This window comes from Telmatherina bonti (genome assembly GCF_933228915.1).
Source record: "Telmatherina bonti genome assembly, chromosome: 3".
Lineage (NCBI taxonomy): Eukaryota > Metazoa > Chordata > Actinopteri > Atheriniformes > Telmatherinidae > Telmatherina > Telmatherina bonti.
In genome coordinates, this window is record NC_136621.1 from 39,725,305 (window position 1) to 39,971,776 (window position 246,472).

General features: G+C 44.1%; 4 protein-coding genes across 4 annotated transcripts; 2 read left to right on the forward strand and 2 right to left on the reverse strand.

Moving 5' to 3' along the window:
- Positions 1 to 61,098: 61,098 nt before the first annotated feature.
- LOC306754237 (sphingosine kinase 1-like) lies at positions 61,099 to 113,247 on the forward strand (the record flags this gene model as incomplete). The annotated part of the gene is made up of 5 exons (XM_079238173.1): positions 61,099 to 61,522; positions 87,237 to 87,386; positions 101,329 to 101,423; positions 102,090 to 102,205; positions 112,371 to 113,247. The coding sequence occupies 5 exons, from the start codon at positions 61,099 to 61,101 to the stop codon at positions 113,245 to 113,247; spliced, it is 1,662 nt and encodes a 553-aa protein (XP_079094299.1).
- Positions 113,248 to 123,833: 10,586 nt separating this feature from the next.
- ube2o (ubiquitin-conjugating enzyme E2O) lies at positions 123,834 to 180,490 on the reverse strand (the record flags this gene model as incomplete). Its single annotated transcript, XM_079265168.1, has 22 exons — positions 123,834 to 124,735; positions 127,392 to 127,449; positions 127,527 to 127,730; positions 134,574 to 134,710; positions 136,246 to 136,426; positions 136,508 to 136,887; positions 136,957 to 137,281; positions 138,465 to 138,554; positions 138,635 to 138,763; positions 138,851 to 138,963; positions 139,062 to 139,216; positions 140,226 to 140,381; positions 147,117 to 147,279; positions 147,665 to 147,722; positions 147,834 to 147,984; positions 149,740 to 149,849; positions 149,944 to 150,087; positions 151,453 to 151,516; positions 151,628 to 151,725; positions 153,911 to 154,021; positions 154,142 to 154,201; positions 180,083 to 180,490. 22 exons carry the CDS (start codon positions 180,488 to 180,490, stop codon positions 123,972 to 123,974), a joined length of 4,059 nt encoding a protein of 1,352 aa, XP_079121294.1. The 3' UTR covers positions 123,834 to 123,971.
- Positions 180,491 to 182,297: 1,807 nt separating this feature from the next.
- Positions 182,298 to 184,728, forward strand: aanat1 (arylalkylamine N-acetyltransferase 1; the record flags this gene model as incomplete). Its single annotated transcript, XM_079264348.1, has 3 exons — positions 182,298 to 182,442; positions 182,573 to 182,727; positions 184,423 to 184,728. 3 exons carry the CDS (start codon positions 182,298 to 182,300, stop codon positions 184,726 to 184,728), a joined length of 606 nt encoding a protein of 201 aa, XP_079120474.1.
- Positions 184,729 to 187,027: 2,299 nt separating this feature from the next.
- LOC306774744 (inactive rhomboid protein 2-like) lies at positions 187,028 to 224,535 on the reverse strand. Its single transcript, XM_079264903.1, has 18 exons — positions 224,424 to 224,535; positions 206,678 to 206,827; positions 203,989 to 204,140; positions 202,548 to 202,731; positions 202,241 to 202,462; positions 201,947 to 202,075; positions 200,237 to 200,337; positions 199,777 to 200,007; positions 199,529 to 199,640; positions 199,200 to 199,274; positions 198,013 to 198,174; positions 197,851 to 197,936; positions 196,711 to 196,774; positions 196,506 to 196,600; positions 196,352 to 196,427; positions 196,172 to 196,272; positions 194,974 to 195,127; positions 187,028 to 188,580 (listed from the first exon to the last, which is right to left on the reverse strand). The coding sequence occupies exons 2-18, from the start codon at positions 206,813 to 206,815 to the stop codon at positions 188,149 to 188,151; spliced, it is 2,514 nt and encodes an 837-aa protein (XP_079121029.1). The 5' UTR covers positions 206,816 to 206,827; positions 224,424 to 224,535; the 3' UTR covers positions 187,028 to 188,148.
- Positions 224,536 to 246,472: the final 21,937 nt, after the last annotated feature.

Genomic DNA, 246,472 nt, shown 5'->3' on the forward strand with positions numbered 1-246,472 from the left:
TGAGCTCTTTCCTTTCTGCCAAGAATCAGACAAAAAAAACCTCCAGCCCGTTGAGTTTTCTGCTTCAGAAAAACTCATAAGCAGTTTAAAATGATGACAATGATCAAACACAAACATTCGCTGACCATATTTACAACAAAAAAGATTTCAAAGTGAACAAATAAAGTAAATATATCTGACACTTTTATCATATTTCACATGATTTATTATGAAAAAATGGGACTATTTTCTAGTCTAAATGGAACATTTACAAACCCCTCATCAGATATTGGCCTAATAAGCCACATTGGTCATACTCTGGGCCCAAAATAGAAATATAATCTGGGGTCTGTTGGGTCAACCATATGGACCACCCAGCTGGGCTGTCCCAGTGTGTCCCACCACTCGACATGGGTAACGCCAGTGGGATCAAATCCACTTGTATTTAACATTTTGCCAACATGTAACCCATAGATAGCTGAACATCGGAGCAGGGCTCTAGATTAAAACCCACCAACCCACTGAATGTGGGTGAAAAGTTACTTTGGTGGGTATAAATGGAAACTTACTGTCCAGTTATTTGTCCTGGCAAAGATTTCTCTACATTTCCATGACGGATCATCCGATGGCTTCAATATTTTCTCCCTAAAAGAATAATTTATGCTTTAAAAGTTTATTTAGAGCTTTGCGTTGACCTGATCAAAGTGTATTATTTAGCATCATTAGCAGTATTCCCCACCTGCGTAAAGGCCGTGTTTCTTGAAGCGTGTAGAAACGTTCAAGCCTGCTTGGTGTGCCGCTTCAGTTACAAACCCAACAATCTCTTTAAACGTCTGCGTTCAGTGGCTCCCAGCTGGTCAGAAACATCTCATGCAAATGTTGCAGATTATTACTATAAATAGTTCATTTCTGTGAAAACCTGAAGGTAGTATTTCCTTGTCTGCACATATGAAAACACCTCATTATATACTGAAAGATGGAGGGAAAGTTTGGACTTTTATGCTATGAAAGGGGTTGAAGCCTCGGCTACAGGACCATGGAGCTGCTGACTGTTAATAGATCCTCTCTGTGTCCAACTACAGTATATCCTCGTGTTCAGGGGAGCGGCGCCCCTTTCTCTATCTCTATTTAATGTCTTGTTTAACTAAACTGAGGTGTTGTCTGTATAAGTATACAGTGGGAAAAGAGCATACCCTTCTGCCTTTGTTTACAACTCATTGACATGCTGATGTATCGACGTGCTGAAGAGGGCTGTTTCTCCTTTTCTTGCTTTTTGCCTTGTTGAAATTCTTGGCTAGCATCAGTGCTTTCTTTCACGCTCATTCCATCACTCAATCACATGTTTACATTGTGAAAGTGAGATGGAGAATATCAGCAATCACACACAGAAACACGTATACTACAAGTCGTCTCCAGAGCTAATATTTACAGGACTGTCACACAGTTTACGTCTTTAAAAGTCTGAGATGCGCTGCTTTACAGGCTGCGTTAAGGGCTTCAGAAACCCACCCTGGCAGCCCATAAAGTCCGCAGTCCCTTTCTTCAGATTCCTGACCAGTCTAGCACATGAAAGCATTTTTTTCGCCTTACTTCACCTCGGTGTGCATGGACTACGTGCACTCTTGCAAGCAATCCCCATCTGTGAATCAGACTCTCGTCAATTCCCAAACAAACCCAGCAAATCTGTTTAGGATGGACATTTGATGCAATCTCTAGTTGCATTTGCTCCGATGATGTCCTGTATCTGCTGTCTGACCCCTGTTGGAAGCAGCATCTGGCATTAATATGGAAGCAATGAGTCTCCTCTCGTCTTTGTTGGGTCATTCATCTGCTCTAACTTCACATCGCCTCTGTTTGAGCTGCAGAAAAATGAAACTCTACAGATGCTTTTTAAAGCTATTCATATTCTATTCTATTCTACAGTCATTTAGCAGACGCTTTTATCCAAAGCGACTTACATATGAGTGAGAACAACACAAGCATGAAATCAAACTGTAGAGGACATGGTAGGAAGGGGCTGGTGGACTGTCCATAAACAAGATTATCAGCAAAAATAATCTGGGATCTCAGCGACAGAAAAAAAACTTTAAATCTGGTTGTTTTAACTTCATTTAGAGGACATGGTTTATCTTTTTATTTATCAATAATTGTGTTATTATTTGGGTTTAATACAAATGTTTAGTGGTGCATAAATAAAAATGGACGTTTTCATGCATCACTGCCCACTAGTGGACGAACTGACGTAACAGCAATGGCAACGTAAAAGACATATGGAAGTATGAGGACGGAAAAGGATGAGAGGTTTTTGTTAATCCGAATACCAGGTGTAGAAAAAAGGCTTTAGTCCAAATCCTGCACAGATTCGCAGCGAAGGAAGTGGCGTTCCGAAACCTAAAACCTGGTTTTTCATGTCCACATTTGCAAATCTTTACGTTGGTTGGAGGCTTTTGTAAGAATCATTTTTAATCCCACAAATCTGTGTTTACATGTGGATCAAATCATCAAAAAATATCTTATTTTTACCACGAGGACAAGTATGATCACTTTTCTCAACGTTGCTTTGTTACTGACAGAAATAAACAGTAAAAAAAAAAAAAAGAATATTACCATGAACCGGTTAACACAAAGTCTAATAGTGATATAATAATAAGGACTAAAAATAATGCTTAAAGAAATGGATGGAAAGTTACAGCAGCTGAGCATAAAACTGAATTACAACTGAAAACAAGGAGGTGGAGATGTTGGTTGTTCCCATGGTAATGCTGGAAAATGACAGAAGCTCCTTTAAATCATCCTTTTCTATAATTATAAAAGTACTCTTTGTCTACTTCTGTGACAGATGAGATGAAGAAAAAGACTCGAAGGCAGAAAAGTCTCCAGACACCAGCTGGATGAAAAGGTTTATTCCAAAAGGTCTGGCATCTAAAACATCTGCCCAACCTGCAAGACTCTTAAAGGTTATTGTGGAAAATCCCAGTGCCCATCTGTGTCCACAAAGACATCTGAACCATTAGGCATGTATGGTTTATGTACGAACCATGGAATATTATCAGAAAACAGACTAGAACACCTGAAGCTGGTTCAGATCCCGTCATCATGCCGAAGGAAACCACCAATTTGATTGATATGAGGTTCAAGGTTGTTGTTTTCTAACTGTTTGAGTCATGTGCCTATTTTTAGGTTTCAGCTCATAAATAATTAAATCAGTATCTCTGCAACCATTAGGTCTGTTTAAGGGGAAATTGTCAGAATGTGTAAATACTGAACCTCAAAATCCGAAACCTGACACGATGAAGATTGGACTTAAACGCAGACGAAGCATCTTTTTTTTATCAAGCTCAGACTTGAGGCTAGAAAGCTGAGGACAGACACTCAATCTGCGTTTACATCACATTTTTTCACAAAATAAAAGCAATATTTCTAAGTTTCCACAAACAAAGATTTCATTGAACAGCGCATAAGCTTCAGTTCTCAGAAAATCTCGTCCAGCTGATGATATTTTACGAGAACTGAAGCCTAGGCAAAGTAGCCCGATAGCGTTATTTTGGGTTTTTTTTACTTGCTGTGAAGAATTTGCTATGGCTTTTCAAAGCTTTTCTCCCTCCTTTTCTTCTCTAAAACTCTGAAATTTGCTGTGGTTTGTTCCACACTGCGCCATCTTTACCAGATATGAACTGGTCACATGACGCCCACGTCACATCTAGGAACACGTAAATATGAAAAAAGTGTTTCCATTAAAATTCTGCGATGTATTTGTATATTGAAATGTCTGAAAAACCACCTCATGAGAGATTTTAGTTATATTTGAGACTTTGTTTTTAAATGTATGTGTTTCCATTAGCGGTTTTATGTTGCGATATTTAGTTTTTGCACAATTCTAGGTGCAATGGAAACACAGCTAATCTGCAGAAACGTGAGGTGAGGTGAGGAGGAAGCTTTTATCCCTGGACCGTGAGGGAAGCTGGAGAGACACAGATGCAACACATGAGGATGTGGCTGCTAATTAGCACAGAGATTAGCGGAAGGGTGGAACCATGACAAGCTTTTCAGCCGGAAAAGGGAGACGTTTCCTCTCCGGTTTGGGAATGATGTCCTGTCCCTGGTGGGGGATTTCAGGTATCTCTGGGTCTTGTTCAGGGGTGAGGGAAGGATGGAGCGTGAAATCGACAGGTGAATCGGTGCAACGTCCGCAGTGATGCGGACTTTGCATCAGAAGGAAGAGCTACTTTCGTACCCTTACCGATAGTCACCATCTGTGGTTAGTGACCGAAAGAACGAGGTCGAGAATGCAAGAGACAGATTCCTCCGCAGGGTCGCTGAGCTCTCTCTTAGAGATAGGAGGAGAAGCTCGGTCATCTGGGAGATCAGAGAGTTGCTGCTCCTCCACATCTAGAGGAGCCAGATGAGGTGGATCGGATATCTGGATAGGATGCCTCCTGGATGCCTCGTTCCAGGACACGCCGGAGGGATTATATCTCTCCACTGGCCTGGGAACGCCTCGGGATCCCCACAGAATATTTAATTTCTTAGAAGAGTCTGAAGAAATGTGTTGCAGAGAACCAGGCAAAGAAAAGCTTGCAGAGGTTAATGACTGATGCAGAATAAAGACTCAAAAAGATTTTTAAAAAATCCAAGATGAGATCCAGATCCTTAATCCGTTAAACCAAAACAGGTCCAGATAAACAGATGATCCAGATCCAAATAAGAGGACTCAGAATAAGAACGAGTCCAGGGTAAGAGCCAGGTTACAAAGCATGAATGTTAATGAGTCGGAAAATCCACAAATCCTTGTTCAGGAGTCAAATATTGAAACACACCAGCTGGAGGTCAGAGACAGAGATCAGGGTCAGATCCAGTTCAGATCCACATCCAGGTCCAGAATACAGGCGGCTTGAGAGTCGCTAGCTAGCGGGTGAGGTTAACGGAGAGGACACGAGTGAAATGGGTTTGGTTAATTAGTGTCTGATTACTGAACAGGTTGCGTAGAAAGTGACAGGAAACATGACCAAATAAGGCATGGACCAAGGACCAGACTGGAAACCATGACAACTTTAGCCCAGTTTGGCACCGTCTGTTCTCAACGTCTCCTAAGTGGACGTCCTCTGGTTTAAAACGTTTAATATTTACACAAACCCAGACCCAACCACGCCAGTATCCTGCCGGTGTCACATGTTTCCCTGCCGCAAAACACCCGATACCAACGAATGAGTCGTCAACAGATTTGTGCAGAACTTAAGCGTTCAGTATGAAACGTTCCAAACCTGCAGGACACCGGCCCTCGAGGGACTGAGATCCCTGCACAACATTAACCATGAAAGTGACGTCTCTAATCCTATAATCTCATCTTGTCCGGTTAACTTCCTTCCCTCGCTGCAGTTGTCTTTTTATGAGCTAACTGTATTAAAGCAGGCTGCTGTCCTGATTGCTCCTGCAGAGCGCATCAGGACAAACCTGCAGCCTCTCCGACGAGAGTCTGAAACTGAGGCTTGCCTCCATCACACCCTCCACCAAGCACTGACTCGTATTAGCGAAAGTATTCATGATGAAAACTACTGCTAGTCAGACCTGAAGACGCCCGATGATGGGGAAAGTTGTGCGGATTATTCCACCATCACGCCTCCAACCTCCTATTTAGATATTTGCTATAAACAGAGCATGTGCTCTGCTAACACACAGCGGGTTAATGGTTAAATCCTGCCGTGACTTCAGGGTCAAATTGCTGCAGAAGTTAAAAGGCTTTTGTTAAGAAAAGCAGATAAAAATACGCCAGTCAGTCATATAAACCTCAGAGTAAATCGTTCCCACTTTAGCGTAAACGACTCTGGAGGCAGTAAAGCTGTTTGCAGTCTTCATAAATGATTTTGCCCTTTTCCTTGCCTGACTCCAGCATCATCTTCCAAACCAACACAGAGTATTTCTGTCAAACTTCCCCAGAAAACATTTTCACTAACACGAGCCATGCTGCTGCTTTGACACACACACACACACACACACACGCAGATATACTCCAGCTGAACTTCCAACATGTTTTTTCTGGAACTGAACATCCACAGCATCACTGTTTCAGCAGATCAGAGCAAACTGTGTTTTCCTTGTGAGATGTTTCTGTCTTTCAGTGGGAAAGTTTGTATTTTTTTAACTCTATCTCTGAGAAGGGTTCTGTGTGCATCTGTGGTCGTGTCCTGCGCTGTCGGTGGGAGCGAGCGCAGTGGCTTCGTGGTGTTTCCAGCATGTTTGCACAGACTTGGTGAAAATCATGAACATCAATAAAACTATGCTTGTAAATTTCTGTGTTTTTCCTCTTTTTAAAGCATGAATTGCTGGTTTAAAAAAAGAAATGTGACATCCAGCTGCTTGTTTTTGCAGAACCAAACGTGAAACGACGATTCTCCCTGCAGGTGCTCGTCTAATAGAAGACATTGCAGCCAGGTTGCATCACCTGGACAAACAGCGCGCCGCCGCACATCGGACTCGGGATTAAAGTAAAAATCTTTATTAAAATAAAATGTAAAATCAGTCAGGTTGAGCTGCTTCTCTTAAAATGATTTGAACCACCAGTTTGGTCTACAAATCGTCCACATGGGGTAATGAAAGCGAATCTTTGAACAAGACATGAGTTTCCCCTCCGGACTGAAGGGCAGCATTACTCACCATCGCTGCTGTTACATGATGATACAGATCAATAACCAAGTATAGATTACTGCACAATAGAGCTGGGCAAGACTGCAAAATTTGGTATTGATCCGATACCAAGTAAACACAGGGTAAGTATCATCAATACCAAAATCGATAGTCAAAATAATGCTTGTAAGTAATAAGAGCACTACTTATTTTTTTTATTTCTAATTTTGTTTAACCTTTATTTTACCAAGTATCAATCGAGAACAACTTCTCATGTACAATAAGATGAAAGCAGAGAGGGTGTTGTGACCTGTAACGGCAGCCCGTTGCTCTATGACTCCATTAAAAGGACAGGGACTACTTTGTGACTGTAAAAATAATCTGTGGAGTTCCACAGGGATCCATTTTTGTGCCACTGCTGTTCAACGTCTACATGCTCCCACCGGCTGATCTACTAATCACTAATCACATGTGGAACACTAATCCTCATAACCATCTCACCAGGAGAAGTGCCTCGGGACGCTGCTGGGCAGCAACAGCTCTAGAAATGCACATGATAGATGTCACTGTGTCATCAAACACGTCCGGGACGTGGAGTTTTAAGGTCAGAAAGTTACAATTGTGTTCATATGTATTCATCCCCTTTCATTAAAGAAAAGGCTGAATTTACAACAGTCACTCAAATAACTGGAGACTTAAAAAAGGAACAATAACTAAAAAAATTAGCAAAAATATAATTTATTCATAGAAGACACTTTTTTCATTTAATTGAGTTGAAGAAAGAAAAAAAACAAAAACAAATGTGTCCTGGACAAATTAGAGACCTTTCTGTTGAACAGTGGGACAAAATACCTGCCAACAGGTGCAGAAGTCTGACTGAGAGGAACAGAAAACACCTGACTGGAGCGGAAACATTAAAGGATTGTTCAACTAAATATTAGTTTATGACTGATGGAATATGTAATCAATTATCTTATTTGTTTGCTTTTTCAAAAAAGATATTTCTATTGAACCAGAATTATAAAATAATGTCATGATTTTCATAATTTTTTTTATTTATTATTACTTTAGTCAATTTCAGTCAATAAAAATGAGCACAGCTGTACATAATATGTCTTCAGGGACAGTTGTGAAACTGGGTTGGCTCTTCTCAACCTCCGACTACTCCGGCTTCTGGAGGATCTTTCACTCAACTCATCTTTATTTATAGAGCACTTTAACACAATCCAGATTCGCCAAAGTGCTGCAAACAAACACAAAACCACTAAATAATTAAAACACAAGACAATTTAAAATACGTAGAATACATGAATTAAAGAACTAAATTAAACAATAGGAGCAGAAATCTCTAAAAAAAGAAAAAAAAGGAAAGAAAAGCAGCCTCTCTGACTGATTTGAAAGCGAATTTGAAAGAGAAAAATGTGTTTTAGGAGATGATTTAAAAGCTGGAAACTCGGTGGTCTGTCTGATGTCCACAGCTTAGTAGCAACAACTGAAACAGCAGTGTTTTAACGCCACATGTAAAAATGTTCTACTTTCTCACCACCTCGATCAGCTGTTTTATCAAAACAATCCGTTTTACCTGCAGCAGTAAAAACGCGGAAGCAGCAACTCCACTTCCTGCTTTCTCCGTGTTAACCACGCCCACCTCACATGTCCGACCAATCACACGATACTTCTCGGAGCCCCTCAAGAAAAATGTTCTGCAGCCCGATGTGTCGAGAACTGTCTTCAAACACGTCCGCGAGAACAAAATCACGTCATTTTCTTCTCGGAGCCTCGAGAACAAGAAAAGTTCTGGGTTCTCCTGGACGATGGAACAAGCTTTAAGGTCGCTATGGATCCATGTTTGTTGCTGTTGGTGTCAGATATGGACTCAGATCAATACAGGCTTTAGACCTGATGCCTCCGTCTGTCATTGCTTTCAAAACTTTACTCAAAACCCACATTTTTCCCTTTGGCCTTTAAATCCTAGACCAGTTGGTCATTTACAGCATCTTGTTACGTTTAAGCAACATAACTACGGTACTCGTAGATACCTGAACCCCAGGTATCGGCATCAGTATCGGACAGGTCGACTTCCTGGTCTCAGAGTCCAAACTAGACAGTTTTTATGCTCCTGTCATGTGGAACAAACTCCCAGAAACCTGCAGGTCGGCTGAAACGCAGCTGCTTCACATCAAGCTGCTGCTTTTCATTAAAACTTCTGTTAATTCCGTTTATCTACTTCATTTTAAATCACTAAAATATGTAAAGTTTGGCTCCAGGCTGTCTTTGCATGACAACTTAGTTTTATCTGAAACGTCTCCAGGATTAATAAAAGTCATAAAATAATCATTTCATGTCTCTTTTCACGTTGAAGCGACTGAATAAACAGAGTTAGAGCACATTAACCCAACGAGACGTCTCTGATTCCCGACAAACATCAGGCTTGCTTCTTCTCCAGCTGCGTCAGAAAATGTAAAATATTGATTTAGAAGAAGTGTGAGGAGAAGAGCGCTTCACTGCGGGAGACTGAACGCTTCATAAAATCACAGCAGATCAAAAAAGTAATTTTGCTGCGAGCTTGTCTGCACTTCATAAAGCAGAAGTGTCTCAGAATCAATTCTCGACCAGATGCGAGGCTGCAGCTCCGATCTGCTCGGATCTGTGCAGCTTTACGTCACGTTTCTTTCTCTTTCAGGACGAAAATCAGATGAAATGAGACGCTTTCTGCAGCCTCTTCCCGGTACCTTTAACCCCATCGCAGCAGGTTTCCCGTCTCCAGTACGCAGTCCCACTGACTCTGGAACAAGAAATAATTAAATAGATAAAGATGTAAATGTTCCTAACCAATGATTAAGAAGCCTGATGCTCCAGGCGAGACTTTATCTGAAGCTCCAGCAGGAGGTTCGAGCCGAGAGGAAGCTGCTGACTCACACAGTGAAGGATTCAAAGCGTCCAGGAGAAGTAATCAGAGTAGTTTGTCTGCTTCGCGGCTGGTCGGAGGCTCAGCCAGGCCTGCCGTCTGTCAGGAGCAGGTGAAGCAGGTAAACATGGTCGCGAGTCAGAAAACAGCGAAAGCTTCCACCTGAGCAGAAGTGTGGTCTCCATGGTGACAGATATTCTCACTGCAACATGTTGCTGTTTCCAGAGAGGCGCTGGGAACACGGGTTCATCTCATGAGGCTGATACACACACACACGCGCACACACACACACACACACACACACACACACACCTGGACCAACTCCACAACCTTAAACACACACACACACACCTGGACCAACTCCACAACCTTAAACACACACACACACACACACACACACACACACCTGGACCAACTCCACAACCTTAAACACACACACACACACACCTGGACCAACTCCACAACCTTAAACACACACACACACACACACACACATACACACACACCTGGACCAACTCCACAACCTTAAACACACACACACACACACCTGGACCAACTCCACAACCTTAAACACACACACACACACACACACACACACACACCTGGACCAACTCCACCACCTTAAACACACACACACACACACACACACACACACACACACACACACACCTGGACCAACTCCACAACCTTAAACACACACACACACACACACACACACACACACACACACACACACACACACACACACACACACCTGGACCAACTCCACAACCTTAAACACACACACACACACACACACACACACACACACACACACACACACACACACTCACCTGGACCAACTCCACAACCTTAAACACACACACACACACACACACACACACACACACACACACAGACCTGGACCAACTCCACAACCTTAAACACACACACACACACACACACCCACCTGGACCAACTCCACTTTAAACACACACACACACCTGGACCAACTCCACAACCTTAAACACACACACACACACACACACACACACACCTGGACCAACTCCACAACCTTAAACACACACACACACACACACACACACACACACCTGGACCAACTCCACAACCTTAAACACACACACACACACACACACACACACACACACACACACACACACACACACACACACACAGACCTGGACCAACTCCACAACCTTAAACACACACACACACACACACACCCACCTGGACCAACTCCACTTTAAACACACACACACACACCTGGACCAACTCCACTTTAAACACACACACACACACACACACCTGGACCAACTCCACAACCTTAAACACACACACACACACACACACACACACCTGGACCAACTCCACAACCTTAAACACACACACACACACACACACACACACACACCTGGACCAACTCCACAACCTTAAACACACACACACACACACACACACACACACACACACACCTGGACCAACTCCACCAGCTTAAACACACGCACACACACACACACACACACACACACACACAGGCTAAAAATAAAACCACTGGAGCTGCACTGGAAAACACATTTCTTATCAGTCATGAGTGTGTACACAACATGTACATGATGGTATTTATATCCTTCAGACTAAATAAACGTATTTCTGAGTTGTGTGTGAAATCAAAAAGTGTTCCTGAAACTCTTCATATCAGAGATGTTTTATCCGTAGATGTTAAAAACAAACAACACGTTTACATCATTCACACTCCAAGTTCCCTGAGTTTAATGTTTTAACCAAAGCTAACCAGCCTGGGAAATGAAAGCCCCAAAACCTGCAGTCCCCCCTTCATCCACTAGGGGCTCCACAACAGCAAACCCATGTTAAAAAGACCAACTTCTGAGCAAAAATAAACACGTTTACAGCAGGAATAAACATGTTTACAGAAGGAATAAAAAATGTTTACAGCCTGGAATAAAAATCCATGTTAGGTTTAATAGGTCAGGTTTACCTTCATGACAACTGTGGGGGGAGGGAATTTTTTTTCTAACTCGCCCATTTAAAAGTAATTTAACCTCAAAATCCATCCATCCATCCATCCATCCATCTTCTGCCGCTTATCCGGGGTTGGGTCGTGGGGGCAGCAGCCTAAGCAGGGAAGCCCAGACTTCCCTCTCCCCAGCCCCATTTGCCAACTCTGCGGGGGGATCCCGTGGCGTTCCCAGGCCAGCCGAGAAATATAATCCCTCCAGCGTGTCCTGGGTCTTCCCCAGGGTCTCCTCCCAGAGGGACGTGCCAGGAACACCTCACCAGGGAGGCGTCCAGGAGGCATCCTGGCCAGATGCCCGAGCCACCTCAACTGGTTCATCTCGATGCGAAGGAGCAGCGGCTCTACTCTGAGCCCCTCCCGGATGACCGAGCTCCTCACCCTATCTCTAAGGGAGAGCCCGGCCACCCTGCGGAGGAAACCCATTTCAGCCGCCTGTATACGAGATCTCGTTCTTTCGGTCACGACCCACAGCTCATGACCATAGGTGAGGGTAGGAACGTAGATCGACTGGTAAATCGAGAGCTTGGCCTTCTGGCTCAGCTCCTTCTTCACCACGACAGACCGGCGCAGAGTCCGCATTACTGCAGACGCCGCACCGATCCGTCTGTCGATCTCGCGCTCCATCCTTCCCTCACTCGTGAACAAGACCCCGAGATATTTAAACTCCTCCACTTGAGGAGTCCTCACTCCCGACCCGGAGAGGGCAATCCACCCTATTCCGGCTGAGGACCATGGTCTCAGATTTGGAGGTGCTGATTCTCATCCCAGCCGCTTCACACTCGGCCGCGAATCGCTCAAGCGAGAGCTGGAGATCACGACCAGATGAAGCCAACAGGACCACGTCATCCGCAAAAAGCAGGGACCCAATCCTGAGGCCACCAAGTCGGATCCCCTCAACACCTCGGCTGCGCCTAGAAATTCTGTCCATATAAGTTATGAACAGAATTGGTGATAAAGGGCAGCCTTGGCAGATTCCAACCCTCACCGGAAACGAATCCGACTTACTACCGGCAATGCGGACCAAGCTCTGACACCTGTCGTACAGGGACCGGACAGCTCGTACAAGGGGGTCCGGTACCCCATACTCCCGGAGTACCCCCCACAGGAGCCCCCGGGGGACACGGTCGAATGCCTTCTTCAGGTCCACAAAGCACATGTAGACTGGTTGGGCAAACTCCCATGCCCCCTCCAGGACCCCAAAGAGGGTATAGAGCTGGTCCACTGTTCCGCGACCAGGACGAAAACCACACTGCTCCTCCTCAGTCCGGGATTTGACTATCCGGCGGACCCTTCTCTCCAGGACCCCTGAATAGACCTTACCAGGGAGGCTGAGGAGTGTGATTCCCCTGTACACCACCCCAGTCTGCCAATCCAGCGGTACTGCCCCCGATGCTGCAGAGGCGTGTCAGCCAGGACAGCCCCACAGCATCCAGAGCCTTAAGGAACTACGGGCGGATCTCATCCACCCCCGGGGCCTTGCCACCAAAGAGCTTTTTGACCACCTCAGCGACTTCAGCCCCAGAGATAGGAGAGTCCACCCCTGAGTCCACCAGCTCTGCTTCCTCATCGGAAGACGTGTTGGTAGGATTGAGGAGGTCTTCAAAGTATTCCTTCCACCGACCCACAACGTCCCGAGTTGAGGTCAGCAGCTCCCCACCTCCACTGTACACAGTATTGATGGAGCACTGCTTCCCCCTCCTGAGCTGCCGGATGGTGGACCAGAATCTCCTCGAAGCCGTCCGGAAGTCTTTCTCCATGGCCTCGCCGAACTCCTCCCATGCCCGAGTTTTTGCCTCGGCAACAGCCGAAGCCGCATGCCGCTTAGCCCGCCGGTACCCATCAGCTGCCTCCAGAGTCCCGATAGGACTCCTTCTTCAGCTTGACGGCATCCCTCACTGCTGGTGTCCACCAACGAGTCCTGGGATTACCGCCACGACAGGCACCAACGACCTTACAGCCACAGCTCCGGCTAGCCGCCTCAGCAATAGAGGCACGGAACACAGCCCATTCGGACTCAATGTCCCCCACCTCACTCGGGACATGGTTGAAGCTCTGCTGAAGGTGGGAGTTGAAGCTCACTCTGACGGGGGACTCAGCCAGACGTTCCCAGCAGACCCTCACAACACGTTTGGGCCTGCCAGATCTGCCTCCTCCCCCACCACCTGAGCCAACTCACCACCAGGTGGTGATCAGTTGACAGCTCCGCCCCCCTCTTCACCCGAGTGTCCAAGGCATGTGGCCGCAGGTCCGACGATACGACTACAAAATCGATCATCGAACTGCGGCCCAGGGAATCCTGATGCCAGGTGTACATATGGACACTCTTATGTTGGAACATGGTGTTCGTTATGGACAATCCATGACGAGCACAGAAGTCCAATAACAAAACACCATTTGGGTTCAGAGGGGGGGACCATGCCTCCCAATCACTCCCCTCCAGGTCTCACTGTCATTGCCCACGTGAGCATTGAAGTCCCCCAGCAGAACAATGGAGTCCCCAGAAGGAGCACCCTCCAGCACTCCCTCCAAGGACTCCAGAAAGGGTGGGTACTCTGAACTGCTGTTCGGTGCATAAGCACAGACAACAGTCAGGACCCGTCCCCCCACCCGGAGGCGGAGGGAAACTACCCTTTCATCCACCGGGGTAAACCCCAACGTGCAGGCACCAAGCTGGGGGCCGATGAGAATGCCCACACCTGCTCGGCGCCTCCCACCATGAGCAACTCCAGAGTGGAAGAAAGTCCAGCCCCTTTCGAGGGTACTGGTTCCAGAGCCCAAGCCATGCGTCGAGGTGAGTCCAACTATATCTAGCCGGAACCGCTCAACCTCGCGCACAAGCTCAGGCTTCTTCCCCACCAGAGAGGTGACGTTCCACGTCCCTAGAGCCAGCTTCTGCAGCCGGGGATCGGACCGCCAGGGTCCCCGCCCCTTGCTGCCGCCCAGCTCACACTGCACCCAACCCCTACAGCTCCTCCCCCAGATGGTGAGCCCACGGGAGGTGGGGCCCATGTAACCCTTTCGGGCTGAGCCCGACCGGGCCCCATGGGCGAAGGCCCGGCCACCAGACGCTCGCTCTCGTACCCCACCTCCAGGCCTGGCTCCAGAGGGGGGTCCCGGTAACCCGCGTCCGGGCAAGGGAACATTCATGCCCAGGTTGGTCGTCATCATAGGGGTCTATGAGCCGTGCTTGGTCTGGTCCCTCCCCTAGACACCTGTTTGCCATGGGTGACCCTACCAGGGGCATAAAGCCCCCGACAACATAGCTGCTAGGATCTTCGGGACGCACAAACCCCTCCACCACGATAAGGTGACGGCTCAGGGAGGGGCCTCAAATAACCTCAAAATTCGGCATATTTAGGGGCGTGTCCTTTTGATTGACAGGTACCCGATCTCCCGCTTCAATTCAGAAGAACGTAGAACAACCACGGTTTTTAGCCGGTTAACAACGTGACTTAGCTTTAGCCCGCTTACCTCCATTAGCTGGTTAGCTCCTGTTATCTCCAGGTTAGCTCGGTTAGCTCTTAGCTACGATCAGCTCAAGTTCGCTCGATGTCAATCATCCACCATGACGCTCACAGCCCCCCTCTCAGCTCCACCTCTGACCATATTTGTATTTTCCGGGTGAGACGACACACATGCCCCTGCCAAGATGGTGATGGTAGGAACCGCCCACCGAGCTTCAATTCAGCTCTTCAGAAACCTACGGGTGACGTCATGGAGGCGCCGCCCATCTTTTCATTCTGTGGTTTTTAACCCTTTAAGCCAAACCATGAAAACATGGTGATAAAATTGAGCTTATTTCAAATACAAGGTCTTTATTTGGCCCTTTAATTAAATAAAACTAACAGAATGTTTGAGGGGATATTTATCATTTATTACCGTGTGATATGTCACAATGATCAGAGGGTCAGTTTGCATGTTCCCCCCGTGTATGTGTGGGTTCTCTCCAGGTTCTCCAGCCTCCTCCCACGCACCACACACACCTGGTAGGTTACCTCTCACACTTACACTAAGTTGCTTTGGATTAAAGCTGCTGAAAGACTGCAGAATATAAAACGTAAAGCGCTGCTGCTGGTATCGACTGGGGCGAAGCAGACAAGGATCAGAATGTGTTCAACAGGATTCTGAGCCACGATTTTACCAGAAAATGATGCAAAACGTCTCAGAAACTTATCAGTCCGTCACGGTGAGCTTTACAGACATGAAGTCAGACATGTTGCTTTTGTTTGTTGTGATGCATATACGATGTTCGTCTATAAATGGCTAAAACTCCACTGCTTAGACTTCACATTCATTAGTAACGTCACTGAGCTTCATAGCTGTATAACTTGCAGTGCATCCAGACTGGGATTGTCATGAATCCAGCCTGCGGCGATGGTGTCAGAGGGAGAGTGGGCTGAATCTGCCTGTCAGGGAAAATGAATTTATGCTGATAGATTCCAGCAATCAGCTGCTGCAGGAGAGAACGTTTTAATAGCTCGCATGGGTGTAAAGACACAAAACACCAGACAGAGGCGAGGATTTTGTTGCAAGCTGGAGGTTTTATTCCTGTCTGGACTGTGACCATATGATGGAGCATCATGTATTTAAACTCTGTCCATTCAGCTACTTTAAGTCCTCCTAAGTATTTATCTATGATCACGTCAGATTTAACAACGAAACGTCACTAAAACTCTCATAAAAACATGTATCATCAATGAAAAACTCAAGTTGCAGCTCTGTGACACTTGAAGCCTGATTTTCAGTCCCTGCCGAGCCTCTGCAGCTCAACATAAAGCTGGAGAGGAGGCCTGAAGAATTCTCCAATTAGGAGGCATGAGCTTGTCTGAAAGCTGCAGATGAGATGCGCAGCCACATCGCAGCAACTTGACATTCCTGACAGCCTCTTGTGTGAACCTCTATCTGTGTGCTGTCCGTGCAGCAGAGCTTTTACAACCCAGTGGTGGCAGCAGGGGCACGAAGATGGCATCGCTGGCTGGAGAATAACCACGTCCTGCTGCCTAGAAAATATACACCCTCAGCTGGAGGAGCCTGATAATGTGGAGGCAAAGGATGTGATTCATAGCCGGACTGGGCCTCGCTCATTATGCTGCTGCTGTTCTGGTCCTCCTGCTTACGATCCAACCACGATGCGCCTTTTAATGTGGAACAGAAAAACACTTGTCTTGACTTTAATCCAGGTGTGCTGCAGAAGGGATGCATCTAAGAGTTGCAGGTAGATCTAGAGGACCTGAGGTCTCCTCTGACCCATTCTAGACGAGCTTTGGTCCAGAGAAGATGGCATGTTTCTGGATCCGGTTCACACATGATTCAATCTGTAGAGTCCATGCAGAGAAACATGTCTGTATTTAAAGGATTCCCAAAGGCCCCGAAATCACCAGAATCCCATTTTCATCTTCACTCTTTAACATAGACCGTGAATAAAAAGATGGGCGGAGCCTCCATGACGTCACCCGTAGGTTTCTGAAGAGCTGAATTGAAGCTCGGTGGGCGGTTCCTACTATCACCAAGTTGGCAGGAGCATGCGTGTCGTCTCGCCTGGAAAATACAAATATGGTCAAAGAGGTGGAGCTGAGAGGGGGGCTGTGAGCGTCATGGTGGATGATTGACATCGAGCGAACTCCGAGCTTCCTGTAGCTAATAGGCAACATCTTTTTGGTGCAGATGGCCTCCACCTGAACCGAGCTGGCACCTGCGTTTTGTCCGCCAACCTGGCCTGTGGATTACAGCATGCACGTTCCACTCATCTTCCCACACCTGCACCAACTAACCCGTCCCCCACCGATTGATGTCCCCCAGGTCCCTGTTCCTATGTTTTTAGTTCCACCTCTGGCACATATAATACTGGACTTGGATCTTCTGTTCTTATTCTTAATCATCCAATCCCTGTAATCATTACTCAAAGATATAAAACCAGATTCCATCATAGTTCCTCTGCTAACCTTAATAATCTCAGAACTCCTCCAAAGCATCAACAATTCAACCCTACAGTCCATAAGTCATCTGTCACTGTAAACATGGCACTTTTAAATGTACGTTACCTTTTTAACAAGTCTTTTATTATCAATGACCTGATTTTAGATAATAAGGTTGATTGCTTATTTTTAACTGAAACATGGCTGGGTACAGATGCACCAGTTATTCTCACTGAGGCCTCACCACCAAATTTTAATTTTTTATTCTCCTTTAGAAGCAACAAGAAAGGTGGTGGTACTGCATCAATAACAAATAGTCTCCTAAATAATAGACAAATACTTTTAGATCAGTACACCACCTTTGAGCATCATGCTTTTGTTTTTAACAGTCCCCCAATCCTCTGCATCACTGTTTACAGACCACCCAAACATGATGCTGCTTTTATCAGTGAATTTTCCAAACTTTTATCAGCAATACATGCCGCCCACAATCTTATCATCATATCTGGTGATTTTAACATACACATGGACAATCCCTCTGATTCAATGACAAAAGTGTTTTTAAGTCTATTAGATTGTTTTAACTTTACACAACATACTAAACAGCCGACTCACAACCGAGGACATACATTAGATTTAATTATTAGTTATGGCTTGTCAGTTAGTGTGTCCTCTATCGTGGATTTAGCCATATCAGACCACTACTGTGTTTTTTAACGTCACCAGTTTTAACCAGCAGGGGGCCCCAGTGAGAACCGTTAGGAAACGATGTATTACTTCTGAAGTGGCTGAGAATTTTATTGAAATTTTATACCAAACACCTTCTGAGATCTTACCTGCTTCCTGCGATTCAGTTGTTAATCAGTTTAATAATAGATTAAAATCAGCAATTGATACAGCAGCTCCACTTGTAATAAAAACCGTTAAAACCAAACTGAAGCCACCATGGAGAACTGAAGAAATAAAAAAGCTGAAACAAAACTGCAGGAGAGCAGAAAGAAGATGGAGAAAAACTAAACTTGTAGTGGATTATGAAATCCTGCGTGATCACCTAAGAATCTATAATAACACAATAAAACAGGCAAGAACTGATCACTTCTCAAAACTCATAACTGTCAAAAAAAGTAATCCAAAGTTCCTTTTTAACACCATTGATACTTTAATAAACACTGGTTTTAATAAGTCCTCCATGCAACCATCACAAACAGCATGTGAGGACTTTGCAGACCACTTCAGAAGTAAGATCAATGCTATCAGATCCGGTCTTTTATCTAAATGCAGTGTTGATTTTAACAGATCTGAAGCATTGTTTTTACCCGAGGAGAAGCTGGAGAGTTTTGTCCTGGTTGATATGAAGATGTTTGGTTGAGTTTTCTCCCAGCTGAACCCAACAACCTGCCTTTTAGACCCCATTCCCACATCACTGTTCAAGACATTTTATGGCTTCTTTGAGTCTGAGTTTTTACTTATAATAAATTACTCTTGTCAGACGGGTGTCTTCCCCACCGCCTTTAAAACAGCGGCGGCGAAGCCCCTTCTGAAGAAGAGTAATCTGGATCCCAACATTCTTGATAACTACAGACCTGTATCCAACTTGCCGTTTCTTAGTAAAATGATAGAAAAAGTTGTTTTTATTCAGCTAAATGAGTTTTTAAACAGGAATAATATCTTAGAAAAATGTCAGTCTGGTTTTAGGACAAACCACAGTACTGAGATGGCCCTTTTAAAGATTGTGAACGATCTAAGAGGCAATCTGGATGCACAAAAACTTTCTGTCCTGGTGCTGCTGGATCTCAGTGCCGCTTTCGATACAGTAGACCACCAGATTTTATTAAACAGACTCAGATGTCTGGCGGGCCTCTCAGGTACTGTTTTAAAATGGTTTTACTCCTATCTCACAGATCGACAGTTTTTTATAAGTATGGATACATGCTCCTCAAAGACCCATAAAATAAAATGTGGGGTTCCCCAAGGATCACTTTTAGGCCCATTACTTTTTAACCTGTATATGTTGCCACTTGGGGATGTCATCAGGAGACACGGCATTGATTTTCACAGCTATGCTGATGATACACAGCTTTACATCGCCGTGTCTCCTGATGACCTGGAGCCAGTCAACACCCTTTTAAACTGTATTTTAGATATAAAGTCATGGATGGCAGAGAACTTCTTACAGCTCAACCAGGACAAGACTGAAGTTTTAATCATCGGTCCTGAAGACAAGAGAGAGATCATTTCATGCAAACTGCAGAGTTTTAAATCCTCCCAGTGTGTACGAAATCTGGGTGTTATTTTTGACTCTGAGCTGAATTTTATTCCACATATACGAAATGTTACAAAGACAGGATTTTATCATCTTAAAAACATCGCCAGAGTCCGCCCATTTCTCTCTCTTTCCAGCACGGAGGTACGAATGCATGCTTTTATTTCTAGTAGACTAGACTACTGTAATGCCCTGCTCTCTGGTCTTCCCAAAAAGAGTATTTCTAGTTTACAACTACTGCAGAACTCGGCGGCACGAGTTCTGACAAGGACCAGGGAGCGGGACCATATTCCATCTGTTTTAAAGTTGCTGCATTGGCTCCCCGTGCATTTCAGGATTGATTTTAAGGTTCTTTTAGTGGTTTATAAATGTCTTAATGGTCTTGGGCCTTCTTATTTATCTGATCTGTTTTTAAGGTATGAACCCTCGCAGACCATGAGGTCCTCAGCTACCGGCCTTTTAGTTCTTCCTAAAGTTCGTACCAAAACATATGGCGAGGCCACATTTCAGTATTACGGGCCTCGCCTATGGAACAGCCTGCCTGAGGCCCTCAGGGCTGCAGAGACTGTTGATGTTTTTAAAAAAACGCTCAAGACCTACCTTTTTAGTTTAGCTTATAACTAAGTTTTAACATTCTTATATTAACATATTTATTCTTCTTTTTAGTTCATTTTATTTATTTATATATTTTATATATTGATTTACATCTTTTTAGTTAATTTGATTTATTTATATATTTATTTACATATTAGTATAGATTTTATTATTATTATTATTATTTTATTATTTTTTTTAATGGATTTTATTTTTGTTATCACTCCTCTTCGCCGAGGGCTGCCCCTGCTCTGACTGCATGGGTGTTGCTGTGGGGGCTGTCCCTGTCTGGTGGGTTGGGATCCAGCGCTGCAGCTTTACGGTTGTGGCGTGGGTCCTGTCTGCCCGGACCCGGGTGGCCCCCACGGTGATGGCCTGGGTGGTCTTGGTTGGGGGTAGCCCTTTGTGTAGAGGCTCCCTGAGAATATTGTTTCCTTATCTGGTGCACATCTGGTGCAAATGCACCTGGCCATTCATCTTCTTTTAACTGTTACAGGGCAAATAGGGCATGGGTGAGGGTGGTTGTGGGTGGGTGAAAGGGGATGTGTATGTGTGTTAGTGTTTTATCTATTTTGATGTAAATTGTTTTATAATGTAAAGCACTTTGTATTGTTTTTAAGCACGAAAAGTGCTATACAAATAAAGTTTGATTTGATTTGATTTGAATAGCTAACCAAGCTAACCCGGAGATAACAGGAGCTAACCAGTTAACGAAGGTAAGCGGGCTAAAGCTAAGTAAAAACCGCGGTTGTTCTACATTCTTCTGACTTGAATCAGGACATCGGGTACCTGTCAATCAAAAGGACGCGCCCCTAAATATGCCAAACTTCGAGATTAAATTACTTTTAAACGGGCGAGTTAGAAAAAAATTCACTCCCCCCACAGTTGTCATGAAGGTAAACCTGACCTGTTAAACCTAAAATGGATTTTTGAACCAGGCTGTAAACATGTTTATTTCTGCTGTAAACATGTTTATTTCTGCTGTAAACATGTTTATTTCTGCTGAAAACATGTTCATCTTTCATATACGATCTATGGGATGTACGCATTGTTCGCGGTTGTTCTACGTTCTTCTGACTAGAAGCGGGAGATCGGGTACCTGTCAATCAAAAGGACACGCCCCTAAATATGCCAAATTTCGAGATTAAATTACTTTTAAACGGGCCAGCTAGAAAAAAAATCACTCCCCCATAGTTGTCAATCAATCAATCAAATAAAGTTTTACTTTTGGCTTTTAAACGTTTAAATGTTCTGGCTCCTCTGTTCCTCTCTGAGCTTCTGCAGCATCGTCGTCCCCTTGGAGCTCTTAGATCAGAAGACCAGATGCTGGGACTTTCAGTGGTTTTAAATCTCTTTTGAAAACTCATCTTTTTATGTCGGCTTTTAACTCTGGAGAGCAGAACCACTAGATCTTTTGTGTCTTATTTTGTCTTTTAACTGTTATGTTGTCTTTATTTTAGTGCTTTTAATGTTGATTTATTTTACCTGTACAGCTCTTTGGTTACTTTGAGGGATGTGAAAGTGCTCTACAAATAAAGTTTGATTGATTGATTGATTGCACAGTTGTCATGAAGGTAAACCTGACCTATTAAACTGAAAATGGATTTTTGTACCAGGCTGTAAACGTGTTTATTTCTGCTGTAAACGTGTTTACTTCTGCTGTAAACGTGTTTACTTCTGCTGTGAATTTGGCCTTTTTAACATGGGAGTCTATGGGGATTCTCTGTTCTGTAGCCCCTAGTGGATGAAGGGGGAACTGCAGTTTTATGCACTTCCTCATAGGCTTCACTTTTAACCGCCGGAGGTTGCTGCTTGGTCTCATCCCATGCACACAGAGATTCCTTCTATTATTGTTAATCTGTTTATCTTTTTGCAGGAATCTGAAGATCTAGCTGACTTATGAGAGCATTTTTAAAAAAGGTAAATGTGATATCTTTACCAGAAAACTGGACGCTAAAGCAGACCCAGACATTTAGTCGAGTCTGGAAGTATTCTTTTATTCCTTTGTACCGTTTCTGGTTTTCCAGTCCAACCAGTAGAAAATAAGAGAAGAGGCCGATCACATCAGATGCCGACCATGACACTTCTTTCTCTCCTTGTTGGAGACTTCAACGTACCAGACAAACCTGACTCTATGGCTGAGAATCAGGCGACTTGGAGCAGCTGTGCAGCGTACAGAATATCCCGATGAACTTCAGTTTGCCCACTGTGCTCCCATTAAAACACCTGATGCCTGATGCTAGTAACTGTTTTGTAGTTGTGGGATATTTTTGGTCCATTAAAACATTCCCAAGTCACATGAAACTTCTCTTGTTTTCATGTTTAGCTGTGGAAAAACACCAACATGAACAGAAGCTTCATTTTCTGGCAGCTTCGCCTCGCCATCAAGGTGAAGCCTGAGAATCCTTGTCCTCCGTGTAACGTGCGTGTTGGAAGGGTAATTATGATGAAGTGTGGGCTGACAGTCCTGTATGAGGACCAGTATGAGAGCTGGCTGACTGGGGTAATGAGGTTCAGGTGTGTAGGCAGCTGCTGATCAGGTTACTGGGAGCTGTGAGTCACAGAGGCAAGATTACAGGTGGAGAGCAAATCAGCCCTGATCGGTGAATTAAATACATTAAGCATGATCAATACGAGCACACACACACGCACGCACGCACACAGGTCAAGGTTGTAGGTTTAGTAATGCAGCGCGTCATGTTCTATAATCTGGATTGACTAATCCCTCTGTGTTCCAGATCCAGGACACACCTGCTGCTGGGAGGTCGTGTCGGCTGCAGCTTCCAGCATGAAGGTTTGGTGTTGACCCGGCGGTCTGCTGGTGGACTCTGTGGACCATGTGCACCACCATCATGGTTCTGTCCTCTCTGGCTTTTGTCCTGCGCCAGCATTTCTTCAGCCAAGGCAAGACGTGAGTGACGTTTCTGCATCCTGTACAGCAGCTGTTTGTTAACTTGTTCATTCGATGGCGTGTTTGATGTCCAAGCCGGTCCTGGAGGATCTGCTATCCTGTTTACATGAGGGGTGTCCTGTTCCGGTCCTCCAGGACCATCCCTCCCTTCTCCAATCAAACGGCTGCACTTCCTCAGTGTCACTCAGCTCTGCAGGAGGCCGGAGAAGAGACATCGTTCTGATTCGGTCTCCTGGACCGGACTTTGGGACTCCGATGCAACCGAAGCGGATCTGAAGCTGCAGCACTTCCACTCAACACTCGATGACTTGATATCAAACATCTTTGTGATTTTTTTCTAACATCAATCACAAAATCAAATAATAAAAAAATTCTTTAAACTTTCCGCCTAGAAATCCAAAAATCAGATTTAATAACTTATTAAAATAATTTGTTTATTGCTTTCAACAGCAAAACACGTTAAATGATAAACATGTTTTTAGGAAAAACTGGACCACTAATGATGAATTTTGAAAAAATGATTGATTTAACAGAAATATGGAACAAACTGTTGCAAAGTTTTTGGTTAGAACCACTTCTGACGTTGATGATAAATCGTTCTCTTATGAAGTTATATCAGGCAACTTGCTAATGATTGGCTGAGCAAATAAAAGGCTTCACCAATGTAAATACCAACAATACTGAGTCAAAGTGATGAAGGTAACATGTGGGAACCACAAGGTTCTGTACTCGGCCCACTGCATGATTTGTTTATTTATTTATTTTGCTAATGACAACTTTATTGTCCTGCAACAATTTCAAACAGCTTCTTTAATTGAACAAACTTTATTTACAATAGAAAAACTAAATAAATGCAGAAAAAAAAAAAGTTAAATATTAAATTATTATAATACTGACAAATTATATGTGCGTTATGTAAGTGATAACGCTCGACGAGGTGTGTTCAGAATTTTATGGACGTGACCTGTCTGACGCAAAGTCCATTAATTTCTGATAATGGACACTTCGTTGGGCATTATCCCGCTTATACCATGGTTACTCACAAAGCAAATAATATAAGATTAATCACTGATGTTGCTTTTACAGTTAAACTGTTTTATTGTCAACAAGAAGTGGCTGAACTATTTAATGTCTCTTGTTGTGGCGTTGCCAATTAAAGTAACCGCCTTTGGCAGTACCTGCAGCCTCTAAGCTGTTAATTTCTTGCAATTTCACCTCCTCGTGTTGCATCTCCTCCTCATATTTTCTTCTCCTTCTCTTCCGCTTCATGCCAGTCTTCAAAATCATCAAATTCACCAAACACATTGAAAGAAACAATGAAATCCCTCATGTTTATGTGATGTCTGACGTTGTCTCTCTGCTCTGTTCTGCCTGTTTGTCGCTAACATTTATGTTGCCATGGTTACCAACTGGCGTTTGAGCCAGCACAATGATTTACAACTATTTGGCTATTTGACAGAACTTTTTTAACTGGTGTCCTATATCACCTTTTAACCCTGCAGCCAATCAGAATCGAGTATTCATCCAGACCATGATATAAAAATAGATCATATAAAATAAATACATAAAAAAGGGGAGATAAAAACACAGATTAATAAATTGGTTAGATTAAAAACTGTGACATCAGGTAGTTTTTCTTTTTTTAATGGTTTGATGTTTATTCCTTCACTTGGGAAAAATCTAAACACATTTTTGGAATTCACAGAAAATATTAAATGAATGACAAAATGATTTAATAACTGTCCGATATTAAAATGTGTAATAATGTGTGGAAATTCTGAGATTGTTTCATGCTAAAGCTGCCTTAGAAATGTCGTGTTGTTTGACTGGAACTGGTATTATTGGTGAATTATTTGCTTTGGCTCATTTTGGTGATCATTATTCGCACTTTTTTCAAAGTAAAATGAAAGTTTATTCAGATTTTTGCTGTAATTCGAATCTTACTTTTTTTTTTTCTTAGGTTTGTTTTAAAAACGTTTTTTTTCATTTTTTCTTTTATCTTTTAAACACGGTTTTGATTTCATTTTCAGTTTTTTTTGTATGTTTTAAGCACATTTTGTTTTTATTTAGACTTTGTTTTAAACACGCTTTTATCTGCTGTAAAGTGGGTTTATTTCTAATGTCGGGTTATCACACACGCAGCTTGTCCATGTGGAGTTGTTCACACAACTTTATGATCAGAGGAACAAAATGATCTTTCTAAAGACAAAACAGGTTTTTCAGCTTTGCTTTTTACCTTCTACTGCACATCATGGTTCCAGGTTTACTTTACTGGTTCCTGGGACCACTTTACTGGTTCCTGGGACCATATACAGCTTTTGTAGTTGTGAAAATATATTTTATTTATTCTGGCTTTCTTGTTTCAGACAGTAGGAGGCAGGAAACATAGTTCTGATTGAGAAGGACGTTAATTCTAAGGCTAAATCAGAGTAAATGGTTGCTGTCATTAACCTGACCTCCCCTACAAACTGTTCTTCACCACATACCTGTTAGTTTAGTGAAGATAAAACATACCTGCCTCTGATGGGCATGGAGTGTGTGCTTTCAGTAATACAGACTTCCTGTATCATGAAACATCATTACTTGTGATCCCTGAAGAAAGATCAGAAAGCTTCTATATTCTGTCTGATCCAGGTTTATCTCTCAGAAATACAAAGATCTTACATGGTTTGGCCTTCATCAAACGACATGCAGAGTTCTTCCTATCTTAGAATCCATTACTTTAGAAGTGGTCATCCTGAGGTTGTCAGATACGATCTCTCCATGCGGTGTGCACTGAGGTGTGGCGCCTCAGCTGGAGGTCCACATCTAAGTCAGAACACATCGTACAGATCGCTGCATGACTCATTTTCCAAGAGTCCATCTTGTCTTCACACAGTCGCCCCTCAGGCTGGGTCTGACCTTGGATGTTTAGCCCATTACTTCTTATAGCATCTTTATGGGCCAACAAGACCATAACCCACTGAATAGCACATCTGTTTGGGGCTTGAATTTGTTCCAGATGACCGTTTGCTGGGAAACGGGCCGATTACTGCAAAATGTTTATGATGTTTTGTTAGCTGGTTTCAATGTGCTTCGACACCAAGGGAGCGGCTGTACTAAGCTGGAGCAGTGGTTACTGAATGCCATGATCCTTATTTAGACCAATGACACAATGCAAACTCACCGTTTGCATAAAATTATATTTTTTAGATTATTTTTCTTTAAACGCCAAAGAAATAATGTGACAAGCCGCATTTCCATTACATTTTGTCTCAGAATAAAAGCAATATTTTTGCGATTTTCAGTTGTTTCCATTGAATAGTGTTTAACATACAAGCCACAGTTCTTGTAAAATCTCATCAGCTGGACGAGATTTTACGAGAATTTCGGCTCACGGTAGCCACGTAGCATGAATTTAAGGTTTTCTACTTGCTGCAGAGAATTTGCTGCAGCTTTTCAAAGCTTTTCTCTCTCTCTCATTTTCATTTCTAAAACTCTGAGATTTCTGTTTGCTCCACACTGCGGCATCTTTACCGGAACTGAACTGGTCACATGACTCCATGTCATGTCCAGGGACATGTAAATGCAAAAGAAGGGTCTCCATTACACTTTTGCGATACATTTCTATATCAAAACATCTGGAAAAACCCCCTCATGGGAGCGAAAAAACTTTTTAGTGATATTTCAGTCCCGTTTCGAAATGTAGGCGTTTCCATTAGTTTTTTCCCTTAGCACCTGATTTCACTGTTGCAGCTTTTTGTTTTTCTACATTTAACTCTGAATTTCTTTTGTGGAGCAACAAAGTGCTGTTCGGTTTAACGTATGCAAGACAGAATGGCAGCATTACTAAGTTTTCACTGTGGCAACATGGGGAACATGCTGCAAAATCTGATTTACACAACACGCTACATTAATGCAGTTTGGTTGAAAACTCTCTGCATGGAGCGAAAATACAGGAAACTTCAGAGCCCCGTGATGTTTACATTTAAAGGAAGACATAAGTTTAACATTAATCAGAACACTGTCGACCGCAAATTGAGCCCGGCTCAAAGGCTGCAACCAAGGAGGGAGGCACAAAGTGGGTTTTACAAAAATAAGCTTGATTAAAGAAACATAAGAATAAATAGCATCTTCACCCCAAGACAAGACCAAACCAAGCGAAACCAACTAAACCAAAGTGCCATGGCTGCACACAACCAGGGGGATCTCCCAGCCCAAGCCTAGGAGACACACGGAGCTCAGAGCTTTTAACTTGTGGCAGAGCAACCAGGCCAGGTGTAGCTCATGCCACTGATTATATTCTGCAAACTCAATACGCCTCTTATTGTCAATATTTACTGTCATTCTAAATATCACAAAATTTTAGCATATCAATGTTTTATTTCAACCCTAAAATGTATGCTGACAGTAACAAACATTTTCTGTAAAAAACACTTTTCTGACAAAAGCTGCACGAAGTGCTTAACATAAAACTATTGTCACAAGATGGTGGCGGCGAGGACCCAGATGCAGGCAGGAGGCAGGTAACGGCGATTTACATGAGACTGAGGACAACTAAAGAACCAAGAAAAGCTGGGAAAACCTAAACAACACTAACACACAATTGTCTGGCAACCACTGGTTCAGTTTAATTCAGCTTTATTTGCATATCGCCTCTTCACAACAACGTCGTCTTTACAGACACATCGATTCCAGCCGGTTCCTCATAAACAGCCTAGAAAAGGAAAACCAACTGGTTGCATCAAATCTGGACTTGGATTCTCCATCCTGAGCTGCACGAGGCAACAGTTCACAGGTTTAGAAGGAAGAGGTAGAGATGGTGGAGGCGAGGAGCCAAATGCAGGTAGCGGCGATTTAGTGGCAAAGAAGGAACAGGAGTCTGAGGACAACTAAAGAACCAGGAACAGCTGGGAAAACCAACACAAGGGAGACAAACGCAGGAAGGACACCTGCAACGAACCAGCAGAGTGGAACAGAAACAAGGTGGTTTATGTAGAGAGGAAACACAACAAGACACAGCTGGAATGGATAACCTGAATGAAACCAGGTGAACTGACGAACAGGAAACACAAAGAAAACTTCAAAATAAAACAGGAAACCACAGGAACTAAACAAATACTCCAAACCATGACAACAATATAACACAATGTTTGCATCATTTGTCTGTTTTCATTTAGTCTGTTTTAGTTTGGTGTAATTTGCCTTGCTGGAGCTTCTTCTGCTGCAATGCTTTTAATGTTGTAGGATTTGTTTTGTAGATAACCTGTCTGCACCGACATTCATATGATCAGAATCTGTTGTTGAGCGCGAACCAACTTGCATCTCCCGGGTGTCAGGGAGGTGCAGGTAATTTACACTGACCTTCATCGTCGCATTGCTCATCATCGCTCAGGTCGTTTCTGTCTCAACTCACCTCCATCTCTTCCTTTCCTCAGATTTCCTAAAGACTTGAAGAAGAAGGAGGTGCAGTCGGTGCAGAGCGGAGACCCCGACAACTGACACTGCCACCAGGTAACATGATGAACGTTGGTCCCACAAACCCTTTCTATGATCTGGTCCAGTCTCAGCTCTGTAGAGACCTGCTAACGAGACCTTCATCTGATTCAGGTGTGTTGGAGAAACAATGCGTCTGAAAGCTGCCGGTCTCCAGGACCAAACTTGGGCATTGCTGATGTAGGAACAGCTGTGTTTTAAAATAAGCAAATAAGTTAATAAATAAAGTATCTTCTGAAAATAAAAAGAATCCCAGTCTGTTAACAGCAAAACAACCTAAATGATCTGGTGTGACTTGTTTTGAGAACTAAATATAAAACAAGGGTCATGATGAAAAGTCTTTCGTCAGACATTCAAGTGTTTTAGTGGATTCAGACTGTATGGAGTCTTATCAGGTCAGAAAATATAAAAACGATTCAAGAACTTATTGAGAATCATACAAACAGCATGTTTATTTTGTCAGCATATTGACGACAAATGCAGAGTCAAAACCCGAGTTAGTTTGAATTTTCTCTCATTAGGGGTCAATTTATAGTTATTTTGCTCCATATTGACATAAAGAATCACTAAGCTGCTGCATATCCATGATGAGAATCTCCCGTTCCACCTCATCACCATGAGAATCTCCCGTTCCACCTCATCACCATGAGAATCTCCCGTTCCACCTCATCACCATGAGAATCTCCCGTTCCACCTCATCACCATGAGAATCTCCCGTTCCACCTCATCACCATGAGAATCTCCCGTTCCACCTCATCACCATGAGAATCTCCCGTTCCACCTCATCCCAAAGCTGCTGTGCTGGATGTAGATCTGGTGACTGTGGAGGCCGTTGGAGGACACTGAAGTCATCGTCATGGTGGAGATGATGCAACGTTTCTCCATCTTCTATTGTCCAGTTCTGGTGAGTCTGTGTGAATTGTAGCCTCAGTTTCCTGTTCTCACTGACAGGAGGGAACCCGCTGTGGTCTTCTGCTGCTGGAGACCATCTGCTTCCAAGCTGGACGGGTTGTGTGTTCAGAGACGATGGTTGGTTGGAACCAGTGCTGATTGGACTTCCTGTTGACTTTCCATCATCTCCAACCAGTCCGTCCATCCTCCTTTGACCTCTGACCACAACATCTGGATGTTTTCTCTTCTTTAGACCTTCTCTAGAAACCCTGGAGATGGTTGTGTGAAAATCCCAGTAAATCCTCAGATAAACAACCTGAAATCTCCTTTCTTCTTCATCCTGAAGCTCAGTTTGTCTTCTTCATGTCTACATGAGTAAAATGACTAAAACTGTAAAGATGTGAAAGTAATCTAGCTTAAAATAACAAGTCTCATGACACTGATAAACATGTTCATTTCAGAAGGTGAGACTTTTATTTACACCTGCAGCTGCGAAAACAATGAACTTCAGGAGAAAATACATGTTTGTGCAGCAGGACTTGTTCTTTGTTTCCGCTTGCACATGGAAAACACAGCCCTGGCATTGATTGAGCTTTTGGATAGTACCCAGAAAGCAGAACAGATTGTCTAAATTGGCTTAGCGTTGAAATCACTGGCAGAAAACAATGCACAGCAGCTCCGAGTCCATTCTCTTCCAACAAAAGCTGAAAATGTCTCGTTTGACTCTGGTTTCATCTCCTTTTCTTCCATCATCGCTGCAGTGCTCTGCCCAACATGCAGCCTCTTCCCTCCATACAGCATGCTGGGTTAATAACCTGCTTAAATGGCCCACACCACATTCCAAACACTGTAAACTGACTCCAGAACTCATCGAATGAAACTGTGGGCTGTGCACGGTGGAAATCACTGTGCCATGCAGATGTAGGATAACGACGTTGCTGAGTTCTGATAAAATCAGCATTTTAGACTGCAGATCAGCTTTCACGTATCTGCTCCTGATGAATGGAAAATGTTTCAGCAGGAACATCGTGATTAAACTGAGAGGATGTCAGGTTGCACTGCAGCGGTGCACAGAAATACGCTCACATTTCAATTTATACGTTTCTCCAACTCTGTCTGATTTGACCACGAAACTTTAGATTTGGTGTGAACGGGTCACGGACGGATGGGTTTGATGAGGTAAAACAGTGAAATGTTGTAGTGCGCTGTTGCACAATGCGAGTTAAAAACAGAACACATTGGTTTGCAAATCCTTCTTAACCTTTGTTCAGTTGAACAAAATAAAAAGACAAGACATTTAAAGTCCAAATTCATAAAATGTATGGTTTTTTTTTCAAATATTTACTTATTTTGAATTGAAGTTGAATCTCGGTTCTTGGTCTGTGAGGTATTTTATAATATTTTTTCATGGCTGTCTAAAAACACTGATCTAATGAAGAATATTTGCAGATTAAATGACGTTTAGATCAGAGAAAAACAAAACCTATGTGAAGCTTGTACTTCTGGTAGACGTCCAGTAAAAGGATTTGAACTGTATTTGGACCATTTTTATCTTTGCAGACACCTTTTTTTTTTATCTTTCCTTCCTGAAATGTGATATCTTTTGCCAGTAAAATTTCCTTCCCTCATGCCAGTAGCAGCACAATCCCAAACAGCTTTTTGTTAATAAACGTCTGGGCTACAACAAAGTAATCAGAGTACTGTTCATTTATATTGTCTGAATTTTTTATTATTATTATTATTATTATTATTATTATTATTATATAAGCTGCTGGATTTACACATCAACAGAGTCATCTATGTTCTGTTAGCATCATTTTCTGGCTGTTGCTGCAGTAACAGTGTTGCTTTTGCTCTGTGACGTGTTTAAATTCTTCTTATTTCTAAATGTCTACTCCTCCACTATGAGGTTGGTAGGCCCGGACAGCGGTTGGTAGGACCGGGACAGCGGTTGGTAGGACCGGGACAGCGGTTGGTAGGACCGGGACAGCGGTTGGTAGGACCGGGACAGCGGTTGGTAGGACCGGGACAGCGGTTGGTAGGACCGGGACAGCGGTTGGTAGGACCGGGACAGCGGTTGGTAGGACCGGGACAGCGGTTGGTAGGACCGGGACAGCGGTTGGTAGGACCGGGACAGCGGTTGGTAGGACCGGGACAGCGGTTGGTAGGACCGGGACAGCGGTTGGTAGACCGGGACAGCGGTTGGTAGACCGGGACAGCGGTTGGTAGACCGGGACAGCGGTTGGTAGACCGGGACAGCGGTTGGTAGGCCCAGACAGCGGTTGGTAGGCCCAGACAGCGGTTGGTAGGCCCAGACAGCGGTTGGTAGGCCCAGACAGCGGTTGGTAGGCCCAGACAGCGGTTGGTAGACCGAGACAGCGGTTGGTAGACCGAGACAGCGGTTGGTAGACCGAGACAGCGGTTGGTAGACTGAGACAGCGGTTGGTAGACTGAGACAGTGGTTGGTAGACCGAGACAGTGGTTGGTAGACCGAGACAGTGGTTGGTAGACTGAGACAGTGGTTGGTAGACTGAGACAGTGGTTGGTAGACTGAGACAGTGGTTGGTAGACCGAGACAGTGGTTGGTAGGCCCAGACAGCTATAGCAAGTGTGAATTTAAATATGCATTACTGTTATAATTTCTAATTTATATATAAGTTGCAATAGGCTAGTAAATATTAATCAGAAGACTAGATACAGCTACTAGAGGGCAAAGGTAAGTGACACAAGACAATTAGGTTGCTTTAGAAGTAATATATTTTGAAAGTAGTTGCAACAAAACAATAACTAAAACCATTAACCACAAAACCCAAAAAAAAAAATACAATATTTACAATAAGAAATATCAAATGCACTTCTTATTTGTTACATCCTCAACCATTTCACAGAAAAGGAATCAAAATAAATCAAACATAATTTCCAAAATCCATAGTCCTGAGTTCTTTTTCCTGTTCGGGGGATATTCAACAGTTCGTTTGCACCGGTGGAATGTCCATAGAGTTATTCAAATTTAGAATGATGGGAAACGCGTGATTAACTGTTGAAAGATTGAGAAGTGGACTGGTGAAACGGGTGGAGAATAGGTGGGAGAGAGACAGGCTACTTTAGCCTCCTACCCAACCAGTGAAAGGGACTCAGGGTCTTCAAGCTCCTGGATAATAGCTCGCCATCACATCACCCATTAAAGGGCACCTGGCCTGCATTGGAGAACAGGACCAATTAAATATCTGATAATTCATATTGTTAACAATAAATCCTGTGTACACATTCATATCAGAGTTTCAAATAAATGTTCAATATCTGTACATTTGAAAATGCTCAGGTTTTAAACTACAACCAAACCCATAAATAAAACAGTACAAGCAGCAAAAACAAAATGGCTAATGCTGTAGCTAATGCTAATGCTAAAGCCAGTATCTAACCCACCAGGCTAACATGAACAACAGGATGAAGGCCTGGTCCACAATCACATGTTAGCATTAGCATGCTAATTTTAGCTAATGGTGGCTAACACCACAAACAAATTACATAGGCTCAGACAAAGCTCAGACTCACCAATTCCAAAGATCATAGATGCCCAAATGACAGGCACAGCCCCCCAGTCCTTAGATCAAGTTGGCCTCTACAAAGTTACAATGATGCATAGTTGACTTTATACAAGATTTACTAAATAGATTGTATGTCTGTTTGAAACCAACCTTCAAAGCAGCTGTCCTCAACTCCTCTCCCACACTACTGAGCTGAGAGGAAGTGAGGTAGCATAAGTATGGAACCATGATTGGCTGGAGAGACCAGGTGAACTGTCATGTGACCAGTGCATTCAAGGACTGAGTGGAAGAGTGGGAATTTTGAATCTCTCATGGAGAAAACATGTTAGATGTTACATTTTTCCCTTTGGTTACACAGCGGTTGGTAGACTGAGACAGTGGTTGGTAGACTGTGACAGTGGTTGGTAGACTGTGACAGTGGTTGGTAGACTGAGACAGCGGTTGGTAGGCCCAGACAATGGTTGGTAGGCCCAGACAGCGGTTGGTAGGCCTAGATAGTGGTTGGTAGACTGTGACAGTGGTTGGTAGACTGAGACAGCGGTTGGTAGACTGAGACAGCGGTTGGTAGGCCCAGACAGTGGTTGGTAGGCCTAGATAGTGGTTGGTAGACTGTGACAGTGGTTGGTAGGCCCAGACAGTGGTTGGTAGGCCTAGATAGTGGTTGGTAGACTGTGACAGTGGTTGGTAGACTGAGACAGCGGTTGGTAGGCCCAGACAGTGGTTGGTAGACTGAGACAGTGGTTGGTAGGCCCAGACAGTGGTTGGTAGACTGTGACAGTGGTTGGTAGACTGAGACAGCGGTTGGTAGGCCCAGACAGTGGTTGGTAGGCCCAGACAGCGGTTGGTAGGCCCAGACAGTGGTTGGTAGACTGTGACAGTGGTTGGTAGACTGTAACAGTGGTTGGTAGACTGAGACAGTGGTTGGTAGACTGTGACAGTGGTTGGTAGACTGAGACAGCGGTTTGTAGGCCCAGACAGCGGTTGGTAGGCCCAGACAGCGGTTGGTAGGCCCAGACAGTGGTTGGTAGGCCCAGACAGCGGTTGGTAGGCCCAGACAGCGGTTGGTAGGCCCAGACAGTAGTTGGTAGACTGAGACAGCGGTTGGTAGGTAGGCCCAGACAGTGGTTGGTAGGCCCAGACAGTGGTTGGTAGACTGTGACAGTGGTTGGTAGGTCCAGACAGCGGTTGGTAGGCCCAGACAGTGGTTGGTAGACTGAGACAGTGGTTGGTAGACCGGGACAATGGTTGGTAGGCCTGGACAGTGGTTGGTAGACTGAGACAGCGGTTGGTAGGCCCAGACAGCGGTTGGTAGGCCCAGACAGCAGTTGGTAGGCCCAGACAGCGGTTGGTGAATCTGGACAATGGGTGGTATTCCCAGACAGTGGTTGGTAGACCGGAACAGTGGTTGGTAGACCGGAACAGTGGTTGGTAGACTGAGACAGTGGTTGGTAGACTGAGACAGCGGTTGGTAGACCGGAACAGTGGTTGGTAGACTGAGACAGTGGTTGGTAGACTGAGACAGCGGTTGGTAGACCGGAACAGTGGTTGGTAGACTGAGACAGTGGTTGGTAGACCAGGACAGTGGTTGGTAGACTGAGACAGTGGTTGGTAGACTGAGACAGTGGTTGGTAGACTGAGACAGCGGTTGGTAGACCGGAACAGTGGTTGGTAGACTGAGACAGTGGTTGGTAGACCAGGACAGTGGTTGGTAGACTGAGACAGTGGTTGGTAGACTGAGACAGTGGTTGGTAGACTGAGACAGTGGTAGGTAATCCCAGACAGTGGTTGGTAAATCTGGACAGTGGTAGGTATTCCCAGACAGTGGTTGTTAGGTCCGGACAGTAGTTGGTTGACCAGGACAGTGGTGAGTAAATCTGGACAGTAGTTGGTAGGACCGGACTATATGTGCTGTATTAGCAGTAAATTTAACCCTGAAAGGGTTGTGATCCAGCACATAGTTTGATATTCTGCATTGAATGAGAATCGATCCCACAGCAGCATGTGAGCGACATGCTGGAGTAGGATGTTATGGCTCTGTAAGGTTCTTCCACATGCTGCTGGGTCTCCTGCGTGTTAAAAACTAGAAGTTAAATTACTAATAAAACTTAATTCCTCAGCCTTTAATCATCAGTTGCAGAACAAACATCTTCCTTGAGAATGCGGCTCTGATAAATAAATAAAAGATTTATCCATTTTATTTAAGCTTCAGTGTCTTCATGTACAAGAAGTTTATTTTCTTATAATCTTACCTGCATTAATTAATGCATTAATGATCTCAGTTCATTAACTTGACTCTATAATATTACAGTGACTATGAAGCAGCATTTCAGCATGCTGTGCACACAGTGAATTAGAAAAAGGACGAATCCGCCCTGCAGCAAAGACCCACCTCCTGCTGTGGGAACTTTTATAGGAGCAAAAGCTGCAACAAGTCTCCCAACACGTGCTATTATAAACTACAATCACATCAAAAGGCTCAAACATTTCATTTATGTAAAGGGAATATTAATTAAAAGGCTCATTCGTCATGACCTCTTCCCAACAGAGCTGCACCATAAACCAGCATCATTAGAGCTTAAATAGCGGCTCATTCAGAATCATGTCTTCTTGGCTGAACATGTTGTTTGGAGGTCACATGAATCCCGGCAGATCATGCGTGTTGTTTCCTGCATGTTGCAGGTGCAGCAGGTATGTAATGCTTCCTGGAGTCTGTTTAATATTTTATCAACCAACATGGGAAATGTTTGCTCAGCCATTTCCACATCTTCTATAAATGACCTGTTTTCCTCTTCCATCTGGACCCCCACCCTCCCTGCAGAGGTGGAGGTCGTCATCAAGCTGGGTCACGTCTCGCCAGCATCTCCAAACCTCTCCACCCATCCTTCATAACTCTCTCTTCTTCCTCAAACAACTTGTGTGTGTGTTTTAGAACGAGCAGTTGTGTGACGCGTCTTGTCTTGTATGTCCTTAAAGCCGCTGTCCTGCCCTTTTAAACTCCCCCATAGAGACAAATGAAGTGATGTGAACAAACTCCTCCCTGTTGGACCTTTCTTCCCTCCATTTCCCCCAACAGCACCTCTCGCTCCTCGCTTGTAGTGTCAATAATCTAAGAAGAGATCAACTTAATATCATCATGTGTGTCATAACTTATTTGCAAACTGTCAAAACTCATTTCTGTGCAACTTTGGATTCTTCCAAATGTATGTTCAAATGCACACACAAATATCTGGGAATTACACACACACACACAACATACATCCACAAGTTATAAAAATGCACAAATATTATTTTACAATGTTTTTTAACCTTCAGACCTAATAGTTCTGAGTTTAAAAAGGTTCCATGTGTACAAATCATTAAATATATGTGCATGAATCGCCTGGTACACATCATAGACTGGATATAAAAGATGGGCGGAGCCAACGTGACGTCACCCGTAGGTTTCTGAAGAGCTGAATTGAACCTCGGTGGGCGGTTCCTACCATCACCATTTTGGCAGCATCATACGTGTCGTCTCACCCGGAAAATACAAATATGGGCAAAGAGGTGGAGCTGAGAGGGGGGCTGTGAGCATTGGGGGTGGATGATAACAAACTCCAACTAGGGTGGCCAGATGTCACGTTTTGTATATTTTGTCCAGCATTTCTATTACTTTCCACACGTCTCACAAAACACGGCGCTGTCCCGCATTGTTACGACCAGGCTTCACTTTTGTGAAGGAAAAGAAAACAAAAAACAAAACTGGCTTTTACTGTGCGTGGCAAAATATTTGACGGCTGTCGCATCACACCTCCTGTTGATTTGAGTTACACTCATGTCAATCAAACTAGGAGGTGGGACTTAATGCACCCACTAACAAAAATAAATAAATAAATACACAGATTGATCATGGAGGACAGGGAGACGACCGCAGCGAAGAAAAGAAAGTGTTGTTACAACGAAGACTGTAATTTTTCCGTGTTACACGGCGTGGAATATGATGTGAAACGGCACAAAAAACGAGCTACTCAGAAGGAGGCTTTATAGTAACAGATTTGTTATGTTTGGTTAGTAATTTTATTACCAAAGAGCAGAATAGAAAGTTTATTTTTTTTAAACTTTCATGGCAGAGTGGAATCTCGGAAGATCTGGTCACCCTAACTCCGACTTGCCTGTAGCTAAGAGCTTACTGAGCTAAGCCAGAGCTAACAGGAGCTAACTAGCTAACAGATGCAAGCAGGCTAAAGTTAAATTATGCCACTAGCAGGCTAAAAACTACGTTTGTTCTACATTCCTCCTTCTTGAAGTGAGATATAAGGAACCTGTCAATAGAAATGGACACGACCCTAAAGTTGTTTACCACCGTCCAAAATTACAAGAAGAAAAACATTTTTGTAGTTCTCAACTTTTCTGCATGTTCTTCGGGTACTTTTTATTTGACGGTTTCTACCTCATCTTCCTCCTGCTCCTCTTCTTCTTCTGATTTGTTCCTTCGCTGTTTGCATGTCAGCCATACAACTCAACACTGCCCCTCGTGGTTTCTGGTGGTATTGCTCTGTTTTCTGCGTCGAGTGACAGATAGCTAAGCTCTTTACAAAACGGTCCAAATCAGAAACAACACAGGAAACAGTCAAAACTCTCCATCTGCTGTGTCGAACGTAAACAGGCCTTTACACAGCTATGTGAGTACACGGTGCATTTAAGTGCTGGTGGAAAGCTGGGTCATCTGGATTTTCATCGTATTTTCTTTTACAGTGAGATAGATAGGATCACAGAAAATAGTTCACACTATTTACAAGTCAAGTTTTCACACACACAAAATGATGTTGAGGTGATTTCCCTCCATATTAATCCCGTTCTCCCTGCCGTTGTCTTTTTCAGGTCCCATCTTGGGGTCTGGAAGCCACAGTTGCAGGGAAACCGAGATGGCACCCCCACCCTGAGTCTCATCCACCCAGCTCATGGTGACCCCACCTGAACCGCCCTCTTTTCATAAACATGGATTAAATTATTTGAAGCATGGTTGTGTTGTGGTTCTTTTTTATCCATCTTTTGATTAAGAAATAAACATAGTTTACAATAATAACAAACAAATTATGAGAAAAACTCTCCTGAAGGGATTTAGTTCAACAACACGTATGAAGTTCTGCACAATGAGACACTGAACACCTGCAGGATTGTGGCGTCGAAGACCAGAGCTGGACACTGGCAGACAGATTCAGGAACCAGGACTAAATCGGACCCCAAAGAGCAGCAAAGGCTGGATGTTCCAGCAGCTGAATGTAAAACTAACAAGTCCAATCAGGAAACATGACGGAGAGACCGACAGACTGAAACAGACTCGATCTGGTGAGGGACGAATGAAACTGAAAAGCAAGTTTATCTAAACAACAAAATCAAAAGGCAGGAAAATTCAGCTTGTTTAATGAAATGTGTGACAAGCTGCACAAGGCAACTTAATTTGACTTTTTGTATGCAAGTATTCAGGTTTTCTATATTCAGTACTAAAAGCACAACATGCTGTTCGTTAACAAGGCGATTAATCACCAAAAAGTGTGTTTGGGTCCTGAGATGGACTGGAGAGCTGTCCAGGGTGTACCCTGCCTTTCGCCTGAAGACTGCTGGGATAGGCTCCAGCTTCCCCGCAACCCTTCATCGGACTAAGCGGTTAGGATGATGAATGAATGAATGAATGAAGGCGTGTCTGAACAGCGAATTAACCACTAAAACAGCTGGTATCTAAACAGTCCTCTTCATCATCCTGATCACATTTCAACAACATCAGACCACATCGAGCACAGAGACATTTTTACAATGCAGTTTACCCGCTGTTAGTTTTGGTTTCAATAAATTGTCTGAAGCTACCAACTGATATTTCTACCTAAATGCCCAACATCCATGATGTAACATCAGTGTAGCATCAGCCTTATGTATCAGCTGTATATATTGTGTAGTATCTGTGTGTGTGTGTGTGTGTGTGTGTGTGTGAGCCCCTCTCCCTCATTTCTTTCTTTAATTCCTGGTCAAGCTCTCCATTTTGGTGTTTTTTTCCTATCGAGGATGGAGGTTATATTCTCCTCGTTAATTATGAGTTAATGGTTCTCCTCCATCTATTCACACTGCGATATCTTCACTTGAAATGAACTGGTCAAGTGACGGCCATTGTCTGTATATAAAAGATGGGCGGAGCCTCCGTGACGTCACCCGTAGGTTTCTGAAGAGCTGAACTGAAGCTCGGTGGGCGGTTCCTACCATCACCATCTTGGCAGGGGCATGCCTGTCGTCTCGCCCAGAAAATACAAATATGGGCAAAGAGGTGGAGCTGAGAGGGGGGCTGTGAGCGTCATGGTGGATGATTGACATCGAGCGAACTCCGAGCTTTCTGTAGCTAAGAGCTAACTGAGCTAACCTGGAGATAACAGGAGCTAACCAGCTAACGGAGGTAAGCGGGCTAAAGCTAAGTCACGTTGTTAACCTGCTATAAACCGCGGTTGTTCTACTTCTTCTGACTTGAAGCGGGAGATCGGGTACCTGTCAATCAAAAGGACACGCCCCTAAATATGTCGAACTTTGAGATTAAATTACTTTTTAACAGCCGAGTTAGAAAAAAATTCACTCCCCCTACAGTTGTCATTAAGGTAAACCTGACCTATTAAACCTAAAATGGATTTTTGTACCAGGCTGTAAACATGTTTATTCCTGCTGTAAACATGTTTATTTCTGCTGTAAACATGTATATTTCTGCTGTAAACATGTTTATTTCTGATGTAAACATGTTTATTTCTGCTGTAAACATGTTTATTTCTGATGTAAACATGTTTATTTCTGCTGTAAACATGTTTATTTCTGCTGTAAACATGTTTATTCCTGCTGTGAACATGTTTATTTCTGCTGTAAACATGTTTATTTCAGCTGTAAACGTGTTTATTTCTGATGTAAACATGTTTATTTTTGCTGTAAACATGTTTATTTCTGCTGTAAACATGTTTATTTCTGCTGTAAACATGTTTATTTCTGATGTAAACATGTTTATTCCCGCTGTAAACATGTTTATTTCTGCTGTGAAGTTGGTCTTTTTTAACATGGGAGTCTATGGGGAGAGAGAGTCTATGGCTGGTTTGGCGCCCCTAGTGGATGAAGGACTTTCAACCGCTGGAGGTTGCTGCTTGTGTGACCTCCCCCCTTCGTCACATCCGGTGACGCATCAAAGCGAAAAAAGTTTTTCCGTTGCAGTTTAGTGAGATAGTGTCTTGGGTTAGTAGAAGAAGAAGAGGAGGAGAAGGAGGAAGGATTCACGCTGATGAAAGAAGGATCTCCGAAGGTTTAATTAACATGCGACTGGAACAACGAACTGGAAACAACAACAAACGGACTGGTGCCTGCTGTGGAAAAATGAGGTGGTTATAAAGGGAGGTTTAGCTGGGTTTAGTCAGGATCCCCATTAGCTGTAGCATGCTACAGTTATTCCTCCTGAGGTCCGGCACAATTATAATATCAAAAAACAAAAACTTGTAAAAAGTTACACAGCACATCAATATTTCACTTCAATCCTGGAATACAAGCTGTTTATATCTTCAAAATCATCTCTTTCCATCCATTTTTACATAAGTAAATGCATGTCATGTCCATTCATGTTACATCCTATCATGTAAAATATTCATTCACAACAATACACTTACTTATAACTAATATCAACCTAAATATTTGATCATCTTCTAGCTGTCCAGGGTGTACCCTGCCTGTCGCCCAAAGCCAGCTGGGATAGGCTCCAGCTTCCCCGCAACCCGGAATTGGATTAAGCGGTTCAGAAAATGAATGAATGAACAAATCTTCTAGTACACCTCTATCCACACTATCACTTTGTTTACTCAATATTCATTTGTATTTATTATACTTTTATCACCAAACCCTTATAATTATGATTTATATAGATACCTGTACTTTTGAAAAACAGTCTTTTAATAGTATTGTTAATTTAATATTTTATATATATTAATTTAATGTTCTTTGATAGAGAATTCCATATTTTCATGCCTCTATACATAATGATGGGGATTGTGGATGGGGGTGTCTACTCTTGTGATGAGGTGCAGTGACTGGAGAGGGAGGATAAACCAAGTGGAACCAGGAAGAACATGACAGATAGTTCTATACATCAACTTTTCAGAGGTTTTACCATCAGCAGGTTTTATTGTGATGTTTAGGTTTTGTGATGGAAACATCTCTAAATGTGGAAAGATCCCAGAGCGACCTCCATGTGCTTCCCGTCTCAGACCGGGAGAGAACTTCAGACGCCGAACGCCTCCTCTTCGCATCCATCTGTTGGCACAACCAACCCTGAGCTTGTCTTATCGATGCGTTTCAGTGTTTTCTTGTTCCAGTAACAACGCGGCGTCTGCCAACAGCAGAGCTCCATTTTCCTCTTCTCTAAATGCATCACTGCTCAACTGTCCCATAAGCAGAAAAACTAAAGGTTTTGCACCATCATCATGCTGGCAGAACAGGAAATAAACCAGCGTTTTTTTCTGAAGCATTTTCACGGCCTGCTGCGTCTCTTTTCGAAGAGAAATCTACACCAACGCTGCTTCCAGCACCAAAACAGGCTGCCTGGCTTGCTTTGCTCCTGTTCTGGACCTTTTCCTCCCAAACAGGAATAAATCGTACAGAGATCCTTGTCTTCATCGTCCTGCTGCATCATTTCTCGCCTCATTAAACAAACAACAAACTGATGATTTTAAGGTTTGGCTGTTTGTCCCGGTGATGCCGCTCTGCATCTCCCATCCACCGGGACACAGTTATGTCTGGAAAGGTGACATAGAACAGCCGAGTTTAATGCATCTTCTCTATACAAACTCTATTATCCTAAATGTTTCTGTTGTCGTGACGACTGTGCATGAAATCTCTCCGACTGTAGCTGCGTACCTGCAGAAGCTGCAGCTAATGATCCTGATGTGTTCCCAGGACCGCCGTCGATGCCAGGCCTGCACTCTATCTGGCTGTGTAATCAAGGCGGTGTAGGAGACAAATATCTGCAGCACTCTCACATCGCACTGTTGTCTCCTGCCCAGATGAGCCCGTCTGACTCAAATTACTAGGTGAAAGTGGGGTTTTTGTGCGCTTGGTAAAGCAGAGCAGCTCGGGTAATGACACTCTGGCAGACCATGGGAGTTAATCTAATGACGGGGAGGAGAGAGCCATGATTCCTAATGGCCTCCGAGGGAAACAGGGAGAAGGCCACTGATGGGGACTCTAATGCAGAGTCCTTTTTCTCTCTGTGTTACCAACTCCATCTTTCTCTAATAGACCTTGAGTTCAAATCCAGAAAACGAAGGTGGTGTAAAAGGAGAAGAAACACGAGCGTCCTGGCTCTTAAGAAGCTGCTAAAACTCCTGCAGCAGAGTGCCAAGGAAACATAAAGTGCACTTAGAAATCAGAAAACCTGTTTTTCAGAGTTATCGGTCATGTGTTGTGCAGTTGTGTCCTGCAGGCGTTGTTTACTGCATGTGGCCGTGTAAACATGAAACAGGAGAAACGGCGTCTTACGTTTGCTCCTCCCACAGGGAGGCTTTCATATTTCATGGCCACCGCTGGAACAAAAGCCTTTTCATTTGCTTTGTTTCCAGATTAAAGCTGATGTCCTGCACAAATAAATACCACGTCCTGAAACCGTACTAAAATGATTAAAAATGATTTTAACAGGATTAAAGTTCAACAAGCACACCTGCAGCTGAGCGCGGCTGCACGTGTGCAGCATGGTGACGCCGTATCGATACTCTGGAGTTGATACTTAATGAAAATATCAGATTTATTACTTCTTTAGGTATCGAGATCGCACTCTGCTGATACTAAACATGCTATTTGTTTTAAATTCTGAGAGTTAGCGGTGATAAAACTGCATGTGAAGCTCAGAAACAGTGTTTCTGATCATGGCAGCCTATCAGATGTCACAGTCAGAGGTGAAGCTGGTCTTTTTAACATGGGAGTCTATGGGGATTCGCTCTGTTTTGCAGCCCCTAGTGGATGAAGGGGAAACTGCAGTTTTACACACTTCTGCATAGGCTTCACTTTTAACCTCTGAAGGCTCCGTCCATCTTTAATATACAGTCTATGGGCTCTGCCTCTGACCGAACCCTGCCTAATCATTCGCTCATGGTCGTCATGGTTACAGGGTGTTCCCATCATGGTGGCACCCGGTCCGGTTTGATAAATACAAGGACAGAGTTATTTAGAGGCTGCAACAAGGCCACAATTATTATTCAAGTGCACGCAGAGTATTAAAGCGGACTAGGTGGTGGAGAGGCCTGCAGGAACCCCCAACCATGTCGCGTCCAGTTACTTTCTGATTTCTTTTCTTTGTAACGCCTGCAGGAGGAGAGACGCTGGAAGATAACGTCTACAGCTGTTGCATGTGAGATGTTACTGTCTGTGTCACATCTGTCTCTGGTTGTTAGATGTTCTCACAACAGCCTGCTGTCAGGTGCTGCACACAGCGGAAAGCAGCTCAGTCATTCAGTCATCACAGAATGAAGTCAAATAAAACATACAGCATTCATTCATTCATTCATTCATTCATTTAAATGACGTGAAACATGAGAAACACTGTGTAGTAAGTTAAAGAACCAGTTTCTGACATTCTTCTTGTCAAGTCCTCCTTATTTGTTGTGTTGTGGATCCTTCTGACCAACAAGCGGGAAGATGAAATACCTCGGTGCCCCCCCCCCATCGTGTGATTTATCAGATTGGTCGTCCTGCATCCACCTAGGCTGGAAAACTGTCAAAATATTTAGAATTAATTAATATAAAGTGTGTATTGGTGTATTCAGCTCTGTGTAAAGGGTCTAAATTTGGAAGAGATAAAGAAAAATTCGGATTTTTAATGTGACTTTAACTTTGCTGTAAATGTGTAAAACGTTATGATGCTAATTTCACACATTTATCTGCATTAAACTTGAAGTTTGACAGCCCTGTAGAAATTATTTGATAACTGCAGGTTATGTTTTTTTTATCCGGCGAACTACTGAAATGATCTTCCAAACCACAACTTTAATTGATTCACCAAAAGTTTGTAAATTTAGATTCAAACTTTCCCGATGGAGGAAATAACGCTGGGTTCCATAACGTCTGTGCTTCCTTTGTTTACGTCCACCATGTTGATTAAAACATTTCATTATTTCTTTTAAAACAAACTTTTTTCATTTTCTTTTTGAAAAGCACCATAAAACCGAGTTTTTCTTTGAGCAGCTGTGCAGCAAAAGAAGCGTGGTCTGTTCAGCACCATACAGAGAACATAGAGTCTGACAACACGCCACTGGGTGGATACTATAGACTGTATATAAAAGATGGGCGGAGCCTCCGTGACATCACCCGTAGGTTTCTGAAGAGCTGAATTGAAGCTCGGTGGGCGGTTCCGGTGGGCTAAAGCTAAGTCATGTTGTTAACCGGCTAAAAACCGAGGTTGTTCTACGTTCTTCTGACTTGAAGCGGGAGATCGGGTATCTGTCAATCAAAAGGACACGCCCCTAAATATGCTGAACTTTGAGATTAAATTTCTTTTAAACGGGCGAGTTAGAAAAAAAATCCACTCCCCCCACAGTTGTCATGAAGGTAAACCTGACTTATTAAACCTAAAATGGATTTTTGAACCAGGCTGTAAACATGTTTATTCCTGCTGTAAACATGTTTATTTCTGCTGTAAACATGTTTATTTCTGCTGTAAACATGTTTATTTCTGCTGTGAAGTTGGTCTTTTTAACATGGGAGTCTATCGGGATTTGCTCTGTGTTGCAGCCCCTAGTGGATGAAGGGGGAACTGCAGTTTTATCCACTTCTGCATAGGCTTCACTTTGAACCGTCAAAGGCTTCCATCCCTTCCTTTCAAACCGTCCATCTTTCATATACGGTCTATGGTGGAAACCATCCTGTTTACTCCTGTCCAGCCACCTACACACAACCTCCCTCCATCTCTCCCCTCCTGGCAGCTTCATCGAGGAGCTGAAGAGGGTCAGAAGTTCTGAGAATAGCAAGGAGTCCCCTCGAACAGCATGATATGTTTGCTCCTGTCTGTCACGCCGCTGCAGGAAATGAGCAGCAACACACTGGAGAGCTTTCTAAGGCCTGTCGAGGAATCATGAGAGTTGACCCTGTGGTTGACACCGTAATGGAGGAAATTAGGTGATGGAAAATCACCGCATCTGTCAGCCATCAGACCCGTAAATAACTCATGCAGACTTGAAACAGGGACCAGACTCGGCAGAACATCTTCTAGCGCTTCATTTTTCATGTGTGAAGCAGTGGGAACATTACAGCTAAGATGAAATATCGGACCCTAACCCAACAGACGTCTCCGCAGCAGCAGGCACGATTCTTCACACTGCTGCGCATCATCTTCTTTACCCTGCAGGCGAAGATGAATCAAACCGAGATGAGGCGAACCCAAGCCATGAAAAACGGGGCAAATGTTCACAATTGCTTATCTTCAGATTACCATCAGAAGAAACGTCTTTTACTTCAAACGCTGAGGCAGACGTTCCCTCATGTGAATCAGGATCATAAACCCTGATTCTGACTGGAATCCAGCTGACATGGCTCACGCTACAGGGACTGGAGAAAATAGAGGTTTAAACAGTTTTATTACCATTAAATAAGGAGATGGAGGTGTCCTGTTTGCAGAAACGGCTTCAGCTCATTCAGGAAAAACCGTAGGGGAGACCAGGGCTGGTTGCACCATTTTCAGTCCTCGTTCTACTGGCTGCATATATAACAGCGGGACTTTACTTCTATAGGTAACTAGAAATATAAGCAAACTGAAATAACCTGTGGAGTTCCACAAGGATCAACTTTGGGACCCCTGGTGTTTAACATCTGCGTGCTCCCACCCACTCAAATGATGAAAGACAAAAAAATAAAGCACTTTGGATTGTCTTTTACATAAAATTGTTTTATGCAAATAAACTTGTCGGGTCTTAACCCTTTCGGATCCGTAAAAAAATTGTTTCAAAAAGGTTCATTTTTTTATACTATGAGGATCCTACTTTACAAAATGTAAAGAAAATTAAAACATTTTTATACTGTTATAATAAAAATCATGCTTATAATCATTATTGTTATTATTATTATTATTATTATTATTATTATTAATAATAATAATAATAATAATAATGATAAATAATTATAATGATTCATTTTATTTTTTAAAGTGGGCCCAGGGCATGGGAAACGAAGACTGAAACAGAAGTACCTGGAAATCTTAGAAAGCAGCTGAGGACACTGTGACTTTGGATAATAAAAACAAATCAAGTTGTTTGTCAATTCAAAGCCAAAGGAAGTGTTTCTAAAATGTTCCCTGTTCTTCTGGATTGCAATTCATGTCATTTTGAATTGTATTCTTCATTGTTTTTGCTTTTTTTGTCTAAAGTTTCATTCACATGCGACGCAGAGGATGCATACGCCGACTGACTCTGCTGCATCGGTTACCTGCGTAATTTGGTCTGTTTTCAGGGGATTAAATATCAGTCACATGACACAAACTAGAGCAATACCAGCGGAAACGGCAGGGGGCGGTGCTGAGCTGTACCGTCAAGACACAGCCGACAAAAGGAACAAACCAGAGAAGAAGAGAAATGTGAAGAAGACATTGCAGAAACCTAAAGAAGGTTATGTATTTTTATAATTATCTGGCAACCCCCAGTTTGAGAACCACTGGTTCAGTTTAATTCAGCTTTTTTTGCATATCGCCTCTTCACAACTATGTCGTCTTTACAGACACATCGATTCCAGCCGGTTCCTCATAAACAGCCTAGAAAAGGAAAACCAACTGGTTGCATCAAATCTGGACTTGGATACAATCCTCCATCCTGAGCTGCACGAGGCAACAGTTCACAGGTTTAGAAGGAAGAGGTAGAGATGGTGGAGGCGAGGAGCCAAATGCAGGTAGCGGCAATTTAATGGGTAAGAAGGAACAGGAGTCTGAGGACAACTAAAGAACCAGGAACAGCTGGGAAAACCAACACAAGGGAGACAAACGCAGGAAGGACACCTGCAACGAACCAGCAGAGTGGAACAGAAACAAGGTGGTTTATGTAGAAAGGAAACACAACAAGACACAGCTGGAATGGATAAGCTGAATGAAACCAGGTGAACTGACGAACAGGAAACACAAAGAAAACTTCAAAATAAAACAGGAAACCACAGGAACTAAACAAATACTCCAAACCATGACAGTTTAAAGTCTCTGTTTGTTATACACATTAGCTATTTTTCATAATAAATACACTAGATTGTTAGTTAGTTTATTTTGTTTTGTTTTGTATCAGTAAAAATCAGTTTGTCCATTTCCAAAACAACAACAACAACAACAACAACAAAAAACAATCAAGCAACAAAAAACAAAATAGCCTGAAGCAAAGCTTGTATGCCTAATAATGTACACTTGCAAGTAGAGTTACCTTAAAATATACAAATACCAACTAGAAAAAATGCACTTCATACACAATGTGTGACTTTTATTAAGAAAAAAAATTTATAAAGTTGCATATCTCTTAAAAATTAACTGATAAATCATATTTTTAAATAGAAAAGATGATTGTATTATTATAGAATATATTTGAGGGTTTACAAAGACTAAAAAATGCCTGAATGTCACAGAAATTATTCAAAACTAAGTCAGTAACAACTCAGCTGAACTTTGCAGATGTCAAATCTATTGATTTGCTACAACGTATAGTGTCTTAGATAGACTCTTTCACAGCCACCTCTCCATGAAGACCATCTCAGAGGCTTTCATGAACAATGGAAAGATCAACTACAGTCCTGGATGGATCTCCTGGGTCTTTTCTGGATTCCTACACTGGTTTATAAGTTTGAGGACACTTTCCAACTTGATGTGATCAGAAAGTGTCCCGAAACATATGAGCAGAGCCGTATTTCTTTTGGACATCACTTTCAGATACGTACTTAGAATTGAGTTATTTTTAGATGACACACTTCTTTGTTGTGCTCCACTTGTCCAGTTTTATTACATTTACCAAGGACACACACAGCACGCCTTGCTGGGATTGGCCATTTTTTTGGGGCTTTGCCTGTCAAACTGTTTTACCTGAAACGTGTTTTCAGACATAACAAGAAGTAATGGGAACAGATTATGTGTTCGTCGGGTTGAGACAAGACACAGTCCTCTAAATGACTAGTCTGAGGACGGGCGACAAACTCCAGCGACAAGCGAAGTTCACCAAAGACACAGGACAAACAGCAGCGATGGCGGCAGTGTCTCAGATGGCTTGTCTCTGTGATTAGTTATGATGTTGGAGGAAATTTTGACATTTTCACTCCAGTGCATGACAGATGAGTTGGGAGATTTTCCTGGAATTGACAGAAACCTTGCTGTAAACGCTACTTCACAGAAGAAAAAACACCCTGGGTTCAACTTCCTGGTGAATCTCATCATGTGACTCAAAGCTGATCCATAAAAATTCAGGTTCAGCCTCAGGGGTACCGAAGTCCGGTCCTGGAGATCTACCATCCTGCTGTTTTTAGGTGCAACCCTTCTCCAACACACCTGAATCAACTAAGTGTCTGGTTAGCAGCCTCTGCAGAGCTGACTGACATGCAGAAGAGGAATTCAGCTATTTAACTCAGCTGTGCTGGACAGGGGTTGTATCTAAAGGTTGCAGGATGGTAGATCTCGAGGACTGGACTTGGGCATCCCTGTTCTACCTGATCAGTCACCAAAACGCTCGCTGATTGGTTGTAGAACCACATGACAGCACCAGAAGTTGAGCATTTTAAAACTTTCATGTGTCACGTCCAAGCGACGACCTCTGGTGGTTAAAGTGAAGACTATGTGGAAGTCCATTGAACTGCAGTTCCCCCTTCATCCACTAGGGGCTGCAAAACAGAGCATATTCCCTTGGACTCCGATGTTAAAAAGACCAACTTCACTGCAGAAATAAACATGTTTACAGCAGAAATAAACATGTTTACAGCAGAAATAAACATGTTTACAGCAGAAATAAATATGTTTACAGGAGAAATAAACATGTTTACAGCAGAAATAAACATGTTTACAGCCTGGTATAAAAATCCATTTTTGGTTTAATAAGTCAGGTTTACCTTCATGACAACTGTGGGGGGAGTGATTTTTTTTCTAACTCGCCCGTTTAAAAGTAATTTAATCTCGAAGTTCAGCATATTTAGGGGCGTGTCCTTTTGATTGACAGATACCCAATCTCCCGCTTCAAGTCAGAAGAACGTAGAACAACTGCGGTTTTTAGCCGGTTAACAACATGACTTAGCTTTAGCCCGCTTACCTCCATTAGCTGGTTAGCTCCTGTTATCTCCAGGTTAGCTCGGTTAGCTCTTAGCTACAGAAAGCTCAGAGTTTGCTCGATGTCAATCATCCACCATGACGCTCACAGCCCCCCTCTCAGCTCCACCTCTTTGATGAAACGGGATGAATACATTTGAGGACAACTGTAAATAAAATTTAGAGCCGACATAATGAACATAATCAGGTTATTTGAATGGGAAAAAAAATCAGAGGAGGAAAAAATAAAAAACACTGATTTAATTACTAAATAAAACTGAAAGTTAAATAACCTTTTTTAAACTAAATTAAATGAAAACAGTGAAAAATGTCCCATACAAATATAAATTTATTTATGGAAAAACTGTCAAATAAACTCAGAATAGTTTATTGAGCCATTTTTACATTTCTGCATTAATTTCTGCAGATTTTAACAGCATTCCTTAACACTGCATGCTGGGATTTAATATTTTTATCTTACCAGTTTTCTCCGAGCTCTGTTCGCCACCCAGAGGGCTGAGTCTGCCACTCAGCCAAAGTTTCGCCAAGACAGGGAATCACTCCTCATTACATATGTAGACGTGCTTTATTGGGTCACCTCCATTCTGATGACCTGGTCGCTGGAGCGTGGTGTTAGAGGCTTTGAACACACGCAGATAATCTTATCAGCACTGATATGTGTTAAGGAGTGGGGATGCAGTCTTGTTAGGAGACTGAAGCATCATCCCTGAGTTGATTTAAGCCCTGAATGCACTGATATGTTGGCCAGTAGCCCATAAGAAAAGCGGAGTTTAAATGAAGCGACGTGGGCAGCAGATGGTGACATCTGTTGTGGTGGGCAAGTGTCAAACCCTTCAGTTAAAGACTCGACACGTCTTTATGTCAGTCATATTTCATATTGTGGCTCAGACTCCTAATAAATCCTTAAATTAGAATCATTTATAAGTAATTTTAATGCTGATGTGAGATGTTAAACAACTCAATCCACAACACCTGGTTGAGGTTAAGATCCCATAAAGTGTAAATAACATCAAGGTATATTATACATGCTTATCTATTTATGAACTCCATAAAGACACTTATACTGGTACAGTTCTGTGCAAAAGGCTAATTACTGTCTTGACCCGGAAAATACAAATATGGGCAAAGAGGTGGAGCTGAGAGGGGGGCTGTGAGCGTCATGGTGGATGATTGACATCGAGCAAACTCCGAGCTTTCTGTAGCTAAGAGCTAACCGAGCTAACCCCGAGATAAAAGGAGCTAACCAGCTAACGGAGGTAAGCAGGCTAAAGCTAAGTCACGTTATTAAGCGGCTAAAAACTGCGGTTGTTCTACGTCCTTCTTAAGGTGGGATGTCAGGTACCTGTCAATCAAAAGGACATGCCCTTAAATATGCCAAATTTAGAAATTTCAAATTCATTTATACATTTATTTATATAGTAGCTACATTATGTCTTAGTTAAAAAGCATTTAAAAAATATTTTAGCATTAAAACACGTCGCTTTAATCTTTTACAGTGATCTGTATCATAACAATATCTCTGCCCTTTGTAACAAACCAAACTGTGAGAAAAATCTGGTAAAAATTTGTGAAGTTTGTTGTAATTGGACCTACACCTTACAAATAAATGCATTGGAGGCGCAAAGAGACCCAACCAAGATGGCGGCGCGATGAGACGTCAGCTTGTATAGGCACTGTGATACGATGCGCCGTCTATATATATATATATATATATATATATATATATATATATGTATATATGATGTCTATGGTACAGCAGATACCGGGAGGGTCTTGGCTGCAGCCTGGAGAATGAGGCGGGGCTGGATATCGGGCATTTTGATTGGATTAACCCTAAACCTAATTCTAACCCTAACCCCACGCCCATTTGACGTCCAACCCCGCCCATTTTTAGCCCCGCCCCATTCTCCAGCCTGCTGCCGGGGGTTATTACAGATATTACAGATACACCCCTTGTGTTGCTAACATAGCAATGTTTTTTTTGTTGTTTTTGGGTTATGTTTTTATTTTATTGTTGTTCTGACTCATATAATTTTATAACTTCTTACACACCAAGGTTTTTTTTTTTTATAAGCGTTTGTGCTTTAAAATGATTTAAAATGATTTCTCTGTGATGATAAACTTCATGTCAACCATCTGGGTACTAAAATGAAGCGAAAACGGGGATTTTATCAGAGGTGAATTTGTTATAATCGATGCCACTGTGTTTGCATTGCATGTGCTTTGAAAGTTTGCTTCAGCGTCATGTGGACGGCATCTACGCAAAGTTTCATGGAGCTGAAGTGAAACACAACAAAGTTAAAGGTTTTAGTCAAGAAATGGTGTTAATATATCTCTTCATGGTTCATCAACATCTTTATATTAGAACAGAAATTAATATCCCCCCTGCAGTAAACTCTTGACTTTTCATATCCAGCCAACAGTTTAATTCATCTCCTAATTCCCTAATGACCGGTTCATCAGCTTCAGAGTGTTTAAGACTAATTTGCAGCCTGTCAGTTTTATATAAATCATACCTGCATGCTGGCAGCAGCGAAACAATCTCCCAGCAGCTTCATGACACGGAACAATGAGAGTCTCTGCAAACTTTATTAGTTCTGAAAGATAAATCGGATAAAAGGAGTGGGTATCCATTTCTCATGCTTATCAACATGTAAAGTAGCTGCAAACGTTGCAGAGTTTGCCTCCAGGTTTATGTAAGTCTTACATAATTGTGGCAGCGCCTTGACACAGGAGGGGTGGATGGTGGTGTGGGGGGGGGCATCTGAGGAAACAGAGCAGAATGAAGGAGCCGAGCAGACAGGCGAAGCATTTCTGCAAGCCGTCACAGCTAAGCGACCCAGACGGGGGGGGGGAATCTGTCGAACTGGATGCCAATGCTAACTAAATGCTGCGGTGTGTGACATCCTTTCCTCCTACTCGGTGATCCGTCAGTGTGCGGGGTGGTGGCGGGGCACGAGTGGGTTATATAAGAAATAATGAAGTTAATGTATGGACTGCATTGAGTCTGGCTGGTTACATGAGGCGTGTGTGGACGGCAGCTGGAAGCAGATGGAAGCAGATGCAGAGGATTCCCAGAGCAAACCAGGACAAGTGGAAGTGAAATCCTGGTTGTCTTTTCCACATGAAAGCTCTCAGCACTGTCTCCTAAATCCCATGAAAAACAGCACATGCAGGGACCCCCCCCCCACCACCACCACCTCGCTTTCAGAGCTCACAGCTGGAGAATAAAGCAGCGAGAATCTACTGTCCTCATTCATGGCTCCTCAGCTGTCTCATTTTCAATCAATAGCTGATTGGGAAATCAGCATCCAGCCTGCTGTTGGAGTGAAAGGCCTTTTTGTTATGAGTGATCATCTGAAAGCTGGAGAAACGTGCACGTTTTTCTGAGGCAATCTCCCTCCTGGCGGCAGATTCATGAGCTAAAACACACAGTGAACCCTGCATGTGCGTTTACAGGCAAGAAGCCATCATTCAGGTGGTGCATACCTGAAGAAAAGCAATTTCAGCTGCACAAGGCTTGCATGTGAATAAGATCGCTGGCTCCAGGTGTTTACTGGGACCACTAATTCCCATCTGCATATACGCACACCTCCTCCTCCTCCTCCTCTGTGGATCACACACCAGAGCCCGGAGCCAAACAAGGTTGCAAGGATGAATTTGATTTTGACAAAGAGGAAGTCAAATGACTTGATAATTTCCTTCGATGCTCTGCAGCTCTACTTATGTCACCAATTTGTGCAGAACCCGTCTGCAGGCCGTGCACACTGACTGACTGCAGAATCACAACAAAATCTTGTATTTAAGGTTTCATGTTCACACTGGAACCCAATGCAGAGTTATTTTTAAGTTAAAACAGTCACTATAAGATCCTTTCTGATATAGGTGAAACTGCAACCGTCCCTCTGAAAAGCAGCATATGAGATACCAGATGACAATACGCTGAAGACAAGTAGCGACTGAATGTGTTGCAGGAGTTTTCTCAGTGCAACGTCGCCATCTGCTGGTTACCTGAAGATTATTTGCAAAATAAAACCTGATGTGAGTCTTTTGTTTTAAATGAAAGTCTTTTAAAGACCTTCAGAAAGGCTGTAGAGCTGTTTCTAATGGCAACAGAAGGGAAATATCACACAAGTCATACAAGGAAATTAAGTAAACTGAAGTAAACTCATCTTCAGCTGCATGTTAATACAAGCAAACATCATGTACAGCTGTGTTCATATTTATTCATACCCTTTCATTAAAGAAGGAAAAAAAACAGCTGCTTGTAAAATAAGCTGAATTGACTAAAGTAATGATAAATAAAAAATTTGATGAAAATCATGACATTATTTTCTAATTCTGGTTCAATAGAAATATTTTTTAAAAAGCAAACAAATAAAAATAATTTATTACATATTCCATCAGTCATAAAGTAATATTTAGTTGAACAATCCTTTAATGTTTCCGCTCCAGTCAGGTGTTTTCTGTTCCTCTCAGTCAGACTTCTGCACCTGTTGACAGGTATTTTGTCCCACTGTTCAACAGAAAAGTCTCTAATTTGTCCAGGACACATTTGTTTGTTTGTTTCTTCAACTCAATTAAATGGAAAAACAGTGTCTTATATTACTCAATTATATTTTAGCACATTTCTAGTTATTGTTCTTTTTTAAAATCTCCAGTTATTTGAGTGACTGTTGTAAATTCAGCTTTTCTTTAATGAAAGGGGATGCAGACATATGAGCACAGCTGTAGACTTGCTGAAGTTCAGACTGAGCATCAGAATGAGGAAGAAAGGAGATTGATGGTTGTTTATTTACTGGGAGTGTGGATGACATCCACAAAGCGCTGAAAGTGAATGTTAGTAGAAATATGGCCGAGGACGCCTGCTGTGTTTCTTGTTTGAAAATGCTCCCACACACTCACATCGTGCACGTTTTCACCAAAGCTTGATGAAGTGCTGGGCTTTTTTTTTTCACCATCTCTGCTGCAGCAGCTTGAAGTTGCTATGACAACCGTCTACAGAGGAGAAGGTCCTGTCCTGACTGACCCACCAAACCACCACTGGAGCGTTCTGGGTTTGTGATACTGGCCGTACATGTGCTGCATAATACCGGCAGTTAAAAGTGAAGCCTATGTGGAAGTGCATAAAACTGCAGTTTCCCCTTCATCCACTAGGGGCTGCAAAACAGAGCAAATCCCCATAGACTCCCATGTTAAAAAGACACAAAAAACAAAACAAATCAAATCAAAACGTCCGCCCATCATGTTGGCAGGTTGACGACACCGACGGACTATACAGAAACCACGGAGCCCGTCTGGTGACATCAATGAAAAAAAAAAAAACAACTCATGGCTACGCATTACTAATGCGTGGGACCTCCTGGATGTCCTAGATGCACATGATTGTCACCAACTTGTCACTGAAGACAACATTGTTGGACTTGTGTCACAGTTAGGTCACAAGACATTAATCCAGACACCAATGTTTGTCTTTGAAACCTGAAGGCCCATCCTAAAAACCCTGAAAGACACAATGTATCAAAAGTCCAATAACAAAACACCATTTGGGTTCAGAGGGGGGGGACCATGCCTCCCAATCACTCCCCTCCAGGTCTCACTGTCATTGCCCACGTGAGCATTGAAGTCCCCCAGCAGAACAATGGGGTCCCCAGAAGGAGCACCCTCCAGCACTCCCTCCAAGGACTCCAGAAAGGGTGGGTACTCTGAACTGCTGTTCGGTGCATAAGCACAGACAACAGTCAGGACCCGTCCCCCCACCCGGAGGCGGAGGGAAACTACCCTTTCATCCACCGGGGTAAACCCCAACGTGCAGGCACCAAGCTGGGGGCTGATGAGAATGCCCACACCTGCTCGGCGCCTCTCACCATGACCAACTCCAGAGTGGAAGAAGGTCCAGCCCCTCTCGAGGGTACTGGTTCCAGAGCCCAAGCCATGCGTCGAGGTGAGTCCAACTATATCTAGCCGAACCGCTCAACCTCGCGCACAAGCTCAGACTCCTTCCCCACCAGAGAGGTGACGTTCCACATCCCTAGAGCCAGCTTCTGCAGCCGGGGATCGGACCCCCAGGGTCCCCGCCCCTTGCTGCCGCCCAGCTCACATTGCACCCGACCCCTACGGCTCCTCCCGCAGATGGTGAGCCCACGGGAGGTGGGGCCCATGTAACCCTTTCGGGCCGAGCCCAACCGGGCCCCATGGGCGAAGGCCCGGGCAGCAGACGCTTGCTCTTGTGCCCCCGGCCTGGCTCCAGAGGGGGGTCCTGGTAACCCGCGTCCGGGCAAGGGAACATTTATGCCCATGTTCGTCCTCATCATAGAGGTCTATGAGCCGTACTTGGTCTGGTCCCTCCCCGAGACACCTGTTTGCCATGTGTGATCCTACCAGGGTCATAAAGCACCCGACAACATAGCTGCTAGGATCTTCGGGACACACAAACCCCTCCACCACGATAAAGTGACGGCTCAGGGAGGGGTATTATTATAGTTATTATTATTTTTATTATTATTATTATTATTATTATTATTATTATTATTATTATTATTATTATTATTATTATTATTATTATCCCATTCTAGATTGCGCCGTCTGTTGGCAGCAGATTGTAGTAGCTCCGACTTGCTATCTTGATTTTTTTTAAAGTACAAAGTCTTCTTGCATAGATATTACCTCAAATTAAGTATTTTTTCTTAGGATTTCATGCCGGTTCGGAGGGTGTGCTGCAAGGAAGATTTTTCTGCATATTTTTGCTCTTTCAAGGCTTGTTATGATGAGTCTCCATGGCAACGAAAGACTTGTTTACAATCGGGATCAACTGATTAACCTCTCCCAAATCAGGATTATCAGCGAAACAACACATCAAATCCTGATGGAGTTGAAAAGAAAGAGAAGAGGATGCAGATCGGGAGAGCGAAGAAAGCGATGGAGATTTAAACCATTTCTCCCGACCGTCGTCATGGGTAATGTGAGATCGCTAGCTAACAAAACGGACGAGCTCGAGATGCTAACAAGGTCTCAGAAAGAATACAGAGAGTGCAGTACTATGTGCTTCACCGAGACATGGCTGCATGAACACATCCCTGACTGTAATGTGTCTGTACCGGGCTTTAAAACGGTCCGTGCAGACCGCAGTAGACAACACAGCAGAAAGCTAAAGGGTGGTGGAATTGCAGTGCTGGTTAACCAGCGTTGGTGTCATCCTGGACATGTTACTGTCAAGGAGAAGATATGCACAAGGGACATGGAACTGTTAGCTGTGGGCTTCCGTCCATATTATTTACCCAGAGTGTTTACCTGTGTTATTCTGGTAGCGGTTTATATAATACCTGGTACCGCACCAGACGCAGCCTGTGACGTCATCAGCTCCGTCGTTGCTCGGCTACAAACACAGCATCCAAACTCATTCATGGCGATCTCCGGAGACTTCAACAACGTCTCCCTCTCTGCAACTCTACCAACATTCCAGCAGTTTGTCAGCTGCTCCACCAGAGAAAATAAGATGTTCGACTTATTTTATGCAAATATGAATAATGGATACAGTTGTTCTGCCCTGCCTCCTTTAGGAAGATCTGACCATAATCTGGTTCTTCTCACCTCCACCTACAAGCCCATCGTTCAGCAGCAACCAGTCATCACAAATACTATCAAAATCTGGTCTGCTGAAGCTGAAGATGCTCTTAGAGGAGGCTTTGAGGCTACAGACTGGAACGTCCTCTGTGAACCTCATGGAGACGACATCAACGCCATGACTGAGTGTGTGACAGATTACATAAACTTCTGTGTGGACAGCATCGTCCCAACAAGAACAGTGAGGTGCTTCCCCAATAACAAACCCTGGATCACCAGTGACCTGAAAAAGCTGCTGAACATCAAAAAGAAAGCCTTCAGGGATGGAGACAGGGAGTTATTGAGGGCAACACAAAAACAACTTAAAACACAAACTAAGAAGTGCAAGGAGGACTACAGGAAGAAGTTAGAAAGTCAGCTCCAGCAGAATAACCTGAGGGATGTGTGGTCTGGAATGAAGAAGATCACCGGCTTCAAGTTAAAGGGGGACCAGCCTGATGGAGGTCTGGACAAAGCTAATGAGCTGAACATATTCTTCAACAGGTTCAGTTCACCCCCTACCTCCAGCCCAACAGACCACACACCCTCCATAAGCCCACTGCTTTCCTGTCACGCCTCCAATCTGTCACCCTGCAGCTCAGTCATGGACCAGAACACAGCTTCACATCAGGACATCCTGAGACCTCCACCTTGTTTGTCTCCTGCAATCAGGTTAAGAAGCAACTTGAGAAACTGAACCAGAACAAGGCTGCAGGTCCAGATGGTGTCAGTCCCAGAGTTCTCAAGACCTGCTCAAAACAACTATGTCTGATTCTCCAGCACCTTTTCAACACCAGTCTGAGACAAAATAGAGTCCCAGTGCTGTGGAAAACCTCCTGCCTTGTTCCAGTGCCTAAAAAAACACAACCAGCTGAACCAAGTGACTACAGACCAGTTGCCCTGACATCTCACATCATGAAAGTCCTGGAGAGACTCTTACTGGCTCACCTCAACAAGCAAGTAAACACCTTTCAGGAGCCATTCCAGTTTGCATATCGTAATGGACTTGGGGTTGAAGATGCCATCATATACCTGCTCCAGAGAGCACACTCTCATCTGGACCATTCAGGCAGCACTCTGAGGGTCATGTTCTTTCATTTCTCAGTGCTTTTAATACCATTCAGCCTGCTTTGTTATGTGAGAAGCTCCATAAATTCCAGGTGGATACCTCCACCTCCACAACCACCTGAATCTATGACTACCTCACAAACAGACCCCAGTTTGTGAGACTGAAAGGTTGTGTGTCTGAGATGGAGGTCAGCAGCACTGGTGCACCACAAGGAACTGTACTCTGGCCATTCCTCTTCACTCTGTACACCTCAGACTTCCAGTACAACTCTGAGTCCTGTCATCTGCAGAAATACTCTGATGACTCTGCAGTTGTGGGGTGTATCAGGGATGGACAAGAAGCAGAGTACAGAGAACTGGTCAGTCAGTTTGTTAAATGGTGCGGTGACAATCATCTCATATTAAATAGCAGCAAAACAACAGAGATGATTGTTGACTTCAGGAGGAAGAAGAATAAACAAAGCACTGTTTCCATCCTGGGAGAGGAGGTGGAGGTGGTGGAGGAATACAAGTATCTTGGAGTTCAGCTGGACAACAAACTGGACTGGAAATGCAACACTGACTACATCTACAAGAAAGGTCAGAGCAGACTGCACTTCTTAAGGAAGCTGAGATGGTTTAACGTCTGCACCAAGATGTTGCGTATCTTCTATAAGTCTGTTGTGGAGAGTGCAGTCAGCTTTGCAGCATCTGCTGGGGTAGTAGCATCAGAACCAGAGACTTGAAGAGAATCAACAAACTGATCCAGAAAGCTGCTTCTGTGCTTGGAGTAACTCTGGAGCCACTGGAGCTGATTGTCCAAAGAAGAATGCTGCACAAGCTGATGAAGATGATGGAGGATTCTTCACACCCTCTCCACAACACAGTGATGAAACAACAAAGTGTGTTCAGTGAGAGGCTTCTTCAGGTCCGATGTAAGACTGAAAGATACAGAAGATCATTCCTGCCAGCAGCCATCAGCCTCCAGAACAAGATCTCCTCTAGTTAATTATTATTATTATATACTACAATATTGAATTTCCCTTTGGGATTAATAAAGCATTTTTCATTTCATTATTATTATAATTATTATTATTATTATTATTATTATTGTGTGTCATCAAATCATAATTGAAGAAGTGTGAAAAAGGAGTGGGGAAAAAAGCGCACTGTCTTTGGAATTGTCTCCCTTTTTCATAATACTACACAATTATACTGATATATATACATATAGAACCATCTTGATAAGGTACTTGTACATCTTTGGACTAAAAAAAAGAAAAGTATTTTCATCATCTATTAATAATTCTGTTGTTATTTTTCAACCCACTAGAGCTCAAACAACTGACTTAAATGAGTTGGGCCCTTTTCTAGGATGTCCCGGTATTTGTACCCTCCCCTACATCTTTTAGACACACCCTTCATGTTACTCATCACCTTTCCGGGACTTTCAGCCAAAACTGCAGAAAACCAGAGCAGGACCACTGCAGGCTCACTGGTATCAAACAATAACAATATTTTTATTCAGTCAAACATTAAAGGTAAACAGATTTTTCTACAGTAAATGATTTTCATTGTGTCCACTTCCACTGTGACTGTTTACCATAAGTCCCACTAGGGGGCGCCAGACTGCTTCGTATCTATTTTCTGTCAGCATCACCAAGATGTCAAGTCAGCGCGAGACACTAAAACCAGACAAATCAGATGGATGTATTCCTGACATGTGAACCACAAAAGTGCATTTATTCATTTTCAGTCATTTTAGTTTAAAGGCTGTGAAAATACCAACCAACAAGATAACAGCCAATAATGTTTTGATCATTTTAAACTGAATGAAGCCAAAGTCTGATCACACATGATGAAGTTTGGACACATTCATTTACATTCAGTTCAATTCAGCTTTATTTGTATTAAACTAGTTCAAAATAAAATCATCTCAAGGTCATTTACAGAGATCATCAAATCGCTGTGATCTGATTAAAACATTAGTTTATAATAACTGTGTTCATTTATAAAACATTAATTGCAAAGCTCAAGGCAACATTATCTGGACCAGTTTTTCATTTAAAGATAGGAAAGTGGAGGAATGGAGGTGAAAATGAGCCTCATGGACAAGGCCGGATTATCCAATTGGAATTATGGGCACAGGTCCAGGGCCCACGCCCACTAGGGGCCCACGTAGGGCAAACACTAGCAGTTTGGAGATGAACCAAAATGTACATAAAAGTCAGATAGTTACACAACTACCAGTAGTGTGTTGCTGTTGGTACCATTGTCTGAAAGACGTTAGAAATGTTGTTTCACAGTGTTTCATTCACAATTTTTTTTACAATGTTGCGGTGGGGAAGGGGGCCCCTGGAACACTCTGGGTCCAGGGGCCTGTGCACTTTTAATCTGGCCCTGCTGATGGGACAGCGGATGGGAATCAATAACCTGATAAATTACAGCTATTTCGTATGGTGATTATTATAAATGGTCCCGTTCATATAAATGATTAAACTGAAAACTGATCGAGTTCCTGGATCCGTTTTAGGAGCCATTCATTTCTTTAAATCAATGTTTCTCAATTCCGGTCGTCAGGCCCCCCTGCCCTGTATGTTTTATAGGCAACCAAGCTTTAACAAACCTGAATGAATTAAAAGCTCGTTACGAGGCTGCAAAGAACTTCATAAGAAGTTCAACAATCTGACTCAGGAGCTTTGGAGGAGGAACGTGTCTAAAAATGCAGGGCAGGAGGGGCCTGAGGACTGGATTTGGTAAACACTGGTTTAAATCACTGAGTAAATCTGCAACTTGGAGCACGTGCGGCTACTAACCCGGAATGAGGAGCGAGTTTTACTTTGAAAGGTACCCGGAAACGGAGAAGCGCTTTGACGGTGAACCTTGACAAAGGTCCGAGCAGGAGGAGGATGTCAGTTGCAGTCTGTCTCCTCCACTTTGCCCGCATCTCTCCGGGCAGCTAGCGATGTGACACTGCGGCCGCCGCATCCCCATCCCGGTCTCCCCAGGATGGACCAGAGGACCGCTGGAGCGGGACTCATCACCGACAGCAGCCTCGTCACGTTGTACGGGGAATTTACGCTTACTAATAACAGAAAAGTCCGGCACTCAGTCATCCTGACCGACAGGGACCTCATCGTCCAGCGGCTCGGGTCGGCACCTCTCGGCCGGAACAAGGTGGTCCTGAGTCTGAAGGACTGCGTGGGCTGCCGGGCTTACCGGGAGGATGACAAGGCGGACCCAGCCGCGCACTTTGCGGCGTACTTCTACCCGCTCAAACGTCGCTGGATGAGTTCCGGGGTTTCTCGACAGAGACTGGAGCAATGTTTTCGCCTCGCCGCGCTGCAGGACCCGCGCGCTAACCTGGAGGAGGCGGAGAAGTGGGCTCGCGCTGTCCGAGAGCGCTCTGCCCGGCAACAGCACCTTGGAGACGGTGAGTGCTCGTTGGCAACGGCAACGAAACCCTTCGCTACTGTGCTCGAAGTTAGAGACGGTGAGTGCTCGTTGGCAACGGCAACGAAACCCTTCGCTACTGTGCTCGAAGTTAGAGACGGTGAGTGCTCGTTGGCAACGGCAACGGCAACGAAACGCTCCTGTGCTAGAAGTTATAATGAATGAAAGCAACAGGAAACACTGAGAATTTTATTGAGATTTCAGCTTTACTAATTAACTTTACGAATATTTTAATGAAGAAGTCTGAAATAAACAAAAAGGGTTTATTTCCACCAATACATCACCCAGTTAATGATTTAATTATAACTTATTAGTCATGATATAAAAAAAAAAAAAAACAAAACAAACAAACACATAATATAAACACAATTCCCGCATTTTCATGTATTAAAAGTTGGATCTAGGCCTCAAGCTGGTGTCTGGCTGTAAATTAAAGGAGCGACAACTTGTTATTGATTTGGTGTGTAATCTCCTTACTTGTCCATTCTCGTGATTGTTTTCCGGATCAATGTGTTTAATCATTAAAATGTCACAAAACCGCACATGAACCTCCAGGTTTGTAGTTTAGAACAGGTGTCAGCAACCTGCGGATCTTCTTAAATATGTGATGGAAAGTTCAGCTCTGTACAAAGATTCAGTTCTTTTGACTTGGTTCCCTGAAAAGAGTCAAGTGTTTCAACTCCCCAATGACTCTTCATTTAATTTTACTCAGAGTTCCTGTTTCTGTTTTAATTTTTTCAACAATTGTTAGTAAACTTGTTTTTTAACATAATTCTTTTTAAAACATTTTATCAAATACAGTTATGTTAAATATTTTTTCCAAACCTTGAAATGAACAACTGAACACAGAATCATAGCTACCAAACTAAGCAAGTAGGGGCCCAAATCTTCTATTTTTCTCCTTTATTACATAGGTATGGTGCTAGTCTTTCTTTCTATTGAATTGACGCCATATTGTGCCCCTCTAAACAAAGTGCGGCCCCTTCTAAACTTTTGGCTTTTCGGTTTAGACAGGAATCAATGCAAAGAGTCATCTTGTACATGAGTGACACATCACGATCACAAGGTTCTTGATAGAATTGGCTGAGTAAAAAAATAAAGAACCAACTAATCATTTTTAAACACAGAAACAATAAACAGACTGTTTTATCTTTATTTCATGAAATAATTACATTAAATTTCTACAACATAATGACACTAGCTTTTTTTATATATCAAATTCTTTTAAAACTTAAAATAGAAATAGTTCCTACTGTAGACATTTAAAAAACAGAAGTTTTCTTATTTTAAAAGGTCACAAATAAGTTTTATTTGGCTGGACTGATGGTAAAAATGGCTGTTTGGGTTGAAAAGGTTGCAGGTTTAGATCAATATCACAAAATAAAGACAGATATGACTTTAATCATGGCCTGTAGCAGGACGGCATCTATCTTCCCTCATGATTAAATAACTATCTGCCTGCTATCTCATGTTTCTTTAATGTTAAGTACTTATCAGTGAGAACACAAAAGGATCGCAGTCAGTTCAGTGCTTCAGTGTTTAATGTGGTTGTCTCACTTTTATTATTCATTTTAAAGTGTGGCTGTTATTCATTGTTTATTCTCCTCCCAGTTCCTTTTGTCCTGCAGACGACAGCTAATTGCATCATTTTTTCTAACTCAACCCTGCGTCTTGTACCTTTTCTTTACACTTTAATGGATTAATCATCAATTAAACAAAAGCAGTAATGTGTGGAGAGGTACGTTTCACCAACCCCACTCTGCAAAGGAAACCTGTGTAGCATCAAAGAAACATGACACCTTGTTACTGACTTCATGTAATGAAATCAGCTGATTCAGTGGGATGAAATAGGAGTTTTCTGAAGATAACTTATCTCATTATCTTAAGCTTTCTTCTCCCACATGCAAACTGTGGTGTCAGTAGCAGGCTGTGACCCACTTTGCTTCTTCCCATTTTCACAAATTTATTTATATGGAGACAAAGAAGATGCTGCAACTCTGCCCTGCCTGCTGTAGTCTGCAAAGGAAAGAGGAGCCGTTTGCCGCCCTAGACGGCTTTGTTTGCTGCGATACATATTGTGATATGGAGTGTAAGCGGACACAGTTTCCGCTAGGCACACGAATGCCCCTGTAGTTGCTCTTTTATCTTCAGCAGGGTCGAAGCTGGTTGTTGCTTTTCTGAGTTTTTATATAATAATCTGAAAAAAGGGCTGAAATTATGTTAAAAGAACCTGTTTATATGAGCAATACATAAACATTCTGCTTAATTATTTAGTTATTGATCTAATTATTTCAGTGAGTTTATATCTGTGGGATGCTAAAGCATGTAAATCTCATGGATGAGAGGATGTTTTTCAGTAAATATGATTGAATGTGTGGGATTTAGCTTAATGATCGATCCATATCCGTAGAGCAATTAAGAATAAAAACAATCATAAACAACACTGATGTGTTATAGGGATAGACGATACCAAACTATTTCCTGCTGAAACAATTTATTTATGGCACTTTTTTTTAATCAATGCTGATACCAATTGGTACGGCTTCCTCTTAACAGAAAATCACATTTTTATAGTGTGCATTATCTTCATTAAATAATTTAATTTAATTTGATTTAATTTTTTTTATTTTATTTTATTTCATCATTCTGACGAGTAAATTTAACCAAAAGATAATTCTAAAATGGTTAAACTGCAAAATAAAGTGATTATTCACATTCAATAAATGAAAGAAAATATAATATTCAAATGTAATATGATGAATTATTATTATTATTATTATTATTAATATTATTATATTATTAGTGCTGTTATTAGTCGTAAAAATAAATGTGCTAATAAAATGGTTCTACATACTTACAGACGGTTCTTCTGTACATGATATGAACATTTTTAAAATGGACTAAGTCTTTATATTTCAGAATTTGTTCAATGTTTAATGTTTATTAAAAGATTAAATGAAGTTTATTGTTTGCTGCTGTTTTAACATGTTTTATTTACGCCTCCGTTACGTTTTCCTGACACCTTAACACACGAGCCGGTTTTACACGAACATTCGGTTTGAAATCATCCTGATTTAGGATTTTGGAGCAGCTGTTTCCATGGAAACTAATATATTTTGATCTGGCATGCATGTGTGCTAACGTTTAGGCAGAACGATCCTGTCTGACATGCGCAGGAAGATGTCATCACAGAAGGAGCGCTGTTGTGGCGTTTGCGTTGGGAAGGAGATGTGAACACGGATTGTTTTCATTCCCATCGAGCTTTCGGACCCGTCGCATCGGTTCATTTGGCTCCATGTAAACATAGCTGCTGAAGTTTAAAGTATTCGAGTACTTTCAGGGTCACCGGTGTTAATTTCAAACTTCATTCAAGCCATACGGAGGTATCTGAGGAATGTGGCGGTACAGTTGGTTAATCATTATGCTGGAGGCCGTGTGAACCAGACTTAATCATGTTGAGGAAGCTCTGCACCAAAACCATTAATCCCAGTGAGGTCAGCGAGACCCGCCTGACCTCCTCATCAATACCGGCATTGATGTGTTTTGTACTGGCAGAATTATTCAGACTGCATCCATTTTCCTGTGACAGGTGGAGGCAGGCTGAGGTTTAGAAACTGCCGGAGAGTATGACGAGTTTCTGAACAAAGCTTGTTATCCAGGACCAACCGGCTCTACCTGTTTCATCTCTACATCGGTGGAACAAAAACACACCAGCTGCTTTTCTGTCTTTTACTTCACACTGATTCTGTTTCGACATCTTTTCTATACCGACCATCTGGCTGCAGATGAGTTTTCCCACTTTGCCTCAGAACATTTTAAATGTCCAGAGAAGACGGCGTGTTTCTGGATCCTCTTCACATAAGACGGAGCTTTAACCTGCATGTGTGGATCTCAGACTGAACTGTGTTCACAGGCAGTGATTTCTGGTTGTCTTCCTGAGTCCATGCACTGGTTTCCAGTAGAGAATCATGCATATGGTCATCCGCATTCTTCTTTTCCCTAGAGTACAGAGATTCCTTCTAAAACATCAGAAGCTGTTTATGATATAACAAACGGTAGATGGTGGGATTTACAAAGTCTCAGGAATTATTTTTCACAAATTTTAAAGCCAGTTTGTTTCAGATTGGTGAAGTTCTGTCCATCTTTCCTTCTGAGAGGTTGTCTGAATGTTCCTTCACCTCTTTATTCTATTTTTTTCTATTCTAGTCATTTAGCAGATGCTTTTATCCAAAGCAACTTACAGTCTTTAGTCTGCACCATAGACTGTATATAAAAGATGTGCGGAGCCTCCGTGACGTCACCCGTAGGTTTCTGAAGAGCTGAATTGAAGCTCGGTGGGCGGTTCCTACCATCACCATCTTGGTAGGGACATGCGTGTCGTCTCGCCCGGAAAATACAAATATGGGCAAAGAGGTGGAGCTGAGAGGGGGGCTGTGAGCGTCATGGTGGATGATTCACATAGAGCGAACTTCGGGCTTTCTGCAGCTAAGAGCTAACCAAGCTAACCTGGAGATAACAGGAGCTAACCAGCTAACGGAGGTAATCGGGCTAAACCTAAGTCACGTTGTTAACCGGCTAAAAATCGCGGTTGTTCTACGTTCTTTTGACTTGAAGCGGGAGATTGGGTACCTGTCAATCTAAAGGACACACCCCTAAATATTAGGGGTGGGAAAATCGAATCGAAAAATCGAAAATCTGGATTTTTTTTTGCTTAACAATTTTAAAATCGATTTTTTTTTTATTTAAAAAATCAATCAATTAAAATTTTTTATTAATTTTTTTGGTCATTTTTATTGTTTTTATTTATCTTTTAACTTGTCATCTTGGGCATTATAGCAGCAGAATGATGGTCTGTGTTGTTTTTCCCAATTGAAATGAAGAAAAATGACGAGCAAAAAAATAAGTTTTATACATTTTTTTTTGCTTTTAACCTACAAAAATTAGCAATATTGAAGAATTGTAAGAATCGCAATTTAAATCGAATCGGCACCCAAAAAAATCAGAATCGAATCGGGACAAAAGCGTATCGTCACAGCCTACTAAATATGCTGAACTTCAAGATTAAATTGCTTTTTAAACAGGTGAGTTAGAAAAAAATTCACTCCCCCCACAGTTGTCATGAAGGTAAACCTGACCTATTAAACCTAAAATGGATTTTTGTACCAGGCTGTAAACATGTTTATTCCTGCTGTAAACATGTTTATTTCTGCTGTAAAGTTGGTCTTTTTAACATGGGAGTCTATGGGGATTTACTCTGTTTTGCAGCCCCTAGTGGATGAAGGGGGAACTGCAGTTTTATGCACTTCCACATAGGCTCCACTTTTAACCGCCGGAGGCTCCGTCCATCTTTCATATACGGTCTATGATCTGCAGGACACGCCTTCCAAACAATTCAACATCTTCATCCAGGTTTCCACTCAGAACATTTTAAATGAGCTTTGGTCCAGAGAAGACGACGGTGTTTCTGGATCATGTTCACGTATGACTTCTAGCCTTGTCCAAATCATACAGAGATTCCTTCAAAATTCTCTGAATTTGAATCATTGCTGAGGACTAGGTTTTTGTGGGTTTCTCGATCAGACAGGTAGGTATTTTTATTTCCTGAGCTGTCTTTTCTCCCTTCTCATCCAAAGACAGTTTAGCGAGCAGAGATGATGGACGTCTATTACAGCTGGATTTAGATAAAGCAGAAAGTTTCACTAAGTGGTCGACTCCTGCCTCCAGATCCAACATCTTCTTTTTCTCCTTACTCAGCAGATCTGCCAGGACTTTCCCCTCTAACGAGAAGCCCTTTTTTCTGTCTGTTCTGGAACCTTCCACGTTGCTTCTCTGCATGTAGAATCAGTTCGACTCAACGTCCTGCCGAACGACGATGTCGGGTGTCAGTGTGGCGATGCTCGTGTCAGACCTGGCCCGCTCAGAACTGATGGACTGAAGCTGCAGTTCTGCATCGCTCTGAGCAACAACATCCTCTCTCTGAGCTGTTTTAACTTCTGATGTTTCCAGACCAGTGCAGCCCGGCAACCTTACAGGAAGTGGTGGGACGTTGACACCTGTATGAGAATAAAGTTTTAAAGTTTATTAGGTTTCATTTTTAGAACTAATGTGTGCAGAGAGTTTTTTTTTTCCTTTGGGAATGAGTCAGTGGGGTGACAGTGTAAGATAGATAGATAGATAGATATATAGATAGATAGATAGACAGACAGACAGACAGACAGACAGATAGATAGATAGATAGATAGATAGATAGATAGATCAGTTTGTCTGATGAAGTTGGTTGCTTCTTGGTTTGGATGCATCTGTGACATGGTTCTACACACATTAAGGGTGTGTGTGCTCGTCTTTGTGTGTGAATATGTGATGCTGACGTGTGACTTAAGGGATTCTGGTCCGGGGGACATGATGGATCAGGATTTGGAAGGGATTTGTTTATTGTTTCTGTAAATCACAGAGTTGCATCGCAGCTCTATAGACGCTGGACAGCGACACACTCCTCTGGTCCTGGTGTGTTGGAGAAGAGTCGCAGCATAGAAGATAACCAGGACTGGAGTTTGCTGCTCTATGCAGAGAGAATTTAACCCCGTAGTGGAGGACATGGGTGCAGCGTGACCTCTGGGTCAGCTCGAGGGCAGAGAAGCATCAGTGTTTACAGAAGTTCTCCCTCCATGTTATCTGACTTTTCACCATCTGAGCTGAGCAGACTGTAAACACCTTTTATCATCCTTCTGTGTGAAGTACATGAAAAGAACACTTCTTTTAAGTCATGCTGCAGTCTTGACCTCTCTCACCGTCTTCCTCATGAACACTTCATTGCATCACCAGCGACGCTGCATGCCGAGATATTTAAATACAACCACAGTGCGTCGCATTGAGGTTCTCGTTGCAACGGTCACGATTAATGCCGAGGCGCTACATCCGAATACGATTGTTAGTTCAAGTGTGAAACCATGGAAACGGCGGTGATGGAAAGCCAGATAAGTCAGGGTGTGTTTGAGGCTCTCAGGAGAGCTGGCATTGCTTCTTTTAGCTGTGAAATCCAGGCCTCTTGCAGCCAGACAGAGCTATTATTAACAGCTCACCTCTTGGCGAGACGGGGAGGAGGCCAGGACAGTTTTATGTCTTTGTTTTACACCTTTCCAGAAGTGCCTGCGAAACAAAATCGATCTGTGTTGCTGCTCTTTATGTAAGCAAGGGATGATTTTCCAAATGAAGACGAGAGCTGGGTAATCAGAAAGGTAATCCTGCAATGAAATTTCATTGGTGACAGTCGATGTACCAGCAACACCTGCTAAATAATAATCAATATTGAAATGTAAGTACGCTAAAAGAGAGGTAGGGGAGTAACACGGTGATGAAAGGTACGAGGAATGGACCGAAAGAGCGTTCCAACGGCAGCTGTCTGACGGACAGTCGGGAGACCCGTAAGGACAGCGATACGGTGGTCCGGTCTTCTACAGATAAACGCAGAAATCCTGCTGAGTCATCAGTCCTTTAATCCTCCAGATGTTTACATCTGTCTTCTGGTGAAATTCATGTCCGAGTCCAAGACTTCCTCCAGATTTCTGGTTGATTACTTCTACTGACACGTCAGTCTTTCTGATCCGAATCCGAGTCCGTTTGCTCGGAAATTCGCTTCGTTTGGGGAAATGTGAATGCACCAGAAGAATTCTGATTCGGATTAAAGAGGCGGACTCAGACCACCTACAAACGCAGGTCTTGGTCCGTTGCAAGTGTACCAAATGCAGGAAGCCGACTAAAAACCAAGTCCCTTCCTGTATGTGGCGTCGCATTGCATTGTGGGTAAATCCATAGCGATGGCGTTAAGGGTCCTCTGCCTCGTCTGGTGTTCATACTGTGTCCATTGTTGCAGAGTATTTCTGCAGTATACTTGCACAAGACACAATAAAAACCCAAAACAGCCATAATTTGGTCTCCATGTTTAACTGGCAGGTGGAGGAAACAGAGTTTTCTTCTTCACGTCGGTCTGGTCCTCTCTTCTGATAAATACTAGTGCAGCGCCCCCTCTGGTGGGAATGGGGAGATATTATTCTAATGGTTTGGCTGGTTTGACCAAAGTGCAGCGTGAACACATTCTCAGTCCGCATGGATACACCCCCCTGCAGCTGGACCGAGTCCCCAACCGGACCGAGTCTGGCTGACTATCTTTATGTGAATGCACCCTTCCTGCTGCTTGCATTGTCTTGCACACATGCTGCTACGTTTCCATTTAATTCCTTTTGTTCAGTAGCTGAAGAAAGCACATATGCAGCAGCCCAGGTCTGCAGATCAGCAGTGTGCTTTTTCAAGCCGAGCATGTCATGTTTTTCAGTCTTGTGCTGATGGAATCGAAACTCAGGTTCAATAAAATCAAAATTAGAAAACCTTCAAGTTGTGTAATCAGCTCGCATTTTAGAGATGAGGTTGGCTGTTTTCTCTTCGAGCTCCACATCAGATCCGATCAGCTGACAAAGGTGGACATTGACTGCTGATTTGTGGATAAATAATGTACCATGTCACCAAGCGAAAACCATCTCAAACTGCTTTCTGGAACATGACAGTGTGTTCACTGTACTCCAACAACATTAGTTACCATGGCTACGCAGACGACACAAAGATTTATATTAGTGTCACCAGGAGACCATGGTCATGTACAGGCTCCTGGTAAACATGTTGAGGACATTAATAAATAAACTTTCTTTCAGTTAAACAAAAACAAGACTCAGGTGATCGTCTTTGGAGCCAAAGAGAAATTATTAAAGGTCACCACAGAGATTCATTCCTTACACCTAGAAACCCCCAACCAGGTCTGAAATCTGGGTGTTGCGATGGACTGGGACCTAAAAACCACGAACTAGGCCAGACATCTGGGTGTAGCGATGGACTGTGACATAAAAACCACCAACTAGGCCAGACACCTGGGTGTAGCGATGGACTGTGACATAAAAACCACCAACTAGGCCAGACATCTGGGTGTAGCGATGGACTGTGACATAAAAACCACCAACTAGGCCAGACATCTGGGTGTAGCGATGGACTGTGACATAAAAACCACGAACTAGGCCAGACATCTGGGTGTAGCGATGGACTGTGACATAAAAACCACCAACTAGGCCAGACATCTGGGTGTAGCGATGGACTGTGACATAAAAACCACCAACTAGGCAAGACATCTGGGTGTAGCGATGGACTGTGACCTAAAAACCACCAACCAGGCCCAGAAATCAGGGTGTAGCGATGGACTAGGACCTAAAAACAACCAACCCGGCCACAAAACTGGGTGTAGTGGTGGATTGGGACCTAAAAACCCCCAACCAGGCCAGAAATCTGGGTGTAGCGATGGACTTGGATCTCACTAGGGAATCACAAAGCTGGCCGACCGTCATCATGTGAAGGATAAAAGATCTGATGTCTCAGCAAGTCCAGACCATAGACTGTATATAAAAAGATGGACGGATCCTCTATGACGTCACCCATAGATTTCTGAAGAGCTGAATTGAAGCTCGGTGGGCGGTTCCTACCATCACCATCTTGGCAGGGACATGCATGTCGTCTCGCCCGCAAAATACAAATATGGGCAAAGAGGTGGAGCTGAGAGGGGGGCTGTGAGCATCATGGTGGATGATTGACATTGAACAAATTCCGAGCTGCTTATAGCTAAGAGCTAACTGAGCTAACACGGAGATAACAGGAGCTAACCAGCTAACGGAGTTAAGCGGGTTAAAGCTAAGTCACGTTGTTAAACGGCTAAAAACTGTGGTTGTTCTACGTTCTTCTGACTTGAAGTGGGAGATCGGGTACCTGTCAATCAAAAGGAAACGCCCCTAAATATGTTGAACTTCGAGATTAAATTACTTTTAAACGGGCGAGTTTGAAAAAATTCACTCCCCCCACAGTTGTCATGAAGGTAAACCTGACCTATTAAACCTAAAATGGATTTTTCAACCAGGCTGTAAACATGTTTATTTCTGCTGTGAAGTTGATCTTTTAACATGGGAGTCTATGGGGATTTGCTCTGTTTTGGAGCCCCTAGTGGATGAGGGGGGGGGGACCGCAGTTTTATGCACTTCCGCATAGGCTTTACATTCAAGCGCCGGAGGTTGCTGCTTGGTGCAGACTTTCATCTTTAGTTGGGTTGATTTACAGGTCTTTCTAAAACTTACGTAAGGCACCTACAGCTCTTTCAGAACTCTGCTGCTCCAGTCCTCACAAAGATCAAGAAACTAGACCACATCAGTCCAGTTCTGAGGTCTTTGCACTGCTGCCTGTTCATCAGAGTTCTATCGCTGGTCTATAATACTCTGAATGGTCCAGGAACTGCCAGAAAGCCTCAGATCAGCTGGAACATCCAGGATTAAGACCCTCAGCTGCATTTCATTGTGCTGTACAGATAAACTGGTCCTGCTTTACTCGTCATGGACAAATCTGCAGCAACCGTGTGATGCGTTCAGGTCAGGATGGAGAAACATCTCTGATGTATGTTTCCAGATGCCTGTTGAACCTTATCCATGAAGAGTTAAAGGCGTTGTCAAGTCAAAAGAAGGTCCAACCGAGTGATTCTGGTACCTACTACAGTGTTCTGCTGGATTATTCTCATGAAAAAAGCAGGAACTACTTACCTCAGATAAATATTTGCAGCTTAGTGATACATAGATTTGATTCAATGCCTCTGATATCCCAACAAGCCCAGTGCATAAGTCATATTTCCTGTAACATTTGTCTGCTGTCTATATCTGGACAAACACTGCAACGAGTTAATCATGCTGCTTTTAGTTGTCTACATTTTTAACAATCAGCTTTCACAGTTTTTTCTCATTTTTGATCCATTTTCTTTGGGTTTTTCAAATATTCCAACAATGAAAATCATTACAACTAGTAGGATCGGGCCTTCGATGGATCCTTTTTTTAGCCTAACGTTCAGTTAGCAGCTGACCATTTTTATTCCAGGAATTATGCCACAAATAACACATTTTCCATGGACATTTGTGCACATATGCTTTCTGTTGCACCTTTTTCCTTCAACACAGGTTGTATAATAGCTAAAGGCTTGCAGCTGGTCACTTATCTGACAAAGTCCACTTCAAAATATGTTGCTGGTCATGACAATTTTACAAGAAAGGAGGACCAGCACGCACACCCATCGGGGTAATCGCTATCTAACTGCCAGAGATAATGACTTCCTGGTTCTTACAAGTGAAATCACATACTTTCCTCATTGGCTTGTTATGCAATGGCCAGCAGCTTCATCAAGTTGGACCCTTTGACTTCAGAACTGCATTAACGGTTGATGTGATAATGGATTCAACAAGGTGTTGGAGTCGTTCCTCTGAGGTGTTGCTCCATGAAGCATCACACTGTAGCTGCACATCCACAATGAGACTCTCCTGTTCCAACCATAGACTGCATTTAAAAGATGGGCAGAGCCTCTGTGACATCATCGTAGCTTTCTGACGAATTTAAGCTCATTGGGCGGTTCCCGCCATCACCATCTTGGCAGCATCACTCACGTCATCACTCTAGGAAAGTACAAAAATCGGCAAAGAGGTGAAGCTGAGAGGGGGGCTGTGGCGTGGCAATGGATGACTGACACCTGTAACTCCAACCTGCTTGTAGCTAAAAGCTAACCCAGAGCAAATAGGAGCTAACTAGCTAACAGAAGTTAGCATGCTAAAGCTATGGCGTGCTGTCATCTGTCTTAAATCTGCTGTTGTGCTACATGCTTCCTTCTTTACACCAAATACTGGATACCTGCCAATCAAAAGGACACGCCCCTAATTATACTGAATTTCAAGATTAAATAAAATCCAAATTAATAAGTTATAAAAGAAAATTCACCCACTCTCAGTTCTCATGAAGGTAAATCTGACCTATTAAACCAAAAATGTTTGTTTTGTTCCAGGCTGTAAACATGTTTATTTATGTTTTGAAGTTGGTCTTTTTAACATGGTAGTCTGTGGGGATTTGCTCTGTTGTGGAACCCCTAGTGGATGAAGGGAGAACTGCAGTTTTCGGTTATGCTTTTAACCAATAACCCCCGGTTGCAGCCTGGAGAATAGGGCGGAGGTGGATATTGGACGTTGGACGTCTAATGTGTGTAGTTGGACGTCAAATGGGTGAGGTTTGATGTCAAATGGCCGTGGTTAGGGTTAATCCAATCAAAATGTTGAGGTGGCGGGGTTGAATGAGGGGCAATATCTAGCCCCTCATTCTCCAGGCTGCAGCCAAGACCTTCTCCTGCAGGTTGCGGCTTGGTTCCACCACATCCTAAAGCTGCTCTTGCGTTGGCGGCAAGCGGCAACCTCCAGCGGTTAAAAGTGAAACCTATGCAGAAGTGCATAAAACTGCAGTTCCCCCCTTCATCCACTAGGGGCTGGGATACAGGGCAAATCCCCATAGACTCCCATGTTAAAAAGACCAACTTCACAGCAGAAATAAACATGTTTACAGCAGGAATAAACATGTTTACAGCTGAAATAAGCATGTTTACAGCTGAAATAAGCATGTTTACAGCAGAAATAAACATGTTTACAGCAGAAATAAACATGTTTACAGCCTGGTACAAAAATCCATTTTAGGTTTAATAGGTCAGGATACCTTCATGACAACTGTAGGGGGAGTGAATTTTTTTCTAACTCGCCCGTTTAAAAGTAATATAATCTCGAATTTCAGTATATTTAGGGGCGTGTTCTTTTGATTGACAGGTATCAGTCTCCGGCTTCAAGTCAGAAGAACGTAGAACAACCGCAGTTTTTAGCTGGTTAACAACGTGACTTAGCTTTAGCCTGCTTACCTCCGTTAGCTGGTTAGCTCCCGTTATCTCGAAGTTAGCTCAGTTAGCTTTTAGCTACAGAAAGCTCGGAGTTCGCTCGATGTCAATCATCCGCCATGACCCTCACGGCTCCCCTCTCAGCTCCACCTCTTTGCCCTTATTTGTATTTTCCGGGCGAAACAACGCGCATGACGTGTATGACCAAAATGGCAGGAACCGCCCACCGAGCTTCAATTCAACTCTTCAGAAACCTGCAGGTGACGTCACAGAGGCTACGTCCATCTCTTTATATACAGTCTATGGTTGGCTCCCAACATGGGGTTCTTGACCCCCTAAAGGGGACCCCAAAGAGCACCGGGGTCCCTGAGCCTTTGGGCTGAACGGAGCCGGTGGGATTCTTAAGCTCATGTCCAGACAATGTGAAGTCTATCTGCGTGGAACCAGCGTTCTTTAAACATAAAAGACCACGTTTGAGGTCCCAAAGTAAATAAAATGTGTTCATGAAAACCTGCTAAGTAATAATATTTTAAATTCTACATCTGTAAAATAAAAAAAATTAAAATATCCACTTAATATTCCACACATTGAGTTTTCCTCCATGTACTGTGGTTAAGTGAGGTCAGTGATCAGGTGGAGCTACACTGGTGGAGTAGTTCATGTCTGTCCTGCTAACCTGGAATTTTCCTGAACCAATTTATTAATAAACATGTCAAGACAAGCAGATGATTCTTCCCAATTCAAAAAGAAAACACAAGATGAGGAGTCCAGACACATCAGCTTTTGTTTGATCAGAGGATATCAGAGCAGCGTTTCAGCAAAAAGCGGGGGTCCGTTCTTTCTTTAGTAGCTGCATGAAGCTACATGCATCTTGAAGGAAATTTGGCACCTGGTGTGGTCTTCTGCTGCTGTAGACCATCAAGGCTGGACGTGTTGTGTGTTCAGAGATGATGTTCTGCATATCTTGGTTGGAACAAGCTCTGATTGGACCTCCTGTTTCTTTCTATCATCTCCAACCAGTCTGTCCATTCTCCTATGACATCAACATCTGGATTTTTTCTCCTCTTCAGACCTCTGGAAACCCTGGAGATGGTTGTGTGAAAATAACAGTAAAACTCAGACGAAGAAGCATAAATCTCCTTTCTTACTCATCCTAATGCTCAGTTTGATTCTCATCATGTCTACATGACTAAACTGATTGGCTGGTTAGCTACTTGTCTTAACCAGAAGCTGATTCCTATTAGTGTCTCGTCTCAGTAAAGGAATAAATGAGCAGCTAACAATAAACATGTCAGCACAGTATAATATGAATTGGAGGCGTTTGCTCGTGCAGTCAGGCAGCAGCAGTTCCCTCCCTCAGGACTCCTCATCAGACGTTCATGGCGATGGTTCCTGATGTGCTGCCGGGAGCTCTGATTCGTCCTCTCTGGTGTCTCACAGTAGCTTTGTGTCTGAAAATACCAGTGCTTTGCCTGATTTACAAATATATATGATAATTTAGTACTGCAGGAAAGAACTCATAAGATGCCTTCAGCTATGAGACTGTAACCCATCACATACTGGTTTTATTTATTGATATAAAACGACTTTAGAACCTGATTGATGGACTGTGATCAGCACATTTTATTAAAGGGATATTGTGCAATAATTATTCACATCTAATGCTGAAATTGTGTATCGCTTTCTAGCGCCTCGCTTCCTTCCTAAGCTCCTTCCATGGGGAATGCTAGCTCCATGTTGATTGTCTCTTTTGGATTTCAAGTTTTCTTTTTCTCTTTCATGGAGAAAAACGGCTAGTATCTTCTAAATGACAACTGAACACATTTTACATCTTGCCAGGGTGGTAAGCCTCTCTCGCTGAGTTCTCCGCTGGGGTGAAGGGAGTTTACCCTGAAGCTAGCTGCAGTTAGCTGCTGCTGCTAGCTAGGTAACGCAAAGGAAGTTTATCCTGAAGCTAGCTGGAGCTAGCTGTTGCTGGGCGAAGTAAAGGGAGTTTACCCTAAAGCTAGCTGTAACTAGCTGTTGCTATCTGCTGCGTAATTGAAGTGAGTTTATCCAAAAACCTACTCTAGCTAGCTGCTTCATAAAGTGATGGGCGTTTACCCCAAAGCTGCTACTGCTGGGTAAAGTGAAGGGAGTTTACCATGAAGCTAGTTGTAGCTAGCTGCTACTGGTTGGTAAAGTGAAGTGAGTTTACACTGAAGCTAGCTGTAGCTAGCTGCTACTGGCTGGTAAAGTGAAGTAAGTTTACCCCGAAGCTAGCTGTAGCTAGCTGCTACTGCTGGGTAAAGTGAAAGGAGTTTACCCTGAAGCTAGCTGTTGCTAGCTGCTGCTGGTGGGTAAAGTGAAGGGAGTTTACCATGAAGCTAGTTGTAGCTAGCTGCTACTGCTGGGTAAAGTGAACGGAGTTTACCACAAAGCTAATTGTAGCTAGCTGCTGCTGGGTAAAGTGAAGTGAGTTTACCCTGAAGGTAGCTGCAGCTTCTTCTCTACTGCCTTCTGAGGGTTTAAAAGCCAAAAGTTTAACAGCTGTTTCTGTTGGAGCAGCTCGGTTACTAAACCGTCAAAGTAATGTTGCACCTCCGGACCAAAAATACCAGACAGAAAAACGAGGAAAATCACTGGTTTCTTTGGAACTGGATGCGCATGTAGAGTCTGGTTTCAGTAAATCTGGTGAAGAAGCTGCTGCTAATGGTTGGGATATGCTTGCGGTCTTCAGCTACGTTTGTATATGTACAACATAAGTTCAGTAATGGAGGTCACCACTGGGGGGCAGTAGGCATCACTAGGGGTCTAAACTAATGAAAAGGTGGCATGGGTGCCATGTTATATGTATGAACTAGTTGCCAGCAGTAATTATATCCTCAGTCTAACAGGTAGGTGTTAGATTCAATTCCCACATCTCCCTGACCCACTTTCTTATCTGCTGAATAATAAAGAACACTGCACCATGTTAAGATATAACAATATAAAAAACACGTGTGTGTGGATCACCCACTGTATACAAACATGTTCTGCAGTTTCCATTTTAATATGATAATATAAAATAATAATAGATTTTTTTGGATTTCATTGGATTTAAAATTTTAGATATTGCTAATTTTTGTAGATTAAAAACAAAAAAAGTATCAAATTTTATTTTGCTCTTCGTTTTTCTTGATTTTAATTAGGAAAAATACAACACCGGAGCCAGATCCTCATTCCGCTTCTATAATAACCAAGAAGACAAATAAAATAAATTAAAAACAAAATAACAAAAATTTTACAGTGGATTAATTTTATTTATTTTTGAAAAAAAGCATTTTTAACAAAAAAAAAAAAAAAAGATTTCAAAATTGTGAAGCAAAAAAACCCCCAAATTTTGATTTTTCGATTTGATTTTCCCACTCCTAATAAATACAATAAATAGAATAGAATTTAAACACAGGTTTTAGTCATGAGGAGGTCATTTTGGTCCCCATTCAGTTGGTCAGAAACATTTCAGCCTCAGTTGCCGACCCCTGCTTTAAAGGATCGGACCGGTCCGCACCATGTACTAATATTCTTATCTATTTGCCACAGTCCATGTGTGCCAATCCACATCACATTGTTTGATGTAGCGTAGATGCATCTGTATACGTCCTCGCTAACGCACATACATCCAATATAAAGTCATACATATTATACAACCAAATGTACATGTGAAGCCTCCTCTCTCCCATACTTTTATATAAAGATGTTGTTGTTTGACCAGCAGCTGGTGCTTAATCAACACTCTGCATAAGCAGAGAATATTCCAATCAGTTGGCTCGTCTACCTCTCGTCTCTGCATCTCGAACTTAAGGATGATTAAGGAGACATTAAATGCGCAGACATGGGCAGCCGTCTTTCACCCAGTTGGCTAATCTCTGACACAGTGCGACCATTCAGCCCACAGAAATGTTGGTTTATGCTCCAGAACGTTGGGATCGTTTTCTGAAATATGACACAATGTGCAGCCTTTATGTTTACAGCTGGTTTCTCTTTTAATTGCTGCATGAAGCCGCCTGCGCCAGTTAATTAAGCATTAACTAAACATTTAATTAGCATTGTTGTCTTCTGCCATTTGCTTTTTTTGTTTCTCTTTCTGTTTTCCTTCCCCAGTCCAACCACGAGGCCTAAAAAACGCACATGATGAACAAAATTCCACACAATCCTCTCTTTCCTTCCCAGCCCTGCTCCATATCTGTTTCATAACAAAGCTGGAGTTACTGTAAGGACAACTGCTGGCCGCTGCTGATGGATGATTTCACCTCAGTCTTTTCTGTAGCAAAGTCTCTGCCTTCCTTATTATAGGCCTCCAGAAGGCTAACCACCGCCACCTCCTCCTCCTCTTCCTCCAGCTGCCACACCCTTTGTGGTTCTGGTTCAGCAGAAGTCTGTTTCAACGTCAGGAGTTTTCCCCCAGTCCAGATGTGGAAGCTGCCTGCGCCATCAGCACGAATGTAACCCCATACCTGATAACAAGCTGGATGCTCCCTCTCCTCTTTAGTCTGCAGGACACGCCGCCCATGCTGTCCACAAACTATTCCACATCTTCATCCAGGTTTCCACTTTGCCTCAGAATATTCCTGATACCATGCACTGGTTTCCAGTAGAGAATCATGTCTGCTTTTAATGCAGAAGATCACCAGCATCCAGACCTGTTCTGTGCATACAGAGATTCTCTCTAAATTCTTTGAATCTGTTGATGATATTGTGCATTATAGAAGGTGTGATCTTCAAAATGTGATGAAAACTTCTCTTAAATTGTTGCTGTTTAATATTCATTAGAGAATTATGTCTAGTTTAAAACAGAAGATCATAATTCAACCCTGTCCTGGCATACAGAGATTCCTCCTAAATCTTTTAAAGATGAAGAGTTTTTTTTTTTTTTCCAAATAGTTCCACAACTTTTAGACCCGGTTTGTCCCAGATTGATGACGCTCCATCTTCCCACCTGAGAGACTCTGCCTCCATGAAATGTTCCTTTTATACCCAGTCATGATACTGACCTGTAGCCAGTTAAACCAGTTATATTACTGACTTCTACTAGTTAAACCAGTGTAGTTACCGACCCATAGCCAGTTAAACCCGTCATGTTACCGACCCGAACCCAGTTAAACCAGTCATGTTACTGACCAGTAGCCAGTTAAACCAGTGGTTTTGCTGGCCAGTTAAGCCAGTTAAACTAGTAATGTTACTGACCCTTAGCCAGTTAAACCAGTGGTGTTGCTGACCTGAAACCAGTTAAACCAGTGGTGTTGCTGACCAGTAGCCAGTTAAACCAGTGGTGTTGCTGACCAGTAGCCAGTTAAACCAGTGGTGTTGCTGACCTGTAACCAGTTAAACCAGTGGTGTTGCTGACCAGTAGCCAGTTAAACCAGTGGTGTTGCTGACCTGTAACCAGTTAAACCAGTGGTGTTGCTGACCAGTAGCCAGTTAAACCAGTGGTGTTGCTGACCTGTAACCAGTTAAACCAGTGGTGTTGCTGACCAGTAGCCAGTTAAACCAGTGGTGTTGCTGACCTGTAACCAGTTAAACCAGTGGTGTTGCTGACCTGTAACCAGTTAAACCAGTGGTGTTGCTGACCAGTAGCCAGTTAAACCAGTGGTGTTGCTGACCAGTAGCCAGTTAAACCAGTGGTGTTGCTGACCTGTAACCAGTTAAACCAGTGGTGTTGCTGACCTGTAACCAGTTAAACCAGTGGTGTTGCTGACCAGTAGCCAGTTAAACCAGTGGTGTTGCTGACCTGTAACCAGTTAAACCAGTGGTGTTGCTGACCAGTAGCCAGTTAAACCAGTGGTGTTGCTGACCTGTAACCAGTTAAACCAGTGGTGTTGCTGACCAGTAGCCAGTTAAACCAGTGGTGTTGCTGACCAGTAGCCAGTTAAACCAGTGGTGTTGCTGACCCCCCCAGACACCGTGTGGTATCATTTTCTTACGTTGGGTTAACTAAACGATGCTTCATGTTCAGATGAAAAGATGGCAGTTTGTATCATCACACAGAAAGAAACCGGTTTCAGGAATAAAGCACATTTAGACAATGAGACATAACCAAGAGAAAAAGGAGGTTTTTCTGAAACTTGACACCTTTTTTTAAAAAAAAAAAAAATCACTCAGATGTTACTGAGATTCATGCATTTTTATCCCATGTGAAACCAGAAAGATGCTGATCATATTTACACCCTGCGATTGGATATATCTGTCGTATTACAGGAGGCGGCAGAGTATTAAGTAAAACACATGATAATCCTGTAATCGCCTAAATATAGAGACTGGATCCTATACTAATGGGGGTGTTTGGGCGTCAAGCCCACAACAAGTCGGGATCAGGAACAAACTTGTTTATGGGCTTAAAAAATGTTTTAATTAAATATGGACAGAGGGAAACCTTTTACATCTATTATTATGACATTTCAACTGAAATGAGCTACAGTTATGTAGCAAAGATAGGAAATAGCATCTTTAAGCATTACATCGTGTGCAGAATCAAGCTGCGTTTTCATCACATTTTTTCACAAAATAAAAGCGATATTTGTAAGTTATGACAACAATTATGATGTGCAGGTTTTTCCTTTGAACTGTGTTTAGCATACAAGCCACAAATTCAAGAATTGAGGCTTATAGGCACGTAACATTTTGGGGTTTTCCCCCACGTCACATCTGTACTCGTCAGTGACAAAACAGACGTCTCTGTAACCAGCAGAGTCTCTGCTTTCATATGACGCCTTGTTAGTGTGGAGAAATGATCAGAAACTCTTAGTGAACAGTGTTGTTCTCATGTTTTCTGTTTTGGGTTTGGTTGCTGATGCTACCGGAGTCTTTTAGCCAAGTTTCTATCCATTATGCTGCTATGCTACATGTTAGCATCGCTACTACATTATGTTAGCATCGCTGCTATGTTACATGTTAGCATTGCTGCTATGTTACATGTTAGCATCGCTGTTACATTACATGTTAGCATCGCTGCTACATTACATGTTAGCATTGCTGCTACATTACATGTTAGCATTGCTGCTATGCAGCATGTTAGCATTGCTGCTATGTTACATGTTAGCCTCGCTGCTACATTACATGTTAGCATTGCTGCTATGCAGCATGTTAGTTTAAGAGTTCATATTAAATGTTTTTAGGTGTTTAAACGGGACTGACCACTTTGCTTTCTCTCCGTTCTTTTAACCCGCATGCAGACCAGTAACAATCTGCCTACAATGGAAGTGTTCAGTAGAGTGAACGCAACAGAAGAAACTCAACATGGTGTGCAGCACAGAAGACATAAATGACCTGTGTAGTTTTTGCTGTAAAAACCTGAGGCTACATGGCGTTGTTGGCAACTCGGTGTTTTTTTAACCTAATCGTAGAAAATACGTTTTGTTTTTTTTTTAAAAAAACAAAAAAACAAACAATTGTAGGAGAAAAGAACTCCTGCAAGTTCCGTGCGCCATCTCGGGTGTTTTGAAGAAACCGTTGTGACGCAAGGCAAGAGTCTCCTCAGATCAACCACTCAGAGTGGCCGGTTGGTTTCAGGCCAATGAAGGGGCGGGACTCCCGACTGAGTCGCTCTGTATTAAATATATATAGCACTCCAGTCTGGCGTTCCAGGCTACATTTCTTCTGGCCTCCAGGCTGAAATGATGAGGTTTTTTTCTCTTTGTATTAAGACCTGTCAACATTTTGACTTTCCTGCTTTTGCTGAGCTTTTTCCTTTAGCTTATTATTATTTAGTTTGTCTTTATAGTCTTTTATATCTGTTTATTTATTCCCCATTTTTATTTATATTTTGTCAGCCTTAGTTTGCAGCACTTTGGTCAACATGTTTTTAAACACGTTTATATATAAAGTTGACTTTACATGCTGCATGTTAGCGTTCCTGCTTCTTTGTTTTTGGTCTAATGAGGAACATTTGCCACAAACTTAACTTATGATTTTAAACATCAGCAGTTAATGCAAATGGCGATTATGATGCAAGAAAGGGGGAAAGAAGGATGAAAATAAAAACCTTTGTCCATTTTCAGACTCTCTGCAAACCCAGCTGACTATTACAGAGAACTTATTCTGAAAATGTGTTTTTCCTGGCCACCGGGTTTTCCCTTTCATTTAGCCTGTTATTTCCTGTTGCGATTATCTCGGTGGTGATTATTCCATTTAGATCTGGGACGGTTCCCATTCTGCTGGTCTGCAGCGAGCAGATGACAAGTCTGTAATCACAGATGAAGTAAACGTAGTCGAAATGCAGAACGCGTTGTTGTGGCGACCTTGCACTTTGTTTCCTCTTCTTTCGGAGAACAATATTCCAGTTGCTATATAAGAATAATAACAAATTCCATCTAAACAGAGTCAACAAATTCTCTTTTCATTAAATTGAAAGTATTGAAATTTGAGGTTGTATTAAAATTTAAGATACTTCAAAATGTACAGAGTCAAAAATGATCAATTACCCAGCAGCATCCAAAAGCTTTTCCAGTTAAGAGAGAGTATATTTGGCCTGAGAGGAAGATCCATTTTTAAAAAAAACCAGCTGTGAGGACAAATGCTAAACTCCGTTGTGTTTCTACAAGAGGAGTTCAGCTCTGGAACAGCTGCAGGAAAGAAATAAAATCATGTCAGTCAATAGGAAAATTTAAACAAATGATAAAAGATTAGATAATTAAAGGTTATGAGGCAAATAGAGTTATTTTTTTCAAGCAATGTTTGTTGAATTCTATGATTTATTGTGTGTATTATGACTATGTATACTGTTTAATGTGGAATTTTACATTTTCCATGCTGGGAAAATTTTACAGTGTTATCGATGAGGGGGTTTTGGACTGGATAAGTGCCCAACTTCTTCCAAAACCCTTTTTTGAACTTAAGAAGCTTATTTTATTTGTTGTTTGTTGTAACCAATATTTATTCTTTTAAAAGTCCTTTTTAGTTATTCAAGCCAATAACTGACACACAATACATTTGCTCCTCAAAATGATCTCCTGGTTCACAAACAGACTTTCAGTGCTTTGCATCTTTAATTAGAAATACTGCACATGATGGAGGAGGAAACCCAGTGGGCAGACCCAGACCAGGACACTGATAGTACCTCTGGAATGTTTACACAGGGGGAGGGGCTGCAAACAGGAAGTGGCGTGAGGGTCTTGTGCATACGCGTGCACGAGGAAGTCAGGATGTTTTCTGCCAGCTGATTCATCAGGGCACCTCTTCGGCTTTTCTTCTGCGGCTCAGTTGTTATTTGATCTAAATAACTCATTTAAATGTCGAGTTGTTCCCACACTTGTGAAGAATCTGAGCTCTGGTGACTAGAATGGCTCGTCTGGATCTAAAAATTACAACTTAATACCGTGCTAAGGATGGTGATCGACATTTGAGGCTATTTTTAAGATTAATGAAGGGAAAAACCCACAAAAACAGTAATACAATAAAAAGAATAAGCTAAGGCTTTTTAATTACACTGCAACAGACCTAAATGTCAAATAAATTTTTTTATCTGTGCAACATGTTTTTGTTTAATTGTGATTAAAACCATTTGAAATGTTAAAATTTGTATTTGTAAAATTTCTTTAAAAATCTGAACTTTGTTGGTCAAAAATGACTCAAAACGCCCCCTACAGGCAAAAACCAGGTTTTGTTTTGATGTTGAGGTAAACTCGGTGCACCTGGAGCATAGCTGTAATGTGTCCCGTTCTGGCCAGGAAACTACTGTATTTTCGAGGGTTGTAAACAACGTTGAAGCGGTAAAATACCACTACCAAACACTGTGCGAATGTGGAAGTGAACTCTGAACTCAGCACTGCCCCCTAGTGGATGAACTGATTACTAACTATGGCAAAGACACGTGACAGTATAAGGACATCGACATATGACATTTGAAACGGATGTCCACATTTATGAAATTTTACGGAGCAGAAAGATGTGTCCTACTTGCCTTTTTTAAATGACTTCATGGTGTGTTTCTTGTGTTTGACACATTTTCAAACCAGTTATTCTTCTAACCTCAGACGTCAACGTGCCTTAGCACTAGTCAACTGTCTCCTTCAGCTGTGTTATTCACGCACCACCGCACACTTCACTTCTGCTTTCTTTTTCCTCCTTTTCTATCAAAGCAGCCATCAGCTCACCTCCAAGAAACACTTAGAATCTTTCGCGTTAAACTTTAACTTTTAGTTCAGCATCAAACAGAAACCCTGGAGGTTCACTCACTGTGAGATCAAAGAGGTCAAGAAGCCGTGAATCTTTTTTATTTCATTCCTGAAGTCTTTCTGTGCAGCTGCATTAATACGAACTAAAGCTCCAGTTCCCGCTCTTCATTCAGTCATCAGCTGTCAGGCTTGTTTGGGTGAAAACGGCAGAAGAAAGTCGGATCTCTCCAAGAGGAAAGCCACTGCAGACTCGTCGTCTTACAGACTGACACGCTTTGTTCCTGTGTTTCAGAAAAATAATCAAACAAGCGTTTTACTGTGAATACATCCCACAGTTTCAGTGCAGCAAACCTGTCACAACACTCCCCGTTTGTTTGCCCTATTTTCCTCTCGAGTGGAGAGAAATACATAATCATAAACCAGATATGAGAGGCTGAATGAGAATTTAGTATTTTACATACTTATACGTGCATTTAAACATTAATCCTTGTCAAATAACTGAGCATAGAGCAAATATGAGTTTCTTTCTTTATTATCCTCAGGAGGCGCAGTACCTTTTGTATGTAAAGCCCAACGTGACTTTTATATTTAGGCTATATCACGTCTTGATAAAAAATCTTATTTTGGGAGAAAAAAGATTTATACAAAAACATTTTTTTTAAAATGCACTTTTAAAAAAATAAAATCTAATTCCTGCCAAAAAAAAAAAAAAAAAAATCAGATTTGAGCATCAAGACCTGCAGTGTGAAAAATCACAACTTGGTCGCTTTATTGAGCGCGTAACTTTCTGACCTTAAAACTCCGCGTCCCAGACGTGTTTGATGACACAGTGACATCTATCATGTGCATTTCTAGAGCCGCTGCTAATCAGCAGCGTCCCTAGGCTGAGGAACCGACACTATACAAGGTTTACATCCAGGACGCAATGTGACGTTTCGCTTCACGGTAAAATAAGGAACTGGCTGTTCTAAACACGCAACCTCGCTGATAGAAACGCAAAAAGATTAAAAGAGAGAAAGCGACTAAACTAGAATCATGGTAAGATGGTCTTCTGCTGGCTAGAGAGAGCTAACAGGTCAGGTAGGATGCAGGATGGAGGCTGGATTAGCCATCGATGGGGGGGCGCCGACGGGAAAATGGCAAAAGTTCTGCCGTGTGTTTTTAACCCCCTCTGGTATTTTCAGGAACGCGTAGCAACAAATCCAGTGACTTTTTTCGGATGTAACTGAAGATGGATGTGTCGACCCCTCCCCATGCCAAAGCAGCCCGGTGTCTTGTCAAAATGATCCAGTTCCATTTGTCTCCGAGTGACCTCATCTTCCCAACGCAGAACTCGTAACAGGCAGATTCCAAGTTAAAGATGACTGCTCCCAGTTACACCTCTATTAAACACCTCTATTAAACTGGTGTCTTTAAATTTGTTTTTACATAAGTTTTGTGGATATTTAGGTCAGTAAATATGCAGTTTATTAACCATTAGCACCAAAACACCCTCGCCACACCCAGACTGAGCATGAAGCTGATCCATAGACTGGATATAAAAGATGGGCGGAGCCTTCGTAACGTCACCCGTAGGTTTCTGAAGAGCTGAATTGAAGCTCGGTGGGCGGTTCCTACCATCACCATCTTGGCAGGGGCATGCGCGTCGTCTCACCCGGAAAATACAAATATGGACAAAGAGGTGGAGCTGAGAGGGGGGCTGTGAGCGTCATGGTGGATGATTGACATTGAACAACATTGAGCGAACTCCGAGCTTTCTGTAGCTAAGAGCTAACCGAGCTAACCCGGAGATAACAGGAGCTAACCAGCTAACGGAGGTAAGCGGGCTAAAGCTAAGTCACGTTGTTAACCTGCTATAAACCGCGGTTGTTTTACTTCTTCTGACTTGAAGCGGGAGATCGGGTACCTGTCAATCAAAAGGACACGCCCCTATATGCCGAACTTCGAGATTAAATTACTTTTAAACGGGCGAGTTAGAAAAAAATTCACTCCCCCCACAGTTGTCATGAAGGTAAACCTGACCTATTAAACCTAAAATGGATTTTTGTACCAGGCTGTAAACATGTTTATTTCTGCTGTAAACATGTTTATTCCTGCTGTAAACATGTTCATTCCTGCTGTGAAGTTGGTCTTTTTAACATGGGAGTCTATGGGGATTTGCTCTGTTTTGCAGCCCCTAGTGGATGAAGGGGGAACTGCAGTTTTATGCACTTCTGCATAGGCTTAACTTTTAACCGCCGGAGGCTGCGCCTTGAACTGATCCCGTCTTTTCGTTATGCTCCGGACAAATGTCCGACGTGGTGCAACAAGCAGTCAGGCTGAATAATCATCGTAACAATGCTAATATTATTATTGATGACCTGGATAGCCTGCAGCAGGACAGGGACATTTTTTTCTGCTACGGTTATTATATCTCCTGTGTTTTATGAACAAGCAGCTGTTTCAGATCAAGCTGCATCTTTTTCTTTGTTGTTTGCCGCAGAAGCAGCAGCAAGTGCAGAAACAACATCAAAACATTCCAGAAATGTTGTGGTTGTTGGCAGCCGGTGTACGCGGTGTTCATGGTGCAGGATAAGAGCTTTAAGGCATGTAACAGTCTGCTAAAACTTCATATTCTTCATGCTGAACATCCAGTCTGAGCTGAGCCACATCAGCACTCCAGACCTTCTTAACATGTCAAATGTTTCAGCACCAACCATCTTTTCCCACCTTTTCCTCTCATTTACTGCCTCTGGCCAGTCAGGTTAGTCCAGTTTAGATGGAATCATGCTAACTAGCTTCTCCGCTGCCTCCGTTTGCAGGCGTGTTGCAGAGCAAGCTGTCCCGTCCATGCCGGATGATGCTGCTGGTGAACCCGCAGAGCGGGAAAGGACAGGCGCTCACCCTCTACAACGGCCACATCCAGCGAATGCTCCATGAGGCTGGAATCATACACACTCTGATTATCACCGGTGAGTTGTTGAATGTGAGAAATGTGCAGTTTGGACTTAGTGTTTTTATTGTGGTTAATGTACGCCGGCCGGTAGCGGGGAAATCCAGGACTTTTTGGCTGGAAATATTTCTGAGAACCTGCGTCAGTGTGTGTGAAAGCAGGGTTTAATAAAGAATTGCATAAAAGATGTACATGTAGTTCCACCTGCATGCTGTAGTTTGCAAGTTTCCAACCTGAAAACACTTTGAAGCAGAACCAGTGTCGTCATTAGGGCTGTGACAATAAGCTTTTGTCCCTATTCAATTCAATTCCAATTTTTGGGTGCCAATTCGATTTAAATTGTGATTCTGACAATTCTTTGATATTTAGGAAAAATCAACACAGTAGCCAGATCATCATTCTGCTGCTATGATGCCCAAAAAGACAAGTAAAAAGATCAATAAAAACAATAAAAATGACAAGTTTTATACTGGATTATTTTTTATTTATTTGACAAAATTCCATTTTAAAATTGTGAAGCAAAAAAAGTCCTGATTTTCAATTTGATTTTCCCACTTCTAGTCGTCATCATCTATAAATAATTTATAATTATAGTGGAATTTCATGCAGACTTTGAGGCCTCTGGGATCGCTGTCTTTTCATGCAGTGGTTATAAAGCTGGGTTGTCGGGGCCCCTTGGGGGTCGTGAGGTCATGTCAGGAGGTTGCCAGATAATTGTAAGAAATACAAAAATCTACATTTATTTAAAACTGGGCAATTAATCAGATTTTAATCTCAGTACGATCTGGGTTTCCAACGATGATAAAAATAAAAGGGTGTGATTATTTTCCTCTCTGCAGTTTCCTCTCCTGCTGTCTTCAGCTGCCAATCGAGCGTCTCTGGCGTTGCAGCGCTGTGCTGTAAACTCCTCCCACAGCCGCTTTGCTTTCATTCAGACACTGTTGCCAACTTGGAGACTTTCTCGCTAAATCTGGAGACTTTTTTTGTTAAAAGCAACAAATCTAGCAGCTTTTACTGGAGTTATTAGAGACTTTTCTGGTGTTGTGGCGACTGACTTGAAGGCACATATTGTTCTGCAGTTACTGTAAGGAAGGAGCAGCGGGAGCCTCTCCCGTCCTAAAGCACTCCCAGGCGGCCAGTCTCAGTCGGCTCCGGCTGCAGGTCAATGTAGAATAACTGCAGTAGGTTGTGGAAGTTCACCTAAACATAGTTTATGCGTATCTAGTCAGTTTACATCAGTATTTGCACTTTGACAAGACAAAGCTTCATGTTATTTGTTTGTTTTCTAAAATGTGTGGAATCCTAAAGACATTGTTTAAAAGTTACTGGTTTAATGGCAAATAAATTAATGTTGCTGAAGATAATGGATAATTGTGTTAAATAATCGAGATCTCAATTTCATGCAAAATAATTGTGGGATCTGGGGGTCCTTGGTTGGGAATTTTGGACTTCTGGTTTGGAGCCTGGTTTTAAAATCATGTTAAAGAAGCTGTGATTCCCTTTGCGTCCAGGCCCAGTGTCAGCTGGGATAGCTGACAACTCTGCACAGAATAAAGCACGAGATGGATGAATTTTTTTTAAGGAAAAAAATATTTAAATATTCTCCACTTCCATTCTGCAACAGCTGCCTTTGTAAAGTGGGCGAAATGACAGAATGAGGTCACTTACCCAACTTGTCACTTTTCTCTGCTCCTTTTCAAAAAAATCTGCCACAAAGGTCTGAATTCAGGCACATTATAAATTTATGGACGGATTCTTTGACCACAGGGATGCAAACAGCGGCTGATTTTCAGCTCCATGCAGCAGGATGCCTGCCAGACTGAGCTGGAAACCAACCAGACTACATCCAAGAGCTCAGATACACGAACTGCCACCTCCAGATCGAATGACTGATCGCATATCCATTATCCACTCTTCTATCATCTGGGTTTACCCTCTCTTCTCCTGTGTTACTGCACAGAAACACTAACATCAGCCAACTGAGGGATCTTTTCTATCATAATACAAGAATAACGTCTATTATTCTACTGATGAGACTTTATACACTGCATAGCACAACTCTGGTAAAAAAAACAAAACAAACAAAAACATGGAGGTTGAGAGGGTGTTCTTGCAGACAGAGGGGTTCTACGAGATGCTGCATCCTTTTTCCTTGCAGGGTTTGAAGGATAAATGGAAAATAATAACTAGCTATTGCTGGTGACAAAGTCTGAGAAAATGTTTGTAAACAAACTAAATTATTTTCCGTTTCTAGCAATAAAATATACATAGGATAATGCCACATATATACAAGGATGGACATTATCGTCAGCGGACAATATGGCTAGCAGATGTGACTACTAGTAGATGTTACAACTAGAAGACGTTATACATAGCAGATGCTATGGCTAGCAGACATTATGGCTAGCTGATGCGATTACTAGCAGATGTAATGGCTAGCAGATATTATGGCTTGCTATTGTGATTAGTAGTAGATGTTATGGCTATCTGATGTGATTAGTAGTAGATGTTATGGCTATCTGATGTGATTAGTAGTAGACATTATGGCTAGCTGATGTGATTACTAATAGATGGTATGACTAGCAGACATTATACATAGCAGATGCTATGGCTAGTAGATGTTATGGCTTACTAATATAATTAGTAGTAGATGTTATGGCTAGCTAATGTGATTACTAGTATATCTTATGGCTAGCTGATGTGATTACTAGTAGATGTTATGGCTTGCTGATGTGATTACTAGTAGATGTTATGGCTTGCTGATGTGATTACTAGTCGATGGTATGACTAGAAGATGTTATGGCTAGCTGATGTGATTACTAGTAGATTTTATGGCTAGCTGATGTGATTACTAGTAGATCTTATGGCTAGCTGATGTGATTACTAGTAGATGTTATGGCTTGCTAATGTGATTAGTAGTAGATGTTATGGCTTGCTGATGTGATTACTAGTCGATGGTATGACTAGAAGATGTTATGGCTAGCTAATGTGATTAGTAGTAGACGTTATGGCTAGCTGATGTGATTACTAGTAGATCTTATGGCTAGCTGATTTGATTACTAGTCGATGGTATGACTAGAAGATGTTACACATAGCAGATGCTTTGGCTAGCAGAAATTATGGCTAGTTGATGTTACGGCTAACAAAAGTTATGGCTAGTGGACAGTATGATTAGCAGATGTTATCACTAGCGGACATTTATCTTTCCGGACATTCATGCTAGCGGACATTAATGCTAGTTCTCTGCAGGTCTTGAATCAAGTTGGACTTCCGTTCCCTCTACAGCCTCGCCAAGTTAACATGTGAAATGAATCATGTGCTTGTTGAAAACTGGTTCTGGATTAACTGTGCTCAAACCACGAAATTAGTACGGAAAGCATGAAGACTTTATCACTATGGTGTTTAAATGGTTAAGTTTTAATGAGCTGTAATGAAAGGACTTTGTTATATTTATATTTCTGACCATTTTTTTCCTTTGGTGATAAATTCTCTAAGTGATTAAAAATAGGAAAATGATTGAAGAGTTTCTACTTGTATGTACATAAAAACTTAACCTGTATAATGATACTCTACACAAACGCTCTCCTGTAATGAAATTCCTCCTCTTGTTTCCGTGCTGTCACTATCATGATGCTGATCAGCATCCTCCGACCCACATGCAAGCAGACCTGTTACGTAATCATTTGTGCACATGCAGAGTGAGATACGTTTATGGATAAAGACACGTCCGTCAGAGACACACATTCACACAAAATCCCCTTTCCACCGTAACATGTTTTGACATAATCTTGCCTGTCCTAATGCTGATGATTTCATAGTAATTTATGTAATTTATAATGATCATGTAATGCAGTTTGAGAAATGTTAATTTATCCAGAAGCTGGATGATTGGTTGATTTTCAGCGATCCTGTGATGGTGGGAGGTAAACTGGGAAATAAGAAATAAGAATCTTAAATTACTAGTTCATCTGATGGATTTCTCTTTTTTTTTTTTTTTTTACACACACACACACACACAAGTAAAACACCAGCAAACAGTCTTCATACATTTTTTTTAACCTAATCTCTTCAAAATGGGTCTGAATAATACATCAGTGAAATCGTATTGACGTCCTGCTCTAATGTTGACCAAAACTCTCCCAAAAGACATCTCTTAAAACCTAAATACATCTTTAAATCTTTTCCTTTAAAAGCCATTAGAGGAGCACAGATATGGTGTTTTTGTTTTTTTTTTTAGGTTGATTTATTCTCAAAGCAAAGAGAAAATCTGCTCAAGAGAAAGAGACTGCAGAAGCAGCTGAGTATAAATATAACAAAGAGAAAGTAGAGAAGACTTGGCATTGTTTGGGCTTTCTGTTGGGTTATGGTCACATTTACATCAGTCTTTTTAATCCGAATCTGAGTTTGTTTGCTCAGAAAGTCAACTTTGTTTGGGGAAATGTGAACGTGCCAAACAAATTCTGATTCAGATCAAAGAAGTGGACTTCCTCCGCCTACAAACGCAGGTCTTGGTCTTTTTCAAGCAGACAGAATACAGGAGGTGGACTACAAAGAAATTACTTGCTGCATTTGGTGAAGCAGTGCATTGTGGGTAAACATGGGGCATTATTAGAGATAAACGCTACCACAACAAGCGCTAGAAATCTTCACGCGGGTCTTGTTCTCTCTTTTACTAGTGCAGCACCACCTCTGGTGGGAATGGGGATATGTTATTCTAATGGTTTGACTGGTTTGATCAAAGAGCAGCGTGAACATGATCTCGGTCTGCATGGATACACCCCCCTACAACTGAGCCGAGTCCCCGACCGGACAGAGCCTAGCGGACTATCCTGATGTGAATGCATCCTAAAAAAATGCAGTTTTTACTCACTGCGATGCATATATGAAGTTATGTAATTTATTTAAAGACTAATTAGATAAAACTAAATTCCAGGTTTCATGTGCTTCATCTCTTTCTGGGGGGAGGGAGTAAAACTGTCATTTATTATAGAGACAACCTTAATTTTTCTCTGCAGCTGCATTTTCTTTACAGTTTTACACAAAATAAGTGATATTTCTGAAATTTTGAAACTACAGTTGCGATTTAAAGGTGTTTCAGTTGCATAAGCTACAATCCTCTTCAAACCTCAGTCCACCTATGAGATTTTACAAGAATTCTGGCTCATGTCAGGTCGCCAGGTAACATTGTTTCAGGGTTTTCCACTTGCTGTTGACCATTTTTGAAGCTGTTCTCCCTCATTTCTTTCTAAATCCTTCTCAAACTCTGTATGTGGCTGTCCTTTGCTATTAAGGATGGAGGTTATATTTTTCTCTGTAATTATTTATATAAAAATTTTCGGCTTCCCCTTCATACATACATACATACAACGGTATCTTTACCATGACCCATACATTGCATTTAAAGACGTCTAATTTTTTTTTTTTTTAAAGCGTTTCCATTTTACTTTTATGATATATTTCTGTAGTGTTGCATCTGCCTGATGAGACTAAAAACTTTTTGCAGTATTTAAGAGGTTTTTTTTCCACATCTAGGCATTTCCATTTTTATTGTAATATTTAGGTTTTATGCAATTCTAGGAGGATTTGAAGTGGTCTAAGAGTCACTTAATCTCGTCTCTCCCTCTTTCGGTCCTTTATCAGATCTCCTCATTTGACCTTTTAGGTTTTGTCTCCTTGCGTCCCAACCAATGGTGGTCAAGTGATCAGATTGTGAAAGAATGGTTCAGGGAACTGGAAACTTCATTTGGACACATGGATTGGCCACCACAGAGTCCAGTCCTGAACCCCGTTAGGAACCTTTAGGATGTGTTGGGGAAGGCTCATCCAACCCGTCAGTAATACAAGATCTTACTGGAAAATGAACAAAACATTGTAACATCGCAGAAGTTTATTTAAAATATCACAACAGAAACTGCTGTAATCAAATCCTAAAAGTGGTTTAATGAAACTGTTTTTTTCCTATTTTCAGTGTATTTGGGCATCAATAATTTGCTCTAAATTGTGACTGAAGATCAATGAGAAAAAGTTTCAGTCATATTTAACAGTTTTCAGACCACCACAGAATTTAAGCTCAGAAGACTGTAGATATAGGGATGGTTATGGGAGGCAGAGGTGGCAGCAGACAAACAGCTAGTGGTGGTGCTTTCAGACAGGGGATGGGATTCTTGACTAGGTTAGACAACAATCTAGCAACAAGGAGGCTGCAGACCAGCTCTTAAGTAGACTGGCTGAACCAAACAGCAGCAGGTAAGTTAAGACCGCCAGGTGAGTCTTATCTCCTATTACCACCAGGTGAATGGAATCTCCAATCGGCACCACCATGCCCAGTAGGATCTCTGAGAGCTTTTCCAAACGTAGCAGGGTATCTCACAAAATGGAGATATTTTTCTCCATTTTGGCCTGTCTTCTGAACAAAAAAGCAGATTTTTGCAATCAAAACCTATTCCTTACAAAAAACTCAGACCAAAGTGAAGCTTTGCAATCACTCCATTTACACATCTGCATGTGGACATATATAACCAGGGTTTCAGGTTTTGAAACATGACTAGCTGTGTTTCTATGTCACCTAGAATTACGCATAAACTAAATATCGCAACATAAAAATGCTACATTCTCGGAAAAAGTCTCAAACATCGCTAAAAAGGTTTTACACTGTCATGAGGTGGCTTTCAGATGTTTCGATATAGAAGTATATCGCAAAAGTGTAATGGAAACACTTTTTTCGCATTTACGTGTCCTCGAAACTGTTGGCTTTATCCATTGTCCAGGCGCTTTTTGTGTTTGTTTTTACACTGCCGTCAGTACTGCTACACAAAGACGACCAAAAGCGAAGGATGAGATTGAGGACAGTTATTTTCCGCCACCTAACCATATCACGTTAGAGGCATGTTTTGTAGAAGTGACATCGTGAGACGGAATATTCTGATTGGATAGGATTAGGGATGCTACAATGTGGTTATGTGGAGAGGTGTGGATGGATTTCTTTTTAAAAAACAAGGTGGTGTGGACTTTTTTTTTTTTTTTTTTTTTTTTTTTTACTGACCGGAGAGGAGAAGATATTCAGTTTTACAAAAACCCAGCTACGTGAGTGTATGGTCTAAATCACAAGCAGAAAAAGAACAGAGCATGAGAAAATACCAGTAACAACCACAATCCTAACACAGCTTCTGATCTCTGAATTTCCAGTTATATTTTCAACTGCTCACATCTACCACAGTTTACTTAGCGGGTGAAAGTGCGATATCTGCCATTCAGGTGAGACTGGGCAGTACATCAAATAGCCCTGATACAAAAAAGTCTTTACTTTACTGCAGACAGAAACCAGTTCTGAAAGCATCACACCATGTTCACACCATCACCATCATTCATATTAGCATGCCATGGTTCTGTCCTTTAATAAAATATACTCAGTGAGTAAAAGCTTTGAAGATATATTCTGGTTTTTACCTTTTTAAAGGGGCAATATAAAAACAGCTGAGACTAAAGGTGAAACCTGAGGTGCAGTTGTTCACACAGCTCATGAATCTCTATAATTCTCTACATTTCTGATAGAAACAGGCCTTTTTGGGCCAACATTGCCCAGATCTTCACATAGAAAAGGTTTATTTGCTTGTGTTATACATTTTAGTATATCATATACTGGAACGTAAAGGTTACTGAACACCAGTTGCGATTAATTGTTCCTGCTGACTTAAAGGTTTTATAATACTTATGTCATAAGTTTATTTAGAGTCAAAAATACACAATTTTTCTGCTGTGAACTTCCCGCATTACTAATAACTCTAAGGGGAACAACACACTGGCCTTTGACGTTATCAGATGAAAAGAAAGAGTCATAACGTCCACTAGATAGACTGTCTGCTAGCTATAACAAATGCTGGCAATGTCGGCTGCTAGCCACAATAGCAGCAAGATACACTGTCTGCTAGCCATAATGTATGATGGCCATAACATTCACAAGCCATAACAGTCGTTAACCATGACGTTATCGAAAACGTCCACTAGTCATAATATCTGCTAGATAGACCGTCTACTAGCTATAACAAATGCTGGTAATATTGGCTGCAAGGCACAACAGCAGCTAGATAAACTGTATGCTAGCCATAATGTCTGTTGGCCATAAGGTCCACTAGCCATAAAAGCGGTTTGCCATAACAGTCGCTAGAACCTAAAATCTGTTAGCCATAACGTCCTCTAGCTATGACATCAGCTAGATCAGGGGTGCCAAAGTCCAGTCCCTGAGATCTACCATCCTGCTGTTTTTAGGTGCAACCCTTCTGCAACACACCTGAATCAGATAAGTGGTTCGTTAGCAGGCCTCTGCAGAGCTGAATGACATGCAGAAGAGGAATTCAGCTATTTTACTCAGCTGTGCTTGACAGAGGTTGCATCTAAAGGTTGCAGGATGGAAGAGCTCGAGGACTGGACTTGGGGACCCCTGAGCTAGATAAACCATCTGCTAGATATCCACTATTCATAACATCTGGTTGCCAAAAAATTTGCAAGCCATAACTTCCACTAGCCATAACGTCTGCGTGCCATAAAATCGACTAATCCTAATATTTATAGGAGTCTAGTCATAATGTCTCTTAGCCATGATGTTTGTAAGCCATAACATCCACTAACAGCTGTTGCCACAGTGTCCACTAGTCATGAGGTCCACTGGCCATTACATCTGCTATCCATAACATTCGCTAGTCGTAACATCTGTTATCCCTAATGTCCTCTAGATATAACATCAGCTAAATACACCATCTGTTAGGCATAACATCCCCTAACATCTGGCAGCCCTAAAATTAGCTAGCCATAACTTCTGCTAGCTATACTATTCACTAGCCATAACATCTGCATGCCATAAAATCCATTAACCCTAATGTTTGATAGCCATAACGTCCACTAACAGCAGTGCCCACTTGCCATAGTGTCCACTAGTCATAACATCCGCTTGCCATAATGTTTTCTTGCCATAACGTCCACTAGCAACAGTGCCCACTAGCCATAGCGTCCACGAGTCATAATGTGTGCTAGCCATAATGTTTGCTAGCCATAACATCCCTGTAACATAAAATCAGCCAGTCATAACATCTGCTAGCCATAATGTCTGCTAGCCAGAGGCCGTAGTGCAAGGCAGTTACTCTTCCATGTGGAAACGTCTCTGTTCTGTATTAAAAATACAAACACATGTAACACTACAGCCCTACTCGATATCGTTACTTTCTATAGTGTCCTAGCCGTATCAGCTAATTAAGAGATAAAGTCAGCGTGTGGTTGGAAATTAATGAATGCATAGTAATCCCTTTGTCATGATTATTTTTTGGCAATCTATAATGATGCATTGGCAACCTTTAAGGATCATGATCAAACTTGTGATTTACACCCCTGGTAACGGGTAAATGAATAATGCTTCATAACGCATGTAGCGCTGTCACGTTTTGTTTTTTTTTTTGTTTGTTTTTTTCTTTTTTTCACTTTAAATAGCTTTTGTTGTGCGTTACTGGAGACATTTTACAGCTGGAAGTCTCCTGCATGTGACTGCTAAGAAAAGTGGCCAGACTCATTATTAGGTCTTTTTCATTTATTTATTTCCTTTATTTCACCAGGAAAGTCTCATTGAAATTAAAAGTTTTTTTTTCAAGGGAGTCCAAGCCAAGAGGCAGCAAAAAGTCTTAATTACAATAACATCACAATTACAATTATTTACTAATTCAAAAAAACTGTTACAGATTAAGGAGACTGTCTCAGATGCTCTCAATCTGGATTTAAAGTTATTAAATGAAATAAGTTAGTTTCCAATAATTTTGCATCATGTCCCATGTAGAAGGGGCAGAGAAGGCAAAAACCCTTTTTCCCAATTCAGTCTTCAGCTGTGCAGCAGCTGTGGACACTGCCAGAGGTTGGATGAATGACTGGCGGGGGTTGGTGCAAACAGAGTGTGCTGATCCTGGTGTGTTTATTGTGTTTGTCAGCAAAGTCTCCACACATGGAAAGATGGCATCCTTATCCCTCCCGGGCAGCGTGCCCTGCTGCTCCGGCTCCCTGAGACGTCTGTCGGACAGGATTAATTAAAAGATGCTGTGCTCTCCTTCTCAAACTCGTGTGTTTGATATGGATTAAAATATTTATCAGAAGAGCGTATTCCCTGACATGACTGCTCCTTTGTCTGTTCACAACAACACATTCTGAAAATAGTGTCTCAGCTTATTTAAAAGGATGCATGTGTGCTGTATCTTCTAACAAAACCAGGAGAGTTTGTGAGAAGAAAGGCATCCTGGAAGCATCCTAGAGCCCATAAAATTATGCATTTAAAAATGCATGAAAGTGTGCAGTTAAAGAAGAATCAGGGAAATCTCAGTGCAGCTGTGAGAAAACGTTGCTCAGAACAGCAGAGATATGTTCATATGAAATGCCAGAGAATAAAAATGGCTACTTGTGCAGCACTGTTAAATTTTATATGTCAACTTGTATTATACAGCATTATCGTCACCATTCATGTGCCAGAAAAGATGCTGCCATCATGGAAAAGAGCAAACTGGGACTTCTTTTGTCTTTTTGTTTCAGGCGTAGATGTAGGACTGAGATCTGTACTCTTGGGACCGTTTTATTAATCCTGCTTCCATTTCTGATTGTTCCCAGCTGCTCCCTTCATGTGTTGTTCATGCATCGTGCACACCTGCACAATACCGCTATTGATTTGTTTCTTCCTATCCTTGTGTTCTCTTTCAGTAAGAATCAGTTTTACAAAAACAAATATTTCTTTATATGAGATGGACATGCAAAGCCTTCATTAAGTAAAGCGGTTAAAAGTAAAGGCCAAAACCTGCAGTTCCCCCCTCATCCACTAGGGGCTCCACAACAAAGCGAATCCCCATTTTAAAAAGACAAACTTCACAGTGGAAATAAACATGTTCACAGCAAAAATAAACATGTTTACAGTTGAAATAAACATGTTTACAAAAGAAATAAACATGTTTACAGCCTGGTACAAAAAACATGTTCAATGCTCCAATGGTTTAATTGGTCAGGTTTATCTTCGTGACAACTTTGGGGGCGTAATTTATTTTTTATAAGTTATATTTTTAATCTTGTAATTCAGTATAGTTAGGGGCGTGTCCTTTTGATTGACAGGTACCTGATATCCTGCTGCAAGAAGGCAGAATGTAGAACAACCACGGTTTTTAGCCGGCTAACAGCGCGGCTTAGCTTTAGCCCGCCTACGTCCCTCCATTTGCTCTGGGTTAGCTCTATTATTTTCCAGAGTGATGACACCCGTGATGCTGCGAAGATGGCAACCAAGCGTCAATTTAGCTCTTTAGAAACCTACAGGTGAAGTCATGGAGGCTCCGCCCATTTTTCTTTTACACAGTCAATGGGTGAAATGCATCTTACACATTTTTTCAGGGTGGAAATCACAAGTTTGATCATGGTTTGACGTATCAATTGAGTGTAAAATTGGGAGTTATCGCTTACTGATATGTTAAAGAGAATAACTTTTATTTAATTAAATAAACAAGTAATCAACATAATAAATATAAGTAGATATTAAAAGCTGGTTAAAATGGTCATTAGTTGTGTTTTATGGTGGCTGAGCGGCGCAAAACGTTTCATAACAAATTTGAAAACAACTTTAAATTTTAGGACAAAAAATTAAATACTTGTGCAAGTTTTCAAAGATTTTTTTAAAATTGATTTTTCCTTTAAATATTCAGAAAGTTGTTTTGGTCGGCTTCCATAAACGTGACGAATGTTCTTCCAGCTACCGAAAAAACCCAGAAAGATGTGAAAACTGGCTAGCAGCTAGAAAGTACGCCGTCTTGTAGTTCTCAAAAATATTTAACAGTTTATTCAGATTATTATTATAAAAACTTTTAAGATTTTTACTGTTTAAAACTTCTAATTATTTATGTAAAGATGCTAAAAGACCATGAAATGTCTTCTTTGTTGGTGGTTTTTGAGAAGTTCAGGATGTTTCTTGTTAGCAGCTCTGTGACATTACAGTGGACGGACATGAGGACACCCACTCAGTCCTCCCAGTGGCTTCTTCTCATATCCATTTCCAGCTTCACACAGCGGAAACTGGGCGATGTTTTTCTTTTAAAACTGATGTAGAAAACTGAAAAAAAGAACAAATCTTGAGTCTTTGGGTTCTGGGGTTGTCCAATGTTGTCACTGACTGACATTTAACTTTTACATCCTCTTCCTCTTGTGTTGCTTCAAAAAACACAAGTATGAAGGATTTTGGAAGTATGTTGTGGGTGCAGAGTCGTGTGTGTGCGAGGGAGGACGTCATTCTGCCATAATTGCAGCTTGTTGTAAATACACCTCTGCGTTGAGCCATAACTCATCTGTCACACAGTTGAGGACGGTTCCCAGCAGTGGACCACAAACGGCGCCTCGTGTTTAAAGTGTTGTTAGCAGACGCCCGGTTCAGGGCGGCGTTGGGGCAGGAAGTGTCCGTCAGCACTGTGAAGCCGTCCGTCCTGTCCCAGTTAATGAGGAGGCTGTTCTGCAGGACGTAAACATGACTTTGGACACAGCTGTTAACGTAGAAATCTTTATGTTTTTCACTCCAAACAGAGTTAAAATCGATAAATTAGCGTGTTTCATGACATTAAAAGCAGCAGTGAAAGGAAGAAATGCATCCAACACACTTCATGCAAAGCAGCGGCCATCTTATTCTAATAAACCTTTCCTTATCTTTTTCCAATTTATCCATTTTTTTCTTGGGTTGGTAATCTTACCAGGAAAAACTATAATTATGGTGTTTGGTAAAGTTGCAGTTCTTAGAAAACAGAAAAGTGCAGATAAATTAAACAACCCGTCTTCGTCTCGTCTCCCAGGCTTCCCCTCGTACGTCTGCATGAGACCGGCAGACACTGTTACACACTGAGCGTATGCATGATGTTTGTGTTTGTGTGTCTGCAGCTTCAGACGCCTCCCAGCAGCAGCTGAGTAAGCTCTCGCTGTTTATAGAGCTTCCTGTCACATCAACACACAGTCGAACAGAGAAGAAGGTGGTGCTGTTTGACTGTCATCACTGCCTGTCAGCGGGATGGAGGAACGCTGCAGCAACTTCACTGATCCTGCAGACAGGATGAGACAGCCGAGCAGCAACCTCCAGCGGTTAAAAGTCAAGCCAAAACTTGCAGTTCACCCGTCAGAGACAAACAGCAAATCCCCATAGACTCCCATGTTTAAAAGACCAACTTCACAGCAGAAATAAACATGTTTACAGCAGGAATAAACATGTTTTACAGCAAAAATAAACATGTTTTTAGCCTGGTTCAAAAATCCATGTTAGGTTTAATAGGTCAGGTTTACCTTCATGACAACTGTGGAGGGGAGTGAATTTTTTTCTAACTCACCTGTTTAAAAGTAATTTAATCTCGAAGTTTGGCATATTTAGGGGCGTGTCCTTTTGATTGACAGGTACCCGATCTCCCGCTTCAAGTAAGAAGAACGTAGAACAACCGCGATTTTTGGCCGGATAACAACGCGACTTAGCTTTAACCCGCTTACCTCCGTTAGCTGGTTAGCTCCTGGTAGCTCTGGGTTAGCTCGGTTAGCTCTTAGCTACAGAAAGCTCAGAGTTCGCTCGATGTCAATCATCCACCATGACGCTCACAGCCCCCCTCTCAGCTCCACCTCTATATATATATATATATATATATATATATATATATATATATGTGTGTGGCCCCATAATGGAGCCTTGGTGAACTCCGCTCTTTATTTTATAACTACCTTTAAACGCAAAGTAGTTCCTGTGTTTTAAAAGAGCCTCAAACAAAGCAACTGCAGTGCTAAACAGTCCTACACAGTTTTTCAGCCTGTTTTGGTCGACTGTGAAGAACAGGAGTTCAGCTGCCTCGTCCAGTTAGCCGCTAGCGCCACCTGGAGTCCAAGTATCTACACAGACAGTCGAACAGTAGTTGATTTTACAGATTGGTGTTTGTGTTTCGCAGAGCGGCAGAATCACGCCCGGGAGCTGGTGAGAGAGACCGACCTGTCGCAGTGGGACGCTGTCGTCATCATGTCCGGAGACGGACTTCTCTACGAGGTGAGGACAGAAAGTCCACTTGTATGGTGGCTGTGTGGGACCATAAACCAGTTTATTAAAGTCTGCAAACATCCTCATAACTGCAAATTAATTAGTTTATATAGTTTTCAAAAGGGTTTTGTTTTAAAAAATACTAATTACTCCATTCTATTCTACAGTCATTTAGCAGACGCTTTTATCCAAAGTGACTTACATATGAGTGAGAACAACACAAGCACAAAATCAAACAGTAGAGGACATCGTAGGAAGATGCTAGTGGACTGTTCACTTGAATGCAGATCCTTGCGTGAAGTGATACAGGCTTTTTTTTTTGTTTTGTTTTGTTTACTCCCTTCCCACCATATAATATCACCTATGTTACAATACAAAGAATTAATATCATGAAGTTTGTTGCAAAGAACTGGACTAAGTTCTTCAACTTTCCAATAAATACAGCTAAACTAAGTGTTGAATTATACTGACTTTATTGTTGTTTCCTGTATTTTATTGACAAAAAGATTTTTTTAAAAATTTTTTCATCAGTTTTTTTAGTAATTAGGATCAAAGGAATGTACATCCTCCGGAGAAAATCATTCCTCATTTTCACCAGAAGTTTAAATATGAGAGAATCTGCAGAGCCTTTACTTCTAAACATGAATAAACTGGTTTCTGCTGGTTTTTCTGCAGGTGATAAATGGTCTGCTGGAGAGATCGGACTGGGAGGAGGCCATCCGAACACCGCTGGGCATCCTTCCTGGTGGTTCGGGCAATGCCTTGGCGGCATCCGTACATTACTACTCTGGGTGAGCCAAGTGAAAAAAAACATGGATAAAACAGATTCACATGTTTGGTATTTACTTTTAAATCTGTTAATCTGTTCCCAGTTTGAGCCGCATCCAGATTCCAAACGCTGGAGATGATCTGTGCTAAACATGTGAAAACATTTCAGATTTAATTTACTGCTCGAACAAATCTGACACTATGAACCAGAAGCATGTTTATTGTTATTAATATTAATATTATTTTAACCTGATTCCGTCCACGCTGATGATCCTGAGACTGATCCAGACACACATGGGGATGTGATGCTGCGCAGAAACGTCTCATTGACATCAGATTAAAGATTATTTCAGTCTTGTCTCATGACTGTCCCAGTAGGAGGTGATTCTCGGTGTTTCTGCCATCATCTGGAGTTTCTTCTGGTGTTCCTCCACGGTATCATAAAGCCTCGTTGGTACAGCTGAGCCTCTGTCTGGTCGCGTGTTGCCGTAGAGAGTAAAATGCATTCCTGTCGTTGGGATTAATAATTCAGGATCTGCTCTTGGGAGGGATGGATTGGAGTTTGTTCAGCTGGAACAAAGAGCAGGAAGATGGAAAGGAGAGAAGAGCGACTGTAAAGTAGCAGCTGATACGTGCAGATTCATGTTTCTGCACAGATGAACTGAAGTCGTATGTGAGCTGAATGTCAGTGATTTTAATTGGTCCACCTGTTTCTGTTGTTTCATAGCATTTGTTAATATCAAATCAACCAATGACACGGCAGCATCTAGTCATGTAGACATGATGAAGACGATTTACTTAAATTCAATCTGAGCATCAGGATTAGGAAAGGAGGTTTAAGGTTGCTGGTCTGAGCATTTACTGGGATTTTCACACAACCATCTCCAGGGTTTCTAGAGAAGGTCTAAAGAAGAGAAAACATCCAGATTTTGTTGTCAGAGGTCAAAGGAGGATGGACGGACTGGTTGGAGATGATGGAAAGTCAACAGAAAGTCCAATCAGCACTGGTTCCAACCAACCATCATCTCTGAACACACAACCCGTCCAGCTTGGAAGCAGATGGTCTCCAGCAGCAGAAGACCACAGCGGGTTCCCTCCTGTCAGTAAGAACAGGAAACTGAGGCTACAATTCACACAGACTCACCAGAACTGGACAATAGAAGATGGAGAAACGTTGCTGGTCTCATGAGTCTCCAGTTCAGCCCATGGTCCCCTTAGTACCAGTATGACACGGTTTAACCTCCACAGCCTACCTGAGTCCTGCTGCTGACCATGAGCACAGTGTAGCGTCTTCTGATGGAAACTTCCACCACTTGCACCATGTCACAAAGCTCACATCATCTCCAACATGACGATCAGTTCACTGTCCTCCAACGGCCTCCACAGTCACCAGATCTCAGTCCAACGGACGAGCTTTGGGACGTGGCGGAACGGGAGATTCTCATCATGATGAGGTGGAACGGGAGATTCTCATGGTGATGAGGTGGAACGGGAGATTCTCATCATGATGAGGTGGAACGGGAGATTCTCATCATGATGAGATGGAATGGGAGATTCTCATGGTGATGAGGTGGAACGGAAGATTCTCATGGTGATGAGGTGGAACGGGAGATTCTCATCATGATGAGGTGGAACGGGAGATTCTCATGATGATGAGGTGGAACGGGAGATTCTCATGGTGAGGTGGTGGAACGGGAGATTCTCATCATGATGAGGTGGAACGGGAGATTCTCATCATGATGAGGTGGAACGGGAGATTCTCATGATGAGGTGGAACGGGAGATTCTCATGGTGATGAGGTGGAACGGGAGATTCTCATGGTGATGAGGTGGAACGGAAGATTCTCATGGTGATGAGGTGGAACGGGAGATTCTCATCATGATGAGGTGGAATGGGAGATTCTCATGGTGATGAGGTGGAACGGAAGATTCTCATGGTGATGAGGTGGAACGGGAGATTCTCATCATGATGAGGTGGAATGGGAGATTCTCATGGTGATGTGGTGGAACGGGAGATTCTCATCATGATGAGGTGGAACGGGAGATTCTCATCATGATGAGGTGGAATGGGAGATTCTCATGGTGATGAGGTGGAACGGGAGATTCTCATGGTGATGAGGTGGAACGGGAGATTCTCATGGTGATGAGGTGGAACGGGAGATTCTCATGGTGATGAGGTGGAACGGGAGATTCTCATCATGAGGTGGAACAGGAGATTCTCATCATGATGAGGTGGAACGGGAGATTCTCATGGTGATGTGGTGGAACGGGAGATTCTCATGGTGATGAGGTGGAACGGGAGATTCTCATCATGATGAGGTGGAACGGGAGATTCTCATCATGATGAGGTGGAATGGGAGATTCTCATGGTGATGAGGTGGAACGGAAGATTCTCATGGTGATGAGGTGGAACGGGAGATTCTCATGGTGATGAGGTGGAACGGGAGATTCTCATGGTGATGAGGTGGAACGGGAGATTCTCATGGTGATGAGGTGGAACGGGAGATTCTCATCATGAGGTGGAACAGGAGATTCTCATCGTGATGAGGTGGAACGGGAGATTCTCATGGTGATGTGGTGGAACGGGAGATTCTCATGGTGATGAGGTGGAACGGGAGATTCTCATGGTGATGAGGTGGAGCGGGAGATTCGAATCATGATGAGGTGGAACGGGAGATTCTCATCATGATGAGGTGGAATGGGAGATTCTCATGGTGATGTGGTGGAACGGGAGATTCTCATCATGATGAGGTGGAACGGGAGATTCTCATCATGAGTTGGAACGGGAGATTCTCATCATGATGAGGTGGAACGGAAGAATCTTATGGTGAGGTGGAACGGAAGAATCTTATGGTGAGGTGGAACGGGAGATTCTCATGGTGATGAGGTGGAACGGGAGATTCTCATCATGATGAGGTGGAACGGGAGATTCTCATGGTGATGAGGTGGAACGGGAGATTCTCATCATGAGGTGGAGCGAGAGATTATCATCATGAGGTGGAACGGGAGATTCTCATCATGATGAGAGGAACGGGAGATTCTCATCATGAGGTGGAACGGGAGATTCTCATCATGAGGTGGAACGGGAGATTCTCATCATGATGAGGTGGAACGGGAGATTCTCATCGTGATGGGGTGGAACGGGCAATTCTCATCATGATGTGGTGAAATGGGAGATTGTCATCATGATGAGGTGGAACGGGAGAATCTCATGGTGATGAGGTGGAACGGGAGATTCTCATGGTGATGAGGTGGAACGGGAGATTCTCATGGTGATGAGGTGGAACGGGAGATTCTCATCATGATGAGGTGGAACGGGGGGATTCTCATGGTGACGAGGTGGAACGGAAGATTCTCATGGTGACGAGGTGGAACGGAAGATTCTCATGGTGATGAGGTGGAACGGGAGATTCTCATCATGATGAGGTGGAACGGGAGATTCTCATCATGATGAGGTGGAATGGGAGATTCTCATGGTGATGAGGTGGAACGGGAGATTCTCATCGTGATGAGGTGGAACGGGAGATTCTCATGGTGATGAGGTGGAACGGGAGATTCTCATCATGATGAGGTGGAACGGGAGATTCTCATGGTGATGAGGTGGAACGGGAGATTCTCATGGTGATGAGGTGGAACGGGAGATTCTCATGGTGATGAGGTGGAACGGGAGATTCTCATCATGATGAGGTGGAATGGGAGATTCTCATGGTGATGAGGTGGAACGGGAGATTCTCATCATGATGAGGTGGAATGGGAGATTCTCATGGTGATGAGGTGGAACGGAAGATTCTCATGGTGATGAGGTGGAACGGAAGATTCTCATGGTGATGAGGTGGAACGGAAGATTCTCATGGTGATGAGGTGGAACGGGAGATTCTCATCATGATGAGGTGGAACGGGAGATTCTCATCATGAGGTGGAACAGGAGATTCTCATCATGATGAGGTGGAACGGGAGATTCTCATGGTGATGTGGTGGAACGGGAGATTCTCATGGTGATGAGGTGGAACGGGAGATTCTCATCATGATGAGGTGGAACGGGAGATTCTCATCATGATGAGGTGGAACGGGAGATTCTCATCATGAGGTGGAACAGGAGATTCTCATCATGATGAGGTGGAACGGGAGATTCTCATGGTGATGTGGTGGAACGGGAGATTCTCATGGTGATGTGGTGGAACGGGAGATTCTCATGGTGATGAGGTGGAACGGGAGATTCTCATCATGAGGTGGAGCGGGAGATTATCATCATGAGGTGGAACGGGAGATTCTCATCATGAGGTGGAATGGGAGATTCTCATCATGATGGGGTGGAACGGGCAATTCTCATGATGTGGTGGAATGGGAGATTATCATCATGATGAGGTGAAATGGGAGATTGTCATCATGATGGGGTGGAACGGGCAATTCTCATCATGATGAGGTGAAATGGGAGATTCTCATGGTGATGAGGTGGAACGGGAGATTCTCATCATGATGAGGTGGAACGGGAGATTCTCATCATGATGAGGTGGAACGGGAGATTCTCATGGTGATGAGGTGGAACGGGAGATTCTCATCATGATGAGGTGGAACGGGAGATTCTCATCATGATGAGGTGGAACGGGAGATTCTCATGGTGATGAGGTGGAACGGGAGATTCTCATGGTGATGAGGTGGAATGGGAGATTCTCATGGTGATGAGGTGGAACGGGAGATTCTCATCATGATGAGGTGGAACGGGAGATTCTCATCATGATGAGGTGGAACGGGAGATTCTCATCGTGATGAGGTGGAACGGGAGATTCTCATCGTGATGAGGTGGAACGGGAGATTCTCATCATGATGAGGTGGAACGGAAGATTCTCATCATGAGGTGGAACAGGAGATTCTCATCATGAGGTGGAACGGGAGATTCTCATGGTGATGAGGTGGAACGGAGATGAGGTGGAACGGGAGATTCTCATGTGATGAGGTGGAACGGGAGATTCTCATCATGATGAGGTGGAAAGGGAGATTCTCATGCTGATGAGAACGGGAGATTCTCATCACACCATGAATTAATGCAGTTATGTAGGGAATTGTGTTTGACTTTGTATAAAAGGTGATAAAGTGGCCGGTGAGCGTATATCTGTCAGTTTTAACTGCTAATTAAGCTGTGATTTAGAAAATTTGGGCATAAGTGATGCTCATACAGGATTTAACCTGCTGCTGTTTGTTCATCAGCTCCACAGAAGCTGTTTTTAATGCAGACTTTGAGGCGCTCTGCACAATTTGACCTGTTTTTGTCACCGAGATCGGATCAGGTTTCCTGTTTAAATCTGTGCCAACCTTCCTAAAAAATACTGTCTGTTTTATTTTTGTGTTTTTACCTTCTGGAGAAATAATGACAGTGAAACAGAAAATATCTCATCAAGTGGCTCCAGATGTTTTTAGGTCATATAAGCTTAATTTTTACATAATTTCCTTTCATCTCGGCACGGCTTTCCTTGTTAGTTTCGTTGTCTTTATGTGCTGGTTTTTTTCTTCCTTTTTGCACAGCAGGGTTCCACGCTACATAAAATCAGAGCAAAATGACATGAAAACAAAGTGAGGTGAAAGAAAACACCTTACAGGTCACGTCTTACCCAAAACGTTGCATTTATTCATCTCGCTGACGCCACCTGCCAGTCAGCTTCTTGTCTAACAATAGTCCTGCTTCCAGAGCAGCAGCGAATATGGCAGGAAGGGACCAGACTCTGCATTGTTTCCCCTCCTCTCTCACTCCTGATGCATCCAGAACATCTCTCTTTTTTTCTATTATTCCCAGCTGAACGTCAGGTTCACAGAGGCTACGAGTATCAAACGGTCCTGGAAAAGGGTTCAGCAGGTCCCCGTTAATGGTCTGATATCCAGTGAATCTGTGTCAAACAGTGGATCACAAACAGCTGCAGATCTTCCCAGGAGGACAGAAATGTGGTTAAAGGTCCCATATGGTGCAGAATCCCTTCAAAGGTTTTCTAACAGTCATGTGTTTCTCCTTGTCCTGTGTTTGAGGCCCAAACAGGAGAAAATTCTGTCTCCTCGCTTCGATTCATGCTCCACTTTTTAGCAAATGTCTGCTCAGGTGGGTGAGTCTGAGAGCTTGTCCTTTTGTGAAAAGGACTCAAGAAAGAGAATACTCACTCCGCCCTGATCCGGCCCCCGGCTAGCTGAACCTGTCCTCTTAAATCCCCAGGTGGGCATCCATCAAGATGAAAGGGGACAGGACCCAACTTTGAAAGGACACAGAAACCGTTCTCTACAGAGACTTTTGGAACGACTGAAATTAAAAAGAAAAGCTGAATTTGGGATAAAAAACCTTTAGAAAATAATGTTTTCTCTGCCATCCGGATGAAACGGTTGAAAACACGTATAATACGGGATCTTTCAACGTCCTGAGAACGCTAGCTGCGTTTCCTTTACCCCTAAATGTCGGAGTGAAGATCCACATGTTCAACCGCATGTTAACACAAACATCTGAAACATATATATGCAATGAAAATTATGGTGTTCACACCAGACGTGTTTTGAGTGGCAAGAGCATCAGGTTCACATGTTAAGTCTACGTGGAGGTGCATCAAAGAGGCGTCAAGCTTTCTCGCGGTGCGTTTTCAGTGTTTGTTGCTACGGTGTGACGCACGAGATGCGCCGAAAATTTCAAAAGTCTTGTAAGGTTGAAACGCGGAACGCGCCGCAAACACCAGAGATGGAAAATTCGAACTTTTGCCGCTTGACGTGGGACGTCAACCAATCAGAGCGATATACATCATGACTCATTTCTCAGCGGGAGGAAGTCAAAAACAGAGGACAAGCTAATCGTTTCGGAATGTGCAAAGCCAGTCATGACTGTTCACATTTTTATCGTCGCGATAGGAACAGAAAGGACTTTGCCTAGCCTGATGACGACGTAATCTAGCTTTATTTATTAAATAAAGCCTCTCTACTGCATCCGCCATCCTTCAAACTGACCGGAGGAAAAGTTCCGGCTTCCCCTCTCTCCTTTCCGTCGCGTTTGCTGCTCGCTGCCGACAAGCAGCAAACACGACAGGAGTGTTGGACATAAAAGTGACAGTTCAGTGATCAGCAGCGAGTGGCGAACGTTCAGTGTTTTTGACACTTAAAACGCATCTGGTCTGAACACACCATTAGCCTTGGCTACAATGTGTGTGTGACATCATACACGAAGCATGTATGACATCTTACTTGTCCCTATCAAAAACCAGCCAATCACTCGGCAGCAGGTTGTCATGGAGACGGGGCGAAGACAACTTGCTGAAGTTCAAACTGAGCATCAAAATGAGGAGGAAAGGAGGTTTAAGGTCTTGACTGGGATTTTCACCCACAACCATTTCTGGGGTTGACAGAATGTTCTGAAAGTCACATTTATGGTCTCTTTGTCCTGCGGTATGAACGTAGCTTCGTTTTATTTTCCAAATAAGATCAGCTGCTTCAAGCCTGTTCCATCCTCCACGAGAAGCAACGACTTTGTTCCTCTTCTTACAGCCACCAGAACAAGAAAAAAGTTTGTTTTGGTGCATTTAATTCATCCTCCATGAGACGCTTCCGTTAAACCTGCATCAGCAAAAGTCCACGTCAAGCTTTTCCACATTAACCCCTCCCACCTCAAAAGTCAGACCAATCTCACAATACCTCTCGGAGCCCCACTGGAAGAAGGTTCTGCTTGGGTGATGTGTTGAGAACATGCTGCAAGATGTCCCCAACCAAGAACAAAATGTCTTTGTTTTATCGCAGCTGCAAGAACAAGACAAACTTGTAGCTTCTGGCGGAGGATAGAACAGGATTAATAAACAGAGGCTTTTCTGTGAAATCGACACCTGCAACCCACCAGAATGCCAGACTAATGTTCTGTTCTGCTGTAGGTTTTTCCCTCCTGATAATACGAAGTTTTTTCCTTTCCACTGTCGCCTCATGAAGATCAGGATGGGATCAGATCAAAGTCAAGATGCGATGCAATCCGTTGGAAAAGCTCAGGAACAAGTCACAGGATGAGTCGGGTTGCCGATTTTATTCTGTTCTGCTCTGTGTTTCGGTGACTTTAACAGTCAGCTGCTTTATCCCATCACCAGCCTCCAGCTCAGAGCAGCTCAGAACAAAGTGAGGATGATGAAAGAGGCCTTCCTGCTTCTGGTTGTGCCCTGGTGTCTGCACAGATCCTCACCAGACTGAAAACTTAGCGGGCATTCAATCGGGGAAGTCGGTTAGCATGTAGTTGGAAACAAGCATCCAGGGAAAAAAACAAGGAGCTCATTTGGTCAGCTGGACTGGTGAATAAATCCCGGGATGAATATGGAGAAGTCTGCAATCCGCTGAGACGTCCAGTCATCACTCTGATTGGCTTTGGGTGGTAACAGCAGGCAAATCTGCATGCGTTGTCCTGACCCTTCACCTCTGCCTCCGTTACTCCAGATGGGGCCGTCTTTGTTTGACTGGCTCATCATGTCTGAAGGCCCATAAGGTGACCCCCCCACCTCAACCCGTGAGGCTCCGCCCTCCCTACCCATCCACCTCCTCTCTCCCCTCTGTCAGATTACACAACAAGGTCACAGTTTCCTCTCACAGAAAAACCTGAAAATATAAGTCCACTTTGTGTTTAATTGTGTCAGACTGCCGAGGACCAGCAGGGGTTCTGCAGATTTTCATTTCACTTCAACTAAACTTAAAACTGACTCATATACCAAACTGGTTCCTAAACCTAAGTGATTTTTAAGTCTAACCGATCACAAAAATGAACAATTTCTTAAAGGTTTACAGGCTGATAATTGTGTGCAGAGTAACAGTAGTTCTAGTGCTGCTTCAGCTTTGCATTGATTTTTATTCTTAAACCTAACTGATTCATAAACCTAACCAATCCATAAATCGAACTAATTCCTAAACTTACCTTATTCATAAACCTAACTGAAGTTTAATTTAAAGTTATTTGAAGGGTCTAACCGTTATCTAAATTTAATGAAGTCTTTTGGGTCTTACAGGCTGTAAATTGTCTTAAAACGGAGCAACATTCTGGAGTTAATGCGGCTTTTCATTTTTCTTTATTCTAAATCCAGTTGATCCATAAACCTAACCAATTCCTAAACCTAACTAGTTAACATAATTGATCTATAAATCTAACTGATCCATAAACCTAACTATTTTAGAAACATAACTGATCCATAAATCTGATTCATAAACCTAACCGATTCCTAAACTTAACTAGTTAAGAAACCTAACTGATCCATAAATCTAACTGATTCATAAACCTAACTGATTCCTAAACATAACTGATCCATTAATCTAACTGATTCATAAACCTAACTGATTCCTAAACCTAACCAATTACTTAACCTAACAAGTTAACAAACCTAACGGATCCTTAAACCTAACTGATTGATAAACCTAACCAATCCATAAATCTAACCAATTCCTAAACTTACCTGATTCATAAACCTAACTGAAGCTTAATTTAAAGTTATGCTAAAGTTGATATTTAAACCTAACCAAGTCCAAAAGGTCTACAGGCTGTAAATGAAGTCTTAAAACACAGCAACATTCTGGAGTTAGTGCGGCTTTTCATTTTTCTTTATTCCTAAACCTACCAGACCCATAAATCTGATTCATAAACCTAACTGATCCATTAATCTGATTCTTAAGGCAATGAAAATATAGTAAGAAAAGTACTTTTTTGGGGGGGGGGGGGGGGGGGGGGGGGGGCATATTTACCATTTATTGTGATGTGTGAAAAAGATTGTCGAACTTTCTGCGTCCTGGTATCTATAAGGGGACAGTAGATGTATACAAGATAGTGTTCGGCAGGATTTTTAGCAAAGTTTTCACTATGACGTGATTCAAAACCAGATGTCTCAAATGAGTTTGGCTTTAAAGTGTTAACCCTTTTTTGGGCACTCAATGAAATGCCTTGAAATTAGAAATTTTAACAGACTTTTAGGCGTTTTCTCTGAAAGTTTGGCCAGGACTGAAAGGGTTAAGAAATTCCTCCTTGTAATGTAAATAACACAAACACTATCTGATCATGGTGGATTGTTTTAATTCACTGGTTGCTTCATTAAACGCATCATTTGTTCTGTAAAATGTCAGAAGACTTGTCACATGTTTCTGACGGAAAATATAAAGCTAACTGGGTCTTTGTTTTGGCTGTACTGGTGATGATGGTTGACAACTTCTCATCCTGCAGAGCATCTCCGGTGATGGGCGAGGAGCTCCTGGTCAGCTGTGGTTTCCTGCTATGTAAAGGCCTGGTGTCCCGCATGGACCTGGTCTCCATCCACCTCTCCTCCAGCCCCCGGCTCTTCTCCTTCCTCTCTCTGGCGTGGGGCTTCGTGGCAGATGTTGACGTAGAGAGCGAGAAGTACCGTCACGCCGGCGCTGCTCGTTTCACCGTTGGCACGCTGGTGAGGCTGGCGTCTCTCCGCATCTACAGGGGTAAGCTGGCTTACCTGCCCGTTTCCAAGGACCACAGCAATAAGGACGGTTTGCCAAATGGTTTGACAGTGTGCTGCAACAACCAGGAGTCCTCCCCGACTCCCACCTTCGCCCCGTCCAATGACTCTTCCTGCAACACCTTCCACAACTCCTGCCACTCCAACAACTCCCTCAAAGTGAGGCAGACGGAGAGCACGCCTTCCCGAAGGGCCATCAAATCGCTTCCCGGTCCGCCCGACTCCCTGCTGGTACCTCTGAGTGAACGGGTGCCAGCTAACTGGGTGGTTGTGCCGGAGGAGGACTTTGTCCTCATGCTGGCCATGTATCAGTCCCACCTGGCCGAGGACCTCCTGGCGGCGCCGGACGCCAGCTCGGACGACGGCATCATTCACCTTTTCTACGTTAAAGCTGGAATATCTCGTGCCGCACTGCTCAGGCTCTTCCTAGCTATGGAGAAGGGTGCACATCTGGCTACTAACTGCCAACATCTGGTGCACACGAAGGTGCGTGCGCTCAGGCTGGAGCCGCTTTCACCCAAAGGGATGATAACGGTAGATGGCGAGGTGGTGGAATACGGGCCGTTGCAGGTGGAGGTGCACAGAGGCCTGTCCAGGTTGATCAGCGGATGAAACCCACAGAAACAGCTGTTAGCTTGAAGCCGCCTGAAGCTGAAAGGGTCACATGATCACGTTGGAGCTTTTCAGCGCAGAAGCAGAGTAGCAGATAGTTTCACTCTCGTTTAATCGTTTAACACATTTTCCCCTCAGGATGCTGTGATGATGGACGACTGAAGGAGCCACAGAGTTCAACATTAAACAAAAGCTCTTTTCACAACCTAAAGCTGGGATGCTGCGGAAATATTAAATAAAAACAGAATCTAATTATTTATTAATCTAATCAAGTCGTTTCATATCAGATGTTTAAACTGAGACGTTTTATAATTTCATGGAAAACCTGAGCTGATTGTGTGTCTGATTGCTGTAAAAAGTCGTTTCTGATGTTTAGTATCTTCTCTTCTTTTAACAACATCTGGAAGGTAGGGAGAGCAGCTGTTTTAGGAGAGGAACGTCGTCCCGTTCTGGTCCTGATGCAGGATTCCAGTTGGTCTACTGGTCCTGATGCAGGATTCCAGTTGGTCTACTGGTCCTGATGCAGGATTCCAGTTGGTCTACTGGTCCTGATGCAGGATTCCAGCTGCTTCCATGATGCTCCTGATGTTTGTACTGGTGAAAGGTCTGGACAGCAGCAGACCAGTTCTCCTGTTCCACCATCAGGATGTGGTTCAGCGTGGTCCTGCTGGACCAGTTCTCCTGTTCCACCATCAGGATGTGGTTCAGCGTGGTCCTGTTGGACCAGTTCTCCTGTTCCACCATCAGGATGTGGTCCTGCTGGACCAGTTCTCCTGTTCCACCATCAGGATGTGGTTCAGCGTGGTCCTGTTGGACCAGTTCTCCTGTTCCACCATCAGGATGTGGTCCAGCATGGTGGAAGGTCTTCCCTGAAAGAGACGTTGTCTGGATGGGAGCAGATGTTCCAGCATTGATGGAGCTTCCCAGATGTGGAAGCTGCCCACGCCATCGGCACTAATGCAACCCCATCCCATCAGAGATGCAGGCTGATAACAAGCTGGATGCTCCCTCTCCTCTTTAGTCTGCAGGACACGCCGTCCATGCTGTCCACAAACTATTCCACATCTTCATCCAGGTTTCCACTCAGAACATTTTAAATGAGCTTTGGTCCAGAGAAGACGGCGTGTTTCTGGATCCTCTTCACATATGATGGAGCTTTAACCTGCATGTGTGGATTTCAGCCTGAACTGGGTTCACACTGGTTTCTGGAAGCTTCCTGAGTCCATGCACTGGTTTCCAGTACAGAATCATGTCTGCTGTTAATGCAGAAGATCACCAGCATCCAGCTTTATCCATGCATACAGAGATTCCTTCTGATACTTTAAATATGTTATTATGGTGGAATCCTCAAAGTCTGAGGAACATTTTTCTGAAATTGTCCCAAAACTTGATTTTTATTAGAATCAAGTCCGATTTTAAAGCAAAAGATCACCAGCATTCGGGCTTGTCCCATGGATACAGAGATTCCTTCCGATTCCAAAATCCTTTGATGATATTCTAATTAGTCATTATTTTAATTATTAAATATTTTGTTATTAATTTTTTCTCCAGTTTTCTATTTGTTCCCGTTACTTTTCCAGCCTTTTGTCGCACCTGTTAACTTTTTACAGATGTGTTGCTGCATCAGATTCACAATCAGCTCCTAAAATGTCTTATTTTCAGCATCTGATATGTTCTTTATCTTCTATTATATCGATAGTTTTTATTTACATTTCACACAGAGCACCAACTTCTGAGGTTTTAACTTGCTGCTAATTAACTTTAGAGCCTCTTTCAGTCTGCTGAGTTGATTAAAAATGTGATAAAAGTGCAGAAGTCGAACTTGCTGCAACCTCCTGAATCAGAACTGAATCTATTGATTCTGACACGATATTGGTTACATATTGAACACTTTTCACACAGATGCATGTTCAGATCGTGTAAATCAGCCTCCTGTTTGCCGCGGCTTGCCAGCCACCATCACAGCATCTTATGTAACAGCAAAGGATTTTTTCCCTGCCTTCGTGGCTGCTCTGCAGGACGGCGGAGGCAGCGACGTCCGTTGCAGCTGTTTGTAACACACACAGCCTAAAACGCTCAGTCGAGGCCAAATCTGGCTCTGCTTTAACACATCCCTGAGAGATGCAACAGCAGGCAGAGTCGCTTTATTACTGCTAACGGCCAGCTGAACACTGAAATATGGATTATGAAGTATAGATTGATTTTGTGTCTATTAATCCACATTTACCTCCACTATCTTATTTATGTGGAACTAGAAATAAATCCAACATATTTTCCATGAATCTGCAGGAAGAACGTGTTCAGAACCAGTTAAGAACCAGAATTTCCTCTAACTGGGCTGAACGGAGCTGCTGTCACATGTTTGTAGTTTTACTATCAGGTGTTATTTTGGCGTTAAACAGCTTCCATATGCAGGAAGACTTGTCTGTTCTCACGTCTATAAAAACCAGAATGTTTCCAAACGCTGCCTTCAGAGCCGACGTGGAAATCTCACACTCGGTAACGGTAGCTGTGAGACTAGCTGCTAGCTTTCTGCTAGCTCTGTTGGATGTTTCCCCCTTGGACACCTTAAACCAGCATTCCTTGTCGCATGCGGCTCTCTGACTCCGCTGGCTTTCTGAAAATGCATCTAAACAAGTCATAATGATCCTCAACGCTGCAGTTCTCTCCACTAACAAGAGCTGCAGGCTGCTTGCAGAAACTCTGCTGTCCTAACGGCCCTAACTGACCCTGTCAGAGTTGCCAGTTCTGGCTGATTTCAGCTGCACCGAACTCCACCAAAGAGCTGCTCCGTTGGTAGCTCCGTATATATAATGAAAAAGAAATGCCCACATTCTGGAGGCATTATTGTATTTTCACCATATACTGTTGCATAAGAACACCGTTACTCCGTGTAATATTTAAGATAACCATTCCTTGCTAAAAAGCTGAATGTTACTGATTTGGCAGCATAGCAGGATACGTAGCGTGGGAACGGTTTTATGGGGGACGGCGGCTCTCCTCTTGTCTTAGTATACTGAGTGCAGCTCTTGTTGAATTAATAGTGAGGAGGATCACTACCTTAAAGGGAGGGACTGGTCCGTCTCCCTAAAGCGCAACTTTTAGCTTCTTGTCACACTTTATAGATCTGTCTTTTAATGATTTTGGGAAATAATATTTAATAAATGTAATTGAATCGACACATTGCATCGAAATACCTCCATAAAATGGTGAAGCGGTCCTGATTATATAAACAAATTAGATTATATATTTTAAATTATATTAAATATGAAAATTAATTTCTAAGATGAATAAAAAATGTAAACTGAAAGATTGCTTAGAACCATTTATATTGTTTATATATTTCCTTATTTATCTTTTTATACTCTTCCATATTTATTCATCATTGTGGCATTTCTGTGGTTCCAGACATCAGACATGCAGGTTTTCTTTTCTTTCCTCCTTTGCTTCACCTGTTTCCTTCCTCCCACCTTCCCAGCATATCTCTCTTCCTCTGCTCCTGCTGCTGTCATCCATCCATCCATCCAGCTAGTTGGATGGATAGATTATCCATCCATCCATCCAGCTAGTTATCCATCCATCCAGCTAGTTATCCATCCATCCATCCAGCTAGTTGGATGGATAGATTATCCATCCATCCATCCAGCTAGTTATCCATCCATCCAGCTAGTTATCCATCCATCCATCCAGCTAGTTATCCATCCATACATCCAGCTAGTTGGATGGATAGATTATCCATCCATCCATCCAGCTAGTTATCTATCCATCCATCCAGCTAGTTATCTATCCATCCATCCAGCTAGTTATCCATCCATCAATCCAGCTAGTTATCCATCCATCCAGCCAGCTAGTCATCCATCCATACATCCAGCTAGTTGGATGGATAGATTATCCATCCATCCATCCATCCAGCTAGTTATCTATCCATCCAGCCAGCTAGTTATCCATCCATACATCCAGCTAGTTGGATGGATAGATTATCCATCCATCCATCCAGCTAGTTATCCATCCATCCAGCTAGTTATCCATCCAGCTGGATAGATTATCCATCCATCCAGCTAGTTATCCATCCATCCATCCAGCTAGTTATCCATCCATCCATCCAGCTAGTTATCCATCCATACATCCAGCTAGTTGGATGGATAGATTATCCATCCATCCATCCAGCTAGTTATCCATCCATCCATCCAGCTAGTTATCCATCCATCCATCCAGCTAGTTATCCATCCATACATCCAGCTAGTTATCCATCCATACATCCAGCTAGTTGGATGGATAGATTATCCATCCATCCATCCAGCTAGTTATCCATCCATCCATCCAGCTAGTTATCCATCCATCCATCGCAGAGCAGCTTTCCTCTTCAGATGCTCACAGTCTTTTCCTGCAGACTGTCGCTGAGCAGGAAGCTGCAGCCGTCATTTGAGCCTCTAAATGCTGAAAAAAAGGAGTTTATGACAGAAAAGCCCGGAACCATCCGGCTCGGCTCGTGTTCCGCCAGCGACACTTACTGCCGTATTGTGACTCCTGAAGATAAACGTGAGGAAAAAAGAAAAACATCCTTTTTTTTTTCTTGCATCTTTTTCTCAACAAGGTCAAAGAACTGTTGACGGACTGAACAGCTGTCAATCATCACCGAGGTGTCCTTAACGCTGGGCTTCTGCACACGAGATGAAGATTTGCCCTGTTTGGACATCAATGAGACGGGGTGGGGGGGGTAAACCAGACAGTGGGTGTAGGGACTGAGGAGGAGGACCAGCTAAATGCTGCAGGAGGAAGGCAGTGTTTGTTCCTCCTCAGCACCTGGAGAACATGTGCTGCTGCTGGGAGGTGAGGAAGACGAGGCATGTCCTCTCTTATTTACAGCTCCACGGCGGTTTAACTGTTTGCAAACTTAATTTCCTGTCAGAAAACATTTTTGCACAACATGCAGCTTGTTGCGGATCCCGTTCCGATGCCTTTCTGAGACATCCGGCTCGACTTTCTAAGTTCTTCTGCAGCTGAAAAGCAACAAGCTCATGAAATGGAAATTTACTTGAAAAGCTGCTTCTTGTTGTTTTGTTTTGTTAAAAGGTCTGTAGCAGCAGAAAAAAGGTGGATTCACCCTTTAAAATGTTAAATCAGCCAAAGAGACTCGTCGTCCTGCGGATTTCCCTCGTTTCTGCTGCTACAGACCGCCGGTCCGTTCAGTGCGGGGTGTTTTGTGTGTGATAGTCCTTTAAGGTGTTTGGCGTGCCTCGATGCTGCCTCCTGGTGGTCAGAAGGAGGCGGTGCGTGCACGCCTCCACCCTGCTGCTGCTTCCCTCCATCTGAAACTATAATGTTTGTAGAATAAGTTACATAAACATGTTTGTGAAACTGGAGAAGAAAAGAGTAAATCAACGACTGATTGATGAGCAAAGCGACTTCTTCTACATGTTTCCACGGTGACGATGAAAAGTTTTTACGTGTTTCTGCAACACTGACGACTGATTGTTTATTCTAAGAGAAATCTATTTTTTCCATTTAGACAAAAGTCTGTATGTTTTCTAGAATCAAACATTCTTCTAAAGTTTTGGACTGAATTCTGAATTAAAGATGAAAAACAAACTTCTGCGTCTGTCTTTGCTTCTTTCGGTTATGTGGAGCAAACTGGGGGATAAATGGTCCATTTTAAATGGTTTTGTTTTGAGGTGAATGTGTAAACCAGTGTAAACCAGTTCAGGTGATCAGGATGGCACATCTGAACTAACTTGTACGTCTGGAAAAGTTTCTGTAAGCAGAAGGTGAGAAACTGGATCAGCTCCGGCAGATTAAAGGTTTTCTCTCTGATCAGCTGAAATCTGTAAGTTACACATTTACACACATGTAGCAACATATATGTAAAAAATAATTTTAATATAAATCTGTACAAACAAAAATATATTTTTATATGCAGAATAAAATCATTTAAAAGAATAAAAGATGTAAAAAAGAAAACATGTTGATTTCTTTATTTTTAAACATTGATTTGAGTTTGTTTCTTTTATTCGTAGCTTTTTTTTCTTTACTAAAGAATAAAATATTTAGAAACTATTTCTACGGAAAATGAAAACCCAACATTAAAATGTGAAACACCATCAATAAAAAAAACCTGAACTGCTGCATCTGCAGCATGACGTACCGCTCAGTGTTGGAGCTTTGCCTTCAGGTCATCTGCAGGCGGGGGGGGGTAACCCTGGTCCTGGAAAAGTTCAGAGTTTCCCTGCTGCAATGCGTCTAACTCACATCAGACTTGATGCGCAGACTGGTGTACCAGTTCTGCACCAGTCTGCTCAGTAACTGGTTTAATCAGATGCGTTGCAAGACTTCCGAGGACCAGTGTTGCCTAGGGGGCGTGGTTCAGGTCAGGTGAGCTTGCTGGCCAATCAAACGTGGTCATTTAACCAGCTTTTGGCAGAGTAGGCAGGTGGAAAGTCCTGCTGGCGCTGCATTGGCACGGCGTTGGCGCTGCATTGAAGTGGCGGAGCAACACCGGCAGGAGACCTGGCAGCTCAAAGCATCACCAGCAGCGGAAACTTCAGATGGACTTCAGGCTTCCAGACGCTTCCACGGGGATGAAATGTAAAGTTCAGACCAGGTGTTTTCCTCCGGTTCAGGTAACGTTACTGGTTTGACAGGAAGATCGCGACATTCGTAGTCCATGTCTGGGATTCCTGTGCGTCTCTGGATGCGCTGACCAAACCCCCAGTCGACTCCTTGTGCCTGGAAATCCTCTGAAGGTTGCGGTTATCCCCTCTCCCACCTCTTTTCCTTCTACTTTCTACAGATAATCCAGCCGGCTGGGGACAACCTGCTTCTTTACATATCAACGTTTAAAAATTCCACGTGGAACTTTCCGATCAATCCTAAATCTAGTCCAGAACTCTGCAACACAACTTCTGACTGGGACCAGAAAACACGAGCACCTCTTTAGCTTTAGCTTCTTTGCACCTTCTGCTCGTTTTAAAGCTTTAAATGGATCCTCAATACATCGCCGAATGTCTCCCAATTTACACTCCAGTGCAAACTTTCAACCTGAGGGCCTAACCCGGCTTGTGGTGCCTAAGTTAGAGGGCTCTGCACCTCCACGTCCGAATTATCCCCACATCGGACTACCTTGAATCTGGTCTTTTACTCTTTGGCTTTTAACGCTACATGACTGGTGTTGTCCTCCGTGTCTTTCTTTTATCAGGGTCCAAGGGATACAAGTTATTGTTTTCCAAATGTTTTATTATCTTAGAGCACAACTCGCTCAAATCTGACGCCCTTAGGCCCCATGAAAAGTTCTGAAATTTAACAATAATCTGTGGTTCACATAAACTCCAATGCCGAAGTGGCTCCACAGCGCCCCCTAAACACAAAAAAATCCTCTGGTGAGTTGGGTCAGGAATGTCTACTTTGACGTGGGACAACGGAATGTTGTACACGTCCAACACCCTATGACAAGTTGATTTAAAGGAAAAAAATTAAATTTAAAAAAAAAAAAAAAAAAAAAAAAAAAAAGGAGTTAAACACTGGTTGCCACGGCAACGGGGTGTCTGCCATCTTGACGTTTACGCCCATTTTTTGCCCCATTTTATTAACTGTAAGCGCAACGCGTTTGAATAAACTAGTCTGATGGGATTCATGCGATTGACTCCAAATTTGACAAGCTTCGTGGAGGAACCAAACACTGTTCAAATCTTTCTAATAGAAGAAACCGTGTTACCATGGCAACCCATGGAAAATGGCCTGATCGCCATTAGACACGGTTTCCTCATAGCGCCGCAGACCTTTATGTTATGGTGGGGGCAAGGAGGGTCCTAAACATCTACTTTGATGTAGGACAACGAAATTTGGCATGCAAGTGTAAGATCCCAAGACAAGCAAAAAAAGACAACCAAACACCTGTTGCCATGGCAATGGGGTGTCCACCATCTTGGATGAGACTTTTTTAAATTTTTTTATTTATTTATTTTTTTACACTTTAAGTGCATTGTATGTGAACAAATAGAATTTCAGCAGGAAGCTTTGTGATAAGTTGGGGGATTTGACTGTGGGGGCTTGGACCTAATGCCACATCAATTTTATTTATTTTTATTTATTTTGTTAAGTATTTATTCATTTTAAATTGTTTTACTTATTTTACTAACGATTTATTTCATTTTTATTTTGTGATTTTAGACACTGCAGAACGTTGGAGAGATTCTGTTCCTAAAATGTCGGCTTTTAACCCCAGAGAGCATGATGACCAGGTCTTCTGTCTTATATTGTATTTTAACTGTTGAATTGTCTTTTTAGCGAGTTTTTTTATGCTATTAATGTTGATTTATTTTAATTTACCTGTACAGGACTTTGGTTACCTTGTGTTATGTGAAAGTGTTCTATAAATGAAGTTTTGATTTGATTAAAATTTGCTTTATAAATTAAATGGACTGGATTGGAAACTTTTGTGTCACAGCGTCCGTATCAGAAAATCTTTCTGCGCTTGTAAATCTGCATGTTCTACTTAATACCACCACTTCTACGTACCTGTTTTACGGCACGAGCTGCTGACGTCTTGGCCAGGTCGCCGTCTGGACTTTTCCCTCCTGCTGGTCGACGTTGGTCTTCTGGATGTCTGTCTGGTGACTGGAGAGCAGACGTGGACCGCGGTTCTGGAAGGGTTTGGTTTCCCTGCTGCAACAGACAACAAACTGGTGCGGAGCTTCACCTGAAACTGCACCAGTCTGCTGATAAGCCGCTGGTGTGATTCAGGCGTGTTGCAGCAGGGAAACTCTAGTAGACCATTTAAAGGGTCAGGTAACCTCTGCAGGTGTTTACTGGTTTTACTGGTTACGGTCCGACTTTCCAAAACTGAACTTCATACGAAACTTGTGATGTTTTTTCTCGTTATTTTAGAAGCATTATTGAATGATTTATCTGGTTTCACGCGTTCAGGTCGAACCTCCAGCAGATCCTGCGCGTATTTCCACTCCAGGCGACGAGATTCTGTCTGAACACGTCGCTTCTGCTTCATAAAACACCTGAAACACTGACAGATGGAAACAAACGGCCGCCATGTTTCTCTGGTGATGCTTGCAAAGTTTAATACGTCACTATACATTTGTTTTAAAGCAACAAAAGTAAACAATCTAAAAAAAAAAAAAGAAATAGTCTGAATACAATACACACTCAGCATTTTTACATTTCTGCCCCAAGCATCCATGTTTGTGTTAAATATATACCGTATGTACTCATCTTCATATATTGGTGACGTCTGTACAGAGAACCAGGCTACAAATTATAACTTTATTAGTTCTTTTTAAATAATATCTCTGTAACAGGCCACTGTGGAAATGTAGACATCATACAGTCGAGTCTCGTGTAGCCACTCCGGAGGCTTAAAGCAACATGTTACATGCTTTGGCTGGAAAACAAACGCAGTGAGAATAATTTACACGCAAAAACTGTACAGAGCATCGTGTAACTTCACATTTTCTGCTTTGTGTCCGTTTGAAGGATGAAGAGGAGGAGAAAGCTGCCGATAGCCTCCTCGTCTTCACGGCGCCGAGGAGACGACCAGCGGGGCGGAGAAAAGCCAACGACCCGTCCTCTTCAGCTATGAAGGCAGCAAAATACTGACCAACTGAAATCCGGAGGGGAGGACGGGACGGACAGACCGCCGTCCCGTCTGGAAACGACGACTTCTTAAAGGGCTGAAGACGGAACGAATGGAAGACGATGCAAAAGGAAAAAAAACACAAAACACCCCAAATTCAACTTTTTTCCCTGTAAGTCTAAAAACAGCAGCAGCTCCCGACTCGTTGGTCCACAACGGCACCGAGTGGCGCTCCAACGTTCAAGTACAGCTGCAGGCGTTTGGATGTAAACTGTGGATTCTCCTCCAGGAAGCGAAGCTGGACCAGAAGACCCGACTGGGTCCAGAAGACCCGACTGGGTCCAGAAGACCCGACAGAAAGCAGAGAACTTCGTTGCGTCCAGACGGAACAAACGCAGGAGAAACGAAGAGAACGTGGTGAGAAGCAGCAGGAGGGAAACACCGAGCGAAGCGGGATTCTGCGCCGTGGCGGTCGGAGATCACGACGATTCCAGTAAGGCAACATGTTAACGTGGAATGGATGCCGTATGAGCGGCGTCGTGTGTGGCGGTCTGCGTGGCGGCTGCCGGCGTGTAAACCGAGAGGAGGAAGAGGCGGCGAAGCGGTCGGTGGCAGTTTCATCCGGCTGTGAATGTAACAATTTGGCAGCAAAGCGGAAAACCAGGACGTCTCGGCCCGGTTGTTCCAGTTCCGGGTCGAAGTGCTACAGACGGCTTGCGGGTCAGCTGACCATCCCGACCCAGTCGGTCCCGCTGCCGATGATGATGAGGAAGGCGGAGGAAGGTTCATGGCACTGATTGTTCATCCAAGCCTCCAACAAGGTCGACGTAGTCCAGCGAAAAGCTGCTTTCATGGAAAGTTTTTGTTTTATTGACGGTTCGTGGCTCCCGCAGCTTTGCCCCCCCCCATCACCGCCGCCCCCCCCTTCCGAGTGTCACTGGAGGACAGGGCAGCGGCTGCTTGGCGGCGCTGCTCAGAGGAATTATGGGAAAATGGCAGAACGTTGGAGGAGAGGGGGTGGAGATGCGAGCGGTGCTGTGGGGGCATGGGGGGCGTGCTCGCTGCAGCCCCCCCATCAGCTGGGAACGGTTCCTCCACCGCAGCTTCAGGCAGGTGAACAGAGCAGGTGTGTGTCGGGAGGCACTTACTTGTCCTCGCCGTGCTCGGGGATGGCGGCGGTGGCCAGCGCGGCGCGGTACTGCAGCAGGACGCCTCGGACGCTCTTCACGAAGCCCTTTGACAGCGGGAAGAGCGGGAAGCCGATGTCCGGGTAGCCGCCGCCCTCCGGGAGGAAGCTCCGGTAGCTCTTCCGCCTTTTCTTTGGTCGGACCACTGGCTGGCTTCCTGAGCAGACCAGCCCGCCTCCACTGGTGGCGCCCGGACCCGGTTCTGAGGTCCCGCTGCGGACCACCGGACCCTGGATCAAGTCGCAGTCCAAGTTCTGGTTCGTCTCCTGCTGAGACGCGGTGGGAGGACTCGGCCCTGAGTCCTCCAACTCCTCCTCGATGATGCTGTCGACTCCTCCTGCAGTGGTCTCCTCGCCGGGCTTAGCGGGCCCCGCCCCCACCGCCGCCGGATGCTCGTCCAGCAGCTCCGCTCCCGGCGCTCTGTCCCTTAAGTGGTGGCTCCTGCAGGACGAGTGGGAGGCGTGGCCTCTCTCGGCGGCCTCGTTCAGGTCCAGCCACGCCTCCAGACGCTGGACAAGCCGCCAGCCGCTGGACACAAAGTGCTCCCGGATCTCCTGCTTGAAGACCTCCACCGGGTTCTGGAGCAGCTGCGTCATGGACTGCACCATCTTGATGAGAGCCATCTCGTTGTAGCAGCGGCTGTTCTCGTACCCCTCCTGCAGACCTCGGTCGCTGTCGAAGCCGGCCTCGTTGTAGTACGGCTCGTTGACCAGGATCAGGCCTAAAGACGGATCCAGTTAGAACCAGAATCACTAAAACAGAAGCTAGTCGGCATGCAGACCTGATGTCAGAATATGATTATAAGAAGAAACAACAAAAATCAGCAGAGATCAAAACGTTTCTCCTCATTCTGTCACGTTCTACCTGCTGTCCTCACTGCAGCACCTCCACCTCAGCTGCATCCCAAACCTCTTCCTGGCTTTATTCCAGCCATAGAGGATCATTATTTTCCTGCTTTTCTCATCACTTGTTGATCTTTGGCTGCTCCTGATTGGACGTTACCGTCAGTTTAAGCTCTCTGATTGGTGGAAAGTCTGACAGGAAGTGTCTTCATCATCATGTCCAGGTGAAAATAAAGGTCTCTTAGCAACATGGTAGTGATGGTGATGAAGATGTGATAAATAATGGTGGATTTACCATGTAGAGTCTCTGAGTAAACACTACATGTTGTGTCTGGAAGCCTGGAAGGGATGGAAATGCTGCAGTCTGCCACGTAGTGCGGCAGGTTTCTACTTTTATTGTTAACACATACTGTATATAAAAGATGGGCGGAGCCTCCATGACGTCACCTGTAGGGCGGTTCCTACCATCACCATCTTGGCAGGGGCATGCCTGTCGTCTCGCCCGGAAAATACAAATATGGGCAAAGAGGTGGAGCTGAGAGGGGGGCTGTGAGCGTCATGGTGGATGATTGACATCGAGCGAACTCTGAGCTTTCTGTAGCTAAGAGCTAACCGAGCTAACCTGAAGATAACAGGAGCTAACCAGCTAACGGAGGTAAGCGGGCTAAAGCTAAGTCATGTTGTTAACCAGCTAAAAACCGCGGTTGTTCTACGTTATTCTGACTTGAAGCGGGAGATCAGGTACCTGTCAGTCAAAAGGACACGCCCCTAAATTTGCAGAACTTTGAGATTAAATTACTTTTAAACGGGCGAGTTAGAAAAAAATTCACCCCCCCCCCCACAGTTGTCATGAAGGTAAACCTGACCTAATAAACCTAAAATGGATTTTTGTACCAGGCTGTAAACATGTTTATTTCTGCTGTAAACATGTTTATTTCTGCTGTAAACATGTTTATTCCTGCTGTAAACATGTTTATTCCTGCTGTGAAGTTGGTCTTTTTAACATGGGAGTCTATGGAGATTTGCTCTGTTTTGCAGCCCCAAGTGGATGAAGGGGGAACTGCAGTTTTATCTTTCAAGCAGGAGGTTGCTGCTTGATTGTTATACATTTAATAATTCATGAGAAAATCCTCATTTCCTTCCTTCTAAACTTCATCCAGGCCATATCTGTGGCCTCCAGAGCCGAAGCCATCTCTGGAACCACCAGGGTATCACCGCTCTGGGTTTGGAGGTTTCCTGCTGCAGCAGCTGAATCAGATTATCAGGTGTGTTTCAGCATCTAAAACCTGCAGGACGAGACCTGGACTTCCTGACCTAAAGGGGGCGCTATCATCACAGTTTACCCATCAGAGTTACACACTGGAGACGCCGGCCAGATTTAAGTTGAAATCTATTCCTGAACGTAAAACGTTTCTTGGCTTAAACACATAAGAAGGATCGAGATCAGGGTGCCCAATCCGGTCCTGGGGGTCAATCCGGTCCTTCTGCAACACCGCTGATCGGATGGCTGTCTGGTCAGCAGGCGGCTGCAGAGCTGGAGGACGTGCAGGAGGGAATTCCCACGTTTCATCAGGTGTGTTGGAGAAGAAACGCAGCTTCCAGCTGCAGATGTCCAGAACCGGGCTTGCCCTCCTGGTCCAGGGCCGGGCTTGCCCTCCTGGTCCAGGGCCGGACTTGCCCTCCTGGTCCAAGGCCGGACTTGCCCTCCTGGTCCAAGGCCGGACTTGCCCTCCTGGTCCAGGACCGGGGTAGGCCTCCTGGTCCAGGACCGGACTTGCCCTCCTGGTCCAAGACCGGACTTGCCCTCCTGGTCCAAGACCGGACTTGCCCTCCTGGTCCAAGACCGGACTTGCCCTCCTGGTCCAGGACCGGACTTGCCCTCCTGGTCCAGGACCGGGCTTGCCCTCCTGGTCCAAGACCGGGCTTGCCCTCCTGGTCCAGGACCGGGGTAGGCCTCCTGGTCCAAGACCGGGCTTGCCCTCCTGGTCCAGGACCGGGGTAGGCCTCCTGGTCCAGGACCGGGGTAGGCCTCCTGGTCCAGGACCGGACTTGCCCTCCTGGTCCAAGACCGGACTTGCCCTCCTGGTCCAGGACCGGGGTAGGCCTCCTGGTCCAGGACCGGGCTTGCCCTCCTGGTCCAAGACCGGACTTGCCCTCCTGGTCCAGGACCGGGGTAGGCCTCCTGGTCCAGGACCGGGCTTGCCCTCCTGGTCCAAGACCGGACTTGCCCTCCTGGTCCAGGACCGGGCTTGCCCTCCTGGTCCAAGACCGGACTTGCCCTCCTGGTCCAAGACCGGACTTGCCCTCCTGGTCCAAGACCGGACTTGCCCTCCTGGTCCAGGACCGGGGTAGGCCTCCTGATTACTGATGTGCTACGACAGGCTGACCGACGACGGTTGGGACCTCTACAGATATATTTAGCTGTGACGCTGCACTTCTGAGCAAATGAACACATGAATAAAACATCTCCAGCTGCAGACAGGAAGAGGAGGAGGAGGAGGAGGAGGACGAGGAAGAGGAGGAGGCAGAACTCGCCTTGGATGGAGATCAGCACCTGCAGCAGGCTGGACTTGCTGGTCCATCGCTCGGTTCCCTGTGGATTACAACATCCAGTCAGGAACCAGGATCAGCTGAACTGAAGGATCAGTCTTCGTCGACGCCACCACCCACCTTTCCGATCCAGGTGCCCAGCAGGCTGACGCAGACCTTCCCGTTGTCGTACAGGTTGGGGTTGAGGCGGCCGCTGCACTGGGACAGGTAGCGGAACAGAGGTGGCACGGCAGGGTAGATGTTGGGCAGCTGGATGTCGAACAGGAACAGACCGTCCTCGTACGGCGTCCGAGTCGGCCCTTTGATTAGAGCCGAGAAAAGGTCCTGCACCACAGAGACAAAACCAATCTATCAGAACTAAACTCCATGTTTCCCAGTTAAACCAGCCTCAAACTGGTTTTCTTACAGATGCCATCGATGATCTCCGGCGTCCAGACATTTACATGAGTTTTTATTGGTCAGGATCATGATGAGAGAACGGGCTCAACATCGCGTCGTTGCGTCGCGTGGAAGAAGTTTAAAGTCACTGGTTTACATTTCCTGTAAACTGCAAATAAAATGGTTTTTATGATGCTCCCATGTGGAAAATAAAATCCCAACATATTTTTTAGTGTTCTATAGATCGACGATTTTTAAACTGGGAGGTCGGGGGCACGATGAGGGTCACCGCATTATTTGAAAATATATATCGCCGACATTAACCAAACGAGCCAGCCAGCGTCTCCACGTGGGCTCCTAAGGGTTGCATTTGGGCTGCAGATAAGGGTCCCAGGTGGGTTTTCTCACCTGTTTCTGTCCGTGTGGTTCTGGCAGGGTTTCAGCTGGGGTCCACTTAGCCCACCTTCACCCCCTTATTAGGGCTGCTTGATTACGACAAAAATTATAATCACAATTATTTTGACTGAAACTGAGATCTCGATTATTTAACAATTATCCAGTATTTATAAACAACGCTGCACGTCGTGGTGTTCTAGACTCCGTGTCGTACATTATAACCGTCTAATGCACTGTTCCAAGTTGTTTAATCCACTTTTACCGCTTCTATAGGAACTATTTTACGTTTTATGCCAAACAACCGCTGTCAGGCTGCAGCGCATTTCTCTGATTCACCTGTTATAAGACGGCTGATCTGAACCAGCTGGTTAACGCGTTGCTATGGTAACGCCCCGTAACGGAGGGATGTTACAGTGTTTAACTGGCCGAACTATGTATAGGAAAATAATGCAGCCAGTTGTCGCTGACAATGGTATAAACTATGTTTAGGTGAACTTCCACAACCTACTGCAGTTATTCTACATTGACCTGCAGCCGGAGCCGACTGAGACTGGCCGCCTGGGAGTGCTTTAGGACGGGAGAGGCTCCCGCTGCTCCTTCCTTACAGTAACTGCAGAACAATATGTGTCTTCAAGTCAGTCGCCAAAACACCAGAAAAGTCCAGTAAAAGCTGCTAGATTTGTCGCTTTTAACAAAAAAAGTCTCCAGATTTAGCGAGAAAGTCTCCAAGTTGGCAACAGTGTCTGAATGAAAGCAAAGCGGCTGTGGGAGGAGTTTACAGCACAGCACTGCAACGCCAGAGACGCTCGATTAGCAGCTGAAGACAGCAGGAGAGGAAACTGCAGAGAGAAAAATAATCACACCCTTTTATTTTTTGATTGTTGAAAACCCAGATCATACTGAGATTAAAATCTGATTAATCGCCCGGCTCTACCCCTGATGGGGCTCAGACAGCCATCATATGCAACTGAAACCACATGAGACCTGATGCAGAAAGCAGAGCAATACCACCAGAATTCACCGGGGGCAGTGTCGGGTTTAGAGCCGACACGTTACCAGAGAAAGGAAAAAACCAGAGAAGAGGAGGAACAAGAAGCTGAGAACAGGAAAAGCACCTTTTTCTTCTTCTGGTGTTTTTTGAATGTTGTAAACAACTTTATATCAGTGTGTTACCGCTACAATGGTGTCAGATCGCAGCAGTGAACTCAGCACTGCCCCCAAGTGGATGGACTGACTTTACAACCACAGCAACGTAAAAGCACCAAGGAAATATGACGTAGGACCACAGCGACGTAGGACGACATTTTAAACTCAATTTCAAATGACGACAATTTAAAAGAAAAAAAAAAAAAAAAAGACCACAAATGTACCGCATTTCGAACTGGGACATCACCTGCATAAAAACAAGCACTCCCTTTTTCAACAAATGACAATGGTGGATCCTTACACCATGTGACGCAGATGCTAGCTGGTAGGAAAAAACTAGGCGACTTCCTCGCTAAATCTGGCGACTTTCCAAACCCCCTAGGCAACGTTTTTGGTTAAAAGCGACTAGCGACAAATCTTTTTTTTTTTTGTTTGTTTGTTTTGTTTTTTTTGTCTTGTCCAGCATTTAAGCAAGCAGACTGATGTTCTGGATGCTGTGTTCTGCTGAGCAAATTTATTTTACCAAGGGGAACTTTTATAGATGTAATGATCCCCTTTGTATTTCTTGATTCTTATTTTATTTTTCTATTTGCTTTGGATAAAGCTTGTATTACAGAGTTTATGCTGCTGGACCTGACCGGAAAGGACAGGAAAGGGGCAGAAAGAGAACAGAAAAGAGAACATAAAAAACAAAAAGAGATCAATGCATACACGTATATGCACATACATACCCACCTACATATATATGTATATACACTCGCACATACAGTATATAAATATACACATATAGATAGATATATATACACACATACATACATACATATATATATATATATATATATATATATATATATATATATATATATACACACACATACATACATATATATACATACATACATATGTACACACACACACCCACCCACACAAGCCAACTCTAGATTCATGGTCCCTGTGGAGAACAAAACCATTGACAATCAGGAAGACCAGAAAGTAGCAAGTTAAATCAAAAAGACAGAAAAAGAGCTACCTGCTGTTAATGAATAAACTTGCTGGATGACTCAGTGACTGTGACACATGCAGAACATTCATGCAGAACATTTAGAGTGGAACGTGTTCAGAGAAGAGTGATCATGCCAATGTGACCCCGCCCACCCACGGCTAGAGGCAGGCCAGGAGAACCCAGAGACCTGGGTAACCGACAGTCACCCCCAGGCACAGACCCCAACCCCCCCACTCCGGAGCCAGCCATGCATCCGCCCAGGAGGTGGCGAAGGAGGTCCCCAACCAGAGTCCCCCGCAGTCAGGGGGAACAGGCCCTAGCAGGCCCAGGCCGGCAAGGGCCGATCCCACCGGGCACCGGGCACCCAGGGCAGACAGAGCGCAGGCCCCAGGGCCCCAAGAGCCTGAGAGCAGCCCCCCGCCCCCGCAGAGGGTACAGCCCACACCGACGGAGGACCAGGATCCCCAGACCGCCACCTAACGGCAGCCAGGTCGCACCCCAGTGCGCCAGCTGCGCTCCCCGGGTACAGGACACCACTCCCCCACCACCAAACCACACACACATAAACATGCATACCCTCCCTCCCCCAACACGCACTCCCCTCTCAGCCCTCATCCACACACCCCTCCGCAATCCACACACATCTCGCATCACATACACAACCCCACCCCACCTCTACTCACTCACCCATACCAAGTCACACAAACCCCAACCGATCCCGCCCCCACACACGCTCACACCCCGCCACCCCATCCCTCTACCCAACCACACATGCCCCACCAAACACCCCTCCACCACCCACAGCCCCCCCACACACACCCTCACCCCTCCAGCACAGGCACACCCCATTACATACAACCCACCCACCAACATACCCCTCCACACACACACACACACACACACACCTACCCATCCGCACACATCCCCATCCCGTCAGCTCCCTACCCACCTATATCCCCAACCCTAATCCCCCCCCAGCCATCCCACCATCCAACCCCCATGTGACCCCATACACCTACTCCCACACATCCTCACCTCACCCCTCCATCATGTCCCATGTGAGATGCCCCAGAGGGGGCAAAGGATAGGATGGCCCCGATCAGGGCCCCCATAACTACCGCCCACCACTCCCAGCGTCCCCCCCACCACTCCACAGATGCAGCTGACCCAGCACCCCCCCAGGGCCGGCGACAACCCTCCTACAGCCAGGCCAGCCCAGACTCAGGTCTAATGGATGGCACTCTTCCCCCACCTGTATCCTCCCCCAGCAAAGCCCCGAGAATAGGGGCATGAGAGGACCCTATCGCCCCTGCCTCCCCCCCGCTTATGACTGATTGTGAAGTGTGTATTAGTTGCAATTAAAACTGAGGGAAGTGCCACGCGGTGTTGGGAGAGGGACCACCTAAGCAGCCCCCCCCCCCCCCCCCCCAATCATGTGAGTTGTCAGTGTTTTGGTGTTTTGATGTCTAAGTGTAATTAAAACTGGGAGGTGAGCCGAGGCTGGGTGCAGCGATCAAGACCACCTTGATGGCCTTTCTCACCACCCAGCGCCACGTGCACACCTCCCAATACCCTGCCTGTGTGTGATGGGGGGCGGGGAGGAAGAGGGGTTGAGGGATTTAAGTCTGGAGGAAAGTGAGCTTTCCTCCAGAAGGTGAGCCCCCCGCAGCACTAGGCATGCCCCCCATTCCCAGGGCCTCCCAAGGACCAGGACAAGCCAGGGGCAGCCATCCCCGTAACCAGAGCCTTCGGCGACTCTAACCAGAGAGTCATCACCGACCCAAGAGGGGACCAACTCACCACACGCAGAAGGGGGGCATGAGGACAAAGAAGAGGAGGGGCGGCAGAAGGGGAATCCCAGACCGATTGTCCACCGCCCCCTCACTCACAGAGGACACCCCCACCTGGGGACATGAAGTCCCCCCTTGTCCACACGTCGGCACTTTCACGCACATCCGCCACTGTCTCAGCACACACACCTACAGCCACACACACACACTTCCCGACACATACAGGTCCACCCAGCCACACATTCAGCCCACCCTCAAAACCATCCTCCTGACCCCCACGTCGCATCCAAATCTCCCCCACCCCCATCCATCACATCTACACTTATCCACCAACCCACCACACACATGCACCACCCACTCCCCCATACATACACCCCTGCCCATCGCCCCCCCCCACACACACACGCATTCATGCTTCGCCACGGCACTACCCCCCCCCACAGATACCACAACACCCCCCCACAAACACACACCCACGCACACCCGTATACATGCACCACCGCCACTCCCCCCTCACGCATCATCACACTTCCCTACCCACACACATCCACACACCTATGTACCGCCACCAGTCCTCAACACACACCCCCTCCACACACACACATCCCATCCACACTATCAAACACCCCCCACTCCCCAAGTCCCAGGGTCACATCCAGGCACCAGAGCATGTACCTGCCCGCCGCCGCAGCAGCAGGTCCAGGTCAGCCCAGCCCCCCCCCCCGGCACAAGCCGACCCCCCACCCCCAAGAGACAAGGGACAACCCCGGGCACCGGAGCCCGGGACCCCGCCCAGCCCACCCCACGGCGGCACAGGCGCCCGTTATGGAGTCAAGCCCGCCAACCCATCCCCCGCCAGCGACCTCGCCCCGCCGCCATGTGGCAACTCCAGTCGCCGGCCCATCCAGGTCCACCGTAGGGCTAGAAACCTAGCAACCCCAGCAGTGGAGCAGTCAAATTCCACCCCCAGGAGCCCACCACAGACCCACAGCCTCCAGAGACCTCCAACCGGCCACCAACCCCGAGCGCAATAAGGTCACATTCTCCCCCCATACTAAGTGATGGAGCTGATCACAGGGGACCAGAGGGAATGAAGTTCAGCTGACTGATCCCTTGAGAAGGCAGACATCATCTCCATACTGATGTGATCTAATAAGAGATTTCTGAACAGCTGGATACACAGACTTTGTTTGCTTTTCCAGTTTAGAAGTATAGTTTTCTTTGAGATACATAAACTGGTGAGGATTAAGTTTGCAGAATTAAATTCTATGTTAATTTCACCAAAGTGACCCAGTAGGCCCAGTTTGGGGTTTGTAGGGATGTTACATTTGAAGCAATTTGACAGATCTTTACATACCTGAAACCAGAATTCCTGGACAGGTGGGCAAGACCACAAAGCATGGTAGTAGCTGTCAGTCGTGTTGCCATTGCAGTGTGCGACAAAACTAGCGACAAATCTAGCGACTTTTACTGGAGTTACTGGAGACGTTTCTGGTGTTTTGGCGACTGACTTGAAGCACATATTGTTTAGCAGTGACTGTCCGGAACGAGCGGTGGGAGTCTCTCCCCATCATAAAACACTCCCAGCCAGTCAGAGGAGCAGAGAGGACACCTGCACAAGTCCACGTGCACAGTCACAATGAATAGTGCACGTGCAAATCCACCGCTGATCCCAACCTGGCTTACAGAGTGGGATGTAAACTAAGATCATTTCTATTGTCTCTGTTTGGTCCATTTAGATTGTTAATGTCCAGTTTAAACTGGCCATATGCTGGAATGTAATGGACGTTGTAGGAGAGAGGAATAATGTGGGAGAAACAAAAGATGAGTCAAAACCACCCTAAACACGTTTAGTACGACGAATAAACTCTTTTCTGTTGGGTTTTTTGTTTTTTTTATTTTGTCATTTAAATAGGCTATCACTTTAAAAAGTAGATTCTGAATCCCTTTAGACCCACATTGCATAAATCACTTTTGTCCTCCATTGTTAAATGTGAGAATATCAAATTTAACCAAAGGACTACTGTGAGAAATTTCTGGCTTCATGTCCAACCCTCCTGTTGATATTTTAACATACCGACCTCTCATCACCGTATGCACAGAACAATATTGTTAAAACATGTTACTATTAAAATTATTTAAAGGTTGTGTGTGTAAAAGAAGACTAGACAGACATTTATTGTTTTTATGTTCAATGTCAGCTGTTGCAAAGTTGATGTGTCGGTAATACATGCAATAAATATTTATATTGGAAAAAAATTGTAATCTCAATTCTAAGCAAAAAAATCGTTAATCTCATTTCATCCAGAATTGCAAAGCTCTAGTTACTGATGATTACACATCTTATAAACCTCACGTGTTCCCGTGGATCACATGACAAAATGGACTGGAACGAAAAAAGAAACGTCTCTCTGCCTCGTAGGAGGACAAACGTATTAATGGTATGAAACCCACCATGCGGTCCTCGAAGGTTTTCACCATGATGCCGTCAGGCAGCGACGTCGCCAGCAGAGCCATTTCCTTCCTCACCGTGCTGAAAAACTTCTTCGCCTCCGCTGGCTGAAACTCCATTTTCTTAAAAGAGTGAGTGTCTGTTAGAGAGAGAGGGGGGGGGATAAAGAAACCTGAGTTTTCATTAAGCTGCAGGATGACAGCTGAAGGATGGTTTCACAATGGATGAGGCTGCTGCTGCTGCTGCTGCTGCTGCCATGGTAACAGAGACAAGACCTGTTTGGGAAAACTGCTTAATGGAAAAAAAGGAAATTCAAAACTTTATTCGATCCACTTGTAAACCTGACCTCTTAAACCTAGAATGTTTTTTGAACCAGGCTGTAAACGTGTTTATTCCTGTTGTAAATGTGTTTATTCTTGCTGTAAACGTGTTTATTCCTGTTGTAAACGTGTTTATTCTTGCTGTAAACGTGTTTATTCCTGCTGTAAACGTGTTTATTCTTGCTGTAAACGTGTTTATTCCTGCTGTAAACGTGTTTATTCTTGCTGTAAACGTGTTTATTCTTGCTGTAAACGTGTTTATTCTTGCTGTAAACGTGTTTATTCTTGCTGTAAACGTGTTTATTCCTGCTGTAAACGTGTTTATTCTTGCTGTAAACGTGTTTATTCTTGCTGTAAATGTGTTTATTCTTGCTGTAAACGTGTTTATTCCTGCTGTAAACGTGTTTATTCTTGCTGTAAACGTGTTTATTCTTGCTGTAAACGTGTTTATTCTTGCTGTAAACGTGTTTATTCTTGCTGTAAACGTGTTTATTCCTGCTGTAAACGTGTTTATTCTTGCTGTAAACGTGTTTATTCCTGCTGTAAACGTGTTTATTCTTGCTGTAAACGTGTTTATTCTTGCTGTAAACGTGTTTATTCTTGCTGTAAACGTGTTTATTCTTGCTGTAAATGTGTTTATTCCTGCTGTAAACGTGTTTATTCTTGCTGTAAACGTGTTTATTCTTGCTGTAAATGTGTTTATTCCTGCTGTAAATGTGTTTATTCCTGCTGTAAATGTGTTTATTCCTGTTGTAAACGTGTTTATTCTTGCTGTAAATGTGTTTATTCCTGCTGTAAATGTGTTTATTCCTGTTGTAAACGTGTTTATTCTTGCTGTAAACGTGTTTATTCTTGCTGTAAACGTGTTTATTCTTGCTGTAAACGTGTTTATTCTTGCTGTCAACATGTTTATTCTTGCTGTCAACATGTTTATTCCTGCTGTAAACGTGTTTTTTCTTGCTGTAAACGTGTTTATTCTTGCTGTAAACGTGTTTATTTCTGCTGTAAACGTGTTTATTCTTGCTGTCAACATGTTTATTCTTGCTGTAAACGTGTTTATTTCTGCTGTAGACATGTTTATTTCTGCTGTAAACATGTTTATTTCTGCTGTAAACATGTTTATTTCTGCTGTGACGTTGGTCTTTTTAACATGGGAGTTTATGGGGATTTGCTCTGTTTTGCAGCCCCTAGTGGATGAAGGGGGAACTGCAGTTTCATACACTTCTGCATAGGCTTCACTTTTTAACCACCGGAGGTTGCCACTCGATTTAATAATTCATGAGAAACTCCTCCCCAGATCTGGGGCCTCCTGAGTCGAAGCCTCCTCTGGAACCACTAGGCTACAAACGCTCACCTGGAGCCCATTCCAGCACTGAGAACACCTCCCCCTTGGCACTGGTGAAGGTCACGCCAGGTTTCCCTCCGCTCTGTTGGCACAGTACTGGCGTGTCACTCAGGAACTCACTGGGCCACTCCTGCCCAGCCACTGGTGTCTGTGGCTCCTGCTGGGACTTCTCCTCTCGACATCTGTCTGCCTGCAAAGTGAGCACAAGTTTAAGGCTGGATGACCGAGCAGGACGCGTTGTACCGGTCGGTCCAGCTGCCATGCCGCTAACCTCTGTCCCCGCCCCTCCACTCCCTACAGCCTCCACCACAGCCTCCATCTTCTCTTCCTCCACGATAGCCACGTTGTCCAGCGTCTTCCTCAGGTTCTCCTGCAGCTTTTTGATGTCATCCAGGAAGCGTTTCTCCTTGGTGGGTTTCTCAGGGGCCGCCGGCGCCATCGGTGTCGCCACGTTGGCCGTGGAGGCGGGTTCTGCGGACGTCGGGGAGGTTGGAAAGCTGCCTGTCCACAGCTGCTCCACGGTCATGTTCTTCAGGCTCTCCAGGATCTTCAGAGCCTCTCGCAGCTCCCTGAAGGTGCACCTCTCACCCCGGGAGGCGCCATCCTTGCCGGGCTTCTCTGCGCCGTTGACTCCGCCTCCTGGAGTGGTTCCTAAACGCACAAGAGTTGGTTACGGCAAGGAGACGTTCAGACGTGCAGGACTTCATAAAACACCCCCACCTCCCCCAGAAGCAGGACTGGCCACGGCGACGGATGCTTCTCCGTCCTCTCCTGGGACGCCTGTGGGGGGGCTGGTTACGCCAGCCTTGCTGCCCTCCTGTGGGGGGATGATGAACGCGGTGGAGCCTGTGGGGGTGGGGGTGGGCGTCGCCGTGTCAGTGGCGTCTGCAGTGTTGACGTGGCTGTCGTCCTCCGTGGTCAGGCCGTTGTCCGTCTCCCAGCTGTCGCTCTCGTCCTCCCACTCCTCGGTGGACAGGACGCTGCTGGTCTCCTCCACGGACTCGTAGTCCGTCTCCTCGATCTCAGACTCCACGTTGTAGAGATGCTGCGAGGCCAAGAGACAGTTAGTCAACAGGAGACGTCAAACCACCTCGCAGCGCTCAAACCATGCCAGTCCCACTGGAACACCTAACTGGTTTCTAACTGGTTTCCCAGGTACGTTTCCCAGAGTTTCCTCAGTAAAGACGTCTACGCTTCGTATCAAGTCATTTCATCAGAGAATTCCACATTCAAGCAGGTCGTCCAGCAACTGGAAGCTTCACTGGTCTTTAATCTGACCTCAGCAGGTCACATGATCACCACTCAGCCATACCATTACTCTACTCCTCCCTAGGATTACTTTACTCCTCCCTAGGATTACTTTACTCCTCCCTAGGATTACTTTACTCCCCCCTAGGATTACTTTACTCCTCCCTAGGACTGCTTTACTCCTCCCTAGGACTACTTTACTCTTCGAGGATCACTTTACTCCTCCCTAGGATTACTTTACTCCTCCCTTCGATTACTTTACTCCTCCCTAGGACTACCTTACTCTTCGAGGATTACTTTACTCCTCCCTTCCGATTACTTTACTCCTCCCTTCGATTACTTTACTCCTCCCTTCGATTACTTTACTCCTCCCTTCCGATTACTTTACTCCTCCCTTCGATTACTTTACTCCTCCCTTCGATTACTTTACTCCTCCCTTCGATTACTTTACTCCTCCCTAGGACTGCTTTACTGTTGTAGGATTACTTTTCTTCTCTCGAGAATTACTTTACTCCACTCTATGATTACTTTACTCCACACTAGGATTACTTTACTCCTCCCTTGGATTGCTTTACTCCTCCCTAGGACTGCTTTACTCCTCCCTAGGACTGCTTTACTCCTCCCTAGGACTGCTTTACTCCTCCCTAGGACTGCTTTACTCCTCCCTAGGACTACTTTACTCTTCGAGGATCACTTTACTCCTCTCGAGGATTACTTTTCTCCTCTTGAGGATTACTTTACTCCTTTAGGATTACTTTATTCCTAACCTAGGATTACTCTACTCCTCCCTAGGACTACTCCACTCTAGGACTACTTTACTCCACTCTAGGATTACTTCACTCCTCCCTAGGATTACTTCACTCCTCCCTAGGATTACTTCACTCCTCCCTAGGATTACTTCACTCCTCTCTATGATTGCTTTACTTTGTTGTGGGATATGTGAACTTGAACGCCTCAGACGGAGGATAAATGAAACCTACTTGCGGCAGGACGATGGTCTTGGAGTTGTCCGCCCACACCACTTCCACTTTGCTGCTGACGTCCACCCGGGAGACCTGGCCGACCGACGTCTGGAAATCACATGAAAACACGTTTTACCATGAATCGTCATATTTTCAGTAGAAACTGGAGTAATTTAAACGTTCATCACCTCGTTCTCACAGTCACCGTGTCCATGCTCTGAGTTCCATATTCTGATGACGATGTCTGTCGTACGAAAGTGAAAATCTGGATGATCGGCGATGTCATACACGCTGACGTCCTCCTCCACTCCGATGACCTGGATTGAAACCAAATAAACAGGAATTTCTGTGGGTACGCCTTCAGTTTTCATCTCTCTAGAGCAGATGTTGTCCTCATGACCGACCTCCACATCATCGCTGTTGGAGCTGAGTTTGATCCACCTGACGACGCACGTTCTCCCCTTGTGATCACCCAACTGGATGACTCCGTACACTCCGGGGTCCTGCAAGGCTTGAGCTGAAGGGGGGAACAAAACACATACGTACAGAGATTAGAGAATCACAACATCCCAGCAGTCCAAACGGGACAGAACAGGTCTAAAAACGTGTCCTCACGTCGTTTGTCAACCACGAAGTCCCCGGGACAAAACTCGTGGCTGTCGAGGTGCTGAATAGGGATGAGGTCGTTTGATCGAATCCCCTTTTCCACCCATCCGTCCTTCCACATCACATCAGCGGTGGTCTTTGTGGAAACGACCTCCACTGCCACCCTGAAGGAAAAACAAACACCGATCAGATTCATATAAACCGGCTACAGGAGGAGGTTTCACCCCAAAGCCACCAACGTCTGGGGCCGCAGGACTAACGTCCGATCCCACAGCTCGCTGTCAGTCCACTCGCATCCAGACAAATGGGGTGTCAGAGTCTCTCCTCAGGAAACTTTTCTCATTTCTGACTGTCAAGTCAAAGATGAGAAGGGTTTCTGTGTCTGATGAGTCAGCTTGACGTCCAAAGGCCAAAGATGCAGCCTGACCCAGAGCTGGCTACAAGGACCGGTGCAGAACATTCACACCGGGACAAGCCGAGGGTCTCAGTCTGAAATATGTCAGCCCTTCCTTTGGTTTGTGTTCAAACTGCACTAAAGCAAAGCAAAACAAACCTCCTGGACGACGTCAGGTAGCTAAAACAGCTGCTCGCTACGCGCAACACTCAAACACAAACAGTTTATTAGGTAAATGACGGATTAAACATGCAGGTGGATATTTACTCAGGCAGATCGTGTCTTTTTTCCTTTCATGACGAGTGTTTTACTGATCAGACGCCTTTATTGTGAAGCCCTGCAGGAGGGTTTCCAAACACATGCGTGTGACGTTAACTGATCACTTCTCAGATCTAAGTTGCTTTGCATAAAAGCATCTGCCAAATGAATCTATGATGGGCGGTTCTACAGAAACGAACCGGTTTGGTCATCCTAACTGGTTCTGCTTGGTAAAACTGGACCTGTGCAGGACCTGGTTTTCTGAACACATGCTGTTGGTTTAGTTTTTCCTCCTAAACAATCATCTTCATCACTTCCTCCTTCTTCTTCAGGCTTTGTTACAGTTGGCAGACGTCGCTTTCTGATTGGATGCCGATCAATCTGCAAGCCGACCCAGACTCAAGCAGACCAGAGTCCACTTCTTTAGTCTGCATAATTAATCGTGCTGCTCTTGGAAGCGGACGACAGTCGGGAAAAGTGGACCAACGTGCAGATGAAGATGTTAAACGGACTGAACTCACCGGTCTCCAGGCTTAAACTCGCGGGAGAACTTTGTCCTCTTCTTCTTGTGCTTCCTCTTTAGGTTGCGGATGGAGAGCGGGATGCTCTTCTTGCGGTTGGTTCCCAAGCCGCCGCTCTGGGAGGAGGCGGTGGAGCTTGCAGACGACGTCAGAGAGCTGCAGCAACAAACGAACACAAAATGAACAACGCTGGAAAATGTCTTTTTGTTTAACAGCAGCCCAAACGTGAAGTTTATCCAAAGATCTCAACAGGTCCTAAGTCTGTATCAGGATGGTGAAGATGCATGTTTAACACCACATCAGCACATCGTTCTCTCATGTCTTGGTTTTCAGAAGAAAAATACAGGCGCAGAAACAAACAACACAAACACATTGGACGTTACTGTCAGTTTAAGCTCTCTGATTGGTGGAAAGCTGAATCAACAATCCTCCCCACAGAGGTACAAACTTCTGTTGCTGAGAAACTGATAACAGAAATCGATTGGGATGTCGTTATTTAAAGCAGCGGTTAGCAAACGTTTTTAGTCAAAACCCCAAAAATAACATGACTGAGTGGGTCATGGAGTGGCGGAGATGTGGACCATAATGCCGGACGAAGATGCATGAGGCAGGTGGAATGCAGTAAATTTTTTATTAAATGGAAGAACAACAGGACTTATGAGAAGAAAACACGACTAGAAGGACAAAAAGGGAGATGATGACAAACTGAAACCAAGTGGTCTATACACAGAAAGCACAACAAGACAAGCTGGACTGAACAAACTAAGTGAAACCAGGTGAAGGGAAGATAAACCAGATGCACAGGGAAGGAAAACTCCAAAATAAAACAGGAAACCAGAACTAAACACGAACCAAAAACTCCAAACACTGAATCTCCTCCACTATACGACAACCACCAGACAGCCCTAAAACAAGAGTCCAAAGACTGTTGGGAGGAGGAGGTCCAGAGGCAACGTCTTTCCTTTGGACGTCCAACGACTCCGGCACACGGAGACCAGCAACCTCCACGGAAAAGAGACGGAGCCGGAGGAGGAGCGTCCCTTTCCACAACCGCTTCGGGAACAGGAGCCGGAGGAGGAGCGTCCCTTTCCACAACCGCTTCGGGAACAGGAGCCGGAAGAGGAGCGTCCCTTTCCACAACCGCTTCGGGAACAGGAGCCGGAAGAGGAGCGTCCCTTTCCACAACAACTTCGGGAACAGGAGCCGGAAGAGGAGCGTCCCTTTCCACAACAACTTCGGGAACAGGAGCCGGAAGAGGAGCGTCCCTTTCCACAACCACATTGGGAACAGGAGCCGGAAGAGGAGCGTCCCTTTCCACAACCACATTGGGAACAGGAGCCAGAAGAGGAGCGTCCCTTTCCACAACCGCTTCGGGAACAGGAGCCGGAAGAGGAGCGTCCCTTTCCACAACAACTTCAGGAACAGGAGCCGGAAGAGGAGCGTCCCTTTCCACAACAACTTCGGGAACAGGAGCCGGAAGAGGAGCGTCCCTTTCCACAACCACATTGGGAACAGGAGCCGGAAGAGGAGCGTCCCTTTCCACAACCACATTGGGAACAGGAGCCAGAAGAGGAGCGTCCCTTTCCACAACTGCTTCGGGAACAGGAGTCGGAATAGGAGCGTCCCTTTCCACAACTGCTTCGGGAACAGGAGTCGGAATAGGAGCGTCCCTTTCCACAACTGCTTCGGGAACAGGAGTCGGAAGAGGAGCGTCCCTTTCCACAACAACTTCAGGAACAGGAGCCGGAAGAGGAGCGTCCCTTTCCACAACCGCCTCGGGAACAGGAGCCGGAAGAGGAGCGTCCCTTTCCACAACCGCTTCGGGAACAGGAGCCGGAGGAGGAGCGTCCCTTTCCACAACCGCCTCGGGAACAGGAGCAAGAAAAGGAGCGTCCCTTTCCACAACCACATTGGGAACAGGAGCCGGAAGAGGAGCGTCCCTTTCCACAACCGCTTCGGGAACAGGAGCCGGAAGAGGAGCGTCCCTTTCCACAACTGCTTCGGGAACAGGAGCCGGAGGAGGAGCGTCCCTTTCCACAACAACTTCAGGAACAGGAGCCGGAAGAGGAGCGTCCCTTTCCACAACCGCCTCGGGAACAGGAGCCGGAAGAGGAGCGTCCCTTTCCACAACCGCTTCGGGAACAGGAGCCGGAGGAGGAGCGTCCCTTTCCACAACCGCTTCGGGAACAGGAGCCGGAAGAGGAGCGTCCCTTTCCACAACCGCTTCGGGAACAGGAGCCGGAAGAGGAGCGTCCCTTTCCACAACAACTTCGGGAACAGGAGCCGGAAGAGGAGCGTCCCTTTCCACAACCACATTGGGAACAGGAGCCGGAAGAGGAGCGTCCCTTTCCACAACCACATTGGGAACAGGAGCCGGAAGAGGAGCGTCCCTTTCCACAACCACATTGGGAACAGGAGCCAGAAGAGGAGCGTCCCTTTCCACAACCGCTTCGGGAACAGGAGCCGGAAGAGGAGCGTCCCTTTCCACAACAACTTCAGGAACAGGAGCCGGAAGAGGAGCGTCCCTTTCCACAACAACTTCGGGAACAGGAGCCGGAAGAGGAGCGTCCCTTTCCACAACCACATTGGGAACAGGAGCCGGAAGAGGAGCGTCCCTTTCCACAACCACATTGGGAACAGGAGCCAGAAGAGGAGCGTCCCTTTCCACAACTGCTTCGGGAACAGGAGTCGGAATAGGAGCGTCCCTTTCCACAACTGCTTCGGGAACAGGAGTCGGAAGAGGAGCGTCCCTTTCCACAACAACTTCAGGAACAGGAGCCGGAAGAGGAGCGTCCCTTTCCACAACCGCCTCGGGAACAGGAGCCGGAAGAGGAGCGTCCCTTTCCACAACCGCTTCGGGAACAGGAGCCGGAGGAGGAGCGTCCCTTTCCACAACCGCCTCGGGAACAGGAGCAAGAAAAGGAGCGTCCCTTTCCACAACCACATTGGGAACAGGAGCCGGAAGAGGAGCGTCCCTTTCCACAACCGCTTCGGGAACAGGAGCCGGAAGAGGAGCGTCCCTTTCCACAACTGCTTCGGGAACAGGAGCCGGAGGAGGAGCGTCCCTTTCCACAACAACTTCAGGAACAGGAGCCGGAAGAGGAGCGTCCCTTTCCACAACCGCCTCGGGAACAGGAGCCGGAAGAGGAGCGTCCCTTTCCACAACCGCTTCGGGAACAGGAGCCGGAGGAGGAGCGTCCCTTTCCACAACCGCCTCGGGAACAGGAGCAAGAAGAGGAGCGTCCCTTTCCACAACCACATTGGGAACAGGAGCCGGAAGAGGAGCGTCCCTTTCCACAACCGCTTCGGGAACAGGAGCCGGAAGAGGAGCGTCCCTTTCCACAACTGCTTCGGGAACAGGAGCCGGAAGAGGAGCGTCCCTTTCCACAACAACTTCAGGAACAGGAGCCGGAAGAGGAGCATCCCTTTTCACAACCGCCTCGGGAACAGGAGCCGGAAGAGGAGCGTCCCTTTCCACAACCGCTTCGGGAACAGGAGCCGGAAGAGGAGGAGCGTCCCTTTCCACAACCGCCTCGGGAACAGGAGCAAGAGGAGGAGCGTCCCTTTCCACAACAACTTCAGGAACAGGAGCCGGAAGAGGAGCGTCCCTTTCCACAACCGCCTCGGGAACAGGAGCCGGAAGAGGAGCGTCCCTTTCCACAACCGCTTCGGGAACAGGAGCCGGAGGAGGAGCGTCCCTTTCCACAACCGCCTCGGGAACAGGAGCAAGAAGAGGAGCGTCCCTTTCCACAACCACATTGGGAACAGGAGCCGGAAGAGGAGCGTCCCTTTCCACAACCGCTTCGGGAACAGGAGCCGGAAGAGGAGCGTCCCTTTCCACAACTGCTTCGGGAACAGGAGCCGGAAGAGGAGCGTCCCTTTCCACAACAACTTCAGGAACAGGAGCCGGAAGAGGAGCATCCCTTTTCACAACCGCCTCGGGAACAGGAGCCGGAAGAGGAGCGTCCCTTTCCACAACCGCTTCGGGAACAGGAGCCGGAAGAGGAGGAGCGTCCCTTTCCACAACCGCCTCGGGAACAGGAGCAAGAGGAGGAGCGTCCCTTTCCACAACCGCTACGGGAACAGGAGCCGGGAGAGGAGCGTCCCTTTTCACAACCTCCTCAGGAACAGAGTAGAGCCGCTGCTCCCTCTGGAAGCGTTCCTGGTGAGATGTTCCTGCCACGTCCTTCCGGGGGAAGACTCCGGGGAGGGGGGGACCCAGGACCCCTGCAGAGTTGGCATAAGTGGCTGGGAGAGGGAAGTCTGGACTTCCCTGCTTAGGCTGCTGCCCCCGCGATCCGACCCCGGATAAGCGGCAGAAGATGGAAAGAATGGATTGATTGCGTGGAGGTTACTGTAGGTTTATACTGGGAAGATAGAGGCTTTCTTCCATAGAGCAGTAACCAGGTGAACTACATAATCACCTGTTGGTCCTGACTGAAGTCACGTCCAGAACCGCGTGTTTGTCCTTTAGATATGTGGATACGTTGAAAGTGTCGCTGCAATGCGGTGCCTCGGGGTGAAGCTGCTCGTCTTTATTCTTCGGTTTCAAATCTTTCCAAACCGTACTTCAGGCACATATTGTGACCACATGTAAGAACTTTTCTGTAGCCGCCGTCTCTTACTATCATACCTTTCAGGCAATTGAGGCACCTGTGTATATTAAGCCTCACCGACTACGTCACTCTCGCTGGTCTCACTAGGCCTAAAGACACACGCTCCAATTTACCAATTCTTTACCGTTAAAAGACAAAAAAAAAGTACAGTTTGTTTTTAAATGCTGGTATATACAGTTTTCAAAGCTCTAGTATTACAGTACTGTACTGGCATCGTCATACGGTGCAACCCTACCCGGGACAGGAACCAGAAACAGAGGAGGAACATCCCGCCCTAAAAATCCTCGCAGACAGTAGGCAGCATGGACCAGGGAGAGGACACAGGCGGTGTGGGAGCTCACAGCACAGGTGATGACTGATGAGACGAAGGCTGGAACACTGGTGGCTTCGGCTGGATTCCCCGGTTGACCCCCATCGGACACTGCGGTGCGGAACTGTACATGGACCCTGGAGCTGGTGGCGATGCCGGAGACGGGGAGCTGGGGGCGTTGCCGCAGACGCGGAGCTGGGGGCGTTGCCGGAGACGCGGAGCTGGGGGCGTTGCCGGAGACGCGGAGCTGGGGGCGTTGCCGGAGACGCGGAGCTGGGGGCGTTGCCGGAGACGGGGCTTTCGACAGAGAACCAGAGAATTGAATTGATGATGGGCTTGGGGCCGGAGGATAGATGGATCACGGAAAGGGTATTTACATCCTCCTTTGCCTCTGGCAACAGTTCTGCTACACCGGGTGGGCTGGACAGTCATGAACCTCCTGGCTGCTGCCAGCAGCACAACAACTGGATAAGGATTCGCCATGCTGTCGATGTAGACTTTGGTCGCCAAATGCACCTCCGTAAAAGCCTCCTTGAAGTCGTCTATCCCCGCTGGGTAATTGTTGAGGCAGTTCATACGGTCAGACGGTGACGGAGATGTGGAGGCAAATGCAGGACGAAGATGCCCGAGGTCGGTGGATTGCAGTAAATGTTTTAAATTAAGGAAGAACGACGGGACTGATTTTGACAAAACGCAACTTGAAGGACAATGAGGGAGACGACGACTACAAACTGGCAAATAAGACCGTAAACCAAGTGGAAAACACAACAAGACACAGCCAAACTGAACAATCTAAATCAAACCAGGTGAAGGGAAGAAAAACCAGACACCGGGGGAGGAAAACTCCAACATAAAACAGGAAACCGAGACTTAAGACTGAACAAAAACTCCAAACCAGGACAGTAATACACCAGATGGTCGTCGATCAACTGTGTGTCAGTTTTTAATATCTTTTGAGCAGCAGTATATCTGAATCAGCTGTTTGAACTTCTACTCTTGTTCCCGGAGCTTGAGCTGCATATAAAAGTGTTGGTTTGAGTTTCTGTTGTCTTGCTGCTGCGCTACGTTTGGCTGTTAGCTCTGCATTTACCTCAGGATGGCGTCTTGCTCGGTGGGCGGTAACGTTAGTCGTGTTACCGCAGTACGCCACATGTGCTTTACAGAGTTTACAAACAGCTTTCCACATGTCCAGCTCTGCTTTTCCCTTTAAAAGGAAAAATCCAAAATGTGTCCACAGTTTGACTTAAAATGCGACGGTGGAGGATTTATTTCTGCACATTTCTGCAGGTTGTCGCCGTTCTCCATCTTCTGTTTACGTGTTTCCTAACGGAGATAACGTCACGTTACCAGACAGTCGAAGAGAAAAGTGTCGCCCTCTGCTGGAGAGAAGCGGTAACTTCTCCATCTGGCATCTAAACATAGAAACATTTAAAGTTGGGAGAAAAATAATATTTTTGACAAAAAAAATAAATTAATTAAATTTTAAAACAAAAAAATCCAGATTTTTATGAGAATTAATTTTTTCTCCCACCCCATTGCAGATTTATCCGCACTAATGGTTCCAAATTGGATAAATGTAGACTACATATTTATTACCATGATCTGGCGACCCCCTGTGGGGGCCCCAAACCCCAGTTTGAGAACCACTGGTCAGGAATTTTAACAGTAAGTAATGTACATTAAAAGCTGGGATAGGCTCCAGCTTCCCAGCGACCCTTAATCAGACTAAACGGTTAGGATAATGACTGATTAATGTACATTACAATATGTATTTGTGACGAATACATTTCAGATAACACCAAGTCATAAGTCCTGTTTGACTCTAAGATGATGATGACGACCGCTGCGGACATACATAACCCCCGTACTGCTGACAAATGAAGGGAAAATGTCCGAAGCTGCCTCTAACATTCATACACTGACGTGTGAAACATGGAGGAACCAAATGAGACGATCTGAACGGACCTGGTGTCGTCCGTGTCCTCTGCGGCCTCATCGTCGGCGTCCTGCTCGGTGTGTTCGCCCGCCGTGTCGTTGGTGTTGTCGGTCTCGGGCGGGTTCTGCGCAGCCGCCACGGGGCCGTTGTTGTTGGGATGAGACGAATCCGTTGGCTCCGATTTGTGCTCCGCTGGAGGGAAACATCAAACATCATGTTCAACGCGCCATTCAGCCACGTTAATGCAACAATACGTGAAGATTTTCGTAAACAAGCTGGTCGTGTTCTGCTTCGAGACGCCGCCATCCTCCATCTTCCTGCATGCTGCAGAGAAAAACAACTGAAGTGTTCCTCAATCAGCAAATTCTCCAGTTGTTTCCTCTGCATCCGCTCTGGTAGCAGGAAGACGTCTCCACAATTCCACCCGCTTTGCATGCAGAAGGACGGAGAACAACCGCACTTCCATTCTCCTAACAGGTTACATCATGCACGGCAACGTGTATGTGTGTGTGTGTGTGTGTGTGTGTGTGTGTGTGTGTGTGTGTGTGAGATCGCTGTGCAGAAATCTGTTGAGCACCTTGTGAGTCGACATTTTCCGTCTTCTTCCCAGAATCCTTCTTGAACATCCTTTTCAGCTGCAGGACAAACACACACATGTTGAAGCTTATCGCAGAAACTCCGTGTCAGACTGAAGCCTCGGAGGTCTCCGTTGCTCAGCAACAGGTCGACCGCCGACTTGTCCACACCTTTCTGGCGACGGGGTCCTCTGGCAGAACGGGGGCACCCTCGGGTCCTTCGCAGGTGATGCGTGTGGCGTCACCTTTGGCGGGGAAAACATAAAGCGCCCTCTCCCCCAGCTGCCTCTGGGTGTGGTCGTAGTAGCCTAGACGCCTCACCCTGAAACCAACCAGAGGTCAGACTCCATTAAGTCTCTGCAATGAAAACCTGAAAGCAGGAATCCTCAGTTCTGGTCCTCGAGAGCTGGAGTCCCGCAGGTTCTAGAGGTTTCCCTGCTGCAACACGTGATTCAGAACTCTGCAGAGCTTCATGTCAATAGCTTGACTTGTGAAAAGACTAACGGTGTGTTCAGACCAAACGCGTTTTCAAGAGCGGCAGGTTCACATGTAAAGTCTGTGTGGAGGCGCGGCAAGGGGGCGTCGAGCTTTCTCGTGTCGCGTGTTGAGGGTTTTGAGCATCGGCATGAGGCGCATCACACGCCGAAAATTTAAAAAGTTTCTTAAGGTGGACGCGCATCAAAAGACAGAGATGGAAAACCTGAACTTTGGCCGCTTGACGCGGGGCGTCAACCAATCAGAGCGATCAGCTCGCCTGGGTTCCTGTGGTGAACCCTGACACGGGGCTGAGACGCCCTACGACAGCGTTCCTCATGCGGCTCTCTTGACTCCGCTGGCTTTCTGAAAATGCATCTAAACAAGTCATAATGATCCTCAACGCTGCAGTTCTCTCCACTAACAAGAGCTGCAGGCTGCTTGCAGAAACTCTGCTGTCCTAACGGCCCTAACTGACCCTGTCAGAGTTGCCAGTTCTGGCTGATTTCAGCTGCACTGAACTCCACCAAAGAGCTGCTCCGTCGGTAGCTCCGTATATATAATGAAAAAGAAACGCGCCACCTTCCCTCCTCCTTTTCCGCCGCGTTAACCGTTCACTCCAGACAAGCGTTAGGAGCATTTTGGACGTCCGACACAAAAGTGGCAGTCTAGTGATCAGCGTCGAGCGTTCAACGCTCAAAATATGTTTGGTCTGAACACACCGTAACAGATGATTTTAGGCTGCATTCACATCAGGAGAGTCCGCTAGACTCGGTCCAGCTGCAGGGGGGTGTATCCATGCGGAACGAGATCATGTTCACGCTACTCTTTGGTCAAACCAGTCAAACCATTAGAATAATATCTCCCCATTCCCACCAGAGGTGGCGCTGCTCTAGTATTTATCAGAAGAGAGGACCAGACCGGCGTGAAGAAGAAACTCTGTTTCCTCCACCTGCCAGTTAAACATGGAGACCAAACTATGGCTGTTTTGGGTTTTTATTGTGTCTTATGCAAGTATCCTGCAGAAATCCACTGCAACAATGGACGCAGTATGAACACCAGACGAGGCAGAGGACCCTTAACGCCATCGCTATGGATTTACCCACAATGCAATGCTACACCACATGCAGGAAGGGACTTGGTTTGTAGTCCGCTTCCTGTATTTGGTCCACTTGAAACGGGCCGAGACCTGCGTTTGTAGGAGCCAGTCCTCCAGGACCAGGATGGGGAAACATTAGATCAGAGGAAAGATCCATAAAAACTGCACACGAGCGCTGAAACACAGCAGAAAACTTCAGCTAAAGCTTGTTCCATCCTCCACGAGAAGTAAGAACTGAGTTCTTGTTCTCGTGGAGGATGAAACAGGCTTAAGTCCAAAGTCTGTCCTTAAAGACGGCTGTCCTGCAGGTTTTAGAAGTTTCCTGTTGCAGCACCTGCATCAGACTGATGGGTCTGCATGTTTGGCCAGCAGTTGACAAGTTGCCGAGCAGAGCAGTTTCATATGAATCAGGTGCATTGGAGCTGGGAAACATCTAAAACCTGCAGGACCGGAGGTTCCCAGACGTTGCTATGATCAACGCTGCCGGAAGCTTTCAGAACCAACCTGCAGAGGTTTTCCTGTGTGATGGTGGACGGAGGCGGATACACGCTGTCGGAGCCTTTGGGGGAGTAGCTCTTTGTGATCCACGTCACTTTCAGCTCCACCACCTTCACCTGAAGGAAGCACCAACCTCAGCGTTAACATTCCCTCAGCAGACTGAAACGCATCACATTAACTCTAAAGGGAGGAGCGCCATCACCGCCTCACCTCTTCCACCACCACCCTGAACTTGCACTTCCTGCTGAGGACAGGTTTGACCCCCGACAGCCACTGTACATTGGAGAAGACCTTGGCGGGGCCGATCAGGACCTGGCCTGGGTAAAAACCATACGCTTCGTCGAAGAACAAACCCTGAAAAATAAACAGAATTATCCTAAAAAAACCATGAACGGCACGCTGTGACAGATGAATTAATCATTAAAGCGTTTGCATCAACATTTCCAGCTTCACTCTGAAGCTCAGTGAGGTCCGTCCGTCACGGGCATGAAACGTGAAGTGTGCCTCAGTCGTTCAGAGAAGCTGCCATGTCCACCAAGCCCAGCAAACTTTATTTACAAAACATTTTAACAATTTAATGTTCACAACAAGACCATAGACTGTATATAAAAGATGGGCGGAGCCTCTGTGACGTCACCCGTAGGTTTCTGAAGAGCTGAATTGAAGCTCGGTGGGCGGTTCCTACCATCACCATCTTGGCAGGGGCATGCGTGTCGTCTCGCCCGGAAAATACAAATATGGGCAAAGAGGTGGAGCTGAGAGGGGGGCTGTGAGCGTCATGGTGGATGATTGACATCGAGCGAACTCCGAGCTTTCTGTAGCTAAGAGCTAACCGAGCTAACCCGGAGACAACAGGAGCTAACCAGCTAACGGAGGTAAGCGGGCTAAAGCTAAGTCGCTCTGTTTTGCAGCCCCTTGTGGATGAAGGGGGAACTGCAGGTTTATGCACTTCTGCATTGACTTCACTTTTAACCGCCAAAGGTTTCATATGGTGATCGAGACAAAAGCTGGAAAACGTTCCTTTGCAGTGGGGGGAGGAGGGAGGGAGAGGTTGCAGCTGCCCTGGTTCCTGGGGGTGGCCATCCATGTGGGTGTTCTTCACCCCGCTGGGGGGGGGGGGGGGGGGGGGGGGGTCTCTGGCTGGGACCAGACCACCATTTTATGGCGTGGTGGTTTGGATCCGGGCTCTGGGTTGGCTGATGGTCACATCTGCACGATGACTTCACAGCGTGTAACCGTCGCCGAGTCGTCCTGTAGGTTTTCATACCAACAGCTTCTTGCAGTTTGTTCTTGCAGTTCTTTGGGTTTTTTTTAGCTTGTTCGTGTCTTTTCGGGGCTCCTGATGACCGCCAGCGTTGTTTTCCTTTATGATTCCATCTTCTCCTCACTGCTGGAAGGTTAACTCCTGAGATGACAGGAGTTAAACCTGCCGAAGCCATGTTTAAATAGAAAAGTGTAATAAATAATGGCGTTCTCATGGATTATTGTGGATTTCTTTTACAGTCTCTGAATCAACGCTACATGTTGTGGCTGGATTGTAAACCTCCTGGACGGGATGCCTGGAAACATCTGGAGATCACCTAAAGAGTCAGATTTCCATCACAACTGATGTGCGTTTCAGCTTCTCTGGTGGCTTTCTGTCCCACTGCAGCTGCTCCGACGGAAAACATGAACAACAAACACACCAGCAGTGACACGTGAGAGCTCACGGCTACGTACCGAATCACTGACATGTGGACAGACGTCGTAAAGCTTGGCACCGTCTTCCACGCTCATGGAGCATCTGGTGGGAGACAGACAGAGGAAGGACTGGCTGTCATTCACCTGATCTGGCAACATGAATTCCACCCAGCAGGCTCCGACGTTCTGATGGATAATAAACATGTAACCTCACCTGGCGCCGTTGGAAAGCTGGAGGATGATGTGATTGGTCAGGTCGTACACTTTCCCCAGCCAGAAGTCGTAGGCGATGTAGTCGCCGTACATGAAGGACTGAAAGGTGAACGTCATTATTTTTACTTCTTATGGAAGTAAGAGTTAAACACTTAAAGCTCGAGAAGCAGATTTTCTGCCAGTTTATCCATTTTACATGAACCCAGAAAGATCCAAACATACGGTAACCAAGCTGATAACAGATTCATACGCCATATTTTTCATGTCACAAACAATAGAAAAATTATTTTTCAATTAAACATTTATCCAGCAAAACACACCAGAACAGTACATTTAGTTTTAGTCATGATTTCATTGTTATTTTTGCCATTTGTTGCTGCCTTTTACGAGTTTTTAATGCTTTCTGTACACCCTCTGCAGTTCTTTAAAAATTTTATTGAATAAAAGATTATTACTGGAAAATAGGAAATTTTTACGATTTACTATTCGGAATTTTTACTGAAAAAAATCTAAACCCAAAAAAATTTTTTTATTAAAAAATAAACAATTTATTGTAAAATTATTTTTGGGAATATATTAGGAAAAAAAATTTGAGAAAGTATAAATAAAACAAATCTATACGAGATACTTTACAAGCCTGTAAGATATAGCGGTAAGTCGAAACTAGCGGTAAGTCGAAACTAGCAGTGAGTCGTTACCAACGATGATTTGTTATTAATGGTGAGTCATTAGTAGCGATGAGATGTAACTAGCAGTGACTCGTAACTGGCGGTGAGTTGTAACTAGCGGTGAGTCGTAACTAGCGGTGAGTGGTATCCAGCGGTGAGTGGTATCCAGCGGTGAGTGGTATCCAGCGGTGAGTGGTATCCAGCAGTGAGTCGTAACTAGCAGTGAGTCGTAACTAGCAGTGAGTCGTAACTAGCAGTGAGTCGTAACTAGCGGTGAGTCGTAACTAGCGGTGAGTCGTAACTAGCAGTGAGTCGTAACTAGCAGTGAGTCGTAACTAGCGGTGACTCGTAACTAGCGGTGAGTGGTATCCAGCGGTGAGTGGTATCCAGCGGTGAGTGGTATCCAGCGGTGAGTGGTATCCAGCGGTGAGTCGTAACTAGCAGTGAGTCGTAACTAGCAGTGAGTCGTAACTAGCAGTGAGTCGTAACTAGCAGTGAGTCGTAACTCGCAGTGAGTCGTTACTAGCGGTGAGTGGTATCCAGCAGTGAGTGGTATCCAGCAGTGAGTGGTATCCAGCAGTGAGTGGTATCCAGCAGTGAGTCGTAACTAGCAGTGAGTCGTAACTAGCAGTGAGTCGTAACTAGCGGTGACTCGTAACTAGCGGTGAGTCGTAACTAGCGGTGAGTCGTAACTAGCGGTGAGTCGTAACTAGCAGTGAGTCGTAACTAGCGGTGACTCGTAACTAGCGGTGAGTGGTATCCAGCGGTGAGTGGTATCCAGCGGTGAGTGGTATCCAGCGGTGAGTGGTATCCAGCGGTGAGTCGTAACTAGCAGTGAGTCGTAACTAGCAGTGAGTCGTAACTCGCGGTGACTCGTTACTAGCGGTGAGTGGTATCCAGCGGTGAGTCATAACTAGCAGTGAGTCGTAACTCGCGGTGACTCGTTACTAGCGGTGACTCGTAACTAGCGGTGACTCGTAACTAGCGGTGACTCGTAACTAGCGGTGACTCGTAACTAGCGGTGACTCGTAACTAGCGGTGAGTGGTATCCAGCAGTGAGTCGCTACTAGCGGTGAGTCGTAACTAGCGGTGAGTGTATCCAGCGGTGAGTGGTATCCAGCGGTGAGTGGTATCCAGCGGTGAGTGGTATCCAGCGGTGAGTCGTTACTAGCGGTGAGTGGTATCCAGCGGTGAGTCGTTACTAGCGGTGAGTCGTTACTAGCGGTGAGTCGTAACTAGCGGTGAGTCGTAACTAGCGGTGAGTCGTAACTAGCGGTGAGTCGTAACTAGCGGTGACTCATAACTAGTGGTGAGTGGTATCCAGCGGTGAGTCGCAACAAAAGGTAAGTCGTTTTTAACGGTGAGTCATTACTAGCGGTGTGTTGTTACCAACTGCATGTTGTTATTACCGGAGTGTTATTACAAAAGGCATATTGTTGGTAGCGGTGTATCATCACTAGCGGCGTGTTGTTATTCGCAGTGTGTATCATTAGCAGTACGTTGTTACTGGTAGTGTGTTGTTTCTAGCTGCACGTCGCTACTAGTGACGTGACGTTCGTGGTGTGACGTTATTAGCCGTGAGTTGTTTTAAGCTTCACGTTCAGTGTGTGTCTTACCCAGATGTGCTGCAGGTCTCTGCTGTTGACTGGATACAACACACAGTTGGTTCCCACCAGCTTCACCGCACACTCGATGTCAATGTTCGTCACAATGCCACACTGGTTGTCCTGCAACACACACACACACACACATTTACATTAACACAAACAAGGCAGGCTCCCCCCCTCCCACAACTACATCTCTGTTTTAACTAGTCAGAAAGGTGAAAGACTCAAAACTCATCTTACGTTGGAATTATTCCGCCGCACGATGTCTCTGATGACGATGGACCGATCTTCAAGTTTCAGCTGTAAAACAGGAGAAGTCCAGCTGTTAGATGACAGACACACATTTAGATAACAGAGCTGATGGGATTCATGCTGCTACAAGAGGGGTCTGATGTCCGTCTCTATGACATAAAGCCAGTTTCCACCCCTCATCACTAAAGTAAAGGTGGGCATGGTGGCCAAATTTCTCACGAGAAATCCCATAAACTCACTTTAGATGAAGCCAATACAAACGGCTGACAAGAACTTTTCCGTGTTTATCTACTTTAATCCTGACACAGAAGCATTAAGTTTATACAGCATTTCACCATAAAGTTGCTCCTAAAACTGCTTATTTTGGGAATCAAGTCATTAAAATATGTATTAAAAAAGGATAATAACCTACAAGAGAATAAGACAGTTACATCGGGGAAGTAAACGGTGGCAAACCAGACCCGGTTGGCTTGTTAAACTCCTTCCACCTGAAAATGTCCCAACTTTAAGCAGATATGTTTTACATCAGCAGTCATCGGCCCAATCAGCTGGTTGGTGTTTTCCCAGTTCCACCTGCTCTGGATTGAAGCATCTGCAGACTATAAAACCACACCAATCAGCCCTGCTTCTCTCTGCTTTGCTGCTAAGCCACACCCCTCGTCAGTTAACTGCCCTCACCTGCCACCTGTTCTTCATCAGTTCAGCCTGTATATGTGCAGTCTCAACCACTCACTCATTCCCAGATTGCCATTGCCTTCATGCCTGACCTTCCAGCGATCTTTCCAGAACTGCCTGCTACCAACCGGATCTGCCCCCGACGACCGCCTTTTGCTTTGCCCTTGGATCCTGCACCCCACTGTCTTCTGGATTTCTGTCCTGGACAACCACCACCTTAAACGTTTACCTGACTAAATCTCTAGTGCTGCTTTTGGGTCCATTCCCTGCCCATTTCAACTTTGTTCTTATAGTTCCTTATGAAATATTCTAAACTATTTTTCTAAAGGGATTCACCTCTTCCACCTCACTTTAAAGAGTTACTTTATTTTCGTACATTGAGCAACGTTTTGGGTCACTAAGTTTTGTGAATTTATTTTCAGATTTGTGTATTTTTTTCATATTTACAGCATAGTTTCATTGCTGTTAGAAGTTCTTATTGCACATTAACGTTCATAATCATTTAGCATAGGTTGTGCAGATCACAGAAATATGATGCATCTGAGAAAACTCCAAAAAAAAACGACACCAAGAATAACATGCAGGGCAGGTTGCAGTTTTTAAAGGGTTAATCACAGAGACGGTGAAAAGTCAGAGTCTCGGGGGACCCCTGTACTCTCAGAGCACAGCAGAGGTGTAGATTTACAGGATGTAAATGAGGATATATGAGAATACAGACATAAAAATGCATAAACATGCGGTCAGATTATGTCTGTGATGTACTGAGCACAAACGCAGGACTTTGTTGTCCAAACAGAGACGTGGATCCCTGAACACACAAGCTGTTATTCCATACTGGTCGAGTCAGTTTTAATCATCAGCTCACTGAAAGATAAATCTGACCGTGGTTTCCAGATACAGAGAAGACGGTTTGATGGACTGAACTCACTGCCACTTTGTAAAGAAACTTTGTTCAGTGTTGCTTTGAGCATATATGCAGTGATCTGGACAGATCACGTCAGATTAATCCCAACATGCAGGACTGAGGTCTGCAGAGAGAGTATTTACATATAGGAGCGTGTAGAGGTGTATAGGGGCGTGTCTACACGCCTCTACACAATGACATGCTCAAGTTAAAGTATGACTGTCGGTGCAGCGCAACTTCCACCATACCTCCCCAACACGCTGCCCCAGCTCCACGCCCAAGTTGGGCAAATGCTCTCTATGTCTGGCAGCACATATCTGTGTGAGCAACTGTTTTCTTTAATAACGATAAACAGAACAGCACACAGGAGTCGTCTCACTGACGAACACCTTCATTCAGTCCTGATGATTTCCTCAGCTCAGAGCCTGACTCCAGAAAATGATGCACTTGCATGTAAAAAGCGACGCCAAGCCTCTGGATTGGACCCATGTGCATCCTCAGAATAAATGGAAGCAAACTAAACTGGATAAATATGATTTTATTTACTGAAGGCATGGTCTGCTCAAAGTTGAAAGAGATAATTGGGTTGGGGTTTTTTTTAGGTGTTGGCCTTGATGGCCTGTGATGAAAAGATTTAGGTTACAATTAAAATGAAGATAAAAGTTCCAGATATAGAGGCCTGCTATTTATTCCAGTTTTTTTTAAAGTCTGTTCTGAGTTCAGCGTTTAAGCAAACATATGCCGAACTATTATTTAATAAATGAAAATGTTTAATACAGTACTGTATCTCAAAGATGATTAAAAACACATGAATAATAGCCGTGACTTTCTGATAAAAAAAATAAATTAAAAAAATTAAAAAAATTAGTTTGGCCCTCTTTGTTGTTCTTTAATTTTGGCCCTCAGTGAATTTGAGTTTGACACCCCTGGTGTAGAGGTGTGTAGAGGTATGGAGGCGCATGTAGATGTGTTTAGGGGTGTGTAGAGGTGTGTGGGGGCGTGTAGAGGTGTGTGGGGGCGTGTAGAGGGGTGTAGAGGGGTGTTGGGGCGTGTAGAGGCGTGTAGAGGGGTGTTGGGGCGTGTAGAGGCGTGTAGAGGGGTGTTGGGGCGTGTAGAGGCGTGTAGAGGGGTGTTGGGGCGTGTAGAGGGGTGTTGGGGCGTGTAGAGGGGTGTTGGGGCGTGTAGAGGCGTGTAGAGGGGTGTTGGGGCGTGTAGAGGCGTGTAGAGGGGTGTTGGGGCGTGTAGAGGCGTGTAGAGGGGTGTTGGGGCGTGTAGAGGCGTGTAGAGGGGTGTGGGGGCGTGTAGAGGGGTGTGGGGGCGTGTAGAGGGGTGTTGGGGCGTGTAGAGGGGTGTTGGGGCATGTAGAGGCGTGTAGAGGGGTGTTGGGGCGTGTAGAGGGGTGTTGGGGCGTGTAGAGGGGTGCTGGGGCGTGTAGAGGGGTGCTGGGGCGCGTAGAGGTGTGCAGGGGCGCGTAGAGGGGTGCTGGGGCGCGTAGAGGTGTGCAGGGGCGTGTAGAGGCGTGTAGAGGTGTGTTGGGGCACGTAGAGGTGTGCAGGGGCGCGTAGAGGTGTGTTGGGGCGCGTAGAGGTGTGCAGGGGCGCGTAGAAGTGTGCTGGGGCGCGTAGAAGTGTGCTGGGGCGCGTAGAGGTGTGCTGGGGCGCGTAGAGGTGTGCTGGGGCGCGTAGAGGGTGCTGGGGCGCGTAGAGGCGTGTAGAGGGGGGTTGGGGCGCGTAGAGGTGTGTTGGGGCGCGTAGAGGGGTGTTGGGGCGCGTAGAGGGGTGTTGGGGCGCGTAGAGGGGTGTTGGGGCGCGTAGAGGGGTGTTGGGGCGCGTAGAGGGGTGTTGGGGCGCGTAGAGGGGTGTTGGGGCGCGTAGAGGGGTGTTGGGGCGCGTAGAGGTGTGTTGGGGTGCGTAGAGGTGTGTTGGGGCACATAGAGGTGTGTTGGGGCGCGTAGAGGTGTGTTTGGGCGCGTAGAGGTGTGTTGGGGTGTGTAGAGGTGTGTTGGGGCGCGTAGAGGGGTGTTGGGGCGCGTAGAGGTGTGTTGGGGCGCGTAGAGGTGTGTTGGGGTGTGTAGAGGTGTGTTGGGGTGTGTAGAGGTGTGTTGGGGCACATAGAGGTGTGTTGGGGCACGTAGAGGTGTGTTGGGGCGCGTAGAGGTGTGCAGGGGCGCGTAGAGGTGTGCAGGGGCGCGTAGAGGTGTGCAGGGGCGCGTAGAGGTGTGTAGAGGGGTGTTGGGGCGTGTAGAGGGGTGTTGGGGCGTGTAGAGGGGTGTTGGGGCACGTAGAGGGGTGTTGGGGCGTGTAGAGGTGTGTGCAGGGGCACGTAGAGGTGTGCAGGGGCGCGTAGAGGTGTGCAGGGGCGCGTAGAGGTGTGTAGAGGGGTGTTGGGGCGTGTAGAGGGGTGTTGGGGCGTGTAGAGGGGTGTTGGGGCGTGTAGAGGGGTGTTGGGGCGTGTAGAGGTGTGTGCAGGGGCACGTAGAGGTGTGTGCAGGGGCACGTAGAGGTGTGTAGAGGGGTGTTGGGGCGTGTAGAGGTGTGCAGGGGCACGTAGAGGTGTGCAGGGGCACGTAGAGGTGTGTAGAGGGGTGTTGGGGCGTGTAGAGGTGTGTTGGGGCGCGTAGAGGTGTGTTGGGGCACATAGAGGTCTGTAGAGGGGTGTTGGGGCGTGTAGAGGGGTGTTGGGGCGTGTAGAGGTGTGTTGGGGCACAGAGAGGTGTGCAGGGGCACGTAGAGGTGTGTAGAGGGGTGTTGGGGCGTGTAGAGGGGTGTTGGGGCGTGTAGAGGGGTGTGCAGGGGCACGTAGAGGTGTGTAGAGGGGTGTTGGGGCGTGTAGAGGGGTGTTGGGGCGTGTAGAGGGGTGCAGGGGCACGTAGAGGTGTGCAGGGGCACAGAGAGGTGTGTAGAGGGGTGTTGGGGCGTGTAGAGGGGTGTTGGGGCGTGTAGAGGTGTGCAGGGGCACGTAGAGGTGTGTAGAGGGGTGTTGGGGCGTGTAGAGGGGTGTGCAGGGGCACGTAGAGGGGTGTGCAGGGGCACGTAGAGGTGTGCAGGGGCACGTAGAGGTGTGTAGAGGGGTGTGCAGGGGCACGTAGAGGTGTGTAGAGGGGTGTTGGGGCGTGTAGAGGGGTGTGCAGGGGCACGTAGAAGTGTGCTGGGGCGCGTAGAGGGTGCTGGGGCACGTAGAGGCGTGTTGGGGCGCGTAGAGGCGTGTTGGGGCGCGTAGAGGCGTGTTGGGGCGCGTAGAGGCGTGTTGGGGCGCGTAGAGGGGTGTTGGGGCGCGTAGAGGGGTGTTGGGGCGCGTAGAGGGGTGTTGGGGCGCGTAGAGGGGTGTTGGGGCGCGTAGAGGGGTGTTGGGGCGCGTAGAGGGGTGTTGGGGCGCGTAGAGGGGTGTTGGGGCGCGTAGAGGGGTGTTGGGGCACATAGAGGTGTGTTGGGGCACCTAGAGGTGTGTTGGGGCGCGTAGAGGTGTGTTGGGGCGCGTAGAGGTGTGCAGGGGCGCGTAGAGGTGTGTAGAGGGGTGTTGGGGCGTGTAGAGGTGTGTGCAGGGGCGTGTAGAGGTGTGCAGGGGCGCGTAGAGGTGTGTAGAGGGGTGTTGGGGCGTGTAGAGGTGTGTGCAGGGGCACGTAGAGGTGTGCAGGGGCACGTAGAGGTGTGCAGGGGCACGTAGAGGTGTGTAGAGGGGTGTTGGGGCGTGTAGAGGTGTGTGCAGGGGCACGTAGAGGTGTGCAGGGGCACGTAGAGGTGTGTAGAGGTGTGTTGGGGCGTGTAGAGGTGTGTTGGGGCGTGTAGAGGTGTGTGCAGGGGCACGTAGAGGTGTGCAGGGGCACGTAGAGGTGTGTAGAGGTGTGTTGGGGCGTGTAGAGGTGTGTGCAGGGGCACGTAGAGGTGTGTGCAGGGGCACGTAGAGGTGTGTGCAGGGGCACGTAGAGGTGTGCAGGGGCACGTAGAGGTGTGTAGAGGTGTGCAGGGGCGTGTAGAGGTGTGCAGGGGCACGTAGAGGTGTGTAGAGGGGTGTTGGGGCGTGTAGAGGTGTGTTGGGGCGCGTAGAGGTGTGTTGGGGCACAGAGAGGTGTGCAGGGGCACGTAGAGGTGTGTTGGGGCATGTAGAGGTGTGCAGGGGCACGTAGAGGTGTGTAGAGGGGTGTTGGGGCGTGTAGAGGGGTGTTGGGGCGTGTAGAGGGGTGTGCAGGGGCACGTAGAGGTGTGCAGGGGCACGTAGAGGTGTGCAGGGGCACGTAGAGGTGTGTAGAGGGGTGTTGGGGCGTGTAGAGGGGTGTGCAGGGGCACGTAGAGGTGTGCAGGGGCACGCAGAGGTGTGTAGAGGGGTGTTGGGGCGTGTAGAGGTGTGCAGGGGCACGTAGAGGTGTGTAGAGGGGTGTTGGGGCGTGTAGAGGGGTGTTGGGGCATGTAGAGGGGTGTAGAGGGGTGTTGGGGCGTGTAGAGGGGTGTAGAGGGGTGTTGGGGCGTGTAGAGGGGTGTTGGGGCGTGTAGAGGGGTGTTGGGGCGTGTAGAGGGGTGTAGAGGGGTGTTGGGGCGTGTAGAGGGGTGTTGGGGCACGTAGAGGTGTGCAGGGGCGTGTAGAGGGGTGTAGAGGGGGGTTGGGGCGTGTAGAGGGGTGTTGGGGCGTGTAGAGGTGTGTTGGGGCATGTAGAGGTGTGCAGGGGCACGTAGAGGTGTGTAGAGGTGTGTTGGGGCGTGTAGAGGGGTGTTGGGGCGTGTAGAGGGGTGTTGGGGCACGTAGAGGTGTGCAGGGGCGTGTAGAGGGGTGTAGAGGGGGGTTGGGGCGTGTAGAGGGGTGTTGGGGCGTGTAGAGGTGTGTTGGGGCATGTAGAGGTGTGCAGGGGCACGTAGAGGTGTGTAGAGGGGTGTTGGGGCGTGTAGAGGGGTGTTGGGGCGTGTAGAGGGGTGTTGGGGCGTGTAGAGGGGTGTTGGGGCACGTAGAGGGGTGTTGGGGCACGTAGAGGGGTGTTGGGGCACGTAGAGGTGTGCAGGGGCACGTAGAGGTGTGCAGGGGCGTGTAGAGGGGTGTAGAGGGGTGTTGGGGCGTGTAGAGGGGTGTTGGGGCGTGTAGAGGTGTGTTGGGGCACGTAGAGGTGTGCAGGGGCGTGTAGAGGGGTGTTGGGGCACGTAGAGGTGTGCAGGGGCGTGTAGAGGGGTGTAGAGGGGTGTTGGGGCGTGTAGAGGTGTGCAGGGGCGTGTAGAGGGGGGTTGGGGCGTGTAGAGGGGTGTTGGGGCGTGTAGAGGTGTGTTGGGGCATGTAGAGGTGTGCAGGGGCCTCCTGGTTTGGAACTGTATCCAAGGAAACAGGGCTGTGCACAATAGTTCTTGCAAAAATAGGACAGGCGTCCATGTTTTCCTTCCACATCCTACAGTTATTGCTTTGGACAGCCATGAGAATCAAGAGGGATGAATGAAGCAGAGGAAGCAACTACTGCCAAAAAACCTGCAATGATACTTACGAGCTACGTCACAAAGCCAAATGTCGCTTTTACCAACACTGGCAGCTTGGGATGCACAAATACTGATATCAGTATCAGTATTGGCTTAATACCATGTGTGTGTACTCGTTCTTGGTGTTATTAAAAGTGTACCGATATCACAACCGATACCCGATACCACACTAGTCAAGCCAGCGCAAAGGTGTTTGAGGACATGCTTCGAACATGTTTTAAAAGAAATAAATGCATTGAATGTGACATTCCTTGTGACACAAAGTGAGATCTATGTTTTAAAACCACACATTTATAGTTGTATTTAGGTCAAATGTGCCAAATCTAAATAAAACTTGTTGAAATTGTTAGATCTGTAATGTTATTATATATGTATTGGTGAGGTAACTTAAGAAAGGACGGGTCATTTATTACAACCTAATGAAATCTTACACAAAACAGCAATAATAACCATAGTCACAATAATGTTCACTAAACAGATTTGGTATTGGCAAATATCAATATCTGCAGATATTAAAGTTTCAGATTTCGGTATCCAAAAAGTGCATCGGTGCATCCCTACTGGCAGCACTGTTGGCAATGTGTTTAAAATACCTAATTTAGCAGCAACTTCTCAGAAGAAAGTCTGAGCAGATGGCGGTCCTCCTCTGCTCAGAGAAAAGTCAGGCAAAGTGCTTTTACAAAAGTTAAATTATTTGTATCATGCAGAATATTTGCGTTGGGTTCAGGCGAACATATGGTTCAAGCGAACTCCAAGCAGCAGCTGCAGCGTCGCATAGATACTTTTATCTTGTTGCACTGTGTTACCTGCTGCTCACACAAGGACAAAGTACTGACAGGCAGAACGTTTTGATCAAACCACAAATGTATTAATAAATACTGACGAGTAAATATAGGAGTAACTAAACTGACAACATGAGTAACATGAATATTTTTCTTTTCATTCATTTTCTTAACCGCTCAGTTTAATTACAGGTGGTGGGGAAGGCGGAGCCTCCCACCATTCACCAGGCGGGAGGCGGGTCCACCTGGACAGGTTCCCAGTCCGTCGCAGGGCCAACCACCATTCCCACTCATACTCATCTAGACTGATCATCAGTTTGCAGTAAACACATCACGTCTTATTAAGACAGCAAATGATAAGCAAAAATCAATCCAATCATGTTAATAATCTGCAACTGGTAAATGAATCCTTTAACACATTTATACATTTCTATGTTCTGATGACTGCGTCTCGTGCTTTCAGTCAATAACCAAACAAGACAATCAATAAAATAGGAAAAGAGCAGAGTGATGAAATATGATCGCTATGGCAACGGTTGCTTTACTTCTGCATCAGTTTACATTAAGACAAAAAAGAAGCAGGAAGGAAAAGTTACAATAAAAACTACACACACACTTCTGAGGGATAGCTTATAGTTCAATAACACACACACCCACACACACGCAAAGGGATTCCTGGCAGAGTCTCGGCCTTATCTCACACACTGTAACTTTATTCCACTGATCCTGGGAGAGGAAGACATCGGTGTGTGTACAGAGGGGACAAATCAATAGGTCGCCATGTTTACTTGTAATCTATTAAACACTTCAGGACACACACACACACACGCACACGCACACACACGCACACACACACACACAGACTTGCCTGTCTTTTTATCTAAAACCTTTAACCAGCCATGTTTTGGACACACACACATCTCTTCATTAATATTCTCTGGGTGCATCATGCTGCAGTGCGCTGCTGCTGGAGAAACACGTTTCCTCATCTTCCCAGAAAGACTGAAAATCTGCTTCATTTTATCCCCACAAACGTCCACGGCGATGACAACCACACGGTCTCAACGTCCCATCATCCTCGTTGTTCTACGGGGATGTGAAACCGTGGACCAGACAGCTGTAAATGTCTCGCTGCCAGAAGTAAAATCTGTTTGTTGTCACTGATCAGCTAAATCATTTATAAAATGCTGCTAATTCCTGTTGCTGACCTCGGCTTCAGAGCAGCATGCACCCTGCAGAGGAGGAGATGACTTCTCTAGAGGGAAAACAAGGAGGAAAGAGTGCGATGGTCCTCACAGATCATCAACGAGGCCGGATCGTTCACCTCAAACCATTACTGCAAAATAATCCCTTCACCCACAGCCTCACCGAGACGTTCAGGAATATTCATCTGGATACTGATGGATTTAACAAGGTGGAAAGACAACTGAGATTTTGTTCTAGAGTGACACGAACCATCCACACACACTTCTGAAAGGATAGGTGAAGCCTATGCAGAAGTGCATAAAACTGCAGTTCCTCCTTCATCCACTAGGGGCTCCAAAACAGAGCAAATTCCCATAGACTCCCATGTTAAAAAGACCAACTTCACCGCAGAAATAAACATGTTTACAGCAGGAATAAACATGTTTACAGTAGGAATAAACATGTTTACAGCCTGGTTCAAAAATCCATTTTAGGTTTAATAGGTCAGGTTTACCTTCATGACAACTGTGGGGGGAGTGAATTTCTTTTTAACTCGACCGTTTAAAAGTAATTTAATCTGGAAATTCTGCATATTTAGGGGCGTGTCCCTACGAGTGATAGATACCCGACGTCCCGCTTCAAGTAAGAAGAACGTAGAATAACCGCGGTTTTTAGCCAGTTAACAACGTGACTTAGTATTTGCCCGCTTACCTCTTTCTCTGCCAAGATGGTGATGGTAGGAACCGCCCACCGAGCTTCAATTCAGCTCTTCAGAAACCTACAGGAGACGTCACGTAGGCTCCGCCCATCTCTTCATATACAGTTTACGGTTCCGCCACATTCTCTTGAAAACTTTTTACACACATTCATGCTTCATGCACCATGTAAACACACTTCAAATTTACTACAGCACACAGAGTAAAATAAGAAAAACACCTCCAAGCTGGCCGTTTCTGTACTTCCTACAAGCAAAGGCAACAGACAGTTTGTGGCTTTGAGACAAAGACAACCTTCACTGTGAAAGCAGAGGGGCCTGTATCGATTACAGAAATCAATAGAGAACGGGACTTGCTTTGCCTTCCTGGCCTAATTAACATGGGATGTTATTCAGGTGCAGCACAAAGAGAAACAAACAGGTGCACGTAGTGTGTCTCACTCAGCACAGAGGCAGCTTAAAACCAGGCTGATGAGAGTCTGTACGGTGCTGCACTAAGGCCCAGAACTCACACCTGGGATAACTGTTTGCTGGGAGATCCAAATTAATTTCTCATCATGGCTACCTTCACACTACATACTGAAGTGACTTCAATCCGGTGTTTGAGCCCCGATGCGACATGTAACTGATCTTTCTTAACAGTCTGAACAACACAGATCTGATATTTTCTAATGCGACCCAGGCTGCTTGGATATGTGGTCCTAAACCCAATATGTATCTGGTCTTTTGCCATGCGACTTCAGTCTGAACGGTCAGGTCGCATTAATCCGACACGCGACAAACGTCATTATTCTGCGTTTGTTGTTTAGGAACTCTTTATCAGTAAATGCGCTCACATCACTCTCCCACCAATCCTGACTGCGACTCCGTACCCAAACGTTTCTCTCTACAGTTGTTGCTGCCACAGCTCCACAAAGACCAAAACTTTTACTTTCCTCTTCCGTAAACGTCTCTTTAAAACGAACCCGTTCACGATGTTGTGGCTACGGTTGGACTAAACGTTTAAAATAGCAAATGCTCTGCTGCCGTCCATATTTACCTCTGCAAACACAAAGACGTCACGTAGCCAAATAATCTACAAAAGCCCTACAGTCTGAACGTAGCCCATGACGACAAACCACATCTGCAATTTATTATCAAGATTTGGTGGATGCAAAATGCTGATCATTCAGAGTGCAGCTTCAGTCATTCAGTTTTTTAAACAAATCTGCAGATTTAATCTGCATACAAAAAAATAAGTGGTTTGACCTCCGACAAAATACTGGTTCAGAACGTGGTTCAATACCGTGATCAGCTAGCCATGATGCTTTTGTCCACGGGCCACGACGTCCACGGGCCACGACGTCCACCAGACATAACGTCCACTAGACATGACGTCCACCAGACATGACGTCCACCAGACATGACGTCCACCAGACATGACGTCCACCAGACATGACGTCCACTAGACATGACGTCCACCAGACATGACGTCCACTAGACATGACGTCCACCAGACATGACGTCCACCAGACATGACGTCCACCAGACATGACGTCCACCAGACATGACGTCCACCAGACATGACGTCCACCAGACATGACGTCCACTAGACATGACGTCCACCAGACATGACGTCCACTAGACATGACGTCCACCAGACATGACGTCCACCAGACATGACGTCCACCAGACATGACGTCCACCAGACATGACGTCCACCAGACATGACGTCCACCAGACATGACGTCCACTAGACATGACGTCCACCAGACATGACGTCCACCAGACATGACGTCCACTAGACATGACGTCCACTAGACATGACGTCCGTTTTTAAGTATAATATATATAATTTGGAAACTCAGTGCATCACAGTGTTTTCCATTTAGGTCGAAGAGACATTAAATTGCACCACGTTACCATAGAAACGGCTTTAATAAATTCTCAATCTACGCTTCAGAGATGAAAAACACAGTTAGTAGACGCTGAAGTTGATAAGAGTTAAAGACCTTCCTTCACCTTCTCTATAGGTAGCAACATTATGCAGGATTAATGACGCCTAGCCAGCACTCTTACAGCATTTTCTATGACAGATAGACACTGATGGCCCAGTACGATGAACTGGAGCAACTTTTCTGTAGGCTGATCCCTTCCCTTTTCCCTTGTCTCCTGGAGGTTTACCTGCAATCCTTCTGCAAGTGTCTGCAGCACCATTACAGCTTCCCTTCTGAACGCCCATTTATGCAGAAGACAGGCGGACAGTTCTCCTGCTACGAGCCTGATTTAGTAAGGCTGTGAGGATATGGTTTTGTCTCGATTCGATTCAGAATTTTTGGCTGCCTATTCGATTTAAATTGTGATTATCACAATTCTTCAATATTGCTAACTTTTGTAAATTAAAAACAAAACAAAATGAATAAAACATTTTTTTGCTCGTCATTTTTCTTGATTTCAATTAGAAAACAACCCAGTAGCCAGATCATCATTCTGCTGCTGTATTACCAAGAAGACAAGTAAAAAGATCAATAAAAACAATAAAAATTTCATAATGGATTATTTTTATTTATTTGCAAAAAAAAAAAAAAGATTTGTTTAAAAATCGATGTTAAAATTGTCAAGCAAAAAATACAGATTTTCATATAAATGTTCCCACCTCTATTATTTAGTCCATTATCAATGATCTTAGCTGTCCGTCACATGACAGTCCGGTAGTTTTTCTTAAAGTTGCAAACAAAGATAAACCTCCTTGGTGGAGAGAAGGAAGACAGGTTTGGATGGATACAGTTTTTGAATCAAACTGTGCATTAACATTCTGAATATTTTGCACCGATATTTTTTAATCAAATGAATGTCAAGTCGACGGTAATGTTCCTGATGAGATTCTGTCCAGCAAGTTTTATCTTTTCAAATGGAGGTCATTTTTTCTTGATAATCACATCCAACAGAAACACAATCATCCAATCAGAGGCGGCGTGTTGACAGCGTCACGCATGTTGGTTGCGAGCTATACATGTGTCTTTTTGTCGCTGCTGCTTCATTCAGACTTCGTATCACCATGGCGACCATGGAGGGGCATCTTATTGTCTTTCTTCGCCTCATCCTCTTCAGGCTAGCAGCTAACTGCTGAAGCAGATCCTCAGATTGTCCCTCAGACATCCTGAAGTCCTGAAGCGGCTGTGGTCCAGCTTCAGATCCAGGACTAAACAAGTTCTCCTCTCTTCTCTAGAACCGGGTGAACACAGAGACTCCTTCTCACTTTTCTTTTGCAGCATCAGCATGATGTCCTCGTTTTTACAACCTTCATCACTTATTCGCATGACACTTGGTGTGCGCAGACAAAAACGTTGACATTTTACCTCCAACATGTTGGCAACAGCCCCGGCCTTAATACTTATAACAGGGGTGTCCAGCTCCAGTCCTCAAGGGGCCACAATCCTGCAGGTTTTCAATGTATCCCTGCTCCAGCACACCTGACTCAGATTAACGAGTTTGTGCCAAGAACAAACAAAAATAATCCACCAAACACTGATTTACTTACTTTTATGCCAAGTTTTTTTTATACATTTCCTTAAATACAACAAAGCAAAAAGGCAAATAAACGAGAAGTCCTTGTGTTTGAGGTTTATGAGGCCATAAACAGTCAAACCTTCCCGACTCCTGCAGTCTGACTGAAACGTATTGATTGGAACACACAGGAAGGAGGCGATGCTCTATTAAATAGAGAGCAGCTCAAGTCCACAAGGGGATGATGGGAGGACTAATAGCACAGAGTATAGCAATCTCCTCGCTGTGTAATGTGAGAGGAAACTAAATAGGACTGATAGAAAAATATAAAAGCCGGTTCCTGAAGAGTGAAGAGGCTGCTGAGAGCGCTGCACACGAGGGACACAAAGAGGGAGTAAAAATATTCCAAACATTTAAATGGAGGCAGAGAAGATGGCAGCTGGGACTGTCGGGGTAGACCATGATGAAGATGAAGAAATACATGCTAAAAGTCAGGGGAGATGATTGCTGAGAGGAGGATGGTGCAGGGAGAGGTTAGACGAGGTGCGACGGGTGAAAAATAAAGTAGAGAAGAGAGAAGAGACAAGAGACAGTTCAGGAGCTGGAAGATCAAGACGGATCCCAGGAGGGAGAGGGAGGAAACAAGAAAGGCAAGAGCCAGAAATAGACAAGAGTGCAGCAAACACAGCAGATAGAGGGATAGAAAAGAGGTAGAGAGGGGTAGATGGGGTAGAAGGAGAGCAAAGTCTCCCCACTGGGCAGGACCGGCTCTGCAGAGGAAAACAAAAAGACAGGATGAGAGGAGGAAAGACAGCGAAGACGATACAAGCTGCTGCTTCTGAAGTCGCTTCAGAAAGTTTGTGTGTAAAATCTGTTTTCTCAGGACGAGCGTCCGGTCTGATCCACATTACGTCATCATACGCCAGTCTGCTGGGGGCGGAGCAACGAGGAGGCGGGGAGCACCTGGGCCGACATGGAGGATGTCGAGGATACAAGGGGGAGGAGCTGTGATGGAGGCAGCTCCTCCCCCTCGTATCCTCGCCACACTTTACAGCTGAGTCTGTCTTCTTATTACAAAAATAGTTGTTTTGGAACATTGATGAACAGGAACTGAATCAGGATGTATTTTATCACCATGAATCGACTGAATGGCGAACGTCCCACGTCGTGTGCAACCATTGTAGACAGTGTGGAACCCCGCTTGCTGATTCAACCAACTCTCCCAGTTCTAGCAAACTTTGTTTAACTGAGATTAGAGCCGGGCGATATGATATGATATTTATCCTCTGGAGGATAGAAAATGTCGTTTCATATGAGCCTCTATCGTTTACGCCACAATAAGCTGCTTTACGGCACGCTGCAATACATAAACATGGAGGAAGACGGCAGCAGACGTATTTCAGAGGATAATTCACTAAAAGATGAGCAGCCGACCCAAACCGATGATCTTGTTCCTAAAAGAGGGAAATTTCTGTCTGGATGCAGTTTGGATGTAAAAAGACCGACGTGGAACCGACAACAGACTAGCACACAGTCCCAACAACGGACTCCGACACAACTAACTCATTTTATCACCTGCAGGAATCAGGATACAGAATACAGAATAAAGAATAGAGTCAACCAGCAGAAGCAGCAAAAGCAGCGCCAAGTGGAGGCGAAAGCTCAGAATAATCTCCAGACCAAAACGCTGCAGCAGGTATTTACCTGTGGAACGTCATACGGCCATAGTTCCCCCAGATGCTGCTGTTGCCTAGCAACATCTGATACATAACTGATGACTGACACAACATTACACAGTTTTATATGGTTATGATGATATGAAATGAACTATATCAGGATACGAGGTATAGATCGTATCGTCCAGCCCTGACTGAGATGTTAAATTCTTTAAACGGTTTTCTTGTAAAGTTGCAGTGGTCCATTCAGAGGCTAGTGACGCTCCTGCAGCCGGTGTGTGGCTGCAGGATGAAATGTTTTGAGAGGAATGGATTAGGGCTGAACGATTATGACCAAAATAATAATCACGATTATTTTGGTCAATATTGTAATCACGATTATTAATCACGATTATGCACTGTGTCTGGAAAAACATGTATTTTTATTGCACCACTTTTAAACAAATCTGCCTCCAGATGCAGCTGTATTTTCCATTCATCAGTCTAAAGCTTGTTACATCCTCCACGAGAAGCTTCGTCTGAAGCCGGGAGGGATCAATGCGGGCGGTGAGGTCTGCTTTTTGTGCAATGAAGCTTCTTATTTCATATTTAACAAGCAACGTTGTCCACGGTAGGGCAGGTTGTGCACGCAGCGGGGTTTGTGTATCTTAATGCCACATGTTATTGAAATGTTTGTCTTTTTAACCACCTCGATCAGCTGTTTATTCAAAACAATCCGTTTTACCGGCAACAGGGAAAAATGTTGAAGCGGCATCTTAACCACGCCCACCTGTCCAACCAACCCAACGATACTTAACTGGCTGTTGGTAAAACATGCCCGCTTGGTATTTAGGCAGTTTAATGAAGCCTTAACCACGCATTCGCCCCCTGCTGGTCGGCAGACTACTAGTAGAGAACCTGAGTAATCAGAGACGCTGCAGCAGAGCTGCCTTCTGAATGTAAATATCGTTGACAATCAGGTTTGTTTAATTGTGGCCACCAAAATCACGATCACGATTAAAATCAGATTAATTGTGCAGCGCTAGAATGGATGAGAATACCGCTAACACAACAACGCAGCTAGAAGAGCAGTAAAGACATGCTAGAGCACAGGTGTCAAACTCCAGTCTTGGAGGGCCGCTATCCTGCAGGTTTTTGTTGTCTCCCTGCACCGACCCACCTGACTGAAACTCAAAAATTGGTAGACAAGAAGCTGCTGGATCCTTTTAATTTGAATAAGCTGTGTTGGTAGATGGAAACAACAAAAACCTGCCGGATATCAGCCCTCCAGGACTGGAGTTTCACACCCCTGTGCTGAAGGAATGAGAATTTACGCTGGCTCGGAGGACAGAAGGTGGGATGATACCACTGGTAGAAGCAAAAAGCCCTGCATTTTACCATCACAGCCACCTGGAACCAAGCAAACTGTCTGCATCAGACCTCGTTTTCTGTCAGGATACTTTTATTATAATTTACTTTCTCGTTATGGTTTTAGGCTACATCAGTATTCGGCTTCCTCTCCTCTCTTTTTCATTCATTATCAGCCCTTTCCCTGCTCTTCCTCACGGTTTTCCTCTGTGTTTGCAGTAAAGTCAGCATCAGCAGTCAGTCTAACAACGTCAATGGCTTCCTCATTTCCCCATCAGCCGTCTCCACCCTCAATCAGGATGCTGCTTCCAGGAAAGACACTCTGGTTGGGTCCCAGTTGGGTCTGATGTCATTGCAATGCAGGAAGCAGCTCCTCAAACCAGCAAAAGGAATTATTCAGATCAGGATGTCAGAAAAATTCATAAAATCGTCCAAAAATAATGTGGAAAATGTACCAAATGCAGAAAATATTGATCTACTGAAGCAGCGCTAGCTCTGCTACAACGACAAGGTGACGTGAGACTCCATGTTGATCCAGGAAACGTGCAGAACCAAAGGAAACCAGATCAGTTTGGTATCTCTTCAGGACAACCTCGGCTACCTAATCATAACATATAAACCTACCGTGATTGGTGACGGAGAAAGTCCATCATCAGGATTAGATTAGTGTTCGACTTCAGGAGCAAATATCAGACCTCATCGCCATAGTAACAGCTTCAGCTTCAGGCAAAACAATAAGATTTTCACATAAAGATTGAATAACTGTCAGCAAATTTATAAAAATGTTTAAATGCCCATCTCTGTTCTCTACATGAGCTTAGAAAGAAAGAAAACTGACGTTGAAATCAGCAAGACATCCAGGATGTAGATATGAACGAAAACAGCATCTATGGAAGCTGAGAGCGGTCACGTTTACGAGTTTTTTACACCACTATGTTGAAATTATGAACATTTTCTCATAATAGCGGGCTGATGAGATATGAGAGATGAGATGTGAGATGAGATAAGATATGACATGAGATATGAGATGAGATTAATTTTATTACGGCCATCAGGATATTGGACTTGGACTTCAGCCAGCTAATGTGACAACACGCATGGAAGCTGCCAGAAAGTTCCGAGGAAGGAGCTGATGAGAAAAGTGAAGAGGAAGATGAGCATTACTACATCATAGGCATCAAGGCGTTTGGAAAACAGATGGCGTTCATCAGGACTAGAGGAGTCTCGCTTAACCTGGAAAGAAAGTTTAATTGTATACAAAAAAGCCTTACGTACGGCAAGAACAGCTTATTATTCATCATTGATAGAGGAAAACAAAAACAACCCTCGGTTTCTTTTCAGCACTGTAGCTAGGCTTACTAGGAGCCGGAGCGCTGTGGAGCCATGTATTCCTTTCTCACTTAGCTGTGATGATTTCATGTATTTTTTCAGGAATAAAATTGACACTATTAGAGATCAAATCCACAATACTCTTCCTTCTACCTATAATGTTGAGCCTGTTGTGGTCTCTGAAGCATCCTTAGAACCAGGATCTGACTTGTGTCTAAATAGTTTCTGTCCTGTCCAACCCTCTGAATTAACTAAAATAATAGCTTCATCTAAACCATCCACCTGTATCTTAGACCCTCTCCCAACGAGCCTCTTTAAGGACATTTTCCCTTTAATTAATACATCACTACTAAATCTTATCAATATGTCTTTAGTGACAGGATATGTACCACAATCATTTAAAACTGCTGGAATCAAGCCTTTACTTAAAAAGCAATCTCTGGATCCAGAGGTGATAGCAAATTATAGACCTATATCTAACCTCCCGTTTATGTCCAAAATTCTGGAGAAAATAGTTTCCGCTCAGCTACATGCCCACCTGAGCAGAAATAATTTATGCGAAGAGTTTCAGTCAGGATTTAGAGCTCATCATAGCACTGAGACGGCATTGGTGAAAGTTACTAATGACCTTCTTATGGCCTCAGAGAAAGGACTTGTGTCCGTACTTATCTTGCTTGATCTTAGTGCTGCATTTGATACAGTTGATCATAACATTCTGTTACAGAGACTAGAACAAGTGATTGGAATTACAGGTACAGCGTTAAGCTGGTTTAAATCATATTTATCTGATAGACTTCAGTTCGTTCATGTAAATGACAAGTCCTCCTCCCAAACTACAGTAAGTCATGGAGTTCCTCAAGGTTCTGTACTTGGACCAATACTCTTCACGCTATATATGCTCCCTTTAGGCAAAATTATTAGACAGCATGGAATAAACTTTCATTGTTATGCAGATGATACTCAACTATACTTATCTTTTAAACCAGATGAAACAAATCAGCCCAATAGGCTACAAAATTGTCTCATAGACATAAAGACTTGGATGTCTAGAAATTTTCTCCTCTTAAACTCAGATAAGACTGAAGTAATTCTCGTTGGATCTGAAAAACTCTGAGCTAAATTTTCCGGTTTTGTAATGAACCTGGATGGCATTACTTTAGCTTCCAGTGCTACAGTGAGAAACCTTGGAGTAATATTTGACCCTGACCTGTCCTTTGGCCCACATATTAAGCAGGTTACTAAAACAGCCTTCTTTCATTTACGTAATATAGCCAAAATTAGGGACATTCTGTCTCGGAGTGATGCAGAAAAACTGGTTCACGCTTTTGTTACTTCGAGACTAGATTACTGTAACTCTCTATTACTGGGCTGTCCTAAATATGCCCTGAAAACCCTTCAGCTGATCCAGAATTCTGTAGCCAGAGTCCTGACCAGAACCAGCAGGAGAGATCATATTTCTCCAGTTTTAGCCTCTCTTCATTGGCTGCCTGTTGAATCTAGAATAGAATTTAAAATCCTTCTCCTTACATATAAAGCCCTCCACAACCAGGCACCACTATATATCAAAGACCTCATTGTTCCTTATATACCAAGCAGAGTACTTCGTTCGCAGACTGCAGGCTTACTTGTGGTTCCTAGAGTCTCAAAGAGCCGAGCAGGAGGCAGAGCCTTTGGTTATCAGGCCCCTCTCTTATGGAATAAGCTCCCAGTTAGTGTTAGGGAAGCAGACACCCTCCCCACCTTTAAGACTAGGCTGAAGACTTATCTTTTTGATAAGTCCTATAGCTAGGGATGGTTAGCATCCCTTAGTTATGCTGCTATAGGTTTAGACTGCTGAGGGACATTTCCTGATACACTGAGCTTCTTTCTTTTTCTCTTTATCTCTTTCTTTTACCCCCCCATAACAGTGTTGCATCATTAACATGTATGTCTCCTGTCTCAGCAGGTCTCCCTGGCCGGGAGTAGCAGTTCCTGTTGTCTGTTGTCTTTCTGTCCTCTTCCCCCCACACAGTAGAGGCAGATGGCTGCCTGTCCTGAGCCGGGTTCTGCCGGAGGTTTCCTTCCTGTTAAAAGGGAGTTTTTTCCTTCCCACTGTCGCCAGTGTGCTTGCTCAGGATGGGAGATTGAGTTGGACTCAACTCAATCTGTTGGTTTCCTTATATAGGCTGTTATGAATTGGCCTTCATTATGTTTTCCCCTCTGTCTGTAAAGCGTCTTGAGATGGCATTGCCGTGATTTGACGCTATATAAATAAAGTTGAATTGAATTGAATACTACTCAGACAAGACAAGTTGCGTTTTGTGTTAATAATTAAATAAAATTTCATAATACGACACACAGAAGTGTTTTCCAGAGCTTCTCATTACACACAGACTTAATGCTCATTTATGCTGAATGCAGACGACGATATAAAGACAGATGGACAGTTTCGGCCCTCCTCGTCCGTTGGTTACGCACGTAATTTAGTCTATTGTCAAGGAGATTATCTATCCCCGTCCAAACTGGTCGATCACTTCTCAGTCGCTTTGGATGAAAGCTTCAGCCAGACCACTGCAGAAATGACGGGGAGTCCATGTCAAGTTCGATATCTGACATGCAACCAGGGAAAATAACAATCCAGAGAAAAAGAAGAAGAGAAAGAAAAATGACGCAGACACCACCAAATAAAAAGCAACAGAAGAAGAAGTTGAGGAAAACAACATCAGTAACTGGCAGGAGAATCTGGAATAAGACAGTTTGTCCTCAACTTCCGCTACCAACCGGTGTCTCTGAACTCAGCTCTGCCCTCTAGTGGATGAACTGACTTAACGTAAAGGTCACATGGAAGGACGAGGACGAAGACGTATGACGACGTTTGAAACGGACGTCCACGGTTACATACGCAAGGGACCATAAATGGACCGTCACACACGTTGGGGAGTGGCAGACTAGTGATTACATCAGTGGACTTGGTCTGGAGGACCCGGTTTCAACTCCCTGGTGTACACAGAGGTAAACCAGCCAATGAGAAGGCCCCTCGCCTCTTTCAGTTCCCTTAGAATGAGAATAATAATTATCTGTAAAATAAAGGCTCCCTCTAACGCTGCAGTTAGTCAAAACCATCGCAGATTTTTTCCTCTAACTTGTAAGAATAGCTGTGTTTCCGTTATCCCTGGAATTGCGCAAAAATAAATATCACGATAAATAAAAAATGCAACGGAATCTAACGGAAAAATCTTCAAGAAACCTCTTAATTATCACGAAAAAGGTTTTACGTTCTCATGAGGTGTTTTATATACAAGTATTAGGACTGTGACAATATGTTTTTGTTCCGATTCAATTCCAATTTTTTTGGGTGCCGATTCGATTTAAATTGTGATTTTCAAAATTCTTCAATATTGATGATTTTTGTAATTAAAAACAAAAAAATTTTTTATACAACTTCTTTTTGCACGTAATTTTTCTAGAGGAAAAAACAACACAGTAGCCAGATCATCTTTCTGCTGCTATAACACCCAAGAAGTAAAAAGATCAATAAAACCAATGAAAATAACAAAAAATTTAAAGTGGATTAATTTTATTTATTTGAAGAAAAAAAAAATCGATACTTTAACAAAAAAATCTATTTTAAAATTGTTAAGAAAAAAAATCCCAATTTCCGATTTTTCGATTAGATTTTCCCATCCCTAACAAGTACATCGCAAGAGTGTCATGGGAACACTTTTTTCCCATTTACGCGTCCCAGATGTGGCGTAGAAGGTCGTGACCAGTTTATTTCATGTAGAGACGGCACAGTATAGAGCAAAAACAGCTAAATGCAGAGTTTTTTGATGAATTAGAAAAAGAAATGAGGGAAAAAGTCTCAGAAAAGCCGTAGAAAATCCTCCACAGCAAAAAGAAAACCCCAAAATAACGCTATGTGGCTACCTAGCATAGGTAGCAATTCTCAAGATATTTCATCTGGCTGACAAGATTTTATCAGAACTGCGGCTCGACCAATGGAGACACTCTAAATCACAAATGTAGTTTGTCAAAATTTTACAAAAATTGCTTTTATTTTGCAAACATCTGTGATGGAAACGCAGCTGATGATATTCCGTATTCAAAAACATAACAGAAGCATCATTAAAAGGATCGTGGAGGGTTCCCAAACCAAATATTTCACATTATAAACCAGGGGTCACGAACTCCGGTCCTCCAGAGCCGCAGTCCCGCACGTACTGGGAGTTTCCCTGCTGCAACACATTTGACGCACATCACACTTAATTAGCAGACCAGTGCAGAGTTAGATGTCAAGCTCTGCCCTGGTCTGCTAGTTACCCACTGATCTGAGTCAGGTGTGTTGCAGCAGGGAAACTACTAACACGTGCAGGACTGTGGCTCTGGAGGACCGGAGTTGTTAAAAAACAGTTATAAATGTTTAGATTTTCTATTCGCCTGAGTGACAAGAAGGATCACTTTTAAGCCCCCGTCCATGTAAAGGTCAGACCACCATCCTTCATGAACCTTTCTATCATTTTCCTCATTTTACCAGCAGGAAAACCACTGTCCAATCACAGCAGTTGCAACAAAGATCAGCCGTCTTTTAACAGTCTCAGTCGGCTCCGGCTGCAGGTCAATGTAGAATAACTGCAGTAGGTTGTGGAAGTTCACCTAAACATAGTTTATACCATTGTCACTGACAACTGGCTGCATTATTTTCCTATACATAGTTCGGCCAGTTAAACACTGTAATATCCCTCCGTTACGGGGCGTTACCATAGCAACACGTTAACCAGCTGGTTCAGATCAGCCGTCTTTTAACAGGTGGATGAGAGAAACGCGCTGCAGCCTATCAGCGGTTGTTTGGTATAAAACGTACATCCAGGCCAACGTAAAATAGTTCCTATATAAGCGGTAAAAGTGGATTAAACAACTCGGAACCGTACATTAGACGGTTATAATGCACAACACGGAGTCTAGAACACCACGACGAGCAGCGTTGTTTATAAATACTGGATAATTGTGTTCAATAATTGAGATCTCAATTACAGTCAAAATAATCGTGGTTATAATTTCTGTCATAATCGAGCAGCCCTAAAATAAATCCCCTAAAATCTACATGATTCTGCACATCTGCTCCAAAGCAGGAGGCAGACCCTCTAGTCATTCTGATTTCAGTCCTGAGCGACTCGCTGCCGGATAAACAGCCAACCTGGAAGCTGACATCAGTTCTGGCGTCCCCGTTCGTACCTGCAGCGGATCGTCGCCTCCTCCTGGGAGACTTATTAACATTTCACATGCTGAATAAAGAAGTGTGACGCAGTGAGCTGCAGCCGTGCTCCCATTTCAAAGGCCCTGCTGCAGCTCCAGACCACCCTTACAGGCGGCTTCTGCTGATAAAACAAGCAGGTATCAGAGCGAGGGAGAGCCACCGATCAGGATCCATATTGATCAAACGGCATGAGACACGTCTGGTACAGAAGTCTGCAGACGGCAGGAAGCACCAATGCTAACATGTAGCTTAGCAACGTGACGGGACAAACTCCGAACCGAGCGCGGTTCAGGGAACTGAACCGGACGCTGGGAGAAAATTACGAGCCATGCCGCTCAGGTGAAGAACAAAACCTGCAATAAAAACATCAGATTTATTTGGGTTTTTTTTTTGCTTCTTTCTTTTTAATCAATTTCACTTGCAGTAAAACAGCCAAATATATAATTCTTCAAACTATTTTATTTTAATGCCAGTTTTCCCCCCCACACAGCAGAGGCAGATGGCTGCCTGTCCTTGAGCCGGGTTCTGCCGGAGGTTTCCTTCCTGTTAAAAGGGAGTTTTTTCCTTCCCACTGTCGCCAGTGTGCTTGCTCAGGATGGGAGATTGAGTTGGACTCAACTCAATCTGTTGGTTTCCTTATATAGGCTGTTATGAATTAGCTTTCATTATGTTTTCCCCTCTGTCTGTAAAGTGTCTCAAGATGGCATCGCTGTGATTTGACGCTATATAAATAAAGTTGAATTGGAGTTTGTTCATATGATTTCCCAGTTTATAGAGAAAAAATAAATAAAACAGAAAAATGATTTATTCTCAGTTCCAGGTGTTAAAGGAACAGGGATTTTATCCAATATGAACATTTATTTCAATGTATTTTTATTCTGATGGGACGTTGCAACATTTAATCAGATATTCATGTAAACAAGCTGAAGTTTATCAATCATTGTCTCCAGAAGATGTTAAAGGAAATTATGCAGCAGCAGGGTAAATTAATTCCAATGGTTTTTTTTTTTTACATTTCTAACAGATTACAAGAAATCTGAGGTCGCAAAAATAGTATTTTATGGAAAACAACATTTTTAGGGTAATTTTTGGGAAAACAGTGACATTGTATAATTAAACAGGCATTTAAATGGTTATGCAGATTTGTTTAGTTAATTTAAAAGAATGGTGCAAAAGAGTAGAAAAATATGAATCTGTTATGTTTTTATACCATTTTTTTGTCTTCTAATGACCTCAAAGGTCAACTGAAGCAGCTCAGAAAGCTAAAAAGCAAAACAACATGACGATTTTATTTATTTTCATATGATTCCAACAAACACGGCGCTCAACAAACTCTTTTTGGTACAGAACTGTTGAGATTTATGAAGATTAAAAAGCTTCATGAAAAAGCTGCAGCTTCGCTCTAAAAACAAATCATCACTCCGGAGAACAAACACACGGAAGTCGTGTTTACGTGCAGCTCTACTAGAGTCCAAACGCATCGATGACCACCGAAACACACCTCTGCTCAACAACCTCACTATGAAAACAAGCACGTGCAACGTGTCCACCTGGTGCAGCATTGTTGGACTTCCACCTTTGTTCAGGTTGAATGTCACCGCGACCAGAACTTTACTCATTTATCTGCATCCAAACAGACAAAGCAGCAGCAGCGAGTCCTGAAACCTTCTGGTTCCATCAGAGCCTCTGAAACAGGTTTGCTTCCAGACCAGTCCGCCGCTAAACCCTGACACCCTTCTCCACAAAGCCCAGGAGACCTCCAGAGAAGCCCTGCAGCCGCTGCTCCAGTTCTTCACCAGTACAGCCTGACCGACCCACATGACGCTGCACTTTACATGCTTTCCACAGTTTACTCCACCAATTACATCGAAGATAAACCAGATTTAATTCCTCATTTAGGATAAAGGCTAACTCAGCAACTACAACTACTTTTATTATTCCATAATAAAAATAAAAAGAAACACAACCCAGACTTCCTGGAAGTTCTCAGTAACATCTGGACTTTAAGGCCATTTTAGGTGTTTTCCAGGGTGAAAATGGTTCATTGATCCGGTTTATTAATAATCAGCTGGGAGTTTAAAGTAGAGACAGAAACAGCTGGAAAACCAGAAGAAGGACCAGCTGATACCAGATCACTTCAAGCCCTGACTGGAGAATTACTGATGCTGAGGCTCATTTCAACATCTTATTTCACAGAGAACGAATGGCTTAAGTCAGAAAGGAGGAAATATCGGCGCTGACGCGTGAATGAAGGTGTGTGAGGATCCCGGACGGGTCTCCTCCTCTGCTGCACGCAGGGTCGCACCCAGCTGGGAAACCGAAACACCATGAGCTAATCAGCAACAAGAGTCACGTCTCCAGCCGGGAACCGTGCCAGTCCCAAACCTGGACCCCTGCTCAGAGGAGAGCGCTTCCGGGCCAGCTAGAGGAGCAGCTGAACCGGTCCTGGTCCTGGTCCCTGGTCCAGGCTGGCAAGACCGGTCCTGGTCCAGGCTGGCAGAACCGGTCCTGGTCCAGCCTGGCAGAACTAGTCCTGGTCCCCGGTCCAGCCTGGCAGAACCAGTCCTGGTCCCCGGTCCAGCCTGGCAGAACTAGTCCTGGTCCCCGGTCCAGCCTGGCAGAACTAGTCCTGGTCCCCGGTCCAGCCTGGCAGAACCAGTCCTGGTCCAGCCTAGCAGAACCAGTCCTGGTCCCCGGTCCAGCCTGGCAGAACCAGTCCTGGTCCCCGGTCCAGCCTGGCAGAACCAGTCCCCGGTCCAGGCTGGCAGAACCAGTCCTGGTCCCCGGTCCAGCCTGGCAGAACCAGTCCTGGTCCAGCCTGGCAGAACCAGTCTTGGTCCAGCCTGGCAGAACCAGTCCTGGTCCCCGGTCCAGCCTGGCAGAACCAGTCCTGGTCCAGCCTGGCAGAACCAGCCCATGAGACTTGGAGCTAACTAGCAGCTAGCCTTGGAGCTGGCCAATCAGCGGGCTAGGTTCTACTTTTCAGGGCGGATGGATAAAGGGGACCTGATCCCGGACTGGCTAACGGGTCGACCGGTCCAGAAACACAACAGACAGGCTCGTGCGAGCCGCGTGCTCGTCATGTCGGGCTCCAACCATCAGCCGGAGTCGGTGTGAGCATGAAAACAAAAGCTGGGGGGGTTGGGGTACCTTTGTCTCCCTGATGTCCTGCTTTCCCCCGTCAGGGTACCACTGGACGCGGACAAACCCCCTGCCAAGAGGCCGGCTGGGGGTGTCTGCGGCGCTCTCAGTGTCCGAACCACCGGGGAGTCGTCCTCCTCCTCCTCCGCCTCTCCCTCCGCCATCATCGAGGTCCGAATCCGAGTTGAAATCCTCCTCTCCGTGGATCATCCGCACCAGGCCGAACCGGACCGAGCCGCGGTACCGTCCGGAGACCAGGTCGTGGGAGAAAAGCAGCCGCTGGGAGCCGTCCGCCACCGGAGACAGAGCCGCGGATGGAGGCTCGGAGCCAGGGCTCGCTGCGGGGGAGAGGCCCGGTGCGGCTGGTGGTGCCGTCGCTGCAGCGGCCGCTGCATCCGATGCTGCGGGCTCCGCCATCTCTGCTGCTGTCAGGGAGTGATGCGAAACGCAAAGGATGGCGGTGGTGAGTGCAGAAAGCTGGAAGCAGCGAGGAGCACGTGTTTACGTAGCGACGGAACGGTGCGTCGCCAGCGCTGCGTGACCGCGTCATCACGTAGTACGCTGCGTCACCGCTAAGAGGCGCCGTGAGCGGGAATCAGGCTGATTGTGTCCGAATAAAACGGCGAAGAAGAAGATCGACAACGCAATAATTACAGTAACACATGTTTTCTGTGTTTCACATAAGCACAAACCGGACTGAAGAAAACCAATTTACTTTGTTTCTATTTAATTTTATTTTATTCTGTTTTATTTAATTTTATTCTATTCTAAAACGTAAACATGCTGTGCTGTAAACGTTTGTACTGACATGAAACTGATTAAACTTTTTGTTGTTGTTCATGAGAAATCTCAACGTTTTTTAACATAATTTTACAAATCAAACGTTTTCATTTATTTCTTTTTTATTTACAGCCTCAAACTTAACTTCAGATTCAGTAAAGTCTCTTCGTTTTCTACATTTTTCTTTTCTTAAAAATGTAAGTAACTGAATGTCCATATTTATTATACAAAGACTTCAGAAAAGTTGTTTCTGTGATTTCAGTGAGTGACACAAATATTTTAAGTCAGAATTTAGATTAAGAACACAATATTATTATTATTATCATCATCATTATTATTACTTTTAAGCTTCTCTTTAATTTGGACTTGTTCATAAATATGAACTTTTGATTTGCATGAACACTTAAACCAACACAAGAATAAGATATCAGACAAAGAACTAAAAGCTTTTACAATCATGGAAACACTTCTACACTTAAGTTTTAAAGAAGTAAACAAAATTAGTTTTTATTTATATAATTATATCAAATACAGTGACATTTAATTTGATTTTTAAAAATAATATTAGGCTACAGCAAAAAATCTGTGACAATTTTATTTAATTGATAAGAGTGAAATTTAATTTTATTTAATAATATTAATCTGCATTAAAACAGTTAAATTATGTTTATTATATAAAACTATTTAAATTAAAATCTAATAAAATAAAGTGAAATAAAATTAAATCTAAAATCCTGATCGGTTTCATAAGAAGGGAAATAATTTCTATCTTTAATCCTATTTTCACCTCCTGTTTATTTGGTTTAAGTGCTTTTCTTGTCATGAGTGTCTTGTGAGAAATAAAGCTGGTGGGGGTAAAACCCTCCACACAGAGGTGCAAACACCCCTAACCCTAACACCCCCCCCCCCCCACACACACACACACGCGCGCGCGCGCGCGCCCTGTAATCCGCTTTCATCAGAAAAATAAAGCGCAGAAAAACGTGAAGTCTAATTAAAGACATGAATCACATCATGTGTGTTTCAGTGTCTGACCATCAGAGAAGATCCACTCTCACAGCTCATCTGGACTTTATCAGCAGAACTCCACACTTACAGGTGGGGGGGTTTCTGGGACACATTTAGTGCTCCATGCTGGCACGGTCCTGTGTGTCCAGCCAGACCCATGACGAGGATCATGCTAAACACACGGATGTCCCCGCTGACCCCGGACTTAATATGTTTATTGTTCAACCTACTCAAGGAGAAAACAGGGTTTGGTCATCCAGCTCACTGCAGGGATTACAGCAACCACCCCGCCGGGCTGCAGGTATAAATACTCCAGACGCGCCGCTCAGCTCAGACTTTACGCACGCGGCCACCGTCCTGACACGCATCCGCAGGAGCTCGTGAGGGTAGGATCGTTTGGTTTAAGGCTGAAACCTTGTGTCAGGAAAGTGCGACCATGTCAGTGCTCAGCCCTGTGCCGTTCCTGAGGCCGCACGTGCGCTCGCCGGTGGCGCGCGGCCGCCGCCACACGCTGCCGGCCAGCGAGTTCCGCTGCCTCAGCCCGGAGGACGCCGTCAGCGTGTTCGAGATCGAGAGAGAGGGTCAGAAAACCTTCTTTACTCTTTGTGTTGGTCGGTGCAATTCTGCGCCACAAATCTGTCTTAATGTCCAACTTTTAACCTCCTCCTCCTCCTCCTCTTCCTCCTCCTCCTCCTCTTCCTCCTCCTCCAGCCTTCATCTCCGTGTCCGGCGAGTGTCCTCTCCACCTGGATGAGGTGCGTCACTTCCTCACGCTGTGTCCCGAGCTGTCTCTGGGCTGGTTCGAGGAGGGCCGGCTGGTGGCTTTCATCATTGGCTCCCAGTGGGACCAGGAGAGGCTTACCTTGGTAAGAAGGAGCGCGAGACACCTGGACAAGTTGATTTAATCATCTCTAAACGTCATTTTTCAGGATTTAACGGAGGCAATGAGAGTTGTTTTTTATCATTTATTTCTCACATGGTCATACAAAAGGTAAAACAAGACTTTACAGCACAAAAACGCAAACAGAGCACCATGCTCGAAAAGGAGCAGAAAAAAGAAAATTTCTTTTAATATCTGCATGTACATGTATAATATGCACACATCTGTCTGTACATACACAGACAGAGATGCACATACATACATTATACATAAGTCAAAGTAATTCTGTCCTGTATGTTTGTAATATATGTTTTTTTAGGATATTTTTAAATTTGATAAGAGACATGACTTCATATTATCACTGAAGTCGTTCCACAGTTTAACTCCAGTGGTTGTGATCCAATGGTATTTAGTTTGTTTACTTTATCTGTTTTTAGGATGCATGTACCTCGTAGTGCATATGAACTCTCCTCATCTGAAACAAACCCTGGATACTTTGTGGTACTTTTTTATGAATTATTGAATACATGAATTGTATGATTTAAAATTGACTAGATCTCTGAATTTGAGAGCTTTCAAGTGAAGAGTTGATGTGTGTGTTGTCTGAAATGAGTGTTACATACCATTCTTATTGCTCTTTTCTGGATTACATATATTGGCTCTATATTTGTTTTGTATGTGCTCTTCCAGACTTCCACACAGTTTAAAGCGAGGATGAGGTTGTTTCAGACATCCGCTCAGATCCATTAGCACGAGGCAGTTTCTCCATGTTTAAGTCATGTCTGTGAGCAGAACTGATGAAGGTTTACCTGAATCTTTTAAGTAAAGTTAAGAATTTGAGCCGTCTCTGCATGAAAATGTTGTTTCCATAAAGTTTGAATACAGCAGGGGCGTTTCCAGGAAAATTTGATGGGGTGGCCAAGATGCAACAAGTTACTGTGTGGACTCGGGGGGGGGGGGGGGGGGGGGGGGGGGGGGGGTAAAAACCTGCTGAAGTTACAGTGAAATACCAGCAGCAGGGTTGCCAGTTGAATTCTGTCATTTTCACATAAACATACTTACAGGTTTTTACTGTGATACAGTAGTTTACTGTGTTATTATTATTACTGCGCAGATGCTGTAAATTTTACAGTAAATAGTCTGAATTTTTTTTTAATGTACTTTATTTGAAAGATACAGGCGGCTCTCAGAGCTCGTTAAATAGATGTAAATTTAAAGAAGAATAGAGCAAGTTTCAAAGTTATAAGGTAAGCTCTTACGACACGGGATGCGGAGGCTGAGTGCGTGTATTTATTTCATTTTAACTGAAATGTCGATTTTAATTTCTTGCACTGTATTTACATTAATATGATATAGAATACATGTATTTAATGTTATTTAGAGATTAAGTGGGTATTTAAGGGTAAAAATCCGACTTACGGGTTACACCGCAGCGAAGGAATGGAATTTGTTCGTAAGGACCGTCTGTATGGATTAAACATATCAACATTTGGCTGACTTCTGGCAAAGTTAATAAAACTGTTAAAAAAAAGATGGCAGAATGTATTGTTAAAATATTGCTATTATTTCGTATAAAACTGCAGCTAATAAGTGCTTTTTTCACGTTGTTTATAAATAAGGAGAGGTCTGAACCGTCTTGTTTTAGTGGCTTGTAAAGCTTCGTTTTATCTTGTTTTTCCAGGATGCCTTGACTCTCCACAAACCTCACGGGACGACCGTCCACATCCACGTCCTGGCCGTCCACCGGACCTTCCGCCAGCAGGGAAAAGGCTCCATCCTGATGTGGCGCTACCTGCAGTACCTCCGCTGCCTGCCCTACGTCCGCCGCGCTGTGCTCATGTGTGAGGACTTCCTGGTTCCCTTCTACCAGAAATCCGGTTTCAAGGTGCAGGGTCCGAGTCAGGTCACGGTGGGACCCCTTAATTTCACAGAAATGTTCTACCCCATCAGGGGGCATGCCTTCATGCGCCGCAACAGTGGATGCTGAAGACGAGGAGGAGTTTATATGCGCTCTAGGACCCTCACGTCCATTTGGAAAGAGGAAACGGGAACAAATGAACAAAGACACAGCATTTGTGTCATCGCTCCGGGTGAAACATGAAGGATTTACCAACGAGGATTTCAGACTGAAAAAACATCATGATTCAAGTTGTAGAAAATCGCTTGGAATTAAAACGATTAGAGCAAATTAATTATTCATAAGATTTGATAGAACGAAGCCGCTTTGTGCCTTTTATTTTTCACACTAACAAGTCTAACGTTGTTTCTGGCTAATTTAGAACAACCTAATTAAACCAACAGCCAGATATTAACCACAAATTATTTGCCAAAGTTAAAAGAAAATTGCTAAAGAGGGAAATCAGAGATCAGCTGTTGGATGTAAATCACATTCGACTGGTGATCCTGTTCGATGTGTTGAGCAGGATGCAGAAGCAACATGTTCATGTTTTTAGTAGAAACACCTGTAGTCTGAGATAATCTGGTGAAATCAGCGTCATCTGTCTGTCTCTTCTCGTCCAGGATATCTTTTCTTCCACCGTTACTTCCTAAAGCCTTGAATCAAGAACTGCAAGTTGTCTTTTTCCTCCTTTTTAAAAAAAATTTTTTTTAATGAAAGTTTTGTTCCTTCAAAGAAAATAAAGTTTTTATTTTTTACTTCTTTTACTGTTTTTTTTTTTCTGTTAGAAAAGCCACTTTTTCCTGAACCACATCTCTACAGTAGATATTAGCAGATAACAGGAAGCAGCGATGCTAGCATGTAGCATAGCAGAGATGCTAACATGTAGCATAGCAGTGATGCTAGCATGTAGCATAGCAGAGATGTTAACATGTAGCATAGCAACATGACAGGAGAAACTGCTAAAAGACTCCTCCAGCGTCATTACCGAAAACAAACAGTTGAAACACCAAACAGAAAATACAAGAAAATTACTGTTAACTTAGAGCTGGATTCTCCTGACTGACCGTTGACTGAGGCATCATCATCATCATCAGCCAGTGGTTTTCTGAAATATTAAACTGGTAACATCTCTATTAAACACCTGGATACCTGCTCAGCTTCACTCTTACTGTACAAGGGTTCCTCTTCACATATTGCTTTAGTTAGGATTACTTGCTCATCTGTAGGACTACTTTACCGTTCCTCTGACTATTTTCCTCATTTCTCTATTTACCTCATTACTCAGACTATTTACTTCATTACTCAGACTATTTACTTTATTCCTTGGACTGTTTTCCTCATTCCTCTGACTATTTACCTCATCACTAGGACTGTTTTCCTCATTCCTGGGATTATTTCCTGATTCCTGGGACTATTTATCCCATTCCTCAGACTATTTACCTCATCACTAGGACTGTTTTCCACATTCCTCTGACTATTTACCTCATCACTAGGACTGTTTTCCTCATTCCTCTGACTATTTACCTCATCACTAGGACTGTTTTCCTCATTCCTGGGATTATTTCCTGATTCCTGGGACTATTTATCCCATTCCTCAGACTATTTACCTCATCACTAGGACTGTTTTCCACATTCCTCAGACTATTTACCTCATCACTAGGACTGTTTTCCTCATTCCTGGGATTATTTCCTGATTCCTGGGACTATTTATCCCATTCCTCAGACTATTTACCTCATCACTAGGACTGTTTTCCACATTCCTCTGACTATTTACCTCATCACTAGGACTGTTTTCCACATTCCTCAGACTATTTGCCTCATTCCTCAAACTGTTTACCGCATTCCTGGGACTGTTTTCCTCGGTCTATTTACCTCATTACAAGGACTGCTTTCCTCATTCCTGGGATTATTTCCTGATTCCTGGGACTATTTATCCCATTCCTCAGAATATTTACCTCATTACTAGGACTATTTTCCCCATTACTTAGACCAGTGGTTTCCAAACCTTTTCTGCAGGGCCACTTTTCATTGATGACAATAATGTTAACCCCCTCCCCTCCCGTCACGAGCCGAAGAAACATACTAAGAAATGCCTTTTTAGTTTTCATCACTGTATTATATATTGGGACGACGACGATTTATCTTGTTACTCAATTTTCCTCATTCCTCTGATTATTCACCTCATTCCCCGTTCTATGTTCTTCATTCCTCGTACTATTTTCCTCATTTCTGGGACCTAGGAAACTGCTCATTCCAAGGACTACAGCCTAGGAAACAGAAAAAGACTTCATGATGAAGATGAACCAGTTTGAAGCTCTTGTTTTGTCAAGTTTAAGATTTCTGGATAAAAATCAAAAATTCTTGACCAAAACAACAACATGAGGCATCACAGACACATAAACTTTATTGACAGTATCATTTATTTTTGACATGACTGCTTTATTATGGACACATTCTCACATATAAAACCAAAGAAAAACAAAACTGTTGAATAAAAACTCTTAATAAATACAAAAAAGTGAATTATTTGGTCCCAATGCAAACACACCGATGGAGGCTGCAAGGCTTCTGGGATTCAGCACAAACTTCCAGTGGTCAAAAGGCACAATAAAGATGTTTCTGAATAAAAACAAATGGCCGGACACACGTTTCATGAATCCTGGATGATCACTGCGTTAGTCCCACTGACTCACTGACTAACATAATCTCTCTCAGTAACTAATTCCACATAATTCCACTAACTACTGCGGCTTTCCCAGCAGCCGGGGTCCTTAACAACACTAAAGCCGAGGAGCCAGAACTGAATCATGAATCCTGTTACACTGATCACATTGTGAGGGAGCCGAAGTGCTCAGCTGCTGGGTTACAGAGCAAAAACAAAGAAACCTGCTTTGATCGAACGCTTCAGAGTTACTTCTGGAATAAATACGCTCATTTTGCTGAGTAAGCGTAGAAAAAGCTTCAGGCACGTCTGTGTTACGGAAGGAAAACGCGTTTGTGGCAGTTAGTGCGGAAACGACATGCAGAAGTTGCTTTGGTTGGGTCCTAAAAACATTTGGATGCACTCGTCCACGCTCAGGCATCTGATTAAGGCAGACGGTGGTTTCAGACATTAGCTGACTGGGAACACCATCTTACCGGCGGCACTGCGAGTGGAAAAGGTTCAAACCATTTTAAACATTGTTCAGAGGTGAAAATGGATTTTTTTTTAAGTGTTAAATTCAGATGATTATTGACGTAGTTTCACGTTTTCCTCTTTCATCTCTTAACAAGGGAATCCGGCAGATCCGAGCAGTTTTCTTCAGTTTAATGCCGAGTCTTTTCCAGTTTCACGAGGTTTGGAAAGGTTTATAGAGGTGAGAAGGTCCGCAGTCATTAACGTGGACTTTGAGCGATACAAAGCGTAATTGTCATTTTCCTGAAAGACCAGCGGTCAGACCTGGAAAACTGGTTCCTGGAAGTGGCTTGAAGTTGGAAGAGCAGGACACCGTGGACATCAGGAGGAGACTAGTGGACCAGGTCGTTGATGTCATGATCGATCTTATATTTTTCACAAAACTTGCTGGTCAGGGGGAGGCAGGTGAGATGCTCCAGCCAGTGCCAGTTAATTGGGTGAATATAAAACCAAACGATGAGAGAGGAGAAGAGTCCGACGTAAGCCAACAGCGACACCGCGATCTGGATGCGCTTCCGGTACTTGTCAAAGGTCCCGAAGGTGACGTAAGGCAGGAAGGCGAAGGACAGCAGCATGCCGCTGAGGAAACCGAAGATGTGCGCGATGTTGTCCATCCACGGCAGCAGTCCGCATATGAAGAGGAAGAGGACGATGCCGAGGAGTTTGAAGAAGGCTTTCCACGGCTTTTCCAGAATCTGCCAACCTTGGAAGAGTTCAACGAAAAGGCAGGCGAGGAGTCCAAACTGGGAGCCTGCGGGACCAACCTGGAGAAGGAGAAGACAAGTTTTATTCCTCTCAGAGAGCTCCAGTCTGAAACGCACTTCAATCAGACCGTTTTTCTGGAGCAGGTTTCAGACAAACCTGGAAGCAGCACAAAGTGTTTCAGCAACGATAACAATAAATCCCACCGCGTCCCACCCCAACAACACAGCACGAGAATGACCCAACTGTTCAGGGTGTCACGACGGTTTAAAGGTGAAAAACTGGGAAAATGCAGGATATTAGGGGGAAAAAAAACACTTAAATGTTAAAACTCCGAGAAATCTGTGTGGAAACATTAAAGCCTGCGGTGGACCGGTGACCTGTCCAGGTGGACCTGCCTCTCATCCGCTAATGGCTGAGACAGACTGCAGCTTCCACAGTGCCTGAAGCGGAAAATTCACGGATGGATGGAAACACGGGAGGCACGTGAACAGTTACAGGATCATTCACTCATGAAGATGATACAGTAAAATAAAATATAAAATGATATAAATTATGTAAAATGAAATAGAAATATCATATAAAAATGTTTAAATAAAATATAAAAATGTTAAAATAAAATGTAAAAATGTTAAAATAAAATGTAAAAATGTTAAAATAAATTATGTAAAATAAAATCAAAATATAAAAATAATAAAATAAAACATAAATGACAAATTACATCAAATTTAATAAAAAATATAAAAATGTTAAAATTTAAAAACATGATACAAATTACATAAAATCAAAATATAAAAATGTTGAAATAAAATAAAATATAAAATTACAGAAATTCCACAAAATTTGATAAAAATATAAAAACTTTAAAATATAAATATATTATATAAATTATGTAAAATAAAATGAAAACATAACATTAAATTAAATAAAATAAAGATTAAAATGGCATGTCTTTGGTACTGAATTGCTGCTCTCAGGTCTTTATAAAGTTTTTCCACAGACGTGAACAATAAAAATAAAGGCTTCCTTACACATGGAGCCATTCTGAATTTAGTCATGCCACCCAAGTGTACTTGAAAAAACATGCGCTCATCCTGCTGACTGAGAAACTAGTTCAGAGAGCATCACACCATGATCCCATCTCACTGAGCTCAGATGTTGGACGACAGATGTAGATTTGTCAGCAGTTTGATCAGGAAAATACAAAGCTTTTATCCAAAATGTGGACATTTGTCAGCCGTTTAATGGACATCATTCCAGAAGAACGACCAGTGTCACATCGCAGCGGTTCCGGTTCTGGGCTAAAAGGGTGGACTCGTACGTAACTGACCCTCAGAGACCTACATCCACACAGGATGAAATGGATCAGAGAAGCAGATTTAATCTGATTAGTAATTCTTGGCTACAAGTTCCCAGGAGAGTCTTTTAAGTAAACAGACTCATCTGAATTACCCTGATCCGGGTAAACTGTGATTACACGGCATTCATGGGGTCGAACTTATAAATAGCTACAGGTAATAAATGCAGGATGCATCGGGCAGTAAAGGTGAGCAGATTAAAGTGACGTCAAAGGTGAGTTTGCAGGCTCTGAGGCAGATGGCTAATCTGTGAACACATTAACATGGACGAGCAGAAAAAGAGCATGGCGTCCCGGCCGCAATGGCACAGACACGCTCCTCACACGGACAAAGGTCACTCTGTATTGGCAGTCATGGAAAACGGCGTTAACTGACGTTAAAGGATGAGGAAGTGACCAGAAGCACGTTGCTAGCATTGTCAGTGGGAGTGTTCGTTCATGGAAGTCTCTTTCCTCCATTTTCCCCTATGGTTGTGTCGAAGATGACAAAACGTGACTAAAGGGAGGAATTCATTTAGATGCTTTAAGCTTTTTCTCCAATAATCAAGAAGGTAACTATCGGAGGAGGTCAGGAAGCCTGGATGTCTATGTAAACCTCCAGAGACGCGTCTTCAGCAGAAAAACAAGAACAACGCAGAGCTGCTGTTTGAGTCAAAAGAGAGAAGTTACGTTTTTATGGTTTTACCAGGTTTTTCCCGTGAAGAAACACCGGCGATGTGCTGAGTTTTATCAACCAGTCAGACCAAACAAACCCGTCCGAACGGGAGATTCTCATGGTGATGAGGTGGAACGGGAGATTCTCATGGTGATGAGGTGGAACGGGAGATTCTCATGGTGATGAGGTGGAACGGGAGATTCTCATGGTGATGAGGTGGAACGGGAGATTCTCATGGTGATGAGGTGGAACGGGAGATTCTCATGGTGATGAGGTGGAACGGGAGATTCTCATCATGATGAGGTGGAACGGGAGATTCTCATGGTGATGAGGTGGAACGGGAGATTCTCATGGTGATGAGGTGGAACGGGAGATTCTCATGGTGATGAGGTGGAACGGGAGATTCTCATGGTGATGAGGTGGAACGGGAGATTCTCATGGTGATGAGGTGGAACGGGAGATTCTCATGGTGATGAGGTGGAACGGGAGATTCTCATGGTGATGAGGTGGAACGGGAGATTCTCATGGTGATGAGGTGGAACGGGATATTCTCATGGTGATGAGGTGGAACGGGAGATTCTCATCATGATGAGGTGGAACGGGAGATTCTCATCATGATGAGGTGGAACGGGAGATTCTCATGGTGATGAGGTGGAACGGGAGATTCTCATGGTGATGAGGTGGAACGGGAGATTCTCATGGTGATGAGGTGGAACGGGAGATTCTCATGGTGATGAGGTGGAACGGGAGATTCTCATCATGATGAGGTGGAACGGGAGATTCTCATCATGATGAGGTGGAACGGGAGATTCTCATCATGATGAGGTGGAACGGGAGATTCTCATCATGATGAGGTGGAACGGGAGATTCTCATGGTGATGAGGTGGAACGGGAGATTCTCATGGTGATGAGGTGGAACGGGAGATTCTCATGGTGATGAGGTGGAACGGGAGATTCTCATGGTGATGAGGTGGAACGGGAGATTCTCATGGTGATGAGGTGGAACGGGAGATTCTCATCATGATGAGGTGGAACGGGAGATTCTCATCATGATGAGGTGGAACAGGAGATTCTCATCATGATGAGGTGGAACGGGAGATTCTCATCATGATGAGGTGGAAAAGGAGATTCTCATCATGATGAGGTGGAACGGGAGATTCTCATGGTGATGAGGTGGAACGGGAGATTCTCATGGTGATGAGGTGGAACGGGAGATTCTCATCATGATGAGGTGGAACGGGAGATTCTCATCATGATGAGGTGGAACGGGAGATTCTCATCATGATGAGGTGGAACGGGAGATTCTCATGGTGATGAGGTGGAACCGGAGATTCTCATCATGATGAGGTGGAACGGGAGATTCTCATCATGATGAGGTGGAACGGGAGATTCTCATCATGATGAGGTGGAACGGGAGATTCTCATGGTGATGAGGTGGAACGGGAGATTCTCATCATGATGAGGTGGAACGGGAGATTCTCATCATGATGAGGTGGAACCGGAGATTCTCATGGTGATGAGGTGGAACGGGAGATTCTCATGGTGATGAGGTGGAACGGGAGATTCTCATCATGATGAGGTGGAACGGGAGATTCTCATGGTGATGAGGTGGAATGCTTCTGTCAATCTGGTATATTGTGTTGCTAATTATGCTATTAAGCTAACAATAATCCAAACAAGTGGGAAACAACGTTATTAAAAATCTATAAGTATGTAATAACATTGTGATAATATTTCTTATTTACTTGCAGACATTGAAGTCTTTTTTCTTCAAGCCATCAGAGCTGCATGACTTAACAACTTCGGGATAATCCACTTAAAGCACCTCTTTAAGTGGATTGCCTGTCGTGTGTTGTGCATTGCATGTGTTTCCTCTGCTTCCTCCTGGAGTATAAAGGACCTGACAGGCGATGAACGATGAAGGAAAACTCGACATTAAGACATAAAAACAAATCTTTTCCATGTGAACATATGATCTGTTCTGGCTGTGGTGTAGTAATAATATGAGGGAGGAAATATGTTGCATGTGGACCAGGATGAATCTATTCAACCTGCAGAAACCACTGGCATGACTAGAGAAGTCTGCTCCATGTCACAATTATCTCAGTTTAAAAAAGGAAAAAACTTTAATCCCATTCATTAATGTGGCTGTGGCCTTTGTTAACCTGCACAATGGCATTAGGCTAATCTTTTAAAGTGGAAAGTGGGCCTTGCAGAGACGTGCAGAAAGGGAACAAACCTGCTGGTTAAAAATAATTCACACTTATTGTTTCACGTTTTCTTCACCTGCAGAAACAAATGTGTCATTTACAGGAAGAGCAGACGGACCACCGTCTTCAGGCTGTGGTGCTTCTCCACATGGAGAATAAAGTTGTTTATTATTGATTTATTCCTGATTTCACTTTTCCACAAAGAGCAGCAGAACGGAGAGGATTTTAAAAGCTGCATCTGACTCACCAGCCACTTTCTCACACTGTAATCTTGTGTGCCAGGAGGATTGCTAGAACTTTCCGTCAGCACATGACTGGACACTTCGGAGGGGATTAACTGGGTAATAATACCCAAATCACACACAGGAGACTTCCTCCTGTACAGCTGCTGCAGTTACATGTCAGTCATGATGGCATCTTTGGTGTTTTGAGTAACACAACAAATCTTTTTTTCAATCCAAGTGTCCAATCTTCGGCTTAGAGAGATTCTTTCTTAACCCCTGCAGCCAAACCCAACACACACGTTGTGAAGTGATCAAGTTCACCAGACAGTTAACACCATGAGTGTTTCCCTCCAGACCGGCAGTCAGGTCGGCTCTCGTAAGCCCTGAAGTGAGCGAGCTGAACTAAGCTGAGCTAAGCCCCAGCGTGCGAAAAGCAGGTAAGTAAACCGAGGACTGAAAATAAAACATTGACACCTGACTGGACATTTCCGAAGGTAGAAAGCGAGATTTTCATCCTGATGAGGTGGGACGGTGTTGGTCCACAAACAGCATTTAGACCAGATCTCATATTTAACTGGTGGAAATTTTTTTTTTTCTTCTTTGGAGGAGCTACAAGGAAAAGGGTATGATGAGTATGGTGGCCCTGAAGGTCAAACCGCATCAAACTGCAGTAGCTTGATGTAGTCGTGTTTTTTGGTTGTTTTTTTTTTAAACTGTAAAGTATACAGCTCCAACAGCACCTAGTGCACAGCCCCGACCTGCCACAGATTTATCGTTGAATATGAAATAACCTGGTCCGCTGTTCACATAGAAACAGACATTACCTCAGCAGTAATCTCCACTCGGTTGCAGACGAAGCCTCACATGGAGGATGAATCAAGCAGACCCCAACAAACTGTTCGTTTTCGCGCAAAGTTCGCGCAAAGTTCTGGTGTCTTGTGGAGGATGGAGCAAGCTTTGGGCAGCTGCAACCAGACGCCGGACCAGCAGCACAACATGGATGGATAAAAGGAGTTTTCTTTAAAGTATTTAACACTTAAAAATAAACTAGGGCTGCTTGATTATGACAAAAATTATAATCACGATTATTTTCACTAAACTGACATCTCAATTATTTAACACAATTATCCAGTATTTATAAACAACGCTGCACGTCGTGGTGTTCTAGACTCCGTGTCGTACATTATAACCGTCTAATGTACGGTTCCGAGTTGTTTATTCCGCTTTTTGCCGCTTATATAGGAACTATTTTACGTTGGCCTGGATGTACGTTTTATACCAAACAACCGCTGTCAGGCTGCAGCGCGTTTCTCTCATTCACCTGTTAAAAGACGGCTGATCTGAACCAGCTGGTTAACGCGTTGCTATGGTAACGCCCCGTAACGGAGGGATATTACAGTGTTTAACTGGCCGAACTATGTATAGGAAAATAATGCAGCCAGTTGTCACTGACAATGGTATAAAGTATGTTTAGGTGAACTTCCACAACCTACTGCAGTTATTCTACATTGACCTGCAGCCGGAGCCGACTGAGACTGGCCGCCTGGGAGTGCTTTAGGACGGGAGAGGCTCCCGCTGCTCCTTCCTTACAGTAACTGCAGAACAATATGTGCCTTCAAGTCAGTCGCCACAACACCAGAAAAGTCTCTAATAACTCCAGTAAAAGTTGCTAGATTTGTCGCTTTTAACAAAAAAAGTCTCCAGATTTAGCGAGAAAGTCTCCAAGTTGGCAACAGTGTCTGAATGAAAGCAAAGCGGCTGTGGGAGGAGTTTACAGCACAGCGCTGCAACGCCAGAGACGCTCGATTAGCAGCTGAAGACAGCAGGAGAGGAAACTGCAGAGAGAAAAATAATCACACCCTTTTATTTTTATCATCGATGGAAACCCAGATTGTACTGAGATTAAAATCTGATTAATCGCCCAGACCTGACGAAAACCAAGAAAAACTGAAAACTTTCTGTATGTTAAACATGTTGGTTTTTAAACAGCCGGGTTTGCTTGTGCTCACCTCGGCTCTGTAGGGCAGGAACAGTGCGGACGCCAGGTTTCCAGTGATGCCGCTGAGGATGTAAATGATGGAGATGCGGACCCAACCTGCCAGCTTCTCCAGGTCTCTGAGGATAGTCATCTGGAAAATCACTGACACTGCACAGTGCAGGAGCCTGAACACACACACACACGCACACGCACACACAAAACCAGGAAATAATCCATCAGTTAAAGGGCTAAATATGTTTCCTGGCATTTGAACTGGTGAAATATATTGAAGCACATTTTTCCCCCCAGTAAGCCATTTCCTTGCCTGATTAAACCTGAGGGATTTCCCTTCTGCCCTGTATTAGCTTAAGCGCTACGGTGAATAATGTAAGCCAACTGTTTACAATAAAATAAGCCTCATTTAAAATGTTTCATTTGGTTAAAATACAGGGGATGTCTGCAGTTATTCAACCATAACTTCTATATTACAAGATCCAATATGACATACACAGTCTGCAGAAGATGTCAGCTGACAACAGGAAGTAGATATGCAAACAAGTTAGCATAGCGTGATGACGGGAGAAACTCGGCTACGAGATTCCACCAACATCGGCACCCAAACTACACGTGAAACCCCTGAGATAACTTTACTCGTTCCTAGGACTACTTTACTTGTTTCTGGGATTACTTTCCTCGTTCCTGGGACTACTTTCCTCGTTCCTGGGACTACTTTCCTCGTTCCTAGGACTACTTTCCTCGTTCCTAGGACTACTTTACTCGTTCCTAGGACTACTTTACTCGTTCCTGGGACTACTTTACTCGTTCCTGGGACTACTTTGCTTGGTCCTGAGATTACTTTACTTGTTCCTGGGACTACTCGACTCGTTCCTGGGACTACTTTACTCGTTCCTGAGATTACTTTACTCGTTCCTAGGACTACTTTCCTCGTTCCTAGGACTACTTTCCTCGTTCCTAGGACTACTTTACTCGTTCCTAGGACTACTTTACTCGTTTCTGGGACTACTTTCTTCGTTCCTGGTAATTTTTTTTTTTTTTTGTTCCTGAAATTACTTTACCCGTTCCTGAGATTACATTACTCAGTCCTGGGATAACTTTCCTCCTTCCTAGGAATACTTTACTCCTTCCTGGGACTACTTTACTGGTTCCTGGGATTACATTACTCATCGGAAAGCAGAGAAAAACTTAAACATGGACGGTGGAGTTTATACCCAGCATGGAGGAAAAGAGACAACCACAGCCGGTAAAACTGATCTGGATAGTCGGGATTGAGGAACGGCAGCAAACCGCAGACTTCATCCAGACAGTGGACCTGTGTAAGAAGAGAGCTGTGAGGAAAATATTAAAACAGCAACACACACTTTCAAACAGTATGCACACAGACACACTACCTGTGAGCAGAGTGTGGCCTCTTCGTGGAAGTAACCGTGCATGAAAGAGCAGTACTCTCTGGTTGCGATCTCACATCTGCAGCAGGAACAAATTCAAGTCTTATTCCAGAAACACATGACTAGAAACAAAATGATGCCTGCAAATGTTCTCTACCTGCCCTCCGTCCCGATGCAGCAAGGACGCCCTTTAATATTGCAGTCCATGTGGCTGTAGCCCGTCTGGTTCCACTTCTTGGGATACGTGCAAATCTGGAAGAGGACGAGTGGTCGGGTGTCAGCCATGTTTCTTTCCAGAGCAGCAAGAGTGGAACGATGGCTGATTAATTAGATATTTAAGCTAGCATGGTTATCCACCTCACCGGCCACTCGGTGATGTTGTCCGACCACATATGAGGCGGTGCAGAGGCGGGTACCTCACACACTCTGGTCACAGCATAAACACAGCAGGAAAAAGAGACGTGACCAGGTCAGTTATAGCAGACTGTCATTTCACAACACAAAATTGTGACAAACTTCTGGTTTTTAATCCACAATAATCACATGATTGCACTTGTTATTAAACTACTAATGTAGAAACTAAAGCTGAGTGACTTTTGGTTTGCAAAAACTTGAAATAAGCTGCTTTTTCAGAGCTGTATTTCCTTTAATACAGAGGTGTCCAACATATGGCCCGAGGGCCAAAACAGGCCCGCCAGAGGGGCCAGAAATGTCGCATTTATATAATTTATTAAAATCTAACATCAAAATAAATAAACTGTGCAAATGTGTGACGAGGTAAAATGTTTTTCAAGTTTAAATCTCAAAACATTTCAGGTTGTTCATAATATTTTTATCAAGATACTTCACTGACCCCTTTAAACAGTTTCGGGTCTTCATCTTTTTATTTTCATGTATTCAATCTGTTTTTTAATCATTTGATTTTATCCACTTATTTAATATGTTTTTAGTTTTAATATAATAATTATAATATAAATAATAAGTTTTTATATTATTTATGATCTATCCGTATCTTTTAATTGGGGCACATTTTTTATATTCCACTACATTTCATCTTATTTCTTTTTGTTATTTTCGCTGCATTTCTTTGGTTTTTAACTGACTTAAAGTCAGCTGTTAAGGAGTAAAATGGCAGCTAGCCTGTTGTTCTTTCTGCACATGCTGGACATTTGGCAGCGCTGGAGGTGGAAACCACCACACACACGTATAACACACCCCTAACACTGAAGCAGGACGACGCCCCCACCGTGGTTTGTTGTTTATTGAGACTGAAGGTCCATAAAATATCGTTTAAAAGGCAGAGAGACGGTGCTGTGGCTGTAGTCCGTGCAAGCAGCATGTCCAGCGCCGCCACAACAGAGACGTACCTTCATGCTGCGCAGTCTGACTGTTTATGCAGAATCAGCAACAGAGTATGAAAAAAACTGTGATAATGTGCCGAAATCATTGTCGGTGCTGATGAACGAACGTGTCAAAGTCTCCGATCCCACCCGACTCCTCACCTGGGATCCTGATGGCAGACAGAACCGGAGAACCGGTGCATTTCCTCTGCTTCATTGTCCCACTTCACAAAGGTGGCCAACGTCTCCTGCACAAAGTCAAACAAGTTTTCAGCTTTCATGTGCAAATACCCAGACGACCATGCCGGTTTCAGACTAACGTACGGAGCAGTCACCGCTGAGCGTCTGCACGCATCCAGAGTTGTCATTCTGAATGCAGCAGCCCGATTTTTTCTCCAGCTCTTTGGCCTTCTTTATCAGATTAACTATCTGCTCATCTCTACGGATGCAGGGCGAGAATTTGGCTCCCAAGTGGATCAGATCCTCCTGGAAGGGAAACAAAAGGATTGTTTAGCGACTTAAAGTGATCTACTGGATAAAATTTCCCGTTATTCAATTAATAAGTTGTAATTATCTCTTCATAAACCCACAAATCTTCAGCAAATGTGAGAATAAAGACTCCAAAGTGGAAAACCTCAGATGAATGTGAGAGTGTGAGGAGCAGAACGGTCTTGCTGGGTGACTGTGTTGTGGAAACTTCCATTTTTCTAGCTCTAGGTTTTCATATATTTCACTGCATTTCTTATTTTCTGATGATTATTGTTGGTCTGAAGAGGTCATGCTGAACCTAAGAACTTAAGCTGAGCTCCACAGTTGTTTATTATTCACCCTTACAGACAGAGATAGATGTAGAGGCCCTGAGATGTCTGGGAATTCAGACACCAGAGAGCCAGCCGGGAGATGATAACTCAGGGGTCAGTTTGACCCAATTGCTAGAATAATAACATACCATTCTTGTTTAGAATAACAGATTTATTGACGTCTGCTAGGAGGAAGGGTCCAAAGGAGAACTGACTCTGCAAATTTTAATTTGTTTTACTCTGTTCTTTCTTTTTTCTGTTCAATAAACTTTGTGATCTTTTTCCCTTCAGAACCAGACTCCTCACCATTGACAGACTTTTTTCTACAACAACATTAAAGGCCAAGGCTGGATTATCCAATGGGCATTATGGGCATAGGTTTAGGGGCCAACACCCACTTGGGGCCCATTTGGAGACTACAGGCCAAACACCAGCAGTTTGGACGTGAAACTAAATGTACATAAAAGCCAGATAGTTACAGTGTATTCCTATTGGTACCGCTGGCTGAGATGTTAGAAATGTCATTTTGCACTGCATCATTCACAATTTTCACAATGATGTGCTGGGGAAGGGGGAACACTCTGGGCCCAGGGGCCTGTGCACTTTTAATCCGGCCCTGGGAAAGGCCATAACAAAGCTAAAAGGTGAAGAACTGGAAGGGGCACAAGAGGGAGTCGCATGTAAGGCAAAGTGAGACCAGAGGAGACTCACGGAGCTGGGACCGATCCAGAAGTTCTCCTGTTGGATGAACTTCACGCTTTCATAAACGCCTTTGTTCTTCAGCACCTGCAGAGGGCAGCAGAGCCACAAGATTCATCTGTGATGCTTTAAAGGTGACAAAACTCTCCCCAAACGGCATCTTTTTCCACATGAACACTGTCGTCATAGCAACAAGAAGAAAATCTACAACCACTAGAATGTTTATTTTTATATTTAGTGTTCTAAGCAGAATAAAAACAGTTTTATTCCCATTTTGATCCCATAGAAACCATCATGATGAAATTCCTGCACTGGAGCAGGTCTCTCCGAGCTTCACTCACCAGTTCGGAGGTGGAGTGCTGTGAAAACCCCACCGGGGCGAACCCGTACGTGCAGCAGGCCAGCAACGTGATGACTATGTGTACGAATGTAATCCAGTAGGTGAAGTAGGGCCTGGAGGCACAAGGGGAGGAAGAAATGGTGAAATCCCCGTAAAGTGTTGTGTTAGAGGGTAGAAATGTGCCTTCAAGTGAATTATATGAAATCAGGAAATAACCCAGAGTATGATAAGATGGCTCTGGTTTCTAACCTGTGGCTGTGGAAGTCGTCCAGCTGCTTCTGGACGTTGCTGCTCAGGCTGTGTCGGTAATTTCGGTTCAACCATTTGCCCACGACCCCCATGCCGTAGTGACGCTTCTGCTTGTCAAATGCAAAGTGCTTAACCTGGGAAGCGATGCGACCACCACGGCGATGGTGACCCTTTTCCAGTACAGCGACTGGCGTCCTGGCCATCCAAGATGCGTTCTTACCCTCCTCCTTACTGCGTGGACGAAACGTCAGGCATGACTAACAGGAACGAGTGTCAATAGTCCTGCTGATAACGTATTTATCCAACTGTTTTTTAGTGAACTTAGACGACTGGAACATTTCAGAGTTTCAATGTCCCAACAGGGAAACCATTTCAGCTGTTAGACCTAACAGAACAACTAAGAATGAAGGAGTAAATATGTCAACTAAAGGACTGAGATGTCAGGAGTTTTTCTACTCACAGGCCGGAGAACTTCTGCTCAAAGGGAGCTGAAGCAGCAGATAAGGGAGGCGATTCAAATACGTCATCGGCCATAGAGTACAGCTCCTCATGGGCATCGGTCTGGCAAGCAAATAGTGAGGATCAGAGCGGATGCAGCGGTGAAAAGAGAGAGAGCAATTATCAATATGCAGCATTTTATTATATGTATTCAGAGATCAGATTTATGTTTCTGCAGCAGATGTTTAAAACAAGGCAGGAGCAAAGAAAACGGGCCAAAATGACGAAGCAGCTGAAAACTGCAAAGCAGGAATCTGGTCACGTCTTGATCGGCTCTAAAAGGAGCCAAACTGAGGGCTCCGCATTGACTTTGTGCTTTGGTGGCAACGGTGGACCTACCTGTGCCAAACCTACCGGTGCAAAACCAACTGATGGCCAGACCTACTGATGCCAAACCTACAGATGGGTTGACCTACCGAAGCCTGACCTACCAGAGCCAAACCTAACGGTGGAAGACCAACTGCTGGCCAAACCTAATAGTTCCAGACCTACCGATGGCTGGACCTACCAGTACCTCACCTACCAAAGCCAAACCTACCAGTGCCGGACCTACTGGTGCCAAAATTACCAGTGCAAGAACAACCGATGGCCTGACCTACCAGTGCAAAACCTACCAGTGCCGGACTTACCAATGCCAAACCTACCAGTGCCAGATCTATTGGTGCTGGGCCTATTGATGGTCAGACCTACCGGTGGCAAACCAAATAGTCTAGACATACGGATGGCCTGACATACAGATGGCTGGACCTACCAGTGCCGGACCTACCGGTGCTATACCTACCGAAGCCAAACCTACCAGTGCAAGACCAACCAATGGCCAAACCTTCTGGTTTCAGACCACAGGTGCAAGACCAACCAATGGCCTGACCTACCAGTGCCGGATCCACTGGTGTAAGACCTACTGATGGCTAGACCTACCGATGACAGACCACAATGTCTGTCTGCGTATTTCCAGCTCCTAACATGATGACAACAGGGCACAAAGATCTTCTCTGATGGCTCTGCAGTGGTTCACCGTGTTGTGTGATGCGACCCTTCAGAAGATCGTGATAAGACAGCCTGCATGATCGACTGGAAACAGCTTTGCTTGGATCCGACGGCCACAAACTGTGTATTTACCAAGAATCCTGCAAAAACACCCTCCACTACCACGCAACAGACATTTTTTTATTTCAGCACAAACTACAGCAGGGCTGCAGCTCCGACCTGGAAGGTTGATAGAAACACAGATGACAGACCAGCAGATGCAGCGAATTTCACTACGGACTCATTACTACAGCTTTGTGTTTATAGATCATATACGTAAAATACAGTGTGCATAATCTAAATGAGTTTTTATTTATAAAAATGTTGGGTTCAGCGAATCTCCCTGATTATACTGAGCTGTGAACTCAGACAGGAGTGAACTCATTTTCTGCGGTAGAAAAGAAATTCAAGGCTACGCAGCTTTTTTAAACTTCTTGCTCACAATTAAAGTAAATGACCATCAATAATGTATGTAATAATAAAAAATCAATGCTTGCACTGTGTTAGAATGTGCTGAAGGAAAAATCTGGTCGCAGCTCATGTTTTGCGGTTAAAGTAAAGCTAAAAACCAGAAACAATCCTGCCGCCCGGACACAAGCAAGCAGGGAAACGGCGGGCGATGGCGTTCTCTATCGCAGCTGCTGACCTTGCTGAAGAACAGCGACACAGACGCATCGGCAGAATCCACCGTGTCGTCCTCCATCCAGCTGGGTCGTGCGAAGCTCCTCCTGGGGAAACTGCGCCCGGTCTGCGATCCCGCCAAGCCGCTACGACCCTGGACGACAGACGCCACAGAAACAGACCTCTAACATATACAGGCAGCTTTTCTCTCCGTTCTTTTTCCTCAACTCACATAAAGTTTTTCAATCTTAACACAACCAAACACAGACGTAATCTTCCTGTGGTCAACGTGGGCGTGGCTCTATGGAACCCGGCTCACCCGCAGCAGGTTGGACGCGGCTCTGATGCTCATGCGGGCCACGGACTCCCTCTTCCGTCTTGGGAAGCGGCTGTACCCAGAGCGCTGGCTGGCGAAGGAGCTGAGGGAAGTCATCCCTGGGGTGACAGGGACGCCCTGAGCGGTGTGCGGCGTCCTGGGGGAGCGGCTGTCCATCTCGTCTGGGCACCGGAAGGCTCGTCCTCGCGCCAGAGGGTCCACGATCTACCAGAAATACAGAAAAAAGAAAAACTGAAAGGAGAGCCGACAGTCCTGAATACTGATGTTAGAGAAAAGGGCAGAGGCGTACTCTGGGCAGCTTGTGGGGTCCTGGTGAGTCCAGACTTTGGTCCATGCTGGTGGCCGTCTCAGGTTCTCTATACTGGGCTTTTAGCTTGCCGTAGCGGTGGCTGCAGTGACGCAGGCTCTTCCGGTGCCATACCTGCTGCTTTGTCTCGCAGTCTTCCCCCACGCCAAACCACTGGGCCGTGTTCCTGGAGGGGTCACATGATGCACAACGTGATTAACAAGGAGGCTGTGCAGTTTTGTCACACCTTTTTCCCAGTTTACCAAAGTTTACAACGACTAAAGGCCAGAAGAGTTTGTCTGCCTCGTATTTCCACATTGAACGCTGATTATTTGTTCATTTCCAGTAAATTATCTCATATTGAAATGGATTTTAAGAAGAAGTTGAAGAACAGAGTTACTGAGATTATCACAGGTTGATCTATCGCAGTTCAGTCGTTTGAACCCAGTGTTGCCCCCACACTGCTCGGCCATGGAGGCTGTGTTCGCGCCACAACCTTCACTGCTGCCTCCAGAAGTGCAGCAGCGGGAGGATGCTTCGTTGTCGGACGACTGCTCTGCATGTGAACGCAGCGGCAAGGAGAGAGGTGTGGCCAAATTAAACGCCATTAGTTAAACCCACAGGAACTTTGAGAGCATCCGAGGAGCTTATTAAACGTAGGGGAAAGATGGCTGCTGGCGAGATGCTTCAGATTTCACGCCCAACCATTAGCATCACTAGGAAATGTTGCAGTTCTTACACAAAAACCAGTAGCAAACACCAGGGCTGTGACGATGTGCTTTTGTCCCGATTCGATTTAAACTGCGAATCTCACAATTCTTCGATATTGATTATTTTTGTAGATTAAAAACAAAATAAAAATGAATGAAAAATTTTTTTCTCGTCATTTTTTTTTAAAGTAAAGAAAAGAGATCAATAAAAATAATAAAATTGACAAATTTTATAATGGATTATTTTTATTTATTTGAAAAAAAAAAAAAAAAAGGAAATTGTGAAGCAAACAAATCCAGATTTTCTCCGTTTACATGACTTCTCTCCTCTTTGACTGGAAGAGTCAAACACGCAGCAGCTCTCTGCATCGTTGTGATTTTCCTGCTGCAGGCAAGTCTGTGGAGATTCACGTGGACATCCTGGCTTTCAGACCTTCTACGTGGTCACGGACGCATGCGAGGGATGTATGCATAGATCAGGAAAACAGTTTATTCCTCTTTTAAGTTCCTTTATGTGACACAAAAACCACAAAAGCTGCTGCGCTTTTCAAACGATAGATGTCGGATTAGTTTAGAAGAAGCTCTGCAGATTAAATATTCTTCCAGGTTTTAACGAAGCAGCATTTGCATATTCTGTGAAAACGGTAAAAACACTTTTCTGCTCAACGTCCTGCAGCTTCCTGCGGGACAACATTACACAACATGAAGAAGAAGTAAAAACAACAGCTGCTTACTTCCGGATGCTCTGAGAGAGCGATGTCTGCCTGCCGAACTTTTCTCTTCTGTCTCTGGTTAAATTCCCTCCTTCTCTGGCGCCGTTCACGCTTTCCGACGTGGAACCGGTGGCTCGAACGCTGGCGCTGGTTTTCAGGGACGGTCGCAGCGGCTGGGTGCAAAACAAGAAACAACGTGAAGCCGTTTCACAGTTTTATTCCAGTAAACATGGAAAATGGCAGCATCGAATGAGGAAATTCTGTCTGTTTAACAGCAAATATGAAGAAGACAAAGTTAACCGGATAAACTAAGCTAAGATTCCACCTGGATGATTATTAAACACTGCAGCATTCAACCATCAGGCTGCATATCCATCATATCTAATAATAGACTCCAGATTGTACAGAAATCAGCTGCAAGAGCCAATAACGGAGAAGACATGACTCCTGTTTTATCCTCTTCGCCTCTCAGTATGTTGTAAAATTGATGTCTAAATCTTTCTATTGACTTTTGAAGTCTTTCATCGTCTTACTTATCTGACCTTTTTAGAACCAAACAAGCCTGTACGAAGTCTGAGATCTTTTTAACTTGTTCCAGAAACCCAGATTTAGACCAAAGGTGAGAGAATCTGCGCTAAAAGCCTCTCAACTCTGGACGGACTGCCTGGAACGCTCCAGTCAACAGAGTCGATGTGCTTTTAAACAAAAAAAGGTGTGAGTTCAGCTGAGTTTTCTGATTTTATTTGTTCATTTGGATGTTTGTTTTTTTTTGTGACATGAAGGAAATATTTGTAAGAAAAGTCTCCATTTCCTGAGGTAACGACTGTTGTTGCTGTTATTTATAGTGGTGTTTACTGCACTTCTTCTTTGTGGGTGGTAGAAGCTGATGGAGGCACTTTGCTGTGTCATAAATAATGAGATCTTGCAGCCAGTCTGCATTTTTAGTGAGACTTCCGTCTTTTCTGAAGAAGAGCTGGAGGCCGTTTAGGTTTCTGCCACTGCAGGCACGTCACCCGTAGACTGTTGTATTTGCATGTTTACGGCGCTATTTGCCTTCTCGGAAGCAGTTTAACTGTGGCACATTAGGTTAAACTCTGAGGAGAAATGCCGCTGCTTGTGTCCTGCATACGGGGGCCACGGGGCTAAAAGCAGGATCTTGTAATCATTAAGAGAAAGACAACGTTTAAAGTTCCTTTTTTTGCTTCAGTATGTGGCAAATTCAGAGGCAGAAGGAAACCATGTTTTCCTATTATCTGCTTTAAATGATCTAAAGTGTGTATTTTTCCCTCTTTATTGAGTCTATAGCTAAAGAGAGCAAATCCATTCAGACCGATGTGGGGTGGTAAAACAGTCAAACACACCTTATACCACTTATTTACTTTTTTATTTTAAATATCAATGTGAGCGACAGCTGCTGTAAAAAAGAAGACTTTTACATAATCTGCATTATCAGGGACTTGTGCGAGCCTTCACTGTCCGAGTGTTTCGTGTGTCTCCAGCAAAAACAAAACTGTGGAAGATGAAGTCCGTCAGAAAGCAGACACACAAGAACCCGACGTTTTCATTTGCAACCTCATATGACTGAAGAACATTCAGTGAACAAGTCGATACCATAGACTGTATATAAAAGATGGGCAGAGCCTCCGTGACGTCACCCGTAGGTTTCTGAAGAGCTGAATTGAAGCTCGGTGGGCGGTTCCTACCATCACCATCTTGGCAGGGGCATGCGTGTCGTCTCTCCCGGAAAATTCAAATATGGTCAAAGAGGTGGAGCTGAGAGGGGGGCTGTGAGCGTCATGGTGGATGATTGACATCGAGCAAACTCCAAGCTTTCTGTAGCTAAGAGCTAACAGAGCTAACCCGGAGCTAACAGGAGCTAACCAGCTAACGGAGGTAAGCGGGCTAAAGCTAAGTCACGTTGTTAACCTGCTAAAAACCGTGGTTGTTCTACGTTCTTCTGACTTGAAGCAGGAGATCGGGTACCTGTCAATCAAAAGGACACGCCCCTAAATATGCCGAACTTCGAGATTAAATTACTTTTAAACGGGCGAGTTAGAAATAGATTCACTTCCCCCACAGTTGTCATGAAGGTAAACCTGACCTATTAAACCTAAAATGTTTTTTTGTACCAGGCTGTAAACATGTTTATTTCTGCTGTAAACATGTTTATTTCTGTTGTAAACATGTTTATTCCTGCTGTAAACATGTTTATTTCTGCTGTAAACATGTTTATTTCTGCTGTGAAGTTGGTCTTTTTAACATGGGAGTCTATGGGGATTTGCTCTGTTTTGCAGCCCCTAGTGGATGAAGGGGGAACTGCAGTTGTATGCACTTCCACATTGGCTTCACTTTTAACCGCCGGAGGCTCCGTCCATCTTTCATATACAGTCTACGTTTCATTAGCTCACAGCCCTGGTGCTGTGTACTGCCCCATAGCGGTGAACTCCATTATTATACGTTATGGCTGCAACGTCCTTGAGTTGTTTGCAGCAGGTATATCCACAGACGTAACTAAATGTTGCCGTTTAAAAGAACAAATTCATGTCCCTGGTTTAGGTTAGAAGGAACTTGGCTGAGAATTATTCTACAGGGCTACAGTGTTAAAAAATTGTTGAGAACCACTGGTATAACTTATATAACAGTACATTGACTAAACACGTTGTTCCACGAGGCTCAGCGGTGAAAGGAATGATGAAAACAATCAGCTTACCTGTTTGCTGGGATCACTGGGCATCATCTCCTCAGGCGGTGGGATGGCGATCACGAGGCTCGGTGGCTTCTTGCTCTTTAGACGACCATCTTTCTGGCCTCCGTTTGGAGGCGGCTCCTCCCCTACCTGAGAGTCCATCCTGTTAGAGAGCTGCAGATGAGAAAAACATACAAGATGTTCATTTAAATCTTTGTCTGAAGACATTTACATGATCTCTGTTGATTAAAAACAACAAAAAACATCCTGCCAGTCTGATCCCCATATGTAAAGTCTATAGGAATCGTGTGTGTTCTTGTTCTGTAATGTTTGTGAGGTATAGAAAAAAAAAAAACCAAGAGCCAACTATAGTTGTGGGATCAAGCAGCCTCGTAAGGAGACTGTGGAGCTCAGCGGGATTTTTAAGGTAAAAATATTTCATGTTAGGTTAAAGTAACATTACATACTAATATATTTTAATACCTCTGCCTTTCTAAAGGGTTAACTTTCTCTCCTTTGCAAATTTGTCATTGCAAAAGTTTTAAAATTCTGATTTTGATTTAAAAAACTGACATTTTTTTGTTATTAAAATGAGTGGAAGTGGACTGGGGTTCGTTTTAAGGCACACTGCAGACGTGCCTCCTATCAACAGCTAAAGGCTGATTTATGCTGGACGCAGAAGATGGATATGCAGACCGACAGGCAGTTTTCGGCCATCTCCTGTGTCAGTTATGTATGTAATATGTTCTGTTTTTAAGAAGCTTGGCTATCCATCACTTGCAGATTCAGAAAATGGAGCAATACCACTGGAAACTGTGGAGGTTCTTGAGTCGTACAGCTGACAAACTACTAAAAAAAAAAAAAAAAAAAAACCAGAGAAGAAGAGGAACAGGAAGAAGACAACCCAAAAACTGCCAAACAAAAGCTCTTGAAGAAAACACAGAAGTTGACAACTACAAAAAAAAAAAAACTTAGTGGTTTTCTTCTTTTTCTTCTTCTGATGATTTTGACCGATGTAAACAACTTTATAGCGGTGCTTTACTGCAACCAACAGCTGTCAAAACGCAAAGCGAACTCCAAACTCTGCACTGGATGAACTGACTTAACAACTATGGCAACGTAAAAGATGCATGGAAGTATCAAAGTGGGGATGTATGAAACTGTTTCAAGTGGACATCTCCATCTATGTTTGTAAGGAAGCAGAAATGGACCATTAATCCAGCATCAATGGTGCATCCTACATGTACTCTGAGATCTCTCCAGCCAGTAAAAGTCAGTCTTTTCTTCATTCTTTTAACTCTAATTCTGTCTCTGTCATTTCATCTCTTTCTTCATCGTCTTCTTGCATTTCTTTGCTGAATCAGCCACAGTGCATGTTCAAAACATGTAGTTTTAAGATCAGAAGGGGATGGATTAAGTCTTTACCTTCAAACGGGCACTGTTTGGTCAGCTCTAAAGAGTCAGTCTTTTCCCCACCTTTATTTACAATCATAACAAAACCTCAAATAAGACAACAGTCGATCCAGAGGAGTCTCTTAACAGGAGCTGGCTCCTTTCCAGATAAATCTGCCAAAGTGATTCCTAAAAGCCTCAGTATACACTTACAGCAGATGAGAAATCACTTTATAAATTAAGGGCAGCTAGTTCAAGGCATGAGTAAAGAGAAGTGGAATGTTTCCTCTGGGTGTTTCAATGCAACTATGCCTCTAAAAACAATCAAATACAGATTAATCAATAACTTCAGGAAAATATGCAAACGAGATTAAGACATTTATATGCATTGGTCGGGCTTATAAATGTTTCATTTGGTGACAAATAACACAGATTGAAGTTGCAAAGGACGCAGAAAATCTCTGATAAATTTCTGCAAACTTCCCAGGACTGTTTCTTTGGAAAGCTAATCTGAGGAATTATAGACATATTCCAGGGTTTAATGGGAATTAACTAAAAAATTAAGGGCTAATTTAAACAAACTATCATAACAAAGCATTAAAAAGAACATTCTTCTTTGGTACAGACCCAATAATACAACAAAAAATGTGAACCAATTTATCTGTCAGTAGAATTTTATCAAGTTAAATATTTCACTGAACAATTAATTCAGCCACTGAACAACAAAAAGAGGAAAGTTGAGGAAAATATGACTTTTTCACCACCTATTCAGAAATGAAAAGAAAGGACACCTTCCATCTACATGCCCCCACTGCCACAGGACTTAAACAGCAACTTTAGCTACCACAGCTACGCAGACGACACACAGATTTATATTAAAATATCACAGAGGCCCTGTACAGGATCTTGGTAGGTCCATTAAGGACATTAATGGCAGCATGAGCTGTACCTTTCTTTACTTAAAAACAAAACTGAGATTATTTTCTTCGGAGCAAAGGAAAAATGATCAAGGATCACCAAAAAGCTTCATTTTATGCACCTAAAAACCCCAACCAAGGCCAGAAATCTGGGTGTAGTGATGGACTCGGACCTAAAAACCACCAACCAGGCCAGAAATCTGGGAGTAGTGATGGACTCGGACCTAAAAACCACCAACCAGGCCAGAAATCTGGGCGTAGTTATGGACTCTGAGCTAAAATCCACCAAGCAGGCCAGAAATCTGGATGTAAAATTGGACTCGGACCTAAAAACCACCAACCAGGCCAGAAATTCCTGAACCTTCCAGTCTTAATGCAGATACACATAATAATAAAGATCAAATAATAGCTATTTTTACAAACTACATTCCCATCGTAGCCTCCAATCAGACTCTAAAGTAGCTCAAAGAACCAGACAAAACAATAAGAAAATTGAAAATATTGCATCTGGATGTTGAATGAATAAAGAGCCCAGATGTTACACTGTTGGGACTGACACCTGATGAGCAGAAACAACAGTAATCAATAGCACTGTCCATTGGTCATGTCTCCTCTCAGTGGCGAGTAATCCATATCCTTTTACTTCTCTTGTATTGTAAATAGTCTCGTTACTACTTGTAACGGTGAACCTAAAGCAGAAGCCTCGTTGGAAACGCTCAGCATACAGCTGAGGTAACCTGCTTATTTATACTTTTCACATAATTAATTTGAAAACTATTAATCTAATTTTATGTATGTCCAAGTCCTATTCAGATAATCACAACACACGCACATCTATTGTAGAAAATAACAGCAATGCCCTCCATAGCTTAGTGAAGTAAGCTACTGATTAGTCTGTCCACTCTGTGAGCGAATATGAATGTCAAACTTACTGAAGTTCATCTTGCAGACTTTACCAATGACAGCAAACGGTGTTGCAAGCAGCTGGTCTATTCCTGGAGCTCAGTGTTATGCCGAGTATTCCCAGAGAAATCAAAGTCAATGCAGACACGACCCTATAAAATCAAAAGCCTGGCCCAAAACATCTATTATGCTCTGGAAAGCCTTCAGCGTTTCCTTGGAGTTGTGGTTTAAAAAAAAAAAAGAAAAAATCAATGTGAAGATCAGAGTGTCTGCGACAGGAATGGCAGCCGTGCAGAAATCCGACACCAGTTCAGCTAATCGCAGAGTTTCCACTACAGAGCTGAGGAATGGTTAGACGGGACTCCTCGTAACGCCAACTACATCCCACGCTTTAACAGCCAACGTCTACAACACCTTCATCTGATTATGACAACTGTTTCCATTCATATGTGTTAAAGTACTTAAGGTTGGTCAGAATACTTAGAATCCACAGAGAGGAGGCACCTGGAAAACCTGGAACTCAGAGGGCATGGGGGAAGAGGCACCTGGAAAACCTGGAATTCAGGGGGCATGGGGGAAATGGCACCTGGAAAACCTGGAACTCAGAGGGCATGGGGGAAGAGGCACCTGGAAAACCTGGAACTCAGAGGGCATGGGGGAAGAGGCACCTGGAAAACCTGGAACTCAGAGGGCATGGGGGAAGAGGCACCTGGAAAACCTGGAATTCAGGGGGCATGGGGGAAATGGCACCTGGAAAACCTGGAATTCAGAGGGCATGGGGGAAATGGCACCTGGAAAACCTGGAATTCAGAGGGCATGGGGGAAATGGCACCTAGAAAACCTGGAATTTAGAGGCACCTGGAAAACCTGGAATTTAGAGGCACAGCAGTAAGAGGCACCCGGAAATCCTGGAAATTAGAGGCGCAGTAGTAAGAGGCACCTGGAAATCCTGGAATACAGAGGCACCTGGAAAACCTGGAATTCAGGGGGCATGGGGGAAATGGCACCTGGAAAACCTGGAATTCAGAGGGCATGGGGGAAATGGCACCTGGAAAACCTGGAATTCAGAGGGCATGGGGGAAATGGCACCTGGAAAACCTGGAATTCAGAGGGCATGGGGGAAATGGCACCTGGAAAACCTGGAATTCAGAGGGCATGGGGGAAATGGCACCTAGAAAACCTGGAATTTAGAGGCACCTGGAAAACCTGGAATTTAGAGGCACCTGGAAAACCTGGAATTCAGGGGGCATGGGGGAAATGGCACCTGGAAAACCTGGAATTCAGAGGGCATGGGGGAAATGGCACCTAGAAAACCTGGAATTTAGAGGCACCTGGAAAACCTGGAATTTAGAGGCACAGCAGTAAGAGGCACCCGGAAATCCTGGAAATTAGAGGCGCAGTAGTAAGAGGCACCTGGAAATCCTGGAATACAGAGGCGGGGAGAGGCTGGAACCCACTTGCTTCAATAATGAAAGAGCAGATAATTCTGCTGATGGACAGGGAGACTGTTGTCCACCACAGATGATTAATGAAGCAGCTACAGAGGCCGATGGATCCCACGATAGATCCCATTGATGTTTTTGTCGAATTAGAATTATCTAATTCAGAATTAGATAATTCCGAATTACCAGTATTTTGCTGCGTGTTGACATCGAAGGAATAATTCTGAATGGAGGTTTACATAAAATACGTCCTTACTTAATTCTGCTTTAGATCAGCGGGTTGGGAAGTGTTCTGATTGGACAGAGGGCAGACGTGACGTCTATCGGAAGTAAGCAAGTTCACCTTCAGCTTGTCGTCTTTTTGGTCGTAACATGGAAAAACTACATCACAAGAACCAGTTTCGCAGTTATTTGGATTATAATTTTGATTTTGATTTATAATTTCTCGAGCAGCAGCTCGAGACGAGCGTACTGCCTCACTGCTTCCAGCAGCTGAGGAAGACAGACTACCGAAGACGGGAGGCAAAACAACGCGCGGAATATGCGCGTCATCGGGACGGGACGAAGCAAGGCGCGTGCGCAGAATGATCGGAAGTTAACGTTTACATGACCTAATCAGTTCGGATTTAAAATGCGATAAACCAGCCACTTGTTTCGGTATTAGGTTTAACTCCAGATGGACTTTTTTTTATTTGGAATTATGTGTTTACATGCTAATTTTTCACCATTTTAAAGCAGAATTAACTTTTATTTGGAATTAAACAGATATTAAAACTTCCATGTAAACGTGGCCAATGTGGAATATGAAGACGTTCTGTATATGACGCAGCAGCGTAAGAGCTTCTGTTTGCTTGGTTTCAGTATCTTCAGTCGCAGTAAACAGCAGCCTTTTTTCGCTGTAAAAGCAGCTTAAATGGAAGCTGAATGTGAAGCACATGACTTGGTTAAGAAGAAAAACGGCACTTGATCAAAGTTTCGCTCTTTCTCACCTCGTCACCACAACCACCGTCACACCTCTCATCCTTTTCTGCTCTCTAACCTCTAGTGTCAAACATCTGGTTGTACACAGCTGTGAGGAAATGGTATCTCGGGTATCTTTTCACACCGGGATCCAGCTTACTCATGACCACAGAGGCCCCAGAAACCCCCAGATCAGGGCAGACCAGGTCCCCACTGCAAGACCACCTGCAGACCGAACTCCCATGAGGAAACAGGATAATAGACAAGAGCAAATAAAAGCAGTAGGTATAAAATATAAGGTCAGGTCCATAAAAACAATTTACCTGCAAAAAAAAAAAAAAAAAAAAAACACAACCCAATGTGGGACTGAAATACAAAAATATAATTTAAATATGTGAAATCTATAAAAAGAGAAAACATATAGGATAAATTAAATAAACTAAAATTTATTAGAATAAAAGCAGTGTGTGCCCTACATTAGCTGAGGTGAGGGAAACAGGCGTATTACATGTAGAGGAAAGGCAGCTGGCTGAAAGTTGCTTTAGATTTTACAAGTTTTACAGACATTTCAATAAAAATATTGATGACGAACAGCAAACGCGATGCTCAACAATGAATACGGCTAACACTACTGTAAGATAATGAATTTGACACTAGTTAGCTTAACACAGCATTAGCTATTGTGGTTTATGTGACCACACCGCCCGCCGCCCCCCATGGTTGTCAGTCGCCATTACAAACTGCAAGTGTTCAAAGTTTCCCTGCTGCAACACAGCTGACTCAAATCAATGACTAATTAGCAAGCTAGAGCAGAGTTTAATGTCAAGCTCTGCACCAGTCTTCTATTTAAGCCTGGTGCGTGTCAGGTGTGTTGCAGCAGGGAAACTCTGAATACTTGCCCCCCTACTCTAAAAGCAGCTTCGATGACGTCCAACACATTTACAAACAACTAAAAGCACCTTAAAATCAATCAATAAAATAATAAGTCAGTTAGTTCATCTGAACTCATGACTGGTTTGTCAGGATGACAGTGAACGCAGCAGCTGCTATATAAACATGGATCATTTCTTTCTAATCATTAACCACCATGAACATTGTTAACTAGCTTAACCGTGCCAAATGATCTGAAGCTTGAGGTGTGTTTACCTTTTCATGCTCCAGGTGTGTTTCTGTAACCAACGTCAAATCAAATTCAAGTCAACACAGGTGAAGGAAGCGAGGAAGAGCAACACAAGCATGCAAACACAACCAGGTGACACTTTTCAGATACAAACATTGTATGAACCGGGGCATCTGGTCAGGATGCCTCCTGGACCTCCCTGGTGAGGTGTTCCAGGCACGTCCCTCTGGGAGGAGAACCCCGGGAAAGACCCAGGACACGCTGGAGGGATTATATCTCTCGGCTGGTCTGGGAACGCCTCGGGATCCCCCCCGCAGAGTTGGCAAATGTGGCTGGGGAGAGGGAAGTCTGGGCTTCCCTGCTTAGGCTGCTGCCCCGCGACCCGACCCCGGATAAGCGGCAGAAGATGGATGGAACGAGGGCAAAATGTTGCAGTGGAGTGTCTGTAGAGCAATATTCATCATATATTGGTATCAGAAATTAAGAGTTGAACTAAATCAGTGCATTGGATGTTGGAAATAAGCATCAAATGACGTCTCATTTAACTGCATGTGTCGGTGCTTTCAGACTGACACTGTTCTGGTTCTGGAGCCTCAGAACCACGGCGTTTCTTCTGGTGAAACCAGTCTGCGTTTGCACAAATTTAACCCCAAAAAAGTTTAAAGATTCCGCGGCATTAAACCTGTTGGGAGATGGGGGTATGAAACGTCATGTTTCTCAGCTTCATCGTTTTATTCAGACGACAGAATTTCATGTGACGGCTGACTGCAGTCGTGTCTTAACTCGGCAGCATGTTTAATAACCCTAAACAGCCTTTCCATTACACGTTTTCGGAATCAAAACGTCTGAAACCACCTCATGAGAGTGTGAAAACTTTGATATTTGAGAGTTTTTTAGAAATGTAGACTAACTTTTTTAGCGATATTCAGGTTTTGTGCAGTTCTAGGAGGAACACCCCGTTTACGATTAACTTTTTGGTGCATATTTAAAAAATCCACATTTTCATCAAAATAAAGGGTCATAAATGGCAAATTCAAATTATTTATCAAAATTGATTCATCGCCCAGCCCTAGAGGAAAGGGCCCATAAGATGCCCCCATGTGGATGTTAAAACAAACCTAATGTCTGCTCAGAGTACGTCTTTACTGTTCCTAAAGTTCACACATGTTTGTCATTCCATCTTTCCTCTAGTCCTGTCACAACAAGATGTTTGGAGCTGCTGGAAACCACACCTCTTCCAGGAACTGGCAGCGAGAATGCATGCAGCACAGCAAAAGTGATAAGAATCAGACCTGCTGCTGTTTTTAACTTTCTGAGGAAACATAAACAGCATATGGTATAGTCTAAGAACCATCCTGAACAGAGACCCTTAAAGAGCTAAATGCACTCCCATCTCATAGTTTTGTTCCCTTCACAACAGAAGCAAAGAGGGAAGTGATAAAAAGAAGAGATGGAAAGTGTTGAGATGAAACTGAATCTACTTGCTAACGGTTCCTTCGCCTCTCAGGGGAAAAAAGTTCTGGTTTGTTTGCAACATATTTAGAAGTCGCTAAAAAAAAATGTGCATTTGACCGCCATAAGGTTCTACAAAGAAAGACAACTGGCTGGAGAGATTCTCCATGTCAAGATAACGGAGGGGAGGGATGCTACAAGCATTGTCTGTTGTCTAATGCTGCTTCATCTAAACACCTCTCTACTCCATTATTAATCAGCAGCACTGTTAGCGTGTGCACTAGCCATATCATCCCCTCTCTGTGTGATGATAGGACATGCTCCTCTGACAGTGTGTAACCACAGCTCAGTCCATTTATGCAACACTTGAGAGGCTGCATGCAACAACCTGCTCAAGCCCAGCGAAGACCCCACCCTCCTCCCCTGAAACCACGTGCAAAGGCTGCATTCAGGGGCGTGAAGAGGGGATCCTGTTTCATCTTCTGCTGCATTCACTCTTCACAGCAGCTGACAAACCACACATGCCAACTGCTGGCAGTGAGGCCTGCCTACCAACCAAGAGGACCTTAAGGGAGGTGGTTTTGCTCCCACTAGAGACACCACGATGGGTATGATGTAGGACGGCAACCCAACGCCTGGATTCTCTGTGAAAATATGTTTTTAAAAGCTGCAGACATCGATACCTCCCAGGGCCGGATTAAAAGTGCACAGGCCCCTGGGCTCAGGGTGTTCCAGGGGGCCCCTTCCTCACTATAACATTGGGAAAATTGTGAATGATACGCTGTGAAACGACATTTCTAACATCTCTCAGCCAGTGGTACCGATAGCAATACACTATCTGGCTTTTATGTACATTTTGTTTCATGTCCAAACTGCTGGTTTTTTGCCCCACGTGGGCCCCAATGGGTGTGGGCCCCTGGGCTTGTGCCCATAATGCCCATTGGATAATCCGGCCGTGATACCGCCTCACTGAGTCTATTTTTGGTATTTTTCAAACACCTTAAATCGGACAAATGGCTGAAAATCAACCATATGTGCCTCCACAGAAGAAAATACCACAGCTCAAATACCACACCTCGTACTGCTGGTGTGTGGAGTCTTGTTGAACTGCGGCTAAGTTTAGCTTCTTTTTTCCACATTTGCATGTACTTCATGGGTGAAAGTTACCAGAATTTACACCCACAGGGGATTACAACAACTGGCCAAAAGAGCTGTATTTATCCAAGGAGTTCTGCAAACAAGGCACGAGGAGAAAGTTTGGAACTTGGCTTGAGTGTATAATCATTTCAGCAGGCCGGCTGTGATGAATATTCATCAATTAAAAAGATTAAAAAATACTGCAAGCTTTTCTTTCCTGACCATTTAACTAAATTGGTTTCCACTCGGCGTGTCAGTAAATCTTCTGCAGGAATGATTCATCTCCACCACAGAGGTCTGAGCAGGTCCGTCTGCAGATAAACTCTTCCGTTTAAAGTACATTTCTCTTTATCTCAACACCTCTTTTTTTGGAGTTGTAGGCCATCCAACCATCATCCAATGTGACATGTGGGGCTTTCTAACTGTGCTCGTGTGGTAATCAATGATTTTCACATAAAGTTGAGCAACAATTTTGACCCAAGACATGAAAGTTTCCAAATAAAAACCTTCTTTAACCTGCAGGAATCGCTGAATGCAGAGACTGTAACTGTATGCTCTAAAGTGACTTTTAATCTTGATTTCCAGCAAGTGGTTCTTTGTAATGAGCCGTATAGCCAGCTGTTGTTGCCGTTTTCTAAAGCAGAAGATAAATGAGGAAGACGACTCCATCATCACTTCCTCTCAACTGTTTACGACTTTAACAGTCTTATTACACTATTATATGTAAATCCTGTTTAAAGAGCCGTTTTTATAAACCCTGTGTTCTAAGGCTGCAATTAATTATTTTATTAGTCAACTAATCTGTAAATAATTCTGTTGATTAGTCCCGATTATTTCTGTCCCGCCCACCATCCTATCTGTGCTTCCAGTTGACGCAGCTTTTTTTTTTACTGGTTCCAGTATGTTTTAGCCCACTCTCTCCATCTGCATCATATGAATGTCCCCCTGATTCCCAGTCAGTCCCAACATCATGTCCTTTAGGAAGTTAACAGAACGACTCCTGAACCAGCTGAATATTAAGCTGAACAGCTTACTACTAATTTATTCTGAAACATTCAGACTTAGCTATAGTGTCATATCCAGGCTGGACAGAATTTGCCTCAAAAGGAAAACAAAACAAATAAAATATTTTAACATCTTAATTTCCGTAGAATTGCATTGAAATGATTATTTACATCTTGAAAAAGCCTGTTTTGTAGGTAAACAAGGACCAGAATCCTTTAAATCATTCCTGAATCCAAACGGTGATCCGGATCACCACCAGAATTAAATCACTTCTTCCTTTTCATATTTCCAACAACTCCTGAACATCTCATGAAAATCTCTCCATAACTTTCTGAGTTATCTTGAACACAAACAGATAAACGGCGGTAAAAACAGAAGCTCTTTGGCAGAGGTAACAACAGCACATCGCTACTCGCTAATGCTAACTTTGCCATCCATAACGCTGGAAACCATGACTCCGGCTGCTTTCCTTCCAGATGATCATGCATGACTGTCGTGCTGCCGTGGTACGCCGACTCTGCGTGGCAGACGACACATTTCACCTGTTTGACTCTTTGTTTAGCGCAAAATATCCCCAAACTTTGGACATAGGTTGCGCCGCCGTCAGTTTCTTCCTCGTTGGTTAAACAAAATGACAACACTGCCCCCAGAACTTCCTGTGGTGCTTTCTGTCGTTTGCTTGGTGTTTAGAATTCTTCTACTGTCTGAAAAGCCGTGGTTGGTAAATGGCGTTAAGTTGCCTGGATCAGCGTTTTATTAGCAAAGCTGTTACGGCGTTTATAATGCGACGCATCGACAATAAAAATTCATCGACGCAAAATTTAATTGTCGACTTTACGAGTCGTTGCAGCCTTACTGTGTTTCCTCTTACCTTAACAGGCGGCATTACAGCGTTTAAACGACGGTAATATTTACTAGTAAATGTTGTACTGACGCAAATATATCAGAAAAAGTTAAAACGACTTCACAGTAATCAGAGTTGGATCAACCAGAAAAGCCCTCAAGAGCGTCCAGACCTCCACCTAGCAGCTCTTTCCCACCCTGACACGGATTTCCATTCCTTTTATACCCAATCATGACACCCATTTGTTTCCAATGAACCCGTTCACCTGTGGAAGGATCTAAACAGGCTTCCGGACTTTTCTTGCTCCGGTCCAGCATTTTATGGAACATGTTGAGTGAATTATATTCAAAATAAGTAAAAAACCAAAAAAAAGTTCAGCAGTTTGAACATTTTATATCTTGTTTTTGCAGAGTATTTAAATGAATATAGGTTCAAAAGGAATTGCAAATATTGTATTTGGTTTTAACTGAATGCTATCACACAAGGTGGCCAATCAGCTAAGGTTAAAATCTACTTGAGGCTTTACATGAGTAAACAACTGTGTCAACCCCTGATATCTTTTAGAAGTGTTTAGAAGACTCTCCGGTGGCACATTGGTACATATTCATTAAAAAAAGGCATTTTTTCCCGCCTTTGTTCCGCTCCGTGTGAACAAACGGGGCTTTGAGTCGGGCCGCATGCTGCTAATGGTCGACCAGGACGGACACGGAGCCTCGCACCACACGGGCTGCCGGCCAGTTCTGCCTCAGAGTGAAAACGCTCTCATTTAACAAGACCTCCAGAACAAAGACATTTTTGGCAGCTCTGAATGAGCTTCAGAATTAAGGTCTGAAATCAGCAGACAAGTGTCTATGGGTGTGTTTGCACGATCACTAGGTGTGTGTGTATAAACGTAATGATGACCGAGCAGCAGCTGAGAGCTGAGGAAGCTGTGGGAGGGTGTAATCTACAGAAACTGCCACCTCACTCTGCAACAACCACAACATGTCATGACAAATGACGAAACCTTGCTTCTTCACCTGGCGGAGCTTATATCCTCCGCTGGGGAAAACAGCAGTTCAAGTGTTCACATTAACTTATTGTTTCCTTTCAAAGCCATGAGAAGAAAAGAGATTCCAGTTCACTGACAAGATAACGTGTTTGCAGAGACACCAATCCAACTGTCTAAAACAAAAGAAAAAAGTAACACAGCCCATTTTTCCTGCAAGCCGAAGCTTGCATAACCACAAGCTGCTAGCCTCCGCTTCATTAGCGACCAAACATGTTACACTTCATGCAAACGTTATCTGGCAAAATGAAGCCCAGCTTGTGATTTCCAAACTCAGACTGTCCTCTCACTCAGTCAGAAATGAACAGCAGTGCAAGCAGAATGCGAGTAAAGACGTTCTGTCCTCCAAGAGCTGGCAGGAGCACAGAGATGGACATTTTCTTTCCCAAAGATGAAAAAAAAAAAAAAAAACAAGGAAAAGTTCTACAGCGGAGTCTGAATATCCACAAAATCCTTTTAGTGTCTGCAGGAGAAAATCTCAGAATTCCCAGATTTTCAGGTTCTTTCTCAACACCGTTGTGGGGTGGGGACAGAGGCGTGGAAAAATAAAAAATCCCAGAGACAGGCTGGAAGCTGGAGATGTGGGTGAGTCTGGGCAGGTTTCCACATGAAAGTGATGCGACAGAGTTTCCCTGTTAGTGTCCTGAGATGGAATAAAACCGAGCCACGTTGTTGCAGGGATCGGAAACAAGCCTGAAAACCTGTCAAAGGAGATGTTTAAAGCGTTTAGCTGTGTTTCCATCAGTTCATCCCAAAATAAAAGCCACATTTTAAAGTTCTGACAAAGTGCCGTTATGATTTGCAGGCGTTTCCGCTGAGTGGCGCGTAGAGCTGAAATTCTCCACAGGAATTCGGGTTTTTTCCGGGTAGCGCTGCTGCAGCGTTTTCCACCTGCTGCGCAGGATTCTCCACGGCTTTTCTGCCTCATGCTGTTCTTTGCCGTCAAGGATGGAAGTTATATTTCATCTTTCTTTATTTGTTAAAAAGCTCTGTCTCCTCTTCCGGTCATACTGGCGATGGGAAATTTGGCTTTTTCCAAAGATTCGGCTCTTCCGAGTCGACTCGTTCGGCCCGCTGACTGACTCTTCGCTTGGCATAATTTACAGCTAATCTTCTAGTCTCATTCAGAAAAACTGTGATTGTTTTGTTTGCTGGTTCGAGTCTCGGCTAGGGGGAGATTTGAACGGCGAACTTTCCATGATTACGGTTACGGGAATTTTTTAAATTCTGAATGAAATAATTGGGAATTAACAGTATTCTCCTGCATGTTTACATGGAAATAATAATTCCGTAAAGATGTTTACATGAAACACGTTGTCCTTACATGATTCTGCTTTAGATCGGCAGGTTGGGAAGGGTTCTGATTGGACGGGGGGGCGGACATGACGTATTGACGTCTACCGGAAATAAACACTTTGCTTTCTGCATCTCTTCTCTTCGCTTGTAAAATGTAAAACTACATAATAAGAACCAGTTTCACTGCTATTTTGATGATAATTTTGAAGCAGCAGCTCAACACGAGCGTACTACTTCCCTGAGAAGGAAGACAGACTACCGGAGCCTGGAGGCGGAACAAGGCGCGGAATGTGACTTTTGCATTTGGAATAATGTGCTTACATGGGTTTACATGGTTTTCACCAGTTCAAAGCAGATTTAACATTTATTCTGAACAAAAACTCCCATGTGGAGTTTGCGTGTTCCTCGTGTTTTGGTCCTCTCCAGGTACACAACACGGTTTCTGCACTGCGTTACATCAACTCGACGACCAGCAGGCGGGACTTCAACGCAAAAAGATTTTTCACCTCAACTGGATTGAGGTGGAAAAAAAAAAAGGAGGTACAGAGACATAAATGATGGATTTCATAAACATCTTTTAGAAAGAGAGTCTAAAATGAAAGGTAAATACTGTAATGGGTTTGCAGAAGCGGTTTGGCAACACGTTAAACTTTCCCACCAGGTTATTTTCAAGCCAACAGGTGATTTACACTGAAGTATGTGGGAAGCCGTGGAGAACAGAAAGCCCCAGACGGGGGAATCTCCATCACCCACATCCTCCGATCAGCTAATTCCCATGAGAAACAAAGATCTTGTGGGGAAGATTAAATAAATGATTGTCTGTCTGAATTGTTTGGCTTTTGAAGCAGACACAAGCTGAAGGATTACAATAAACTCTCACGTGAGTATGGAGGTTAATTTACCATTTCCCAGACTGATGTGTTTGAATTGCTTGCTTTTATGCAGATAGAGTTCAACCAATATAGAGGCTTCAGAAGCAGGAATCCAGACAATCCAACACCGCTTCATCCGGGGAGGAAACGCCAGACATCGGTCAAAACCTAAACGACTGAAAGTTTGCTTCATCTTTTAGAAAAAGAAATGCTGATTCTGCAAACCTGTCAGAACTCATGCTTCCTCATTTCTTACCAGAATTATGAGCTTTCAGATTCCTTCCTCATGAAGCTTTTTATTCAGCGTAAACCAGGTGGTTTGTGCCTCAGCACAAGCTCTGCGTTGGCATTAAAAAGTTTCTATTTCTACTCAGCAAGCACCTGAAAGGGGAGATTTTTGCACATGTAGGAATAGTTTCTGCTCCAGAAAAACATTTACAGAGAAAGCGTTTAAATAAATCATAAAAACAAAGACAGTTACGGTTTAGTAGCGACTGATTTATTTTTATATTTAAGGCTCAATAGGAGGAGATGAGAAGGGGGCAGGATGCTGCAGACAGATTGTTGTTGGCGGTATCGGGTCAGACATCTTGCTGAATAAAACTTCTGCTGCTCCACCTGAACGTCTTCCTGGAGCCGATTAGCGACAACTTTAAAACCTCATTTCCTCCCCTTGCGTACGTAAATGTGGACATCTATTTTAAACGTTGCCATACGTCTCCGTCATTCCACAGTTTCACAGTTAACTTCTGCATTTTGACACCTGTTTGCAGGAATCTCATCACTAAAAAGATGTTTACAACCATCTGAAACCATCAGGGGCGTCCAGCTCCGGGCCTCGTAGGTCACAACCCTGCAGGTTTTCCATGTATCCCTGCTCCAACAGATCTGATTCAAACTAAGCAGTGCAAACTTCATTGGCTGTTGGATCCATTGAATGGGAGCCATGTGTGTTGGAGCAGGGATACAGTCCGTACGTTTACATGGGAGTTTTAATTCCCATTTAATTCCAAATAAAAGTTCATTCCACTTTAAACTGAAGAAAAAAACAACCATTTAAACACTTAATTCCTGATGCTAATTTCTATTGGGAATTAAACTTAATTCCGATGTAAGTGTCTGGTTTATTCGCATTCTAATCCCGAACTATTTAATTCCTCTGTCATGTAAACCTTCGTTCCGCTCCAAGTTAATTCCGGTCGTTCTGAGCATGCTCGTTACCTTGTCCTGTCCTGATGACGCGCGTTTTGCCTCCCGTGTTCGGTGGTCTATCTTTCCTCTCCTTCTCAGTTGCTGCAGAAAGTGAAGTAGTATGCTGATGTTGAGCTGCTACTTCACATTTATAATAAAAATAGTGGTGGAACTGGTTCTTATGTAGTTTTTACAAGTTACGACTGAAAAGACAAGAAGCAGGGAGCCAACTTTGTTTATTTCCAGTATACGTCATACGCCACGTGCACCCTCTGTCCAATCAGAACCCTTCCCAACCCGCCGCTCTAAAGAGGAGTTAAGTGAGGACGTGTTTCATGTAAACCTTCATTCAGAAATATTGTCTTCATATAAACTCGTAGGAGAATACATTAATTCCGAATTATTTAGAATTAAAAAACTTCCTGCAATCGTAGCCATTGAAAACTTTGCACCGAAGGAAGAAGAAGAAATCCATTTCTTTTGCTGTTCTCTATTTCTACGTCTTCTTTGGGTGTTTTGAATCTGGTGGGTTCTGCGTCGTCTTTTTCTTGTTCTTCCTCTTCTTCTCTGGTTCGTTCATTGCGCTGGTTGTGTGTCAGCTTTAAAACTCAACACTGCCTCCTATGGTTTCTGGTGGTATTGCTCTGTTTATCATGGACCAGATTGTAGGCATAACCGACACAGATGGCCGAACAGTCCATCCGTCTGCGTATCGGACTTTTTCGCCAGACATAAATGACTCTTCGCTTTAAGATCCTACAAACGGGACGGTGCCAGTGCTTTTTGCAAATACTAATCTAAAACTTTTCATGTGCGCATGAAAGCATGTCTATAATTTCTCTGTAAAAGTCTCAAACTGTGGAACCTACATCCAACATGTTGACGAATGTATCGATGCGTGAGGTTTCTGCAAGGCGAAGACCCTCTTATTCTTGCATCTGGAGGGGGGCTGTGAGAAATTTCTACATTTTCTTATGACATAGACGAGCACCAAGTTTACTTCTAGATCACGAAAACCAAAAGCTGGTTTTACCCTGTGGTGAGGGGGTTAAATCCATTAATTCCAGATTTTTAAAGAAATTTAAGAAGATAATATAAATTTTACCAACATAGGTGGTTTACCTATGTTCAACTATGTTGTTAAAAGCTTTTTAAAACACAAATTAAGTTGCACTAGCCTTTTATTTACCACAAAACAGCACAAAAGTAATAATCTCTTCCAGTTCTGCATATTTTTATCCAATTTATATTCATGCAATCACCTGTTTTCACACAATATTCACAAAGTCCATTTATATATGCTGTGTAAAAGATATCTGTGGCTTTTAAAGAAGCAAACTGTAAAAGAGGACTAGAAAACTCTGAAGCAGTTATGCAAATCATGTTAACAAACACTGTGAACTGCACTGTAAGTGTTCATTCTTCTCAGTGTCACATACGGCTCAGAAATTCACTCCAACAACCAGAATGGGTCTGAAAAAGACTCTGAGTACTTGTCAATATCACAAGATAACACAAAAGTAAGGCCATGATTATTCTTTATATTCCCACCCACCTGACTCCCACGTATGTGTGAACCTCGTGATAGTGGTGAAAATATAAAAAATGTACTAACTTTATATTAATATCTAGACATTAACTCGCAGGTTAAATGCTTTAAACATCCACTTTGACATGTTTCTGTCTCAAACCAAGAGGAATAAACGTGGTTTTACTTTAAATATGCAGTTTAATCATGACTGCCTTGTGGTTATTATCTAGATCAGATTTTAAAGTACATTTCTGGATAAGTGTGTGTAAACACACTTCCTAAATGGCGAGAAAAGCAGACGGGAAGGTGGCAGCAGGTTACCACATGGCGCCTACATGTATGTGGAGGAGCACATACATGCAGAAGTGCTTACATGTCTCGTGTCGGCGGGCTGAGCAACAAAGGGCTTGCTGAGGCATGCTGCCGGCTGCTACTTCACACCAAACTACAGACAAAACGCCTGCTGGCCTCTCGACAGCTGGATTATTTCTACTTGTTTACAGTAAACAAAGACAGAAACCTGAGTGAGCAGCTGTTCATACCTGCTTTCATTTCGTTACTGACCGCTGACGTCAAGACGTCAAGTTTTCTTTCAGCGTTAAAAAGGTTAAAAAAGGTTCAGCGTTTCAAAGGTTAAAAAGCAAGTTTCATGGCACTCACCTCCAGGGAAAAGTAGTTGGTTTGTGGCTCATAAGGCAGAAGGCATATGTCCGACAAGCTACGGGGCTGTTGCTCACTAACTGTCTCTACTTCCCTCTTTCTGCCGCTTCCAACATCCTTCTACTGTGGATCCAAGGAGGAGCAGGAGGAGGAGCCTCCTCTTATCTCACTCCTCCGGACCTCCCCTCCTTCCTTCATACCAGCTCCCAAACTGGACCTGCAGTCCTGGATCCCTTTCGGCAACATAACAGCAACGTCTACTGGATGGATGCAAAACTGCAACTGCATATCTGCACAGGTGTTTTCATAGACTTTCCTTCAACTGCACAACCTAAAACCACTTTTTTCCTCAGAATTTAGACTTTAAGATTTATCAGAAGCAAAAATAATGTTTTATTTCACTTTTAATACAGTAAAAGTTTAAATATATTGTGTAGTTCTCTGACATTGTTGCTCAGATACATGCTAAAATATTTAGGGAACTTTTTTATAATATCAACATCTTGATTCTATGAAATTCAGACAGGACTTCAGTCATGTCCCTGATGGATTCTCTGAAGGGGGGTGGTGAAGAGATCTTCACTGAAGATATTCTGCAATCTGAGACTTCACGGCACCTTGATGGACCGAAACATGGTGGAGGTGGACAACTCCTCTGTTAGACGCAGGATGGAGAGGTTAAGAAGATCCTTCATGCCTGCGTCTATCAGGCTGTTTAATTCTTCTGAAAATGGTCATGAGCAGCCAGACAGATTAATTTCCTTTTTGGAAGTAATAAAGTCGAAATGTAAAATTCAGGTAGATGATCAGTGTGTTCTGGGTTCAAACCTTTTAATACGCTTGCTTAAATAGTTTTGTGCTCTGGTTGCTTGTTTATGCCTGGTTGTTATTCTGCATTATTGTTGTTTGCTGCTGGGTTTTGGTGGTTTGACCCAACAAAAAATCGTAGTATTTGTAAGACCTAATTCTAGCTCCCCCAAAACTGATCAAACCCGGCAAATAGGTCTGGTGTGGAGTGTCCAGTTTTGCTGAGAATTTGAGCCAAAGACCTAAACTATTTTAAATGTTTTATTACTTGCTGTAATCTCACATCATCTGCAAAGACGAGACAAAACATCACAAAGCTGAAAGCAGAAACATGAAAATGATGACCTGGAGACTAAGGATCGTGTCATAATGTATTTCTACTAATGCAAAGTGAAGTAGTTATTGTTACTCCTACACAGGTAACGAGCAACTTATACAGATTTTGCAGGTTTAAAAGTTAGATACACTAAACGCACGTTATTAAATTATTGGTGTGATGCAAACTTCTCTATTAGCGTCGATTTCACTGTAACTGCTTATGTTCCTATTATATTAGTCTTTCGTTCTTTCATGGAAATTAGACTAAAAACTACAGTATATGTGGAATCCCCTCATTTATTTATTTGTTAATTTATGAGTAATTAGTTCTGTTTCAACAAACTAATGTGCGAATCAAACCATCACCTTACTTCCGACCGTCTAAGCTAGGCTATTAGCTGCTGCTTAGCTTAGCTTGCAGTTGCACGTACTTTCCAGACTTCAGTTGCAAAAATCGTCAAATCATGATGAAGTCATTATGGGAAAACATTTATTTCATTTTAATAATAGGTTGCCGTGTTAAATTAGTGGTGTTATTTGTGTTTTTAGTCATTTTCCGATCGTTATTTGTTGGGTTGTGAGAATATAGAGGGCGCTGGAGCGACAAAAGTTTAGAACTGCGGTCTCTGGGTTAGTGGACGCGTATTTGTCTATTTATGAGACAGATATTCACCAAAACGTTTATAAAAGCAAGCCAAAATAAAATTTATTATCTGTTGTGGTGCTTCTGTGTCATTAAACTAATGTGCGAGTCAAACCATTAGCTTACTTCCGACAGTCTAAGCTAGGCTATTAGCTGCTGCTTAGCTTAGCTTGCAGTTGCGCGTACTTTCCTGACTGTTGAAGTAAAAACTGTCCAGTCGTTTTAGAGTCATTATAGGAAAATATTTCATTTTGTTTTCAGAATAATTTTTTTTTTTTTTTTAATGAATGCATCTTTTGGGCTTCACACAACTGATCGCTTCCATGTAACTAAAGCCAAGTCAAGCATGACTGGTTTAACCTACTCAGACTGCAGGTGAACAACAACAAAGCAGAGGCTTATCCAAAACTGGAGTTATGCCTTTTCATTAGAGGGATAAATGTTAAAGTGACAATATTCTCCGGATTTGTTTGATTTAATTGGCCGCAAAACGAAAAGTAAATGTTCAAGCACACGCGAGAGAGAGAGAGAGAGAGAGAGAGAGAGAGAAAGAGAAAAAGAGACAACACTGTGGGGATATTGGATTAATAAACAGAACATATTAAGACTGTAATAAGATTGTGATATTGCACTTAATTCATTTCTATCTACAGATTTGCCAAATCAAAAGTATCAGAAAACTGTGAACTTAAAACTTTCATTATTGCCACAGTAAGACTGTTTTTATGCAACTGCACTTTGTGACATTTTTATGAAAGAAGTTCTCCATAAACACCTTTTATGGAGATCAACAACTGACTGACCTCACACAGGATTTTTTTTTTATCTTTCATTTAATTAGTATGATTCATTTTAAAATAAATGTCTAATTAAATTAGGTCTGTTATTGCCTTTTATCTTCTTTAATATGATACATGTTTTCATGACTAATGCAGTCGTCATTAAAGTTTTTTTTTTTTTTTTGCAAACTTCAAAGAATAACACTCTTTTCTTCATGCTGTTTGTACAGCTTCCATTTCTAACTGAGCTTATCCTGCAGTTGTGCTAAGATGATTTAACCGACAGCATGTTGGGCAGCATTCATTCAGTGATATTGCATTGCTGGAAATCTTTATGTCTGGACGTCCTACAACTAGTATTCAACTAATCTGGCTTAAATGGGACACTGAGTGATTTAAAGGATGGAACATTTTGGACTGCATACCTCCCCTAAACTGGATCAATATTAGGATCCAGCAACAAATCTGGATCAGAATCCACAGGTAGTCATTACTAGACTGGTAAAACTAATGAAAATCCTTACACAATACTTTCATGTTGCACACCAACAAAAAACACCTTTTTTTTTAAACCCTAAACATTCTTACAACCAGATGTTAAAAACTAACAACATATTCTCCAAAGACTTTAATGTTCTGTAGAACTAAAGCAAAATATTAGAGGCAAAATAAAAGTTTTTGTTTGTTTATTAGTGATGACAATAATGCTTAAGCTCTTTTTTTTTTTTTTTAATTATTAGTGGTGTTTTTTGTTTTTTCACTAGTTTCCCTATTGTTGTCAGTTGGTCAGTCAGACGGTAGAGGGCGCTCTTGCCGGTCTCCGGCTTTATGGTGGCAGATTATGAACTAAACAAGCTGAAGTGAAGTAAAAAACGAAAAATGAGGAACGCTTCACGAATTTGCGTGTCATCCTTGCGCAGGGGCCATGCTAATCTTCTCTGTATCGTTCCAATTTTAGTATATGTGCTACCGAAGTAACACGACTCTACTATGGCACAGAGCAGTATTTATATGCCTTCTGAGTACATGCTGAGTACTTCATGGTACAGCCTCAGAGCTAGAAAATATTGAGGAAAAACGGCATTAAACTGGACGGAAAATAGCAATACAAACATATCTGGCTGCTGGCTGCTTATTGATGTTGTTCAGAGGATGTTTTGTAATGTGGGTGAGGGAAAATTTGGTTGTTACTCTGCTTTTTCAGTCAAAATCTGATCCTGACCGAGACAGATGCATCATGGGAAGTTTGTGTAGCCCGTCTTGAATTTGCCCTCAGGATTGGATGGAGGAGGAGCACATATGTTGCGTTTCTTTGGGCTGCAGACTTTTAGTTTCACTTTATAAACACACTGTTTTGGAGTGTTGGTACAGGTTAAACCATCTGCAACATTATGAGAAGGTTTCTCAACTCTTGTCCTGTGTGGGATCTGAATCCGCTGAGCCCACCCCCGCTCCCGCCCACTCACACCCGCACACACACTCTCGCTCTCTGTTTCTCTCTCTCTCACACACTCACACACACAGAAGAACGAGCACCCAACACTGAAATGCAGAAAATCTCATTCTTCTTTGTTCCAGCTGTTCCATCCAATCAGAGTACAGTATATTCAACTCCTCACGATTCCACCTCCTCCAGCCACTACCTCATGGTGTCTCTGCTGGACTAGACAAGCCCACATATGAAGAGCTATTGGAAGCCGATCCGGGAAACCCAGCATCCTTCAATATCTTCCAGAGAGCCTGCAGAGCCACCACCTTCCCTGCTGGGGTCAGCAACCCCACCACCAACTGCACCGAGACAGGAGCTGCTCGGCTCCGCCTTCGTCTTCGTCCTCCCATCCATCTGCTGGCAGCGCTGAGGTGAGTTATCTGAAACTTCATGTTTCCTCTCAGCTGTTAGATGTCAGACTTTACTGCTGTTGGACATTCTGTCTCCTTCTGCTGCAAGAGTCCCTGTGAGCAGCAGGACTGGATCGGCCAGGTGCCATTTACCAGGGACATCTGGGGGAGGTCTCGACTCACCAGGTCTCGCTCAATCTCTGGTGGTACCCTCCCAAACCCCAGTCTATCTACGGTCAGCCTCCCCGCATCCCCCGACCTTTTCTTTGCATGTCAGTTGTTCCTGTGAATGCCCCGCTGGATCTGGGGCATTCACAGACGTTGCATTCGCTGCAGGCGTACGTCAGCCTGCAGCTGACATGTCCCCCGCCTTTGTGCAACAGGTCCATGGCAAAGGCTGTGCTGTATAGGACCATCCGGAGGGTCTTGGACATTGACGGCTGGTATCTCATGGCCACTGAGTACCTGAAGTGTAAGAAGAAGGTTGGAGGTTAGTCACAGGGCATCATAAGGCAGCCACCTAAGGCTGCCAGTTTCCAGCTGTACTCACGTAGAGTAAGAGGCCAACGCAGCAACATTGTTTGTATATGCAGATAGATGTGTGGTTGAGGGTCTCTGCAGGCTGTCCTTTGACCAAAGGGTGGAGCTCTGGCACTCTTGGAAACAGTGCCAGTCGGCTGTACACCACCCTGTGGGAGCAGCACTCTGAGTCCTAGATGCGGAGAGCGATCCAGTACTTCAGTATCTGTGAGCCGTTCCTTGCCTTGTGCAAGACAAGAGGGCAGTTTCCACCACCACCCCAGATGCCCCAGGGGCTGTCCCCCATCTAGCTGTTCACCATTTACAGCTATGGCGTCCTATGAGTACAAGGCCAGGATCACATCCACCTTTGGGTCCATCTTGAATTAGACTCCATCAAGAAGGTTTGTACTTGATTGTTGCTGAGGTGTTTTCTTACAGCTGTTTAAGAGCACACTCACACTGAAATCTCTGTCCAGGTGACGAAAAAGCTCACATGTGCCACCTCCGACACGGCTGCCTGGGTTACAAATGTCGGTAATGAGTACAGGCAGACTCCTCATGACCATCCTCGTCCATGCTCCGGACGAGGCTGCTACTGTTACCATGCTGGAGGAGATGGATAAGAGAATAGAAGAGGATGCGGAGGACCCCTCTGTCTTCGGGCCAGCTACCCTCTCCGTTGGTACAGCAGCAGCAGCAGCTTGATCAGATGATCCAGCTGACGCACCCAGGTCTGAACCATCTGGTCTGGTTGCCTGGATCCAAACAGCCCCCAAGGATATCAGCATATCCTGAAGCTGGACAAGGCCCCGGTGGAAGTCAGGAGTCTTCAAGGTCTTCCTGACAGCAGGGCAGACAGACCCCATTGTGGTGTTACCTGCAGGAGCACGACTAACAGCGAGTGATCTACCTGGCCAGACACCAGGAGAGGGGACTAGGGGGGTTCAAGGCAGTTCAAGGCAGCGAAGGGTTAAGAACACCTCCTGTCCTGGAAAGGAGAGCCTCCAATTGTAAAATTTGTTTCATGCTGATCAGGTCTGCTACCTGCCTCTCCATCTTCTTCTAGCTGCCTGCTCGGACAGACCTCTGGCCCTACAACCTGGCCGGACGCAAGTTGTCTGGTGGAGGCCATTTGCAGCCAGCTCTGCAGTCTGCATCCCAGAGCCACGCACACTGGGGGTTTCCCTAAAAACTGTGTAATCACTCATCCTGGCGGACTATGTGGCCATCAGAGAGGCAGTGCTGGTGAGCCCGAGGCTGATGGCTCAGACAAACATGTATAAGCTGAATTGAGGACTCTGTCTTAGAGGTGACTGCGGCCATGAAACTGTTACCATTGTAACATCTTCCCTCTAATGGATATTGTGATCTACATGCCCTTCGGAATGAGAAGAAGAAGGCCCTTTTTGCTTGGGACTGTGCTGAACTCAGGAGAGCACAAAAGGAACTGAAACACCGTCTAAAGGAGAGCAAGAACACCTACAGGAGGAAGCTGGAGGAGAAACTGGAGAGGATCCAGACCAGGGATGTATGGAGTGGGATGAAGTCCTTCACCGGCTTCGAGAGGAAAAGAAGATTTACATCTGAAGGGAACATGGACCAAGTTAGGACCAAGTCACAGTGCAGCAGGATGCTCCATATCGTCAACTTCTTAAAATAATGGCCAAAGTCACTTTTTTACAAAAATTATTATTTTTTACCTAAATCACCTTTTTGTGATGCTGATGACCTCTGATAATGTTAACTACATTCTTACTTGAAGAGATTATCTATTTTTACCTCTGTGATATAATGGCCTAAGTCAGGAGTGTGACTTAGGCCTTATTATTTAGACTAAATAAAAATAACAGTGGGGCTGCACAGTGGCGCAGTGGTTAGCACTGTGGCCTCACAGCAAGGTCACTGGTTCAATCCTTGGCTGGTTTGGTCAGTGGCCTTTCTGTGTGGAGTTTGCATGTATGCATGGGTTCTCCCCAGGTACTCCAGCTTCCTCCCACCATCCAAAGACATGCATGATAGGTTAATTGGTCACTCTAAATTGTCCCTAGGAGTGAGTGTGAGCATGAGTGTGGTTGTTCATCTCTCTGTGTGTGGCCCTGCAATGGACTGGCAAGCTGTCCAGGGTGTACCCTGCCTGTCGCCCAAAGCCAGCTGGGATAGGCTCCAGCTTCCCCACAACCCTGAATTGGAATAAGCAGTTCAGAAAATGAATGAATGAATGAAAAATAACAGTGTGACTTAGGCCTTATTATTTAGCTTAAATCAAATGACAATTACTTCGGCAATTTTACAAGATTTTGAAAATTGCTACAGCTTCAAGAAGAAAGAAGATCTACCTAGCCGCTGAAGTTATTGCCATGATTAAGGGGTTGTCCTCCACTGGTAAGTGATGAACTTTTACTTTATTATCAACAAGGAAAGTTATTGCATCTTTCTATAGTCTTCTTATTCAGTCCTAGTCAGCATTTTTGTTAGCAAAAAAGCTAACTCCATGAAGCCAGCATTTAGCAAGGAGCGGGAATTCAATTCAATTCAATTCAACTTTATTTATATAGCGTCAAATCACAGCAATGCCATCTCAAGACGCTTTACAGACAGAGGGAAAACATAATGATAGTCAATTCATAATAGCCTATATAAGGAAACCAACAGATTGAGTTGAGTCCAACTCAATCTCCCATCCTGAGCAAGCACACTGGCAACAGTGGGAAGGAAAAAACTCCCTTTTAACAGGAAGGAAACCTCCGGCAGAACCCAGCTCAACGACAGGCAGCCATCTGCCTCTGCTGTGTGGGGGGAAGAGGACAGAAAAACAACAGACAACAGGAACTGCTACTCCCGGCCAGGGAGACCTGCTGAGACAGGAGACATACATGTTAATGATGCAACACTGTTATTGGGGGGGGGATAAAGAGAAAAAGAAAGAAGCTCAGTGTATCAGGAAATGTCCCTCAGCAGTCTAAACCTATAGCAGCATAACTAAGGGATGCTAACCATCCCTAGCTATAGGACTTATCAAAAAGATAAGTCTTCAGCCTAGTCTTAAAGGTGGGGAGGGTGTCTGCTTCCCTAACACTAACTGGGAGCTTATTCCATAAGAGAGGGGCCTGATAACCAAAGGCTCTGCCTCCTGCTCGGCTCTTTGAGACTCTAGGAACCACAAGTAAGCCTGCAGTCTGCGAACGAAGTACTCTGCTTGGTATATAAGGAACAATGAGGTCTTTGATATATAGTGGTGCCTGGTTGTGGAGGGCTTTATATGTAAGGAGAAGGATTTTAAATTCTATTCTAGATTCAACAGGCAGCCAATGAAGAGAGGCTAAAACTGGAGAAATATGATCTCTCATGCTGGTTCTGGTCAGGACTCTGGCTACAGAATTCTGGATCAGCTGAAGGGTTTTCAGGGCATATTTAGGACAGCCCAGTAATAGAGAGTTACAGTAATCTAGTCTCGAAGTAACAAAAGCGTGAACCAGTTTTTCTGCATCACTCTGAGACAGAATGTCCCTAATTTTGGCTATATTACGTAAATGAAAGAAGGCTGTTTTAGTAACCTGCTTAATATGTGGGCCAAAGGACAGGTCAGGGTCAAATATTACTCCAAGGTTTCTCACTGTAGCACTGGAAGCTAAAGTAATGCCATCCAGGTTCATTACAAAACTGGAGAATTTAGCTCAGTTTTTCAGATCCAATGAGAATTACTTCAGTCTTATCTGAGTTTAAGAGGAGAAAATTTCTAGACATCCAAGTCTTTATGTCTATGAGACAATTTTGTAGCCTATTGGGCTGATTTGTTTCATCTGGTTTAAAGGATAAGTATATTTGAGTATCATCTGCATAACAATGAAAGTTTATTCCATGCTGTCTAATAATTTTGCCTAAAGGGAGCATATACACTATTCACAAAAAGTTAAGGATATTCCGCTTTTGGGTGAAATTTCACAACAAGCCTAAAATGCATTCAAACCTGTACAGGTGAACTTAATGTGATCTTCTCTAAGCTTTTAAATGCACATGTCCAACTGTTAAATGTTTCAATAAATTTTGCACAAGTTGCTGTTCTCTAACAAGGAGCTTAACGGCAAAAATCACGGCAGGTGTGTGATCCTTGAATTGACCAATAAATGTCCTGGTTCAATTAGAGCTGGTGTTTAAACAGTTGTCCTCATCATGCTGTTCACATTTTGACATCATGAGACCAAGACGACACCTAACAATGGAACAACAGTCCCTTGCCGTTGCGATGCTTCAAACAGGACGTTCTCAGACAGAAGTGGCCACTGAGCTTGGAGTGTCACAGTGTCATCAGCAGGTTGCAACAGAGATATCGAGAGACTGGAAGAGTCACAGAAAGGCCTAGAAGTGGACGTCCTTTGGCCACATCCCGTGCTGATGACCGCTACATTGTGAACACTGCCCTGAGAAACCGGATGATGAATGCCACTCAACTCCAGGCACGTTTAAGAGAGGTGAGAGGCACCCAAGTGTCACGTCAGACCATTGGAAACCGTTTCCATCAGCGTGGTCTGCGTGCTAGACGACCTGCACGGGTACCTGACCACACCACCAGGCACAGGCATCATCGTCTTGCATGGGCCAGGGAGCATTTACGCTGGACGAGGAACCAGTGGGCCTCAGTGCTGTTCTCTGATGAAAGTCGATTCACACTGAGCAGAAATGATGGCCGGCAACGATGTTGGAGACGTCAGGGAGAGCGCTATGCATCAGCCACTGTTGTCACCCGGCGAGCTTTTGGTGGTGGCGGTGTTACAGTGTGGGCAGGGGTGTCCACTTGGTGCAGAACTGCCCTACACTTTGTGAATGGTACAGTGACAAGCCCATACTACCTGAATAACAGCATTAATCCAGTGATTGTGCCCCTACATGAACAGCACAGGCCTAATTTCATCTTCATGGACGACAATGCTCCTGCTCATCGAAGCCGCATCATCAGGGAACGGCTGTTGGAGACTGGTGTACCTCAAATGGAATGGCCTGCACTCTCTCCAGACCTGAATCCCATTGAAAACCTGTGGGATCAGCTGAGCCGTCGTGTAGAGGCTCGAAACCCTGCACCCCAGAACCTCAATGACCTGAGGGCTGCCCTTCAAGAAGAGTGGGATGCCATGCCTCAGCAAGCAATAAGTTGCCTTGTGAACAGCATGAGACGTCGTTGTCAAGCTGTAATTGATGCTCAAGGGCACATGACGAGATATTGAGACGTTCACATTTTTTGTTGTGGTGTAACTACCATTGTTGTTACCTTTTGTGTTGAATGAATTTTTTGAGATGAGGAAATCAGTAGTGCATCCTTCTACTTAAATGTCTTACTTTTATGATATTATATCACTGTAGCATGAACATATAGCATTTTCCATAAATTTCACCTGAAAGCCAAATATCCCTAACTTTTTGTGAGTAGTGTATAGCGTGAAGAGTATTGGTCCAAGTACAGAACCTTGAGGAACTCCATGACTTACTGTAGTTTGGGAGGAGGACTTGTCATTTACATGAACGAACTGAAGTCTATCAGATAAATATGATTTAAACCAGCTTAACGCTGTACCTGTAATTCCAATCACTTGTTCTAGTCTCTGTAACAGAATGTTATGATCAACTGTAACAAATGCAGCACTAAGATCAAGCAAGATAAGTACGGACACAAGTCCTTTGTCTGAGGCCATAAGAAGGTCATTAGTAACTTTCACCAATGCTGTCTCAGTGCTATGATGAGCTCTAAATCCTGACTGAAACTCTTCGCATAAATTATTTCTGCTCAGGTGGGCATGTAGCTGAGCGGAAACTATTTTCTCCAGAATTTTGGACATAAACGGGAGGTTAGATATAGGTCTATAATTTGCTATCACCTCTGGATCCAGAGATTGCTTTTTAAGTAAAGGCTTGATTCCAGCAGTTTTAAATGATTGTGGTACATATCCTGTCACTAAAGACATATTGATAAGACTTAGTAGTGATGTATTAATTAAAGGGAAAATGTCCTTAAAGAGGCTCGTTGGGAGAGGGTCTAAGATACAGGTGGATGGTTTAGATGAAGCTATTATTTTAGTTAATTCAGAGGGTTGGACAGGACAGAAACTATTTAGACACAAGTCAGATCCTGGTTCTAAGGATGCTTCGGAGACCACAACAGGCTCAACATTATAAGTAGAAGGAAGAATATTGTGGATTTGATCTCTAATAGTATCAATTTTATCCCTGAAAAAATACATGAAATCATCACAGCTAAGTGAGAAAGGAATACATGGCTCCACAGCGCTCCGGCTCCTAGTAAGCCTAGCTACAGTGCTGAAAAGAAACCGAGGGTTGTTTTTGTTTTCCTCTATCAATGATGAATAATAAGCTGTTCTTGCCATACGTAAGGCTTTTTTGTATACAATTAAACTTTCTTTCCAGGTTAAGTGAGACTCCTCTAGTCCTGATGAACGCCATTTGTTTTCCAAACGCCTTGACGCCTGTTTTAGAGCTCGAAGCTGGGAATTAAACCAGGGTGTCATGGTGTGAAGATGTTGAACCCACATGCACGATCAAGCAATCTGGAGAATGTGAAAATAGTTTATTTGGTGAACTGAGGGGATGGTTCCGGAAAGACCCGAAGGTGGGGTTTTCTGCAAAGATAGATTTATGAGTAATGGAAATGATGGAATAATTCTCAGGGAAGTGAAGGTGTCCTACTTGTTTTGGAGTTGCCGTGAATTCGGGTGGTGTCAGGAGGTCCAAGAGGATGGATGTTGGCAGTGGGTGCCAGTGAGGGTCCTTTCGGTGGAGGGCGGATAGGCAGCGACAAGCTGATCGGATCTGGAGGATAGCCAGTGGAGAGAATGCCAGGTTATTGGTAGGGAGTGGTTGCTGGAGATGATTGGCTGCTGGGAGGGAAATCACAGGTAGCTCGGGAGAGTCCACAAAGGAGTGTCTCACAGAGGCTCAACGCTCAAGCGACGAAGGACTGGCAATCAGCTCCAGATATAGTGCTGGTAGATGATCTCTAATTCTCCCCAGGTGTGCAGGTCTGCACACCTGTGGTGAAAACACCCTCCAGAAAATGGTTCCTCTGGCTCCCTCTGGTGGAACCTGAAAAATGTCCCAAAGAACCCACACCCCCTGACACAGGGAGCCTTCATAATCTTACCTAATTTGTTCTTCTTTAGGGGGGCAACATTATCCAAGGTTGTACGCATTGAAGCTGTTATAGTACCAGCATGTTGATCAATCTGAGCAGGAGTAAGGCTTAAAGGGGGACTCTCAGTCATGCTAACACATGGTAGATGTGAAAAAATTGATTCAATTGATTGTTTAAATTTTGTAATATTATTGTCTGATAAACATCTACTATAGTAGAATTTATTTTTGGTCAGTGAGTAATCAAATAAAGTGAATTCAAAGGTTAATAAGAAGTGATCGGACAAGAAAAGGTTTTGAGGAAATACTTTGAGCTTATCAGTCTCAATACCAGATGTTAGAACAAGATCAAGAGTATGGCCATGAGAGTGAGTGGCTCCATTGACATTTTGTGAAAACCCAATTGAGTTTAGAATAGAGCTAAAGGAAATGTTTAAACTATCATTTTCATCGTCAACATGAATATTAAAATCACCTAGTACAATGACCTTATCAGTAGTCAGCACTAACTCAGACAAGAGATCAGAGAATTCGGTCAGAAACTTGGAGTAAGGTCCAGGTGGGCGATACACTAATGCTAAAAGGAGCGGTTTCTCTGAATTCCATTTTGGATGAGATAAATTTAATGTCAGGAATTCAAAGGATTTATAGTTAGTTTTGTGCTTAGGATTAATTAAAAATTCTGACTTAAAAATAGCTGCAACACCTCCTCCTCTGCCTGTAGTTCTAGGAATGTTAAAGTTTAAATAGTTAGCTGGCGTAGCTTCATTAATACTAACATAATCCTCTTGCTGTAACCAGGTTTCCGTAAAACAGAATAAATCAACGTGGTGATCACCTATCAAGTCATTGACTAGTAAAGACTTATTTGAGAGGGATCTGATATTCAGTAGGCCACACGTTATTGTCTTATTTTCAGATTTTATTAGTTCCATTGTTTTTATTTTTATGAGGTTTTCACGATTAACCCGAGGAGTGTTTTTGTGTTGTTTAATTCTTACTGCTGGGGAGTTGTATAAGGCCGGAATGAGGTTTTGGGTGGGCGGCGGCAGGTGGGAAGCTGCAGAAAAGTGTGTAGGACATGTAGGGAAGGTGCCAGAATCTGACTGTTAAAATGGGCTTTATGTTAACCTTTTTCTGTCTTTTTAAATATTCCCTCAGCATATTTGTCTCACTTTTGTTCACATTATTTATCTAATTTAGAAAAATTTAAATGTTGTATTGCACTCCAACCCAAAAATATTTGTAGCTATAACAAAAAGGAACCCTCTTCTGTTATTTGAAGTAAATCTAACTTTTCATAGGATAATTAGTCTTAAAATCATTTCACCTTCATAATACATTATGCCTTCTATCTGTACGATGTTTCTTAGAAGTGTTCCATGAAAGAAACTGTTCTGTATTCATGCCGCAAAAAGATCAGTGTGATGTTTGTTTCGTTCAACCATGGGAATATCAGCAAGGCCGAGTATGATGAACATGTCTCCCAAAAAGATGAAGCGAGGCAAGAAAAATAACATGACAAGGGTTCTGCAACTAATGAGATGTCTGTTTGGACAATGCACTTGTAAGCTGTACTGTTGTGTCCAAAAACCCAAACCACCAGCCTGTGTTACAAAACAAAACTGCAGGTCCACAACTTTACCCTCTTTGATTTGGGATCAAAGGTAGGTTACTGCTACATTTGGGAAGAATGTCAAAATAACCTGAGTAGTGATCCAAGAAGAAAGAAAATATACCAGCTCCACTGGTAATGCCGGGCGGACACTGTGCGATTTTAGAAATCTGACTGTCGGGGAAATGCTCCCACTGCACGACCGGGTTTGTCCCTCGTACTCTATCTGACCCGACGACATGTGTACTCATACTGTACGACTGCTGTCAGCCACCATTGTTGACGACCACGACTAGTTGTCGGCGTCAGTCGGCGTGTGACGGCACGACGTGCTCGAGTGTGAACAACGAAAAACAAAGGTTCCTAGTTCCTATGACAACCACAGCGTGCCTGACAACAAGATGGCGAGCAGGCAGCAAGTTGTTGCAGTTGTGTGCGCTGTCTTGTGCGCTGAATCAAAATAAAAAAAGAAAACCTCGTGTTCTCTCCATAGCTCTACTAATCTCTCTTCTAGCCGCTGTGTCCACCGCACACGTCTGAAGTTGGGGTTGCCCGCCATTGTTTAAAGCTCCACCGGTGTCTTCTGCGCAGGTGCGAACGTAGAATCGTGACGTAACACCGCTCACACTGTACGAGCGACGGCGAACATTTCTGACATGCCAGAAGTTTGATCTGGAGGTCGCAGCATCATCGTTAGAACGTAGCAGCAATTAAACCTTCCTCGTGAGTGTTCTCACACTGTACGGCTCACGACCTCCCGACCGGACATCCCGACGCTACGATGTTTCCACGATGACGCAGCGTGGTCTGCGACAACAAAATCGTGGTGAAATCGCCTCAAAATCGCACCGTGTCCGCCCGGCATTAGCGATGAGTTTTTCCTTTATTATCAACAAGGAAAGTTATTGCATAATTCTATAGTCTTCTTACTCAGTCCTAGTCAGCATCACACCCACTCCAAGCATCTGCGTAACATCTCTGCCAAATAGATTCACAGGACAATCAGGAGAGATAACGACTGATTTTTTTAAACAGTATCTCCACTAACTGGGTCAGATATAAATGCTGGTTTAGACAGTATTTCTCTGTCAGTCGCCTCATTTGCTGCTTCAACTCACATCACTCCATTTGTGGTCTGAATACTAGGGATCTAGTTAAACATCTTCCTCCGTCTTTACTTTTTCCAGTCAACCACCCAGTCCCTCCCCAGATCCCAGTAACCCTCCCTGTAGTGCAGAAAAACCCTTTTCCATCAGATCGTCATCTGCTCGTTTGACCTCTGTAACGTCATCTTGCTTCTGCTGGTAGTGAAACAGTGACTTCCTTCACCTCACACCTCATTAAAATATTTCACCTCTTTTAGCCTGTGGCGTACAGGCTCCTCTCCCGCTCCACATATCTCCACCTCCTCCACCTCTGGCTCTAGATGGACTAGATGAGCCCACAGATGAAGAGCTCCTGGAAGCCGAGGTGAGTTATCATTCTGTCGCTACCTGCTGCCAGAGTCCTTGTGAGCAGCAGGACTGGATTGGTTTGGTGCCATTTTATCACGGACAGCTCCGGGAGGCCTCGACTCACCGGTGAGCTCAATCTCTGTTGGTACCCTCCCCAACCCCGACCATTCAGCTGTTCCTGTGGATGCTCCACAGGATCTGGTGCCGCAAGCCTTCATACAACATGTCCATGACAAAGGCTGAGCTGTACAGTACCATCCAGAAGGTCCTGGACATTGATGGCTGGTATCTTACACCCACTAAGTACCTAGAGTGCCGTTAATGTAAGAAGGTTGGAGAGTGGTCATATAATGCTCCCCACCTAAAGCGGTCCTTTTCCAGCTGGACACACGTACAAGAAAGAGGCCAGTCCTGCACGTGTGCAACATGTGGTTGAGGGTGTTGAGGCTGGAGGGACCCTCCAGACTTGCTGGTGCCTCATACTGGCGGACTATGTGGCCACCAGGGAGGCAGTGTTGGCGAGCCTGAGGCTGATGGCTAGGACTAACATCTAGCTGTGTGAGCTGAATTAGAGGACTCCGTCTCAGTGGTGAGTGCTGACATGAAGCTGTTACCATGGTAACGTCTTTGCTCTGATGCATGCTATCATGAAAGTTCAGAAACAAAATTTCAGCTTATTTCCACCAAGTTCACAAAGCGACAGAGAAAGTGGGGGGAGGACCAGTGATCTGGCATTGTCCCTGCTTAAGCCATTGCCAGCGACCCCTTATCCCTGCAAAAGGGCTGTTCCTGGGTCAGCTGGGACAAGGACAGCCCTTCCAGTACAACCTTCTTGAGGAAGAGCCAGGTCTATCCTCCAGGGGTCTTCTGCCTCCTCCTCCTCCTCCATCTCCACCTGGTCTTCATCCTCCTCCCTCCCTGGCTCTACTCCTGGCCCAACCCCATCAAGCTGTGCCGCCTCCTCTCCCTCTGCGTGCTCTTTATGTATAAAATGTAAATATTTTTTATGTTTTAAAGCTTAGAATGTTTCATTATGATTGTTTATAAGTGTGTTCACATTTATAAACAAAATGTGTTGAAGTTTAATTTCTTGTGTTCTTGGAAAAATTTAATTCTGACGTAGTTTAAGAACAATGAGCCATAAATGCAAAGTTTCCATCACATCTTCAACCTTTTGCTGTTTGGTTCGTACTGTAAATTATGGCCAAACTCATGAGCAAAGATATTTTTCTGCTACAAAATCAAGATAATCAACAACCTAATAGAGCTTTTTTTGCGACTGCGAGACCTGATGAGGGACATCCTACTAGATACTCTGATCCGTTTACAGCCAGTTTTACACAAAACACTAACAGAATTTAAAAGCTTTCTTTTTGTTTCCACCACTTAATTCTCCCCCGTTCTTTTTCATATTTATCCTTCCATTATCCTGATGAGTCCTGCCACTGATCTGAAAGGTACTAAAAAAAAAAAACAGACTAAAAGCTCCAAAAGACAGAAGGGGGAGCAGAAAATGTCCCAAACTGACAAACATATTGGTGAGTCAACGCTGCATCATAATGATGAGGAGGTGGAGGAAGAGTGGGAAGAGGTGAGCTCACCCCTGAATGGATGGATCGTTTTAAAGCAACTTTCATGTTGGAGGGAATCTGATGCTTGTTGTCAACCTGTTTTCATTGCTCATGTTTCTTTGAGACAGAAGGACCCAAACCAACTGACTGGGAAGCTGTGAAGGCAACAGGGACCAGCTTAGCAAGGGGATGGGAAGGATCTGGACCAGAACAGGCTACACGAGGAGGTTTTTATAGGAGGGAGGTAATTACTGAACCAGGAGCAGGTGTGGCCAATCAGCAGCAGAGGACCAGGTGTGTCCTGGTTACAGCTTCTTTTGGATTCTGTTTCAGATCATTTTCATCCCAAATGGTTTCTTCATTTCCAGCTTTTCCTCGTTTGTCCGTTTAAATTCCTCCCAAAGCTCCACTTTACATGAAAACTCCGACATCAGGATTAAATAAGCATCTTATTCTTCCAGCTGAGCTCCTTTCTGAGACCAAAGATGAGAAAAATAATTTGAATTTTTAGTGGGTTGAATTATAATTATAATTTATTAAATCTTATTAGATATCCACCCTGATCTAACAATCTGTCCTAATCTAGGCTTAAAAATCACATTTTTAACAGGTTAACTATTGAAAATATTGTCTTTTATATTCGTATTTTTGCAGACGTACACCCTCACCCGCATTTTTGCAAATATTTTAAGCTAAATATGCTATATATAAATCTACTTTGGTGTTTAGCCAGAAATTCCCATCTTCCTGTGATGCAAGTTGCTTTGGAGAAAAGTGTCTTTTCACTTTTTTTTGTTCAAGAGTTTTAATGAGAAATTCAGCTTAAAAAACCCAACTCATTCAGCAGATGAATATATACGATTTAATGCATTTCTGATTTTATGTGTCACTATTTGGCTTGTCTAATTTTACCTTCATATTTCTTTTTTATGTTCTGAAACATTTAACCAGTCCTGTAAATACAGACTGAGGTGATTTTTTTACATGGAATTCTGCCACAATCTTAAACGGAAACAAAACATTTAAAAAAACTTGAAATAAAGTTTTTTCAAGTCTAGAAATAAGTTTGTAAACCTTGAAAAGTATTTTAAAAGTCTGAAGAAAGTTTGAATCTCTGTAAGTACTTGAATTTTTTTTTTTGTAAGTGCAACATGCATTTTCTAGAGTTTCAGCCTCATGTCAGACATCTTGTTGCAGCGTTGCTGTTTCCAGAGTTTCACATTTAGCATCGTTGTCCCATCTCGTCAGTTTGCAAAAACATTTTGAAACCTCGTAATATGACATCTGAAAACTACTGTGTGCATGTTTACTAAAAACTTGATATAAAACTTGTTATATAACACTGTTATTTATATATTTGTTCAGATCAGCTGTTTTTGTAAGTTGAATGAGAGGAAGTAGCTTCAGAACAGTTTAGCATAAAAACTACATTAAGGTCAACATGAAGTAGTTCCTTTAATTTTGCATTTTTAACCAGTGTGGTGAATTAAATTATATAAAATTCCCACTCAGAGAGATATGTTATTTTTAGGGGTGGGAAAATCAAATATCGTAATTTTTTGCTTCACGATTTTAAAATCGACTTTTTAGTTTTGTCTTTTTTGTCTTTGGCCATTATAGCAGCAGAATGATGATCTTCTGGCTGCTGTGTTGTTTTTTCCTCATTGAAATCAAGAAAACTGAAAACTTTTTACTTTTTTTTTTTTTGTTTGTTTTTAATCTACAAAAATCAGTAATATCAAAGAATTGTCAGAATCGCAATTTAAATCGAAATGGCAACCAAAAAAGAATCGGAATTGACTTAAATCGGGACAAAAGCGTATGGTCACAGCCCTGGTTATTTCAGGTGGGAAATGGTTAAAGCAGGACAGACCGTCTGCGTTACAGACCCAGAAGATGTCAGAGATCCACCTTCAGTGCCATGTCACTCCAGGAAAACATGATGGACCCGGGTCGGATGATTAACATGTATAACAAAAATGGATATGTCGGAGCTATTTGTTTATTTCTTCACTTGTGTTTTTGTTTTGCATGGTCACCGTGGGTGGCGGTAAAGAGGCACACCAGGTTTATTAAATGGCAGCCACAGGTGTTGCAGGACTTCTCAGTTAGCTTGGCTGCAGGAGGATGACGCAGATATTACTGCTATCCCCCTTTTGTTATTTGCACCCGTTTGATTTTGGTAAAATGTAATCAGTCAAGTTATTATCAGCAGCATGGAATATAAATAGGAATCTCACCCAACATAGAAAACCGAACCTTTCCCCTCACCCAGCTGAGTGACTTAAAGCTCTAGTCACTACAAGTTAATACAAGTTTACATTCTCAGAGCAGAGAAAAGATCTCTCGCTCACAGAAAACAGGGTGTGTTTATATAACTGTCTCATCACACACAACAAGCTGGGCACACACACAGTCCTGATCTGTTTTCTGTCAAATGCCAGGTCAACCTGCTCCCTCTCGGACAGTTTAAGCTCTTTCACACAGCAGTCTGGCTTAAAAATGACTTTACTAAGTAAATATTTTCCACTTCAGATGTGAACTTTGCCTTTTCAGGTGTGTTCTGAAACTTTATCATGACACAAGTTTCGTTAAAAAAAAAATTCTCTACGTTCAAACTGCATTAAATGCACATCTACTGGAGGTTTACTCCTTATTACTGAAAATATGTAACAAAGAACGAATAGTATACAATAAAAAGAAATTAAATATTTCCACACAAGCTGACGATGCTGAAGTTAGCTTCCGATTCGCAGTATCTGTAAAGGGCAATTCCACGGAATTTTTCGGAAACTACACTACATTAGACCAGGCCCTGCCAAAAAACTACAATATTTAGACTCTTCAAACATGGAATGAAATATTCCACATAGTATGCAGTTTCACAAATCAGACACTTTGTTTTAATGACTCTGCATAGTATTTACAATATTTCAGTCAGGATTTGAAGAGACTAAATATTGTAGTTTTTTGTCAGGACCTGGTCTAATGTGGTGCAGATGCCAAAAATGTAAAAGAAATTAGCCTTATTTTCATTTTCACAGATAGAAAAAAAGGTTTCACAAATCAGACACTTTATTTTCTTGAATCTACATAGTAAGTGGAATATTTCAGTCAAGGTTTGAAGAGTGTAAGTGTTGTAGTTTTTTGGCAGGTCCTGGTCTAATGTAGTCTAGTTTCTGAAAAGTTCAGTGGAATTGCCCTTTACAGATACTGCGAATCGGGAGCTAACTTCAGCCTCGTCACAAGCTGATTGGATTTGGAACCGCCGCATGGTTGCTGTGGCAACAGCTGGGGGTCATGTGATCTATGATGAGCAGAAAATGCAGAGTTGTGTCCGAATCGCAGACAGAATGAGTTTACCATGTAGCGGGGGGTTGGCTGCAGTCCTGCAGGGGTTTCCCTGCTCCAACACACCTGACTCAGATCAGTGGCTAATTAGCAGGCTGGTGCAGATGTCAATCAGTCTGCTAATTAGGTCTGATGTGTGACAGGTGAGTTGCAGCGCAGGTAGGGAACAAACTTGCGCTGCAGATCACCTACCTCACATCCAGACCCTTTTTCTCCAACAAGCCGGTGTTGTCCTGATGGTGATGCTTCTTCTCAGCCAGGTCTTCATCTTTCATTCAGGACTTTACTTTCATTGCAAACTGCTCTGAATTTCAGCGAGCTGCTCTGACAAAGTCCACGCCGTCTTCTCAGGAATCATCTGGAGATCCACATCAGTGAAGCGGTTCTGAAAGAGCAGTTTGGGGGACTGGATGGCAGCTGTCTGAACAGGGAGGCCTGGACCTCCTTCAGCTGGTTCTGGAGATCCACAGGCGTTCCCAGACAAGCCAAGTCCAACATGTCTCGGTCTTCCTTGGGGTCTAATTCCTGCGTGTATGAATGTAGTCAGAATTGACCTATTTATTGCAGGTATTGTGTAAGATTGATGGATATTGGAACAAATTGGGCCATTTGATTGGCTGTTGCTCTCCGGCGTTTGACCAGATGATGTATCCTGACAGCAGAGCAGCGATGAGATTCAGGAGCTGCGTTTAACCCACAAAGTTCCAACTTTAGTACACACTCAAAAATAGAGGAACCAGCTTGTACCTAAAAAGGTACAAATGCTTGTCACTGGGGGTGTACTCTTTTGAGAGACATTTCTGTACCCTTCAGTTCTGGTCTATTTTTGTACCTTATCAAGTTCAACCTCACCTTATCAAGTTATGTTTTTTATGTTTTCACAGCATCAGGCCTGGTCCATTCCACTTAGCAATATTATCTTATCTTTAATCTAGAAATAATCTTCAAAAACTCAAAATACTGACCAGACATACACTTAGTTTGCAGCATCTGACCTTCATTGTCTGGTGTAGTAAATGACTGTTAAGTAGTACTACTGCCATCACTCAACTCTGCTCTAGTTTGTAACATTACAGCCATTAACATTACAGTTTTCAATGCTGCAGGTTCCCTTATGGTCGAAATGGTACAAATTTGTACTTTATGTCACTTTGAACCCTTTTTCGTACTCTGAAGGTGCTTCTGGTCTCTTAAAGACCAGAATTGTACTTTTGAGAGAACATTTCTTTAAAATGTACCTATAGGTACAGAAATGTCCTTATCTTGTACCTCTATTTTTGAGAGTGTATGCTTTCCAGGAAACCTTGATGTGACGGATGAGACACCGTCTGTTTGCACGATGATAAATTCTCTTCCAGGGATAAAAACAAAAACTTCTCACCAAAAGTTATTGGATGAAAAGCTTCACTGAAGCAAAGTTATATTTATTGATCCTGTTTTAAGCTCCATGTGTCATTGTGACTTTCGGACTTTACTCTCTCATCCTGCTTTTTATAACTTATATTCCCCAAATGTTTGATTTAGTTTTATCTGTTTACTGCATTTTTTTTTTTTTTTAGAATTTATTTTGAACTAAAACAAACTTTAAAACAGAAATATAGTCATTGAAAACAAACAAAACAAGCTTCTTAAGTTTGAAAAGGATCCTGGAAGAAGCTGAACACTTATCTGGTCCAAAACCCTCTTATGAATAACATCCTAACATTTTACAGGATTATATGACACTACCATAAAACTTAATATATAGTGGTAATACACACAATAAATCATAATATCCATATTTGCCTCATAACTTATCTTTTATCATGTTTAAATTTTCCTGTTGACTGATGTTTTTGTTTCTTCACTGCAGCTGAACTCAGAGAAACAACAGAGTTTAGCGTTTGTCCACACAGCAGGTTTTCTCAACATCTATGTTCCTCTCAGACTGAATATCTCTGAACTGGAAAGGCTTTCCGATGCGGTTGGGTAGTTTATCATTTTTAACTTTGATCTGAAGGATCTTGATTTTCA

What these genes read in the sequence shown, in the direction of transcription:
- LOC306774744 (XM_079264903.1), bottom strand. Translation starts at nt 206,815, where the DNA reads ATGGACTCTCAGGTAGGGGAGGAGCCGCCTCCAAACGGAGGCCAGAAA. An exon ending in TCTCTTTTCCTCCATGCTGG is followed by an intron (nt 195,128 to 196,171) that starts GTATAAACTCCA and finishes GTGTGTGTTCAG; the next exon opens with GCTCCTGCACTGTGCAGTGT. An exon ending in TCCTGCCCTACAGAGCCGAG is followed by an intron (nt 188,581 to 194,973) that starts GTGAGCACAAGC and finishes CTCCTTCTCCAG; the next exon opens with GTTGGTCCCGCAGGCTCCCA.